The 288,358-nt window shown below is 42.8% G+C and overlaps 2 protein-coding genes and 1 pseudogene across 6 annotated transcripts; all 3 read right to left on the bottom strand.

Annotated features, from left to right (window-relative positions):
- Positions 1-49,600: 49,600 nt before the first annotated feature.
- EBF2 (EBF transcription factor 2) lies at positions 49,601-230,541 on the bottom strand. 5 transcript variants are annotated; one of them, XM_063085496.1, is made up of 16 exons: positions 230,411-230,541; positions 227,871-228,027; positions 226,756-226,819; positions 226,429-226,484; positions 225,914-225,987; positions 219,839-219,907; positions 103,873-103,954; positions 89,335-89,488; positions 87,755-87,885; positions 86,698-86,824; positions 65,772-65,860; positions 64,358-64,423; positions 64,100-64,277; positions 62,180-62,365; positions 54,506-54,673; positions 49,601-49,632 (listed from the first exon to the last, which is right to left on the bottom strand). In XM_063085496.1, exons 1-16 carry the CDS (start codon positions 230,539-230,541, stop codon positions 49,601-49,603), a joined length of 1,764 nt encoding a protein of 587 aa, XP_062941566.1. The 5 variants fall into 5 exon arrangements, with proteins under 5 accessions (XP_062941566.1, XP_062941569.1, XP_062941567.1 ...); XM_063085499.1 differs by having other exon boundaries at positions 54,506-54,590; positions 62,160-62,365; positions 89,371-89,488; XM_063085497.1 differs by having other exon boundaries at positions 89,371-89,488.
- An 11,911-nt stretch (positions 230,542-242,452) lies between these two features.
- On the bottom strand, positions 242,453-242,945 carry LOC134369883 (small ribosomal subunit protein uS15-like). Its single transcript, XM_063086674.1, has one exon. The coding sequence runs from the start codon at positions 242,925-242,927 to the stop codon at positions 242,472-242,474; it is 456 nt and encodes a 151-aa protein (XP_062942744.1). The 5' UTR covers positions 242,928-242,945; the 3' UTR covers positions 242,453-242,471.
- Positions 242,946-244,856: 1,911 nt separating this feature from the next.
- Positions 244,857-287,391, bottom strand: LOC134370688 (protein CIP2A-like; annotated as a pseudogene).
- Between the last annotated feature and the right edge of the window lie 967 nt (positions 287,392-288,358).

Below are 288,358 nucleotides of genomic sequence, written 5' to 3'. Positions count from 1 at the left end.
GAAGATCTGGGCATGAAGGAGAGCAGGGAAGCACAGAAGACAAATCTGGATACCTGGTGGCTCTGGGAAAGGCTCATCCAAATAGTCCAGTTTGAGTTTTTATCATTCCCCACTGTCAGAATGATGGCAGAATGTTAGGGTTGGAAAGGGTCCTCGAGATCATATGGTCCAGCTTTTGTCAAACTGGGGTCAGCTGACTCCTTCAATTCACAAACAATCTTGGGAGTCTACAAGTCCTTTATGAGCTTTTTACTTTTGTATTCTCATTCTGATGATGATACAAATTACATTATCAGAATATTTTTACATTATCAGGGGCATCTAAGTGAGGACTTGGAGCCATTTGATCCTGGAACTGCATTTATATTGGTTGGAGGGACCACCCAAAGGGAAGTTGTGCTTGGGCTTGTCTGACTGTGCAGAGGCTGACAGGTCCTAATGTCATGATGACAGTTTCCATCCTGGGTCCCCTTTGTACTCACACTAAATTCTTTTTTTTAAATTTGTCATGAATATTCATGGGGTACAAAGCTGACTGTCACCACTCATGCCCAAGATGTGATGGCCAGATCAATACTGGCAGCATGCCCATTACCACAAATTGCGATTTTACCCCATGTCCCCTTACCATTTAATTCCCAACCTCCCTCCCCCTCTCCCTTTCCCCCACCCCACTTTGTATCCCTGGGTGTACTCTCTCCCTCTGCAAGTCCAATGCACCACTGTAGTCTGTCTTTCCTTCCTTCTTTCTCTCTTAGCTCCCACTTATGAGTGAGTACATATGGTATTTATCCCTCTGTGCTTTGCTTATTTCACTTAGCATAAGTTTCTCCAAAATCATCCATGTTGTTGCAAATGGGAAAATTTCATTCTTTTTAATGGCAGAATAGTATTCCGTGGTGTAGATATACCACAGTTTCCTTATCCAGTCATCTGTTGATGGACATTTTCACACTAAATTCTTTACCAGTAATAAATACAAGAGTTGTTTTCCAATGATAATTTACAACCAAAAGACACTTCCATGGTCTATGATACTTGTATCTGAAGTTTTGTAATAAATGAAGACTGATTTCACATCATGAAAATGACATAAAATAATAGATGGCTTAAAGAACAGAGTCAGGTTTAGTAAATAAATTATGCATTTTGTAAAGTTAAGATTAAATACTATCAGGTATGCTGTACAAATAAAATTTTCTAGTACTTTTAAAAGATAAAAGTGATGGGAGAATTTAATCACATCATACATAGATGTATAGATGTACCAAACTCCAAGGTAGCTATATTGTCACATCTGGTTCCCTGTTCACATCGGGGATAGCAATGTGGCTCCCACCAAACAACATTATTATTTTATATTAATTATTTTTATATATTTTGATATTTTGATATTTTATTTATTATTTTATATGAATGAATTTTATTGCCTTTTGAGTTTTGTTCCTATTCACTTAGTGAATATTACTTTACAGTTGTTTGAAGTTATCCCCACTTTTATATTTGTACGAAACATGATAAGAATGTGATAAGTCAACATGATGGGTCTGCCAGATTTTTTTCCCATTAGAAGGAATCTGTTAATAACTTACCCTTGAGCAACACTAATCTAGTCCACTGCCCTCATTTGAAAAAATGATCCTCTAGTGTTTTATGGGAATATCTCAGCGTTGGAACCTCCATAGTCCTTCCAAAAAAACTCAACCACCTTGTCCACCTACATATAGGTTATCTGTATTCTGCTTCGTGTAATTACTCTTTCTCTGTTCCCACATTTGCATCTCTTCCTCCTCCCCTCCCTGAACGTTCCTACATCCAACGTGGCAAATTTCTGCTCATGTTTTAAGATCAGCTTGTCAAAAAAGGCCACCTCTTCTGTTTTCCTGGCATGGTAAGTGGCTCCTTCTTTGTCTCCTGCAACTTGCAGTTTCCGTGCCCCATGGAACACTTTCCATGGGATGTTGAAGGTCAAAGTTTCTCAAAGCCATGGACCTAACCTTACTCATCTGCTATTCTAGTCCATGCCTCATTGTTGATACTTAATAAAACTTTATTAAATAAGTTAGATCTCTCTATAACAGAATGATGCATTCTAATAAAACCAGACAACAGACCATGCTTTCTCGGATGCAGCCTCTAATGCTATCCTTGCAAGATATCCAAGAGACATTTATTAAGCTGCTAGAATTATTGTTTACCAAATTAGAGCATGAGAAGGATAAAATGGGAAACAGAGGAAAAACTTGCCAGCCAGATGCTATAAAGACTTTGGAATTTATATGTAGAAGTAGGCAGGAGGCTATTTGTAAGGGCAGCTTTTGACCTTTCCATTTATTTTTGAGACTAAGGGTTGGAAGTTAATTCTTGTTTGAATGTGGCCTTGCAATTGGCTGCAAATAGAAAGATTCCTCTCTACAGAAATGATGCCATCACACTGAAAAGTTGTGTTTTGGACTGGCAAATGGAAAATGTTCTTAATGAAAACAGAGAATAATCAGTCTGAGCATGGGGGAGAAGCACTGGGAGGAAAAACAAGAAAGAATCCATATTAAATAGATGTGCCTACCAGCATACTGATGAGGAAAGGGATTTAGAGGTTATTATAGGGAAAAAGAACTCTTCAAGTTATTATCCTAATGTTTTCTGCAGCAATGTGTCACAAGTGGAAGGAAAATGTCAATCAATGGTCTCTAAACTAGGAGTAAGGTTGTCACTTTCTACAGCCATGATAGAACCGAGTATTCTGGGCTAGCACACTGCTCAGCCCCTAAATTTGATTTTCCTTGCCAGATTATCTGTTCAAATTTTTGTTTAGAAAATATGGTCACCAAGTGATCAGTCATATGTAGTGGTGATTGTAGTGGCTCCCATTTACTGAGCCCTGTCAGGGTGTTCTAACTGCATTATAGGTATCAACTCATTTAATCATCCTTGTAATATTTTTAGGTAGGTACTAATATTTTCCCCATTTTACTCAGAAAGTGGAGTCACCAAGCAGTTAAGAAATATGCCCAAAGTCACATAGCTGGTGGGTGGTGGAGTCTGTATTCAATCCCATAGAGGCTAACTCTAGAGCCCTGGCTGTCCAGCATTATACTAGTGTGGAAATTTTATTCCTTCAAATTGGAAAGACTTTGGAATCAGACCAGTCTACACGCACATCCTGATCACTGGCCCTCGACATAGAAGACGTTATTTAATGTTTATGAGCCTCTGTTTTATCATCTGCAAAATGGGAATAATAATATTTAACTCACAGGGATTTTTGTGAGAATTAAATGAGCAAAATGTACATGAAGTTTGGGGGACAGTGCTCAAAGTAGGTAAATAATTTCCTCACACCTACATCAACCTTGCTTTAGGAGTCCACAGGAGCCAGAGGCTTCAGGTTTTTGGAATGAGACCTGATGTATGAGACATGAGTCTGGTTTCGGGGCTGGTGTCACAGAGAATGTGTGTCCCACTGGGTGGAGGTCCCTGTGATGTCATGGAGGTTGTGTGGGGATGCTCAGAATCAGGGAGGGACTCATGAGATTGTTCCTCCACCCTCAAATGCTCTCATCGAAGGATTTATGGCTTAGGAAATTGGGGAAAATGAGCCTTAAAATTAAATCGCTTCCATGATTCTTTGTGCTTTCTGCAACAGAGCAAAATACCTCCGTAGCATGCACAGATTTAGCTACAATGGCATTGGTGATTTGCTCATGCCCTCTGCCCAGCTGTAGACTCAAATGGAGGCCGAAGTTCTCATCTTCCTGGGGGAGGGCATAGGTGGGTGTTAAGGAAGAAGGCAGGAGGAGGCTGCTCTAGAAATGGCAAGTGACCCCACATCAGGGTGCAGGGTGGGTGCCCAGGGCCCAGCATTCTCCCAGCCCAAACTACCCATATTGGGCAAAGAAACTGGCACCAGCTAACAGGGAGATTCTCAGAATCATTTTTACTGTCCTAGAAATTTCAGGATATGCAGACCCAGAATTGTCTGTCAACCACAGCCCCCACCAGAAGGGGTTTGGATTGCATGGACAAACCCTGCCTGGAATGCCACCAGGTGACATGTGCAGAATCCTCCGGTCTTTTCATGAGCCTTAGACTAATGGCAAACTATGTATTACACAACTGAATTTTTGGGGTATGATTTAACATGTTATTATGGGTTTTTGTCGTGTGTGGAACATCTACTTTTTGGGGAATATGCTAAGTGCTAGGAATTCAGAAACAAACCCACAGTAAAATACAGTCCCCACCTTCAGCACAAAGATAGTCCATAAACAGCAATTTCAACATGGGGTGGCAAGAGCTGCCACAGTGGGAAGCAAGCAATGCAAGGGGGACACAGGAGGGGACATCTGAACCACTTCCCCGAGGAGGAACGGAAGGACAGGAGGGCACTTCTGGTGCAGGCAGCAGGTTGTGCACTGGCCTGGAGGCTCACGGTTTGCTCCGGGAGGTGAAGAGGGAGAGTGAAAATGAGAGATGAGAAAAGACAAGGAAAGGCTGAGTCATAAAAGGCCCCAAATACCACCACCAGGAGTGCGAGCCTCATGCTGTATATGAATAATTCTTAACCTTTTCTGGGAAACAGAATATAATGGAACTTATGGTCCTTTTCTCTGAAGATAAAAATGTATGAGCCACAGATGCACACATATATTTTCACATTTTACGTTGGACTTTAAGGTGGGGATGTGTGTAGACCCTCTGGTACCTGTTATGTATGGACCCCGAGTTAAAACCCCCACCCACCCAGCAGGAGGAGAGATCAGTGAAGGACTTTAGGTTGAGCGGAGCTGTGTCCTCAGATAACTGCAGATACAACCCCTGAAATGGTAGCAGAGGTGACAGACAGGCAGTGGCTCAGCCTGGAGGCAAGGGGAGTGGGACCACAGTGAGGAGCCTGCTGCAGCACTTGAAACAGAATGTTGGTTTCGTCAGACTCCTCCATCTGCAAAACTTTGGATATGTGGCAGACAAGATGCAAAGCCCGCTTGGACTCTGAACATTTTCCGGCCCCTCCATCGTTTCTGGGGAAGGTGCCCTTGGCTGTAAACCTAACTGTAAAGGGAAGGCAAGAGGAGCGTAAGAAGAGACCTACAGGTGGTATCCCCAGCCCCTGGGGACAGAGTGTGGACATGACACCTGGAAGTGCATCTCTGAGGCTGTGTTCCCAGAGCACCTGGTGTGCTTCCAACACCCTCAGTGGCATCTCTCTTGGAAAAGAGGAAGAATGGAGGGAACTGGGCTTTCCAGGATCTTCTGTGTATGGGGAGGTGCAGGGACACGGAGAGGGAGGAATGCATTCATTTAGCAGTGGAATAGGGATTGGGGATCTGAACTTAATCCCAGCTCTTCCTGTGAGACTCTGGGAAAGGGTCTGCATACTGCTCCCTCCTCGTCTGTCACATGGGAGTGACAATGAAGACGCTGACCTGTGGGGAGGGTAGGGGGAGGGATGATGAGCACTCTGGGAGCACTGTCTGCAGGTCTGGTTGGTGCTATTCACTGAACGCAGCAGCACAGCCACAGCCGCCCTTGACCTTCTGGCAGACTTGATCTCTCCCATCAGAAAAGACCCTCCCCAAAGCTTTGAGAAGCAGGGGGCTCTGCACCTCTGTCTTTCTGCCTTCTGAAGCCATCATGCCCTGTGACATCGATTTTGTGGAAATCCGGGACGGGAAATGGGGCCAAAGTCGTGGGAAGGGATTAGAGGGCCCAGCCCGCCCCGGCAGCTCTCAGGAACGCTGCCTGTGCAAGCCAGGGCTGGCGATATTGTAGGGTTTTTTTTAAATGCTGCAGAATTTCACTAAAGCTGAGAGAGCCTATGGCACTGGCATTCCCGCTATGAAGTGGGCACGAGCTGCTCAGAACGCCTTATTAGTTTCCCCGAAGCCACACTGTAGCAAGGATATGCCCATCCAGCCAGTTCCACACCTGCCGCCTTTCCTTCGGGCTCCTTCTGACACCTGAATAGTGTGGGCATGTAGGGCCGTGTTGGAATGTCAGCCCATGCCCCCGTTCCCATTCCCCTCAGACTCTCAAATGCTCGCTCCACAGTTGTTGGGCTTGGGCTTTTTCAAGAGACAGGTTTGTCATCATCTCTGTTGGCTGCTCTGGAATATAGAGGAGGGTAGCTACAGGTAACAGGTTATTTTTAATTCTGCCTTGTTATTTGGAACCGATTTCCCATATGTTGTTGTTGTACGAATCCTTGCATGAATTTTCTCAAATATTTGTAACATATGTCACATCTATATGCAGATTTTAAATTATGGATGCCTTCATCCAATCATTTTCGAAGGGGGAAAAAATCCAAGTCTAATACTCTCAAGCAGGACCACGGTCTCCTGGGTATCAGTTATCGTTCAGGTAGACACATCTGGTGAAATGCATCACATCAAATTAGTATCAAGGGTATTGAGAGTCTGAGACTCTAGGCAGACAATCCCCTTCTAATGTACTGCTTTTTAGATTGTTGGGGAAACTTGAATCCCAATTCTCCTGTGAAATGAGTGATACTAACATGCCTGTTCAAATGCTCAAAGTGAAGATCAAAGCCACAGTGTCCAAATTGGCTTTGCAAACAAAGCAGCCCTTTCCTTCCCCTGGGGACACGGTGCTAATTTTATCAACTCTCTCTGGCTCCTCTGCTATTAAATAGCAATAAATAAGTGTTTTTTTTTTTTTTCTTCCTGCATTTGCCAGTGGCTTATTTGTCTGACAAACAAGCTCATTTCCTTTTAAGTGTGAGGTTTTAGTCCAACTAATAGAATTAATCTATTTTTAATGAAAATGTGGATGGCTTTTACTTAGAAATCTACCTACCCCTCTCCCTGTCTCTGCACCAGGCCCCACCCCCAGTGTCTTCTCTGAACACATACATCCAGCCATGAATATTTCAATGCATCTCGGGCTTTCAGATCAATACAGGCAACTCTCAAGCCCTATTGATTTTTAGAGGTTTGACTCACAAGGGTGATAAAATATTTCTCGACTTATGAAACCCGAGTTAAAGAGGCTTTGCTGGCCCTCCAACTTCTGCCAGACATCTTTGTCTCTTCTGCTTTCCTCTTGCCATACCCCTCCTGCTCCTTCTCTCTCCCTCCCTCGGCCTGTCCTCCCCTCACACACACACACACACAGCCCTGAGATGGAGATTTATGACTGAGCAGTAAGACCTGGAGAAGCAGGCACTATTTCCCCACTGGGTCCACTTCAGGTCAGAGGGAGAGGAGAGAAGAGAGCAGCCCTGAGCACGATCCGGCCCCCATCCATCTTGCCTGCAGGGACTCTGCCGGCTTCTCTCCTGTCTCTCTGATTCATTTATCAGCACAGCCAACTCCTCCTGCACACCTCTGAAGATGTAATCCCAGAAGGCGACCCTAGCAACATATGAGGAATTCCCACTGAGGCACAGAAGCCGAGCTGCTCCATATGGGTAGGAAATAAGCTAATTATACAGTCAGTCTCGTCCAATGCCAGGGTGTATGTTGTTATAAGTTTATCGAGCCTAGTTATGAAGCAGGGAGCCCAGGATTCTTGGAAAATTTCACTGAAGTTTAGGTGGTTGATCCACTGTTATACGCATCAGATTAGGTGTTTGGAGATGTAGGTTCAGATTTCTTCAGATTTCTCCAGATTTCTCCAGCCCTGGTATGTTGGTCCAGTTAAGTCACTTCCCTTCTTGGGCCTTTACTTCCTCTTTAGTAGAATATGTTTATCCATTCACTTATTGAACAAATGTTCATTGAATTCATTCTTTGTATCAGGGACAGGACAGATATGTGTCCCTGCTCTTGTGAAGCTTGTCATCTAGCTAGGACTAGCCAGGAACATGTGACTGTTTCTCCATCTGAACTGCTGTACTGCACAACTCTAGATATTGTGACACACACTGTCTATAAATATGACATGATAATGCTTATAGTCTGAGCCCTTGCTAGACTGTGCATTGCTTGCTGGTGTGGATGGTGCCTAGAACTTTGGAATGCTTGCTCACTGGATGTTAGTTGGACAAGTTGGCTGTTTATAGTTTGTGTCCTGCTCAGCATCCAACAGGATTGAGCAAGCAAGGTACATGTGCAGCTTTGGGAAACACACTAACAGTCATGGATCCTGCACTAACAGTTTTTCATACCAAGTCTTTGGTAAGGAAAAACATATAAAGAGACTTGCAGAAGGCAAGTTATAAAATGTCAATAAACTGTAGCTGCCCCCGCAATGGAAGGTTAGAGATGACCAGGGTGACCCTATCACCAAGACAGACATCGACAGAAACCTTGAAGCATCCTCACGTATGGTAGAGTATGTGTGTGATGAGATAGCTTGTTTCTTATGATGGCAGTGTGGTATATTTTTGCATTTGAACCTTTTAATTGAAGCCAAATTTGGTGCTATGTAGCAGAAATAGCCATGTGACCTTGAACTGATTTTTTTGCCTTATCTACAGATCAGTGGCTTGTATTAGAAAACATGCACAAGGCTCCTTCCAGCATGGGCATTGCTTGATTCTGTGTGGCATTGATTACAATTTGTGTGATCTCAGAAATAAGTCCCCTCCTCTTCTCCCCCATGTCCCCCTAAGTCACACGGTGTGGGTTTCTCTTTCTCCAGGAAGCCCCCTCAGGGAGCCCAAGACCCTGTGTGGCACCTCCCTCTGTGCTTTCTCCACACGTACCCCTGTCGCAACGATAAGTTTTCTTAAATGTCTCCTCCACTAAACTTGGACCTCTCTGACGCAGAAACTATGTGTTATTCATTGTCACACTTCTAGCATTTACCTAGCACATTATTGGCACAAAACAGGTCCTAATCAATGTCTAACTTGAATAAATGGAGGGCTGGCTGATTAGCTCAGTTGGTTAGAGCGCAGCCTTGTAACACCAGGGTCAAGGATTTGGATCCCCATACTGGCCAGCTGCCAAAAAGAGAGAACAGACGGGGGAAGTGTCTGTTACGTAGAATAAATAAATATTAATCCAGTAGGAATGAGTCTGGAGACATGGAAGTCAGGTGGCGGGCAGTGCTGGTCATTCACCCTTGCTCCTGAACACTCAGCAGGTGTAGGAAAGGCATCGGAGCCATCTACCTTCTGTTTCCATTTTGCTGGAAGCAGACGGTGACCGTGAAGGTTGCCTGTGCTGTTTGCTTTGGAGATGATGCCGCCTCCCCCTGTGGAAGAAGGCTCAATCTGCCACCAGAGAGAAGTAAACTTGCAACTGGGGAAGGGGGTATTCCCTCAGTAGGGTTTGCAGGGAGTGGTGTACAGAAGAGGAGATATGATGAGGAGTTGTGGAGAGCAGCAGGTTTGAGGAGCAGGACTCTAGAGCCTCTCCTTTGCTCTGAAAGGTCTCAAAGACCTTCGTGGGGAACAATCCGGTAACCTTCCACTATGGACAGGAATGTGAGCCACACTGCAGAGCCCAAAGCTGCTCTCCAGCTTTGAAAACAAACTCTCAGAGTGGGCGGTGGGGCATGTGGTGGACGTGGGGGTGGGAAGGTGGGAATGGTGTGGGTGACATGGGCATGGCTCCCAGCACTCTGGGGACCTAGCTGGTTGCTTCCACCTGTTTGAGTTACCTCCCAAAGTTCCTGAAGTAAATTTCACAAACTTTACATGGCCTGTATTTTAAATCAGACCACCCTACATCAGACCCACCTCATTTTGTACCCCCCCCAAATCCTTTTGTAGTTAAAAATACTATAATCCTCAGTATATGGGTCAAGAAGTTAATTCTGAAAAGTTCAGTCTCATCAGTTAAATTAGAAATCACAAAGGCCAGGGTTCCAAATTGTGTGTGTGATCAGGAGATACGGTAAGCCTATAAGCAGCAGAGCACTTACGTTGCCTCAACTTTATTCAAAGTGTTTTTTGGGGAAGATTCAGGGAGTTATTTTAATATTAAAAATAAAACTAATACAAATTTTACTTGAATATTTAAAGAATAAAAGCACATCCACAGAGAAAGCGGGCACTGTGGCAGGCTTTCGGGCCATGCTCCCAACATCCCAGTCGTATTGGATGGAAAAGTTTTGATGGAAAATTTTTGAAACTCAGGGCAGGCTGAGGTCTCAGAGTTTGCTGTGATAGATCTACAGCAATCTATCAAAGGAAGTTGTGAAGAATCTCTAAGCGTTTTCAGGCATTCATCCTGGACCATAGTTTCTTTATTTCCGAGAAGGGAAGACAGGGCAAATCACGTTATGAATTAAATTTGCAAGCAATGTTTGTGCTCTGGCTCACAGCTTTATGCTTCCCACACAGCGGCCTGCCCTCTGCTGTCTCTGCGCCTTATTCCAGACAAGACATCCTCTGGAAGTATAGCCTACCTGCAACAGAAAACCAGGTTGCTGTGTGTTAGTCTCTAAATACATCACGTAAAACATTTGGATGATTTTTTTGCTAAGCATTGAGGTTCTATGTAGGGTGGTCTGATTTAAAATACAGGCCATGTAAAGTTTATGAAATTTACTTTGGGGAACTTCAGGAGACACCTCCAAGGGAGGGACAGCTGTCCTCCAGAGCATCTGAAACTGAATTCATTGGAGAAGCCCCAGTTACTTCTGATCTACATGTATGACACCCATGGAAAGAGGAAAAAAAAAAAAAAACAGTTTCAAATAGGCGTCCCCAGTTAGAAGTTCCCAGGCAGGTGCTCTGAGTTGATTTGCTGTGGAGCCACAACCTGCATAGGCAACTCTATCTTGTGAGGCTAGAGCTTTATATATTTTTTATTTTTTATTTTTTTTGTGACCGGTAAGGGTATCGTAACCCTTGGCTTGGTGTCGCCTGCACCGCGCTCAGCCAGTGAGTGCACTGGCCATCCCTATATAGGATCCGAACCCGCAGCCTCGGCGCCACCAGCACCGCTGCGCTCCCAGCACTGCACTCTCCCGAGTGAGCCACGAGGCCGGCCCAGAGCTTTATTTATATGACAGCTAATGAGACTCTGTGATCCTCCCAACTGGTGCTGGGGTGGGGGGTGGGAGAGTGGACAGCTGGTGTCCATATATACTTCTCCAGCAGAGAGAATCCCTTTTACACCTGCCTCCTTTACACTGAGCTGTTCTCTACTAAACAAGTATTAGTTAACTATCAGTCCATACCCTGAGTAGTGCTGAATATCAACTCTAGATGGTAATCTGCCACAGATTAGAATTTTAGGGCTAAAGGCACTTTGAATATCACCTGGTTAAACCCTCTAACTTGAATAGTGAAGAAACTCGGGCCCAGAGTGGTAGAGTGACTTGCTTAAGGTCATGTAATCAGCTAATAGTAAAATTGAAATAGGAGGGTGGTCTCCTGACCCTCAGGTTTGTGGTCTACCCATTGTTCTAAATATCACACCATCTTTTCCAGGCAACAATGGTGGAATAATAATACTAATAAAAAAATAATAATAATAAAAGATGATGGTCTGTTTAGTCACTTTTCCCTGAGAACAGGAGCTCACCACTTACGATACAAACAGCAAAGCTGAAAATGATTTCTCCTTGGATCACTGTTGCTGAGCAGACATCGCTCCCTCTACCCCACTGTGGAAGGAGCCATTTCCCCACACGGTTGGTGGGAGGAGCCTCGTGACCCATTTGGCTGATGACATGTGAGCGAACTTAGAAACACCACATCTGGGCAGAGGTGGGCTGTCGTGGTTTGGGTGCCTGTGCGCTTTCCCTTCATCTCGAGAAGGCCATGCTCCAGCTTCCTACTGCTCCTTCATCCTGGGCCTACAATAAAAAGCCGTGAGCGAGTCCTGCACCCAGCCTGGAGCAGAGCTGCTCACATGCTGACCTGCAGACCCCAGGCAAGGACACAGGTTTGCTGTTGGAAACCACTGGGATTTGGGGGATTGTTTGCTACACAGAATCATCCCAGCGAAAAGCAAATAGGTTGAAGGAGATCTGTCCTTGGATATGCACGTCTTGCCCTTGCTTTTCCCATTGCAGAGCCTGAGTTCAGATTGCCACTCCATTTCTCAGATGGGAAAACTGCTTCCCAGTCAGATTAAATGCTTTTTATAAGGTCATAGTGGGAAAACCTAGAGGCACAGTCTAATGTAAAATCCATGTATCATTCCTGTCTTTCAGAATTCCGTTTCCTGTGGTATTTAAGCAGGAGACTCCCACTGCCTTTGAGGTTGGGAAAAAAAGGGAATTTGCTTTTGCCTCTGTATTTTCTATCTATCAATCATCTATCTATTTTCAGTCTATGTATCTGAAGTCTACTTTCTATCTATCTGTCCATCATCTGTCATCTATCTATCTAATCTATACATCCATCCATCTATCCATCCACCCATGTATTTGTTTGAACTGGAAAAAGGTAGTCTGAAAGTCTCATTGTGGTTCTTGTTGTGGGGTTGACATTTTAGTGACTAAAAACATCAGCTGAGTTGATAATGTTTAGGTTGGTCTGTCTGCATCTGATTATGCTTGTTTCCAGATCCAAGCAGTTGTTAATGAAACAGTTGCTGTTTTGTTGACAGAACATTAATTACTTGATCTTAGGACTCGGTAATTGCACAAGCCCCTCTGTATACATTACTAATTACATTAGCAATTATATGGCATTTTAAAGACAAAGAAATGACTGAAGCAATTGCTGTGTTGCAGGTAACCTGCTGTTAGATCTCAATCACGTTCCTAATGTTTCCGTGATGTGCTGAGACAAATTCTGGTGTGTCTTGTGACACCAGAACTTGAACAAACGGCCTAAGACTTCCTGCCCCTGAGCCCACTGCCCAGATCTAAGCCCATCACTAGGGAGAGGCACTGTAGGTAAAGTCTCTCTACCTCTTCAAGCCTCATTTTTCCTCTATTAAAAAAAAAGAGAGAGAGAGAGAGAGAGAGCAGAGAGAGAAAGGTTGGATGAGAAAAATTTATATATTCAGCAAATATTTATTGCATACCACTATCTCAGGTGCTAGGGGTACAGAATGTATTAGTCCATTGTCTCTCACTTCTAACAGAATAGCTGGAACTGGGTAGTGTGTAAAGAATGGAGTTTATTTCTTATAGTTTTGGAGGCTGGGAAGTCCAAGGCTGAGGAAGCATACGTGGTGAGGGCCTTCTTCCTGGTGGGGACTCTCTGCAGAGTCCTGAGGCAGCATAGGGCATTACATGGTGAGGGGGCGAGAGTGTGTTAACATGCTCACTTGCTGTCCTTATAAAGCCAGCAGTGTCACTCTTGTGATAACCTATTTACCCATTAATCTATTACTCCATTCACAGATTAATCCATTCATGAGCACATAGACTTCACAACCCAATCACCTCCTAAAGGCCCCACCTCTCAATACTGCCTCATTGGGGATTGATATGAATTGTGCTCCGCAACCAATACAATATTTTACATGTTAGTAGCTTGGTCCCCACTGTGACTGTTAAGAGGGTAGGAAATCCTATTATGGTAATTGCAAGGTGGGGCCTTGAAGAGGTGATTAGATTGTAGGAAAGTGCCTAGTGAGTGGATTAGAAGTGGTGGTCATGGGCATGGTTCCAAGGGCTTTAAAAGGAGAATGCATGAGTTCTCTCTCTCTGCTCCACCGTTTTCTGCCAGGTGAAACTCCTGGGTCACTGACATCACCACCAAGACCCTCACCAGATATGTTTCCCTGGACTTTGGACTTCCCAGTCTCCGAAACTGTAAGCAATAAATTTTGTTTTCTTAAAAATTACACAGTTCTGTGTATTTTGTTATAAGCAATGGAAATGGACAAATACAGGGATCAAGTTTCCACATGAGCTCTGGAGCAGACAGATATTCAGACCACAGTACAGATCTAGTCCATGACTTCACAAAGTTTACAGTCTTTTGGAGGAGACAGATGTTAAACAACAAACCCTCAAATATCTGCAATAGTCAGGATAATGCTTGTTAGCTGCTGTAACATACAACTCCATATCACTTAGAGACTTACTACAATAAAATTGTATTTCATGTTCACACCCTGGACCACTCTTTCCAAGTAGTGACTTGATCCAGGCTCTTCCATGGGGTGGACCCATCGTTCTGGAATCCTTAGTTCCCAGCTGTGTGGACAGAAGAGCCAGTCAAGGATTTGTGGAAGATTTTAGAAACAAGGGCTAGATGGGGCATACATAATTTTTCCGACATTTTATTAGCCAAAAGTGGTCACATGGCCCTTCCTTCCTACATGAGAGCCTGGAAAATGTAGAGGAAAAGGAAGAAAAGAGCACTTACTCAGAATCTGCCACATTACCTAAGTATACGTGGTAACTAGTGCTATGAAGGGAACACAGACAGTGCAATGACAACACGCAATGGAAATATTTACTAATGTTGCATCTAACATGCATTTTCCAATCTTCTGCTAAGAGTGCCCTTATTGCCTTAGGGAAATGACTCTCCTTCATTTCATGTGCTTTTGTGGGGCTATCATTTAAGGTTCCCTATTGCCTTAGCCCACCTCCATCAGATGAGAGCTAGACCAATCAGAATCTCTCCCTGGACCATAACCTTAACTGGAGTGGCACCAAGACAAAAAAAGAAAAAAAAAAGTTTGGATCTGGTTTGCTGCCATGAAAGTGCTACTAACAGACTACTGGTATCTGTCATTTGGACTCCTTGATCCCAGCCCCTGTCCTTCCTGAGCTGTTTTTCAGCTTTCCCTTTGAATCTCTGCATGACCTCATATTGTTCCAATAATACCCTTTCTTCCTAGGTTAACCAGTTTGTTTCTGTGCTTGCAGCCAAAGAACTCTGATTGATACTGGGGTATAACTTAGATTATGACATTTAGAAAGGACCTCTCTGAGGAAGTGGTATTTTTGCTGACACGTGAAGCATAAGTTGGGGCTAACCAGGCAAAGGGTGGAGAAAATTATTTTGAAGGCAGAGGAAATCATGTGTGCAAAGGCCCTGCGGCAGAAAAAAGCTTGTGGTGTTTGAGAATCGTAGTTTGTCTCGCTGGAGTTGCTGGAGTGAAGGAGAAAACAACCCCAGGTGAGGCTGGAGAGGTGGGAAGGTAATAGATTTCCAGCACTCTGTGAGCAATGCTAAGGATTTTGTTTTGTCTTAAATGCAATGGGAAGCCACTGAAGATTTTGAGAGAGAAAGAGATATGATCCAATTTACACTTTAAAAAAGCCACTGGAGCTAATCTGTGGAAGGTAGAGAAGCAGGGTGTGGCAGAAGCAGGAAGATGACTCAGGAGCCCATCGCAGGGCAAGGGTGGGGTGAAGCAGTTTGTCCTGGAGACTGGATGTGAATGTGGAGAGAGGAAGGCAGATACCGGGTATGTGCTGGGGTGACACTGACACGCCTCGGTGATGAGAAATTTTGTGGCAGCATCACAGATGACTTCCAGTTTCTGGAGGTTACAATTACTGAGATAAAAATTTAAGGAGGAATAGGTGAGGGTGAAGGAACTAAGTCTTCATTTTCACCATGTTGACTTTGAATCGTCTTGGAGACTTTAGGGGGTGACGTCAAATACCAATATATTGATCTGGTGTTCAGGAGCTGAGGCCACCACAGGAGGGAAAGGGGGGTGGGGAGGGGAGAGAGAGCAAAATTGGGAAAGAGCCACAAATATTGAATACACTGTGTAATGACAAACATAGCAATTATCCTGATGTGAGCATCATGTATTGCACACAGGTATTGATAGTCAATGCTGCACCCCACAGACATGTACAATCAATTATGTTTCAATAAAAAAATAAATAAATAAAAATAATGCACACACAAAATTAAAAAAAAAAACAAAAACAAAAAACCAGACCTGTTGTTCAGAGGAGAAGTCTTGATTAGAGATAGAAATTTAGATTTTATGGGCACAGACACAGTGTTCAACTCCATGGAAAGGAGGAGATATCTCTAAAGTCCTTCCAGCTCTGATAACTCCTACGTTGATTAGCCTGTTGAATAGATACCAAAATCCCACCATCTACCCACACGCCTCGGCAGGTTTAGACTATGTCATGCCCCTCCAAGCCCTGTGCCTTTAAGCATGCCAACCAGCCTGCCCTACTCATCTAAACACGACTAGAATGGCCCCCTCTTTCCCTGAACATGGTCAAAGCCTCACTCCCAAATAATTTCCCGGTGCCCTTCTGATCCCTTGCTCTGTTTTCTGTATCAAGCAGCCCTGCTCCCGCCTCCCAAACCCAGGGCACCTGCTCCCTCATCGCTGATGACATTGCTAGTTCTGGTCTATCTGATCCAGCCTGGCCTGAGAGATGCTCCCCTGGTCCAGTTCCAACCTTCGAGAAAGAACACAAGCCCCTGTAAACTTTCATGTGTCCTGACCATGGGTCTGTAGAGTGGAGGGGATGGGAAAAGTGAGGAGACAGAGCAGCAGACACTGGACCCTGGGAATCCAGCCTGGTGACCTGAAACTGGAGAAGTCCCCAGAAGTGTGCGGGTGTGAGAGGTCCTACTCACCCCTCACCTCCCGCAGCCCTGGGGCATATTCCTCTGTTTACTGAGAACCCGTATGTGAGAAAAACAGGCCTGTCTGGGCCAGGGAGTCTTGTGTGAGAGAATTTGAACTTTATCGGTCCTGACACTTCTGCCTTGGTATGTGCGATCGTTGCTTCACATATGGATTGGATCAAATGAGATAATTTATGCGAAAGCACTTTGAAATTCTTAGAGGGCTATCCAAGATAATGCTGTTGTTATTATCACCATGACACAGGAAAGACTCTCCTCTATAATATCGCCTGAGCATTTGATTAAAATTAGGTGGCAAATTGGCAGATCTATAAAGTGCTTTCTTGTGAAGCCTGTCACCTATACCTGTGGTGACCAGATGGTCTACATTTTCCAGGATGGCCTAGATTTCATGTAATTATATTCTTTACAACAAAAATGATTTTTTAAATTCTTCACTAAGTGTAATCTAATTGTGAAGCCTCTATATGACTTTTCTCAAAATTAAATTCACAAGTCAGAATGGAAACACTTGTCAGACTGTGTGTTTTGGGGGCAGGTACACACCCCAATATTTGTTGCTATCATTTTGTAGGATGGGAGGGACCCTGAGAACTCGTAGCACCCCTGTTGCTTTAGGTGTCCCACCTGGCAGGGGAGGGAAAGGAGAGGACACTGATTCTCCCCTTTTTACAAATGAGTAGACAAAAGCCAGTGTGGTCTGTGCAGAGTGGTGGCATCATGAGGATGGCCACCTGGGATTTGGTTGGATTTTGGCAGAGGGGAGGAGAAGAATGGGGACAGGCCACAGTACCCTCAACCCTTGCCACGTCACTCTCCTTTGTCATTCAACCGTTTCTAATGGGGGTGGGGGGCTTTATCCTGAAGAGCTGGCTGAAGGTGCCTGTTCTAAGGAGTCCTCTTAAGCTGCCAGCTCCATCCTGGTGGAGGTGAGGGAAGGGGGAAGGGAGGTGACGGGGAGGGGGAGTGGCCAGTTGGCCTCAGTGAGGGGAAGGGGCCGGGAGGGGTCCTGCAGCGGCAGCTGCAGCTCTCTTGACTTTCACTGTCCACACATTCTCCACATGCATTGGTTTTAGGAACATGTCATGAGCAGGAACTAAGAGAGTGGGAGGGACAGCGGGAGACGAAGGGGCCATACTATGGTTGGAATGTGTCCCCAAAAGTTCAGGTGCTGAAAACCTGATCCCTAATGCAACAGTGTTCAAAGGGGGGACCTGTAAGATTGATTAGGTCATGAAGGCTCTGTCCTCATGAATATATTAATACCATTATCATAGGAGTGTGTTAGTTGTCGTGGGCGTGAGTTCATGATAAAAAGATGAGTTCAGGCCCCTTCCTTTCTCTCTCTCTCTCTCTGTGTGTGTATGTGTCTCTGCCTCCCCCCATCCCCCCAGACCACCATGAGATGACGTAACAAGAAGACACTTGCAAGACGCTGGAACCTTGATATTGGACTTCCAGCCTCAAGAACTGTGAGAAATAAATTTCTTTTCTTTATTAATGACCCAGTCTGTGGTGTTCTGTTATAGCAACACAACATGGACTAAGACAGGCCACAGCCCTCCACTTCCAGTAGGCATGCTGGTTACAGGTCTCTTCTTTAGGGGAGAGGAGGTTGCCGTGACTGTCACCCTTCTGATTTTGACAGCATAATCAACGATTCTACTTCAAGCACATGTGCAGTTAATTCTTCAGTATTTAGGCTGGCATTGGGGATTTTTCTGTTGCAGACTTTACACAAATAAACTCTGATATCTACAAAGGGCCTCATCAAATCACATTTATAGTATGTGGATTGAAATACAGGAAGGGTTGTAGGGATACATAGGACAGTATTTTGAAGGGTAGGAAAGAGGGAATTAATATTTTTGATCCTTTAATGTATCCCCGAAATAAAAGGGGTGCAGCCACCTATGCTGCCTTATTTAATCACTACAGTCCCACCACGAGGCGGATGAGGCAGTTCCAGTTTTGCTAGTGAGGAAACTGAGGCCAGGGAGGATCCTGGAGTATGTGTGGTCTCTTGGCTAGTGAAGTAAATGGAGGAGTCAAGCATGGATCCAGCCTTCTGGGTATGTGACTTTGCCACTTGCTGGTGTGAAAATCTCAGGTTGGAGAGTAGGTATTACAGGAGAATTCAAAAGTTTATTTTGGACATGCTGAGTTGAGCTTTCTGGGAAATATACAAGTGGGCAGCTGTCTGAACCTCAAAAGGGGAAATATAAATTTGAGAGATGTCAGCATATAAATGGGTATTAAAAGCCGGCTCAGGGTGAGAGTATATTGGCACAATATATGTGGCACAACCTTTATAGATAGGGGCAAACATATAATTTATCATACAAGCCAGACACTTTTAAGAACAAAAGCTATTATTACTAATAAATACATTGAGACGATGTCCTTGGCAAACTAGTACCATTGGGCATTCTCTCTATGGCAGGTCATCTGGCAATATCTGAAAATTACAAATGCATATATTCATTCACCCAGTTTTGGGAATGTATCCTACAATTATTACACAGATATACTCATGTATATGCAAAACGACAAATGTATTAAATATTAATCATATTATTATTAATAATAGCAAAAAATGGAAAAAACATAAGTGCCAATAAGTAGAATGGTAAAATAAAATATTTACAGTAAAAAATGAAACCAAGTTCTCGGGTTCGGATTCCTGTACTGGCCAGCCACAAAAAAAAAAAAAAAAAAAATACCATGCAGCTATGAAAAACTGGACTAGTGTTTATGTACTAATATAGAAAATTTCCAAGATGGAGAGTTAGAAAAAAAAAAGCAAGGTACAAAACAGTGTGTAGCATGTGTTACTGCTTGTGAAAAAGAGGAAAGGAGGATTATACTCAAGGCTACTTCAAAAAGTTCATGGAAAGATTCATATTATCTTTTAATTCTATTTTTCCATGAACTTTTTGGCATACCCTGTTTATGTATATATATAGACTACCTCGTGGGAGATACACAAGAAATGAGTAACACTGTCTCCAGTGAAGGAAACTGCATGGTGATGGAACAGTTGTCGAAGTAAAATTTTTCATTTTACCCTTTTGACTATCTTGAATGTTGTATCATGTTAAAATATTACCTCTTCTAAAAAGAAAAAACACCACATTAACTTAAAATTAAAAATAAATCAATAAAATAAAGTCATGTTAAACCTTAACAACGGTTGAGGTTCAGAAAGTGATACCACAAAATGAAGGCCTCAGAAGCAGAGTTTTCCTCTGACCTCCTCTGCCCTCCTGTGTCAGCCTCATCTCCCCAAGGCAAGCCATAGGAGCTAGAATCCCTCTTCCCCAGGGTGGGTCATAGAAACCAGAATTCCCTTCCCCAAAGCCAGCCATGAAGACTGAAATTATACTCTAATCTTCTCCCCACCTTTGTCTTGGGGGTGGCTATAAAGATGTTCTCTGACCTCCCTGGTCTGCTAGTAGGTCATGAGACCCCCATTCTAGAAAGGGTCTTGCCTCACACCCTGGAAGAATAAATGCTACACAGAGAGGCCAAGAAGAATCTGAACAGACAGGCCTTGCTGGGTTTCCCCATTCTGTCTACTAGCATTAGATCGTAATTTTCTTGTCCAAGCACATTTCTATACAGTTGTGCCTGCTTCACAGAACCTAAGCATGAAAATGGGCAGTTTTCCCTGCATCTTTGAGTCTTCATTCTGAAGCCACCTGTATTGTGTAAAACTACGATCAAATAAAATTTCTTATACCCTTTCTTCATTTTAATCTGGGTTTATCAGTTAATTTTACAGAGAACCTTCAAGTGGTTAAAAGGCCTCTTGGCCCCTACACAACCTGTAGAAGAAATATACTACAGGACTTGCAGTGTTTTATACATTATTCCTTACAAGGCAAGAACTACAAGTAACATTAGATTATGCATGGAAAAAACTCAACTTCTCATGTATGGTGACCATGATATCTTCTCTCAGACCAACAGACTGACACTAAATGGAAGATGGCAAAATATAATGAACCAGCATTCCAGGTTAGTACCTGAAAAAGTGTCCAGATGGGTAGTGAATATTAACATAGAGGCTCTGTAGACACTTCTAACCATCAGAAACAAGGAGGAGCTTTCTCCCTGTAGGTACTTCTCAGCACACAGAGAAGAAATTCACACACGGCACAGCAGCCTTACTGATTGAGGAGACACAGACTGCTGTGGATTGATTGAATTGTGTCCCCCACAGTCTACACATTAAAGCTTAATCCCCACTGTCACTGTCAAGGGTGGGAAATCCTATTATGGTCATTGAAAGGTGGGGCCTTGAAGAGGTGATTGGATTGTAGGACCGTGCAGTAGTGAATGGATTAATAATGGTGGTCACCGTGCAGTAGTGAATGGATTAATAATGGTGGTCAGGGGCGTGGTTCTGAGGGCTTTAAAGGAGGGCATATGAGAGTCTCTCTCTACTCCACCATTTTCTGCCATGTGAGACCCCTGGGTCACTGTCACCACCACCAAAGAAGACCCTCACCAGATGCGTTCCCTGGACTTTGGACTTCCCAGCCTCTGAAACTGTAAGCAATACATTTCATATTCTTACAAATTACCCACTTCCAGGTATTCTGTTACAAGCAACAGAAATGGACTAAGACACAGATTGAAGTTCAGAGGATCTAAGGTGGCTTAAAATTGTGAGCAGACTTCTGGAGACAAAGAAGCTATATGAGGGTTGTCCAAATAATGCACGGAAAGATTCACACTGCCTTTTAATTCTATTTTTCCACAAACTTTTTGAAGTACCCTGATATATGTAGACATACACACATACATCCAGAAATCTGTATAGGGACCTGGTAGAGTCTGATGCTGAATATTAAGCGACACACGTATGAGGGGCAATTTCATGAGACCATAGTAAATCTGCTACTGGGGAGGTGTCAACCTGAACGATTGACAGAGCTCACAAAGATCTGAGAGATGTGCAAGTTTCAACCATCGAAAGTGGGGGACATTGTTGAACACCTAAGCATTCAACAGAGACTGTATAAAGATCATATGTTAGTGACAGGACTAAATTAACTCTAGGGTAAAGCTATTCTAGATTTTCCTTCACGAAGTTTATACAAATCCACAAAGGATCAAACTTATCAGCAAGTAATTTAACTGCCTTTCAAAACAATAATTAACACGCTTTAAAGAAAGACAACACAATCCCAATACTTGACAATGTTACATCCACAATATCCAGGATCCAATAAAAAATTACTAGACATACATAGAAGTAGGGATATATGATCCATAACCAGGATAAAAATAAGTCTGTAAAAGAGATCACAAATGATAGAGATAATTGGATCAGCAGAAAGGGACTTTAAAACAGCTATTATAAATATGTTCGAGGACATCTAAGAAATCATGACCATAATAGGGAAAGAAGATACAAAAAAGAATCAATTAGAAATTCTAAAACTTGAAAATACATTATCTGAAATGAAAAATTAAACTGAATAGGTTCAGTAGCATATTATATGCAGTTCAAGAAAATATCAATAAACGAGACAGAACAACAGAAACCATTCAAACTGAGCATAGAGAGAAAAAGGCTGAAACAAGTGAACTCGTGGGACAATGTTAAATGATCATGTAATTGGAGTCTCTGAAAACTGAAAAACATTGCTGAGAAAGTTTTTAAAATACCTAAGTAAATGAAGGACATACAATGTTTATTTATCTGAAGACTCAATATTGTTAAGATGTTCATTCTCCTAAAATTATTCTATAGATTCAACATAACCAAAATCTCAGAAGGCTTTTTGGTAGAATTGAGAAGCTAATTCTAAAATGTATATGGAAACACAAAGTTCTAAAATAGCCAAAACAATTTGGAAAAAGAGCAAAGTTGGAAGGCTGATTTCAAGATTACTATAAAGCTCAGTAATTAGAAGCAGTGTAATACTGGCATACATAGATCAATAAAACAAAATAAAAGAAATAGGCCTGCACCAAATATAGGCTCAATTGATTTTGACAAACGTGCCAAGGTAACTCAATTAGAGGAGAATAATCTTTTCAGTAAATAGTGCTGAGAAAAGAGAAAAGAACCTCCACCCTTATTTCAGGCCAAATATAAAAGAAAAACTTGAAATAAACTATAACGTAAACATAAAATCTAAAACTTCAAAATCCTATAAGAAAACAAAAAAAGATCTTTGCAACATGGTTGTAGACAAAAATTTCTTAAGATGCCTAAATTACTGTCCATAAAATTTTAAAACATTGATAAATTGGACTTTACCAAACTTAAAAAGGTCAGCTCTTCAAAAGACATTTCAATTGGATATCCATAGGCAAAAAAGTCACCCTAGACCTAAACCTCAATACTTTTTACACAAATTAGCTCAAAATGGATTAAGAACTTAAAAGTAAAACTTAAAACTATACAATTCTTAAAAGAAAAATTAGGAGAAAATCTTCAAGATTCAGGGTTAGGTGAAGAGTTCTTAGACTTGATACCAAAAGTACAATTCATAAAAGGAAAAATAGAAAAATGAACCTCATTAAAATTAAAAATTTTGTTCTACAAAAGACCATGTTAAAAGGATAAAAAGACAAGCTACAGAATGGGAGAAAATATTTGCAAACCACACATCCAACAAAGGACTACTATTTATAATATATAAAAAAAACTCCCAAAACTCAAAAGTAAAAAAAAAAAAAATTACAAAATCAGCAAAAAGCAAAAAGAGACATTTCACTGAAGATGGTATTTAGATACCAAGTAAGTGCATAAAAAGTTATTCAACATCATTAGCAATTAGGGAAATGCAAATTAGAAGCATAATGAAAATCACAACGTACCTATCACAATGGCTAAAATAAAAAAATAGTAACAAGAGCAAATGCTGGCAAGGATATAGAGAAACTGGGTCACTCACATATTGCTGGGTGGAATGTAAAATAGTACATATGACCCAACAATTGCACTCCTGGGCATTTATCCCAAGAAATGAAAACTTGTGTTCACAGAAAAACCTGTATGTGAATGTTTATAGCAGCTTTATTCACAATAGCCAAAAACTAAAAACAAACCACATGTCTTTCAATGAGTGAATGGTTAAACAAACTGGTATGTGGAATACCACTCAGCATTAATAATGAACAAACTATTGATACATGCAGCAATTTGAATGCATCTCAAGGGGTTACACTGAGTGGGAAAAACATCCCCAAGGAGTACATACTATGTGATTCCATTCTTACAACATTCTTGAAAGGACACACCTATAGAGATGGGGAACAGATTAGTGGTAGCTGGGGGTGGGGACAGGATGTGTGTATTGGGGGGGGACAGGGAGATGAGGAGGTGTGGGTTGTAAAAGGAAAACACAAGAGATTCTTTCTCTGCGTCTTGTCTATAGGTGTGGTTACACAAACCTACACATGTGGTAAAATTGCATAGAACTAAATATATACATATACAAAGGAGGATATGTAAAACTGAGGGAATCTGAATAAGTTGGATGGATTGTATCTACATCAGTTTCCCGGTTGTGACACTGTATTGTCCTATAGTTTGCAAGGTGATAGCACTGGGGGAACTAGGTAAAGGGCATATACGATCTCTCTATATTATTTTCCTACAACTGCATGTGAATCTACAATCATCTCAAAATAAACATTTAAAATAAAAGGCATTTCATGAAGAAAATAAAAAGGCAAGCCACAGACTGGGAGAAAATATTTCTGATGACATATCTGATGATGAACTTATATGTGGAATATATAAAAACTTTAAGAACTAAATAATAAAGAGGCAAACCACCCAATATAACTAACAATGGGCAAAGGACTTGAACAGACACTGCAAAAGAAGATAAAGAAATGATCGATAAAGCTTTTTGAAAAGATGCTCAACATCATGAGTCATCAGGAAAATGAAAATTAAAACCACAATGAGATCCACTATCCATCTATTAGAATGTCTAAAATCAGAAATTCTGACACTGACAATACCAAGTGTTAGTGAAGATGTGGAGCACCTGGAAATCTCATACATTGCTGGTGTGAGTTAAAATGGTGTAACAACTTTGGGAAACAATCTGACTTTTTTTTAATGAAGTTAAATGCGCACTTACTATAAGATCCAGCAATTCCATTCCTAGGTTTTTACTTAAGAGAAATGAAAATGTAAGTCCACAAAAGACATGGATATAAATGTTCATAGCAGCTTTATTCATGATAGCCAAAAATTTGAAAAAAGCTCAAATGTCCATTAACAGGTGAATGGGTAAGTAAACTGTAGCATATTTGTGCAATAGGATACTACCCCTTGATAAAAAGGAATGAACTACTAATAAGCACAATGACATGGATGAACCTCGAAAGCATTATGCCTAAAAAAAAAAGATAGACACAAAAGATTACATACTGTATATGAAATTCTAAAAGAGGCAAACTGATTTATAGAAGCAGGAAATAACAGTTGCTTGTAGCCCAGGGTGGGGCATTGACTACAAGAGGTGTGAGAGTGTGTTTGGGGATGTTGGGCACATTCTGCATCTTGATTGAGGTAGTGTAGGTTCACCAGAACTTACCAAACTGTATACCTTAAATGAATGTATTTTATTGCATAAGTCACAACTAACCACAATTTATTTTAAAAGTAAAAAAGATTTTAAAGACCATATAGATCCTGTACAGTATGAAGTCTCTAAACTAGAGAACAAGCTTGAGATGCTCTCACAAACTGCAAAGTGAAAGGACAATGAAATAAAAGTAATCAGAGAAGAAATGATAAGTATGAAGGACAGACAATAATGGAAATATGACATATGATGATTACTGTTAAGAAGAGAACAAGTAAAAATTAAGCAACAATTTAAAATGTAATAGGAAAGAGAGAGATAGATAGAATAACCTATATAGTATATAATTAATAACAGGATATGAATAACTTCTCAATCTGGGAGGACAAAAAGAAAACAAAGAGCCAAATATAGAAAAAAAGAAAACAGCAAAAAGACACAAAGTATAGAGAATGGTGTGTTAGACATGAGACTAAGTGTATCATTTCCAGCATTAAACATACATGGATTAATCTTCCTTATAAGAGAAGAATATCCTGAATTTCTAAAATAATAACAAGTTAAACACAGATGTTTGAATTTTGTTCCATTTTTAACCGGAATGACCAAAGGAATATAGACAAAAGGAAATAGAAGTAAACCTGCACCATGCCCAGATGTTACAGAAAGAAACAGCTCAGATTCCTTAAGCTTTGAAGAATCTGTGTTAGATAAGGACAGAATGGGACCAAATTAAAGGAAGATAACATGAGCATACTTGTAATTTACTGTCTAAAGAAGCTTTCCAAGTAGGAGGCAGAGGAGATTTTGAACCCCATGAATATTCCTTAATTCTTAAGAGTAATGACTGGATGTAAAGGCAGATTACAGGACAGATGGATAATACTCCCCTAATGGAGTCTCTTTAGTTACTATGCATCAATGCTATTCAGTGACGATTATTTCAGGAAATTTAGAGACAGCCAGGTACATCCAGTCCAAAGCCAGCGCTGAAAATAAAATGGGTTATTCTAATAAAACAGCTGGTCTCTTTCTTCTCTGATGGGCAAATGGTAGCATCAGAGAGGAAGCAGAATAAGATCCAGGGGAACAACCCTCTCAGTCCTTGACATAACTGGTAAGTGAAAAGCACAAAATACTGGAAGGTCTCAATAATGTAATAATATTGAATTAATAGATCTCTTTCTACCTTAATACATCACTTTTTCTAATATCGTGAATTTTTTAAAAATTATTATATGTTAGGCCACAAAGAAAATGACAAAAAATACCCTGCTATGGGCTGAATGTTTGTGTCTCCTCAAAATTTGTATGTTCAAATCCTAACCTCCAAGGTGATGGTATTAGGAGGTGGGGCCTTTGGGAGGTAATTAGGTCATGAGAGTGGAACCCCCATGAATGAGATTAGTGCCCCTATAAAAGAGGCCCAAGAGAGCTTGTTCACAGCAGAGAAAGCCCCTTTAATGAAACAGAAGGCATGCCCTCACCAGACACAAAATCTGCCTTGATCTTGGACTTCCCAGCCTCTCAAACTGTGAGAAATGAATTTGTTTATAAGCCATGCAGTCTATGGTATTTTTTTTATAGCAGCCTAAGCAGACTAAGACATACCCCAAATCAGAAATTGTATAGAACACCTTCTAAAATGATACGAGAAACACAGATATTCATGACAAAGTTATGAAGTAAAAAATCCCAATTGCTTAGAAATTAGAAAGCACTACTAAATAATACTGGGGTCAAAAAATGCAAAACTCAAATTAAGAATGTTATGTCATTTCCATGGTTAAGCAACAAAAATTGATCGTATTAAACAAAATTGAAAGTTGTACTGAAGGGATCCTGATGCAGCACAGAGAAATGAAAGGAGAGATTGCGATGGCCAGATTCCTTGTCCTTCTTTTGTCTAAATTTGTTTTTATCTTTGTTTTAATTTTGTCAGTTAATACTTGCCTATATATGAGCTTTATTTGGAGTGTGTTAAGGGTTAAACAGCTAAATGCATTTCTACACTCTGTAGCTCTGTGGTCACAAGCCTATTCTTGTGCTAGCAAGAAACCACAGACTCCCAGCTCTTTCCTGTGTAGATGACAGACATGGTTGCTCTCTAAAGCTGACCCGTCCTCAAGTAACCACACGTCCTGCCCTTGCACCCAGGTGTGATAAAGACCCTTACCCAAAAAGCTTCTTCACCTAGTTTTAACTCATAACCACAGTAACCTACTTAACCATCTGTTAGAAGACCCCTGATTAGGGGGACTCTGCCTGGAGACAAGCAAAAGAGCCAATAGAAATGTTTGCTGCTTACCTACCCAAGAAACATATAAAAGCCTAGTCCCCCCTGCAATCGGGACTCAGGGATTTGTAATCCTAATCCCCCTGGGTCAGCTGGCTTAATAAACCTGTGTTCTCCACCCTCTCTGAGTGACTGCGTTTTCTTGGTGACATCTTTCCATAACAAGATGAACAAAGAAATCTTGAGAAAGCCAAACCCAGGTTTTTTCAGGACTCTTGGCAGTGGGAGCTCATAGTGCCTCACTGAGGCATGCTGCTAAGATTGTGCAGAAGCAGATCAGTAGACAGAAACAATAGTTATTACAACTCTATAGATGAGAAAATTACAATTAAGACCAGTGAACTATGGTCAAATCTGCAATCAGAGAGAAATTAAATAATACTGTTATTTTATTTCTAATAAGTGAAAAGGTAAATAAACTTTATTTGTTACCCCAAAAAAACAGTGATAAAAGCAAACTTTGAAATATTAATAGAGAATTAGTAATAAATCCAAGAGTTGGTCCTTTGGGAAAAAATACCAAATTAGTAAAAACCTAACAAAAAGATTATACTAAATTAGACCATAAGAAGAAAAATAAATGGTATCATTCTGTGCTAATCAATTTGAAATTCTCAATGTAATGGTCATTTATGCAGAAAAGTTTCAAGTGATAATATTGACACAAGGTGAAATACAAATTCTTTTTATATATGTATTTATTTATTAATCAACATGTACTCATTGTTCATATTTATGGGGTACAGAGTTATTTCAATACATGTATACAATGTGTGATAATCAAATCAGGGTAATTAACATATCCATTAGCGTCACAAGAATTTATCATTTTTTTGTGATAAGGGCATTTGAGCTCCTCTCCTCCAGCCATTTGAAAACATACAGTAAATTATTGTTAATCATAGTTGCTTCTCAGTACTGTAGACCACTAGAACTTACTTTTCCTATCTAACCATAATTTTGTACCCGTTAACCAACCTCTCTCTATCCCCCTCTCTGCTCTTCCCTTCTCAGCTTCTAGTAAGCACAATTCTACTCTCTACTTCTATAAATGCAACTTGTTTTATTTTAGCTCCCACATATGAATGAGAATATACGGTACTTATCTTTCTGTGCCTGACATTTCACTTTACGTAATGTCTTCCAGGCTTCTCTATGTTGCTACAAATGATTTCATTCTTTTTAATGGATGAGTAGTATTCCATTATGAATATACACCACATTTTCTTTATTCATTCATCTTTCGATGGAAACCTAGGTTGATTCCAGATCTTGGCTATTGCAAATAGTGCTGCAATAAACATGGGCATGCAGGTGTCCCTTAGGTATGCAAATTTTCTTTCCTCTGGATAAATACCCAGCAGTGGGATTGCTGGATCATATGGTAGTTCTATTTTTTTTTTTATGGAATCTCCATACGGTTTTCCATAATGGCTGTACTAACTTACATTCCCACCAACAGTGTATAACAATTCCCCCTTCTCTGCATTCGGGCCAGCATTTGTTATCTTACATCTTTAATAATAGCCAGTCTAACTGGGATGAGATGATATCTCATTGTGGTTTTGATTTGAATTTCTCTGATGATTAGTGATGTTGAATATTTTTTCATGTACCTGTTGACCATTTGTGTGTCTTCTTTTGAGAAATATCTACTTAGGTCATGTGCCCACTTTTTAATTGAATCATTTGGGGAATTTTTTTGCTGTTAAGTTGTTTAAGTTTCTTGTATATTCTGAATATTAATCCCTTGTAAGATGAATAGTGTGCAAATATGTTTTCCCATTCTAACTGGGTGGCTCTCCACTCTGTTGGTTGTTTCCTTTACTGTGCAAAATCTTTTTAGTTTGAGGTCTATGTCTGCTTTTGTTTCCTGTGCTTTAGAATTCTTCTCCATAAAATTTTTGCCCAGACCAATGTCTTGGAGTGTTTCCCCTATGTTTTCTTCTAGTAGTTTTATAGTTTCGGGTCTTAATTAATCAATAATAATGGGTAAAACAGAAAAATGTGTCAGAGAATTATCTCCAAAAATGCTCCAAGCCCAGAAGATTTTATGAGCAAGTTTTAAATTTTTTTTCGAGAAAAATAATTCTCTCCTGTTATGTAAGCTAGAAAATAACAAAATTATTCCAATTTATTTTATGATTCTACATGTCTTTCAAGAACACAAGCTTAGTACTGCTAAAAATGAGAAATATAAACCATTCTTACTTTTGACTTGACTAGCAAATCAAATCCAGCAGCTCATTTAAACAAAGAATACAGCATAATCAGGAATGCAGGATGGCTTGATGGTAGAAAATCTATTGATATAATTCATCATATGTATGAATCAAAGGAGAATGAGCCACATGATTATCTCACTAGATGCCAAAGTATGTTTGAAAATTTTCAATATTGTTCCTGATTTTTAATAAAAAAATTTTTTTAAGTCTCTTAGCAACACAGAATAGACTTACTCAAGCAGTTAAAGAATATTTATGTCAAATTGGCCAATATCGTATTTAATGGGGAAACCTAGATATTAAAGTCAGCCCTAGCCAAGACAGCTTGCCATCATCACTACTTTTTAATGTTTTCCAGGCTCTCTCAGTCAACAGTACATCAACAAAAAGAAATATGAAGTATAAATACTGGAAGGAAGAGGAAAAGTGTTATTTGTCTCAGAGGTGATGAAGATAATATCCTTGATGGGCTTGGGTTTGGGGGAACCAAACTTTCCTGATTTTTTGCTTTTTTGCCTGGTCTCATTTCTCCCTTGAGGTAATGAGCACACCACCTTCTATCTTGAGAAGAAGGAGGGAGAGAAGGAAAAGGGAGAAAGAAAAGATCATGGGAATAGCTTAAGAATAGTATTTTATATATGACAGATATACGCACACACATACACAGAAAACAATCTGGAGAATATACATTAAAATGTTAACAAGGCTTATTTCTAAAAGTCAAAATTACAATCAATTGTATTTCTTTATACTTTGCTACAATTTCCAACTTTTGCATGCTGAACATTTATTACTTGTGTAATATACATTATTTTTCAAAATACACATTATTTTTCAAAAGCCAAAGGCAAAAATAAGGGGAGGTAATGCTTTGAAGATCTAGCAGAGATGGCTAGTGGGGAGCTGGAAAAAGAATCCAAAGAGGGTGTGTCATTGGGATGTACTGAAAGAACCTTGGCTTTGGAACCAGAAGACCTCAGTCCCATCTCTGGAAGCGTCACTTATCAATGTGACTCCTGCAAGCCACTTAACTCTCTGTGCCTTGATTTCCTTTGGGGAGGACTCCTGTTCCCGCATAGACTCATGTTCCCCCATGGAAGGGCTTCCCCAGAGAGAGGACTTTTACCTTGCCTGATGCTGCAGCTTACGGCTCAACCAACCATGCATCACATTTTGCACAGGACAGTTAAAGCTTTGTGTCTCATAGTATTTATTCATCTCTTTCTTTTCCACTCTCATCAGGATCCTAGTTTAAACAATCGATTAACATGGCCTCCCCACTCATGGCAGCTTTGTTCGTGGGAAAATGGCTATTTTTATACAGCATTAAACAAATGTGGACTTTAGCAAACTGGCTGACAGACTTGAGCAGGCAGGCGGTTGGGGTCTGAATTAAGCCCACGTTTATGGTGGCTGCTGCCAGCTCACCTGGGACTGCACAGGCTCAGCATGGCATTGTCATTCTGGGGGCATTGGTGGGCGAAACTGTGCTTTCAGGTTGGATGGTGGATCTTAGCAAGTCTGCAGGCCAAGAGCTTAAATAGCGGCATCAGGACATGATCTACAGAACACAAAGCTGTCATGGGCCAGGCACAGGTCAGCAGGGCTCGGAACGATGTCCCAGATGCCATGCCTCTGTGTGTTGCTTTGGATCGCATGTGGTGCAGAAGGAGAGAGCCATGGAGGGACGAAAAATTGGGTTGGGTTCACATGGCTCATTTACACATTCAAGAGTTTGCTCCAATTTGGCTCTAAATTTGTTAAATACATAAGCACTGACTAAGATTTTAGATTTCAGGATACAAATTATGGCTTAACTCCCAGATTTTTCTCCTTCCTCCAAATATCGCTGGGCCTCTGGCAACACTAAACACTGGATTCTGAAAAAACAATTTTGCTCAGATACCTGCTGTGGTGGCTGGGGATTTCTTGCGGTTCTTAATTTTGTGGAATATAAGGATGATACTATAATAATCTTATGTGTTCTATTAGCTCTTTGAACTCCTAAAAATGGGGCTCAAGAGAGGCCGTGAGAGAGCCACACCCATCCATGGAAGACAGCCCAGGCCGCAGCTGCTGCAGACACCAGACCGAGACCCTCCAGTTGAGACTGAGCAGAACTGGAAATTGGAAAATGAAATTTTGCACATTAATTTCTTCTCATGCCACATCTCTTAAGAAAAATAAAAATTTGAATTGGACTTTTATTTCTTTGGACTTTTAATTCTACATGTTAAAAAAAAATTAACTTTGGACTTTAATACTTTGGGACTTAAACGTCTTTGGACTTTCCTTAGAAGACAATTTAATTTTTGGACTTCAATATCTCACTTGGAATTTTTGAATGGGAGTGAGTTTATGTTCAAATTTGGTACCCTCTATGTTGCTGGAATTATATTATTTAGCATCTTTATATTGTTATTTAATTACACTGCAGAACCTTGTGTTATACTAGACAATGTAGCTGAACATTTCTGGTGGGAGAAAAACAGAATAGGGAGTGAATTTGCACTTTAGTTAGTTAAATTAATGTATTCTTTGGACCCAGGCAGGGTCTTCTGAGGACATATGCTAAACTGTCCACCTTCGATGCCGCAAGGGTCTCCAAAGTAGCTATGACTAGTAGTGTCAAGGGACTGGCCCCTGAAGGTGGGAGCAGCACTGTGAGGAGAGGAAGTTCTCTCAGTGGAAATAGCCGCATGTAAGGGTGACCATAGCTTAGTGGTTAAATCCAGTGGGTTAGAGAACAAAGAGCTGGACGTTTTAGGAGAAATCACATCTTCTCTCTGTATGACACTCCAGGCTCTCATCCCCACCAGGAGGAGGGTGTCACAGCTTTTGGTTGATACTTCGCAGTTGGTTGGACTCATCTATCAAAAGGCTGTAAGCGTAAGGATTTTGCTCCCTTTGCTCCTGTCCTGGATTCATGGTAAGTATATCTTGTTATGGTTCCAAACTTGTACTCAGATGGGCTGACTTGGGGTCTACACTAGTGTGTGCCAGAGGGGGCGGGGAATGTTAACTGCTCAGTGCATACCTGAGCCACTCTCCCCAGTAGCTTTGATGAGAAGGACATTTGCCCCTTTGCTTGACTGGATCCTGTGCTGTCCTCCAGCAGGTTCTGAACTGGGCAGGAACCCAGGCATTATTTGCTTACTCTATAGGGTCCCCCCTAAACTTCATCTTTAAGGCCCGAATAATAAGCCCCTTGCCCCACCCTAGGAAGTTCTGTTTAAAGGTTAAGTAAACAATGGATGTGAAAAACATCTTGTAAATTGCTAATCATGACATAGTTTGGTCAATTACATCGTTTCCTTTAGTCTGGCCCGTTAGCTCAGTTGGTTAGAGCACTGCCTTGTAACACCACAGTCAAGGGTTTGGATCTCCTTACCGGCTAATCCCCTTACCGGCCAACCCCCCCCCCCCCACACACACACACCACACACACCCACACAAACTGTTGCTTTTGTATTAGCTCTAAACTTTGCAAAAACTTTGCAAACCAGAATTTAAAAGGACTTGGCTCTCCCTAGTGCATTAGCAGTGTGAATAGCTACCATGTTACATTCTGTGCTGGGCGCTCAAAATAATCTCTCACTCTGAGCATTACTTACTTTCTTGACATCACAACTTTCTTCAGAATGTTGGAAAGAATATGAAGTTCCCGGGAGAACGTTGCAATGGACGCCATAGGAGGCCCTGGATGTCGTTGTTATAGAACCATTTTTCCTAAATCCAGAAAAGGAGTAACATTTGCTGTTGACACTGCCTCATGCAGGAAAAGCTGCGGGCAGGGGCTGCTCTCACTCTGTATTCTTCTTCAAGGTTGGAAGGGGCATAGGGTCACCCGCTTCCTCTCTTCTAAGTGTGTCAACTTCCCATTAGCTATTCTGTTGACACCCTGAGCAGCCCCAGCTGCCGTGAACCCTGTCCCCCAAGCAGAGATAATGAGACAGTGCTACTTATACAACCTGGGCTGATTAGAGTCTCAGATCTTTGCACCTCAGCAGCTGTGTGTTGTCACCAGTGGACATTTTTAACTCGTCTGCCAATTCCCTGGTTGCCCAAATAAGTGGCTGAAAGAGTGGCTGCTGTTTCATCGTTTATTACAGCGGAATTTAGGTTCTGATAAACCCTAATGCCGAAAATTAGCTCCAGGAAACGGCTGCTACTCCTGGTCTCTGGCTGATAGGGACAAGTGGAACGTATTCAGGTGGGTTTTTTTGTTGTTGTTGTTTTTATCCTGTAGCCAGTTCAAATTACTTCTGAGCTATTTTTAAAAACGTAATAGGACCAATCCTTAGGAGGCCAGACATAGTGTGAGAAGGATCAGAAAGCATCTATTATGGGCTCGACATTCGCTTTCCCACAAAGCCTCGAATGATATTGAAAAAGCTCTTCCTGCTCTTCCTGGTGGCTTAGCCATGACTCTGGAATCCTCTGGGTACTTGCAAGACTTACCATGGATGGAGAAGTCATTTTAGCCTGCAAAGTCAAGTTGGAATTGGGCTTTTGATGTTGGCAAAGTCACGGGCATCACTGGCTTTTCAGACCGTGAGCTACTTTGAGAGCTGCCCAGGACCGCGGGCCTGCTGTCCACTCTTTTGAAGCTTGGGCGCTCGAGCATTCTTTTTGAGGTCTCTGAAAAAAGAGGGTTTGTGTCCTTGGTGGTGTGTTCAAGTGGCTCACACTCAATTTAGACAACAGGAAGGAAAGAAGAAAGAAAGAGAGAGAGAGAGAAAGAAAAGAAATTTCAAATGCATTCTAGAACTTTCTTTCTCATTCTGACATCATGAGCATAAACTGTCTTTTCATCCCCACTCCCCTCTGATTCCATGATGCACAATTCTGGGAGGTTGTAATTCATTATACCCCCTTGACCTTTCCTTTTTCAGACTAAAATGATCAGCAGACTACAGAGAGAAGTTGTAAGATACAGTTCCTGGCCTCAGTGGAACTTACCATCCAGTGAACAGATTCTTCCATTTTCTTACCCCGTCAGGAAAAGTTTTCTGTTTTCTTTCCCAAGATGTTGTTCCTTTTGGCCACTTCCTTCCCAAGCTTTTCCAAGTTCTCTCCATTCTTTCTTTCATTTCCAAGACCCAACTTGACTCTTGTACAGGAAAACAATAATCTTATTTTTTTAAATGTTTAAATTAAAAATATATATATCTTGCATATATTCTTTTAAAATTAAAATGGGAAACCAGGGGAATTAGAGACAGGGTTAGATTCTAGCTCTGCCACCGCCTGGCTCTTAGACATCTGGCAACATTCCTAACCTGTCTGAGCCTCAGTCAAGTCACTTGTAAAACACGGACAGTGATAGCCGATTATGGGCTTGGTAGGAGTATGAGAGGCTAAGTATGGGAAGCTCTTCATGCTGATTTCTTTTTTAAAAGTAAAAAATTAAAGATATTTGAATCTTATTTTTTTAAATGAATTAAAATGAAACGGGCCCATGGTTCTCACAAATAACAGCAGTGCACACAGCGCCAGGTCTGTGACATCTTTCCTAGACAGGACGGGGCCCTGGTTCATGCCTCTCCCACCCCATGGGCCACCTTTTCTGTGGGCAGCAAAGCCCTGAGCACCACGTGGAGCGTCCACTTCTCCGGGCATCCCCAGCACGTTTGTCCTGGCCTCGCAGTTCATAGAGCACATTCCCACAAACTGTCACATTCTCTCGTTTCCTTCTACCTACAACCCCATGAGCTAGTCACTTGGGCTCATTTTACAGATGACAGAATGTGCTCAGAAAAATCAAGTCATTTTTCCATGGCCCAAATGTCCGTGAACAAACTCACATGAACTTCTCTGCTTCCGGCGCTCTCGTTCACACACACAAACTCAACACCCTCCTCTGTGGGCAGGGACTTAAATCGTCCCCACGTGGACCAGGGATGCATGAGGACAGAGAAGAGACCATGTGTGGACAGATGGAAAGGGCGGCCACCTGCAAGCTATGGAGCAAAGCCTCAGAGGAAACCAGCCCTGCCACACCTTGATCTCAGACTTCCAGGCTCCAGAACTGTGAGAAAATACTTTTCTGTTGTTTAAGGCTTTAAAAAAAAAAAAATCATCCCCACCTGACTGTGACCTGCCCAGAGAGCACCAGGCTGTCCCCAGGAGCTCACTCATACTTCCTCGTTGGCTTACTCTGGGCACCAGAGTCTCATTTGAAATAGTTCTGTAGTATCTACAAAAACACCTCAAACTCCTAAACATCATGTGGACAAGAAAAGCATAGCTAGGAACGGCTGCAGCCACACAGTCAAGTGGACGTCTAGTCAGTCACTGGCTATAAATACCTCTGGTGGCTTCTGATATTAAGTCCCACCTCCTGTTCACCATTACTCTTAGGAAGTACAGATAAGAGGATGGTCTCTGTGCTCATTGTGACCAAATTTCTTTTCCTAGATTGCTGCATTCGGCTGTTCCTCTCCTGTCTGCCTGTGTTGTCCTCCTTGTCTATCCCGGGATGTTCCTGGGTGCTTTTCCTAAGCCTTTGTCAACATACTTGCTCAAGGTTCTGAGCCTGAGCAGTTAGAGAAGTTTGGTCAACCCCATATGATGGCAAAATGCTTGCTGCTCACACATCTTGCGGTGAGAGGGAGACAGCCCTTTCTATTGACTACTGACCCTAGAGTTTTACGTCTCGGTTGATTCTGGAAGTTCATGTTCTCTGGTCAGCTGTGCTTGTGCTATAGAGAGTGGACAGATGCTCTGTATCTCACTCCTTTCCAAGAAAACATCGGCTCCAAGATAAAAATGAATTCCTTGGTGCACATAAGCAAGGACGCCATGACACTGTTTCTGTCAATGTATGGGCTCACTGTGTGTACCGGGAACAGATCCTTGCTGGCATCTTCACCTGAGTTAGAAGAGGAATGGGCACCTGTGGAGTCCTCCAGCACGGGCCTGGGTCTCTCTGGGCGCAGGGTCTTCCTTTCCATCCTCTAGTCTTTGCACAGCCTGAGGACACCAGGGTGGGGACAGAATGAAGGGGAACAGGCAACACAGCTCCCATCTGCACTCAGCCCTTGTATTTATCTTTCTGTGTCTTTTTGCCTCTTTAAGGAAAAAACAGAAAAACAAAAACACAATACCTGTTCAGGTGTAACTGGCACATAATAAACATGCACAGTCAAAGTGCACCCTTTGACAAGTTTTGGCATGGGTAGACACCCATGCACCATCACCATGATCAAGTGAACATATCCATCCCCCTCAGGAGGTCCCCAAGCCATTTGTAATCTTCCCCTCATTCCCTGGCAACCACTGATCTGCTTTCTGTCACTGTAGATTCGCTTGCAGTTTCTAGAATTTTATATAAATGAAATCGTACAGTATGTAGCTAAAAAAAAAAAAAAACAGTTTGTTGAGATATAATTTATATACAATAAAATTCACTTGTTTTAAGCATACATGTTTGTCAGGGCTCCCCAGAGAAACAAAACCAACAGAGTGTGTCTGTGTGTGTGTGTGCGTGTGTATTTAATTTATTAAATTAAAATTTATTGTAAAGAATGGCTCCCACAATGGTGGGGTCTGGCCAGTCTGAAACCTTTAGGTCAGGCCAGCAGGCTGGACACTCAGGCAGGAGTTGAAGCTACAGTCTTGAGACAGAATTTCTCCTGGAAACCACAGTGTTTGTTCTTAAGGCCTCCAACTGATTGAATGAGGCTCACCCAGATTATTGCGGGTCATCTCCTTTACTTAAAGTCAACTGATTGTAGATGAACCACAACAACAAAATACTTCACAGCAACAGCTGGATTAGTATGGGATTTAGTAACCCGGTGCTACGGCCTAGCCAAGTTGACACACAAAACTCACTCACAGCAGCACGGTTTAATAGTTTTAGTCTACTTTCTAAAGTGCCACCATCATCACAATCTAATTTGAGAATAGTTCCGTTGTCCCAGGATTTTAAACATTTTAAACATTTTTTCCCTTTTTATGTCTCTTTTTTGCCATGAAGGTCATCAGAAAGGAACTAGATACCTCTCCCAGTTGAATTCTTCAGCTCTTCTAACAAATTTTAGCAAGGCTTTTGCATCATTGCCTAGTGATTATCTATTATTTATCAATATTCTGGAACTGAAAAACAATCACTCTCTCACAGGGTCTGATTCCTTGATTCACATTCAAGAACGTTAACTCCTGCTGATACATATCAAGTCCTGCTCTCCTCTGTGTTCAGAGGGGTCATCTCATTTCATTCCTACCACATCCCTTTGAGGTAAGGAGGAGTTGGCCCATTTTGCAGAACAGGGAGTAGAGTCTCAGAGAAGCCAAGACAATAATCCTTTCAATTCTAAGTCCTTCCATGGCAGCCCCGCTGCTTGCTTCAGACATCACCTACACCATGGGCTTTAAAGAGCCTGACTCAGTACCACATGCACGTGACTAAGCCTTGCCAGGGTGAAGGAATGCCTCATGAAGGTCCCAAGTGCAGGGAGCTTGGCTGGGATGTGAGAATCGTAACATTTCCACCATGCTTGAGAAAGGACACCACAAAAAGGCAATAGCATTTATGTAGATTCCTTTGTTACCATTGTTGGAATCCTTAGTTTTTAGAAAACCAGGTTAGAATGTGCTGGCAAGCATATCCTTCCCAGATTTATTCCCTCTCGTGTTTCTCTTGCCAACACAGTGCTCGAAGACGCAGAAGCAGCCCAGCGCCTCTACGTGACACCTGGAGCATTTTGCCTGCGGCTTCGTGTCTCCTTTGTTCCTTCCCCACCTCCTCCAACTGCTGCCTCTGCCACCCCATGAATGTCAAGGTAAGGCTGCATGTGCTGCTGGCATTTCCCAGAAGCTGACGCCTTCCATCATTTCTCCTGAGCTCTCACAAAGGAACAACCCCCTGTCCTTTCCCTATGATTCAACGTAGAAGAAAAAGCCCGATGCGCGAGAATTTCTTTGGGATTCTGGACACCCTCCTCTACTACTGACCAATCCTGCAAAGCCTAAAGAAAGGGCCCATTTTGTAAAATTCTCATTATGCAGGAAGAGATTTCCTTTTGGTTTCCCTGCAAAGCCAGGGATAAGTTTCCCAGAATAGCTGGTTAATTTCTGTGCCCACCTGTTGCATACTCAATGAATTCAGGGAAGTTATAAATTCTTGGGCCTCTGCTCATATGTACAAATATAAGGACAGCAGAGACAAGAAACAGTTGCTTTAAGTTCCCAAAAATAAGATCGTAAAGTTACCACAGCATCACTTAGTAGGTGATTTTTGCAACTTGTGCCATGGAAATCTGTATGTCCTGGATTTTCCAGGACAATCCCAATTTCAGATATATTTATACTTGGCAAGTCATAAGTTCTGATTGTTGGCTTGCAAAATATGATCACCTTAGTTATAGGTAAGCTTGTGCTATGTGAGGTCATTGTAGCAACTGATTTTCCTTGGATGGCATCAAATGTGACTGAGTTCTACCAAACTGTATACTAAATGAGTCATATTGAGACGATACAGTGCAGTTACCAGGTGGTTCCGCTAATAATTAGAAACACACTTCTATATTTCTTGGGACCAAGGAAAGTAAAACATCACCGGGAAAATGTTACATGTGGGGACAATTATTCAATAGGCCCTTGGCTGGGGTTTGTGAATGTTAAAAAAATTCAGAGGCAAAAATGAAATACTGGAATAATACATGGAGATTTATTTTATTGATGCAGAATTACAGAACACAGGAATTAACATGCAGCCAAGTCTTGCTTATTCAAGGAATGATGACCCAATTTGTAGATTACCAAATCATTTCCTCCCCTTTTCCATTCCCATAGTCAGTGCTCCTCAAATTTGAGTAATATATTTAGAAATTAAGAATTTATAATTAAGAAAATATAACAAAAAATTCTTAAAGGGCCACAGTGTTTCTTAATTTGTTTATATCATACAAATGTTCCTTGACTTACAGTGTTTCAACACAGTCTTTTGACTTTAGGATGGTGCAAAAGTGACGCATATTCAGTAGACTCCCCACTTGTGATGGGGTCGTGTCCAGAAAACCCATTGTAAATGGAAAATATCATAAGTAGAAGACACACTTTTGACTAAAGATATTTTCAACTTAAGATGGGCTTATCAGGACATAACCCCATTGTAAGTCAAGGAGCATCTGTAATTGTGTTAAAATTTGCACGAAACTAAAATTTAAGATCAAATTCTCATGCTATTATATATGCTTGTTTTCATAAAAATAATTCACAAACTAAAAACAATCAAAACCACAAAATCAATAAATTCAATATTAACAATGTTAATTTACAGTGATGGATGATGTTGTTTTGCTGAAATAACACAGGAACGTGCAATATTCCCATGTGACCAGGAGCAGAGGAGAACCAAGTATTAGAAATCAGTGTTGGGGATTCACAACTACCAACTCCCCCGTCAGTCCTCACACTCCTTGTGCAGCGATCTGTGAACCTGGCTTGAGGAACACTGCTTTTGTCTACGTGGAGTTGATTTCTTCTTCCATTCCCGTATTGCAAGATCTGCCCAGGCAAGGAGACAATGTGAAACCAAAACGGGTCAGCTACGCTTCTCATTGGTAAAACTTTGTTGCTAGAGGGAATTTAGGGTTATTTGTAGATTTCAATGAGATAAACTTCTGACCTCCTTTCATTGGTTTCTCAGTGCCATGGCTATTAGAGGATTATCTTTTATAATGCCTGCCTCCTGCACAGGACTGATGGTAGCATGGCAGGCAGACACATGCCTTTTCCAAAGACTCCCACATTGATTTTCAAATGACAGAAACACATCTATTAGGACAGCCTTACATGGATGCACTTGGAGGAGCAGCCAGCTCATGTATTGTGATGTAAATGATGCTGTTCTATACTCAGCACTTACATCTTCTAACTGTTTCACAAACACGGACTAATTAATAATCCCCTTTTCAGTGCTGCCAGGGAGGAGTTGTAAGGAAGGAGTGATGGGTGACTTTCCAGATAAACACATTTATTTTTATCCCAGGCTAAAGGGAAAGAAACAAGAATGGGTAGAGCTGACCTCTTACTAGGTCTGCCACTTTTACATTTATTATTTTATTTAAGCCTCACAACAATCTTGGAAGAAAAACGTCTTGGCATAAAGGTTTCTTTGACTGCCATTTTTACAGATGGGGAAATTGCAGCTAGGAAAGAGAACTTTCTGATAATCGTACACTTATGGTAAGGGGCGGAGTTGGGACTTGAACTTAGGGCTGCCAGTTTCCAATGCTCACACTCATTCTGCTACTCCACAGTACAGACAATGGAAGTTTAGCATTTTTACTGTATTAGTCATTGCCATTATTATTATCAATGAGTGTTGTTAGTATTTAATGACCCTAATGTTTAAAATTTATGTAGTTCCCTTTGAGGCACTTAGTGTTCTATGCAATATTCTGCTCTTGCTCAGTTCAGAAGTGGTAAATATTTGAATTTGGTATTAAAAGTCATTTTGGTCTCATTCCTGTTATAAAAGCAATTTTCCATGGGTTCAAACAAACATATCTGCAAAAATCTGGAATTGAAAACAATGCTTACTTTGTCTTCAGAAGTCATAGCCACAATGCACCAGATGTTCTAGTCTATGACAAAATATTCTTGTTAACTTTTAATGGAAGAAAACATAGATGGGTGGTCAGGACACATGGTTTACTCTTTTTTATCCTCACTTACCAAGAACTGGGACTGTGGCTTCTCCTGAGTGAACCACTCCCTCCCCAGCACGCTGAGTACTTGAGAACTATTTTCTGGGCATGGCGCCTATTGTTCTACCCTAATTTTTACTGTTGGATCAAAGGGTTTCCATGGCCAAATAATGATCCCATTGCTACTCATCCTGTCAACCACAAACCAACTGGAGTGAACCCCATGGCTGACCACCTCCCTTCTTAGCACCTGTTGGATAAGCAGCTGGGCCATTGAGAGAAAGATGTTAACTGATCCTGGGCAGGACCAGGTGCTGATGTTCTGCTCTTTCAAAGATGATGAGCCAAGAATGCTGAGCTTTGGAGCTTGTTGCCTCCTTGTACCGGCAAGTGGAAAAGCTGGGCTTCAAACTGAGTCTGTAGGACCCTAAAAACCCATGCTGAAGCTTTGTTGTTGAATTTACTGAGCCTCTATCACTATAGGCTTTTTACGTATCCATTCAACTGTTAAAATGTTCTTTTTAAGTTTAATTTTTTTAATGGACACATTGTAATTGTACACATTTATGGAGTACAATTTAATGTTTCAGGTGTTAGTTTTTTATTGAGTGCCTGTTGGTACCAAATCCTATTTTAGGAGCTGGGAATACAGCAGTGAAGTAGCAGGACTGCCACCCCCATTCAACCTTCACTGAGCTTACATTCTCTAAGGTACACGTATTTTTTCATTTAATCCTAATAACTATATATATATGCGTGTGTGTGTATACACACATATACGTATATACACATGTATGTAGTTGTTATGGTCTTTGTTTTGCACTTGAGAAGACTAAGACTCAATGAGATAATTTATTCAAGATTACATAGCTAAGAAGGGTAGAACTTGAATTTGAATCCAGACCTTTAAATCCTAGATATTTCCATTTTATCACACTGTGCTCTGTTCATAAAATTTATGGAAAATAAGACTTTGCTCTTCAAAGCAGGATCGGTTTTAAGGGAATAACCAAAAGATACTCCTTTCAATACTACCAATGGTATGACAGTTCATGTGCCATTTCAACAGATTTCCAAGAGCCAGGAAGTGAATCCTTTTTGTGTATTATTCATTATAACAAATTCTAATTGGAAAATGACTTCTGTTGCTTTGGAAATTACCCATACCTTATTATTAGAGTTTGGCAAAATCCAATGGAGAAAGTGAAGAAGGGAGCCACTGAGCTGGGCCACAGAGCTGGTTATGAAGGGTAATCTGCAAGGTCAAAGGTAAGCTGGTATGTGTTGGTAGAATGAAGGTATTTATAGCACAAGGTAGTTCTCCTTTTTTCTTGCATTACCATGGTGCAATGCAGAGAGTACAAAGGCATCCAGACTAAAATGCCATTGTAAGACCTTTTCCACCAATTTCCTCTCAGAATCACTCAAAAGAAAATAGGGAAAGGAGAAAGAGGAGCATGAATTTTATCATTGATAAAACTAGGTCATCTCAAATTACAATTTATGAGAAAGGGATGGGAGTGGCAGTGGAAATCACACAGGAACATGTAAAGACTGCAAAAGAACACTTCACTGCTAATGTCAGACAAAGCTAGGGGGACACAAGGGGACTGTCTCAAGGGCCCAAACAAACAGCCTCTGTTTGAAACAATAGGAACGAGCGTGTGGTTTGATTGCAGACATATCTCTGGACCCCATTTGGCAGAGAGATAAGCACAGGAGGCAGAACTGAAGGAGAGCATTACCCAGACAAGCCAGGTGTGTAAGAAGCCGTCAGTCAGTGAGGAAGAACAGTCTGAATTGTGAGGAACTGCACAAACGATGGTTTATTTTGCCCAACAAGAAGTGAAATCTAAAAGCAGTCAATCTCTCTCTCCTTTTCTCTCTCTTTTTCTCTCCCTCTGTCCTTTCTCATACAGACACACACACACATCTCTAAAATAAAAACTCCTGCTAACCTGGTACATAACCCTAGACCCTTCCCTCTCAAATTTCTGGCAAATAGCTGATCCAGAGAAAACTCACTTCCATCAAAGATGAATATTATCAAAAAGGTATCAAAATATGATTTATATACATATACTAGGATGGGGAAAAGGGAAGGGAAAAGATAAGGGAAGAGCACTCACCAGAAAAAAAAAAGTTTTCATGGAGTTGATGGTAATTCTGATCAAGCTCATTTCCATAACAATACTAACAGTAAAAGAACACTTTCTCTAGAAAACAGTAGCTCACACAGAGATGCGATAGTTCAATGAAAATAAGCAATACCATAGAAAAGAGTGGGATATCAGCTGGCACAGCTTATGAAAATAGTGAGAGAAAAAAATAAAACCATTTGAGAAATTAAAGCCACATTAGAAGGAACATAAAGAATAAGAAGAGAGAAAAACGGCCATACACGTGTACCAAGAGTTAAGAGTGATTAGAGAAAACGTGATAGGTATGAATGACGGGGACTAGAGATCCAACATAGGTATAACTGGTGTCTCTGGCAAGAAGAACCAGGATGAAGGAACAGAGAATGTATTTTAATATTGTAATTAAAGAAAAGTTTCCAGAAATAAAAGAAGGCTTGAATCTATACATCAAAAGAGAACACTATCCCAGGGGAAATAAATGACACAGAACAATCAACACCAAGACATATCCTGGTAAAGATACTGAGCTCTGAATGTAAAAAAAGACTCCTTTGGGCAGACAGACAAAAAAGATCAAATCACTTCTAAATAGGGTAGCCATGGGATAGTTCCAGATTACATCTGTTTTCTAGGCAGGGATGATTATTTATTGTATTCTTCTTCCCTCTCAAAAAGTGTCATGATTTATACAATAAATTACAGGATTGTCTTGCTTATATAATTGGAATAACAGAGGGGCATAAGAAACAAAGGCTTGGCCTCAGACATGTCCACAGCAACATTCAACACTAGAAGATAGCTAAAAATCATCAAAAACAAAAAACCCTATGAAGTCCTCAAATAAAGTGTAACTGCAGAAATTTAATACTCAACCAAACAGCCATTCAAATAAAAATAGAGCAATCCTTTTTGAATATTCATGAACCAAGAAGCATAATTCTCCCAAGTCCTTCTTAAATAAACTGCTGGAAAACAATCTTCAGCTAAGCACAAAGGGAAAGGAGAAATGGTAGCAGATGTGCCCCAATTTAAAGTCGTTCTTGGGGTAAGGGAGGAATCGGTAAAGGGCCACAAAAACTGATTATATTATATAAAGTTGAATATACTAATTATCCTGATTTGAGCATCATATATTGCACGTATATTAATATTTAATGCTGTGCCCCTCAGATATGTACAACTATGTTCCAATAAAAATAAATAAATAAAAATGAAATAAAATCATTCTCTTTCCATTCCCCCAACATATGCCCCTCTGTATTTCCTACTTCATCTACAAAATCTGATTGTCTAACTAGCAAAGTGGGAGTTATCCTAGTTGCTCCCTCCTCATGACTTTGACATCTAACTAGTCAATAAGTCCTGCCAAACCATAAAGCTTTCTCTCAAATCTTTCTTCTCCTTCCCATCTTTATTGCCAAGCCCCAGTTCAGATATGAGTCATTCTCGTCTGGACTATTGCAATCATCTCCTAATTGCAGGAGCAATTTAAAAACATTTAATAACTGGTATGGTACAGGTGACCAGTCAGAATAGATACAAGTCACAAGCAGTGGCCCAGCACACCGGTGCTTATCAGCTGTCTTTTGGCCCTGGCCTAATTGGTCTCCTTGCCTCCAATACCTACTGTCTCTAATCCATAATCCACATTATAGTTATTTTGATTTTTCTAAAACACAGAGTTGATCGTGTCATTCCTTGACATAAGTTCCTTTAGTAGTGTTCTATTACCTGCAGGAGAGTCCTATGAATGAAGTCTGAACTTCTTGGCATGATGAACAAGGTCCTTTAGGACACAGTCCCTCCTAATTCTTCAAGTTTCAAATTTCATCGCCCTCATATTTGATACCCTGCAGCCATTCTGAACTTCTCACTGTTTAGCAAACACTGTTTGGAGCACCAAAGGCTCCTTGAGGCTCAAGTGTGTGGTTAACAAATTGTGTCATATCTAGAACAGGGATGGAATGTACAATCCTCTAAAAGGTCCAGATTCTGGTGCTAGAATTCCATCTGAGCAAGAGATTCCACATGGGATAAGTTCCAGGGCCAAGGCACAAAGCAACCTGCCCAACTGGCTACCAGCCAGAGGTCTCTTCACCTCCAATTCCCTCCCATTTTGAGTTTCATGTGTTTGTTAACCAACCAACTGCACTGTGTTATAGACACGTCATAATTTTTTGGTTAGTTGACTGGCGAGATGGTCCCTAAGGAGTGGATTCTCCAAGTGATGTCACTTCCTAACCCTGGTGACAGATCAGCTCCCTCTGCACATGACAGGGTAGAGCTGGGTCCCTGTCCTTATGAGCCTTCAGTCTACAGGGGGGCAGACCACCAACAAGGAAACAAACAAATGAACACAAATTATAACAAGGACACAAACATAGTTAAATTACAGAGAATAAGCAGAGAACCTGCATCATTGGAGATCAGCAAGGGTCTCCTGAGTAGACAGTATTTACGACCAGGCCCAAAGGACGAGAAGGCGCCAGCCATGCAGAGATGAAGGGAACAGTGTTCGAGGCAGAGAGCTGGTCATCACTGAGAAAAGCAAAAATACTGTTTGCTTTCACAGTTTAGCATTTAGAAACGGCATCTCATCCACTTACATAAGGAAGGCAATTTATGTGGTTTGAAGACCTCTCTACTCTCATAGAGAGAAATGAGAAAATCCAATTATAAGTAGACTTGTGAATGCTGTGGTTGAAAATCATGTTTACGACCAAATTCTCCTAAATGTGCTTCAAGAGTTTCCATTCACATGTCTTCGTTAATGTTTTTCTTCCCTTATGGAGTACTCACTACCAACCTCCAATACAAAATTCCCACGGTTTTTTGGAGGCCCTGTCCAGCCCTGCCTTCCCTGTGGAACCTTCTCTGACCAGTCCAACCCTCAGTGATGGCTGTCTTCTCTGAGCTTCTTACAGTCCTTCACATCTTCCTTTATGGGTATTATTTCCTTCCACGGGCATGTGTCTCACTCCTTTCCTATGACTTAATATGGGCATCAAGTGTTTGTGTTCCAGTCTCCAACTCTTCACCCAGTTTCTGAAGATCAGGTTAGAACAGGTGTTCAACAGGCAAATCCAAAGTAGACTGACCAAATGACCACCTACCTCAAGAATTCTGTTCAGCCGAAACCCAACACAGTAAATAGGATAGTTTGATTTTTAAGTTCTTTATGGAGGAATTTGGCCAGATGGATGTATTGATACATACAGAAAAATGAACAAAGGCCTTCATATTTTCTCCCCCACGTGAGTACCTTAATACACTTTCCAAGTTAGCAAAAGCGGTAGTATTTCCTCAGTGAGAGCTCAGGAACCAGAAGTTTATAGAAAATCCCCAAAAGTTAAGAGCAAACACCAAACTGAATTTCTCCTACTTCAGGGGGAGGGGGGTAGGCAAAGGACCAATCATTTTTACAGTACAAAAATTTTATTTTTTTTGTTAGGATAATTTAAAGTTTAAAACTGAAGTAGACATATTCATTTTACAAACAAGATATTCTTTCATAAGTAAGACCATTAAAAACGGTAAACAAAAAAAGCTGTCTTTACAAAAAGCTCTGTGCATAGCAACTTTATACTGTATATAACTGACAAAGCAAAACAATAAAATGAAACTATACAGTTTGAAAATGAGACCTTACTGTACAAAAGGTAGAGAAGATAATGGTTTTAAAACCATGCATATTGAAATGTGCAAAGAAAAACGGGAGAATTACAACACTATAACAAAAAATGAGATAAATAATGACATAAATTGTCCCTTTAAATGAAAAATCTTACACAGCTCCTCTTACAAAGATAGGATAGAATTTGTAGTTACCTATAGAAATACTCATATTCCAAGTGGCACAAAAATAACCTGGAACGAGAATGGTTCAATGACTAAAGAGGACAGAGTAGCTTTGTTTTTAATTTATTAGTCCACTAAAAAATAATCCTTACACACATTTGTACAATTAAATAGATCTGTTGCTGCCAAGGTTCTAGCTGATTGGTCAAGGATGTCTGGTATTTAGTTACACACATTTTTCGGTGTAAAGCTACCCACCAATTCTACAATCATCTTGAAGACAGTTCTGTACTCATCTTCACACAAGAGCAAAATTCACAGATTCTAAAAGCAATGCGACTTAAAAAAACGTTTCCTTCTGTTGGATTGGCTCCACTCCAGTTCTAAACACACTTCATTTAGTTCTGCCTTTGCTTTTGGACAGTGATGTTCATTGGTCCTTCACACACTCTGCCCCCTCCACCAGACCTTTCACTGGGGATCTTCTCCTCATGTATTTCTGTGTACTTTGGAGCTTTAAGCCCGGACTACAAGGGACTGTCAGCCATAGTTAGAGGCATGCCAGGTTTCTAAAACCTTGGATTCTCATATTTGTAGAAATAATATGGGTCATATTGGGTAATTCCAGAATGGATTAAATAGTTGGGGCTGGATAGGTGTGGGTACATAACAATGAGACCAAGTGAAGGGGTGCAGATGTAGTGAAGTCCTCTCAAATGGGCTCACATGAACTAAAGATGTTTTCCATGATGGCTGTATCCATTTCTAAGGTTAGAATCTCAACCATGAACCCAGAACTGTGATGCCAACAAGTCTACATGGGGAATCCTGACCTGGAAAAAAAATGACATCCTTACTGGCAATCTAAATAAGTCTGGATGTGCCTCTAGATCACACAAGCTTTCGAGAAACAAGCACCATTATCAACTACTGCAAAGTTTTCCCCCCTAACAGCTAGTCACAGAATGATGAAAAGCCCCCAGCAGGCTGGGTAACTGTGTTGCTTAGAACACAGATGCCTCTCATCTTGGAATCTCCCAAGAATCTGGATTTCTACTTTTTTGAACACCAGGAGAGGGGCATAGGGCTTTTAACATTTCCTCTTCCACACCTTATCCCATTCTTGCCCGGAAACAGTGTCAAGTGGTATACATATCTAACTATCTATTTTTTTTCTAAGAGAGTTTAGTGCCATGAAAGGGGAAATTTGCAGAGAGAAGAAAGAACCTGGACATTCTAAGACTGATTCTCAAGGGTCCAAGAAACAGCATGATCTGCTTCCAGCCATATCTCTGGGGTTCTGTGGGGTGTTATACCTCTGTGCTGAACCAGGGAACCAGAGAGGGGGAGTGTTGCTCTGGCAAGGAAGACTTGCAAGGGGACCCGTTGGTGAAGAAAGTCATGTGGCTTTGGCTCTTCTTGCAGGTGAGACACTTCTTTCCCTAGGATGCGCAAAGCCTGAGACACATTATAACACAGAAATTCTCGCGTTGCTCAGGGGAGAGTCTTGAAAGCTAATATGATTTTTTTTAAAAATATGCACAAAGAGTGACACCGAAAGGGACATGAAGACTATTTAGAAAGCAGACGGAGCTGGGAATGAATGACGGGTTTGAATATTCATGGATGTGCAAGTACATGAGTCTCTGTTTCTGCACTGGGTTGTTCTGTAGGAAGCTACATAAGTTCTTGCCCACGGGTCAATAAAATGATGGGAAAGAAGGGATGTGGGATGGGGGATAAGAGCCTAGTAAGTAACTGCAGTAATAAACACATACTTTTAAAACTTGTCATTACATGTTCGCATCATTTCCATTTTACATCAGGAAGAGAAATTCCTCTCTCTTCCAAAAAAAAGGTCTTAATTTCTACCTCTACTTACAATAAGTTACACGTTTATTTATTTAAATAATTGTAAAACATTTTAAATTTTTTCCTTTTTTTTTTTTAAAGAGATTAAACTATAAGCAAACACACATACAACATTTCCTCATTCAATTCAGGTTTCGTTTTAAGAAAGTCTTCCATGCTGGTACCCTGTTTTGTTCAATTTTTTTTTTCTGCATAAACTAAATTGGTATCTGAAAGGCTTCATAGAAAATAGAAACTTTCAACTTTTTTTTTCCTACAAAGAAAAACAAATAGTATCCAAAATATTACGCATGAATCGTTTGCCAATTTTTTTCTTAAATATTTTACAAACATAGGAAGGTGATTTTTGTAATGTTCATAACAAAGGATTGCATTTCTGCTCTTAGCACTGACCACGTCAATGACACCTTTTGTCCTCGTCCCCAAGAGGGTCAGTTTGTGTAGCCACTATCAGAGCTGCAGAGGGAATGAGAGACCGAGTAAGATGCAAGCTGTTGCATACCCAAATCTGTCCATCGTGTTCATTCTGGGGCATCATCCTCCCCAAAGAGCTCATAGTGCTTTCCTCATTATCGGTGCATCAGAATAAGTAGTTTTGTGCTCTAAGAAAGCAGTTCTTCCTCTTCTTTACATTGGGGGTACAACAAGTCCGGTCATGGCTAGAAGGAAAGGATAGCACAGGAATGAGACTCAGAGACTTTTTAATGTCAAAGCCTAGAACAACACAGAGGGGCAGGGATGTGAATGACAGAGTCTGACACAGTCCAGGGAGACAGTGCCCTCGGCTGACACATGGACCAACTTTGTCCAGGTGTGGTCTAGCAGACAGCCTAGCAGAGGCACGGAGGCCTAATGAAATCACTGAAAAACAAGCAAAGCTTGTTGAAGTTTTGCTTGGGAGGCCAAGAGTTGTGTTTTCTTTTGTTTTATATTAATGGGTTGCATAAATGAGATAATAGATGTAAACATGCAAACTAAATTGTAATGTATGGGTGATATGTTTTTCATTAGTAGGTTAAAATAATTTCCAGATTATGTTGTCCCACATCACTTAGCTGGAACAGGGAAAGGAAAACTCCAGGTACTGAGCCTGTTGACTTAATAGGCATCATTTGTAACAAATCAGGCTTTATATCCATGCTAGGTTTCTTTATATCCATTCTAGACTAGATTTGATTAGTGCTTTTTTCTTAAAAATCAGCTCATCTTCCTTTAGAGCTCACTGCTCATTCACTAACGAAGGCTGAACAAAAGACTTGATTTAGTTCCTAATTTGAAAGTCACCCCATTCCCCACTCTTCAACCCCTACCCAAGTGTGGCAACCAATGCCCCCTCCATCTAGTCATGAGGAGGCGGACAGTGCCTGCCTGGGTGGAATCACGTCCAAGTTTCCTTGATATGGGAAATTAAGCAGGTCCAGCACAATGTGGAAAAATCGCACAGCAAAATATGTTCCTCTGGTCTCAGATTTCAGATGATGAGCCTATAGAATTTTCACATCCTTGGAAAATGGCAGGATAGTTTCCTTGCATCAAAACTTCAAACCATATCTGGAATTTGATTCTTTCAGTTTTACTGACTATATTGCATCAAATATCATAGAAGAAGTGTTCTGCTCACTAAAAATAGTGCTTACTAAGCTTACAAGCAAATGGCCAAAATTCTCTCTGCTTCCTTCAACCCATCTCCCTCTTTCTCCTCCTTTTCTCCACACCAGCTAGACCTCTCGGGCAAAATTGTCAGGCATCTATTTCCCTGCCTATACAGCCTTTATTGAATGTTTGTGAGATCTGGATTAAGGTCTTACACAGCTAGCAAGGCCTTAATTATTTTTGCCTGTATTACTATATATTGAATCGATGTAACTTTTCAATAAAGGTGGTTCAATTCTGGACACTCCCTGATGATTTGGAGATATAGCAGCCCTAGTAATTATCCCAGCGTGTAGAAGGGTTTTTTTTTTTTTTTTTTTTTTTTTTTTTTTTCCTGGAGGGAGCTGGAAAATGAATCAGACACATAGTGTATAATATTATCTTGATAATCTATATTCATCAATGGTAAATGCCTGATAAACGAGATAGCCGGCGGGATGAGGACTGCCACACGTATCACTCTCTGGCACTAGAATTCTGATTCATGATCTCAACTTTAACTTGTCTATGACATTTAAAACTCCTCAACCCCTTTCAAAGGATCTTCTGGAAGGGCAGATCTGTTCAAAGAACAAGACCCCAACCTGCCAGAGAACGACAGATTTCAGCTATTTCCCTTCCTTCTAGATCTGCTTTCTGCACAGGGTGGGCTGCATGTCTGCTAGATGGTGACCCCGACATTCTGCTCATAGAAACCATGGCCAAGAGACGGAAAGAAAGCAGACATTAACTGGAGAAAAGGCAAGCATTTTCACTGCGGGATAGGGATGCTTAACTGCACTTTGACCATTTAATTCCATATTACCCTTGGCATTTCACGGGAAAGCAACCATCACCCCTTGGTCCTGGGGACAAGTAGGAATAGCTGAAGGGTGAAGAGTGGCGGAATTTCACTATCATTGTCCCTGGAGACTCTCAGAGCACAGTCTCTGATGCCCAGGCCTCTGGGTCCAAGTCATCAGTCAGATGTCATGTGGTCTTGGGCAATCCGCTTAACTGGAAACGGTGACAATGGCATGACTTGAAGCAGGTGATTCATGTAAAGCACTCAGCTCAGTGCCTTGCATGTAGTGCTCAATGACAGTTGGCAGGTCTTAGGGAGTGTTGGGTGCACGTGCCCTCTGAACACGATGAGGGCCACCTCACTTTCCAACAGTCTAGAGAAGAGCCTCTCTTTGGCCTGCAAGCAGCCAGATACCTAAACAAACTTCCACCCTTCCATGTCCTGTCTGTAAAGATATGGAGCTCCCTGCTCTCAGGCCCTGAAGCCAGGATTCCTTCATCCAGTGACTGTGAATAATGCATGAAGTGTCGGCTCGGTTTCCCTCTGTGTGTGTCTCTGGGGCACCTCCCAACGCTGGACAGTGACTTCACCTGGTCCCAAATGGGGACAAGCAGGAGGCCAGAGCTCAGAAGCTGTCAGCGCAGCCTTCTCCCTGCCAGGCTGGGTGAGATGTCCTGTACCTTGCTCAGTTCTTCACACAGTTCATTCACGACCTCTGGAGATGGCTACCAAGTTTCCCATCTAACAGACTAGGAAACTGAGGCTCTGACATGCCAATGGCTTGCACAGATTCACACAGCTGGAAAGTGCAGAGCTAGAACCCCAGCACAAGCCAGGTGAAGTCGAGTCTAACGCTCTTCTAAGGGCTCCCCTCAAAGTTCTATTTCTCTACACACCACTTCACAGTTTCATAGTTCTCTGCAATTTTTTCTTAGGCTACAACCTTACGCTGACACATATTTCTTTCCTTCTCTTTCTCACCTTTCTGCTTCCCCTCCAGAGAGGTTTAGATGGAATTACAGCATTAAAAAGAGATTTGGGACTTTACAGTGATTCTATAGAAATGAAGCTCGAGCCCAGAGCCTGTGCACACTTGTAACTACCCTAGCGTCCCTCCTGCAGATGCAACCAAGAACACGCAGCTCAGCCACCCTCAGCCCAAGCCGCCTGACCAGTGGGGACTGGAAGTTTGCAGGGCTGAAGACCCTGGTCAGGATTTTCTGGCTATTTCTGCTATGGCTGGCACCACAGGGAACTTCACTGAGACCACTCAAGGCTCCCCTCCAGCTGTCCAGGCTGAATCCAGCCTGATTTCAGTAACGCTGCGGGGTGTCTTGGGCACGCACCAAGACGCAGGGTGGGGACTGCAGGCCGGGGAAGCCGCTGCAAAATCTGCCCTGGTGTCCCTGTAGGCTGGGAGCCAGGCAGACCCTACAAGTGAGTCTCCCTGGCCAGAACAGACAGGGAAGATCTGAGACACCCAGATCTGCTTCCCCAAACTTAGTGCACTGCAAGGGAGGAGGTGAGAGGCGTGGCAGGTGGAGGAGGAGGACTGTTTTCCTTAAAGTGAAGCTGAACATATTTGCTGAGTTTCCAGAAAGGAAGAAAGGGCCAAGTCCTTCCTGTCTTCCTCCCATGCCACTGTGGAGGAGTATCGTCTGTAGTCCTGGTCTTTCCTGTCCCTCTCACTCTGCATTCTCCCCATGACACTTGTTTGGCCACCACTTGGTTTAAGGTCCACGAAAAAAACCAGAGAACTTCGAAAGAGGAGGTAACATCATTACTGCCTGTCTGGAGATGAAGCCACTAAGAAAAAAGTTCTGGGCAGGCCCCTAACAGTGGGTGGAAACCACTAGTCTTTGACAAGTGACGGGGCAGGTGGATTAAACATCTGGGTGGAAACAAAAAAAATAAGTTCTATCAAATATACAGATGTTTCCAATGACCCACATGTTGGGAGGCATGTAGATCCAGATGCTTTGTCTAGCTAGAAGTAAAAGAATTTTCAGCGACTCCTTTGAGTGCTGGGTTCTGGTTTTAACAGTGTCTCTGTCAAGTCACTTGACTTGGAGGAGATGCCATCATCTCTAGTGGCAGGAGGGAACAGGAACCTAACGCACCTCCCGGAGCTCTGCACAACCACCACTGGAGAGTGACCCCTCGCAGATGTCCCCAAAGGATTAGGAACCCATACATTATTATCAAGCTACCAGTCAGGTGCCGCCCCAGGACAGCACAGCCCATCCAGAGCTGCCCAGCAAGCTCTCTGACCTCAGAGGCTCTGGTCCATGAGGGGTTAACCAGACCTCTGCCCTTTTTGGTCTTATCCAACCCTGCTTGTCATGAAGGTTTTCATGTCCAGATGCGAGGAGCAGCCTAACATAACATGGGTCACTCGGGAGCCTTGTGCCCAGCAGTTCCCAACCTGTTCTTCTGCTGTCAGCCACTCCCACACATGGTGAGATGCTCAGATGCTCCTGTACTCACCACCTTCGTGTTACGTCATGTCACATTCTGTTGTAGGACACTGCTCAGAAATGGCTTTGACAGGTGATATTAATTTTTGCTCTTAGACACAGAAGGCCTTTTTCTCTTTCTTCCCCACCCCTCCCCTGAGCAGGCACCTGCTGTCAATTTGGCAAACGTGTAACCAGAATGCTCAGAACTCACTGGTGGCCCTGTGGATCTGTCCACGTGGCTGTGGACTGTGTGCGTGCTACACATGGCAAGCCAACCAGGTGAGCAGTTATCACATGTGGCATCCTGCAGGGTGAGCAGGCTCCTTCTGGGAAACAGTGGAATGGCTTGGTGGACACAAAGCAATGGGGAGTCCAAACACTCCAGGAGTATCGTATGGCTTTACCACGGTTAATTCTGTGCCCTGCACAGCTACCCCACAAAGTAATTCTCCCATCTTGCTTTTTGGTGGAGCACTAGCCCCGCGGGATAAGCCATCCATGTCCCATGATGAAAACACCAAAGCACCTCTTTGCAGGCAGACGGCCAGAGCTATAAAAGCATGCACCACCACTCTTACTCTGCTGGGCCTGTGGCACAGGGATCGCGCTCACTCCCAAGGTGGTACCTCCGCTTACCTCTGAATCCGTTTCCATTGCCACTGGAGCAGGCGGGTGAGGGCGAGCCTTGGGGCCTGATGACAGGGGCAAAGGCACTCTTCTGCTTGACAGCAGGAAATACCGAAGAGGAAAACGGGAGGATGGAGGACGTACTGGAAGATCCAACGGTGGGACTCGATGACATAACTGGAAAGCAAATACACAATCCTCTTTTAGCAAGGGGACTCACCGAGACATTCAGATCTGTCCTCAATATGCACTTGGGGACAATCATTTATGGAGCAATTATTAATTTCCAAGCAATATTCCAGATGCCAGAGATTAAGAATAAGTTACACAAGATAAAATTCCCACCCTGTTCAGAGGCAAGAATAGCACATCAAACAGCTAAGATGGTAACGACCCTATTAACGCAACACCCGCGATGCTGAGGAGACACCGAGTGCCCTCCTGTCTGGGAGCACTGGGAAGGCATCGGCGGGAGGTGAATTTGAGACAGGTCTTAGTTCATGAGTAGAAGCCTGGAGAGAGGAGAAGACCAAGACCAACGTGCCTGAAAAATCAAATCCACCCAGCAAAGGAAACTTCTTTTTCACCCTAAAAACAAGTCCTGTCTGGGAGCCCCGTTCCTGCTGCCTGCCTGGCAACTCCCAGGGCTCCAGAGGTTTGATCTGCAGGGTTAACATCTTCTCTGAGATGCCACGTCTTCATTAAGTGTAAAAGTTTATTCACATTTAGAAGATTGCTTCCCTCTCCCTGTATTTTCAGTGCTCCTAGGAAATAAAGCTGCAAGTCTGCCTCCCCCAACTTAATGTTTAGAAGAAAATACCAATAGTCATGATATTAACATTAAAATGAGTTATGGGAAGCCAAAAGCTAAGTGTTATAATTTCCAAGAAAAATAAAGGCAATTTACACAATGGAGTGCCCCACCTCTTAATGTGGGATACTCCACCGAGTTACATCATGTAAGAAAATAATTTCATCGTCTATGTTCAACTTGCTTGAGAAAGGGATAAACTAGAGTTCACAAGGGAAAAAACAATCTTCGATATAGCCCCTTATAGTCTAAGGTCAAGTTTTAGTGACTCATTTTAGCATAATTCCTAGAATTCTGAACTGTCCAAGTTGCTTGACGTGGTGAAAGAATTGTTGATGTCTGATGGCAAAGCCCAGGATAAAGGCTAGCCATGCAAACTCCTGCTTCATATCTGCAGGAAAACAGCTACCTCGTGAAGTAAAGTTTGAAAGCGAGGACATGAGCGGGACTCATAATTGAAAGACCATCTACAAGGTGAATTGAAGGTCAGATGTTCTGATGTCCTGTCCTATAAAAATATACTTTGGGTTGTGCTCACTCAATCGCATGCATACAGCAATCACACAGCACACCTCTAGTACGATGTCTTTTATGGCAGAACTACAAACCAAAGACTTCAAAACAAGAGTTTTCTCTGAAAAGTTATTTTTAGGTAGTTCTGACAAAGAGCTATGCAGAGGGAAGCATCTGAGTACATCTCTGTCTTTCCTCAAGTAATATGAATAAAAAGAAAACAAATTGGAAAGTAGGATAGAGTCCTGGAAGAATCTCATGTAATACTTGAAGATGTAAATGAATAAGAAATTGGGCTAATTCACTAAAATGAGAGAGGATACAGAGTTAAGGGTTACAAGTGGGTCTTTCATAGTTCCAAGCAAAAATCTCCCCTTCTAGCCTTTGGTTTTAGCAGCAATGAAACAGAAAAACAAAAAACAACTCTCCCATCTGAGACTCAGGAGATCCTAATTCTGACTGCAGTCCAATCTCTGCTAAAGTACGTGATCCATGCACCAAAAGTGCCTCTTGGTTTCTGCGTCTGTGATAGCTGTGTCTCCCCTCGTATACCACGATAGAGGAGGTTTTATAATGTGAATTAGGCATTCTCACACACATTCAATTCCATTTATATGCAGCATGACTCACTTTTACAAATACTGGTTTTCTTATAACAGATCTCAACCTAAGGTGGGACTCATTAGATCAAATATGATTGCCTCTCAATGGACAAGGAGTCACCCCACGCTTTACTAAGTGACATAAAAGACTTGTTGCAGAGTTGGATAAACGCACGCCCATTTAAAATATTTTTTTACATTTTTTTAAAATACCAAATTACATCCAAATTAATTTATAATTGAATACAACTACAATAAAAATCCTAAAAGGAATTGTAATTAGTGTATTTTATCAAACCCAATGTCTATGTTTATGTGTTTCAAAAAGCAACACTATAAGATCCAGAAAGTTTTGTTTAAAAAAAAATATTTTTAAGGGAGGCATTTATATGAAGTGATATCAAAATTATAATAAATCTACATCAATGAAGTCAGTGTTTAGCTAGCACAGAAATAGGCAGACAAATCTTTGGAGCAAAACAGAGTCCAGAAACAGACCGGGGTATATATGAGAATTAATACTTAATAAAGGTGACATTTTATATTAGTGGAGCAATAAATGCATGGAAAAATACACTAACCATTTGGAGACTAAATTTAGAGTACTTCCTCATGTTAAATATCAAAGTAAATCTAAGTAGATTAAAGAGTTATTCATAAAAACAAAGTTTTAAAAGCACTAGTAGAAAAATTAGGAGGGTTATATAATTCACATAATCCTTTCAACCCCAAAGCCTAAATAGAGGTTCACAAGATAGATTTGCTGCATAACAAAAAACTTCTGTTAATACACGCACAAAAAACAAATGAGATAATAAGAAAAATATTTGCAATAGTTATTTAGATATGTTCATATCCTCAATAGCTAATGCATTTTAACAAATTAATTAGAAAAAGGAGAACACCCCAATAGAAGAATGGGTAAAGGACACAAAAAGTAAAGTCACAAAAGGAAAAAGGAAAATAACCGAGACCCATATAGAAACACTCAAGTTCATTAGTAATAAAATGTTCATTAAAACCACCACAATATGTTATTTTCCACTTAGTAAATTGATAAAGATTAAGAAAATATAACAAGATAATAAAACATTTACTCTTCCTTTTCTGAGGGGAGAATTAACTTCTCTGGAGGGACTACAGCAATACACATCAAAATATTTTAAAATGTGCATATCCTTTGACCCACTAATTTAATCTCCAGAAATTAATCCCGAGGAGATAATCATGAATGTGCCAAAAATAATAGATCCAAGGGCATTTTTATAGTAATGAAAAATTGGGAAATAACTTAAGTGACACACAACAGGGTAAACTCTATTAAGTCCCTACAATAGAATACTATGCAAACATTAAAATGAATGTTGGAGAAGGATACTTAATCACCTGTGAAGACATACATCCTCGGATGAAAAAAGCACATTAAATAACAGGTACATTGAACCCACTTTTATTTTTTAAAAATACAAAAGTCTAAAGGGATATGATGTACATGTAAATTTTAACAATGGTATCTCCTGTTGATGGGATTTTGAATATCCTTAGATTTCTTTTACTTGTCCATGTTTTAAAATTTTTCTACACTGAACCTGTATTACTTTTGATGTAGAAGAGACCAGTCAAAGCTATTAAAATTTAAAGTTGGAAAATCTCTATTTCTTTGGTAAGAAAGAATACAATCCTTAACAATGGGCATAATAGCTTTCCTGAAAGATGTTAATTTTTCTTTTTTTCTTTTTGATTTAACTCTCCACTGCCTGTAAACAAAGTTGCCTGTTAATCCCTCTGATACAAAAAAAAAAAAAAAAAAAAGCAAAGAGACTAAGAAATTCTCAAATTCCTAGGAAAAACTCGATGATCGTAGTTAACTTTTAAAAGCAAACCTCACTCCTAATATCTGTTCTCCATTCTTAGGACTCAGGTCTGTATCACTGAAGGATTTTATGGAGCTTTTACCACATTGATCTTGAGGCAGAATCTCATTAGTGGCGCATCAGGGCAGACACTGCTATTTTCAAAATGTGTCTATCTATGACTGGAAGGCTATACTTTAAAAGTTAACAATGATTATCTCTGCATGGAAATAGAGTGGGTCATTTTTCTTATTTTTACCTATATATGCTTTGCAATTGTCTATAATGAGAATGTTACTATTGTAATAGGATTTTTTTTCGTGAAGAAATACAATAGAAATAGATCAAGATGTTAAAGAGGTTGTTCCTTATGCTGAGAGTCTGCTTTCTTTTAAAAATTATTTTCATATGTCCTACGTTCTCTATAATAGTTATTTAATAGTTTACAATAGAAAGTGTCTTAATACTTATTTTTGAAAATATAAAAATATTGAAGCCTGGGGCATGGTCTAAGACTCTGCAAGTGAAGCAGGAATCCCTGAAGACAGATTGGATTCCTGCCGGTGAGGATCTTGTCCCAATCTTTGGTTTGGCTTGGTGGCTGTTCTGCTTTGGAAGAAGTGGTCCCCATGGGTGTAGTATGCTCGTTGAGTAGACCCTCTTTGGGAGCCCAGTGTGTATAATTTTGGGAGAGTTGATCATACATACTTCCAATTCAGAATTTTTCTGGCCATCTACCTCTCTATGGATGGAGTCCAAAGTAAAGGCGAGCAAGTCTCGCCCAGAAATCTATGTGAACTGAGGAGTTAAGGAAAAACCACTTTTCTTCTTACAAGGATTGATTGGCTTGCACAGTCCCAGCTAGACCTCACCGGGCACACATTCTCCTCCGCATCCAGCCATTGCATTTGTTGGGGCTAAGGGGTCTGTCAGCATTTCATTATAAACCCGTATTGTCAGGGGTTTAGAATTCAGCCATAAAAATTTGCACTGAGCTGGAAGGAACTTGGCACACATTGCTACCGCCAGGAAGTGAAGTTTGTATGTAAAATTGAAAAAACATCTGTTTGGCCATTTCTGAAGTGGTGCAAGAGCAAAAGCAGTAAAGATGCAGGTTTTTGATACTCCACACTGGCTGTAACGTAAGTCAGACTTGACCAAGAGGCTAGGCTCTATTTCTTTTTTTAATGTCTCTGGCAAGTGATTGCTCCATGGCATGGTCCAGCCACATCAGACTTGCTTAAAAAATTAAAATGTAAAAAAGCATACAATTGTGTTTTCAGACACAAGCAACTGAATTGACAAAATGTTTTCCCCTGGGCTTTTTAAAAATATTTCCCAGAGAAGTTAGAAATACAGGTCAGGTGCCATTGTAATGAACTCCATTGGGTATTCAGTATTTTTGCAGTAGGGGAATCTGACTGTAATGCATACACTGTTTAGAATCCCATTGCCAGTCTGCAACGCCTTCAGACCCTCTCTCCAAAACTAAAGGTGCAGACGATCACACCACATACAGCAGGAGCTAAGAGGAGGTCCTCTGCAGAGTTTTCCTCTCCCAGTTGGGCAAGGAACCTTTTTCTTTCCCTCTTTTTCCTATTATGTGCATGCTGCCTTGTTTTAACAGCTGATTTGAAAACATGGGTTGTTATTATTTCTCATGTGGCTGTGGGTTGGGGTGACCATGAAAGGACAGTGGAAGGAAGTCATTACTTGCTGGAGTGGGAAGGGTTTCTCCCTACCAAGAAAACACTAAGCAACTGACACCCATGTGAGCATTTTCATTCATCTATTCTCTCTCTTTCCTCTCTGTCCTTTTATCTCTCCTTTTTCTCTTTCTCTCTCTCCTCCTCCCCCCCACCACACTACACACTGTATTATTAGACTGACCATTTTTTACCTACAGAGACAACTATTGCATGTGGTTCAACCTAATCCACACATAAGTGTATGATTAAATCATATGAATTTCTGTAGATCAAAAATGGTAACATAGAGGGACTTTCATATGGTTCAGCCTAATAACACTATATAAATATATAAATATTTCTTGTATTATTGAATAATTTAAAAACATGGTATTCTGATTCTGATGACATGAGTTCTAGTCCCATTTTTACTATTTATTGCTTATAAATCCTTGAGTAAGTCACTTAATACATCTTCACCTCTTACAAGGGAAATCAGGATCATAATTACTATATCCATGTCATAAGGTTGTTATGAGGATCTGACTGGACTCTAGATGTGAACATGCTTTGTAAGCTGTAAAGCAGAATGCACTACTACTCTTACTATTGTCACCATTATGATGTGACACCATTTATACAACAGATGTCTTGCCATCCCGTCATTTGTAGGGGTCGTTAAAGATGTGGTCCCTTTGCCATACCTTCTCCATGAAGAGGCATAGGAAATGCTCTCCAAAGTCTCAGCAACAGAAGCATCAACATTTCTCCTGAGCTACTTTAAAAAATAATGTGTGGACATAAAATTGTACAGCAAATACCATTTCTCTCTTTGCTTTAGCATCCTGTAAACTCAGAACCAAATTAATGGCTCCCTTCAATAAAACAAATGGCATCCATGCTTGCTCTTGGATTTATCTGATTTTTCTAACCATAAACTATTTTTATCTCAGTTTCTTAGTTTCCATTTCATACTTTCACAATACCCATTTGACTATTATGATTCCCCAAAATATTTTGGGAACAAGATCAGGCAGAAACAACGAACAAAACAAGTAAATTAAGCAATAATTTTTATCCTAGACCACTGTCTCTAATTAACCTGGGCCACCTGACAACACAGAATTCATGTCTTTGCAGTAACAAGATTTTAGTTGTATTAGAAGAATCGACCTCTACCACACTCTGCTACTGTGTCCTTATCACACTGTGTAGTGTTGAGTGCATGAATCAGACAGATAACCCAAAAATAAGTCATGGGGGTTTGTCCCCAGGCACCCTCTGCAGCATTCCCTTCCTGAGCTGCAGTGGACATGGCTGTGTGCTGCCCTTGACATGTCCTTGCTCCTGGCACAAGGGAGCCAGTCTGGGTGAAAAGAGGGCAAACCGCAGAGCCTTGCAGCAAGACTCAGCATTTCAAGAACACTCCACTCAATCACTGCACACTCCCCCTGTCAACTTGTCCCCTGGCCTGAAGTATTCCCTAAACAGGCTTGAAAAACACAAACTCTCTCAGGCCCCTGGGACTGTTGTGTAAGTTCCCAGCTTAGCTCCCAAAGCAACCCCGGTGAGTTTTCACAACTTTCCAGAGCATCAACTTCGCAGCTAGACCACCGATGAGATGAAGGGGTTCTGTCTCAATATGTCACACGATTACATGCAGTCAACTTCCACCTCTCTGGACCCGCTTACGGGAAGGGATGGCCATGATGCAAAGTAAAAAAGAAGCATGGCGCAATACACAAAATAACCTGAAGTCATCCACTCTGTGCCCAAATGATCGCCCTGCTACATTCTATCTGTGTGATCTTAGGTAAGTCAGTTAACAGCTGGGCACCCAAACTTACTTGCTTATAACATGGAGTTAATCATGCTAACCTCAGAAAATCCATATGAAGATTAAATAAAATACGGCATCTGAACATGCCTTGTGAAGAGTGCACATATTGTCAACTGCACAAGCCACACAGACTCTTTCTCTAAAAAAAGAATCATTTCATTCCTTTCCTTTTCCCAGTTGGCCTTAAGTAAGAAAATGAGCCAAAGCCCAGCTAAAGGAAAAGAACAAAGGGCAGGAAGGAATTTCATCAGGAAATTGGGCTACTCCCCCACGAGACAGTAACACTTAGGGATGTCACTTTCCCCAAAAGTCTGAACAGTAAAACCCAGAAAAGGAGAGCTCTGCACAAGAGCCACACAGCTGGAAGGACACTTACTTCCATATGGGGAGCCGGTAGGTGAGCCATTTAGAAAGCCGGGTGATCCTGGGACACCCAGGTTGGCCATGGGGACATTGCTGTAGCCGTTCATACTGTTGCTGGAGGTGCTGTAATTAGACTGCTGAGGCGTAGAGCTGGAAGAGTATCCCCGTGGAGAGATGCTGCTCGTGTTGCGGATGTATCCTTGACAACAAAGGAAAAGCCCAGGTAAGTCAGCCAGTGCACATGGTCAGGCCAAATGTGGCTAGCGCAGGCCCACACGGCCACAGTCTAGAGAACACCACCAAGTGGCCTGGGCATTGGTGGGAAGCGTATGCTTCGTCTTCAGCCTCTTACACATTCTTGCCCCTTCCCCAGGCTACACAAGGCCATGTCCCCAATATCCCTTCTCCTCTGCGATCAAACCTGCACGCAGAATCTCCAATTCATGGCAGGAGCAAATAGCTAATGGCAGTGTGGAGTGCCATCTCCTGAGTTACATTTCACAGGACACTGGAGTCTTATGACATATTAATTGTTATCACTGGGGAAAGCATTATGCAGTCAACTAAAGCTGGGTGTATATAGCCATTTAGTGAAAATTCACATATGAGAGGCCTAGAGAACAAATAAACTGGTTTAACTTTGTAGCCTAGTGTTATACTATAGCATCTTTGAAGGGGGTGCAGGGGGGACACCCTAACAAATATCTCCAAGGCCTCTTGTATTCTGCAGAATGCAGTTTTGAAAATGTTAGTTCAAAGTTGTTACCATGCCCTATGTGGAGGTGGGCATCATTTTCATTCAAAAAGTGTTGGTGAGTTCACCTGAACGTGCTGTTCTCTGACCTAGGACTTCGAAGCTCCAGCAGGTGAGTGCGGGAGGACCCAGTCTGTGAGTGAGACGGGGAAGGAAGCATGAATCTTCTCAAGCTTCTGCAACCCCCACACAGAGACATCACCTAATCTAACCTGAAATAAACTAGTGGAATAACTGTCTCTAAAGCTATTTAGGAAACAACCCAAATTTGCCACCAAATGGAAAAGAATTTGATATGCGGTCAATGAGTCTCATATCTATATAAAATAAAGTTAATAATAACATGTCCCACCTATGCTTTTACAGGGAGAATTTATCATGGGCAAAAGAAGGAGGAATTCTCTTCCAAGTGATGAAGGAAATTAGAAATAAAGCTACACCCCTAGATTAGGGACATCATTAGGAATATTTACTCCTTTTAGAAAATGATTTAGGATAGATTTAAACTAACACTTTAATAATAAAAGTACCCTCAATGAAAAAAATCTTTCCATGATATAAAAGCACAGTTGACTGTATATGTCTGCTGCTATATACTTGCATATGAGACAATACCTAATAGAAGTTACTAAATAAAACCAAGCCATTCCCTCTTGGCTATAAGGAAAAGAGAATTGGGTATAATAACAGCCTCTTTCCATTATTTAATATGATTATCACAATTGCAGAAGTGTACATTTCATTCAGTCAATAACTGTAAATCTGGTTTCCATACACCTAAACCCTTCTAAATTCACAATAGTCAATCTTCTTAAATATTTTCAGTCAGGGCCGACCCCGTGGCGCACTCGGGAGAGTGCGGCGCTGGGAACGCAGCGACGCTCCCACCGCGGGTTCGGATCCTATATAGGAATGGCCGGTGCACTCACTGGCTGAGTGCCGGTCACGAAAAGGACAAAAATATATATATATATTTTCAGTCAAATATTTTCATGGCTTCTACCTGGTACCTAAAAAGTTCAAAATCTAATAATATGCCACCTATCTGTTTGCGTTGCTTATCTGGGGACACACTGTTGGGTGGTATAGGACTCAAGCTCCAACTCCTTTCACTTCAGCACAATCAGCCTATGAAATGCACAAGACGTATGTGAATTTTGACTCTCTGAAAGGTGGTACCTTGATTATTCCCTTGTGTTGACTCTGAAATGCTGACGCCAAGCTGGCTGCCATAGGAATTGATTCCCATCATGCCGCTGTGAGCCGGGGAGCTAGAGAGAGCTGGGATCTGGCTGGGATTCCTGGGGACACTGTACAGGGCTTCGGCAATGTCTGCAGCACGCTTCAGGATGATGTCCTACAAAACAGCAGGTTAAAGTAAGCATTTTATCCAGCGTGAAGTCAAACTCAACAGAACATAAGATAGGAGCTTCTAACCTGGTTATTGTGTGGGGTGCCATAGAGGGCTTCCACTAGATCTGCTGCTCTTTTCAACAGCATTTCCTGGAAAAGAAAAGAGAGGGTGGGGTATAATCAAGGGTAAAACCCCAAATGGCAAACAAAATAAAATTGTGGGTAAAAATGAATAGTCCACACATCCCCCCAAAATGTAAATAATTAGCCAAGACGTCCTATATTTGGATTGGCAGGTAGAATACACTCATATATATAAATCCTTCTATACATGTGTATCTACATGAAATTCACCTCTATAAAATGGCTATATAAATGATTGTGCTCCCAAAACAACAATGAAAAAACAATCAACCAAATTGAGGGTGGAGTTGGTTAAAATTAATAATGTCATGGAAGTTCTATTAAAAACTATTTTCAGACCATTCTATTAAAAAATCTGGTACTCTAATTAACTAAATACTCTTAAAATGATTGATGGACCTGAGTTCAGCTACTTGCCAAGGAGTTATCCAGAGTACTGAAATTATCTTGGCAATGGCTTCTGCAAAGTTTTATTCTAATAAAGATGAATTCTTTCAATAATGTTTCCCCCTGTTCACTTTACCAGAGAGAATTAGTAATCACTAATCCCTTTCTTCTCATTTTGTCTTTTCCACCTCCTGTTCTTTACAGCCTTTTAAGTTGCTATTAACCTACTTTCCAGATATCATCTAATTTAATAGTGGGGCTGGGGATTTTTCCAGGAGGAAAATAAAGGTGGAATCTAGAAGCAAGTGTGGTACCTGAACTGTACTCACAGCAAAGAAAAGAGAATATGGAATTTTATAATTTGTGTGTTTAAAGTGCAAATATAAATGTAAAACTTTAATAGTTTATCATTAGTTGAATAACAACAAATTGATGTTTTTTTAAATAACAAAGGTAAATAACATCATGGGGCAGATTCATAATGTAATTTTCATAAGCAAGTTCATTTAAAAGTGACACACTTCATAGAAAGTTTATGTGGAGGTATTTTGCTCTTCATTAAACATCTATGCATGTAGTAGGCCCTCAATGAATAATTAATTGATGGTGGGTTAATGGGCCCCTGCAATTATGGGTAAATAAAATCAGGTTTAAACAGAAAGGAATGGGAACTTATACTTTTAAGCAATTATGCAAATACTCATTTTCAGAAAGTTGGCAATGCCTTATAAGCTGAATATTCTTGGAGTATATCTGTTTCATAGGCCCGAATTTTCAGATTTCACATTCCCGCAGAGATTAATCATAATATATTTCATAGTCAGTAGATATTTTATGTGCATCTTGTATGTACAGCTGAGCCAAATTTCAAAGACTGATTTTAATGAGACTTACATGGTTAGATTTGTCTAAGTTTGCTGAAATTCTACAGAAAGGCTTTCACATGTCAATTTCCAAAGTATTTTACCTTAGCCAATCTCTCAGGATCACCAGGATGCCGCGGGATGACTTTCTGCAGTCTCTGGAAGCCATAGTCTATGGTGGGTTCATTTAATGCTGAAAGATAAAAATCTTCTCTTTGAGTATGTACTCTGGCCATAAAGCAGACTTTCTAATTAAGTCTTCCCCAGGTCATAGGAAGGTTCTGATATTATCTATCTAGGAACAAATACATGATGGATGCTATCAGCTAAGGGTTTTTGCTATTGACACTGGTTAATTCACACATAAATTTGGAGTTTATAGTAATTTTATGTTTTTCTATCAGAATAACATTTCAGAAATTCACGATTATTAATTTATCTTATTTCTGCCTAAGTGCACACACTCATAATTCTCTGCTCATTCTCAAATAATCAAAAAATATTACACAATCAACCATATCCTAAGTTCTTATAAAGATAATAAACTAGCTTTATCTCATTTTCCCTTCTCTCCTTCCTCCCTCTTCTTCCCCAAGTATGCCTTTATTATCCATTAATTCTTCTAAATATCACTTTTTCTTAATTTTTTAAAAAATATTTACATCCATACGTATGAACCTTCTATGAGCTTATTCTCATAAAACTCTGTTCTTATGCATAATACAATTTCACAATTTGCAATTATATTTAGTTGCAGGTACTTTTTTTTTAATGTCGGGCTCACTGTACTTGCCAGGTGCATAGAAGCAGAACTGATCTTGTTTCACTGCTGTGTTCTCACTGTTTACAACAGGGCCTGGCACATAGTAGGCACTTAGTGTCAGTAATTATAAAATGAGCAAATGAGCTTTCAGAGTTGGTTTCTTTATTCTTTCTCCTTCTTCCTCCCTTTCTATATTTTTAAAAATCTTGTTTAGATTCTGTGGTTTTAAAATTAATTCATGATCAAAGTAAAGAAAAATATACAAAGAATAAAATAATAATCACTTGCACTCCTGTTATACAGCAATAAACACAGGAGTGTATATTTCCTTTTTAATTTCCGTTTTTGCATACACAATATATTTTATGAATATCTGTTGCTATTATTTTGTCAAAATGATGCCTTTTCTTTAAAAACTTACTTAAAAATTTAAATATAGAAGTTAAAATAAAATCGCCCATAAACCCATCACTTAAGAAATGACCTGGATTAACATTTTTGCTCTTATCTTTCTAGATTTAAACACTCACACAGGTAGACAGAATTATTCAGAGGCATACTATTCACACTGTTATATAACCTACTTTTTATCCACTTAACAATATATCATAAACTTTCCCCCAGGTTATTAAATATTCTTTTACAACATTATTTAAAATTCCTGCATATTTTTTCCATGACATGTTCTATAATTTATTTAAATGGCTTCCTAATGTTGTGCATTTAATGTGATTCTAATTTCTCACTATTATAAAAATCAGAGCAATAATTATCCTTTGCTCATAACTTTAATTATATCAATCAGAAAATTCAAGAATTAGAATTACTGGACCAAAAATTACGATTTATATTTAAGGCCTTACAGACATACTGTGAAATCACTCCTCAGAAGAATGTATAAATTTATACTCCCTCCAGCAATGTATATGATGATTTTAACTTACATTTCTCTACTCACCAGTGAGGCTGAATTTTTTTTCTTATATGAGAAGAAATTATACATGTTTGTTGACCATTTTAATGTCTCCTTTTATGAATGGCTCATTAACACTTTCTGTATCCTTTTCTACTTGGGATTAGTCTTTTCTTTTTTTACTGTAAAAATACTTTATATATTGACATTTTTAACCCTCGTCACCATGTTACAATATTTAATCCCAATTTGTTCTTTACTGTTACATAATGGACCCTCAAAAAGTTTGTGGAATAATAGAATTAAAAGATAATACAAATCTTTCCATGAACTTTTTGAAGTACCTTTCGTGTATAGAAAGTCTATCCCAACTCCAAGATCTGGCAAGTACACACACACACACACACACACACACACACACACACACACACACACACACACATACACACAGACATACATGTAAACACACACACAAACATATGTAGGCATTATTATACCGATATAAATTCTTAAATATTTAACTGGTCTGGATTTTATTTTATTGTACAACATTAAGTACTTCCGTTTGCCACAGCTTTATATCACAATTTATTTAATGATTTCTAGATACTCTATTCCATTGTATTCATCTATGTTTCTGTTCTGAGTAAGAATCACACTGTTAGAGTTGTAACACATGTTTAATATTTGTAGTATAATTGCCCTTCCACAAATACACAATCTTTTTAAACTACATTTTCTCAACTATTCTTGTCCATTTATTCTTCCAGACGAACGCTAGGAAAATTTTTAAAATAGTTCAGTTGCATTAAACCCATAACTAGAGAGAAAATGGATGGCTTTATACAATATTAATACCCCCACCTTCTTTTTTAAAAAATTTTTTATTGAATCAAAATTGATTATACATATTTTGGGGGTTCAACATTGAGATATGTTGATCAAATCAATATTACTAGCATATATATTGTTACAAATCATAATTATTCTTTATACCACTTGTCCAATCCGTCCCCACCCCCTTCCCTTCCCCCTTCCCCCTCTAATTACCCTAGCCCCACCTTCTTTTTTTAGGTCCCCCAAGTAAAGTATGCATCGCTCATAATATAGGTGCTAAGTTTTTTCTCGGGTTTTTTTTTTTTCTTTTTGCTACGTATTTCACTTGTTGTTGTTTTTATTGTGAATATGATTCCTCCCTCGTCATCTTTTCTAAGAGTTTTACCAGGGTCTAGCAACACTTTTGGTTTTTATATATCTGCATCGGTGAGCATGATGTGTGGCAGTATATGGTACAGTCATTATGATAATAAGCTTTAGAGTCAAGTAGATCTTGGGTTTTATTTCCAATCCCACCATTAATTTCTGTAAGCTTCTGTTTAAGATCCATCTGATGGGTTGGCTGTCAAAATTAAATGAAACAATAAATATAACAACCCCAGCACAGTGCTTGGTATATAAAAGATCTTAAACAAAGGTAGCTATCTGTTATTTTGTAACTAAAACCCTAACAGATGTCACCATTTTTTTTCTATTCATTCTCTTATGCTTGTACATTTATATCATTTACATTTAATGATCATTTTATGTCTTTTTGATAGGTATATTAATTCCATTTAGTTCTCTTAATCCCATCCTACTGTTGGCTAAAACTTCCTGAACAATGCCCTAAAATGAGGATGCTATTAGATATTCTGTTTTTTTCCTCTAAATGGGAATGAAACTAAATGACACTAAATGTGGTGTTGGCTATTTTAGATGGATATTATTTATCATGATTCTAGAAGGGTTTTTATTAGGACTTGCTGGAATTTTAGAAAATTAGAATCCAATGAATTTTCTCCTTTGACCAATTTATACTGTATTTTATAGCAGACTTTACAATATTTCACAATTAAACATTAAGTTATGGATGTGGTATAGAATTTCCTTAGTATATTTCTGAATTCAATTTGCTAATATTTTTTTAAGACTACCAGTGTGAGGATTAAATCAATTCAGTTACTGAGAACAGTGCCTGGCACACAGCAAGCACTCAAGTGTCAATTACCGTTATTGACGCCATTAGAGATTTGTGTGTCCATATTAGTAACTGGGATATGTGCATGATTCTGTCCAACTTATGATTGGTTTTATTTTATGCCAGATCTTAAAAAAAAAATTAAGAAGTCTTCTATATTTTGTCCTATGCTCTATAAAACTTATATAGCATGGACAGTATCACTTGCCTAAAAGTTTGAAAGAACCCTAGTAAAAATTGCTCTTGCCAAGGTCACCAATAACATTTCCATTCTTAACTCCAGATTAGTGTTTGACACTGCTCACATTGTCTCCTTGTGGAAATACTCGCACCCACTGGCCCCCCTGAACTCACACTGCCTGGCTTCATTCCCACCTCTCTGGCCATGCCTTCCCAGCCTACTGTGATGACTGTTCTCTCTCTGCCCTTCTTGTAAATGTGGGTGCTCTGCAAGATTGTGGCCAAGGCAGTCTTCTGCTTTGCTACACATTCTCCTGGGCCACTTCATCAACATCCCTATGATTTCCATGTCAAGTCACGTGCTGATCTTCACAAATCTTTATCTCTAGTTCAGAGAGTTTGCTGGAGAGTCAGTCTTATATGAGTATATCCAAATGCTGGCTGGAAATTTCCACTTGGATGTTGCATAGATTCCTCCCACCCAAAATACCCATGCTCATGATATTCTCGGTGAATAGGACCATTATCCGTTTACAAATCAGAAGTCTCAGATTCATTATTTCTCAATAGCATTTGTATTTTTCTGGAAAAAAATCATCCATTTCATCAATATTTTAAGTGTTTTGGCATAGATTCTCTATACAGTATTTTTTAAAAATTTCTAATCTCCTATTTATGGTTCTACCCTGCCCCCTCTTTTTGCTGTAATTTTCTGAATAGTCATATTTCTAATTTTGGCTTCATTTTGTCCAAGAAGAATATCCTAAAGTTTCCAGAGGGTTGAGTAGTAAATTATTTATTCTAGTTAACTGCACTAGATTTATTAAAAAGGTAGTATGTAAAATATCTGATTGATTTTGGGAATTGACTGAGTTTTTGTGAATTAATACATATTAGTCTTCTCTGTGTTCCATGGGTAATGCTTTAATGTTTTATTTAATGTGTCTTTTTGATCACATTATTTAATACATTTTATCATTTTTCACTACTATAAATTTGTATTTCCACACTCTCCTTGTATTTCTAATAGGTTTAAAATATGTATCTTTCTCTAGTGACTTGGAAGATACACATACTATTTTAATTTAAAGAAGTGCCCTTAGATTTCTCTAAACATACTTTATTTTTTCGAATTATTTGAATCCATCGAGCCCTTCCATGTGTAAGGAATCCTGACTACCTTTAATTCTGCCCCCACCCCATTTTCCTCACTTTTACATTTTTGTTGACAGTTTATCACTCTTGAGCTGATGTTACTATTATTAGATTTTTCTACGATACGTGTCCTTTAGAAACTCATTTTCATATTTACATTAAGCTTTAGCACATACATATGAACGATTTAGACACTCGTTCAGTGTTTCTCTACAGACCACTGATCCTGGGACCCCATCACCTTTCTCTTTTTGCATTTTTCACTGATTTAGTTCTCCAGCGGTCAGATGACATCAGTGACAATAACAGTTATATTCTGTCTGGGCCCTTGAAATAAGAGAATATCTTCCTGTCTTTCTGAAACATAAATGACAACTTCTCTGGACACAGAATTGTAGAGCACACTCTTTTCTACCCCAGATCAAGTTCCTGCTTACATCACTTGTTCTCACTCCTCCAGGTGGGGACAGGGGAGGCCTTGGGTTTTCTCCAGGGTCCCCCATCACTTTCCAGCCCTGCTGCTCTTCCCAGGAACAGAATGAGAGTCCAGATTCCACATGTCCCCCACTCCACCACTGTGTACACACGCCTGCACAACAGCATGACATTTCTGGCATACTGATGACACCAACCTAGCTTCAAGCACTAATGCCAGATTTCCCTTCTTTTTATATTTGCCTGAAAATGTCCTCCGCTATATTCTAGGGGTAGGGCAGATTAAACACTTGCACTCACATGACCATCCTACACAGAAACATGTGTAAGAATAGCTGTATGTATAATTGAAATCGTCCTGTAAACTATTTTTCCACTTAAAATTATAATGTCAGCAATTTTGGAAACGTTTTTCTTTAGTAACGGGATTTTTAGTGGCTGTAATGTGCAATAATGAAAATCGTTATTACCACTGTTAGAATTTACTGAAGGCTTACAATGTTATGTGCACTCTGCTAAGCCTTTTACATACATTAGTTCATTTAATTCTGATAACAGCCTTGTGGCGTGAGTTTTATTCCCATTTAAACTGCAGTTCCAGGTGGTAATGGCAGGATTTGTGCCCTGGCTTCTCTAACTCTAAAGCCTGTGTTCTCAACCTCTCCTGCTGCAGAACTGGAGACAGGTTCCTTCATCTCTCTCTTGCTTCCTTCCCAGCTTCAAGCACAGGGCTGGGACATGCAGTGTGATGCTCTGCCTGGGTCCCCTGACCTCCCAGACACTGAGAGCAGGAAGAGGCCCCATTTGGTACCAACCAGCAAACCCACACAGCCGCCCCGTGCTGCAGGGCAAACAGGCATGGTGACAAGATACTCAAAACCATTCATTTTCTTCTCTTTTTTGAATTATACACCATTTCATCACCCAAAGTGTAGATTTCTTAGGTGGAAAACACTGAAAAATTATAGATCTGGGCATGACCACACATGCTGAATACAAATAAAAGGAACGCCGCCAAAGACAGACAACCTAAGCCCGCCCAGTTCCCGTGCCCATCCTGGTCCTCCCTTCCCATCTGTGTGGCTGTGAGCACCACAGGGTCCACCCCTGGCTCCCTGCCACTAACCTCCTCATTCCTCAGTCTTTCCTGCTGCTCTCAGAGGGATTCTCTGAGGCTGGGATCTAATCAGTACACAGGGGTGGGATGTAGACGGTGTAGTTTTTCTTTAATAGACTCTGTCACACATTTGTACCCACCATTCTCTCCCATCAGACTGAAAACCACCAGGACACAAGGGTCACGTCCGGTTCATCTCACCTGGCCTTCCCTCCCAGCCCCCAGCCCTGACCACACTGGGTTAGCAATTCATGTTTTAAACTGAGTAAGTAGATTAGGCAAAAATGTCCATTTTTATGGTGGTTGTTTTTGGCAGGTCTCTGCTAGACTTTATAGGCGTAAAGTGTGGGATGGGGCACGCATGTATTCAAATGGGAAAGAGTCCAGTGAAACATACTGTCATCTACGTGGACGGGGAATAACCTTACACATGCACACACATGCACACGCACAATTTCATCTAATCCAGGGCACATCTGAAATAGAAGTCACGAAGTCAAAAGTACTTAAGCTCTGTTGCATCAGCACCAAAAGGTAAGAGGAAAAGTCAGTCCACCTCAGCCTTCAGAACATCAAGGCTGGGTCTGACAACTCTTGCATTGGTTGCAAACTGACTTCCCAGCTGACCCGTTTTTACGTCCTATAGATGCAGCTTCACCTTGAATCACAGCTCCCCCCGCACACACACCCCAAGCCTCCCTAGGCGATCTCTGGCTTTTCAGCCCTGGTGTGAGCCAAGCAAACCTCAATTAGCTAATGAGGTGCCCAAGACCAGCACCAAGGCTGTCTCTAAGGGCCAACTAGGTCATTAACCGCCATCATCAGTGTAAATTTACAACCTTGCCTACCACATGGAGTGCGGGATACTGTGAAGTTCTGCCAACACTTTGGCTGACAGGGATACAGAAACGCTGGCGAGACAAAAACAGAGTAAATTAAAAATATGCTTCAATCTGGGGGCTCTATTTATCTATGTCTTTCTTTAGTAATATAACATTAAGGTAAAAGGTCATATCCCCATTGAAATATAATTTATGTTTACCTTTTATTAAATAATTATGGCATGGCATGAAGTTAAATATTACAGAAGCTAATCAAGGGGGAATTTAATAGAGAAAACTCAGACATGAGAATTTCGTCTTTGCTATACATAGAATGTCTTAATCCTCCGCTGGGAGTCATTCGGGTTTGCTTAAGGAGTTTAATAATACACATTTCAACTGCCACAGAATCTAAATCCCATTTGGATCAGCCTTGAAAAACTTTCATCAATACCTTGAGATTTCATAATATTTCTCCCGAGAGCCTGGATCTTATGTGTCATTTCTCATTTTGATTGTGAGTATAATATATGAGGTTACTTATATATCTTGGACCTAACAAATAGATATAAACTATAAGCAATGTGTGAAGGGTTTCTTTTTTAAGTAAATAGAATTTAACTAAAAATATCTACTGGGAACTATTCATTTTATACCCCCCAAAAAAGCTGGCTGGTGCTCAATATTAGTCTTCCCATAGGATTGGTGAGATATATACATTCTATATGATTTTTATTTTCCTTCCTTAAGAGGAGGCACAGAGACCAGACAATGTATACTCCTGCTAATTACTTTACTTCTGTTTCCCAAAAATATAGGGGATACCTACCAACACGGAAAGGGGACACTCTGTTTGAGTTCTGGCCCACCCTCAATACAGCACTGACACTGTGAACATGACCTTGACCAACGGAGGTACTGATCACAATGATGGCAACATCATGGCCTGATCAATTTCCTCTGCAGAAATTTGAGAGAAGACGACGACAGTGGGTGAAGGAAGATCTGAGTGCTCAATGGCTTGCTGCTCTGGGGTGTTGGCGAGTCACACTGCAGGCCTGGGTTTCGGCTTTGCTCACCAGTGAGTCTTCACCAGGGTCCTAGCATTACCATGGAGTCTGCAAACGGTCATTGAGAGGCTGATAAAAGTAAAATTCTGAGCCTAGCTGTGTGTTTGCGCATATGTGCGTTTATCTGCAGTGAGGATCTTCACGTTTATCAGATGTTCACAGAGCCCATTGTCCAGTAAGGGTGACAGCCCCCAGAACTAGAGGGTCCCTATGGTCCTAAATCTAAATCCCAACTCTCTTCAAGAATAAAGAAAACAGTGGAAAGGAATCTGCGGTCTACATCCTAAAAAACAAAGCTAAAGAATCCTAAAACCTATGCAATGTAACTGCCAGGTAAACACCAGACTGGAAGGTGGACTTTCACACGTAACAGAGGAGAAAACATGCATGAGGAAGCCCTGCCACGTGGCTCTGGTCAACAAGAGTTACTCTCTGTTGACAGGGCACAAAGGCGTAAAACAACCTGGCTTCGGGAGGAATTTAGATATTCGCAGACAAACGCCTGTCCTCACACCACCTGTAGGACTTCCCATTCTCCTCTTCCCTTACAGAGCCCATGTCTTCACAGCTCTTTGATCCTATGTGTTGATTCCCATGAAGTTCGCCTTCCACATGCTAGGATTTTGGTTTCTCTCTCTCCCTCCCCCTCCTCCCAATTTCCTTGTCCAATAGCCTATCTTCTTTGCAACAGTCAAAGGATACGTTAAATTAGCATTTTAATGCTCCTCCTGAGTTAAGTTTTCGCATAGCATTTGATGGTGTGGTGGAGATAAAGTTGGCCCTGACTTGGGATCTTCCTTAGAGCCCCACACTGGCCAAGGATGTCACCTCCATCCAGTCACTTGGCTAGGCCAAGCTTTGGTTTACTTGACTGCAAAGACAAAAGGCTTGGGCTAAATGGCCTCTGAGACCCCTTGCAAGCTCTTGCATTTTATGACTCCAAGGCTATTATTTATTTGGAACAGTGGGATTCTTCTCTGAGGAGTAGAAATGGGTGGGGTTGAAGTTACAGGCTGCTAAATTAAGCTGTCTTTGACTACACTGAAGTCTCTCCCCACATCCATTTGTTTCAATGTAGCAAAAGTTCCATGTCACCAATTAAGAAAAAAAAAAGGGGAACAAAGATAATATAGAAACACATTATGAAGAGGTGGTACTTTCCTTTGTGGACACAGGAAGGAGAACACAAGGAGAGAGCCAACAGTGCATAAGCAAGAGATTAGACTGAAGCCTTTGATATTTAATTTTAAATGAAATATTAATTTAATATTTAATTATGCTTTGGTTTCAAGAAAGACTGCAGCAGCAAGACAGATTGTTTGAAGAAGGGAGTAATATACATGGTTAAGGAGACAACTGTAAAAATTAAAGATAAATTTCAAGGGTAAATCTAAATGCCACAATGGAGCACTTATGAAGACGCTCTTGCTCTCTGTAATGTGTGTATAGAATATTATAGCCGAGAGCATCAGTCCATTAAGAGGCTGGGATGTCTCCAGTGAAAAAGCAGCCCCCCCACTCTGGGGCTAACAATGGAGACATCATTCCTCAGACTCAGCTGAACGATGTATCCAAATTTCACAAGTGGTTGGGGTGGAGGGAACTTCCATAAAAGTGCAGGATGCCAGGAGGGCCACAGATTCAACCTGTCTCCAGTTTGAACAGGCAACAATTGTACTCAGGCCAGTTTTTGATGTCTGAATTGGGTATTTTTAACTAAAAATCAGATTCATTTCTTCAATGGGACTTTTTATGAGAGGGGAAAAAAAAGAAATGCAAAGTGGATGAGCTATTAACATATGAAACGCAGGCTGCACATCTGTGCACTGCAGCTTAGGAGGGGAGAACCCCATATTCGTGCAGGGTGTTTGGGGAGGATGCTGTTTGGGTATGATTTGGGGGTTGGTGGAAACATCGAGGCTTCCCAAATGCTCCTCCCAACTGCTGCTTGCTCTTGGCCATTTTCCTGTGCATGAATACTTGTCTCCCAAATAATGAACAGGAGTATTTAATCAACACATTTGTTTTTTGCTAAAGTAAAAGATGAGAAGTATTCTGGGGGAGAAGGTTAGTTGACATGAATTCTTTGGTTTCTCCATGTGTCCCAGTTAGCCAGGCTGACTTTGTGACTTCTAAATTCAACTGCACACTGGGGCCAGCAGGGTCCCAGTAAATCTCTTCCACTTCTTTGGTCGCCCTTTTAATACCCGCGTCTCCTGGACCCCTATCTGCAAGGTCCATGTTTTCAGGCTGTCCTGGCCTTCTCTATTTCCTGCAAAACCCTAATTTCTAATCTAGACCGAGATATTAAGGGCACAATATGGCAGGTCTTTCAAGAATCCACATTTCACAGAAGAGGAGACATAACAAGTAATCTGCCATTGATCCAACAGCAGTGAGGGGAAAGTCACCTAGAAATCATTACAGCGACTATATATCCTCCTGCCAGATGCTCACAACAGTAAATTTTGCTTATATTTCTAGATTTATACACATAAATACCTTTGCATATGCCTATAATTTTATCTTCCCAGTAAGGTAAGTATATCTTCCATTTTTTAGGTAAGAAAAAATGGCACAAAGAATAGTTAAGCAGTTTTCCCTAAAGTTGGGGCTCAAATCCCAGACTCTTAACCCTGTCACTATCTCTCTACTATATAACAGGAACCTCCCAGGCTGACTTAGCCCCAGTGTCAAGTTCTCTCAAGTTTAATAACAGTGTGGAGTTTGTATGCCTTTGCTTTCTCCAACCTCAGCTGTTTATGGAGAGGATAATTTCTATCACTTCTAAGGAATTCAAAGGCCCTCACAGGCTCCAAGTGTAGCACACCATGCTGCAACAGTGAGAAAAATCCCCATTTTGCCATCTAGAAAGCCAGGCACAGGGAAGGCGTCTTTGAGACCCCTTCATGTGCATAGGTCACAGCCTGTTTTCTGTCACGTCCTCAGTGTAACAGCCAGAGAGACCAGGCAATTGGCATTTAGCAAACAGCTACCTGATGAGGCTGAACAGAGAGCCTTGCTATGATTTCTTCCAATAAGCTGTGCAGTACTGGGAAGCTGCGCAGGTAGGTGGTTAAGGATGGAACTTTGGAATAGACAGTTAGCTTGGTGACCTCAGGCAGGTGACCTAATTTCTCTAAGCAGCAGACTTCTCATCTATAAAGTTGAGATACTAATAGAATCACCATCATGGGAAAATGTGGTGATTACTAGAGTTCAAAAGACAGGGCCTGGCCCTACGTGCTCAACAGATGTTAGATGTGATCACTGAATTACTATCATTTTTTCCTCACTAATTCTGTCTTATGATAATACTTAAAGGAGACCGCTTATCCAGCAATGAGATGGGTAGCTCAGATTGTGCAGAAAACCATAGGAACAGTAGTGAAAAAGCACGCTCATCAACCCCTGTGCCTTCAATGGCCTGCCATCAGCGCAGGCATCACATTTTGCACTGGATTCTGCGGGTGGTGCAGATTTGGCAATTATAAGCAATGGCAATTCCACCACCAAATGCCATGCTCTGGACACCCTCTCTGTGCATACTTGCTGCCACCTGAACTCAGGACAGCTGAAGTACCCACACAACCAGTCATCATGGTCCAGTTGGATGCCCGTACCAGGATTATTATTTTGCACTGCCAGCTCTCCATGGAAAAGTCTGCAAAGACAGCAGAACAGGAGCTCCTCCCTTTAAGCCTCCAGGTCTCAAACCAGACAGAGGCAGCGGGACTTTTCTGATGATCTAGGGTCTCCTGTGACTCTCTCAACCCCGCAGCAGCAAACTGCATGTTACAAATCAAAGTTGGAGGGAAACAGACCTGCAAAGTCACGTGTGTGAAGAAAACATGTTGTTATTAGAGCCCTGAATTTGTTTGTGCTGTACTTGGCAGCAGCCACCACGGGGAGCTGATTATTGCATTTTGGCTAGTTACACCAGGTACATCTAATGGCTTGGGTCCATGATAGTGATGCCTCCTTTAATTTAGGAATCATCTATGACTGGACTATAGACCACAGGGTGTGTGTGGTAGGGCGTGGACTGCAGGACAAGCCTCCCTTCCTGCCTCTGCTTTTGAGTCTTCTAGAAAGTTCCACATATGAGTAAACACTTCTATTGTGTTCATGGCCAAATGACCCAGTCTTGTAAGAATCCTCCCACGCATGGAGTGCTTTATAAGCCAGAAAGTCCCTGCAACAGCCTCATGAGCAGAACTTAGGTTTCCCGGGCTGGCCCATGGCTCACTCGGGAGAGTGTGGTGCTGATAACACCAAGACCACGGGTTCGGATCCCGTTTAAAACAAAAACAAAAACAAACCAAAAAAAAAAGAACTTAGGTTTCCCAAACTTGTTCCTTTGTTCAAAATACAGATTCCCAGACCCTCCCGGAACAGTATGATTTGGTATGTTTGGAATGGCACCAAGCATGCCTCTTATGATCAGCCAAATTAGGGAAACACCTATGGGGGATAGTATAATTAGCACCAGAGCTTTACAGGTGAAGAAAACAGGGCTCAGAGAGATCAGGTGACTTGAAGAAAGAACAGACAAGCCATCAACGACACAGCTAGCCTCCAAAAGCAACTCTTCTGGCTGTCTCAGCACGTCTCCTGAGACCCAGTGCTGCCGGAGTGCCCCGCTTTCCCCCACTGAAGCTCTCTAGGTTTCAAGTTCTTCTTCTCCTCTGCAATCGAGATGATTTTTTCCACCTTACAATTGGAGCTGAGCATTTTGTCTTGGCTATTGCAGCCCCAGAGCACTATCCTGCAGTGAAGCCCTGGAAGTGGGACCGCAGGAGCCGTCTCCCAGGTGCTCAGAGTGTGGGGTCCTGTGTTTCATTCCTGCCCTCAGGAGGCCCAGCCTGCTGGAAATACTTGTGCAAGAGGGTTTTGTGCATCTCCTCTTAGGGAAAAGTCCACAACACTCTGGCAACCTGCACTTAGAACCCAGTCACCTGTGGAAGCCACTGCCTATGCAATTATAGGACTAAGACTGAAGTAGCTTTCATGTGGGTCACTGCTCATTCAGCAGAAAACACAAGAGGCCACCAGACCATTTCCTGTGGGTCTGGTACCCTCCATGGATGGCGTGAGCTCTTGTTTCCATCAGCCTGAGTTGCATTTGGCCCAGTAATCTCCAGGTGGAAGTTTCTCTCAAGAGCGACCAGGCTACTGAGCTATCCTAGACAGCATTCCCCTCTGACTGCGAAAGAACAGACGACTGGGTCCCTACTCTTCTCACCCCTAACTGCCTCCCAAGGTCCTTCCTTCTCAAAGCCAGTTTTTGGAAGAAAGATTCACTGATTGCCTGGCTGGAAATACTTTCTTTATGCCTGAAAAATCAAATTTACTAATGTGTGCTGTTTCAGTATTTAAATATGTGTGACATTAATTTTTTGTATCATATTTTACTCTTTTAATTTTTAATTTAATTTTATTAGAAAATAATAGATGTAAGTAAGCAACATTTAAAAAGTTTAAATAATACCAACACCCCAAAACCACCATAGCTAACACCTTGGTGTGCAGGCTTCCATACCTTACTTGGGTGTTTTTGTATAACTAATCATTTTTCATATACATATAAATTGGATTATACTATGCATACTGTTTTAAGCTTTTGTTAATCTTATATCACATGCCTTTCATGTAAATAAATACTCATCCATGGCATTATTTTTAATGTCTAAAAGTGTAAAGATGTTCCATTATTTATTTAATGAATCACCTAATGGAAATTAAGGATGTTTTCAGTTTTTTTTACTATTATAAACTGTGCTCCAACAAATAGCCTTCAGGAAAATTCAGTTATTTCCTAAGTATACATTCCTAAACGTAGAATTGCTGGGTCAAAGGGTACCTATATTTTTTATTTTAATTTTTATTTGTATTACATATTGACAAGTTATAATTGTGTATGTTAATAGGGTACAAAGTGGTATTATGATGTTTTAATACATGAAAAGATAAAATTAAGCTGATTAAAATATCCATCGCCTCAAATATTTAACATTTTTTGTGATGCGAACCTTACAAATTTTACTCTCTTAACAATATTAAAATGTACAGAGCTCAGTTATTAGCTATATTCACATACATTTGTAAAACTAGGTACTCTCCTGGAACCATTTACATTCCTACAGTAGTATGTTAGAAAGTCCCCAGTTTCTTCTAATTTCTCCAACCTGGGTATTTTCATCTTTTTAAAAAAGTTTGCCCACTTCATAGGGAAAAAATGTGATCTCCTTGTTGCCTTAATTTGCATGCATCTGATTATTAATGTGATTGAGTTTTTAAAAATATGTTTATTGCTTAATTGTATCCTTTCCTGAGTTAACTCCTGATGTTGCTTGCTGTCTCTTTGTGTATTTGCCATTTTCTCCTCAATTTGAGATAATTTATCTTTCATTTAAGGATTTCTAATGCTCCCCTCATTATCTACAATGTATGATGTAATGGTTGACAAATAGTAGGCATAAAATAAATTTTTGCTGAACACATGAATAAGTCTTTTTATACATAAGATAACAAACATATATGCTATAGAGCAAATATGTTCCCGGTTTGTATTTTTCCTTCTGATTTAATGCCTGGCACTTCAACACGTAAAAATTTTCTTTTTATGTCATCACATCTTTTGCTTAATGGTCTCTGTCTTTAATGCAAATGTTATCAAGATTATAATTATTTTTTAGATCTATAAACTTTTGAAATGTCTACATTTTTAATGAAAAATACTTAACTTGAATATATTTCAATTTATGACATGAAATTAGAAATCTTTTTCTTTTAAAAATGCTTAACTAGTTGGTTTAACACACGTGTTAAACATTTCATGTTTTCCACATTGGCCTGAGATGGCTCCTCACCTATATTAATACATAAGTATTTACACACTTAATGTGTGCAGAAACAGTTTATTTTATTAAATTTTTCTTCCGATATACAACATTTCTATATGTTCTCCATAGCCCCATATTCTTTTAATTATTGAAACAAAATAGGTTTTAACGTCTGGTAGGGCAAGGCCTTCTCATTTTTCAAAATCAGGGGTCCTATTTTAGCACCTTTCCCTTGCAGGTGAACTTTTCTAAAGTTTCCCCAAACATTTTGTTGGTGTTTTGATTGGCATTGTGTTAAATTTATTCATTAATCGACATCTTTACAGTATTAAATCTTCCCACCTCTCCACCAGCTGGAAGTATTCTGTCCTTCCTCTGAACTCCCTTAGCATGTGATACCTTTTAAAAAATCACTTTCTAACTATACCCACCCAATTTTTCAACTCTGAAACCTGAGAGTTGTCCCCTTCCCTCCCCTCCCCAACCTTCACCCCATCCAATCAATCATCAAGTCCTGTCAGTGCTACCTCCTAAATTTCATCCGCTGCTGCCTGTCCCCACCACTGGTACTCTACTCCAAGCCACCATCACTTCTGGCCTGGGCCACCACACTGGCCTCCAACTGACCTTGCTGCCTCCACCCTGGCTTACAAGCCATTCTCTGCACTGCATCCAGAATGACCTTTTAAGACGCAAATCTGGTCATCACAATATTCCCATAGCTCCCCATGGCATATGGGTAAGGGCTGAACAAGCAGGCCTTGATATGACCTGGCCCCTGACCTCCCTTCCAGCTTGAACCCAACCTCTCTTTAACTCATTCTTTCTGCCCTATTCATCGTGTCCGTAAAATGTATCCCATACTCTTTCCCACCCCAGGGATTTTGCACAAACTGTTTCTTGTCTGTCCCATCTTTCCGCCACCTCAGTTTACAAAGGTTTGATTCCCTTGGCGTACATTCCCAGCATCTTACACAACCCCTTTTTTGTACTCAGCACATGGGCAATTCCTTGTTCAAATCGGTCTCCGTGCTGATAACACTAATGGTAATAAGAATAATATCACTAACAAACACTCTTTGAGTAATAAGATATGAGCCACTCTCTATCACAAGTGCTTTATATGCAGAGGTGTGCTAGATCTGGCTTTACCAGCTTGTGACAGCAGGTGGCTAAATTTTCAGGAACCTTATGAGTCGACTGATGTCACATCAGTAGCTTGAAATCAGCCATAGTGAAAGTATTTGCATAATGGAAATCAGTAAATACTACAAACCAATGCTTTTCTAATCCCCTTTTTTCTGGAGAGCTAGCTGTTAAACCTTTACCAGCCCACCCTGGTCTCCGTATCATTTAGTCCTCACCTCAGCCCTGTGAGTAGGTCACCCATTTTAAAGATGGGGAAACCAAGGTGTTCATTCACTTGCCCAAGAGTTAAGAACTATTTAGGAGGCAAGCCAGGCTGTGAGTCCAGCCAGTCTGACTCCAGAGCATGAGCAGTTCACCTGCACATCACTACGTCATCATGTCTAGCGAGGTTGGATCCTATCGGTCTGACACTCGTCCCCATTGTCCCCAGCACATAGCACCATGCTGAACACAGTGCTCATGCTTCATGAAAAAGTCAGTAATGTCTCAGCACATCAGGAAAAGAGAGTTCTTTGCTGATACTACATTGCTAACTAAAGACACCAGACAGGATTGACCAGAGACCGGAATCATCCTGACCCCATCTTCAACTCAGTTGGCAATTCTAAGCAAGTCACTTTTCCCTGGATCTCAATTTTCTCTTCTGCAAAAGAGGGACTTTGACCAGATGATCTTCAAAGGCCCTCCATCTCTGAAATTCTTTGGATTTACGTGCAACATAACATCTGTTATTTTCCCAGTTGTATGAGCTCCTCTTTTGCTAGGCCCTGTGTTTCCAAGAACCGTAGTCCATAACCTCCTCCATTTTGTCTGCCAAGTTTCCACTTTGCTTTCAGAATGTCACTCTACTGTTACTCTGGGAAGCTGTCCCTGGTTCCCCAAAGTCGGTTACTCCCTGCCCAGTGCCCCTGCAATGCTTATTGCTTTTATATCTCTTATGGGACTGAAACTAATTATTGTAATCTGGAAGTAGCTATCTCCCCTTCTAGAACTGTAAGCTGCTAGAGGCATTACTGGCTTTGTGGCTTGAGCATAATTTTGAGCACTGATATCTGGGTCCTACCTTCAGAGTTTCATATCTAATTGGTCTGGGGTCTGGCCTAGGCATTGGTGATTTAAAGTGCAGCCAAGGGTGAGAACCTGCTTCCAGAGGAAGTTTGAATGAATGAATGTACATGTGTACACAACGTGCACACAACACCCGGCTCCAATGTCTATAGCCCCACCTTGTATCAAGGTCATTCTTTACTCCTGTAGAGAACAGAGAATTGGCTGCAACGTGCTTGTTATCATACCCACCTACCTCATCACAGGCCGGACTCATTATCCGTGTCCAGGGGTTGTCTTTGAAACACCAGAGATGCTGGAAGCTTTGAATATGGCAAGTGCCCTAGAGCGAGACCCATTCTCCACCTGGCTTCAGGGACAGCCCATGCTCCTGGTTTCCCCCTACCCTGTCTGCTCCTTCTTGGTCTCCTTCCCAGGCTCCTCTGTATCCTGAACCCCACATGTGGGTGTTGCCAAGGCGCCACCTATAGGTTTCTTGCATCATGTAACTTCACCCTGTTCTGTGGCCATCTGACCCAGCCCTGTGGCTTTAAGTCCTGTGGCGATGCTGACTGTGCTCTTGTTCCACATCTGCGGTGTCTCCCACCCAAACCCTTCCCCACCTGCCTGTCCTGCCTCACCTCCCCACTCCGTCCTACCCAGCGACTCCCCCACAGCCACACTGGCACTCTTGCTCTTCCCCGATGACATCAGCCTCCTTCCTGCTCCTCAGTCTGTCATCTCACTGTGTTCGCTGCCTGGGACACTCCCCCACAGATTCATGGGCTTTCAGGCACTGTTCAAGCAAACACCAGTGGACCAAGCAGAAAACACAGCCCTGAGGAGTTCCCAGGATGGAGGGAAGGCGATGTGAACGGAGGGGAGGGAAGGTCAGAGAGGCAAGGCAGGAAGGGGGGGGCAGATCTCCAGGGGATAGGAGGGGACAGCCCCTCCTGTGATTTGGGTCTCTGCTCCATGTCCCTTCCCCAGAGAGGCCTCCCTGGCCACCCTGCCTCATACCCCTTCCCTGATTTCTCCCTACGGGAGACCATATCATTTATTTTCTTCGTTGTCTGTCTCCCCTCTGGAATGTAAGCTTTATTAAGATGGAGGACATCACCTTGCTCACTTCTATATCCCAGAGCCAGAGTGTTGCCAGCCCACGGTAGGCAGGAGATAATACTAGTTTGAATGAATGAATAGATGAACTGTGACCCTTTGGGAGCTAGAACAGTAACATTGTTTATTGTGACTGCAATAAAATCTTCCATAAACCCACAAGAAATAATACCTGAGATATTCCTATCTCAGGAGAGTAAATTCAAAGGCACATTTTAAATAAATATACCTGAAAATTACCCCCTTCCATCTACTCCTATTTGATATCGAACCTGACATGAGCAGAAAGCTGAGTCCAAGTGAAAGAAGAATACACTATATATAAAACAATATTAAACATTTGTAATATGCTTCATATATTTTCTTGGTTTATATACTTCTTTCTTTCTACCCCTTATTTTCTCTTTCAGAATACAAAACCCTAGTTTTGCCTTCAGGTTTTCCTCCACGTAACTCAGTCTTTATGACAACAGCATATGCTTTTCCAACGATAACACCTTTGAGTTACTCTCCCATGCACGGGAACCCTCAGTGTGTTCTTATTTCTTACCAAATCAAGTCCAAATTCCCATACAACACTTTTCTCCCCATTTTTAAAAAATTGTGGTAAGATACACATTAACATGCAATTGACCTTTCTCACCGTTTGTGAGATACAGTGCAATAGTGTTCGTTATATTTACATTGTTGTGCAGCCCATCTCCAGAGCTCTTTTCGTTTTGCAAAACTGAAACTCTGTATCCATTGAACAACCACTTCCCATTCCCCTCCCCCAGCCCCTGGTAACCACCACTAGACCTTCTGTCTCTGTTTTTGGGTTTCCTTCCCTCTCAAGTCTGGCTCATCAAGGCTAAGCTCTAGTCTAAATTCTACAAAGTGCACCGCCACAGCTGTCGGACCCTGGGCATATGCCCACCTCACCCTGCGGCCTTTGCACTGAGATTCCCATAGCCATAACATTCCTCCTTCTTCCCTTTGGTCATCTACATCCTCCCTATCCTAATACGTCTTCAATTTCTATCTCCTCCTTGACACCCCATCCCACTACTCTAGTCCACACTAAACTCTCTTCCTGAAATTTGTATTCCATTCATTGGCAATACCAAACATTTCAAATTTACAAATTTTCTGGATGTTTTGTCCAATATACCACTGCCTCTTCAGAAGTTTCTAAACTTCCAAATAAAGAAGGGACCATCTTGTCGGGTCAGCCACTGGCCATCCCGAACAGCCCTAGCCTCATTATCAGTCTCTCCCTAGGTGTCCCTTCTGGTGGGCGAGCAGATGGCCTGGATTCCTCTTTCCCTCTGGTCCCCGTTGGGAGGAGATGGGGGAAGAGAGCCCCGAAGAGAGAGGAGCACAGCCACCGGCCCCAACCAGCCCGTTAAACGACACTCAGACGTGGTGGGGGTTCTGTCCAGCAGTTCCGTTTATTATCACACAAGCACTTGCTTTTAAAGGCAAATGGGGAAGGGAGGTTTTTACATCCTCCAATCAGCTTAAAGATTACGAGAGCATGCATCCTGTCTCAATGCCTAGCTATTGCAATCACGCAGTGTCCACGAGCGCGGAAGCGTATATTTGGCCAATAAGGGCTAAGGCAAGGTTCCCGCAGATACTCTCACCCTACTTCCTCCCGGAGCCATCTTAGGCTGCCACGTTAATATGCCTTTGTGGGCCCATAATGGTGCCGTTTGTAATGTCACTTAAGGTGGCATTAGTTTTTTTTTTTTTGGTTGTTGTTGTTTGTTTTTTGTCGTTTTTTCGTGACTGGCACTCAGCCAGTGAGTGCACCAGTCATTCCTATGAAGGATCCAAACCTGCAGCGGGAGCGTCGCCGCGCTCCCAGCACCACACCCCACCGAGTGCGCCACGGGCTCGGCCCAAGGTGGCATTAGTTTTTAAGGCCCAACACCATCTCTTATGTGTCATCTGCACCTTCCATGTAGACATCCAATAAATATCGTGCTAATAGATGATTTTTACTTCCATAAAGTTTAAAAATACTTTGAATCACTCTGCAATAAAATCAGGCAAATTTCTTGAATCTTTTCAAGAAAATTTAGTTACAGCCAACAACTTTATCTAATTTATCTTATCTGACTGCTTGGATAAATGACTCTTCTAGTGTGGTTCCAGCAGAGTAAAATGTGTAATGGTGTGTTCCTGAAATGAGCTGCTGTGATCATCTCCCAGACCACGGAGAAGTTGCTGAAGTAAAATACAAATTTAGAGTTGAGTGTACACTTCCCCACTCGATGTCTATCACTGAATCCACTCTTCCCAGACTAGTAGAAAGACCTAGAAAAAACGATGGATGATTACAAAGCACAGGGGCTGGGAACCAGAGCAAAGGTGAGCCAGGAGCCAGCCTCCCTTGGAATCATTTTCTCACCCACCTGTGTAAATGAACCTTCCTGGGGCTCCTTTGCAGAACTGCTTGGATTTATAAGATAATGTCACTTCCACTACTCCAGGGATATGCCGAGGAGGAGTCTGCACTCTGATGGCATGTGGGGTTATTAGCTGAGGAATGAATAGATGGGGAAATAAAATACCATAATAAAATATTAGATAAGCCATCACCGAAGATGTGGGACACAGAGCACCCCCCACTCCTATTCCCCAGGGCTTCTCTCTGCTCTAACTGATGCGCTCCACACACTCTCTGAACGTCCTTGTTCCTGTGTCTCACACCTCTCTCTCTCTCTCATCCTGGAATTTCCTCTCAACCCAACCTACCTGGGTCCTTTCCCTCCAACCAGCCCAGCTCCAGTCCCTCCCCCTTCCTGCTGCCCACCCCCGCCCCTGGATTCATTCCCTCCACTGAATTCCTACACTGCCTGTGACTTCACACACTGATGCAGCAACTCCAAGCCCAGGGTAGCACTGTCCCCCTTCTTGTTGTAATGCATTTCATATGATTGTAACAGTAAAACAGCCAACTTGGAAAATGTGGAGATTACAGAAAAATATTAACATCACAGGGACAACTGATATTAATGTTTAGTGTGTTCCCAATACTTTTCTATGGATGCATGTTACATAACCAAATTTTACATCCATAGATACTGTTGTCCTGACGTTTTTTCCCACTTAGCATTAGAGCACAAGCATATCCTTTCTTCTGTGTCATTAGAATTTTTTTTAAATATAATTTTGAATGGTGCAGTGATAGTCCATCATTTATTTTACCATTCTCTTATTATCCAATATCTAGGCCATTTACAATTTTTCACAATTTTATATAATATTGCAATGCATATTTATCTTTGTAAGGAGTCCATCTCTGCAAATACCATGACTTCCACGTCTTTTTAGTCTTGTGCCTGGCTCATCCTAGGTGCCCAATAATGTGTGTTCATGTTCCTGATACTCTAGGAATTACTAGTTTTCCCCAGACCAAAACAATCTTTGGGCCAAAAGAAATCAGGGAAGCAGGTTGCCTTTGCCTACCTCACTCCATACAAGCATGGTCCCAAACACCACTTGGAGGCCATCAAAGAAGTTGTCCCCGATGATGATGACCATAGCTCCTCCTGTGGTCCAGCCTTCGCTTGGGCTAATGGCTTTGATGCAGGGGGTAGCTAAGAAGACAGGAAAGAGTCAGGCCTGTCCTTTGGTGGTCAAAGTTTGGAGTTTGGGGGATGGGCCTCTCTTGAACATTCCAAGAAGTTCAAGCTGAGCTGTGTTTGACTTGCCATCATTCCCTAATTGGTTGTTGGTTTTCACCAGGTCATTAAAGCCTAACGAGTTGACCATTATGTATGAAAAGTAAAAACACTTAGTTAATTGTGCAAAGGGTGTTTTTTAAACTCTGTTGTTTTTGCCCATATTTTTATAAGCTGATCACACTGGAAATGTGTAAATCCCTTTTCTCTCCCTACCTCCTCTGCCCCAAGATGTTAAAATTCACAAGACTTGTTAACATGCTAGAGAGAGTGGGGGAAAGCCAAATCTATTGCAGTTGAAGGGATTTTTTTCAGCACTATTAAAAGACAATTTCTAATCAGAATCCTAACTTTGTAGGAAGGATTTTCCCCCTTCTTCCATACGCTCGAGGCCTCTGGACTTTACATTCCAACAGGAACCCAATATGGTTTTCAGGCCATAACTGAAGTCAATCCATCACTCCATTTCCAAAGTTGACAGGGTCAAAGGTGGAGGAGAACTTTGGCAGGACTCCAAAAACATGAGCCCCCTTTGAACAGCCAGTCAATCACATTCAATCAGTCAAAGGAAACTGGATGGGTTCCTAGATCTCCCCTTTCAGTGCCCACTGTGGGAGAATTAACACCACTCCAAATTCTTTACTGATTCAATCATTTTCTTTCAGTTCATTAATTCCTATTCAAAATGATACAAGATACATTTTTAGGGCCAAGTCGGGGTGGGGGCTGGTGGACCGTATAAAAGCAAAACACTGCAAAACATTACACTAAAATAGTAGCCTAATTTGGCCATGCATTTTATATTACAAGGTCTTCCTACCACAGTCAGTGGGGGAGTGCGGAAGTAAGGGGAATAGCTAAGTTGGAATTCAGTTAGGTTTGTCAGTTATCTTCACCGATATACTTTAATTTTTTGGACAACTTGAAGCTTAACAGTGACCAGTATTTCTAATTACTTTAATGCACTTGGAAAACTACCCAGAGCAGACCATGATTTCTTCTTGTCTAAGCAAACAAAAATCAATTAGTGTCAGTTTCATTCTGCACATTGTTTTGTTTTGCCCACAATCTGTTTAAGGGCACATCTGACACTTATTCATACATGTCTGGCACTGCAATGTTCCTGTTTAACTAAGATGTCACAGGCTTACATTTGCCTGAAATGCCCGTCTAGCAAAAAGAATAACACAGAACTGAACGGAAGGCAGGAGGACTTGAACACCGGCGGGGAGATGATCGGGGCTCACACCAGAGAAGGCTGGAGCCAGTGTTTACAACTTCACTTAAAAACCCACACGGTTCTGTGTCCTTTCTCTGACTCTGAGACATAAATTTGAAATTCACACCAGAAAATGTGTGGAGAACTTTGCTGGTTGGCCATTCTCAGCCAGACAGCCCTACCTTCTGATGGGTCAAGTCTTCTTGCTCTCCGTCCGTGCTTGGAGTTGTTATGAACAAACATGTTGTCAGAAACAGCCAGCACATGTCCATCCACATTCACCGTTGTTGACAACACAACCTGTGTATTTATAGTCAAAAGGGGAGAGGGGGTGGTGGGGTCAGTTTCACACCAACTAGTAAATGGACCTGAATTCTGCTCTGCCACACTTCCATATGCAAAATGGGAGACAGGACAGAACTCAGGGATGAGTCATGTTCTCAATAACTCAACAGGTTTTCCTCCTCCTAGAAGGATGGCAGAACTTTACAGAAAAAGAAGCTGCCCTTGGCCCATGTGTGGTCATGTCCTATTTGTGGCCACACTATGCCCAGGTAACAAAGTGAGGACAGTGGCCATCTGCCGGCTGGTTCCAGAAACATAGTTCCCTATGAAAGAACTGAGACCATCATTCCCAGCTGAACCTTGAGCCGGAGTCACTACATGGAGCCGGCTGTGTGTGATCGGGAAGCTGAGATCTACACGCCAGCTGGAAGGTCACTTCTCCGAGCTCAGTAGTGGGTTCTTGCACTTCAGACATGTGCTAACGTCGTGCTGGGAATCGAGGTGCTGGATAAAGAGTTGTCTGTGGTGTCCCTGCTCACTAGAGAGCAGTGGCTGAAGTGCTCAGACTTCCAGTGAGAAGGTTGCTGGAATTCAGTGTTGAAAGTGCAGGATGTTAGTGTTTAACAGAGGGAAGGGAAGAGATTTGTGTGGAGTAGGGAGGAACGTAGACTTGTAGTCAGAGACTGAATTCAGATCCCAGGCCCACCGTTCCCTGACTTGTAACCAGGGACAAATTTCTTAACCTTTGCACATCTTAGCTTTCCTTATCTGTGAAACATCCACAACACTGCCCACCTCACTGGGCTGAGTGAGACAAAATGAGGATGAAATGAGACAACACACAGAAAGCCTTCCACACAGAGCTTGGTGTGTGCTAAATTAGGTTGAGTTGGCAGCCTGTTTGTCTTGATCCTGCCTTGCATGACCAGTAGGTAAGACAGAGGAGAGTACTCATAGAGTTTCCTGGGGTCTAAGCTCTGGAGGAGGTTCTAGAGAGGAGGACATAGGGGTTAAGTACAGACAGTTACAAGGCATGGCCCCACACTCAAGGAGCTCTCTTTCAGGTTGGAGAAACATGGTTAGCACACAGAATAGTACAGCACTGAGTTCTGCCCTGCATACTGCAGATCAGGGGTGTGGGAGACATTCAAAGAGGAGACTGGCAGAAGAGAGTGCACCTGGGTGCACCGACCACCCACTTACTTGACCCAGGAAGACGTGCCGTTCTAGATGAGTCTAACATCTCAGCTCACGGCAGTTACTCATGCAATTATTTTTGTGAGACAGGAACCTGATACATGCATATTCATGTGTGTGCACAGAGCTCTGGGGAAGGGCACTGAATAGGAACATAAAGAGGAGCCATGTTGAAAGTGACTCTTCCTGCTGACCCCCAAATTAAATTTGTTGATATTCTGCTTGTAATTGTCCTGCCACCCCTCCTTTATTTATTAAATGGAGGTGGAACCTTGACCCTGCCTTACCTCTTAATATGAGGAAATTAGATGGCATTTAAAAAACTTATTATGAATAACTTAAAGCAAACCAAAAAAAAGAAGAGCACAATGAATCCTCAGTATGCGTCATCCGGCATCAAGAACTTTCAAAACACTGCCATTCTCCTTCCATCTATTCCACCACCCATCACCTCCCGACTCGATGATGATAAACATCACAGGTTTGACTTTTTTGTATTTAGGTAAAATTTATATGCGTTAAAATGCCCAAATCTTATCTGTACAATTGACGTCACTGTCACAACGTAAAATATTTCCATCTCCTCAAAAAGTTATTTGTATTTCCTCCCAGTCCATCCTAACAACCAACCGTCCAATCAACACTCTTCTGACTTTTTTCCCCAAAGATAGTTTTAGATGGCATCTTTAAAAAATTTGATCTATTTTTAATGTAATAGGTTTAGGAGAATCCCCAAAACCCTTAAGTCCACAAATCATTTCATAGAGCCTTACGTCCTCGGTGTTCTGGTAGCATACGCAAAATTTTACACGCACATAATTGAGTTTCCATCATTCAACTCAACAGATATTCACTGAGCTTCTACTATGTCTCAGGTATGATGACAGGTCATGGAGATTCAAAGAATAAACTTAAAGGAAACCCAGTTGTCATTCGGAAAATGATCAATATAATTGCTCACAATTCAGGGATGTAGCCTGTCTAGCTCTGGGTCTGTTTTCAATTGTGTCCATGTTAGCATGTTAGAGTCTGGGGGAAGTTCTCCCAGAAAGTTCCTATCATGGAACGGCAACCATAAGACGGAGACATCCATCAATTTCCCCAAGCACACCAAAGCACAAGTTCTTAGAGCAATCTCAGCAGGGCACAAGATCACATCACGGTCACAGGGATGGACAGAGCCTCCTGGTCACAGAGTTAAGATGAATGGTAAGGTTGAAAACGATCAACTCTGTACCTGCTCACTCTCTGAAAACTTTAGGAGAAAAGGGAGAAAAAAGAGGAATTGAACCATTGTTATAAATTGTTGGGGTTTTTTTTTTTTTTTTTTTTTTTTGGCAGCTGGCTGGCACAGGGATCTGAACCTGTGACCTTGTTGTTATAAAGCTGTGGTCTAATCAACTGAGCTGACTGGCCAGCACCACTCTTACAAATTGTGTGTGTGAATGGATTTTCAAAGACATGGCTATCATCTCTGCAAAACAAAACAAAAAACAAGAGGGTGCTTTGGACTTTAATTGCTAATGAGCTGTACTAGGCACACGGAGGGGTACCCAGCCCTGTCTAAGGAGAATGTGGATGTAAACAGCATTGTCTCTGCGGCCACTTTAATTCATTCCACAAGCTTCCTGTCATCCTGTCCAGTAACGCTTCTCATGCATTCCTGCCACAAAATATGGGCTTTCAAGAGCCAGCTGATTTCATCATTGTCCACTTGGGTGGAGTGAGACTCAGTTCCAAAGTGAACATTTCCCGAATGACATACATGGATGGTTCAGATGCACTTCATTATTTGCTATTAACAATGGAAATAAATTTTAATCTCTTGCTGGCTAGCGCTGGCCTCTCCTGACAGCAAGGGAATTAACCTGAATTATTTCAGTGTCTGCAAAATTTATTACAAGATTCTAAATTATGTCCAAATGTATGTGCGTGTACACGTATATATATATAGGCATGAGGCAAGTTCCAGTGTTTAATAGTCCAAATATCTTAGACTGTGAGGTCCTTAGAAGAGCCTGCCTGCCACTTAAACTGAATTTGCGGAATGTAACAGATTTAATTCACACAACATGAAGTCAGACACATGTGATTGCTGTCCCTATACGTGGAGATGCACACTTAAATTCTGCCTTTTGCACACATTCTCTCTACTTCTGGAAGAATGCATGAACTACCTAATGAAGATAAAGATATATTTGGTAGAGTCAAAGCTTCTAATTTAACTTCCTTCACTGTTTTCTCATGAACGATGACAATGCTGATAGTATTCAATTCAGACAAGTTAGAATTTCTGAATGTTTCAAGACTAAAGGAAGTAGAACGTGCATTCCAATATCATCTCACTCCCAGGCCTTCCCCTTCCCCAAGCCAACTTCTTTCCCCTAGTGAGTATTTCCTGGGTCGTGAAGGCTGACCCTTTCCATCTGGAATCAATCAGTCAACCCCTGACAACTTCCTGAAACACCTCACTCTATTTCCTGTTCTCTCCCCCTCCTCGCCTTTCCCTGGTTTGCTTCACTCTTCAAAACTGCAGGCCACAGCAGCTTAATGTTAGAGGGTCAGGCACAGTTAGACTCCAAAACACTACACAAGAACACCTTTGACCTTCAAAAATCTTTACATCTTAGCTAAACAAATCAAGGTCAACATTTCTTACCATTACCTTGTTAACTATTTGTATGCATCTTTGCCAACGGTCTTCTGATCATACAACCATCGATTCCACTTGCGCTAAGATCAGAAACTGATCTGCTTCGAAAGTAGCAAATGTATTGTGGATAAAAGGTGCCATTTGGAGGTGCCCAAAAGTGAAAATCGCCAGCATTATAACACACATATGGAGAGTATTTATTTCATACAGAAGAACTTCCATGCCTCATCGATGTCTCTGTCACCTAGACCTGATACCTCATCTTTTCTAAGGCTGTCAGACACCCCTGGCAGTGCCATTCTGCTGGCACAGCCCTAAAGAATGCCAATTAGGAATACAGATGTCCATAATTTGTGTGGGAAGGACCCCCAGTTTCTGCTGGTGACAGTTTTCATTTATTTCTCATAGTTGATATATCTGTATTTCAGCTCGAAGCTTTGGTAGCAAAGCCTGCAGATTTGAAAACTAAGCCAAAATAGATGAGAACTCTCCTCAATGGACACATTTTATTTAATTCAACAGAAAAGCAACAACTAACTTTTTTATGACAAGGTACATTTAAGGCAAGTCTTCAAGAAGGAGAAGTCGGGATCAATTGAAATTGCTTGCATTTTTAAAAAAGTGGAAGTGGTTTTTGCTTTTTGCCATTCCTTATTGTGCTTTGATGTGAGCTCTAATTTCTGGTGAGGCCAACTCAGTAAACACAGACCAACCAGAGAGTGACCGTGGTAGGTTTCATTTTTGAATCATTTCATTACATGGCGGTGTTATCTGGTTATACAGAAACAGAAAAATATAAAAAGTTTGTATCCCTCCTTGAAAAACAGAAGAAAGTGTTAAGAACGAAATTTACAAGTATGTTAGCTGTCTGCTAAAAGTACTCGGGAAAACTGATTGGTCTTCTCAAATTCTATTTTTCTTCTCATTACCCAAACATTCTCCCATGTCCCTGACTCTAATAATTTACACGAAGCAGGAGCTGGGTTGTAAAGAGCTCTTTCCTGCTCAAAACAGGCCATTGTGGGCATCACCCTTTAGGTGGACATGTTTGTTAACCTTCCTGTATAGCTAATTTTCCAGTAGAGGGGCTGTTTCTCTGATATCAGATTGATTACCAAACTGACTTATTCCCACCCATGGGTTACTTTTACACCTCACTCGGAAATGTGCTTGATTTGCATGTGTGTGTGTGTGTGTGTGTGTGCGCGCGTGTGTGTGTGCGTGTGTGTGTGCGTATGTGTGTATTTATTCTTCTCACAGCTCTAACTGTGTAATTTAGTGGAGTTATATAAGTCAGAGGAAGGGCTAGCTTGGGTCCTACTTGCACCTAGCCTTTCTATGCTCATACCCAGGTGTTCCTACAAAGACCCTAAGTCTCACACAAGGAGGGTTAAAAAAAATAGAGCAGTCAAAATGAAAAATGTGTGGAATGACTGAATGATCTGCTCTTTGAAACAGACGACAATTCCAGTGTCTGTAGTCACTAGAGAATAATTACACTGGTTAGAAACCCCCACGTATGAATCAGAGTTCTTGCTTTGAAAACACACCACATTCTGCCATTAGTCAGACACAGTTACCCACCATTTCAACGAGGGTCATGCACCTCCTCGCTGAATGGGGGGCCTTTGGTGGTTTAATCTCGGTGAAGCTACGACACGTAGCATTTACAGCACACTCAACGTTGAAGTCTCTCTGATACATACTTATGAACATGCATACACCCAGCTAAATAAAATGGTCTCGAAAATTCCTGTTATTTTGCCAAGTATGGAAAAAAATTCTTTATGACATTTTACATCTGGAAATGGAATTAAATTCATGATGTGCTTTCCCCTTATAACTGTTCAGTTGCTATATGTGTTATTTCAGCTTTCCCAAAGCATTACTATTATATGGGATTTTATTTTCCACCTGTGGACGGAGGAAAGGGACATAGAGGCCATTAAAGTGACAGAGAAAACCAAGACAGACTTCTGGCCATGGTGGGCAACCAAGCTGGGAGTCCATATGGTAAGAAGAGATACACGGTAGTGTTTTTATACCCCAGCTAATTCTCCTCACCAACAAGGTGGATCTAACGAAACAATTTTGTCTAAGCCTCCATTAATTAGACCAGGCTAACAGCAAACAAACGGCTACTGCGATTTGTTTCTACCACTTTATTCTTGGCACACATCATATTTTCAAACCAGATTTAACACCCAGATTCCTTTCTGTTAGAGGACTCCAGAGTCACCAAAATTACCTTTAAACACCTACCCCACAAGCATGGATATTGTCGTATTATTTAAAGGAATTCCCAGAATTCGTAGCACGAGCTATTGTTTTATATTCCCTAAGGCTAAATGTTCTGTTCAGTTCAGCATCAAGTCCCAAACAGGAGAGCACAAAGTTGATCACCATAGCGACAGATGTGCGACCAAGGGGGGAGGGACATTAATGACATACTCCTGAGAAGATCAGTCCTCAGGTATTCACTGAGCCTCCCAGGCACTGTGCCACATGCAATGGAGGCTTAGAGAAAGCACTTTCACAGCCTCAAGGAGCTTACCTGCAGCTAATGGACCACTACAAACACTAGACATAATCAGAAACTATCACTAGACAGTCCTGGATCATTGAGGACTAAACTGTGTGGCCCACTGTATACTCAGGGGCCCAAAGGTGGAAAAAATCAGCCCAAACTAAAAGCAGTAACAGACATTTTCCTCAAGGAAGTGAGATTTGAGATAACCCTGGAACAACTGAAAAAAACTGAGTTATACAACCCAATTTCAGGTTACTGAGATGATTATTCTGGCACTTTTTTAAAAACTTCCAACTGGCATGTGTGGAGTAGTATGCCCAAGAGCCCTCTGCTGGAGTATTTTGGCAAATTTGGCTTTAGGGTGGACACTTTTAGAGCTTGCCTTTTAAATCCAGTTGAAAATGTTCAAAATTCAAGTGGCAATGTTTTTCAACCAGCTTTTCATGTCATTGGGGAGCCTGAGGCTCATGGTTCTGCTTTACGACACTGAATGTTCCTCCATCTCAGAGGCCACTGATGCTTGCTACTCACACGCTACCTCCCTGTACTCTGTTAACCCCACTGCTTTTCCATCTCAAATGTATGCCAAGTGGGATGGCTATGGTCAGGGGCAGTATTTTACTAGCAAAAGCTCTCAGGGCCGCAGGGGAGCCATAACATAAAAGAACATTTATGCATTTCTTTGCTTAGCTCGGCCATTCTTGTCCACTAAACTCTGTCCCCGGGGACCTCCCAAATCACCTGTGGTCCATCAAAAACCTGGAGCACATAGGCCCCAGAAGCAGCTGAGGAATCTACACATTCTTATTGCAGAGCAAAAAAGCTTTGCTGTCCACAAAGTTCTGCATCCGACTGCTCTGGAATAGGGGGTTCACGGGTAGGTTTTTGTGCCCAAATTTGACTGCACTAAAGTATTTGAACATTGAGGCTTCATTTCCATTTAACTGAAGTCTGACATATCCTTCCTCAAAAGTTATTGAGGCAACTACTTGTTTTCACATCTTTCCCTTTTCTCCAACAAAGAGCTCAAAACACATTTACCATGTGAGGGGGTCAAAATTTTTATCACCCAGATTCTTGTTCCTATTCGAGACACCAAAAGCCAGGGGTGGGGGCAGCAGCAGTTTACAGACCAGAGAAAAGCTCAAAGTAACCCCAGAAAGCCTTCCCCAAGCTTAAGGCATTAGACTGAGCAAATGATCCTCAGACTCTCAGAGGCTTTTTTTCTGACTCCAAATAGATAATTATTTTTTCTTGGACGACCTGGTTTGTTTTGCCATCAGATAATGGACTCACCTGTTGGTCAGAGAGGCCCTAAGTCAAGTGATTTTTTTCATTATGGGCTCTAAAGCTCCTGCTCGGTAGCACCGCAGATTTCAAATGGTGGATGAGATCACAGAGCAGCTGGGGCCACTCTCGAACCAAAAGATCTGAACTGAAGAAACCTGCAGGCAGCTGGCGCTGTATTAAATTTTTACCATTTGGAGTTAATTTAAACTCTTGTTTCCCTCTTCGGCGGGTGTGAGAGAAACATTCAACATTTTTTATTTAAGGAAAATAGATGGTGGTGCCATTAAAAAGTTTTATAGAAGAGCTGAGGGTTTAAAAAAAATCATAAGGGGTTGTGGGATGGGTCTTGGCCCCGTTCCAAGACATGAGTAGCCAGTGCCCTTTGCTCTGGGATCATTTAGTAAAACAGGCTAATGGCTAATGCCCAGCTGTGTGGACGAGGTGTCTTTGTCACAGACATTAATTTCCCCATCGTTCCCGCGTGTTCGTCCTATAAGCACGTGGCAGTCACAGGCACTGGGCCGTTTGCATTATCAAACCGCCCCCGTGGACATTGGTCAATCTGCACACGGTCTCGCTCCCCTCCTTCCTTCTGAGCGAGCGGATCTTTGCGTCCTCCGTTCCCTTCTCCCACCACTATGCTTTCTTCTGGTCAGACAGACCTGCTAGAGCTGTCCTCACAAAGCACCTACCCTTTCACTCATGCCCTTGAAATCGCCCTCCAGATGCCCTCCCAGCAGGTCCATTCCAGCTGTGTGCAACCTGGAACCAAGACAGCACCAATGTCCCAACCCCCAGCCTGGCCCTGGAATGCCTTTTCTTTCTTTCATCAGAAATGCCAAGTGTCCTTCCATTGCTACTGGTGTCTTATCTCTAGAGGCCAAGGACAGCAGCACCTGCACATGTGTCTCGGGTCTCTCCCTAGCATAACTGTATAAATTAAAAAGGATGATTTGGGTGGACCTTATCTACACAGAAGGTCACTTAGGGGATGAATTTGAGACACCCAAGAGTCTCTCAGAGAAGTTCAGCAAATGGCAGTAAGGATTTTTATCTTAATTACAAACAAGTTATAAGATGAAATGAGGGAGTTCATTAGAAATGATTTGGATGCTGGAGATGTGCCAAGGCCGCCAGCTCCAGAACGCTCTTCACACTGATGGAAACCACCCTAGCCCTCTACAGTGATCACATCTTTTAAAAATAGAGTCCTTTTGAGGCAGAGAGTAAAAACTTGGCACCCAGGCCTCTAAGCTTCCCAATCTCAAGTAAAAGATCTGCTGGCATTAGTGTCCTATCATAGATGATGCTGTGGAAAGCTCTGAATGCTGTTCAGAAGAGCATCCACACTTGTTATCATTAGAATTCTGGGTTTCATTTAGCTCCACATCATCCACTCTTGGCCACACCAAGGAGTTCCAACAGGCATCACAAAAAACAACTGGCACTTTTTGAGGTCACACCTCTTTCAAGCAAGTCACCTGAAGACCACAGAGGAGCAGACCTCAGCTAGGTAAATCATTCATTTATTTTATTTTCTATATCTCCCACTAGGATGTAAGCCCCTTGAGGGTGAGATTTTATCTGCTTTGCTCCCTGCTGTATCTCTAGCACCTAAGGGAGTGCTGGGCACAAAGAATTTCCCCGGTAACACAGGTTGGGTGAGTGAGTAATTGAATGACTGCACCATGACTTGGAGCGGACCCAGCCAGTTATTGCTTATTTGTGACAGTGAGTTAGCAATAAGCCCTAAATTGTCATCAACTTCTACAGATTTTCAGAATTTGAATGTGGGAAATGACAATATGCCTGACTTCCTTTTTCCTAGCTGGGTTTTCTTCTGGATTTTACAACTGCCTTCTTTCCAACCACAGTGCAGTGAAATAAAGGATAGGGTCCATTATGTCAACAGGCCTGCCAGCTTAAACTGGACACAAATTTCTTTTCCTTTCCTTCAGTGAGCTGTTAATCTGAGTGTTTCACCTAATTGTTCTGCATGCATGATCCATGGATTTAGATATGAAGGTGTTTCAAAAAATTCATAGAAAAGTAGAATTAAAAGATAATATAAATCTTTCCATGAACTTTTTAAAGTACCCTCATACTTTGGGGGCAAAGGGCTCTCAGGCAGAGGGGCGAACACACGGAAAGATTCTACAATAAACAGAAACCAGTAATATGTGCGTCATGAGTACTGGGCACATGGGAGCTTTGGGAGATGGGCTTGGCAGGAGAGTTGCCTGGGATGAGGATACTGAGTGGGTCCTCTCAGCTGGGCCTTTTAAACCTGAGCATTGTGTCCATGGACAGCAGATATTCATGACATGCTTTAAAAGATCACTCTGGCATTTGTGCTAAGGATGGATTACACAAGGAAAAGAGAGAGGTAGGGGCCTGTCATGGTTTTTCAGGGGACAGACATGGATCTAACAGATCCTTAGGAGGAGGAGGCGATGCTTTAACAATGAAAGAGGAGGGAATAGATCAGGGAGTGAGTATTGAGTTCTCTTTTGAACATGTGCTCATTAGTCATCCAAGGGAAGATGCCCAGGAAGGAGTTAGAGCTATAGGTCTACACCTCCAGAGAAGAGTGAAGTCTAAGGATCTGGATCCAGGAATCATCTGGGAGCAGATGGCATTTAAAGCCCAGAGAGTGGAGAAGAGATCATGAAGAAAAGTCCTAAGTGTGCCAATCCCCGTTGTTAAGAGTTAACCCACATTCAGGATGTCTACTTGGTGTTAGATGGATTTCATTTCTTCAGATCAGGGGTTCGTGGAACCCTAAGAGATGTTTCAAGAGGTCTGGGGACCCCTGAAATTTTAATTAAAAATTTGTTTAAATGTTTTGTTGGGCCAAAGACTATAACTTTTACCAGATTCTCAAAGGAGTCTAGATCAAAAAAGGGTTTAAAACCCACTGTGTTTTGATAAATATTTTTTATGTCCTATGATACTTAGGACTTGAACTGAATTAAAGAGAGGATTGGTTCAACCTCAAAAAATAAATTTTATATAACAATTGTGGACTTACTTGATCATTTTTGGAAAAAGAATCCAGATTCCACTAGTATTTTGAAGGTAGGCGAAGGAGGAGGGGTGAGAAAGGAGGGAAAGTTTGGTTCATATTTCTATTCTGTTCAGATCAAATCCCCACAAAAGAGTCCTTCAAATTAAATCTATGTTTGACCACATAACAAAAGTAGAGCATTGAATTAATTATCTATCTGATTTAAGGTAATTACCTTTGTGATTCTGAATGAGATATATGTTCCTGAGAGTTAACCTCCCTTCGTATCTCTCTCCCCACTACCATGATTACCTACTGTCTCTGGTTTTGTTTCATGTTCACAACTTGATGCAAGTTTCTAACTTGATCACTACAGCACATAGTCAAGCTTTTCTTCATGATAGTCTTCTCTATGTGAGAGAGATTTCATCAAAGGTTATATTCTTAATATAATCTGATTATAGTGTAAAAATTGCCAATTCTTTTGAGCATCAAAGGACACTATCAAAAAAGTGAAAATATAACCCATAGAATGGGGGGAAATATTTGCAAATCATATCTCTGATAAAGGCCCAGTATCCTGAATAGATAAAGACCTCTTACAACTCAACAACAACAAAAAAAGACAAATAACTTAATTAAAACATGAGCAAAGAGTTCCAATGGACATTTCTCCAAAGAAGATATACGAATGAATAATAAGATGAAAAGATGTCCAACCTCATTAGTCATTAGGGATAGATATACCAAAACCACAATAAGGTACCACTTCACACCCATGGGATGGCGAGAATTTTTCTTTTTAATGGAAAAATAACAAGTATTGGTGAGGAATTAGAGAAATTGAAGCCTTCATACCTTACTGGTGAGAATACAAAGTGGTGCAGACACTGTGGAAAACAGTTTGGTAGTCCTCAAAAAGTGAAAGATAGAGTTACCGTATGACCCAGAATATGTTCACCAAAAAAAATCTGTACCTGAATATTCACAGCAGCATTATTTATTTATTTATTTTTATGACAAGTACAGTTTTATTTTGTTATTTATTAATTAATTCTTATAACGGAAATGATGTATGCCAGCATTGTCAGTTCTTAATACTACCGATAGCATACTTCAAAATAAATCCTGATCTCAATCTCTGTATGTTTTGTTCTTAAATATACAGTTTGTAGCGCTTCTGAGTTAATTTTTTAACCTAAGAACAAAGATAAGTATAAAGGTACATACTCCACCCAAGCATTTTTATGGGCCCTGAAATGTATTATGTAAAAAGGACAAGCTCCATTGTGTACTGACTTTGGAAGTTAATTATAATAATTATTATTATTATTATTAGCAGTAGTACAGCAGCATTATTTATAACAGCCAAGAAAGTAGAAACAACCCAAGTATCCATTAACTGAATAATGGGTAAACAAAATGTGATATATCCATACAATGGAATATTATTCAGCCATAAAAAGGAATTAAGTATTCATATATGCTACAACGTGGGTGAACCTTGAAAACATTCTGCTAAGTGAAAGAACCTAGACACAAAAGGCCACATACGGTATGATTCTGTTTACATGAAATTTCCAAAATACACAAACCCATAGAGACAGAAGGTAGATTAGTGGTTGTTGGTGGCTGGCGAGAAACAGGAATTGGGAGACCTGGAGTTTTTTGGGAGGAAGCTGATTGAAATGTCGTGGAATTAGATAGTGGTAACCATTGCACTACAGTGTGAGTATACTAAAATCCACTGAATTGTACACTTTAAAATGGTTTAAATGGTAAATTGTGTGTTATATACATTTTATCTTAATAAAAAATGTCAATTGATTTTAACTCTATCCAGGAAATAAGAAGATCATAGAATCTACAAATCTTTTAAAAAATATTTTCCCTTTATAAAAGTTGAGTATTTTCACATAGGATGATAATTCTTCATCTCTTAAACTCAGGCACAATGAAAACCTTCCTTAATAAATAACCAAAGAAGTGGAAGAAATACCAGCATGCATTTGCTTTGTGAATGTATTTCTAAAATTTGGGAGAAATAAAATGATGGGGCATTCTATTAGAAGCCTCTTCTCATTGATGAGAATCCTCAGATTTAAAACTCTTTGAAAGCGGTTGTAGAGAACAGGATCTCAAATGGCCAACTTCTTTTCTTGGCCTCTGTTTATTCCAGAAGTAAAGTTTTGTTCACTGGGTACTTTGGAATTCTTGTGAATTCCACTCTTCTTGGGACAGAAATTATTTATGTTTCTATTTGGAATACTGAGGACAGTGAACTTCCACTATGCATGACATTCCTGTTTGGTCCCCAAGAAGGCTGATTTTATTTCTATCTGTGTTCATATCATAAGCAGGGGAAAAATCTGTATGACAGAGAAGAGGCTTCCACTTGTTTAAGAGAGGATGGTAATAGTGTGAAATACTGTAACAAAAAAATGTCCCTAGACATTTAGATTATTTGATAACCGTGATGCAGTTAAACAAAAAATAACAACAACAACAAAAATAGGATTTTGCTTTTTTTTTTTTTTTTCAAAATAACTCTCACTGGCCTCATGCATGTCCATCTCCCCTATTAACTGTCGAATGGCTCTAAACATCCATCTGACTGCGGCCAAACCACAGAAACTCTCTAAATGACAGGCAGGACCAGCTCCATGATTTGTGGAGTCCGGTGCAAAATGGAAAGGTGCCTCTCCCTGTTCAAATATTATTAGGAATTTCAAGAGGACAATAGCAAAGCATCAACCTAGTGGCTGCAGCATGTCGCACCCTCATGGTCTGGTGGAAAGAGTTTGATCCAACCGATTCTCCAGGCTGCTGGCTCCTCTTACTGTGACTAGGGGCAAGTTACTTAACCTTCCAGAACCTCACTTTCCTCACCTGAAACACGAAGCTAGTAATCCCCACCTCTCACGTTGCTGCGAGGATTTGTTTTTTAAGTCTCAAGCTTGAATATGAGTGTTTAACATGTTTTTAATTTTTCGATGGAGAAGAGGGTGCCGCGTATTTAGCTGGAGCATAAACGGCAGGAAAGCCATTTGGCAAATTAAATATGGGTCCTTCAAAGCGTAAGGAAGGGGCTCGCTTTCATCTCCAGCCTGATACACTTTGCCTCACTCTGTGTTTTTATTAGCTCGTCTCTTCGGTACATCAGTGGCAAGGGGGGTGAAACCGGTGGCAGATTTAACTGCCAGGCAGCTGGGTCACCGTCCCGTGGGTCTTGTTGTCAGGCTGCAATCTGAAAGTGACCGCGGCTGCTTGGGCTGCTGCCTTCCAAAGGCTCCGGGAGAGACCACTGAATAGTTAATCGGTGGAAAAGGGAAGACAGAGACTGTTGCTTGCAGAAAACACAGAGAAACTGCTTTGAAAAATCCCAGGGTAGCTGAATATCAAGAACACGGTGGTTCCTGCGGTGGGCAGCTGTGTATGCACGCCATGGGCAGCCTGGGGGCTCAAAATCAAATCTCCGGCATGGGTTGGTGCCTCTCCCCGTGGGGCTTTGGCAGTGGAGGCAGAAAAGCCAAAACACTACAAAATGAAGAAACCCTCAGTGCTAGCAGATAAGGGTTTTCATTTACAGTTACTGTTCATACCGTTAGTAGCATCAGTGAGTAATCGTTTTTAAGAAAAAAGGAAAAGAAAAGAGAAAGAGTGAGAAGGAGAGAGAAAACAGGACGACTTATTTAACAGGAAAGATCTGCAGGGCCCCTTACCTGAAACCGTCTCATATCCCTTGGGTTTCCTGCTGTTTTCAAACAATTCTGATTGCACTTGAGGAAAAATTTTAAAAAGAATCTGTGAAGAGAAAGCAGTGTGTTACATTTTTCAGTAAACATTTTTTAAGGGAGTATATTTCTGCATTCTATTAGATTTGATTTGAAAGCAATTGTATTGCAGGTCTGGGGAATTTCAACCAGCCTGGCCCGTGAGGAGCACGGCTATCCCTCTGCAATTTGCAAATTTGGATGTTTTCAATCCCAAACCCAGCACCCCCTTCCCCATCACTGTGGGGGATGGTTAAGTAGTTCACAAGCTGGGCTCTGGTTTGCACACCAGCCTGGAGTTTCTAGAGCACCCGCTCTGCAAAAAAAAAAAAGGCTTTCAACACAGCAGTGACCCCTGCTGTACAGAAAGTCTTGCTCCGGGGTTAGAAATGGTAGGACTTGGCCCAAAATTTCAGGGTATGTGGCTCTGCACTGGCCACACACACCTTCACGCTCACACAAGAAGATGGCCTGACAGATTCAACCAATGTATATAAAATCAGAATATCGTATGTTACCAGACAAAGTCCGTCTATGCAGGTATACGCTGGGGTTTCTATGATTCATAAGTAGTGTGAAAGTCCTTTCAGACCGTCTATAGATTTTCCAGAAACATGCAAAGACACAGAATCATGGTCTGAAGTTATCATTTGTAAGACATATTTCGGAACCCAATATTCTCCTAAATGACCTGTCTGTGCAATTTTTAAATTGGGTATCTTTAATCAGACAACTACATCAACCAAGAAAAACATCAGAAGTGGCCTTTCCAGCAACACACCTCGTTAATGTTTAAAATTTTGTTTCAAAATACAATAAGTTTTTCATTTATTTCACTTGCAGAGTCCCTTTCCTTGGGAGAAAAAAAAAAAAGAATTCCAGCTTTTGCAGTGTTAAAGTCCCAGGTGAGCTAGGCCTATTTCCCTTTCTGTTACTATGACAACGAAATTTTACCGCAGTCCCAAAGTCCCTTCAGAACTCTCACATCCATGCCTTGAATTAGAACTTTAAAGGAAAAGATATACATTTTCCCCAGGATTTACCAACAAGAATAAGTAAAAATCAACAATGCTTCCAAAAATTCTATTTTTAAAGGAACGGTTGGTAAAATACTCTCATCATGACCTTCTGCTTAGTTTAATTTTTTTCTAACAATCACACAAAAGAATTAGAGAGCGCTCCAATTAATTGTATGTATCATTAAGAAAAATCTCAATGAGAAGATAAACAGTAGACAATAAAGGAGGGGAGACAGAGAATTGACTCTTTGGAGTATTTTCTGTATTGGAAGCTCTTTTACTCTCTGTTTGCTAAAAATATTTGGCAACATGCTCCTGACCCGATCTAGGAATAAGGTTGAGTGTGAATTTAGAATTTTTTCATTATTTTATAACATCTGCTTTTCACTTCTCTCTTTCAATTTTTCAGGGGGTGGGTGGGAGGTCCCAAGCCTTGGAGGTGTCAGGATCTTTATCTGAGCTACCTCCAGAAGGACAGCAGAGAAAAGGTTCTGCCTTGCTGTATGCGGTGTCCAAATTCACAACCTGCTGACGCTTTTCATGGTACAGACTGCCCACAGTAACAGGAATGGGTTAGAAAGGAGAGCTGCTTTTATCTCAGTAAAGATTAACCAGAATTTAAACATGTTATTTCTTGCTGGGGAAACCTTCCTCTTTTGCACATTCAGATCAGAATCAGCTACGGCCTCATAACAACGCCCAGAGAGGCTCTGATGATACACTAAAAACTTGCCCTTTCTCGCTTGAGTCTCTTTCCAAACAATAGCCCCCACCCCACACCACATTTGCCCTCCAACAGCCCCAGCAGTCATTTACATCTCCCCCTTACTAAAACCAAACCGAGTACTTTTTCTCATCGACTCCTTGATTTTTGCAAAGTTTTGCCACAACTGGAATCCTTATAATGTGTTCTCTGTGTGTTATAGCTCCCCTCGCCTTCCCCCACCCCTTCTCCAAAATGTATCTGGTGAAAACATTAATGTTCGTGAAGGCATTATTATATGAATGGTGTGGAAGGTGGAAAAGTGCAAAAGAGATAAATGTTTACATAAAATCAAATTGATTTAGGAAAACACAGTCCTGCTGAAAGGCTTTATTCATTTTAAATTAGGACCCTTAACAGTTACTCGGATGGAAAACACCCAGTTTTGACTCTTTCGCTTGTCTGGGGTTGTGTGACCTACACGGCCCCCTGCACACTAAGGATTTAGCATTTGATTCACAGAGGGGAAGGTGTGGGGGGAGCCGGGGGAAGAGAGAGAGGGAGAGAAAGAGAAAGTTCTCTTATATTATATATAAAGCCTTCTAAAAGAAAGCACTGCTACTTCTAAATGGCTAGCATCAGAAATTATGGCCCGCAATTGTTTAATATATACATGTGTATCTAAAATCAATTAAAAGAGATTCCGGGGCTTGCTGACATCTCCGATTTTCTCTCCTCCTGTTACTGATATCTTCTGCTCTCCTCCTTCTACCCTCTCCATCCACCATATTCAGGGTCTTGGTACAAAACCCTTTACTCACCATACCATCCATTAGCCCGGGGTAACTCGCAGGGAACACATTCTCTCAGAATCCCCTGGGTCTAGATCCCTCCGAAGCCAGAGCTGCCTGGAAAATGTCAGCTCTCTCTCCACTCAGAAACGGGAAACCAAAATGAATTACAAGATTCAGACCAAATGTGCAGATTCTCATCAGGATGGAAGTTATTTCCACTTTCTCCAAACAATGGTGACTACATAAATATTACAACCACTTAGTATGCCATACTTTGCAAGGCTTCTGATCTCATTCCTTAGGAGTGAACACTAACAACTATAGGTTTATCCTTATTTTATGGATATAGAGAACTAGAGAGGTGGGTCAAAATTCAAGCTCAAACCCTCAGATTTCAATGTGGTACCTGGGTCACCGAGGCAGTAAACGCACCAACAAGCACTCCCTCACTCCACAGATAGGTCTTAAATGCTGCCAGAGTGCTAGTCTTGACCTGCTATTAATTAATGATGTAACCAAGTCACCTCACTTCTCTGGGCCTCAGTTTCTTCAACTGTTAAAAGAAAGGTTTAACTGGATCATCTCTAGGGTTCCTTCCAGCATTAATATTCTATGGATGTGAAGAAAAATGTTAAGAGTTGAGAACCTTCCAGAAAGGACCACAGTGGGGAAAGAAACCACCAAAGATACTGGAGTCCAAGTGGGTCTGTGGGGGAGGTTCTGAAAGGTAAGTTGAACCCACTGAGATGAGACTGTGAAAGGAAAATAAGGAGATGGCTGATGGGTGGAAGACAGGGCATCTGGGGTGAGACCTTGGCCAGAGCCGGAAGTACCCAAGGCTGACAGGCAGGTGTTGAGCAAGAGCCACCACTGCACTAGGATCCTTTGTCTATGCTTCTGAGGCAGGGGCTTCAGGGACACCACACATAAGAGCCAGCTCTGTCCTTGCTCACCATCCTGTGTGGCTCGGCAGCTAAGGGTGTGGGGGTCTCAAGGGGAGGGACAGATGGCTTGCTGGACACCCACGCTGCGTACAATGCCTCATTTCATACTCACAATGACCCACGAGTGACGGGTCACCCTACAGCCAGGAAAAACGAAGGCCTCAGGAATTTAAGAAGTTTGCCAAAGATCACCCAGCATGTAAGTGATAGACACAAGGATTGGAACCTGGATCTTTCTGGCAACAAGCTCCATCCGGTGTTCCGTATTTCCTGCACCGATAACACAACTCTGCGAATGTGGGAAAAACCACTGAATTGTACACTTTGAATGGGTAAACTTTATGATATGGAAACTATGCCTCCATAAAGCCAGTCTCAAAAAACTTCAGAAAAGATGGTCTAATAAAGCCAAATTTTAAAAAAGTGAAGGATTCTGGCTTTTTGGAAATCAAGAGGACTGTAGTATCTATCCTAAGAGGAAAACATTGCCAAAGATAGCTACACAGAAGACAGTCGCATGCTTCATACTGAAAACTTCTGCTGAATTCACTTATTCACTCGTTGGATCAATACATAGTGTGTTTCTATATGCCAAGAAGGTTCAGGCACAGTGACAAAGCCCTTGACCTCACAGAGCAGCCAAACGATTAGAACATGCTTTTCCAGATTCTGAGATTACTCTGGAGACCCCTGAATATGACTCTGAGTAAGATTCCAGGAGATTACCTATTACCCAAGAAACCCCTATCTCCAATATTTAGAATACTGGATATTCTGCACAGTTCAAGAATACAGTGAAGGCTGCTGGGTGGCCTCAACATGTCCTGCACTCATCCCAAATAGAAAATGAGTTTCAGACTAGATATACAAATTGGGTACAGAGTTAAGGCCCACTGGTGGGGGCAGGGGAGTCTCTAAGTCACCGAGAGGGCAGCTACTTAATATTCTTGCCAGACTCTGGAATTACAACCAATGGTCTGGTCTGACTCTTACAAAACCCAGCCCAGTATTTCTCCAGATGTATGGAAGAGGCCATTCCACTTGCCTCCAATTTGAAATCCAAGATCTAGTCCCTTCTTAAAAATTTTAATTCAAAAAAATCTTTAGGCAAGTTCTGTAGAAAGTGCCAAAGTTGCCTTAAGGAAAAGGTCTGACAGGGATACACCAGTAACAGCTACCATCATAGAGCCTCACTCTATGGAAAATAATATATAAAATACCTTTCACTGTGAAACTGAGTTCCTTATTCCTTAAAAAAAAAAAAAAAAATCTAGTACTTCCTATCCTGGCAACAACTTGTGCTATGACACGGCCACATTTTATACACCTCAGAGATGAAAACACCTCACACTCCCAAAAGCCAGAGTGGGCTGCTGTATCTGGTTCTTTCTATGTCATGATGGTCACATAAGACATCTGGATCACTAACTAGCTGAGCCAGATACACAGCTGAGATAGCCTCCCAAACCATGTAGGTACATAAAGGTCTGTGATCATTGATTTTTGAGGGAGACACTTTTTATCTGGATTAGCTGTTTAACTTCCTCTTTTAGAGTCCAATAAATTAAAATACAATTGACTTTCACTGTTTGTGCATGCTTCTGAAAAGAAGACAGCCCCTTTCCCTTAAAACACTCTCACAGCATTTCTGAGAACCACCAAAGGTAGGGATAGGCTGGATCATAAACTCACATTTGAAAGCAATGGAAAGTTGCCTATTTTCTCCAGGATCTTCTCCACAAGTTTACATCCTTTGGGGGATGAGGCAATCCAAGCTTGTGCACCAGAGTAAGGAGTCTTGCTGGATGGATACACCCCAAGGTCCGTTTTCTCACTCTGAGAACGTCCTTCATGGCAGCTAACTCTGCTTTATATGGTAGGAAAGAGGAAAGACCCTACCCCACATGATTGGTTTCCACTTGAGACCAGGAAAAACACACAACAGTGTTCTAGCTTGTCTAGGTCTTAACTGGAATATCCTCTTGAACCTTCCAACAACAGAGAGAACACATTTTCCTCCTCTAAAGGCCTCCAACGGAAGCTGAACCCAGCCAGCATCGAGTATGGTGAAGGACAGCTCTGGGCCCTGCCTTGGCCTAAAGATCAAGTGCCCTTCAGGGGTCTATTGATTGTTGAGGCATCAGCCCAGGGTAGAAAGAGCCCTGAAGCTTTAAGGGCCTTGTGAAGACTCTAACTAGAGTCCACAAGGATGAAGAGACTCTGGGAGGTCAAGCTCCCAGTGGGCTCTCACTATACCCAAAGGAACTTGGCAATGAAAGGTCTGAGAGTGGTCTTGGTATTTGAGATCTGCTTGGCAAGATGGCGGTGGCCAGCACACAGACCCAAGAAGACCCATGGAAAAAGGAGAGGATTTAAAAGTTTTGACTGATTGGCTTCTTTAGACTTAAATCGAATACTCATTTTTGTAAGCAGATGTTCTACCTAATCTATTTATCTAAACGATCCCCTAAACTGTAATGACAACTATGTGAATAGAATAGGTATAGAATCTTTAATCTCCACAGACATTCCTAAGGAAGGGACATTTTACCATGAAAGCTTATTCATCTGGATTATTTCAATAAAAGGACATTTCAGAGCTGAAATTTTGAAATTTTTCAAGCAATATATTTTCTTCCAACTTCACCTCAACCTCCCTAACTCTTCTAGGCAAAAAGACTAATTATAATTATTACTATAGTCCTAATTAGTGATAGCCTATATTCCTCAACTTCATATTTTGCCATGAGTGATTTCATTTAATTCTCCCAACTCTGGGAGTAAAAAGCTTTAACATCCCCATTTTACAGAGGAGATAAGCAAAACTCAGAAAGGTTAGATTACTTGTCCAAGGTAAAACAGCTAGTAAATAGAAGAACTACAGGTGGAACTCAGGTTTGCCTGACTGTTAGCAAAACATTGCCCTGGCAGGAGCGTGGCCAGGCTTCTTTTGCAGGAAAAGGGGGACGTGATGCCAAGCAGCTCTTTGCTTCTGGGGACAAGTGCCTCATTGGTCTATGTGGGGCATCATGTCATTTCCTTCCTCTTACTCTGGAGATGAGAGTGGAGTTGTTCTTCATGTTGGGGGGAGGGAGAACAAGCAAATAAACATAAATTTCTATTATTCTTATCAGGGACTGCATGCTCTGGAAATTTTGCAGCTCTTTTGGAGTATGCCAAGGAAGATAAGAAAAACTATCAGTTACTCAGAAACAACACTTCTCCATGTTGTCCAAAGACAGCACAGCCCAAACAGCAGCCCTCTACCAAAAAAACACAAAAGATTGCTCATGTAGATGGGGGAGATTCGGGGCCATTTGTCCATCACGACTATGGGGAAACAAAAAACGGAAATCAAACATGTAACATAAGAAATTCAATTAAATCTTGGAAAACATTTTTTGAGAATCAAGTCACCAAAGCTAAATTTTGAAAGCATTATCCAAGGGACAGAGGAAGATCTCTTACAATGGAGATTTTTAAATAAACCAGCAAGCTAATTTCTTTGACAGCAGATAATTTCAGTTCTACATGTGGCAGCTAATCGAGGTATCCCTATCAAGCCATTTCCTCATGATTTCAAGGCTTCTGCAATTATTATTAGTAGTAGCAGTAGTAGTACTCGATATTTATCATAAAAATTAGGAATCTTTAGTAAAAAACAAGGGCCTTCCAAGGCCAGTAGAAAGGACTCATTATTGGTGCAGAGTGTTTGGGTAAATGTCTGGGACATAGAAAGTTAGCTTCTTCACCTTAATTTTTAGGGAGAGATAGTAAAAAGAAAAAACCTCACTTGTAATGAATGCATTCCAACAGACAGCAGGGAGGGAAAACAGAAAGATAGGGGGTCATCCCTGTTTTCAGTGAATGCTGGTCAGCAAAAGCCTTCAGAGCTACATGCACCATATGCTGGATCCTAACTGGCAACGATCCCCATCAAGTCATTTTCTATCCGATGTGCACTCCAGTGACAAGCTCCTGGAAGTGACATTTCAGTTTGGCAATAGATCCTTCGTTACTAAACACTCCGCCTTCCGAGGAGGATCCACTGTATTCATTTAGACACCAGGAGCAAGTGACTTCCCCACTGTGCAAACCTGACTCCCTATTGACAGACTTCATTTCAAAGCCATTTCATGATATCTTCTGAAGTGAGTGTCTTCCACAGCTCAAGTGGCAAGCGACTGACTGTCAACAGCCACACAGGTGCAAAACCAAGGGAACCACTTTGATTCTGCACTTATTTCTGACTGGAAACCCGCTACAGTTTCTGAGGACCTGGAGTTATATGTTGGGATTTTTTTTTCCCCTTTTATATCCAGACACATCTTCACTCTCCTGAATTCCATTACTTGGCACCATGAGGCTCACAGGGAAAACAATCTCTATGGAAAAGTCCTTGTTTTTTCCCTCGGATGAAAATCTGACGCCATTAATGAAAATAAGTGAACTCTTTGGGCTTGAATTGGAACGAAACTCAGCACTAAGAGCACGTTTGTAATAACTGTTCTCATAAAATGTCTTTGGAGGGCTCTTTGCAATGTGCACAGTTCCATCTTTTTTTTTTTTTTTTTTTTTTTTTGCTCCATCCCTTCCTATCTGAGAAGGAAAAAGGACTGTGCAGAACTGAATCACGTCACAGACTTCTTTCAGAATGAGAACACAAATCCATTTCCCTTCCTAATACCATGACTTTTGGATGAAGGAGAGAAATGAAGTTATTAGTCAGCCACCAGCTTAATGGATCCTCACCACCCTCTTTCCTCAGCACCCCTTCCCCATGCTCCCTCCCCTCCCCCAGAAGCTCATCTATGCTAGGCTGAGCAGTGAACACCAATTACACCAAGAGCCCTTTGCTGCTGCCTGGTCCGCTGGTTTTACTGTTTTGCCAGATGGTGGAGGCCAATGTGTAAAACTCTCTACCCTACCATTAATTCATAACTCGGTAATAACTTTCCCACGACTCCAGGAAATTGACAAGAAGTGCAAATGTGAATATTTGGAAAGGGAATCAAGGTTGGACAACTATTTTACACCTGCCAGAATAGACACCAGTGAGACAGAAAGACACCCCTATTTACGCAAGCTGGAATGTCATTTCCCCTAAACCAAGGCCGAATGACAGAATATATAATATCAGAGAAAGTGGGGGGGGTGGAAGTTCAGAGTTTGGACTCCTCCTAGCATCACTTTCTCTCTGCAGTTTTCAGCTTTATACCTTTTGTACTGACGGGTTCGCTCACCAATGACCTTGAGTTTGAGCATCGATGTAACGTTATATTCTTATGACAGATTCACAGATTAGCAGATATGAGTGCATTCTCTTGCTAAGACAGGACACCATCCAATGTTTGTTAGCATCATTAAACTAAAACTGACTTTTCACCTGCTCCCATACCATATGCAGCTGCAAATTTTTAAATTAAACTATGAAGCCATGCATAAATTTACATATATTACAGACTAGCCTCTCCATTTAACATGCAAATGTACTCCAATGTTTCAGAACACCTTCTGTCGCTAATTAATTTGCTGAATTATAATTAGACTAATCCTGCATAATTAATAAGCACAGATTTTTTTTTAATTTGTAAGCAGCTTGAGGAGATCATTCACTTCCTTCTATAAACTGCTAAGTAAGTGTTAAAAAAAAATCTGGAAAGAACATGTGTGAAAAGGTATGTTTGATGTCGCATACAAACTCAAACTAGCGTGGAAGATGCAGAAGTCAGTATTGATAAAGGTACATTTTTGAAGCCAACATTCAAACAATCAAAAAAATCGCATCCAGAGGATGGGGCCTAATTCTCCCTTTGTCTCCTTGTATATAGTGTTTTATTCTTTGCCTTCTATCCGTCGGATCTTCCAAGATCACAGAGGCGGGAAAGGATTAAAGTAACCGTATGTTGTATTAGGAGAGATAATGATATTAACACTCCACTGTATATCAAAACACTCTGTGCATGCTGGGTGCTTATAAGCCCCTTTGATGGTATTTGGAATCATTTTCATTTTGGCTGCCAAAAACACCCGAGATCCATCTAGTGGAAACAATTAAGTTCCATTAGGATTGTATCCATTCCGTAATGATTACAATGAAGGGTCCCTCTTTAATGCTGGAGAGTTGAGTCTCAAAGAAAAGTGTGCATCTGTGCGCTTGAAAATGGGAAACTGTAGAGTTTTACAACCAAACATGGAGCTTAATTTTGACCTGAAAAATAAAATAGGATTAGGAGAGCTCAAGGTGTGGGTGGATGACTTGTTAGAAAATTCAGAGCAGGGTGGGAATCTGGAAGGCCAAGGTAAGCTTAATAAACAGTCATGCAAGTGGAGGAAGACTCTGGAAAGACAAATGGGGAAATGCATGTTCTGGCAAGAAGACCCTTCAAAGAGAGGAGAAAGATAACTTCCAAGAAAGCAGAGGGCTTCTTGACCCTTCCACTCAGCTAAATGGTCAATATCAGCAGCCAAAAAGACTGTTGGGCCAAAAGGTTGGAACCACTTGAAATATGCCCAGCTTTCTATCACTGCAGCTTAGTTTTTTATCTGAGTCTATAAACAGAAACTTCTTCTGAAGAAGCGGAAACAATTTTTCCAGGTTCGTTACCATACCAAATATGCCACCTTATTACCACGCATCCAACTAAATATATATAATTTTTTTTTTTTTTTTTTTTTTTTTTTTTTTTTTTTTTTTTTACAAAGCTAGGAGATAAACTAGCTCGGGAGTTGAGAAGAAAGTTAAACAGTGCACTACATACACTAGCACCACGGAAGCCCTTGGCCAAAGCCAGGAACAGATACCAGGAGGCCGATCTGAGGAGCTGATTCTGCTTTTTCCCTGAGAGACCCTTTAGACGCCTTCTCTCCTCCCTATCTGGAAGGAGAACCCAGGACAGCTACCTTCTGGGGGCTATTGCAATAACTAACGCAAGTGCAAAAAATATTTTGAAAGCACCTGGAAAAGGTTGTAACAGTTTTTCTGGGCTAAATAATGTTATTACTTGGAAATATAAGACATCTGGACACTTTTTCTAAAACTTATTACCATCAGTCCCCATTTGAAGAGATTAAGTGGTTCAGGAAGATTTTTTTTAAATCCTAAAAGAAAAGGAGCTTCTCTGTTCCTTTAGTGGTTCCCCAGATGGAACATAACAATAGCTGTGATAATAATACAATAAAAGGTTAAAATTATTTTCTTTCAAAAAAGTAAACAAACGGCCATGGAAATCTCATACTGCCTTTGCCTTTCGAGAGGAATCATTTGAATATATTTCTTTCAGACTCCTCCTATCCCATTTTGAATGGTTATAATAGGAAACCTGGCCTCTCACAGTTAGGGATGTGTGTGTCGTGTCTGTTTTTCTAAAGCAAAAAAGTGCTTAGTGGAGGGTCTCCCCACGTCCTCCCATAAAGTGTGTGCCGTACTTTATGGTGCAGAGCTTAGAGGTGGAAAGGGCCAGAGAGGTCACCCAGTCAAGTCTCACCTACTGACAGGCAAGTAGTTTTGTTTTGTTTGGGGTTTGGGGTTTTTTGGGATATTCTCTTCAGCTTTGCATAGCCAATTTCGAAATATGTTCTAGTGGGAAAGAGTCAAGAGGAAGTGATCATGACCCAGGTGGTGTTAGCTTTGAGTAATTCCTGACCAGTTATTAGGGAGAAAGAGAAACGTGGTGGCCTTTAAACACTAAGGTGTGAAGCAGTTAGGTAACGAAGCCACATCTTTAGCTAATGGGGTTTCCCCCTAATACACACATTCCGGGAAATTTCTCTAACTCTATTTCTTGGCAGGAAGATTTCCCCTCATGAACACCACTTCTAGTTTATTCTTGTGATTCATTCTCTCTCCCTTCCCCTTTCTCTGCTTTCTTCTCTCTCTCCCCAGTTCCCACATTCACGAGGATGGGTTGTGCTTTTTAAGTGCTCCCTAAAAGTTGGCAGGGGGAGGTGATCTGGGAAGAAGGGGTGTCTGAGGAAGAGAAACCAAGATGATAATTACAGCACATCTCAGTTTCATCTAAAAAATATGACAGCTTGCCTCCACTTTAGCCACAAAGACCCATATTCACAGTTAATGGAACCTTCATGCCAAAAGAGGAAGAGAGAACGTGTAACCTGACAGGTAGCAGGTGGTACATATGGAATTATCATTGGCCATTAACACCAGGTCGAGTGTCATATTAGCCATTTTCAGACCCCATTTGCCAAACCCACATAAAAATATAAAACCAGGCATTTCAATATTCTGTCACTCCCTTAGCAAAACAGATTTTCTTATATTACTCAGAGTCAGCCAGCTTTCATTAGAATTTTTTTAAACTTTTTTTCTTAAAGAACTAAACCTAGATGGTAGAAAAGAGAAACTGGGACAAAAATCAGGTCAAGAATTTGATACAAAAGGCATTCGGATAAATCTAATAATATTCCAGTGTTCTCTCTTAGCAGACGACACTGGAATTAGTCTAATCTCAATTCAACCTCTGTATCTACATGAGGTTCCAGGTTTCAATTTTTTTTTTCTCCTCATTCAAACTTTATTCATTCTAAAGCCTCCACTAACTTTATGGGGATTATCAACTTTTGGGAGATTTCCAAATCCTAGTGCCAAAAAAGGAAACTTTCTTTTAAATGCCATAAGAAAACTCTGTTCCACGTTTTTTCATTCATTATCTGTAATCTCACTGCATTTTATACTAACTGATCATCTCACAGAGGCCACTAACTAGACCATTTCACTTTGCCCATGAGCTAATGTCCAGCATCTCTTCTCTTACTTTCTCTTTAAAAAACCGTGGCTTGGACAAAAAGTCTCATGAGACAACCTGAGCCTTATCCAGACCTGAACACTCTGCACTGAAAACAGAAGCAGTCCCTGGGCACTTCTTCTGGGCCACCTTAATTTCTAATCTTTCGTTCCATACCATATCATATTGCTGCTCAGAAATATGCTGGATTACTAGAACAAGGTGAAACAGAGCCATTTTCTTTTTCAAAAATGGAGGGAGGCATAAAATCTCCCACCCCATTTGAGTTACTGAGGCTTCTCACTTCAGGTTCAGAGAAAAGCTAAATGTGCATGGAGGAGACTTGTGTGACTCCCATAAATCAGACCCAGTTTGCTTAAAACAAGAAACTGAGTTCATGTGATGGTTTCAAAAGTCCTTGACTGAGCCCAGCCCAAACTCCAGCCTTCCAAATAACTTCCAAACTGATGAGTTTCTTCTTTCTTATTTTAACCCGGTTTTATGTTATACAATGTTTTATAACTCCTGACCATTTCTAATGATTAGAGTTCATTTTAGGTACTTATCCCTAGTCTTCATTAAATGAGATCTATTCTTAAAGCCTGGTGGGGTAGAATATGTCTCCAAACAGTACGTTCATGTGACACCATATCATCAGGATGACTCAAATAAAGAAAATTTTTCATGAGAAAAAGAATGTGGAGGTATTAGATATCTACAAAAATCCTAAAATTTACAATAGTTCAGCCACCTTTCTCCTCTGCCAGAACAGATATCATTATTGAGTCAACATGCACATGAGTCCATATATATCATAAAAGTAAGGGCAACACAAAATATATAAAGCTTCGTCTAGTCCCCCAAATTCAGTTGAGATGTTTAGTGCTCCTGGCTTTCTCATCTGTTGAACTGCCTTGGAAAGAAGTGGAGAGAAGCCAAATGAACCAACTCAAGTTCTTTTTGGAAAGAGGCAGAGAATTAAATAAATGACTAAAATTGTAACATCAGCAGGAGGGAAAAAACCCTAATTGACATGCTCATGATCCAATAATGTGCAAAAACCAGAGACCTGGTTTCACTGACATGAGCCTTCCCAGCCCTGGAGTTTTGAGTGGGGTCCGTGGTTTCTCCCCATACAGTGGATAATTGAACACAACCATTAAAGAAAGAAAATGACTTCCCTTGGGAAGCCAGCAGCTGACCTGGAAGTAAAACATCTTGGCCCTTCACTCAGAGGCCACCAAGCCTGTTCTGCTTTCTCAGAGAGCAGCAGGATGGGGTCCAGAAGCCTGGGAAAGAGTGGCCACAGCTCCCTTGGGAAGACGTACAGAGAGGCCCAGCCATGCTGAGAGAAAGGCGGTCACCACGACGTGACATCAGCCTCTCCCTGGCGAGCCAGTCGACAGGATCATCACTCCCAGAAATGGCCCAGAAATGCCTCTGGCCCGGCACCATGACAAGGAAGTTATCTTGTCTCATGCTTGAGTTGGAATTCATTGGCTACTCGTTCAACCTGAATGCAAGCTGCCATTCCACCATATCTCCTGCTAGAACTCTGCCTTGAAATATGACAGAACCTGAAAAATCAGGCCCACTTTTTTTCTTCTCCTTTAACCATCCCTCAGCTTGCCAAGGTGGCCACAACAAAACCCTGCTAAACCAAGAGCCAGGTAGCTTTATCATATCTAGAATTCTTTATTTAAATAAAGGAGATTTTACCACTTCCAGTAACATCCTGCTTCGAGTTTTTTGGATCACACCAGTTCTAAACCTATCAAAAGCTATCCCCTTCTCCTGGCTTTGTTAGGTGCATTGTGGGGGGAAGGATGGTTCAAATTTGATATAATTTCATTGAAAGACCCAGTGAAATCTAGTGCACCGTCTTTCACAATTTGTCCTCATCTTTAAATTTATTATTCTGTTAAGAATATATTCTAACTTGAGGCTGGCCAAGGCTACACTAACAAAGCCTTTTTTGGCTAATAAAGGTAGGCAGGTTGACTTTTATATTACAATGTGGGGAAAAAAAGGGATAAAGCAGTTAGTGGATTAATTTTGTTCTTAACTATTTTAACCTGGGCTGAATGTTTATGTTTCTCCCAATGAGGTGACTCCCTGAAAAGTGAAGATAAGTGTCATGTACTTTTCATGTGATCTATTAAATTAATCTCCCGTGCTTACATTAATACGGATAATGTAATGTAGGAGGCAGTGTGACCTGTGGGATAAACTTAAGAGTAAAGAGATCATGTTCAATTGCTGCTCGTATCACTGACAATATTTTCACCTCTCCAGATCTCACTTCCCTACTGTCGCCCCTCATACAGGTTTCCTCACATATCATCCTTGTAAAATTGGGTAGTGCCTCTGAGAGATGCTGGACGAATTACTTAGGTGCTTTGGGAAATGACTTAAAACACCTTTTAGAACTTTCCTGTGAAATAGCAGATATTGTTAATGTTGTTACCATGGAACCAGCCTTCTGATAAACAAACACGACACATTTAGCAAATCATCTTTCTACTCAGTAAAAGCGATCCCCTCTCAAGCTCAGGCAGGTGACCCTCCACCCAAAGAGTTCCATCCACTTCCAGACAATAAATTGCACAGGAGGAGGACTCGATGAATAGTAATTAAGTCGCCAAGTTAAGGAGGGATCAATGCTTCCACTTTAGGGGTTAAAGGAAAAGCTGATTACATCAGGAAGGAATTCATGTTCCGTACTCAGCTGTTAAATAAACTGGGAGTTTTGTTTTTGGTGTCTGAAACATCTTTGGAAGCACTAAATCAACTTAGTATCAATAATTGCCAGATATATGCTAGATTAAATTAACCAACACAGATAGCTTTGTTCGCAGAGAAAACAGAGCCAAATGGCTTTCATTAGCACAACTAATCCTGAAGTTCTGCAGTTCGATAATCAGATGTCTAAGCCTGAATTTTGACTCTTGCAATACAAGATTTAGCATGAGACATAATAAGTCCAGCTAGTCTGTGCCTTTAACATACATGCTGAATATCCGAGCGGCAAGTGACACTTCAGGTGGCTGTATTAGCCACCCACTGGTGCTTGGGAAGACACCAGACACACAGAAAACAAAGGACTTGCCCTTCCATACAGGCCTGAGGCTTTTCCCAGGCCTGTTTTTAAGGAGCTGTGGAAACATCTGTTTTGGTCTTGGGGAAGACAATCTTACCAGTGGTTTCAAACACCAGTCCTGTTAGCTCTCCAGCAGCCCTGTCACCCTGGTCACTTTCCTATTGCTGCCATCACAGGATCCAACAGCTCAGAGGGCTGGTAGTCTTTTCACCTCCGCCCCTGAAAATATTTCCCCTTTTTGGAAATTCTGACATATCTTCTTCCCTTGTAACTTTGGCAATTTTGAAAAGTTGTATTTGTGACAAATGTCATCCCAAAACAGCCCTGTGAATTTCGGAATTTCTCTCAGGTTCTCCTCACTAAGCAAGAATGGGCTTTTTGGAAAACCAGGGGTGCACAGAATGAGCCGATGGAGGTCATCAGAGTAACCTGTGAGGGTGGAAACTGGGGAAGTATCAGGTCCTGGGTTCCACCTGGAACACGGGGCACTTTAAAGCTTATCATGCAACATGCAGCCAAGGCCTAGCAGGGCACTTGGAACCTTACAGTGGGGCCCTGGGGATGTTGTCATGTGTCAGCCTGCATTCTCTAACTCCCAAGTCTACCCTCTCACCCCCAACCCACCGTTATGTTCCTTCAGCCAGGCCTTGGGAATATGCTTTGTCAGCTGCTGCAGAAGTGGGAGTGGCACATTGTGTGTTTGTGTGTGTCAAGTGCCAGAAACACACAACAGCTCTTCAGGGCCTGCCCACTGGGCAGCCAGGCCTCTGGAAAGTCTCCACTGGGGGTTTGTGCAAGGCTCAGGGCAGAGCAGCTGCCTCTGAGTCACGGTGGGCCATGGGGCTCCAAATCCCTTCACAGCCAATCTGGGGCACAGGAGAAAGGACTCAGTGTTTTCATTTCCATGATAGAAAGGAAGATTTTTGGCAAAGCCCTCATAGCCCATCTGGGGAATGTACTCTAAAAGTCAAATCCCTATACTTGAGTTTGGAAATTCACAGACCCTGATCATAAACATTCCTGAAGCACAACTGACCTGTGCAGGTATCAGCCAATGCCCAGGAAGGTCCCCCTCGTCCATTTCCCTGCAGGCCCTGCTTGCCTTTGTTCTGTGGGGTGATGCTGGTTAAAACAGCTCCCCTACTTTCCCCCTTTACTAAAGAGCAAATTATCCCCCCAACACAACAGGTGTCCTAAGGAGTCCTGCCTAAGCAAGCAGTCAGCTCAGAGGGCTTAAGAAAGCTGCCAGCCCTTCCGCTGTGCGGCAGGACAACCAGGTGAGGGCTCCATGTCCCCAGGTACCAACGGGCCACGATGCGATGTGTGAGAGGCAGACCTCTCGTCCCCTCCATGTGGTGGCCTGGTTGAGAGTCCAAGTTCTCTGTGTATTCTCTGGGCCTGAATCAAAGTCAGGCTGGCTCACCATTGCAGGTGCCACTGCAAAAGAAAAGCATTTAGGACACATTGTGTCCGGCCCCTGACATCTCTCTTCCCACCCTCACCATTCTTTCCAAGCCTGCTAAGAAATAATAAACTATTGCTTGAATGGGATGGTGATGAAGTGTCTTAGGAAACAGCCCAGAAAGATGGGGAAGAGGCGTGTCTCTGTGAGGTGGACATCAGTCTTTCTACCTTGACTCTGACCACGTGGACATATCTTTCTCTACACATCACCTTCTCTGACTCCGAGTGTGCCTCACCGAGGCTTTTCATTTAGTCAGAAAGTCTGCACTGGTCCCATCTCCACGGCACTCACTGATTCCCCCCATGTGTTCCCCTGTGTCAAAGTCCAGAGTGACATCTGACTCAGAGAGCAGAAGTCCTCTCATCGCCAGGCTATTTCCCAAGAGATTTCACCGCCATTCAACCCAAACAGTAGTTAGTTCTTTCTCAGCAAGGCTTGATAGAAAATTCTACTCATCCCCTTTGAAGCAATCTAAATTCACCAAACTCCCCCAAAGGTATGGGCAAAGGATCTCCAGCAGCTCAGGGTGTCTCCCCGGGTGAAGGAGAAAGTTCACAGGATCTTCTGGGGCCAGCAGGAGGATGTAGAAGTCCTGGGGTTCCAGAAATGCAGGAAAGTTTCATCACTGATGGTCAGTTTTATGTGTCAGCTTGGCTAGGTTCCCATACCCAGCTGTTGAAGCCAGCACTGACCTAGGTGTTGCCTTGAAGGCATTTCGTAGATGTGGTTAACCTCTACAATCAGCTTTCTTTAAGTGCAGAGATCATCCTCAATGACGTGGGTGGGCCTCATTCAATCAGTTCAAGGCCTTAAGAGTAAAAACTGGGGTTTCCTGGAGGAGAGGAAATTCTGCCTCGAGAAATTCTGCATCAGCTCCCACCTGAGTTTCCAGCCTGCTGGCCTGTCTTATGAATTTCATACTTGCCAGCCCCCATCCCACCCCACAATGAGCCAATTCCTTATCACACATATAGGATGTATATAAAATTTCCTATTGGTTCTGTGTCTCTGGAGAACCCTGACTGATAGAAGGACCAGCCAGAAACTTCTTCTCTAGAGAGAACTTCCATCACTATAGAAACCTGAAGACACAAAAGAACTTAACAGTACCAAGTACTGGGCACCTTTCTTCCAGGGTGGACAACTCCTACATGAGTTCCTGGTGCACATTAAACCTCATGGGGACCTTAGTTCTGAGTGTTAGGAAGGGAGACGGAGATAATGGGGGAGTATTTCTTTGATTTGTGCCACTGTTCCCTTCAGACACTTATTTTGACACAGAAGACTGAAATGTACTCAATTGGAACTTCGAAAATCCTGACCAGAGTAAGTTCATATGATATTGTTGTTATTACAGCCCAGCTATAATTAAAGTATGTTAAGTTTTGCATATTTTTCTCCTTAGAGAAATCTCCTAATTTTCTAGAAGGGTTACGTAATTCTAATAAGAAAACCTTATCAAGAATAAAATCTGGCCTATGCTGCCTCGGGAAAAGTCTGAGTATTTACTCCACCTGACAAAAGTAGTAAATACCATGCCCATCATGTACGGAACAAGGCTTATCTCCTCTTTTTTCTTCCACACAATAGCCAAACTTTCAAAAACTGTCAAAAATGGGTTTCCCTGAATTAACAGGGGAAATAATAGGCTAGAATCTGGCAGGGGTAAATGCTTTTCTTCAGGTTGAAATCAGTCAGAAGAAATAGAAAGCACAGCTCATGTGGATTCCTGAAACATTTACCCTGCTGCCTTCTGCACGTGGGCAGCTCGGATGTACACGCTGGATTTCTACATGTTGCAGGAAGAGAATAACCTCTCAGAAACCTGGTCATGGACTTGAGTCCTACCTGGGTTAGCTGTGAAAGGGAAAAGGAGAACCCACAGATCTCTCATTTGCTCCCATCCAACACATCCCACCAGGGAGATGGAGGGTGGAAAGGAACCAGAGGACATCCTTTTCCACCAGGAAGTGGATTGGTTGGGCTTGGCCAAACTCCAAACAGACCAGGAAATATTCCCTGCTTTCTAGGATGCTACATGGGAGGTCCCCACCATGCAGAATGCTTGGGATTAAATGAAGTCTCATGTATTAAATGCCAGCTCGGTGAGGTGCCTCTATATCAACACTCAGTAAATGGTGGTTATTGGTATTATTACCAGTTCAAAAGGAACTGGACAAAGAGAGCCCAATGGAAATGAATACAACTAACTAATGCTTACTAGGTGTTGACCAGTCATCTGCTCATATTAATTCATTTAAGTGCTCACAACAATTTTGTGAGATATGTAGCATCAATACCCCTGTTTCACACAGATGGGGAAACTGAGGTAAAAAGAGGTTTAGGAACTTGCAGAAGGTCACACAGCTGTTGGATGGTGGATATGGAATATCCACCATCCAACAGGGCATTCTGCTCTGGAGTCCGCTCATTTAACCAGAGCACTAATTGAGCTCCTGTTGGAAGGAGAAGTAACCAGTGCATTTTTTTCTTCCCAAAGCATATTGGAACAAGACTTTTCATTGTGGGCTGCTTCTGTTTTCAAGGCGGGAAGCTTCTCTATTTTAATATTTATCCACTTTGTGCCCTGATTCCTTTCTATTGGGTACTTTTTCTTGTCTGCTTTGAAAATCTTATACGTTCTACCCATCTTTCAGAGCACACAGTGATGCCATCTCTGTTGTAAGTCTTGAGCTTTTGGTCTACAATGATTCCCTCCTTGGGATTTCTACACACACTCATAAAAAGACCACGTTGAGCCCGGGTCAGTCTTCTCAGCTTCCTTTCCACACCTCATCCACCCCTGCCACTAAGACCCAGGCTTTATGCAGACCCAGATAACCTGTGGGAAGATGGTGGAATTGTGGTGGAAAAGACTAAGGTTTACTCATGAAAGAGGGTGGGGAGGAGAAGGAAAAACTAACAGGAGGAGAATTTGGAGAGAACAATGGAAAATGAGTGGAGATCAGACTTGGTGGTGGCTGAGATGGGAGAGGAATGGAGAACAAAATAACAAGGCAAAATCTTATGAATTCTCTTTAATTACTTTAACGTTCTTCGAAAGATGTGTAGAAAAACTGGAATGACTTTCAATTACTTTTGGCTACTAAAATGTGTGGGTGTGACATCATGCTGAGGCAGGGACACGTGGACTTTTGGTTTTGTTCAGATCACATCTCCAAGGCTCACCCAGCATCACGTATACTTCTTGACACTGTAAGATGTATACTGAATCTTACAGTGACTTGAACTGTCTCACGTCATGTAGAAAAAACAGTTCTGGAATACCTAAACTAGAGCCATCACTTCATAGCTGTGTGGCTTTAGGGAAATCACCGGACTGCTCTGAGCCTCGCTAATAATATCTGCCTGGAAGAAGCAAATAAGACAAGACAAGGCAAAATTTGCTGGGAACCATAAAGTGCTACATATATGTTACCATCCTGCAGTGCCTTGTAGGGACTCATTAAAATCTTGTTGATTGACTGATTAATTAACTCTGGCCAACTTTCTTAAAAGTTTCCTCATTTAGCTGAGAAGGGGACAGTAATGTAAGTCAAGTGACATCTAAGAAAATCCACTCAGCTTTATAGCAGCCTCCTCCAAGGGACTTTTAAATGTATACATTTACTTTTGCAAACCTCTTTCTGTTGCTCAATGAACTTGGCTTTGGTTGGGATGATGAGATGTGTCAGAAGAAATGAGACTGTCATTTTGACTAACTGCACCTAGGAGGCATTTCCAAAAACATTGGGGGACTGGATTGAGCCTTAAATCCAGCAGTTCCCCTCTGTGGCTGAGTACACTGGACTGCCTAGTAAGGTTTTCATGAAACATCTCAGAGCTTACATGACCTCGTGAAAACAGAAAGGATTTGAAGTTGAATAGAGTTGAAGCAAATGAAATTTATTGAAATTCTCGCCATTGTCAGCCGACATTTTCAATTTTCATTTGCCTGCCTCAGCCCATTTTGCCATAGAAACTTGGATGTTTTCATTGAACAGCAGCCAGTGAACATTGGACTGGAGGGGCACACTATAAATTTGGAAAAATAAATAAATGCTTCAGAACTTCCACTTGAAAACCACAGCTAAAAATGAAATCAAATCTGTCCCACCCCTTTTCTTTTAAATTGTGGGAACAGATTCAGTCTGCCTCAATTCTTCAGCTCATATTAAATTTTATATAAGCACCTTGGAGATCCATGCATGGCCTGGTCTAAAGCAATTAATTGTGGAACCTTTGACTCACACTGCAAGGTTTGGACAACTTGAGCCAGAAGGTATCATCCTTCCCACCCCACATTTCTTAATAAATGTGTGCTTAAAAAATAAAAAGGAGGAAAAAATTGGTTTATGGGCATAGAGAAAATAATGCACTCCAAATTGCTCCTTTGATGAATGTGGATAAAAGAATAAAATTTGTCACCTAGCTAATATTACCATCAATATTTCGTCTAGCTACATTCCTCCCAATTTGAAAACAGTTCAATATCCCTTTTACCTTCAAGTAGCAGCACTTAATAAACAGTGATGGATGGTTTTTATTTTTGCTCGCATTTCCGTCCTCTCTGCTTCTGTTACAAGGGGACTATTTTGCTTGGGGGAAATGTAGATCTTCCGTCTTGTGTGCACTGACGTGCATCCCTCCAGGAGCGACGGCCATATTTAATTCATAACGCCCATCGGCTACACAAACATACAACTTCCCATCAATTAGGCAACACAGAGATGTTGTTAAAAATCAATGAGCTTATTATTAAATATATTTTTTTTCATGTAGCAATAATAGTTATTGCTGCACTATTGTTATTACTGCAGTGTCAGCTGTTGAGGCAGCTTTCAGAGAGTTTGATTGGCTTTGACCTTGCTTGCAAGGAGTTCTATGAAATGAGGGATCCGGGTGAGGCTTTCTTGTTCTGTCTTCTGCCATATTTAGAAGCCACCGAGAGAAAGGGGAAAATATATGCTGTAGTGGAACAAACCTTGGACTGGAGGCAGAAGACCTGGGTCCTGGTCCCAGCTCGGCACATAGCTAGCTGTGTGACCTTAGGTAAGTCCCTTCTGCACTCTGAGCATTAGTTTCCTCATTGATAGAAGTGAGAAGGCTTTCATACGTGATCACTGAGGACCCCTCCCTCATGAATTTTAGGAGTCTTTAATAACTTTTATTTTACTAGCAAAGCGAACCAACCGGTAGAAATTGACGCAATTCAGCAACTCTCAATTGTTCCTTTTCAAAAGACTCAATTTTTTTTTTAAAAAAAGAAGGGGGTAGAGCAGGAGAAAGTAACTGAATCTGGAGCAGACGATAAATTGATCCAAAACCCAGATACGCCCATATTTGTGTTTTCATCCTCGTTGTGTGTTTATTAAAAATAATTTTTATATTTTGACACATGCCACTACTGTGGGAGCCTCCTGCCTACAAACAGAGATGTTAAAACTGTGCCAGCACATGCAAAGGTTAAAAACAACATTGCACAGATTTTGGCAACTACATCATATGCTGTCTGGCCGCAGCTGATCTGAACTGAGTCCCCCGTAATTACAGGAGAAGGTGGAACAGGTTTGCTGCTAATTGGAAAATTCTGCAAATGGCAGCACTGAAGTAAATTGACAGTCGTTAGAATATTAGCAAAATGAGAGCGGTGATTAGTAAAAAGCTCAGATGCAGACTTTTTTTTTTTTACTGCTGGAATCTACTGGCAAATTGATAATAAAAGCTGAACTTAATAATAACAGCTGTTATTTGACCTGGTAATATTTTTTTTTAATCTGTTGCTGTTCCCAGACCAATAACACATAAAGAAGGTCTGTATCCACTGTTGCAAAATTATTTTGAATCCCAGAAGGTATATCAGACTCAGTGAAGGCAAACAGTGCTTGAAAGAGAAGCCGTGGACAGTCGTGTTCTGAGGAAAGCGCATTCGTTTGCAAAGCTGAGAGTTTTGCTTTTTCTACCTTCCAACGGGTCTTGGTAGGCTGGTGGTGTTAGTGCATCCTTTTTAGAACTGGGCCTGAATTCTATTTCTAGGTTGCATTAAATCTGTGACTGCTAAAAACGTCAAGTTATTTTTCACTCTAAAGTGGACAGAAGGAAAGTGGGATGTTGCCATTTGCTGCTTGTTCTTACTATGAGGGGACTTTCCAAAGGTCGTGGAAAAATAGAATTAAAAGATAACATGAATCTTTCCATGAACTTTTTGAAGTGCCCTTGTATATTTCAATCACCACAGGCAGAGAAACGCAGATGGGAAGGGTTTGGGAATGGATATACTAATTAGAAATTCGGCCATGAATCTGTGGGAAAGGGACTGTAACTTCACCACACCTGCTTCCACATTATGTGGACACGTGAATGCGCCCAGAGACTTCTACTTCAGGATACTCTGACCCACTGCTGATGGGAGAAAAAACTGATGCAGTATTTCTGGTTGTATGTCAATATGGATTGAAAGTCTTAAAAATGCATATGGCCTTTGGCCCAGCAATTATATTTTAAAGGTCTGTCTCAAAGAAAAAGCCCTGGATATGTCCAAAGCTTTATCTACAGTAGATGTTCCTTGCAGCACTGTTTATAATAAATAAAATAGTGAAAACCACATTTGTCCTGAAATGAATGATTGACAATGATATACAAGAAAATACTACATAATGATTTAAATTTGTCCTGAAATGAGTGATTGACTATGATATAAAAAGGAATACTACACAATGATTTAAATTATGTTGCAGAATAATAGTAATAATACTGGAAGATAGTCTAAGTTTTAAAAAAACAACGCCAGAACACAAACCAGTAAACATAGGATAATCTTTTTTTTTTTTTTTTTTTAATACAGAGAAAGAGAAAAGACGGGTAGAGAACTAACCAAGGGGATTCATGGTTATTTCTGAGCAGTGAGCTAAGGAGTCATTTTATTTTTTTGTTTTGTCCACATTTTCTAAATTTTCTAAAATAATCATGCATTGTTTCAGTCAGAAGAAAATATATAAATTATTTTTAGAAATAAAAAAATCTCTAGAGGGTTTCCATTGTTTCAAGTAAAAATTCAATCTGGGGCAAAGGGTAGGATAACGACCGTTATTCCTGGATGGCGAGGTGGCTTCTTGGACTTGAAGCCCTGTACAGCGTAGTTCACCTTCCGTCAAGGGAAGGAAACAGTCAGCTGAAAGCAAATATCCAGACTCTAGGTGGAGAACCCGCCTGCTGGTTATGGTTAACTTACACCCACACACACCCCAACCTTCTCTTTGATATCTGTTCTCTGAAAACATAGGTCAGCAACACTTCAGGCGCTTGGAGAGACAGATTTCCTTTTATGATTTCGGACTTCATACTCTGGTAATTTTACTATTTTCTTCTGCCCTTATTATAACACAGAACTTCATTTATTCTGAATCAGTGTCACTGCGGTTTTCAAATTTTGTCTATCCACCCATCAACTGGAGGGGTTGGAACCACACAAATCCAAACCCAGCCCCCAGCCTCACAGTATAGACTGTGTCCATGTATCATAGCAGGTCAAGTCCACTCCTAACTACAGGCAGGCACGCTGCATAGGGCTCTGTTTACGGATCTCTGCATATTTAACTGAAGCAACAAAACGTTAGTGGCCAGAGCTCACATGACACCCCTTGCACTTGAACATCAGCCAAGGAGTTGAGCAAAGCTGTAACGTTTCAGAGCTGGCCATAGAGTGCGCATACGTTTGCCGGGGCAACGACGATGCACGGTGGGGCCCATCAGGTCTGCTTTGAAAAAAAAAAAAAAATCTTTAGTAATATCCTATGGTGCCGTTGCCAAAAACATAAAATTCCAAAGGTAAATCCCCTAAGTTCTAGCGCTGCCAGAACTGTACGACCAGGCTTTGCTCAGGGACTGTAAACCGCCACGGTTGCTTCTAGCAAGCAGCACAAAGCCCACCCCATTAGCTCCAGCCACAGGACCAAGCCACTTTCAAGCTGCTTCTTGCCAGGAGTGTGGGTGGGCAGCGGGCAGGATCCCAGCGCGACAACTAGACTCAATTGACTGTAACCCAGGATTTTTTTTCAAGTGGCTTTTTTGGATGGTGGTACCCAGGCCCCCCATCCTTCATGCTTCCTAACAGTTAAGCAATAGGAAAACAAAGCGCCGAGGATGGGGAGCGGGTACCGCTGCAGCCAGCTTGTACCAAACACAGCTAAGGGTGCCGAGGGAGGTGGGATCGGAAAGGGGGGGAATCAAGTCACTTTCAATCAAGTGTCACACCTTTAAATAGTGGTTAAATCTTTGCATTATGCAGCTCATCCCTTTACAACATGGGGTTCCCTTAGAGAATTCCCTGTTTACACTGGGAATTCCTCCAGGGCCGCATCAATAAAGCTGAACAGATGTCAGGGTGGAATGCCAGCGGCAGTGGCTGTTGTCAGGGGTACTGAGGAGGGAGGCACAGAACAATGAGAGACGGCATCTGCTACACAAAGCCCTTGCGCGTGGGTCAGGTTCTGCCAGTGTGTAGAGATTCCACCCTACCCTTTGTCTGGGCACATTGCCTTTCTTGTTTCTCGATGACAAGGGTTGACACATGTCACCCGGCCCTATCAGGAGTGTTATTTGTTTGCCACTTGCATATGCACCCGTGTTTCTGACCTCCCCTGCATCTCCACTGAATGCACCGAGCAGAGCTGAAACTCTCCAGCCCTGCCCAATCTACAATTTCATTATGCACTTTGAGTCGAAAGTGGGATGTAGATGTCCTTCTTTTTAATTAAAAACATGATTGATGAGACTTAACTGACAGTAGGAAGTGCAATTTAAATATTCCTTAAAGAGGCACTAACCCTGTTGGCGTGGGGAGGCTTGCGTTCCTTTTCTAAGTTGCAACCGGCGGCAGGAGAAAGGAAATTAAAATAAGAGTCTGTTCAAGTCTGTTCAGCTGTAGTAACGTTATGCAGCAACTGCAGCCGTGTAACCAGAAACTTCTGCGCATTAGGAGCTAATGGGAGGTGTTACTCCGTAATGGTAAAGTTCCGTGGGATGAAAGGCAGCAGATGAGCAGAAAAGAATATGATATGAAATCATGTGGAAGCAAAAACAGCTAATTCACCGCATTTGTTAAGCGACAATCTGCTTCTGAAACATCTTATACCACAGCTCTCCATTTCCCCCTCTACAAAAGTGGTTTTCCCTCTTACTGCTGTGTAGCTGAATTTCTCTGTCCTCGGCCCCTCTACCTAGCTTTCCTTAAACTGCCCTTTTAAAATACACGTTATAAGAAAAGTCCTCAGTGCCCTGGACGGTTCATCTGCAGCTGGGATGTGTGACAGGCTACAGTTCTCAGGCAAACAGGAAAGAGGTCACCACTTTTTTGAAAGGCCTTCTCGGATTTGTTCCTGCAGTGACTGCTAGGTTATTAGGGAAAATTATGTCAACCGCAGGAAACAGTTATGGACAAATCATGGGAACCCCAAAAGACAATAGTCAGGGGCAAAAACAAGTTTTCCTAATAATGACTGGGACTTCATACTGATATTTTCAATCTAGAAATAATGGATGAAGTTGAATCTTGGTCTGTACCAAGATAGTATAAGTTAAATATCAATAACAATACAGTTTAAAATTTATTTTAAACTAGATCTTTCTTCTCTTTCTTAGTATCATTTACATAAGAGTTTTTTTTGTTGTTTTGGGATGCTTTGTTTTGTTTTCCAAAGAAATAGCTATTTTCTTAGAAATGGCAACTTTGAATTTAAAAAAGAATAATACTTTCCTAAATGTATTGTATATACAAGAATAACCTCATCTACACTCTGGAAACTAAGAGTATAATCTTCACATGTATTTTGTGCCTAAAGATTTTATTCTAGGATTTCAAAAATCCCTTAAAGAGCAGTAGATACCAAATAGTATAATTCTTTTCTACTTAATTCCTAATTAAAGACTGATAAAAAGAAAAGCTCTTATTGAAATTCTTGGATCAGTAGAAAGGGGGTTACAATTGGTGCTGATTTTTGGTAAGTATTTAGCTATCAAAGGTTAATCAGATTTGTAGCAATGAGATGTAAAATAACAGATCCTGATCAATTGATTAATGAGATGTCAGAAGGTATAAGAATTCACCATTGGGAGAAATATTAAAAATGAAATATATTGCAAAGTCGTAACGTCTACCCTCAGTTTATGAAACAGGAGCAGCAGCGGTAGCTGTTTTTCCATTGATTACAATGTACAGAAAATTACAGCCCCCAAATCTACCAAAAACAGCACCAAAATGTTACCCAAGTTTCTGCCATCTGAAAATTTCCCCTAACACCCACAAAAGGGAACAACGTCTCTAGAAGAGGTCAAAACCTTCAGCAATTCTGCATTTAGTTTCTGTCTCCTCCCCCACCCCCTCTGTATTATATATTTGGACTAAAGAATAACTCACTTTAAAATTCTGGATTTGAAATGATTAAAATAGGGCATTTTTAAATGCCTATTGTGAATGTATCGATTTGTCGGTCCCGTGTCAATTTCACAACCGACTTGAGTGAGGGGTGGGGGACAGGGTGTCACAAATGTTTTTCCTTCCGTGTTTGACTCCGCTAGTGAGCAAACAGATCTTCCTATTTGTGGCATAGATGTTCTTTGTCACAATAAACTACAGTATATTATGTTTATACATGTCCTTCAGGCATGTCACAACAGTGTGGCATTCTGAGCGGCTCTACCACTGTGTACATTAAATAGTCATGTAGTTACATTAAACAGTGGGGAGTTCACACTTCACAACCACTCAGTGTTTTAAAACAGATGTGGGCTGTCTGTTGTCAGACTCCGGTGGAAAAGCTTGGAAGGATCTTGGTGGGAACACAATCTCCAAGTGACAGAGGGCTCCCCAAATTTTCCACTGAAGTTCCTTTATACCCCCATCTTAGAGGGTGCGAGTGAGAGAGACTTGGGGGAAAGGAGCAGAAAAGGGGGAGAAAAAAACCAACAACTTTTATGTCTGATAGTACAGAGAGCTGAAAAAAAAAAAAGAACTCAGAATTCACACTAGTTTGTGGCATGGAATATTTGAGCGGGTGGGCTCGCTGGGGTATCCTGGGATTTACTGACAGGAGAATTTTTGACAGTTGATGGACAGATGAATTCCGTCATGGTAGCGTTAGTCGAAAGCGGCAAGGCCAGATGGAAACTCACAGCTTGTCTTTAATATTAATTTTCTATTTTTTCAAGAGATCAGAATTCCCTAATTCCCTAAAATGTTTCAATGCATCTTGAGGTATTATTTTTCAGATGCCTTTCTCCACCTACTCTTAGTAAGAGTGTTCCTTTGTGTTAATGTTATTTTTCCTCCCTTGCTTTGAAAAAAAAAAAAGCCTAGTTTTTTCTCTATTTCTTCCTTTTTTTTTTCTTGCTCTAGTTGTACAGCTGTTAAAATTCTCCCTTCATCGACAGCAAGTATAGGAGACAAATATCTTAACCTTGTGAGATAATAAAACTAAATAGGAGAAATACATCCAAAATGACTGTGACTTTGAGCTACAAGAGTTTCTTTGTGGCTGAATGAAAGGTGTAATTCTTCATGCTTTCAGAGAGATGGAGGGACAATTATTTTTAGGGTGTCCCTCTTCCAGACAGTAAGAATGAACTCGTCTGCTCTGCTCAGGGATGCAGTAGGGAGGGTCTGGACTAGGACTCAAAGGCCAGAGTTCCAGTCCTGGCTATGCCTAGTTAGAATGGTGGTGCATGAGTCACTGCAGTTTTCTGGGCCTCGATTACCCTACTTGTAAAATATGATTGGTACTGGGAGGAGGACCATGAGTCCTAAATGATCTCCACCTCTCCCTTTGGGATGCTATGAACACTTCTAAGTGAAAAGCTGACTGTTCACATCAAGAAGGCAAAGACGGCTGATCTTCTCCTCTGCCTGAGCTTCTCAGAGACCTGAAAACCCCTCCATGGAATTTTAGGAAGTGGGACAGGGTCCCCACTGTTGTCTCTCCTTTTCCACACTGTTCTATACACACGGAGCTACTGTGAATTTTTCTGTTGGGGTGAACTTACTCTTAAGACAAAATTCCGAAGATAGAAAATCAGTGACCAACAATGTTATTCCAAATTCCAACAAAACAGAGCTCAAATTGTCCTCACTTTTCTGTTCCATGATCTTTTTTCCTAGTTCCCTTCTTTTGCATCACTGGGTTTGTTCAGGTTGAGAGCATTACTTTAAAACTCAGGAATATTTCTGCTACGTCTGTGAATTATCCATTTTCCTGATATTTTTCAAGTTTAATATAGAAATATTAACATATGACAGTTTTCCCCAGAACTTCCTGACACATCACTTTGGTTATGTGTTGGGTCCCTGTGTGTACACGTGTGTGCAAGAGTGTGTGCACACTCACGTGTTAATGTGATAGTCTGGGTCAGCCATAAAAACCTCTTACAATTAATGTAATGAAAACATTTAGCTAAACAAAGAAATCTAAAACAAAACAATAGGTTGTGGTTTGTTGGTAAAATAAGACAAGGTCTTCCCTACACAAGTTGCAAGACCATTTCCATGTGGCTCAAGAGAGTGAAGCCTTAAAACCCCAGGGCAGCAAGTTCTCCTCTCACTTCAATGTGTCCCACTATATGACCAGGGACCAGTCATTTAACTTTTGTTTTTTCTCCTTATCTCTGAAGCAGAGAGAGGATTATTAACCTAGACAGAAGGGGAGTTTGAAGGAGAATAAATACAAATAGCTTTAGATTGTTTAGGGTTCCAGAGGACAGAAATGAGGACCCATGGATAGTATTCACCAGGAAGCAGACTGGTCTCAATATGAGAAAGACCTGTGAAAGTATAATACTGCTCAAAATCAAAATAGGCTGCCTTGTGAGGCATGGTTCCCATCATGATAACTAACCCATTGTCAAGGATGCCATAAAGAGGATTTTTTCTACAGGGTGTAGCAGGTGGGACTTGACAACCTCTAAGCCCCTTCTAATTAAATATATGTATTTATTTATATATATGAGATACCTAGCTAGCCAATAGGGTGTTTCACAAAAATTCTTGGCAATATCATCATGAAAGAATAGACTGTTAGAACGAGAGGAAACCTCAGGAAGAAAAAATTCTGGGCAGCCCCCACACACTACTGAAGATAGTGGCAGAGGCAGGGTTAGTCGTGACTTAGGTTTGAAGGCTATTTGACAAAATAGTTTCTCATATGCCTCCTTTGAGCCTCAGAGCAGCCTTCTGAGGTGAGAATTACTAGCCACACATTTTACTGACCCAGACGCCGAGGATAGGAGGGTTATGGGACTTGCCTATGTCCCCGCAGTTGGCAAGCAGAAGTGGGGTATGGAAGCCGGGGCAGCTCCCCGCTAAGATACTCTTGTTCCTGTGGCACTTTTCTTTCGAGGATCCCCAAACATTTCTCCATTAATCTCATTATTCTCCGCAGCATCCCAGAGATATGGGCAGTAGTGAGTGGCTTTAACTGGAGAAGCTCATTAATTACCAGAGATGGGAAAGAACCTCTGTGGTCCTGTCTCTCCGTCCTTTCCTTTGACAAACAAGGAAACCGAGTCTTGGAGGAGTCGCCATTCTAGCTGGCCATCCGAACTGCAAGCCTTGATTTCTGCTTGAATCCTCAAAGACCTTAAAAGAGGCAACCCGCCCCCTTGACCAGGCAAGTGATGATCTAAACCAGGTGAGTGCAAGAATGATTCCATTCGTGGCATTTTCCACGTGCCTCTTGAGGGAAGGCGTGTGGAATATGAATACACAGAGAGAGAGACGCCTGATACCAGCACCTCCCCCTCCCCCCACCGCGGTGAGCTAGTCAATGTTTGCTAGCTGTTTACAAGGCTGGTGGCGGAGATTATTTTTCCCATGTGCCAAACAACTTCATCCGAAAGGAAATATTTCACTCTGGCAAGATTTAATAGCAATTATAAGGATACTTTATATTGATAGGGCATTCTACGTCTAAGGTAGTTTTTCATGCCTTATTTCATGGGCTAGTCAATGGGGTGTGACACCAGGCCCAGTGGGTGTGAAGGACAGGAGCAGAGGCTGCTCCTCTGCAGTCCCTGGGGCCTCTCCACCTCTTCCGGTGTCCCTAAAGTGACTTCTCCCCTTCCTTTCTGCCCACCGTTCCCATCTGACATTTTTTGAGGAATGGGACAACAGCACCACAGAAAAAGCAAAGGATTGTTCTGGAAAAAGAAGGGGCGGTGGGAACCATGACACCTCCCTCAGCTGACCCCCTAGCATGCCCTCAGCCTCCGAGGGGCATTAAAGATGCCCAGATCGACCAGAAGGATCCCCTGGCTGCTGGTGGTGCCAAACCCATGTCTATACCCCCGCCTGGAACTCCTCTTCCTCCTGCCTCCTTTATAAAAACTCCCACCAAACCATTATTTATAACACCCCAATGCATTTGTTAAAATGTAGTGTGGCTGTCCAGAATAAACCATTTCTGTTTGTAATATGGCCCGGGGTTCTCGTCCACTTCAGTCCACACTGCAGCTAAATCACAGATCACTTGTTCATTCAACACATGTTTACTGGAATATTGATCACTTGCCAAGCACCGTGCTAGAGGCTGGAAGTAGAAAGCCATGCTCCTGTCCTCAAGGAACTCCCTGTCCGGGGGAGGAGGTGACACTGGAGAGGAAGTTGTAGGGTGACGTATGGAGTCCTGAGATAAGAGCTGAGCTACAGCTGCACGGGGGAACACAGAATGGTTCTCAGTGCACGCTTTCCAGTTTGAAAACCAGACATTTAAAATCTACCTCCAGCAACCCGTATTCTGCTATAACCGTTCCCAGTTGGATTTGGTGTGTCTCTCAGAGGAAGGAGGCCTGGGTAGATAGTAAGCTAAATCAGGCGCCTTTTGTGATGAATGTGCAGTTCACCTGTCGTCACTACAATGCCTGGCCCACTGCTGGCCCTCAGTCAGTGGAGTGAATGAAGCCCATGAGAAACGAAAGTGTTTCCAGAGACGCTCAGAAGAATGGGCGTCAACATCAACCCTCCTATGCTGTTAAGCATTCAGTTTGTTGAATCTTTTTAAGATGTTGTGTATCGATGTTTGGTTAGTTTGTAGGATACCTTTTGGAGACATTCACAATTTGCATTTTCAGTTTGGAAAAGCGATCACTAAAAAGCGTTATGCACGGGCCCCTGGGGTGACCACCAGCTACTGGACCAGTACAGGTGTGTGGGCTCACTTTGCTGTCACTGTGGTCACTCACTCAGGTGTACAGACAGAAACTGGGTGATTTGACACCGCAAACAGCTTGCGTTTCCTGTTAATGCGCATACACTTCAGTCTTGGGACATGTCGCAGGCTTCTTCTGAAGCATTTACTGTGCCCTAGTGCCTGACATGAGTGTGTGTATATATACATACACACACATATATAATATATACAAGGTATATTTCATGTGTAATGTACAATATAGAATATACAGAATACAAATACATAGGTACTTCAAAAAGTTCATGGAAAGATTTGTATTATCTTTTAATTCCATTTTCCACAAACTTTTTTTTTTTTTTTTTTTTTGCATATGCATTGTTCTATGGCAGAAAGAGAACAGTACTGGGGGGTTCAAACCCTGCCTTTCCATATTTTTTAAAAATTTTTTCTTTGTATTGTAACATAGTTGCTTGTACATATCTGTGGGATGCCACACAGAATATCAATACCTGTGTGCAGTATGTGATGCTCAAATCAGAATAACTATTATATTCAGCAATATACTATGTCATCCCTGTTTGTGGCCCTTTAGTTACACTCATATAGGGTGACACTCCATAAATGTTTGTTGGATTAATACATTTATCAATACATTCATTAACTGCAGCAGCTTGGACATGATGAGAGGATTTTAATACTCTCTCTTCCCTGTGCTTTCTTTCTTGTATTATCAAAGCTCCCCCAAACCCCTATCCAGAGTTCTTTCCCCCTTCCAGAGCTGAGCTCTCTCTGTTACCTGGAAGTTTCTGGGTCCTTACACAGTCTGAAAACCAGCCAATCTATGTTTGGTTCAGGACTGGAAGAAGCTACCCAGCCAAGAGCAAGTCTTCAGGCTGCAGAGTCCTGGAACAATATTGTTTTCCTTCTCCCTTTTCTCTGGGCAGCATTTCTCCAGGACTTGGGGGGTTTTGTAGACTTTTACAGTCATTAGGAAACTGAAACGATGTCCCTCTGGGGCTTAACCCCCTCTTAGAGAGACTCTATGAAGATTAACTGCTGTCTAGAGTCACCTGGAGCAGAGGTGAACCCTAGCCCTGTCCTAAGGCAGCTTCAGATATACATGTATGGCAAAATCGCTCTTGAAATGGGAACTGGAAGACTGCAAGTCTTTTCTAACTCGACCCAGGCATAAGTTGGAGATTCTACATATATCTCCTTTCCATGATGATTAAGTGAGGAGTTTGGGCAGCTGTGAAAATTGAAGCACCCCTCGGTCCCTGACCACCCTAGGATCTGCCACTTCCCAGCCTAGGATCTGCCTCCTCTAAGGTGCCACCCAACTCAGTGACTATGTTCTACACTCTTCTATTGGCCATGGGTCACTTTGCAAGTTTTTGCATGGGATAGAGTGAAGGACATTTCATTGATGGGTGTGTGGCGTGTCATGCATGGCCTGCTTCATGAAGTGGGAATATCCCTGAGCATGAGATTTTCCCCCCTGAAGCCTACGTGGACATAAGAGTTCATCTTCATGAAGAACTTCCCACGCTCTTCTCTCTTCTAGCTTGAGCACCTTGCCTCAACGCTGCAGCGTCTGAATTGAGTCAAGTATTTGTTTTTTCTACGGAATAAAATTATTAAACTAGAAAAGACTTCAGAGGCCATCTGGTTGAAACATCTCATTTAAAACTGAGGTTTCCTGACTGCCAGTTCTCAGTCTCTATACCATCCTGCTAGCACAGATCTTTGCACATGGTTAACCTTAAAAAAAAATGTATGATGGCTGCTTCCATTCTGGAGACCTTCCCCATGGGTTAAGTGACAACTCCCCATCCCTTAAAACAGGAGGGTGGGGTTTAGCTGGGGAGCTGGACAACCCCAGAAAAATGCAGTTCGTTCCAGTATAAATCCCAAATGAAACACCAAAACACTATAAAAGGGCTTATTCTCATCTGGAACATTCTTCGCCTCCTTCCCATTCCTTGTTAGAACTAAGTAGAACAGAAAAAGATACCAGCAAATCCCTTTGACTGCCCTGATATCTGGAAGCCTCACAAATGTCTGTATCAGCCTTCAGCCAGAGGGAAAAAACCTAGAGGAGAACAGGGTCCCAACGTGCTCCAACGTGCTCCAGACTCATGGCCCCTGGCCATACCCCGACACCAGCTCCTGTTCCCCTTTGCAGAAAGACTATCTGAACAGATCAGCTTAAAAAAGAGGAAATCTCCATAAAAAATTCATCTCCTTGTAATTTTCTATTTAAGTTATGCTAAGCACTTGTTATTTGTTTGGCTTATACTGGGTACTCCATGGAGATAAGAGAGAGGCACAAGGCAGGGGTCCAGCTCAATGAGCTAACGTAAGGAAAAGACAGAGATGACAGAGAGCTAGAAATAAATTTATAACCTGAAGTTGATACACAACTTTATAACCTAGCATTCAGCCGAACTCATCTTTCATCTCTAGACTCATAAGAGCATCTACTACCTACATCTCTCTTTAGACCTCCATGACATCACCTGGTGTAGCTAGTTCATTCCTCGTGGGCCCCAGTCTTCCCTCCCCAAATAAGACTAGAAATTTTTTTACAGGCAGAGGTCAAAGTACACTGTTTAAATTCCCCTTAGCATCTAGCATAGACCTTGTACATGGTTGACCTTCAAAAAAATAGAAGGCAACTCAAATCTGCAGTGCAGTGGGCCATCCAGCTGCAGACGCAGTGTTTCCTCACACATGGCTTCTGTTGAGTGAATTGGGATACAGTTGTTTAACCCTTGGGGCTTCAGGTTTCTCAAAATTAAGACAAAGCAATGGACTAGGTTTTAAGGCCACTGGGTTTGCTACCTGTCCTCATTCCGTGTGAGGATTCTTCAAGCATTTGAAGATGTGATGTTGCCTCCCCCACCCCCCACCGTCCTCCCACCCCTGAGTCCTCTGCTCCAAGCTCCTCCAGGCCCTATGACCTGGACTATCGTCCCTGATCCCTGGTTTCAAGGTCTGCATGATTCCAACTGCTCTCCTTTGAGGTAGGTCCAATTTGTCAGTGTTCTTCTGCTGTGGCCCCCAAACTGCACCCAGTGCCTGTGACCTATTTCACATGCGTTTCTGTTAAGCTATATCTCCCCTATCCTGTATTTGTGTGGTAGTTCAGACCAGGGGATTCCTGGCATGTCTTTCTTTCTGCAGCTCTGTGGGCTGCTGACTTTAACAGCAGCTGGGCCAATGAAACCCAGGCAAATAAGCCACCTTCTTCTGTATCTTTCCTGTATTTTCTTCTCTGGCTCTTGGACTGCACCTGGTGAGAGAAGCAGAGTCTGCCTAGGCTTACCCAAAATTGAGGGCCCCTTGACCCAAATATCGATACATCAGAGGAGTGGCAAAATTCATACAGAATCAACTCTTTCTTCCCTTTCTTTATGTCTCTTTCAAACACTTCTCTTTTCAGCTTTTGGTTTCAGGGGTACAGTGAGACCCACGGAGTTTGTTTCTGAGAATGCAATCCTTTGAGAGCCCCTAAATAAAGGGTCTGTAACTGGGATTATGACCAAAAAAAGAGCAGAGTTGAAGGGAAGGTGGTTTTGATTCCAGTTCCATTAAATTTTTAGCATTGCTGGAGAGTAGCTAAATTGATTGGAGGGAAGAATTTATATTCCTGGTGCTACATAAGGATCCAGGACTCCTAATGCTTCTAAAAGGGGCTGTCATTCCAAAGGTGAGAAAGCCTTTTACTGTTAATGAGAAATGCTGAAGTGTCATCTCAGAATGAGCCAGGGGTTGCAACTGGAAGGACTTTCCAGGGTGGCAGAGCAGGGTCACCTGTTGAAGCACCAAGAAGAACTCATAGACCAAACCCACCTCTCCCACTGTCTGGCATGATGGGGAAACACCACTATCAGAACTAATCATTTCTGATAAAGGGTTCTTTGACTTCCAGAATCTCCTGTTAAAGTGACTGGCCACTTAGAACAGCCAAATCCTCTAAACCTTTATCATCAGTCACTGTATTCGGAAGGAGGTAATAACTAGCTAAGAAGAAGGTCCCTTTGGGAGTGGGACCCAGGAGATGTGAGCCCAAAATAGGGTGGGCCAAGGAAAGTGGATACGAAAGAGACCAGGTTGTGAACACCTTGGGGACAGACCTGGACCTTACTCATGACTGCACTTTGAGTACCTAGCGTGGTATCGTATGCCATATATAAATATGTTTGCTGAGAGAAAAGTGACTGAAAAGAAAATGCTCAAGTACTTCCCAGTTTTCCCAACGGTCATTGGGGTGGTGGGTGAGGAGCAGTTGCCTCTCCCGGAAAAAACTGATTCTTCTGGACTCTACAGAACTGGCATCATTATCACCCTTCTCTGCCCTCCACCCACCTCATCTCTGTTGCTCAAACCAGCTCCTACTCTTCAACAATCCCCAAGGAGTGACACCACCCTCTCTCTATGTCCACCCCGTCAACCAAGGGAGAAACCTGGAAGACAGCCCAGACTTACACATCCAAATCCTGGAGATTCTACCTCCAAATATCTTTCAGACTCATCTACTCTCCATGCCCTCTGTTCCTGCCTCCGTGCAGGCCTCCTTCCCTTCACCTGCATGACTGCCAGTGATGGTTTACCCTGATGCTTTGCCCTGTTTCAAACTCCCTCCCCCCACCCCATTCATGCTCCATGCTCTGACCCTAGTCAAAGGCAGATTCAGTCAGGTGACTCCCCACTGAAAACCTTTTCATTCTTGCCTGCCCACCCCCAACACCACTGCATTCAGGCCAGAGTCCATACTCCTTTGCTTGGCCTAAGAGTCCTTTGACAGTGTGGCCCCCACCTCCATCTCCAGCCCCATGGTCCCATATACCCTGTGTGAGCCCTGTGGGAAGTTCTGCAATGCAGCAGACCCCTCCTTTCACACATGCTCTTGTCCCTTCCACTTGCCCAGGTAACCCTCTTCCTTCCTCACCAGCTCTTGGGAATTATCCATGATTCTACTTTTGTCCCAGACAGAGTTACATGCCCTTCCTATCAAGTTCATGAAGATCCCGATAAACACATGCACGATCTTTTGCCCTTTTTGGTTTCCTCAGCTGGAGAGCAGGAGACTATGTGACATGCAAGTCTATGCATAGAGAGTCTGTTGCATGGAAGAGGTGCAATAAATGTTTCTTAAGGACATAAGTGATGTCAGAAAGTTCTTCCAAAGGGCTTAGTTGGCCAAGTGTGCAAGCATGCATGCATTCATTCACAGTGTCATTCTTCAGGCCTCCTCTACAATGGACATAGGATCTGATCAGAGCCTAATCCTAAGGGAACAAGTTTTCTAAATGACTTGGTTTCTATTGACCTGTCTTGAAGAAATCAAAACGGCAAGGGGCAGTGTCTCTCCTACCGCACTCCCTGGCCCCAGCGCAAGGGTTCTGTGGGTGGATGAAAACTCTAACTCGCTATTTCTCTGGAGTGCAGGCCTTGTCATTCCAGGGAAGCAAGCCAGTTCTATGACTTTGAGCAAGCCAGCGCGCCGGGCAGCTTAGAAGGTGATACCCCTCTGATCCAGACCAAGCAAACCAGCTCCCTGCTTTACCTTCCCCAGTTACAATAACTTGTGAGGGTTGCCCCCAGAGTCCCACTCTAATTATACCCCTTTTGTATAGCAGATGGAATTCCCAATCGCGTTCCTAAATCTCTGAGTGACGCGACATTTGTAACTACATTAAAAGGGAAATGTGGTTCTCTGTGCGCCTTTGCTCAAGGTAATTGTACAAGTGATAACACTGTTGAGGGGCCTGAGGCCCTTCCCAAAATGACAGCACAGAACCATGACTCATAAAGTAAAGGAAACCCGCTTCCCTCCATGAGCCCCTGAACACAAGGGAAATAAACGGAGTCTTAACTGAAAGATGAATAAGTCTCATGGAACTCCTGAGTTTTGGAACTCTGGGAGCTCCAAAGTCTAATCCCCCTCTGGCCTGACTGCCTCAACCTTTCCTTATCTCTGAAAAAATGGACAGTGAGGGTGTGGCTTTCATTCCAAACTCCAAGGGTGGCTGTAGACCCCAGGGCAGGTGGGGGTTACTGCAAGTCATCCAGGAATCCAAATGAACACAGAAAATCATGGCTGAAAAGTTAATAGGTCTTGCACAAATATACTCCTCTGCTTTCCAAATGTCTGTGCAGACATCATCAGCATCATCATCAGATACCATTCATGGAATGCTTACCACATGCCAAGCGTTTCGCAAACATTACACATTAACTTATTTAATCCTCATAACCACCCAACGAAGTACATTACCATTATTGCACCTATTTTATAGATGAGAAAACTGAGAGAGGTCAAGTGACTTGCCCAAGGTCACACAGCTAGAAAGAAGTTCAAGCCAGGCAATCTGACTCCAGCATGCTCTACAGCTACTCCATTATGTCACCTCATCTGCTTGTCAACTAACCTTTACAGAAAGTACCCCCAGAATCATGCTGGGAGCCTGATCATTTTTCAAATATTTTTTATATTTAATAGGGGTTCTCTTTTGGTCTGGAAAAAGCCAAACCACTCAGAGATTAACCACTAACTAACCATGAATTGGGCTTAATAAAAAGGTTGCAAGAGGTGAAACGTGCCCTGACAGAGCATCCTTTTTACCAGTGACAGAACACTGGCCATCAAAGATTCCATCCGTGGGGATGGATGAAGATCCTTTTCAAATGCAAATAACCCTGAAAAGGGCAATATGAGAAGTCACTAGTACCTTAGTATGAGTGAGGTTTCCAGATCATTCCTTCATTATCAGAAAAAAAAAGAAACACCAAGAGCATTAGAAGGATATTGTCAGAAATGGAGGAGGGGGTTTCCTGGGAGTGAGGGGACAAAAGAGGAGGCAGGTGGCACTGAGAAGGACAGGAAGTGGCCACTCTGGGAGGCAGTCAAGGAAGTTGAAAATAAACTTGGCCTATTTCTCAGTTTTGCCTAGAGCTGGCCTGGGGGCATTCATCCGTACCACACAGAATGACATTTTTGGCGCAAAGTTTTAAATCCATTAAGAGCTAAGTCATTATTTCTAGAAATATTAACCTCATCACCTTTAGAAATAAAAGCTGAACCAAGAAGCAAGGGGCCAAATGGATCTGGGATTTCACATGAAGACAACACAGCATAGCTCGTCAGTCTAGAAACGCATTAATGAAGATCTGAAGACCAACTTTGATGAAGCGTATCCCCCCTAATCAGAGTTTCTGAAATGAGCCATCCCACTTCGCTGGCCGTTTCCCCCTTTCGTCACTGACTGATAAATAATGGAACACGTGCTAGTTCCCACCACTTCTGCAAAGACCCTCTTCCTTTAAGCTCTTGCGATGGACTCTTAGATTCCATATTTTGCTAAAACAAGATGATTCCCATCACCGATGCCCACCCCCTATAAGATTTCACACTTTTCTTAAAAATAGTAATAGAAATTTACCATAAAATTGGCCTCATTTTTCAATTCCAATAAAAAGCTGGAAAACACAAGTGGAGTCTTTGCATAAAGGATGTGTCTGCAGGACATGGGTCCTCAGAATCTAAGAGCTTCCACGCTCCAGGAAGTTCCTGGCTGTTGAGGCAGGTAGCCAAGCTACCACTGGCCACAGCCTTGAAACATCTCTAGCTGGATCATAGGAGGACTGAAGTTGGCATCAGTGGTAGCATACCCATCACTACATCTGAGTACTGATGCACAGGGGTAAGATTTACTGCAGCCAAACAAAAAACAGAAAGATTGGGTCTCCTTCAGGGAGGAATGGGTTAAAGTCTGCTAAACCACTGACCCAGGGTCAAGGCTATCACCATAATTGTTCCACCCCAGGCACAGAACCACAATCTTGGGATTTGGGCAAGCTTCAGGCAATCTTTTAATACCGTGGTACTCCAGATTGTACCAGAAATGCATAATTCACAGGTTAGTAAAGCTGTTAACAAATGAGGCCAATCCTCCACAATTTTAACACAAATTGATAAAAAGAAACCAGAGTAATTTAGTATAATTCAAAATAAAATGAAAATAAAAGGCATTTCCTTATTATTATCCTTTTTATTCTTGAGCTGACACCCCAGCCCAGGACAAAGTAATGTTTATAGATTTCAAAGGAAAAAAATTAAATCTCTGGATAGCTTTCTTCTCAAATGAAAAATCAAAAATAGATACTGCTTCCCTAATCCTTCTGATTTGGAAATTATTTGGCATTTTTAGAAATTAATTTTTTCAGGCAATTAAATTAGCCATTAATTTGATATCACCATCTTATTCCATTATATAGAACACAAGCTGAAATGACACACAACCTCATTTTCATTTATTATTTTTACAAATTTAGTACTCATAAAAAGGTGGTGGATTGACAGTGCCAGTGACTAGAATCCTCCCTGCTGGCTGGAAGAGAGCCTGAGAAGTGATTATGTGAGCTGCAGCCCAGGCCTGTCCATGCTGAGATTACCAGCTGCAAGAGCAAGATCAAATCCCATGATGTAAAGTCCTTTATTCTCTGCTCCAGAATCCTGGCTGGCCCACCCAACTGAACATGATAAATGGTGTCACCACTGGATGGAAACCACCTCCTCACTTCCCAGTGGCCACCTGGTATTTCTATGTTGCCTCTGTCCAAAGAATTTTTAAATACTTTCCAAGGCATCCAACTCAGCTCTCCAACCCTTTTAGACAAAGATGGATCTCTAAGAACCTGGAAATTCACTTGGGAGGAAAAAGTATATGCACTCTGAGCTAGAGCAAAGTTGAGTGAAGGGTTACTTCTCTGTAGTTTCCAAAGTGTATTAGTCCATCTCTGTTGCTTATAACAGAAATACCTGAAACTGCATAATTTGTGAAGAAACAGTATTCAGTGCTTACAGTTTTGGAGGCTGGGAAGTCCAAAGTTCAGGGAACACATCTGATGAGGGCCTTGTTGGTGGCTCTACACAGTGACACAGGGTCTCACATGGTGGGTGGCAGAGCTAGAGAGAGCCTAACCTCCTCACTTGCTCTCCTTTTAAAGCCCATGACAACCATTAAACCATTAGTGGATTAATCCATTCACTAGGCCATGGTCTTCACCATCTAATCACCTCTTCAAGGCCCCACCTTTCAATTACCAGAATAGAATTTCCCATCCTCTTAACACTGTCACAGTGGGAATCAAGTCTCAGTGAGCTTTGGGGGGACATCCAATCCCCAGCATGAGGGTACATTGTTATATTCTACCAAGAAAAGAATGAGCATGAAGATTTCTTTGGGCTTCATATGTTCCTAGAAAGAAATGAAAATACCCAAGTATTTCCCCATTTTATAGTTGAGCAAGCAAAGGCTCAGAGGGGAGAGGCAGTACCTTCAAGAGTGCCCTACAGGAAACAGGGAAGGTCGAGATTACCATTCCAGGTTCATCAGAAATGATAACCTTTTAAAAATCATTTTAAATATGAACACATTGAAGAGCATTCAAAGGGGAATCTATTAATTATACCAGGACAGTAGGCATATAAGCCAGGACCGTCCAGGGCAAACCGGCACATGTGCTCACCGAGTGTGTGGGGATTTGCAAAGCAGCCAGGCATTTGTTCATTTAGGAACTGTTAGAAATCATTTCAGCCTTCTGGCTTGTCCCCACCCTGCCAGGTCCACTCCTTTTTGCAGGCTTGCTAATGTCCCCCTACCCTCTATGCCTAGATATCCTGCCCCATCTGCCCTTCACCTATGCAAATCTTACACTTTATTTAAAACCCAGATGAATGTCCATCTGTCCCTCATAGCCCTTTCTGTCCACTTCAACTCATTCTACTCTTTCTGAATTTCCTTAGTATCTGTTGTATATATCACAAAGCTCTGAAGTACAGAATATTTTCGATTTTTTCCTACGCATTCTGTAACTATGAGATTCTTTTCCCATTTAGGCTTTAAGCTCCTAGAAGACTGACATCTGTTTTATACTTCTCTTGCCTCCTCTACAGGACAGTCTCCTACCCTATTCAGGATGGTAGAATAGGAAAACAAACAAACAAACTTAACAGAGACTACCTAGTCCAGTTACAGACCAAGAATCTGATCTGTAAAAGAAAAGAGCCTTCCCTAAGACCCACAACCCTAACACAGCCCAGGGTAGGGTCACCTGCTCTGTGCCTCTGTGGGACCGTGCACACCTCACTGCCCAGCACACACCTCCGTGGTATTTCTTTAACATGATGACTGGACTATAATGACTTGTTTACTTAGCTGTCCATTTACCATATTGGAAAGCCCTGGAAGATGAGAACTCTGTTGGACTGACAATCGTATTCTCAATGGCTGGCCCATGATAGATACTCAGTAAATGTTGGTTGAATGAATAAAAGCATGAATGAAAACATAACTTTTCTCGAGGTAATAATATAGGTATTTATTTGATTTAATCAAATTTCTAAGATATAGTCAGGAGAGAAGAGAGGAAATCTGCTCCTCCCTAGATACATTAGTCTGTTTTCTGTTGCATATAACAAAATACCTGAAACTGGGTAACTTATAAGAAAAAAATTTTTATTTCTTACAGTTTGGAGGCTGGGAAGTCCAAGGAACAGGAGATGCATCAGGTGAGGGCATTCCTCTGGGTGAAAACTCTCCACAGTCCCTTGATGACACAGGCAATCACATGGCAAGAATGGCAAGAACACTTTTATGTGCTCTCCTTTTAAAGCCACCAGTCCATGCCCACGATAACCACTAAACCACTCACCCATTATCCCAAGAATGAGTTGATTCTTCACAAGAGTACAGTCTTCACCATCCAATCACCTCTTAAATGCCCCACCTTTCAAAGATGATAGTCAGATTTCCCACCCTTTTAACACTTAATGGGAATCAAGTTTCCAGCACATGCACTTTTGGGGGACACATTCAACCCATAGCACTAGACAAATCATTGGGGTGGTTGATTACTGGCTTCTGCTGCCTCCCAGACTGGCTGGTGGAACCCATTTCCATTGACTTTCAGTCCCACACCATATAGGGGAAAAGACACTGAATTTAGAGTCAAGGCAACTGATGTGGGGTCTGACTCTTCACTGAGTCTCTATATTACCATCAGCAAGACTCTATGCTCGGGGCTTCAGGTTCCCCATCAGGAATAGGACAAGGCTGGCCCCAAGGGCTCCAATGCCCACTAGCCAAAACCCACTCACTGACCACCCCTCCAAATAAAGGATGATCCCTGGGTAGGGTGACACCCTGCAGGGCTGGAGGCTCAGAGGCTCCTGCTCTCCACAATCAGGAATGACAGCTTAGCAGACAGACCCTCTGCTTCTCTCTCCGGCTGCCTGGAAAGTGAGCCTCCCAGTAGCACATCAGGTTGCATATTAAACAGATGGGATGCAGATTTGAGACCTCTTCAAGGTTGGGGCTTTTCCTTTTTTTTCACAAGACTGCTGTCAAGGTGTGTTAGTATCTCTTTATTTAAACAAGCTCCTTAGTCTTGGTACATAGAGCTGGGACTCAAAAAAAAAAAAAAAAGTGAGTAGAATAAATAATCTATCATGCTAGCAACATAATTATAAGAACATATGTTAGCTCACACTAGCTATATTCTAGTCATATTAAGGTTGTGTGTGGGAGAGAATGGCAGGAGCTTCTCAAAATAGTTCAGTGGAGGAAGAGTGATACGGGGCTACTGGGAACCCACACTGCTCTCCTGGAGCCTCCATCCTGGCATGCACAGAGAGCTGCCAGGGGGTGGTTTCCTGCTGCTAAATGTGGCCACCTGGGTCTGGAGTGCCACCGGGCATCTTGCACTCAGCAGCCCCACCGCTCCTATGTGGCAGGGTCTGTCTCTGCCAGATGCAGAGACACACAGAGATAGCAGGGTCCAGGGAGAACGAGCCACACAGCTCAAGGGCAATGGCTCTTGGTCTCACAAATGCCATGTGCTACCAGGTGCTAAAGAAAGAGGAAAAATACCCCTCATATTTAGATGACCTTCAGTGAAGGGAATCAATTTGGGGGGGGTGCAGGTAGGGGGTGTCATATTGTTTCCCCTGCCATTTCTCACCCCACCACCCCCTGCTTATCTAGATTGTACTCACCATTCAAGGCTCTTCTCAGGGAAAGCATCCGCCTGCCTCCAGCCCCACCCTGGGGAACCTCTGGCTTCCTGTCTGTATCCCCCTTTCCCCCAGACCTCCTGGCCACCCACACCACTTTGGGTGCCCTGGTTATTTGCTGCCCTAGCCCCCCACAGTGCTGGAGCATACTAATACCGTTGCACTTTTAATTATGCGACGACTGTCTTCCCCCGATGGATTGCTGCCTCTGCAAAAGTAGAAGTGGGGCCTAATTTGCTCACCACGGTGACTACGGCTGGCTGGGGACCTGGGTCTCTGCTGTGAGGATGCAGTCGCAGCGCGCCAGCCTGCGAGGCAGCTGTAAACAAGGCGCCTGGGAGCCCCCCGCGCTGGAAGGATCAGGAGGGCTCACAGAAATGGGCACAGAGCATGTCCCTGGAAAGGTGTGGGCTGCAGGGCTCATAGGACACCAGGGCAGAATCCTGCCAGCTGGCACAGAGTGCCACCGTGCCACCTTCACCTGGCCCCGGGGACAAGGGCCAGGCCAGGGCTGGGCCTCCCTCTGCAGGACTTTAAGCAGAGGGTCAAGTTTGTGCTCTAGGAAGTTCTGGGAGCACAAGAAGGACCTGGAGGCAGGAAACCTGGGAGGCCATCATATCCAGCAGGGTGAGGGATACGGACTAAATGGTGCTGTGGGCCTCTTCTGCAGGACAGGGAGATGTGCCAGAGGTGTTCTGTGGGTAGGATTACACTGGGCTAAAAAATTAAGCACCTAATAGATATTTGATAAATATTTGCCGATATGTAAAACACATACACTTATGTGTCCAGGAACATATAAAAGTGGAACAGATTTTTATTAAAATGTTTGTTTAAAATTTTTGTTATTTTAACATATTTTATATATTTTTGTATGGCCTATTGATGTTTTTAGGAGGAGAAAAAACAGGATATGAAGGAAGGAAAAAGAAAGAGCTTGGGAGAATCAACTGCTCATGTCCTCCACAGATGGCTGCTCAAGCCACGTTCAAGGACATTTCCACCTAACCCTGTCTGCATCTAGGTGGGAGCCCTTTAAAAACTCTCGTTCTGGCTACATTAAGTGCTACCCTCTCTGCTTGGTGAGTATAAGTGAAGGGCTGAGGTACCTTATCTCCCCGCAAATAAGCACAGTGCCCAATGGGCAGACAAGCAGGTCTGCACACGGAGTGGGGAGGGGAGGCCCAGAATCACCAGAGAAAGGAGAAAGACAAGGACGGGGCCCTACGGGGCAGGTGGTGTTGCTGTGACAGGGACCTTTTAATGGACACCTGCCCTCCAATCCTCACCTAATTTTCATTGTTCAATGGTAACATTTAAACAGTGTTCTCTCCCAAGATGACACATTATCAGAATTGAATGGAATCCAGACTATTGTGTCAACAACACTGATACAGAAAACATGACATTTGTGCTTACCCCCAAGGACACGCTGTTCAAGTGGAGGAAACCAGATTGACAGATGGCCCACTGCTGTGCACTGACCAATACCCATATTGATCAATTGGAAATATTTGGCAAGAGCCACATTTATTGCTGCATTTTATACTGTGTTTAAAGCCCGGGACGGAGGCGTCACAAAGGCACATTGCAAAGCACTTTCCCTCTTTGAAAGAAAGCTGGCGGTGGGATTTTGGTGTGTCCAGACTGCCATCCTGCCCTATGACACCTCACCTCTCTGCTAAAATGGCCATTTCACTTCCTAGAGCAAAAACCTTTCTGCCCCACAGGTGATGAGGATCATGATACTTCACAGAAGATAATACGGGATTATTCTGCAAGACACTTGCCTACGTATTTGCTCCCAAGAGTCTCACCAAACAAGCAAAAGGTCTAAAATACCCTGGATGGATGTCATCGGTCCTGGTGGGAAAATGAGAAATTAACATTTGAGGACTGTGCACGACTTTGCCCAGTGCCCCGCCTCCTGGTCAGAGTTAGAGACCCCTCCACTCCCCCAAAGGCCACCTCTGCACCACTCATGTGCCCCATCCCCACCACCTGTGGAACACTCGTATTTGGCTGGGTCCCTTGCATTGTCTAACTATGCCCAAGTCTGGACAAGAAGTACAGGGAACCAATGTACAACCACAGACGCCAAGTTCAGCCCTCCTGTGAGTTAAGCCAAATAAGACCGCGTTTAAACTCAGAATGATTCTGTAAAGCATGGACTGCCTACAGCTAAAGAGGAGACCAACCCAGCACTGCCAGGTGGGGGTGAGAAAGGACACAGCCCCCCACAGGGCCAGCCTTCCCTCTGCAGCCAGTGGAGAGGGCGGGTTTACAGAGAGAGTGAGATCTCCTATCTACACATCTTCCTTTGAGCTCCCCAGACAGATAACTAACCCATGTAATGATTCAGGCTCTCCAGAGACGCCCCAGTTATTTCTAACTAAAGAGGACCTGGTGGGTGCAGTTCCTGAGCAGACCCCAAAATAAAACTCACACCTGGATTGAGCCTGCCCAGCACCCTCGGAGCCTCTCCGCAGAAACAACCCAGTCTGCCCAGAGCAGGAAAAGGTAAAAGTAAATAAACACCACCTTCGTCTCTCTCATAGATTGGAACAATCTGAACCAACCTGTAATTTCATCCAGACATGTGGGGGGGAATAATTTTTAAAGCTCTGCTAAACATAAATGCACCTCCACTCATTACTATTTCCCCAGCATTTTTTTTCCTTCCTGCCCCCTTCTCCATCTGCACTTTATTCAATGAACACATCTGCATTCTCTCTCTCTCTTTTTGGCCAGAAACTCTATACAACCTTATCACTGACACCTCTCTGCAGTTTCAAATTCCAACTTTGTGCCAAATCCCCATTTCCTGCTGCTTAATTTCCATTCATTTACTCTTGTTTTTGCTGCTTCTGCCATTCCCAGCATGGAACAGCTCCAGCCCAGCTTCTTCTGATTTTTTAAGGAAGGGTCCCCACTGAGTGCTATTGGAATCTGAGCCTCCGCTCCATGCCAGTGACTGGCCATTGTTTATACTACCTAACAACAGTTGCCAATACCACTGCTTCTTTCTCTTTCTTTGTTTCCCTCCCCAAGTGTGTATACTAAGGCCCAAGAGAACTTTTCCCCACATATGTTGACCCAGTAGGTCTAGTTTTATTATGACTTCAGTAGAATCTGAAGTAGCCTCTTTCCATTTCTTTCTCAAGAGGAAAAAATAAAATCGAGTCTGGAAGCTTTGTTTACCCTACTCTTAGTGGCATGATCCGCCTCAGCCTCTGCTAAACTTCTGTCAGGACTGGGTCTTTGGGAGCCTCATGAAGTTAGGCTCAGAAAAAGGACAAGAAAGGCCCTGGGATGAGAATGAGCTAAGGCTGATCTTGCAGAGGTGGAAGAAAGGACACTCAGTATTTCTTGGTCTCACGAATGTCTTCGATGTGTTAGATTGTGCTGCAAAGCCAGGAGCAACAACTCATGTTTAAAATATCCTTTTATAAGCAAATGAATTGTGGAATGAAAAGATAACCACCATTTCTCTCCCCACGGTGGGATTGGATCTGGTCTATTGGTTGGGGAGGTTTCAGTTTTTATTTTGTTTTTTCTAAATCCATAGCTCAGCTGCAGTTTCCTCCTTCACACCAAAGCCATTTGTCACCCTCACTGCAAATATCTCTGCCCCAGGTCCTGACTTGGCTGCCCCCAAGTTCTGTCTCTTGTCCTTTCCTTCTGGGTTTCATTACCTAGGATTACATCTCTGCAGTCCCATCTAACACGTGGCATCTAAAACGAAGGCTAAACATCAGGAATGGGGATACCTAAGAAGCAAATGTCATCAAAGGGCAAAAAAAGAAAATTGTCAACCATCAGGAATGCTCACAGGATGCTGACATTTCTGATGAGCTGTCCTCCCATTTGTCTCTGCTGCTGACCCTAAAATGTAGACCAGGCTTCCTGAAATCCCACCACACTGAGATTTCTTTGCCCATCAGCCCTTTGGTCTCCTCACCTTGGGGTTCTCCGGGGCTGAGCTCCTTCTCTGAAGCTGCATTCGAACATTTTGTCCAAGAAGAAACTTCCACCCCACAAAGGTTGAAATGTTCTCAAACACGTTCTCCCTTTCCCCAGCCTGCACACCAACAATGTTACATCTCAGGAGAGCAATAGAAAGGAGCCTCCTGCACGGTTTTATGGCACAGAGGTGCAGTGTGCCTCAAAAACATCACTGCTCATTTATTTACTTTATTCACATGTTAAGAGCAAGGTCATTCCTCCGATAGAGCAGACTTGGGTTATCCTCTTGACCCAAAGCAGCCTAGCAGTCTCTAAAGTAGTATAATTCACACTTGTATAATGCCAATGACCTGAAAGCATTTCTCAGAGTTTTAAAAACTGTGTGTGTGTGTGTGTGTGTGTGTGTGTGTGTGTGTGTTCAGTTCATCTCAAGAACAGACCGAAAAACAAGGTAGTACTGCTCCATTCTACAGCTGAGACACCAACAGTTTATGGACACACCCAAGGGCATGACTAAGGAAGAATAAACACAAACGATCCAAGTCCCAGCCCTCTCCTCTTTCCTGGCTTCTCGTAGGGCTATCCCTGAATCCATCTATTACCCTAAAGCAACGATCTTCAAGTATTGAAGGAGGGGAGAAGCGGAGAGAACTTCCCTGGCCACATAGAATATGAAGTCTCCAACTTCTGATAGACAGACGCAGCCCTTGCTCAAAGATTTGTAAAAGTACTCCACATCGTGGCCTCACGTGAGTTCGTGAGTAAAGGAAAGTCTATCACCGGTAAGCACAGTGCCCCTAAAGACAGCTTGTGACACAGGCAGCATGCCATTGCTTCTATTGAGGGAGGTAAAGCAAAACCAACACCTTTGTAAACAAGCTTCACACACAAATGAATAAATAGATGGCCAGAATAAATATTTACCAGATCTCTCCACTCTAATGAATGAGAGATCAAAATTGTGGGGATGTCATTTGTCACATCAACAGCCAATATGGGCCCCATTGGGAAAGTTCAATTTATTGTATATTTTCTGCTTTGCTGGGGGACACCTGTAGATGCTTCTCACACTAGATGAATTAATGAAAGAAGAAATTATTCACTGAAAACATTTTGCATCATCAAAAGGACTCCCGAGAGATGGAGTTGTTGGGTTGATCAGAATTCCTTTATACTTCATGGCTAGATCCTTCGGAAATCCAAAATATAACATACAGTTAATTAAGTCCACTTAAAGGTATCTTCCCCATCTCTTTTAATTCTCCTGTTTTAGACACTTAAAACTATGGCTGAAGATTATTCTAGTAGTAGACATGCATATACATAAATATAAATATATATACCCACATGTGTATAAAAGTACTAAGTATGTGTGTATTCATAAATACCTAGAGATTGATCAATATAAAAACACAACTCCAAGACTCTGATTTCATTATATGCATGGCACATGGTAGGGAAGATACACACACACACACACACACACACACACACACACACACACACACACACGCTATACTGCATTATATAAAAAAGAAAAAGAGCAGAAAGTTAGCAATTAAAATGCAAAAAGTAAGTTGGGGTATGCATAAAACAAGCTTGAGTGATATAGTACATGAGGATTCATTATATTATTCTCTCCATTTTTATGTGTGTTTGAAATGTTCCATAACAGAACGTTTAAAATTTCAATTTAAAATATAGGAATTCAATCTTCCCCGTATCATTAAAATGAATTTTATATTTTGTTATTTATAGGACATTTCAAATAATCAACAACATGGAGATGATGTCTTATGTTGCTGGTTTTCCTATACTGTTCCAAGTGGGTTTTTTTGTTTGTTTTGTTTTGTTTTGTTTTGTTTTAACAGAAAATAGTAATGAGTCTTTTTGGAAGGGGCTTATGCACCAAGGGAGCACACAGATGAGAACTGGTGGAAGATGAACCAAATAGTGGTGTCTATTCCTCCTCAGGTAGAAAATGCATTTGCCATTATTCCTATCAATTTAAAAGCTCATTTTTTCAAATTATCCTTCTGGAGATTACAGTCTCTCCAAACAGTCCTTAGAAGATGCATAAGCCAAACCATGTTTTCCATAACTCTTGACTGTGCTTCCACCCATTGCCCAACTGACCTGGGCAGAAGGAATACAAATTCATTGGAGTAGCCAAATTTAAACACAAATAATAATAGGGAAAAGTGTGCATTCTGAATACCAAACACAAACCCGACTTGTTTCCTTCTCCTTTCCAACACATATTTTGAGTTAATGTGTTCTTATGCATGAAGAGTAAAACAAACCAACAAGAGGGGTGTCCAAATCATAGTTTCCAAATCCTATTCAAAACCCATTTGCTTGAGGACCATAAGCAATATGAGCACAGGGTCTTGGTAGTGTTAGCTGTCTGGTGCCCCAGTTTCAAGAGGGCTATCTTGGATAACAAGTTAGTCCCGGGATAACAAGAAGCAAGAAGTATTGACCCCAATGTAAATATGTGGGGTCCCAAGAGACAGAAACTCCTTTGGATCAACTTCCAACTGTTATCCAGACATATCTGAATCTAGCCTCTGAACCTAAAACCATCTATCTGTTATGGGTAACACCACGCACTTTCATGGATCCACAGAGCCTGACCAAAATTAAAGAAAAAAAAAATCCTACAAGTGTGTGACATCAACATGTTTTTCTCAGCTAACAAGCTTCTCTATTCACCAGCAGCCAAAAATTTTAAGTGGCTTTTAAACAAAGACAGCCCAAGGAAGAGTAATGATGTCAAACTCAAACCATAGCTGTGGTGTGAACACAAAATCTACAGGACCCGAGTTAAAAATGATTTACAGACAGTTTGATCAGAATCAGATGTAACATGGTGTCTTACTGGAGACAAGCCAGTGGCTATCAATCCAAATCCCCTACAACAAGTTATGTCATTAGTCAGAATCAATACATTATGGAGACAATTTTCTCTTTTGTCTCTTGGCCCAGGAAATTTTTTGCGTTGAGTTTCATCGCTAGATTGCAAGGTACTTGCATTACAAAGTGGCTGACGGGAATCACAACCACAACGGGGGAAAAGTTTAAGAAATAAATCCAATTAGACATGGGAGTCTCAGAAAAACAAGTCCAAGGCTGTTGTTGGCAGGTTTATTTTGAACTTGAGTAGCCCATTCCTGTTGTTTATATCCCTTTTAAGGGCACAACTTTGGACTTGCAGGTGTAAAAGCAACATGATGGGGAGACACTGAGTCCCAGGTCAACCCCAGGAGTCACCTGTTCACCTTGGCTTATCCAAGATGCAGGGAAAATGACTCATTGACAAAGGCCAAGCCTTCTAGCCTTCGGCCTCTGTGTCCCGTTTTTCTCCTCCCTAACACCAGACAGCCCATTTACCTGTAAAACCTTCATGTGCCTGTGCTCTTCTTTAACCCCTAAAGAATGGCCATGGTGTCTTTAACATGAGGGCAGTTCTGTAAGATCCTTGGCAAGGGCTAAGGTGTGGACAGTAGTTTTTCCATCATTAATGCTATCAAGGATATTTTGCATTGTAGCCTCGGTGCTGCCTTTTAGGACCTTCCAAAACCCTTTTAAGGTGTAGGATAGAAAATAGGCATGAAAACACAGAAAATTCAAAGAAAATGAAGGTCTTGTTTTCTTACTGCCTTCAAGCTCCTCCTAAAGAAAAATCCTTTTTTCACTCCCATGTGCGACTCCAACACAGGATATTTTTCCAGCTCACTGGTATTTCATAAACACCATTTGTTGTCATGTGGTTAAATTAAAACTGAGGATATCAAACATCAAACAGTATGTTAATGTCAAGTATGCTTGAATAAATAGTAAGAGTTCAACTGAATGGAATATGTGGATTGCTAGCTAATTAAGCAAGAAGCAGGTGTGAAAAAAATCTAATTTAGGCAATTTTTTATAATTAATAATGTTTACTTGTAGTACCCTTCTAATGGGGCTCTAGTTTAGCCTCTTGTGAATTGCTAGGAGTTTACTCCAGTATTTTAAAATTATAATTGAATGGAGAATTTTATGAGATATCAGGTTTCCCTGCTGATGATGAAGTGCTGTCTACATAGAAGGTTCCTGGCAGTACTTTATATCAATAGGATCAATTAGCAAATTATCCCAGCAATTAAAACTTAAAACACACAAGGCATACCCCACACCTAAAATTTCTTGCAAACCCCATCGTGAGCAAAGGTAGGCACAATGAGCTTGGATGAACCAACTTGAATGAGAATACTGTACTCAGTCTTTGGACAAAATGATGCGGGCTTGGATGAGTGTCTGCTAACAGCAGTGACGGAGAACATTTTGTTATAATTAGAAACAAAAAAATTAAGAGCATATCTAAACTGTCCTGGCAAATTACACACAACCGATCAATTAATCCACGTATACACTTAAGATTGGTTTTCTTTCCAAGAAGCCACATGGAAACAGAGGAGGAGAAAATGGCCACAGATGTGAAAACAGACCTAGGATATCTCATGGATGTGACATATCTACTGCATTTAATTAAAAGAAGAATGCATGAGAACAATGTATCCTTCTCAATCCGGGTCGAGGGAACAAAACAGAACTGGATTAGATAGGACAACTGTAATCTCTAGAGACAGTCCCATGTTTAATGGGAGCGCTACATGTTTGATATGCAGGGAAGTAAGTGGGTGTCCTGGACACAGTCCACTATTCATCATAATACCACAGCCCTGTTCATTCCCAGAGAGAAGACTTAAAACCATGAAACCATATGTAGGATATTAAAAATCATTTAACTTTAAAATGTACATTATGAAGACATGCACTTTGGACCAGGCTGTAGTCCAAAGGATCTCTGAGAAATCTCCAGTGCAGTAGGTTATTGTTGCAAAGGTAAACTGAGTTGTCTACATGCACACATGCACACACATACACACACATACACACACATACACACACATACATGCGCATGCACACACACGAACTGTCACAGCAGCTTGGTCCTTGCCGCCTTTTATCTGTAGTGAGATCGGTATCAATAATTGATGGAGCTATGATATCTAGAGCATCAGCACATTAATTTATAATTAAAGACGAGAAACACCAGTTCTTCTCCCACCACCCACCATCTGGTATTAAATCACATATATACACTCGCATGTGTGTGTGTATGTATATATTAAACCATAACCATATATATATATATATATATATATATATATATATATATCATAGCAGATATAAAATTGTTTCTCAGAGTCAATAACCTTACTATATTTTCATGGTCTTTTCATTGCCACTGAATTAATCACAGCCCTGCCCCTAACCACAGGGAACTTTATTTCCCATAAGAGCAATGTTTACTTTGGTTTACTTTGCTGGAACTCGGAGTGCTTATTCAGTCTATAAAGATTTAGTGTAACATATTTTGCTAAGCAACATGAAAAGTGCTCACTGACAGATCTTGTCTCACACTGCTTTGCTTATATGCAGATTTTGCGAGCTTTTGATCTTACCCAGCTCACCAACAAGGGCGATGCTGACTCTAGCTCCAATGTGCGTGGAAATGCTAACGACTTTGGAGATTGAGGGCTCTCTTAATTTCCTCAATTGCCAAAAATAATATATGAAGCGGTAAGGTAACGCCTAAACCTAAGCATGCACCCAGAAATCCTATCTGTCAACTTTTAGAAAGAGATGAGACAACAGAGATGGTACCAATTCAAACTGGCTGTTGGTAGTTTGATTCCGACCATTCCAATTAAGGACACAGGACAGACTCTCCTATAAGGGTTATCAGAGGACATGAGAGCCCCCTGCTGAAGGGGACCCACCTCACTCACAAACTCACCATAGGACCCCAGAGTCGCCACTTCTGCCTGTTGGCTCAGTGCCGCCAGGGTTGAGGACAGGTGAGCGTCTCCCGGACCAGCAAACATCAGGCCAAGTGAAGCGGAGAGAAACCCAGCGCTCTGTACCTGACCACGAGCAGCAAGGCCGTGACTTCCTCTGACAGGGCATTTGCAAAGTCTTCCTGCCCTTGGCCACACCGCCTGCAGTTGGCCAGTGGAGCATTTCACTCAGGCATGACAATGTGGAGCATCACCTCCCTGACTGACTGTTTGGGGAGTGGCTTTCACCAGTACAAGGTGGAAGAAGCCAAAGGAAAATGAGGATGGGCGACACTCAGCGATCCAGCCACAGGTACGTGTTCTACCCCACTCCAGGCCAGGCTGCCTCCTTCTCAAAGGGAAAGAAGGCTTTTACTCAAGGCCTGAGGCCACAGGGATAGCTACATAGGCTTTTGCAAGTCAGGGAGGGGCTCCATAGACTTCAGGAGGTTTGGATTAGCAACCTGGTGACGACGTAAGACAGGTGTACTTGATGTAGGTCACTCAAACCTGCTCCTGGCCCCAGAAAGGTGGTGAAAGGAAGGGAAGGTGCAGCAGTGTGGTGTGTGGCATGGCTCCTCGTCCTTGCTCTGCCCCCCCCCATCCCAGAGCCCTCCCCAGGAATCCCTGGGACCCGAAGAAAATTACTTCCTGCACACTGTCCTCACCATGCCTTTGCAAGTAACACCACCACTATATCTGTCCAGGCAGAAAGCAAGGGAACAGCAGGTGCAGGAAGGGGGCTTTGTGTCATTGCATCATGTATGAGGCAGAGGTTTCTGAACTGTCTTTATGAACAAACCCGAGGGCTTTCTCAAATCCTGACGAGAAGTTGCCTCAGCCCATCTCCTCCCTAAGTTCCTGAGAAAAGACTGAGCCTGTTCTGTTCACTCCTGTTGCTTCAGCTTTCTTTCCATTTGGGTGATGAGAGAATCAAGGTGACCCACAGACGCTCCTCTCCAAATCCAGACAGTGAGCACACTGGAGTGGGCAGGAAGGCTAGGAGGAATTCTCCAGACCAAGACGGGGAAGACACGGCTGCACCAAGCCTTGGTGCCACATGGTTGGCCAGAGATCTTTTTCTGGACACTGTCACTAGATGGGCTGCTCAGACACCTTCCCTAAATACATAGAATTCCTAGAGCCGATATCAACCATGAGTCAGAGAAGTCATGTGGATCAGCTGCAGCGGATACAGCTACAATAGATGAGAAGGCGGCTAATAAATAAATTCCTCATTGGTGATGAAACAAGAAAGTGCACCATAGATGGGTCTGTGGATGTGGGAAATCAAATCACCACTGACGGTGCACACGGCATGCTGCTCAAGTGGAGCTGCCATGGGTGGAGGCTGGAGAGGCAAAGAAGACTCACATTTAGTAAACCATTGCCAAGGAGAGAGCCTAGAGGCAAGGACTTGGAAATGTGTACTTAAGCTTTAGAAGTAAAGAGTTACAGAGAAACAGAGCTTTTTCTTGGGTAGAAAATTGGGATGTGTGCATATATGTACGGGGGGCAGGGCAGAGGGTGCATTTAAGACTAGGTTCTATACCCAATCTCCAGGAGATGCAGCAAAGAGGAACCGTTCAGACTGTGGAGTTGGAACACCTGGGTTTGAGTCCATGTGCCTCCACTTACTAACTTGGGCAAATCTCTTAATCTAAGCCTCAATATGTTTATATGTAAAATAGGGGTAACAACAGAACCTGCCACATAAGAGTGTCATTATGAAGATTAAATGAGGCAATCAGTAGCCAGATAAAGTACTTAACAAGGTGCCTGGCACACAAAGCATGCATGCACACAGTATATACGTACTCACAGTATGCAGCTTAACTGAGGGAATCAGATAAGAACTTGAAAAACGTCCCCAAAATAAACACTGGTTATGTTAGTCTGTTTCTGTTGTTTATAACAAAATACCTGAAACTGGGTGACTTATAAAGAAAAACAAAATTTATTGCTTACAGTTTCTGAGGCTGGGAAGACCAAAGTCCATCTGGTGGTGGTGACAGTGACCCAGGGGTCTCACATCGCAAGATGGTGGAAGCAGAGAGAGCAGAGAGAGAGAAGATAGTCTCTCTTCTTCTTTTAATGCCCTCAGAATCATGCCCTTGACCACCATTTTTAATCCATTCACTATGGCATGGGTCCTAAAATCTAATCACCTCTTTAAAGCTCCACCTTTCAATTACCATAATAGGATTTCCCACCCTCTTAACAGTCACAGTGGGGGCTAAGTTCCTAATACATAAAACTAGGGGGACACAATTCAAGCTTCAGGGAGTTTTGGGGGACATAATTCAATCCACTACACTGGTTTTGGTACTTTTTCTCTCCACCGGTGGGCTATTTAATGAAGGACAGGACATGTAATGGCTATTTAAGAATCTCAGTGAATTCAGCTGTTCTACTTCTGGGTATCTCTCCAAAAGAATGGAAAAGGATCTTGAAGAGATACTTGTACAACCATGTTCATAGCAGCACTATTCACAATTGCCACGAGGTAAAAGCAGCCCAAGTGTCCATCGACAGATGAAAGGATAAAGAAAATGTGGTCTAACCGTACAGTGGAATATTACTCAGCCTCAAAAACGAAGGAAACTCTGACATCTGCTACAACACGGATGGACCCTGAGGACATTATGAAAGTGAAACAAGCCAGTCACGAAAGAACAAATATTGGATGATTCACCTTATGTGAAGTACTAGAGCAGTCAAATTCACAGAGACAGAAAGCAGAACAGTGGGCACCGTGGGCTGGAGTGAGGGGGAATGGGAATTATTGTTTAATGGGTACAGAGTTTTGCAAGACAAAAAAAGTTCTGGAAATGAACAGTGGTGCTGATTGTACAATAACGTAAATATGCTTAACACTACTGAACTATGCACTTAAAAATGGTTAAGACTGTAAGTTTTATGGCATGTGCATTCTACCACAATTGAAAAAAAAATTTTTTTTAAACTTAAAATAGTTAAATAAATAATTTGTTTTTTAAATTAAAAAAAGGAAAAGAATTTCAGTGCATCATACAATTTTAAAAGTCCCCCTTCAAGTGGAGATTAATGGTTGCTGGTCTCTGGATTCTCTCTGTATTGAAGGCTCCTTCCTTAAGATGTCCCAAAGTGAAACCTTTGAGAATAAGGAATTGTCTAAAAAGATTTAGGTTAGAATTTGATTAACAACAAACTCCAACCACTGAAAGTTGGCAAATTCCTCTCTCTCCCATATGAGAACTGCTTCCCCTGTGTCTAGAACTGGCTGCATTTCAGGGGCACAGCCTGGGAATCAGGAATAAAAATTCATCAACCTCCATGAACTAGAAACAGAGGCTCTGAAATCCAACACCTGTTTCAGAAAATGCAAGACAACGGAGACGCTTGTCTCTGGTGGTCTCCCCTCCCCCCACCCCCACGCTTCTGAGGACAGGGGGATGGACCTGCCAACCCTTCCCCCTGAGTTCCTCCAGGCCTGGACTCTTTCACCACTGGCAGGAAAGGCAGGATCAGCCTGTGTGTGGAGCTCCCAGCCTGGGAGGGCACTTTCTAAACAGAGACCGCAGAAGGCCAAAGAACATGTTAAATGAGAACGTGTTTGCTTAACCAGAGCGGATCTCAGGACATAGCCAGTTTATGTTACTGTGGTATCACTGGAAAGTTCTTTCTCACTCAAGAGCCCCCTGTGAGGCAGGGTGGTTAAAACTCAGGTTAGGGGGTCAGATGGATGCAGGTTGCTGAGTAACCACTGGCAAGGCATTTAATCTCTCCTGGCGCCAGTTTCCTTATCCATAAAACGTGGATGACAACATTACCTGTTTCTTAGGGTTGCGGTGAAAAGTCAGTGGATGTTGTGTAAAGCAGGCTTAGTACAGTGCCTAATACGTAGCAAATGTTAGCCATTATTATTTATGGTCCTCACGTGAGACCTTTGGAACAGGTTTTATGATCTTCCTAGGATGGAGAAGGAAGCAGCCACACAGAGAGGTGAGCAACTTGGTTAGGATAACACAGTCCCATCCACGTCATTCCCTGTCCTGTCTCCATTCTTTCTGGTCTGCAGTGTGGACAGCTGAGCCAGGCAGGGCTGGCCACAAGCTCTGGTGTCCAGGGAACCCGGGAAGCCACCTCCAGGTAGGTGGTTGAACTTCCCCTCTGGGGTGGTACCAAGACCCGAGTGAAAGTCTGTCCCCTGCCCTTCCATTTGCCTGGACAGGAGCCTTCATCTGCTCTGCCTTCTGGGAGCACACATCAGTCCTGGAGCCTGGCGCTGAAGCAGGTGCGGGCATATTTTAAGCTCCAGCAAATAACTTTAATTGAGCTCTCCTTAGACATATGAATCCACAGAGTGATTTTTTTTTTTTCTCTTCTAATATAAAAAGACCTACAACATACCAGATGGGTCTCAGTCCCTCCCTGACACCCCTACCCCATTCTTCAGGCTCTCCTAATAAATCTTTTACCTCTAAAGAAATTACCTTTTTTAAAGTGTGTATTTTATTTGGTTGCATGACTGTATCCAAGCTGCCTCTGTGGGCTGGAATGTGGGTCACAAGGATGCAGGCTATAGAAAGGAGGCCTGCTGGTTCTGGCTAGGTTAGGACTTGTATTATTCCTCTTCCAGAACTTTCGATCACTCATTGCTTCCCTATGCTGGTTCACTAGCCCCCACTGCTGCTCCCCCATCTCTCCTTGGATTTACAGGCTCCACCTTTTATCAGCCTCACCTCAATGAAAAATCCCCATTTGGTGTGGACCTTCCAACACTGCTGGCTAATATAGAAGGATCTAGATGGAATTCCCTTCACCAAAAGCCAGCTTAACTTTTTGGTGATGTGTCCAGAAAGAGTGATGAAAGAGAGCCAATACCTCCTGTCACCAGAATAAAGCAGCAGAAGCAGTGTGGGCACTGAGCTCTGTCTCATTTTGCAGACGTGTGTTCTCTGTTAATGTCCCACAGGAAAATGGCAGTAGGAGCCAGAGGGACACACAACCATGTGAATGGATTCCAGACCCCTCCCCCAGAAGAAAAGACCTCAAGAATCGCCCAGGGCAAGAGCAGAGCAACACGCTTTGCGTTCTGATTTATGGGCACTGAATTATTGGTAGGAGAGCCCAGAAGGAGCCGTTTACAACAGAAATTATTGCAGGCAAATGTTGGTTGGTATTTTAAATCACTAACTAATATTGATAGGTTAATGTCTGTCACACTTGCTTAAGGGTTACAGGGGAAAAAAGAACAAAACCAAAAAACCAAACAAAAAAACTTTATCTTCAGCTTGTTCCGGCTAAGTATAATGATAGATACACCTTTTTGAGTTGTTTTTTTTTTTTTCTCCCTTGAGCAAAGCTGCTGTACTGTTTATGGTTTTCTGAGTCACTGGCTACAGCCTGCATCTGGATTTTAAAAGATCAATCTGCAAAAAAAACCAAAAAGGAGGCACCCGTCTAGTTTGGCGGGTGGGGACCCACACAGGGCCCCTGCACCAGCCCTGGACTGAGCACAGCGGGGTGCCTGGGGCGGCTGGGGCCAGATGGCGAGGGCGCATCGTTCTCTTTTTGGTGATAGTCCTGTTGTGGCAAATACAGTTAAATCAAAACGTTAGTGCTCTGCAAGGGGGTGGTGGGACTGGCTCCAGAAGACAAGGGCCAAGGGAAGAGGGTAGAGATAATGCAGCTGCTCCCCAAGACTTGGCTGAAAAAATAAATACAGAAGAGCACAGGGACCCTGACGGGGGCTTTCCAGGCCTCGCGTCACACAGGATCTCCCTGAATGGCAGCAATCATGGATCTCACACTCCTCTCCTTCGTGGGGACTGAGGGCGCTGAAAAATACAGCCCTTGGTCCACCCAAGACCAGGGTTTAAGGGAGGCACAGTCCCTCTCCTTCATTCTGAGATTAGAAGACTACTTCTGATTTCCCCCAACAACCAGTACCTTCCTTTGGGGGTAGATTTGGTGGTATTTGGGGGAGTGGGGGGCACAGTTCGGGAGGGTCAAATGACTCACCCCTGTGATGGGTGGAACGAAAGTTTAGAATCCAGCAGGCAGCGCAGATCATTTCTGATAGACATATAACACCCTTTAAGCCTGACCCAGGATCCACAGATTATTCCACAGACTGTCAGAGCTGGAAAGGATTTAAGTTACTATCGAAACCCCCGCCTTATACTACAGATCTGCAGAAAGGAGTCCAGAGAGGAAAAGTGATTTGCTCAAGGTCACCCTGCAAAGAGGTGGGACCATCAGGGACCCAGGTCCAGTCTCCCATGTGCTGCATGGGCCTTTGCACCACCCACGCTGATAGGACGCGTGGCAGACGAGCGTGTCCCATGCACCGGCAGGTGCACAATCACAGGCGACCCAAGCTGTCTTAAACACCTATGGGGTAATGACAGTTTACACAAAAACAAACAGGTACAATAGGCAATGGAATGCAGTATTGGCGTTGTTTTTTAAATCACCTTTTTCATTGAACTTGCCTTACATTTTAAAATATGTACCTCTCCGCCCCTCGCCCCTGTCCCCCAACCCCTCACTACAAGGGTGCAAGCTTCCGGTTTCTTCTCCACTGCGCTCTGCCCTGGGCCCTTACTCGATTGCACGTTTTTGAGCTCTTTTTCATTGAGTTTCCAAAGCACAGCATTTGCCCGCGAGGCCCACAGTTTCCAGGATAGTGACACAATCAGGCGGTCTGCAGAGCGCTTGTTATTTCCTGGAGAGGCCCACACCGTCCTTCAGTGCCAACTGGTCTCTCAGGTAAATATGAACTTGGGCAGACTTTTAAAATACATAAATTAAAGGTAAACATTAAGAGATGTATTTAGGGAGTTTTAAATGCTGACTCCATCCTTTAAGTATGTCCTTGCCCCTTCTGGCTTCCCTCCCCTAAACAGAATATTGTCTATACCACTTCAGCGCCTTTGACCCTGGGCTAATCCAGACCACATTTACAGGGCAGGACTTTTGTTTTCTACCACACTGGACCGGCTGGAATGCACAGTTAAACACTATTTTGATTTCCCTTTGAAAATTTACTTAGGAAGAGGTGGTACTTCCAAAGGTATGTAAAACTGCTGGTGAAACAAATTTAACTTTTTAAAAATTCAAGCTACGTTTCCAGGAAAGCTGATTTTAAAAGAAAAAACAAGCAACTCTCAGATCACATTTCCATCCTCAAATCTGTCTGCCTCGTTAGATTGGTTTACCCCCTTGAACCTCGTCTGAGTTTTTCACTTCTGCTAGGAAACCTACAAGGCTCTCTGCTCATTTCCAAAAAACATGAGGTCTGCATGCCACATCTCTGTCTATGAGAGTTCCAAACTGAGACTACTCAAGAGATTGTAAATTCTGACCAAGGATAAGAATTTTATGTAGAATGGGAAGAGGCAGGTGAGATCAGGTTGACAAACTCAGATAGTGCAGGTGAGCTTGCTGAGCATGCCGGTGAAGTGGCACAGGTCATGGATGAGTGGACAACCCAAGACCAGTGTCCAGGTCCCCAGACTCCTCACCTGGTGCTCTTGCCAGCTGTTCCCACTCATGTCCTATAACCCCACTGAAGATTGAGCAATGGGTGACTTTACTCTGCAGGCCTGACCACCACGAGAAAATAAGAGTAAATAAGAGATGTAATCAAAGTCCAGTGCATCCCCTTGAACCTACTATAAGCTCAGTCTACCGCTGGAGGAACATCCTGGCTATCAAAGTGAAGCCCCTATCTCTCCATAGCTATTTGGGAAGATCTCTGAATTGGATATTATTGGTGGTTAGAGCCAGAAACTGTAAAATCTTAGTTTGAGCTCTTAATATTGTGTGCACTAAACAAACAACTGAATTAGGATTTTGCTGTTCAACTAAGTGATTTAAAGTATTTATTTTAATTAACAGTTTAAAAAATATTTCTGATAATATACAAATATGTTAACAGTAAAGAAACTAGGACTTAGACTGCAAAATAGTATGAGCCCCCCCTCTCCCTCCTGCCAACCTCCTCCCTCCAGCACCCCCATCCCCCACTCCTACCCTAACCAAAAATTAGTTTTCCAAGAACTGCATTTTTCTGACATCTTGTGCATTTTGAGGTCCAGGGAGACTTCCCATTTTCCACACTCAGCACTTTGAGGGCCACCAGGGTCAAGACACCAGTATTCCCAACAGATCCTTGATAGTTCATCCAGAACAATCCAGCTACCAGACGCTCCACCCCTCTCATTACTACGCTGACTTGGATTTCTCAAATAAGCATTACTTTTGTTATTGATGTTTTCTACCAGAAATACAAAGCAAAAAGACTAATCGGAGAGACCATGAAGTTAAAACAGTTCCAGACTCAGCTCTAAAATCCCACACCTTAAACACCATAACCCAAGTTAGAAAAAATAAAATGAAACTTTACATCCCGGTCTCAGAAGCTTCTGTTAACACAGGAACTACTGCGCTGAAAATCACATCCTCTGTTCAACCCTGTGAGCAGGGACTACAGGGGAAAATGAAAGAAACAATACATGTTTCAAATTTTACAGCAGTTTACATCATGCGAAACCGAAAGGGCCTTAGAGGTTTCATTCTCGATGAAGTTTAGCAGGTACAGAATCAGCGTTCTCAAGAAAACAGCCACAGACACATAATGCAATGAAGGCAAACAGTGCTAGTGAGGCATCATCAGCTGCCTTTCTTACCACTTCTTTACAATAAAACTCAAATGCAAATTGTTCCTGGTTAAATAATGCGACAGTTACATAGACAACCAAGCATTTATAAGTTGAGTAATATGTTTTGCAGGTTATTAATATGCTGATCATGTCACTGGCTTTATTAAATGAAATATTTGAAATGGGCAGAATCTGCTTTTATTTTCAGTTTTAAACGTTGTGCTACAGGAACTATTTTCATATAAACAAGATTCCAAGAGTCTTTCATCTTTTTCTTGCCTGACCCAAAACTGCAGGATTATGTTAAATGAGTTATTTATTTTTCCATGCAACATTTAAAGTAAAAAGTTTTCATTTCTACAGTAGTTAATGTATCCTGAGTTGTAAAAATTGGCATTGTGTACACATAATTACCGGGGAGGGTTAATAGGCAGAAAATCATCACAGAATCTGAAAATTCTGTGTAAGCAAATCTGGGAACTGGTGATTTCAGATCTGAATCTGCACAGCTGCCAAAGGAAAGTTAAAAATGACATCTAAAGGATGAACAGCTGGAGTCGAAACTATGCTGCAATGTTAATCTTTATGAGCTTCTTCAATAGGATTCGAACCAATGCCAAAAATTTCCAAAGAGATCCCTTCTATACAGTGAGTCAGAGTTACCATGTTCTTAGTTTTTGGTCTTCTTTAAAATGAAATAATAATAAATTCAATGACATTAAAACTGTCCTCAGATGAAAATGAAAAATTCTACTCTTGAGTCATGCTTTTTATGAAGATGAATTAAAATGTCTTCATGGCTTTTAAAGGATGTGGTTAAAATTATTAAATTATTCTTGAATCTAGGTCTCAAAAGCCACTTGCAGCTTTTCTCGTGTTCTTCCACATGCTCTAATGGAGAGCCTTTAAATTTTGCCAATTTGGCAACAGGTCCAATAGATGGTTATTAAGCACTGCTTGACTGTTAAGCTTCCTAACTTCTATAATATTTTGTAGTCCCCTATAGAACCCAAACCACCATTCACCATCTTTAGAATCACTCATAACATTCTGGGCAAAACCTTAGGAAAAAGATACAGAGCTGGGGTTAGTTGCCAAGATAAAATGTATTTCGACTGAAGACTAATAATATTTGGAAACAATTTCCTGTATTTCTTCTCTATTTGTTTGTTAGTCTGATATGGTTTCCAGGGTTCGGAGTGCTCATGTCTTTTGTATTCTAAAGAGATTAGGGGCTTCCTCAAAAAAAAAAAAAATCAACTTTTTCTATCCTGAGTCTCACTTACAACTGAAGGTCTTTTAAGCCTTCTAAGTAAACATAAATGTGCATACATTCAGGACACTTGGGGGAAAAAAAGAAAGGAGAAAAAAAAAAGATTAGTCTTTTTCCTGTAAATATGGACTCTTAAGCCTCTAAATGATTTGCCAAACCGAATCAGATAATAAAGGGCTTAAACTTTGCCACTTTGGGGTTAATGTGGACAGCTTGTCAACATTGGATTGTTTAGACATTAGGAGGACCGTACTGTGCACCTCCTTTTAAAGCCCATGTTCACTTGAGTTGCAGCTCCCAGTGAATTTACCCAGCTCTAAGTGATTCCAGATGCACGGCAGTGACAAGCTTCAGTCTCAGGGTACTTACTCATTTCACATTAAAATCTCATGTTCCCAGGTCTGAGCTGTTATCTGACGGAGATCTGATTAGGGAATACAGCAAAGAGGCATTCCCATACCCAGAGCCTGCCCTCATTCCCTGGCACAGATCTCCATCAGGCACCTCTGTGTGAGGGAGAGGTGGCTAGGGGTGTGAGCAGAGGGGAGGGCAGGGCTCAGAGCTGTCCTTTCAAGCCACATCACATGCTCCCATGTGTCAGGTACTACGCCAAGTACTTCTGCATAGGCCATCTCATTTAATACCGGGCAGAGCTATAGACATCTTAGCCTGGCTGAACCTAATTTCTCAATCTAACACAAGCCTTCCTGGTTAAAAGGGCAGGGCCGGTGATTTTGTACATTGCATACACTGCACCCCACATGCAGAGAGATGCTCAATAAATGCATGATGACTGATGACTGACTCACCCACATGCCCTACCCTTCCCTCTCTTGCACCAGCTGTGTTGGGACCACAACAGAAGAAGGCAAGCAGAAGGGCAAGGGAGGAGAAAGAAACAGAAAGGAGGTGGGGAGAATGGAGAAAAGTACCTAATTCAACCAAGCTAGCTGTGTCTTGATCCCATGCAAAAGCAGCGCGGTCCTTTCTGACCTCTGGCATTGGCAGGGTTCACTCGAGTCACTTTTGACTTCCTACCCCAAGGGCAGAAATATTAGGTGAGTTCGGGACTGTGGATGGAGGCTAAAGATAACAGAGTCCATGTGGGGAGAAATGTGGACAGAAGGGGAAAAATGAAAGATAATTATTATTTTATTATTTTCCCCTCTAGCCAGGCTTTTGGTTGATTTGGGCTTTACTGTAATTTTCCTTTTTTTTTTTTCCCCTACCCTGTTGTCACTTTGAAGAGGTAGATGGCACCCTGAACCCCCAGCTGATGGACTGGTCACAGGCTGCTGGGCAGCCCCAGAGCCCGTCACAAGCTCCTGTCACCGAACTCTCGTCACAGTGGAAGCCCCAGAAAACATGCACTGAATACTGCAGCCCCTCCCCACGTGCTCAATCTCCCCCAAGAGGAACAAAAAAGAATCATTCAAACCCCAGATTCAAAGTGTGGAGGATTAAAAAGTCAGGGAAGCCCCCAATCCACGTTGGGGGGGCTCGCATGGGAGGAAACACAGCCAGGCATGGCAGGAGAGCAGGGGCATTGGGTTTGGTGGTGGCAGATTTTCTTTTATGACTGCTACACGCCTGCCTCTCTCCCCAAGCAATTACAGTGCTGTTTCCCATCAAGATGGCTGTTAGCAGCGGATCTCCAAGCTGCTGCAAGTAAATCAAGAATGCTATTGGCAGCTGTCTGGGAGAGCGGCCTGGCTGATCATTCTGGTCATTCCATGATGGCATCACAGCAGTGGTCTGAGCTGAGCTGTATCTTGCAGCTAAAGGAAACAGGGCCACAGCCCACCTGAGGCCTGAATGAGTGACAGGGGAAAGGTACACTTTGCCCAATTGCTGCAGGTCAGAAGCGGGGGCACCTAGGACATGCAACTTTCCCCCTATGGCACATGCTCTGCCCGAGGAAAAATAGCCAAGGCACATTCCTCCAGCACACTGAGTGGCATCAAACACTGTCATTACAGTTAATTAGACACAACATAAAGGGGCGATTCGCTGCACAGTGGACAGAATTCATGTAGTCGTGAAAGCTTGTGAGAGACCACACCGAAGATGTATGTTAGACGCCACTGAGTGCAAATAACGCGTCTGACATGAGGGGGTTTCACTCGACACTTGCAGGGTCTTCGGACTGGAAGTCAGGCTGCTCACACGGTGCAGCATCTTCGATCGTCTTGGGACTTAGGGAGGTCTCTATGATTGTGTGTATGCATGCGCACCCACGTGAAGCGTGCAGGTAGAAAACAGGGGTGCAATTCCTGTATGGCTGCAGAAGTCTCTCTGCTTACCCTGTCACAGTCACACCCAGATATCACAAAACCATACCAGCAAGATGCAGGAAGCATTTCCTCCCTGACAGTGTCTGGGGGTGAAATGAGAGTAAAGGATTTGGGAAAGCTGCCAGGGGTATTTGGAGGCCAGGTGGGCTGTGTCCTCAGAGGGCTAAGCAGCAGTCCCCACGCCGGACAGGCTCCGGGTGCCAGCTGCGGACCCCAGCCCTGCCCCAAGCCCTCAAGCCACATTGTGCTAGGCCACACAGCATTTGGACCAGGAGGCGGCTGCAGCGTGCTGCGTCATATTTTTAAAAGCCCATTTCCCTGTTCAAGGGGGAAGCAGGTGGAAAGCAGGACCCCTGAAGGGCAGATACTCTGAAAGGCCCCACAGGCAATTCTCCAATAAAAGCGAGCTAAGCTGGCATCCATCCCAAACTTTCCAATTGACCTTCTCTCTTGATCTGGGACTTAATGCCTCCAAACCAAACTAATTCCAAAAGTCACCTTCTCAACTTCTCTGCACAATTTTTTTTAAACAAATGAAAGCTCAGGTACAGCATCCCCTTGCAGCCCTTCTGACGTCCTTAGGTGCTCAAATTAAATCTGAATGGTTCGTCTCTTTTTATTATACGATGGGCCATATGTCACCAAAATAAAAACCCAGCTGAAATCCCAGTACAGATAAAGGGCATGAAAGGCTGTTCCAGCCACAAAATAGAGACCCTGTTTAAATCTTATTAAACAATAACACCCACCCAACCATCCCCTCCCCACTTTGGAAAAAAAATTCAGGAAGGAAATTGTGGTTAAATCATCTCATAGTTTGGCAAAAACTTCTACCTCTGAAAAATGAAAAGAAAAAAAACTTTGTTCTGTGCTGGACTCACACAGGCTAATAAAAAGCAGGACTGTATTGCTTTGCACTGTAGCTGTCAAATTCTCAGCAATGAAATACAGATCCTGACTCTCTGGGTCCCTTGAGTCCTCCCCCCTTAGACCACCAAAAAAGGAACAGCGGGGGTGGGGCACCATTTAATCTCTCCCATTCCAGAGTGAATCTTGTTGTTGCTTTGTTTTATTTTCAATTTTTGGGTTTTGGCCTGAACATCTCTTTTCTTGAATAAAGTTTCCACTGTTGTTATAAACACAGTTAGATGGGTTTGGGGGTGTTGGGGCTGCCGCTTGAAAGAGCCATGATTCTGCTTTCTTGTAAAGATACCACTCACTTATGTTCAGAGAAGTCCAGACACTCCAACAATGGTAAGAGTAATGAAAGAAAAAAAGAAAGGAAGAAAAAAAGAAAGAAAGATCAAAAAGAAAAAAACATTTCCATTTCACAAGGTCCCCCTGTGGCCTCAAATGCTTCTCCTCCACCATCAAAAATTCATAAAGGGGATCAGCATTCTTTCCCGAATGGATCCCAGTGGCACCATAGACCTTGTTGGGGAGAGAGGCAATAAATATCGAATTATACACCTCATGGGAAGGAAGGGCTGGAGACTCGGTTTCAAGCCCTCCACATGGTCCCTGGAGGTGCTGATTCCAGACTCAAGGTCCAGCTCAGAAAGGAAATGGGTCAAGTGTGTCAATTTCTAGACCAATGACCTTTGACTTTCTTAATGACATGGGGAGGCCATCACAAAAAAAGGATGTCCAAATGCCTTGGAGGAAAGGATTGGGGGAGGGGTGTAGTTGGGGGCCACAGAAAACTGCAACCCCAGCACTGGGGGGGAGGGGGGTGACCCTGTCACCCCCGCAGTAAATGAGATTTGTCCTTGGGAAGATTTGACCAGCTCAGGGGTGAAAGGCATGAGCAGAGAACATCTACTACCACGTGTTTTTTGGTTCTCAACTCCACGAAGGTTCATCTTCTACCTGAAACTCAAAGAACATTTCTTCTTGTTCCACTTCTGAGCCCTCCCTCTCCCTGCTCTGCCCCACAGCCTTCTTCGTCACCCTCCCTGGTTACCTCGCTTCCGGCTGCCACCACCTTGGGCTCAGCCACACAATGTGGCCTCGAGGCTTTGCCATCTGGAACCAGTCCCTAAGCAAGTGCATCTTTTCATCTCTCTGCTTCTCACTTCTAACCAGAGAGAGTGGTCTACACCGCATCCACACCCCGCCCTGCCCAGCACTGAGCTAGGGTGCTGGCTGGATGCTCTGAAAGCCACGTTGATTGCTGCAAAGAAAAACGAAGAGCCTGGGTTCCAGAATGAAGCGGACAGGGCAGTGTAAGTGAGGGAGAAGCAGAAAAATGCAGCCAGACAACACACAGCCGCATTCCCCAGTTTAAAAGTGTGTGCCGTCAGTTATTCACTCGACAAATGGTAGACAGAATAGGTATCCCATTCCCCTTTCCTTAAGTGGAGGACTCTAGGCTGATAGTCAACTCTTCACCCCATAAATATGTATAAATAAAAATAAAAATAAATAAATATGAAAAACGACCTCACAGCTAAATGCAAATTAAATGTCTCACCGTTAGTTAATAAAACTAAAGTTTTCTATGGACCAGAACACTTTCAGGTGGAGTCTAACACAGCTCACGGACTAAGCTAAAAAAAAAAAGCACTTGGCTGCCTTTGTCCCAGAGGGAGGTCTCCATAGTTCTAGCGCTTCATATTATATATAAAATCGACCCAATTAGAGTGTGGATTTGGATGGGCATTTTTAGCTCCCTGCTCTCAGATACCTGGGCTCCCACACACCCATTTATGCTTCAAAAACTATAGAAGTTCTTCTTTCCCATGAATCAACTTTCTGGACTCCACTGCCAATTCTGTGAGCTATTCCTTCAGACATTTGCTAAAGAGTGAGTGGCGAGAAAACTGCCCAGAACACCCACACTGAGCAGTTCATTCTCCCAGGTCCCAGAACGCCGGTGGGTGGGCCTGCACCCGTCAGCTGCAGCCCACCAGGCAGGCTCCTGTCCAGTTATTGGTGGCCTCCTCCTGGCTCCATGCTCCCTCCTCAAGTGCACTTGACCCTCCACCAAAAAGCAGGCACAGGACATGAAAGGTGCAACTCAGATCAGTCCCACAGGGAGGGCTTTTGTGTAAGGCTCCGGCAGTGAGGACACTGAAAGAGACCACTACCTAAAAGGAGGCTGGGGGATTGTGAGTGGATTTCTCTGAGCCGTGTTTACACCACCCTCCAAGATCATGAAGGCTTCTCAGGGCCCCTAACCTTTTGAGAGTGGTGACACACTAGTGCTGTCTGATTCGACCAGCCCCTTCTCTCCCCTCAACCTCCAGAGGGGAAAAAAGTATTCTATTCTTTTTAAAAGTTATGATCGATTTAAGTTATTTTAGTTTTCAGAACGTGGAATCTGTCATTAAATGAAACAAAAGCACACAAAGGTGACATATACACCAAACTTTTTGTGTATATTATATCATGTTATAATATATATAGTATATAACTTATAGATATTTTATATATATAAATATATATCAATATATTGTCTGTGTACATTATTAACTTTATATTTGTATATTCTGATTTATAAGGCTTATTTTGGTAGGTAAGATAGGTATAATAATCTGGATTCTATGGTGAATAAATGAGACTCAAAGCAGTTCAATAGCTTTCTGCAAATCCCCTGGCTACCAGGTAGCAGAACCAGGAATCTCACCCTCATCTTCTCCATATGCATGAGGGTGAGGGTACTTCAGAAGTCATGGAAAAATAGAATTAAAAGACAATGCAAATCTTTCCATGAACTTTTTGAAGTACCCTCATATGTTTATCACAGCATTTTTAGAAGTAAAAAATGAGAACTTCCCTATACTAAAAATAATGGTCGGTGGGGGGCTGAGGGTCTCAGCCATGCATCCCCAATGTCTGCATCCAGCACAGTGACAACCACCAGGCTGCCCCAGAGGTGCCCCACAGAGCCCCACCAGAAGCCCCCTGGGCTCCCCTGCTGGAGTGAGGGGCGTGCCACGGGCCTTGTCCACACCCCCTTCCTCTTCCCACCCTATCGCCCTCCCGTTTCCACACTCCCCCTCCCTCCCAACTGCTCAACAATATCTTAGAATATAAAAACATAATAATAAATAAATATATTTTTAAAGAGTTGAAAATGAAATGTTGATATGGTTAAGTAAATTATGTCAGATTTATCCACTCAGTGAAATAGTATTTGCCCATTAAAAATGAGGAAGATAGGCCGAGCCCGTGGCGCACTCGGGAGAGTGTGGCGCTGGGAGCGCAGCGACGCTCCCACCGCGGGTTCGGATCCTATCTAGGAATGGCCGGTGCGCTCACTGGCTGAGTACCGGTCAGGAAAAAGACAAAAAAAAAAAGAGGAAGATTATACAAGAGCATGGAAAATGTATGTCATTCAATGTGAAAGTTAAAATAACAGAATACAAAATCATGTGTACTCTAACCTAAGAAAGATATGCCTATAAAAAAGACTGACGGGGACACACGCAAGTGAAAGTAATTATGCTAAAGTGCTGAAAATTACAATGCTATTTTTCCTTCTACTTTCCAGACCTTTTGCTATTACATTTTATAATTTAAAAGAAAACTTTAAACACAGGTCTCCTGACTCCAAGCTCAGTGCTATCTCCAAGGAGCAGATGTCTTTCACTCCTGTCAACTTCTCTGACCATCCACTGGAACCCGATTTGGGGACTGGGCTTCAGGTTTCCAACACTAGCCGAGAAGCTAGAATGCAGAGCAAGGCCAGGACTCCCAAGATCCACTCTCCAGCATTCACCCCAGCAGCCTCAGCTTCCGGAGTACGGGTTCAGCATCAGCTTGAGTGGCCCCTGCCCACGGGGACCGCTGGGTTCATGAATTATGAAAACCCGCTGGGTGTGCCCACCGGTGCATATGGGTCCACAGAGACCCGAGTGCTGGAGACAAAACAAAGGACTTCCCCTCTCGGTATCAATGTCGACTTAAAAATCAAAAACACTGCTTTGTGAACTTAATCCTTCCATGTCACTGGAGTGCTGTTTAAAAGATACCCTAAGATAACAGTTCCATGATTGGTTCCAAAAAACTTAAATCTAAGCCTTTCTTTAATGGTGGATAGATGCATTCCCTCCAGGGCCCAGAAGAGTAAAGTGTAAACCAAAAGAAGGTGTGTACCTTCGCATGTTGATGTCGGTGTGTAGGTGTGAACTGGAATCCAAATAAATTATCTCTGGAATGTGAAATCAGGGAGGAGCTGAATCTCCCAAATTTATGAAGACTGGAAGAACATGGGCATTGCACAGAGCAGTGCCAATGACTGTTTCACTGGAACAATACTGGCTGACCTCATGTTGGTGGCAAATAAACACACACTTGCATTGACCGTGTAATTAAAAGTTTGTGTAAATAGACCCCAAAATCCAAGTTTGCCAACATTTACAAGCAACAGGGCATAGAGCCTGGGAATAAAAATCAATGAGATCCATTAGGCTGAGTATATCTCAGAACTCCCCAGTTTCCAGGCGATGAAATTTGCTCCATGTTCCATGATGTCTACATTTTGGGAACAGCCCAGGGTTCTTTCTTCCAGTGGAGGCCTTTCAATGTTTACATAATGAGATTTGCACAGCTCAGATCTACAGCTACTCTTCCTGGGTGTTCTCGAAGATTTTTATCCACCCACCTGCTAAAACTGAGGAAACTTTTCAAAAACCTCAGCCTCTGCCAAAAAAAAAAAAAAAATCATGGCTCTACGAAAAACAAAGAAAAAGGTATGTTTCTTCTGCCTCCAGAAGCTCTTAGGGATGGTAAACTCTGCTCTAAGGGAGGTGGGGGAAACTGCTTTATATTTGAAAAGTGATAAAACAGAACTAAGCAAAACACAGGCTACAACCAGGAGAAATGCTACCAAGCTGGGAACTGACTAGTATAACTCAAGCCTCCAACGAGTCCTCAAAGTCCTCCAGGGCTCCCTGGAGCTGGTCCTTCCTCACTTGTCTGCCAATACTGTGTAAGAAGTACCTTTTGAATTGGCCGGGAATTCAGCTGCCTCCTTCTCTGAAATACCCAGTGGCTACGTATAAAATATACAGTGCCACAGCAGATTTCTTCACACGTGATATCCATATAAAATTTCAGCATGTTCCATCAGTAAACCCAGGTGGGAGGCCTCCAGAGAGCAAGGCAGGATAAATGGTCTGGGGGACTGCAGAGGTTTCCAGAGTCAACTTGGCCTTAATGAGAAAGCCAGACACACACTTGAGAAGCTAGTCTTCTGAAGAGAAGAAAATGCCACAGTGCTGCCACTGACTAGCTGTGTGACCCTGGGTAAGTCACCTAACCTCTCTGGGTTTTAGTTTTCTCCTCTGTAAAACAAGAGGTTGGACCAGATGTATAGTAAAGGTCATTCTCAAATCCCTGACATTCACTGGAAGGATATTCTTGGTCCATCCAGGAGAGGAGAAGTTGAGGGGGACCAGAAGCAGTGGGAATCTCACTATTAGAAAAGCAGGCAAGCTTAACAGTTGCATGTTACATAGCCCTCAGATGTGCATTCATTTCTACAACACGTGTTTGTTGAGGAACTATTATGTGCTGGGCACATGCATGGTTCTAGCCTTCCCAACACTTCTGCTTCAGCATGACAGCTGTCTCTGAACCTACTGAGCATCTTCTCAGAAACTTGCACATAACAAACCTGAGTCCTCCTCTCTGCCTCTGTTCATGCCATAGCCCCCAGCTGGAATGCCCTCTACCTACTGAAATCCCACCCGTATTTCAATGCCTGGCTCTTTCAGAAAGCCTTCCTCTGCTATTAACGCAGTCTACTCTGGGTTGCAGTATTTACAGAAGCATTGTTGAATGAAATCACATCACTTTTGAATTGCTGTTAAGTGCCCCAAAATTGTCACCCTAACTCGGTTATAAACTCCTGAGGACAGAGACAGGGCTTCCATTTCTGTCCTGTCCACCATAGCACCAAACTTACCAGTTTCACAGTACTCACCCCTTGCTTGATGCTTGACTGTGTGAAAATCTCCATGAAACTTAAGGGCTGTTTTCTGGTCATCTGAGAGTTAATTTTTATGTCAACCTTTATTTTTTAAAAATATTTTCCAACAGGATTAGTCCGCTTTCTTCATGTGGTACACCAATAAAAACAAATTTTTTAAAAACTAACTTTTTGGTTTTTGGATGCATGTTACCTTGTGGTTTGTCAATATCACCAGCAATACTCTGTAAATTGTAACAGACATGGATGGAGAAGGCTCCTGAGATTGGAGCTGAACCTGTGTTGACTCTAAGCCAGCGGGTTTCAAACTTTTTTAAGCAACTGAACTCTTTTGTTAAATAAATTCATACAGAGAAGCCCAGTGTGGAGAAAGGCTCCGTCAAAGCCAAAAAGGGGAGCCCAGACCCCCACCTGGCCACCGGCCCTCACCCCATCAGCTCTGTGGCACTTTTCTGGGACCCACAAGGCTCTGCTGAGCACAATCCAAAAACTACCACTCTAGACATTAACCTGGAATTTAAAAAACATCCATGATCATTTGTATCTTTCTCATAAAAGTAGGAGACTAAAGAGATAGACATGGGGGCAAGGATAGAGAAATGATGTGGGAATCTGATTTACTAAAGATTCATTTCCATCAGATAATAATCTAAGTTCTATATGATAGACATAATATGATATGTATATGGACGTTATATATATACAAATGTTTTAATTCTAAATAAAATAACACATGTGTTGAGACCTTAACTGTGTGCTCAAACACTGCTATTACTATTTCCCACATTTTACAGATGAGGAAACTGAGGCAGGGGGTCAGTAGCTTGCCGAAGCTCACACAGTCAGCAAGTAGTGAAGCTGGGCGTTGGTCCCAGGCAGTCTCAAGGGTCCTTCTCTAAATCACACACACAGCTGGCTCTCCAGGTCATTCGAGACTTCAAAAAACAACCATCCTCCTCATTAGTATAGCAGTGAGTAATAATTTAAAAAACAAAACAAAACACCACCACCATCATATCACCTTTTATTTGCTCAACAATTTATAGATTTCTAAGAACCTTTATGTGTGGCATCCCATCTGAGCCTTTCAACTACTGTGTATGAGGGTTACTGCCTTAGCTCTTCAGCGGAGGAAACTGAGGCACACAAAGGTTACATTTTGTCCAGAATAATGCAGTCAAACCACAACCCAGTCTCCCAACTTCTAAGTTCAGTGCTTTCTTTATACTTCTCCCCTCTAACCCAAGCTTCACAAGAATCCCACCCTCATTCCACTGCCCCTCCAGAAAGCCTTTACTGGGGTTCCCTAGTAGCCCCCGCTCTCAGGGGTTTCAAGCATTAACTTGGGCTCCAGGCAGCAGCTGTGTGTCTGCACACACATAATCAACCACACGGTGATACACAGAAATCATCATCATCACCATCTCTTGAGTATCCACCGGTTTGCCAGCTTTTTCTTTCCATTTTGTAGGGAACATTGTTATTCACTGAATTCTTTCATAATACAAGCGCATCCCAAAGATGACTTATGGTGTCCCAGGATTTTGCAAGAGACCTCTGCCCTCAGGACTGCCTGTTCCTCCCCGCCTGGCACTTCTTGTCCATTGGCCATTCACTGGATAGCAGGTTGGACAGTGTGGATGGGGGAGAGTAGGGAGGGTGGGCCACACAGTTCTGAACTCTTACTGCAATTCTGAGAGCTCTGGGCCCATCGCAAAGCTACCCACAGAGCCACAACGACCAGAGACCAGCAGACAAGCTTTGATCTTCCCCAGGCTCCATCAGGCCCTGGGCACCAGCCATTAGTGAGCCCCTGCTAATAGTAAACTACCCTCACACATGCTGGAATATTCTGCAGGATCACACACATGCACTTAAATGAGTTTTAGAAGCCCATATGCACAAATATGAATGTTGACATATGCATTAATATTTTTTAATCTGCCAAAACTTATCTCTTGGGTATCACTATGTGAATGGAGCCATTACCCACTGGGGAACAGAAACAAGGAACTTGGAAGTATGATCTCAGCTTTCAATCAATCAATAAATCATCAGCTCATGTTTATTAAGTAACTTCTATATAGTTGGCATGATGCTAAGTTATAGAAATAGAACAGTAATGTGACATAGTCCAGCAAGGAATGTACAATCTAGTTGGAGAGAGAGTTGTAACAGTAACCTCTTACATTTTGCATAATATTTTCTCTTTTACAAAATGCTTTCTCAAATGCCAGTCTTCAGCATTCACAAGATACCTACAACTATCCCCATTTTGCAAATGAGGAAACCGAGTCTCAAACTGGATTTCCCCAAAATTGCATAACCAAATAGTGTAAGAGAAAGAACTTCAGCTGAGTTCTTCAGACTCCAAATCCACAGTTCTTTCCAAGAAACCACGTTGGTTCTCCAAAAAAAAAGACTAATACATGAAAACTAAGCCAGCAGCATTACGTCATCTAATTATGCTAAATTAATTGCGTGATGCCCAATTATGAGGGACAGCTGTGATGGAGAGGAAGGAACACCAGACTTCGACAAGCCAGGCTTTGCCACTTGCTGATAAAATACACGACTTCATGCAAATGCCTTAGCCTCTTTGAGCCTCAGTTGTCAGGAAAATGGGGACAAATGGCAGCTCCTCCAGAAGGTTATTATAAGGCATAAAGAAAATGATGAATGTGAAGATGTTTTATGGACAGAAAAGGAGTAACTGAAGGGGACTTATCAGGTATAGAGTTGGGAGGGCAGTGGGAAGGGGGTCCCTCCGCTGGGCTGTTGACAGGTGACAGACTCATAATATGGACCAATACTATATCAGAGCAGATTTCGCTATCTCCCTCGTGACATCCAGGGCAAGGTTTTGGCTCACAACACTCTCAAACCTGGGTTATAAAGATCTATATCATAGCAATCTTGTACAAGATTCAGATCCATGACAGTGTAAACGACTTACAGAGAACTCTCTCCACAATGACAGGTAGTTTAACTTTCTGACCCAGTCTCCCTCCAGTAGAAAGAGAGACTCCTGCACTGGAAAGACTTTGTGTATTCCATGTAAATAACAGGAAGAAGGACACAGAGGCTCCCTTTCCACATGATAAGATTGTTTGGCTTTCTGGATAAAAGGGCCAGTGGGTGGCCTTGTGCCTACATTTACCAGTAAGGACTGTCATCAGCAGCAGCAGCAGAGCAAACTTGCCAGGAAGCCTTGCCCTGTGAAGGTTCGTGGCTTTCCTCTGCACCAGTTCACTTGGCCCAGGGTCAGTTCCTAGAGCCCAGTGCTGCATTAGGATTAGCATGGGAATGCAGTCCCCAGTGGCTCTCTCTCCTGTCATCTCCTCTTCCCAGCCCTCCCCGAAGTTGTAAATAGAAAAGGAAACCCGAGGTCAGGAAGCAAGGTCTACATTCACCTGCACATAGTAGGTGCACGATAACATCTTACTGAAACCGCCATTTTACACGACCACTCATACTGCATAAATAAGTGTCCTATACACATATGTGCATATAATACAGTGCCCTGGGTGTACACACACACTCATACACACACACACATAATCAGTAGCCTCAACAGCACATCTCTCCTGAGTTTAAGATACCCTATTTATATATGCATTGTTATATTAAATAATAGAAAAGGTTTGTTAGTAGGAAACATGTAAGAGCACATATAATATTATTTTAAGCAGAAAGTTTCAAATACGCAATGTTGAGTCAAATCCAAGAACCCTCTTCAATGTCAATCTTGAATGAAAAATAAAAGGCCAGGTTCAGTCATCTTGGGGCTAAGCAAAAACACTGTGCCATAGGAAAACAGCCTGTTCCTCTTGTCCCAACAAAATATACCACCACCAGAATGGAACCCAAATCCCCTGCATTTTCAGGCCAAGAAAGGGGGAAAGGGGCTGCCCTCACCTCCACAACAGACTGGCCTGGAAATACGACATTGACTCAGCCCATGTTTTATTAGACACAGCTTAACAACTCTGAGTTTACAAAACTCAGCCAAACAGCATCAGGCTTCAGCATAAACTTTTGCTAACTAGCCCACATAGTTCCCATATGCTATGAGATGTTGTTTGAGCCAACTCAGTACCTTATAATTATAAACACACGTCTTTCAGCTCTTCTGTGTATTCTTCCCAGGCAGAACGGAAATATGTCACTTAAATTAGCACTTGGAGCACAGAGTGGGTGCCAAATTTGGGTTAGCACAAACAGGGTAAATAAAGCAGTACCAAATTAAAATGGTAAAATAAACTTCTTTCTGCTCCAGTGGAAACTGCTAAGTCCTAGCTGAATGGCAGCTAATGGGTCTGGGAAAAGGATATCCCTCAAACTGTAGCTCTTGGCTTTTGAATACAGTTTTCTCATCCAAGGATCTCAAAGTAATTTCTTGCAAAACTCAAGTAGTGTAACAAAAAGAAAAAAAAAAGGAGATTCTATTTCTTTTGCAAACTCTTTTGCCATCATTTTTCTTCATCTTTCCCTTCCAATAATACTGGGATGGTTTATATATTTTATCCTTATCTAACTCATGAGGAAAGGGAGAAATTTTAGACGAGTAAATGAAGGCACATAGAGGTGACATAATTTGGCAAAAGCCACAAAGATAGAAAATAATGCAGAAATCCAATCATAAAAGAGCCCTGCAGATAAAACGCTTTGTTGTGGGACTGTAAATTAGTGCAGCTGTTGTGGGAAACAGTATAGAGGTTTCTCAAACTGCAGATCAATCATATGATCCAGCAATCCTGATGCTGGGTATATACCCAAAGGAATGGAAATAATCATGTCAAAGAGATACATGCATGCCCATACTCATCGCAGCTCTATTTACAACAGCCAAGATATGGAATCGACCTAAATGTCCATTGATGGACAACTGGGTAAGGAAAATGTGGTATACATACACAATGGAGTACTACTCTGCCATAAAAAAGAATAAAATTCTGCCGTTCACAGCAACATGGATGAGCTTGGAGAAAATTATGTTAAGTGAAATAAGCCAGACACAGGAAGAGACATACAGCATGTCCTCACTCATAAGTGGGAAGAAAGAAAGAAAGTGAGAAGGCGGGGGAGGAGGAGGGGGAGGGGGAGGGAGGAGGGAAGGAAGGAAGGAAGGAAGGAAGGAAAAGACCACAATAAAATGTTGAACTTTCAGGACAAAAAGAGATCTATAGTTACTAAAGGTGGGAAAGGGGGAGAAGGAGAGGGAATAGGGAGTAATTGGGTAAGAGGAACACAAAAAGTAATCACCATTTGTAATGATGAACATGTTATAATTATTGATTTGACCATCACATACTGTACACAAACACTGATAGTCAACTCTGCACCCCATAAATATGTATAGTCAAAAATAAATTAATTGTTTAGGGAAAAAAAGGCTTTGTGCTGGTATAATCAAAATCACCATTACTGAGTGCCTGCTATGTGCCAAGGACTGATCTGGGAGGCTTTCTATACACTATCCCACTTTGTTCTCATCACTACTCTGAGAGATAAGAATTTTCATCTTCATTTTATTCATTTGTCCTGAGTATGCTCCAGGAGTAAAAAGGGGAAGGGGTGGAAATGGGAAAAAAATAGAGGAAATCACAGGGAGAGTTACCAGCAGCTTCACTCATCAGGGAAAGCACTGACCGTCAGTAGGAGATGCACTAAACAAGCGGTGGCACCGTCAGCTGGTGGAATACTACGTGGCAATGAAAAGGGAACACCTACTGATACCAGCATTGATTTGGATGAATCTTAACAATATTTTGCTGAGTGAAAAAGAAACTTCTGGAAAAGAGTACAATTCTATTTGATTCCATTTTAATAAACTTCTAGGACAGGAAAAACTAGGTCGTAGTGATAAAATATCAGAACAGTGGTTATCCCTGGAAGGGTGAGTGGGCACAGGGGTTGGTTGAGAAGGGGCATGAAGGAACCTTCTGAGGTTACTAGAACATTCTCTATCTTGATAGGGGTTTGGGTCACCCAGGGGTATTCATTTGTCAAAACTTCTCTGATTGTACCCTTAAGATTTGCATACTTCATTGTATATAAATTTTACCTTAAAAGGAAAACAGGGGCTGTAAACTGATATTAAATTCTAGTTAATGATATGTATGCTGAAGTAGTTAGGGGAGCGTACTGATGACTGATATCTAAAACTTACTTTGAGAAGATCAAAAAAAAAAAAAACCTAACAATTGACAGATGGATAGAGAGATAAACAGATATGTGATAAAGCAACTTTGTAAAATTGAGATAATAAGAACATATCAATATTAGTACATAATTTTAATGGATGTACCACACTAATGTAAATGTAGATAATAGGATAAACTGTGTAAGTATGTAAGGTGGGGGGTGTAGGAACTATCTGCTCAATTTCTCTTAAACTTAAAACTGCTATAATAATAAAGTCAATTTTTTACAAAAGCAAAACGAAACGAATCATGGAACCTGTGTGGTGAGTATGCAGGTATCACGGTAAAATTCTTTCAACACTGTATTTTTCAATATTTCCATAATAAAATGTTGAGAAATCACAGAAGTATGGGGAGAGAAGACAGTACCAAGAATAGGAAAACAGAAGGTCAGGGAAAGAAGGTCGTGAACAGAAGTGTAAGAAAGGAAAAGTGGAAGGAAGTTGAGTCAGAGGAAGCCAGATAATATGAACAGAAGTCATGGGAGAAAAATACAAAGAAAGAATAAGTAAGAGGGAAAGACAAGAAAGAAGCAAGGCAGAGAACAGGCTGATGGCAGACGAAGCCCAGGAGTGCAGAGCCTTTTCCCAGCCCTGCAGCTCAGTGAAGCTGAACTTGACTTATACGACCCGTATCCTGGCTGTCAGGCCACTTCCATGTGGTGGTGCACTTGGTCAGAATCAAGATTAAGAGAGTGGACAGGATTCAAGTGTCTTTTGTATTAAAGCCACTAACCCTTCAAGCCCAAAGGCTAGAGGCAACATGGTATCCTGAAATGGCTTTCATACTTTAACAACAGAATTTTTTAAACAAAAATTTCATATTTATAAATTACAAGTATATAGTTGTCAAAAGGGGAGATGTGCGGGTACACATGGAAGACATGGGAGCCATGCTCTTTATGCTGAGTTGACCCGCCACCTCTCTCTGCCCCCCACCAAACCCCAATGACAATTCCAGAGCCTTGACAGATACCTAAGATTCTGAGTACACTGGCTAAGTGGAAAGTTCACTGCTCTCAAAAACAGAAGATGAGGTCATGATTCTGCTACTAATTCACTGGTGACTTCAAGCAAGTCATTGAACCACCCAGCAACTTAGTTTTTTTTAATCTCTACCTGCACTGTCACCCCTGTCTCCCAGGGTAAGAGAACCAAATGAGGCATTACTGTATAAATTTTTAAGCACTTTGAAAATGCCCAGCTATTAGGACTCCTCTTGCCTATAAACTTGCCACATCTGTTAGCAGACATCTAGCTCCAAGTTGACCTCTAGCTAGCAGCCCCCTGTGCCATCTCTCCTACCTTCTTACTACAAGACCCAGAGAGACCATTAAAAAGACAAAGCTCACAGCAACACTGAAAATTATTTCTAAAATGTATCTCGAGTTCATCCATTTCTTTCCATCCATATTGCCACTGCCTTGTCTGAGCCATACTAATTTATTTTCTATATCTCTGTACGAGCCGCCTTAACTGCTCTCTGGGTTGCATTTCTGCTGCATCTGCTCACAAGATACCTTCCTGTCCATTCTCCATGTAGCAACTAGGGAGAAAATGGAAATGACTACATGGAGCACAAGCTTGAGATGCTCTCCTAGCACACAGAGGGAAAGGACAAAAAAATGCCAAAGAAGAAACATAAAACATGTAATTGAGGACTATTTTTCCAAGTTGAAGAAATGTATGCAGATTTTAAAAGCTCATTATGTTTCAGGAATAAGCAATGAAAATCAGGGTATTACCTAGATTATTGCTAGTGATTTCTAGAATACACTGGGCAATGTCTAAATAGTAGAAAAGGGTATAACCCAAGAGTTTTATAATCAATATTTTATAAGTGAAGACCTCAGAAGAAGATTCTTAGATATTCAGTGTCAAAAAATATAGCACCTATGTACCCTTCTTGACAAGATTATTGAAGATTTTATTCAAGTCCAGAAAAATAAAGTAAAATTAAAATGTCAAAAATGCAAATATCATAATATTAAGGGACTAATGAGGGACACTGAAACTAACTAAAATAGAGGTAAGTCTAATAATCAATATAAATATGGCTATAAAATTAAAACAGTGGTTAAAAATAATTATTCAAAGGGAAGCTATATGATGAAAAAATGTATATAATTATATTAATCAGGATATAAAAGCCGAATTTATTATTTAAAAAGACTCAGAAAAGGCATAAGAAGTAAGAATAGAAAAGAGATGGTGTAAAGGCAAAATTGTACAAAATTATTCATGTCAAATAGAGAAAAAGATGTTGTTTCACTCATGATTGGCAATAATAGAAACACAGGCTAGGAAATATTATTGAAAAAATTAACCAATAGTAAAATTGATAGAAGATATATACATTTTAAATATTTGAGAATATTAAAAGAAAAGAAAACAAGGTCTGTATACAAAAAGAAGACAAAGGAAATGGCAAAGAAATAAAAACCAATAAGATGAAACAAGATGACAGATGAATGACCAAAAATATTAGCTATAACAATAAATGTAAAAGAGTTAAACTCTCCTATTAAAAAGGAATTGAATGAAATATTCACATGAGATTAAAAACAAAACCAACTGTATGCTACTTATAAGAAGAAAATTCGGATGCTCCATAACTCCATGAATTTATTAAAGATCACTGAACCATATACTGAAAATGGATGAATGCTTTGTTATGTAAAGTATTGTTTTTTTTTTTAAAGAACACTCAAGTTAAAGATTAGAAGTAAAAAGATGTGCAAAGGATTACAAGGAAAATGTAAAATAAAATTAAGCAGAGGTTGCAAAACCAACAGTAGACAAAGTAAAGTTAAAGGCAAAAAGCACTGAGCTGGGTACTAAAGATAATTCTATAATGAAGAAGAGCTAACATTTACATTGATAATACACAGTAATCATAAATGTAATACACATCAAAATATATAAATTTTAAAAGCATTAGAATTCCAATGATAAATTGGCAGAAAGTAATTATAGCCAGAGATCTTAACATACCTCTCTCGCTCTTTGGCAGATAAAATAGACTCAAAAATAAACAGGGTTGGAGAAGATGTGAATAACATTAACAAAGATATTTTTTAAAAGTCCCAAAAAGCATTAATTGTCCAAACCACATATTCTAATGAAAATGCAATAATTTAAGGTAATATCTTTAATTTTAACAAATTCAATTAAATGAACAAATCGATCACTTAGAAATCAAAACTGAAATTTGAATACTGATAAATAAATAATCATTAGAAAGAAAGACATATTAAAACTAACGGACACTCATGGTCAAAACTGTACAAAGAGGGAAAGGCATAGTCCAAAATGCTTTCTTTGCAAGTGAACAGATATAATGTAGTGGGATTGGGAGTGGGGGGGGGGAAGAAACAGGTAAAGGGACACGAAAATCAACTACAATTTATATTGAGAAGTTAAAATTTTTTTTAAAATGCATTCTTTGTTTAAAAAAAACAAAAGGCTAAAAATAAACTAAAAATTCAATCAGGGCAACTTGAAAGTGAAATTAACCCACAGAAAGCAGAACAATGGAATTAAAGGATGAAAGCAAAGAAATTTAAATCAGTGGTTTAAACTAGAAAAACTTCTGCCAAGGACAATAACAGGAAGAAAGGAGAGAGAGAAAGAGAGAACACAAATGTACCAACCTCACTGGGACTGAGGAACATGAACAATTTAATCACAGCTAAAGTGGAGATTTAAAAATTATGAGAGAATACTATGCATGACTATGTGCTAACAAGTTTTAAAATGTTGACTAAATCCACTATTTTAGGAAAATACTAAATTTTAGAATAAAATTTCTTCAAGAAGGAGTAGAAAATGTAAAAAGACCAATAATTGCTATAAACCTGAAAATGTTTTTACTAGGCATCCTGTGAGCCAAGATTTTGTGTTGTGAGCAGATCAGAAAAAACACAGGTGGCCAAGGACATGGGTCAGCACGAAAACCTGGTGACTGCAAAGCTGGAGTGGGACTTACAGCTAGTGTGGGGCTGCCCACGCCCTCCTGCCTGTCCCGTGCTAAAATACACTTTCTTTCATGCTGTGGTTTCATTCTGCTGAGGTCGGTAGGTCCCAGAGCTACATTCTCTCAGATTATCACCACTGTTTATGCAATCTTAAAAAACATTTTTTTTTCTAAACAGACAGACCTATTCTAACCAACTCCATCTGACATGAGGTATAGCAGAAAGAACATTCCAGTTGGGGGCCGGAAGCATGAGTTCCAGTCCTATTCTACCACCAACTGGAGTTTCAGTACTATCTTGGAGAAAGCAGTTTCTGTCTCTGGCCCTCAGCAGATACATAAGGTTCAGTTTGAATATGCTGTGATCCCACAGAGCTAGTTTTCACACGAACCTGCAAGAAAGAACAGCAATGTTGTCTCCAAAAGCAGTTTCCTTTGCATCTGTATTCATGCCTTCTTCCTCATCCCCCATCACCATTGTCACCGTCATCAATCATGGCACACCTGCTCCTTACCAGAAGAGCTAGACCCAGTTCTAACTGCAAGAGGCTCCCAATGTCATGAGGGAGATGCAACTTACAATGTCGGGCAAGGGAAGAAAAGAGAGGGAAGGAAGTGACCAATGGATAGTTCAGGCGATGGGTGTGAAGGAAAGCAGACAAGGATGTCTGTGCCAGAAGGAGTCACTTTGAGCTTCCTTATAATTATATTTCAAGCCATACATAAAGGAACGTCCAGTCTTGAAGGAGACATGGGCAGAAAGATTAAGAAGGCACATTTCAGGTGGTTGCGTGAAAGCAAAATTGCCATAATTTGAATAATCTCTGCATCACGATTCAGGTGGATCATTCCTGTAAGCTCCTGCTGGTGACGTTCTTTCTTCCCGTTTATATGTAGTACTTTCTGGGTTGTGTTTCAGAGTGTCATTTAATGTCATTTTATGACTCCCTGGTTGTAAGTGTCTGAGTATTACCAGGGCTTAGAGATTTACAGCCTATTTTAAACTCAGATAATGATGTTTAATTTGTTATTGGCTGTGTAAAGGTTAACAAAGAAATAACTCAGATGATCATCTCAGGGATAACACATTACCAGAGGGCAATTAAGCACAGTACCTGGCATTATGCAAAAGATTGATATCTCGTTACAACAGTGCAGATGAGCTCAGATTTCACAGTAGAGGAAAGACACTCGTCACCACAGTCTCTCTTTGAATAAACAAATAGCAGGTCTCACTTATCAGTGCCATTGAGTAACCAGTAGGGGCAGAAAAAAAAACTTTTCAAGAAAAAGAAAGATTGACAGGCAGCCAATTTCTTGTAGAAGAACCAGAGAAAAGAGAGAAAATCTCAGTATCCTAGAGAAAATAAGATTGGTGTAACTCAATTAAAGATTAGGATCCCTTCTAGTTGTAAACAAACTATGCTAACAGGCAAACCAAACAGACACGTATCCAACAGACCCCGGAAAAGAGAAAGTAAAATAAATAAAAGCATCAAAGCCAAACTGTCATTAAATTGTCTCTGAAATGGAAAATGAAAAAACAATCTATTGCAACAGTCATTTCGTCTATTTTCTTCTGCTCAAGACACCTTTCCATCATAATTTGGTTTGCATTCCATGGATTTGGGTACAAGTAAAAATATAAATAAATAATATTTTTAAAAACTCATCAGATAAAGATGTATTTATACAGTCCTCTCTTTCTGGAGTCATCTAACGAATGTAGCATGTCTCACGAACATTCTCATTAATGCCCTCTTCATCTCCCACAAAGAGAACTTCCAACTTTCTTTTCTCTGGGCTCACTTTTCATCCCTTTCCTTGATTTCTCTACATCTGGGTTTTTAATTTCCTCTTTCATTTCCCCACGTATCTTCGGCTCTCTTTCATCATGTTCTCACTCTGGGTTTCGTCTTTCTCTTTCTTTGCCTCCCATCCTCCCAGGCCCTCCCCACCCTGTCCTCACTTTCTCCTCCATGAGAGCTCCCCGTCGAATGGAGAATGCAGTCTGCCCACCCAGTTACTCCTGCTCTAGTTTTTCTGCCCTCCTGGGTTTCAGCAATTCTCTATTTCTCATCTCTTTCTTTGCTGCCCACCTCCCACCAAGTGTCTTCAGTTCCAGCTGTGGGTCTTAAGACCCTTCTCCATTTGGACCCGGACATCTAAAAGTCCCTGAAATGGAAGTCCTTCCACTATGCTTGACCTCAGAGCTAACCATGGCGGTGCCAGCAACTCAAAAACAATGTGCTGACCACCATGGCAGGAAACCCCTGAGCGGCCAGAAACTCAAAGAAGCGGCCCATGAAAATTGTAGCAATCATAGACTTATTGTCCCAGCATATTTTTGGAGTCCGGGATCCTCCCCAATTACAATCAAATGAGAGTCTGGCATTTTGAGTCCTTACTCCTCAATCCCACTACCACTGAGACTTGGGAAAGACCCAGCTGTCTGTGTGGCTTTATTGTCAAGGGGGAGATACAAGAGGTGGTGGGTGTGGTTTGCTGCCAGGCATCACATTTTTGGTTTGCCCAATTGACAGAACACCACAAATGCTAGCTACCCCATCATGAGCAACATCATTAAGCAGCATTTAAGAAGCACAGACATATTTGGGGCATGGCGGTAAGTCTTGGGGAAGATGGAGAGACGTGATCCCTATTGTCTTTGCACTTACAGCCTGGAAATCCCCAGCAGGCAACAGTGCTTACCAGTGTTAAGGCATATTGTATGAGAAAAATAAGACAAATTCAATAACTAGCCTCTGTTGACACATAAATAAACACACTATTCATTTGTTCCTTTAATCAACCAGCTGTACCTTTGTTCTGTAACCCCTAATAAATGGAATTGTTAGTATTTCATAAGGATACGTACGTCGTAGTAGTCTTGAATGTCACACTGGGGAACCAGGCCCAGATGACATGGTCATATGGAAACACCTGGGATCAAGGGATAATGCATTAGTTAAGCAAACTAACCTCAAGCCTTTGGAACTGAAATATTAACAAAAGGATAAAATAAATTTGCAAATTGTTCATCCCTGTGGACATTAGCCAGGTGTTTGTTCTTTAGCCAACAACAATCAACAGGCACAACACAACCATAAAAATCCCAGCCGAGCAGCTAATCCAATAAATAGAGAGGGATCCTTGTATTATGGAGAGACTGTGAATGATTGTGCTAGAGAAAGTGAGCAAGGGGTTTTAATCAGAAGGGGGATGTTGGGGTGAACGTCAGACCCACCTCAAGAAGGGGCTCTCACCACTAACAAACTTCAGATATAATGTTGTCTTTAGCATGTGATGTCTAGGATGAGAAGCAACCATATGGCATTCAGGGTACCCAAAGAAATGTACTGAAACATAACTCAGAGTGCTAAGTGCATGCTAAGTGCCAGGTGCTGTGCTGGTTGCTTTTCCCTCCCCCATGCCCACTCCCCAAGCAGCCTCCAGATCCTAATGATGCTGTTGTTCATGGGGGGAACCAGAAATAGGAAGGATGATGGGTGAAAGGGAACTGAAATACACCAAACCCACCGAGATGATTATAAAAAATAAGAGAGACTAATAGTCAGAAGGACCTCTTTACCACCACAGTTCAGCACAGATGAAGTGAAGGAGGTATTCAAGAAAAGGAGAAGTGGGGTCCAGGACCTCTTGCCTGAAAGCTGAGCCTGGGGTTGCCCCCAGTGCCAGGAGCCCACTTCTGGAGCTGAGCCGGTGCCTCCCAGCCTGAGGCTCTAGGAAGAAGCCTGCTGAAGTGGGGCTGGATGGGAGATGGGTTTTATTTTGTTGCTCCGTTCTTGGCTAAGGGTGTGGGGAAGAAAATCATTGATGAACTACTTTGTCATCGTTGAGAGTATTGCTGACACGTTCACAGCAGGCCCATTGCGAGGCAGACAGTGCCTTCCATAGCCGGGACATGTGCTGCACATTAGGCAAGGTGTGTCAACTGCACCAGGCGGGCCTCAGCACTCCTGCACCTCCTTCTCCCCTTGTGTTCTGTTTCCCCAAGGCACTCGCCTCAAACCAAGGGGAGCTCCCCAGAGACAGCATTAACAGGCAGAGGCTCAGGCTTGGAGTAAATATTGCAGGATGGAAATGCGGAGGGAATTAGACTTCTTTTCCTTGCAGGCTTTGGAGTGCTGGGTGAGAAATAAATAATGAGGGTAATAATGGGCCCTATTCTTCCCAGCTGCATCTCTTCCCCTGGGTGGGGAGCATCTTTTAAGTCAGAGTGTGGCTGCTTATGGTTACGGATTCAATCTTCAAGCCAATGGGCTAGCCAGAGCTGGTCAGGCAAGCAGGTGGCCTCGGACAGTTCCCAGACAGCTCCCATCTGGGGAGGGTCTCATCCCCGTTCTCAGCCTCATTTTGCAGACAAGGGGCCCAGAGAACAAAGAAAGTCCCTGATTGACAGGGAAAAGGACTGTGGTCCTCATCTGCACCCCAAGGCACTATTCTGAATTGCTCCTAGCCCCCAATATGGAAGGCTCCTGGACCTGTGGGTAAAATCGGAGCTGGGAGGGTCTGGGTGACATGTGCAATGGTATATAAGTGGTACAGCTCATCCTCGGACACTGAGCCTGTGGGCAACCCCACTAAAAAGTGGCCAGATCCTTCTAGGCCCTTTTAGAAAGGATCTGAATATCTCCATCAGCTTCCTCCCCTTCTACATCCCTGTTCAATCACTGCTGCTAAAATATTTTCTGCAAGACAGAATTTTCAGAATTTCTCTGATAGCTCTCTGTCTTTCCCCGCTCCCCAGCGGTTTTCTCAACCCTCTCCCCAGAAGAGGGGGAAGGGGTCATTTACAATTACTTCTATGCAGTAGGTAAATAAACCTCCTGCACTAGAACTTCTGGAATGAGATTGGCTTCAGGAGCATGGATCCTGTGGCCATGGTTTCTATGGGGAGTGCTGCAGCAGTGGGGGACCCTCTCCCTGGCCATAGGCAAGCTCCAGTGGAAATCTGAAGCACAGTCAGAGGCAATCCCAGAGGTGTTCAAGGCAGCTCTGACTGAGCAGCAGGTCTGAGAACATTGGGACATTGCTGCAGGCGGGCACAACTCCCCCATGTCCACCCCAGACCTGACCCCCAGCAGCAGGTGAGACTCAGGTTTGCTGCAAGCCCCAGCCTGAGAGGGCAAATGTTGCTGACCCTACCACCGAATTCACACATTCTCTGATCTGGACCATTACATCCTCTCCTGCAAAATCATCATCTCTCTGGCGAAGCACCAGGAGAATAATTAAGGATTACCCAGAGTGCGCTCTCTTGCCAACAAGAGTTAGATTCTCAGGAGACCAGGGGCAGTTTGTACCGAAGCTCTTTGTCTGGAAGTCCTTCATTTTTGTTTTCCATCTCATTAGGAGAGGCATTTTCCTCCCATTGTGAGGAGGACTTTCACTTCTAGTTGTCATTTAATTGTTGAATTCGTATTTTCCCCATGTCCAAAGTCCTCAAGACAAGTGATGTGTTAAAAAAAAAAAAAAAAAAAAAAAGATTAAAACTACTCCAAATAAAATCTACACATTGAGTTTGTTGTTATTTTTGGTTCCAATACTTATAAATCCTTTACACGCTGGCTTTTCCTGGAACACAACTTTAACCCCAGTAAATGACCTGCCTCTAAACCAGCTACACTTGTTAAAATTATTACAAGAAAAATGAACACAGTGGAATTCTATCATGATTATTTGTGTTGATACCCAACTTCCAAATTGTACTCAAAATGCAAATTCTACTATATTTCAACTACTGAGATAGAGCTAATATCAGAGTAGGCCTTATAGAATGCCATCTATAAAAACTATTCCACCCAAATTAATCACATCATTTTTTTTTACACACAACATTTCCCTAAAAGGAACCTAAGCCCCTCAACATTCCAAATGGCAACTTCCTAACAAGGGCTGCCATAGCTCAAACTGAGTCCCACCTCACTCCATAATATAGAGACTATTCATAAAGAATAAAACAGAATCGTCATTAATTTCTTCATGTGTGTAGAACAATGGGATCTGTACTCAACATTCCCATGAGGGTGTCAGTATTCCTTTGAGGGACACAGGAGACAAGAAGAAGATAATTGAGGCACAGAGAGGAAGAACCACCTGCCCAGCAACAAAAGTTCAATGGCAAAAAATAGAATTAAGGTGAAAGATTTTTTTTTTCTTTGTCCATCATGCTTTCTACCAGGTCATGGAAAAGCCTATGGAATGCTACTAAGTGACCTGGATGTTAGAGAAGACCCGGGCTTTTTTTCTTTTTTTATAAGAGGTAATTTCTATATTGAAGTCCACAGCAACATCTCAATTATGAAACAGAGTGTGGTGTGTATTTCTAATGGGAAGAGCTTAAAATGGTACAGGAGAGACTCACGCTTCAAAGAAAGGACTTCAAAGCATGAGTCTTTCCCAAAGTTGCCACAATTTAATTTGCCATTTTAAAATGGTCAGGGCCCCAGGGAATAATTGCAATTTGAGGTGGTGGGTATACTCACAGCATAAATCTGATCACCACACCTTGGGCCCAGGTGCTGATGGTCAGCTCTGTGCCCCATGAATATGTATAATCAATAAAAAAAAATTTTAAAGATTTAAAATAATAATAATAATAAAGTGCTGAGGGCCTCCATGGAGCACATCTCCACTGGCATTCTGATTTCCCCCCAGCATGAGGAAAAAATTGCCTTTCTGCAGAATAATCATTTTCACAAAGGACTAAGTGTCCTTGGGCATAGATGAATCCAGAGTGGGACTAAAAAGTTAAAACATACTCTAGGGCAGGTCATCCACAAGCTGGCCCAGGTGATTCTTCTTTGAAACAGAGCTTATAATTACATTAGGGATGGAAGATAAAAGTGGAAAAGAGAAACAGATGCAGAGCCACAATCACACCACCCTAACCACCGACTGTCATATTTTCTCTGCTTCCTCCATGCACATATGCAGGCACATTTTGCAGAGTAGCAATCTACACTATACATCCACAATATATATTCTATTTTTTCACAGAACATTTCCCCACATTGTAAGACAGTCTCCATAATTCTTTTCGATGGCTGTATAATAGTACACCAAACTGCCATGACATCATTAGCTTTGTCACTCTCCTCTTGTGAAATAGTTAGGTTGCTCAGGTCTTCGCTATTCAAGGTGATAAACAATGGAATGAACGTCTTTGTGGATATAGGGTTTTTTTTCTGTTGAATTATTCCCTATGAATCTACATTTAAATAGCCTCCTATATACTTCCTGACGAGAGCACTACGCTGTCCAGTTCATCACATTTCCATGATGCCATCTCCTTGCCAGTGCCCAGCAGGGGTTCTTTCAAAGCAAAAAGCAGAAGCCCATTCGCAAAGCTGACATTGGCTTTAGTGAGACAGGCCATACTGCCAAGTCCTCATCCTTCTGTTTCTAAGACAGCAAATAGGATTTTAACCTCTGTGTTGTGTCTCTTCAAAACAGAGTAATATCTTTTCTCTTTAGAGGTCATGGGACTCGGCAATATGAACGCAGCAGGACCCACCTGGCACATACTTTTTGGTCCACGATCTGATGTCACTACCATCAGAAGGCACTCCCTCTGACCATGTTTATGTTTTCACCTTAATGTGAGATGACAGCATAGTCCTCCTCACCACATGGGAGAAATAAGTTGTTCTCTCTGTTACTGAAGGAGCAGGTCCCTCCGGACAGCTGTAGTAGCAAAGAATTAGTCAAGTTAATACACAGAAGCCTCAAGCAACACTCTCAAGGAGAAAGGAAGTGTAACTTTAAGAGAACTGTTGCTTCTTGCTCTTGTGAGCCATGTTTCTTCAATGAAGGTTTCTTCTTTGATCTGATCATTTCAGGTGAGTGAGTCAACATCAGATAGCCTGGCTTTCTGGGGAGCTGGCTTTGTGTCCTGCCTTCACACTGATGACTCACTCCATGATCTTGAGCCCTGAACACCCCCTGACATTCTCCATTCACGAAACTTGAATCGCTTCACTCTCTGTGCCCATCGGGAAACCACACATGCAATGTGTTTCCCACATTTCCCACTGCTATTGCCCCTGTTTTTCTCCTCTACTGCGTTTGAGTTGTGTTTTAGAAATCATCTAATGCAGGGTCCATTTGCAGAAAAAAAACAACAACAAAACCCAAGTACAGAAATAAACGGATGAAACTACAACAACCCCATTTAGAAAACAAAAGCTCAAGTCCAGGCTTCTACAAAAGGGTTACACTTAAGAACACAGAGAAGCCTAAAAGACAATAACACTTACAGATCCTCACGTGGAGGTCCCAAGCTCACAATGAGCCTTCAAACTGTGGAGTGGGAGCTAGGCTTTGAATCACCCTAAATCCTGGATCTGACTCGGATTTTGACCCCTAAAGAACATTCACTTTCCCATATGCTTGCAACTTCCTGTACACACCATGTGCTCACACACAACCACACACACACAGGCACCCCATAGAGAAAGCAGCTCCTAAGCCCAGCCTGGCATAACTCAAAAAGTGAAACACTACAGGTTTCCCTAAAAAATAATTTCACCAGATATCTCAGTGTTTTCTCCAAAAAGAAAAAAAAAAAAAAAGACATTACTGCATAGTTTCCAAGTGAAATAGTTTTAAATGTCCTACATTTCAGCTGTTCACAGAGGCTAATATTTGAATCCACTTGGGAGACTCTGTCCCCAATTCCAATGCAATCATCATGACCAGCAGGGCCTGGGAGATGTTCGAGGTCATTATTAGCTTTCACCAATTTCGTACAAGATGGACTTACATGACACACGGGTGTGTGTCTGTTTTTACCAAGCAGTTTTTACAGCCTGTCTTAAGCTATCAGCCCAAGCAAGGCCAGTCCTTGGGAAGTCTATGGAAAACCACAGCATGCTTGATGTCTGCATTCATGCATCTTCTCCTTCTTTTATCCTTTTCACTCTTTCTCTTCTGCATTTGACCAATAAATACTGCAAAACATGTTCTGCCTTTACCACCATGAGAAGCCTCAGCTGAGAAGGAACGACCTGGTAAGGTCATGTTCCATGCCCTTTAAATTAATGTTTCAGCCACTGTTCAAAAGCAAAGAGTCAGCCTGCTGGTGCACAGAGAGAGACTGGGTGGTACCCGAGGACTGCAACAAGCATTAGCCCATCAACCTCCTTGGTCAACTGAATAGACACTGAGATAGGAGTAATTACTAGGGAAAAAATCTCCTATTGAAAAGTGGTAAGCACAGCTAGGATAAGAATTAAGGCTTTACACTTTATTTTTTTCCTTTTGCCTGAAATTTTAATATTAAATCAGCAGCATTTTATCATCTTGGCTTTTCATATCCCAGGCATTTGTTTCCTTAGAAACTAAAAGGAAAGGGAAAAAAAGTTACTCTATATAGAAATACATAGTTAGCTTCCCATCCCAAGAATAACCCAACTACTTTTGGCCCTATTTATCAACCTCTCAAAAAAATAAACAAATAAGTAAAACTAAAACAGAGATAAAAGCAATAACAATACATTCTGTGCATGTATAAAATTTTTGTAGACAGAGGTAGTTAAGCTAAAAAGTTTGTGATATTTTACACAGCATACTCACAAACTGAAAACAAATTTTTGATTGCTTATATATTCTGAAGTGTTTCCTGCCTACATATCCTCAGAAGTCCCAGGAGCTTTCCTGGACTCATGGAAAATTTCAAGTTGAGCCATTTTTAAGTTATCCATGAGTGAAAGGGGAAAATAACACACACACACGGAGTTGGAGTTTGAATTTGTTATAAAAGAGGAAAAAAGTTATTTTGCTCTTTTTTTCCCTTTTCTTGAGTTACTCCACAATGGCTCAACATACTTTGCCCAACGTTTTTTTTTATTTTTCAGAAAGAAGAGAATCACCTTTGTGCTAAGCCAAGTATGAACATATTCAGCATGTTCTATACACGCAAGCACCAGGGAATTCTTATGGCAGATCTACACATAACCGTAAAACTAGCATTACCAGACAGAAATCAGATCACACATCATAATGATAAACAACTGCAGGAATAATAAAGCAAGCATGTACTTAGTATCCATCAGCCAAAAAGAATTAGATTTTTTAAATTATTTTAAAATATTTAACAAAGAAACAATCATCTAAAAGGTAGACATCATTTACTGAAATGCAAACACAGCAAAACACTGGCAACTTGGGTACTGACTAGATTTTGCCTTTTCCAGCTGTGATTCTCCAAGAAATACTGCCCCCAAATTGAAAGTATCCGAGATTCTTGGCAAACAGCATCCATGTGGTATCTAGCACAGTCTCGCAATCGTATGCCAATAACAGCCGGGCAGAGAGGTAGAGAAATTCTGGAATGTTTAAAGTAGAAGAGTCGAACAAGTTAAATAGAGGGTAAGGATAAAACTGTTTTGCAAGGAAACACCCCACTCAGAAATTTAGTGACTGGCTTCATTTCATGAATCTCACATAAATATCTGAGGAGATTGCCGACATCCTAATCCAAGAGGGAAAACATGCATTTAAAGAACAAGGAGAGAAGCCAGAACATGAAATAATCGTTTCACTGGACGCTCTCCACTTCAGATACCGTTGGCTGAGATCCCTATTAAGAAGGCACGGAGAAAATGGATGAGAGATACTGCCTAGCCAGGAAGGGAAGAAACTTTGCTTTTATAAATAAACTTGTCATGGAGATAGGCCACACATCAGAAAGGAAAGTGGGGGGGGGGGGGGTACCCGAAAGGAAAAGGAGCCTGAGGTCATGGAGGCCCCCTGTCTCCTATCTCGGTTGGCACAGAAGGGAAAGGGAAACCGAATATTAGCATTGTCTGGCAATGCCATTTTTTCTCACTTCTCATAATATAACTTCGTGAATATGTTTGAGAGAGTGTCTGCTGTTATTGGTCTAATGAGCTAACTCTGAAATCTGAGCTAAAGACAGCTCCCTAGTGGCTGCTCACGGCTCCACAGACCGAAAGGAAACTCCTTTCAGGGGCCCATCAGGGCGAACCACCGCTGACAGCTTGGAACGGCACAGCACACAGATTTATTTCACAGACAGCCACAGACAGGAATTTAGCACCCTGTGCTGGCCTCCTGCTTAGTGGAGAAGGTGTTAAAAGGCAACCATGCAGAGCTCTCCCTTGAACAAAACCCGGTAGCGACTAATCAAGCGGTCACCCGTCCCGGCAGAGAATACCCAGCGCCGCGCCACTGAGCGCCACCAGGGTGCACGGTCTGACAGCTGCTGCAGGGCCCCGAGCTGCCTCGGGAAGCTCTGAAGAGTGTGCGTGACCTTTCAACTTCCGAATTAATTGATTTATAAACAACAGCAAATGTTATTTATTTATTTATGACATCTTGGAATGCCTTCCCGTGATTTGAAGAGATGCATTCCCAGATGCCTGCGGATACATCAGACCCAGTTATCACCGGGGGTTCCATGGATGGATGTCTACAAGGTGTGGATGCGAGTGGGCATTGATGTGGAGATATTAACCTGCCCTCGCCAAAAACGTCCACAAACATATTATTGCCTCCATAAAATAAGCATACAAACCTTGTTTTATGTGTGTGTGTACATATATATATGCACACATATATACATATACATACACATATATATGACAGCCTTACCTTTATATTTGTAGCAAAAATCAGTAACTGCTGCTTCAGACTCTAAGCAAGTGCTCAACGGTTATCAACTTAGCTCTTTACGGATAAAGGCAAACTACATTTATCAAAGCAATTGAAATCACATCCCAGTAACTTGGGGTTGTTCCCAAAGAAACTGCATACAGTTGGTAATATTGTTTATATTGATTAAATTGCTAATCTCACTCTCACTCACGCATGCTATGGTTTCTCAGTTTTAAACTGTGCTCGTGAAACTCCCTTCCTGGGGAGGAAGAGGACACGAACCATTTTTCTTTCATATTTTCTAGGCTGGGAGCAATGCTCTAGTTCCCTTGTCTTAAATTCCATTTTAAATGGCTTTAAGTGCTGTCCTCACCTATTCTATTCCCCATGAAAGTATCTCTTCCGATCACTTCTGTTTCTCCCCACCTCAACTCTTAAAGTTTGCCAATAATAAATACTAATGACCAGACCCTCCCTCGGTCCAATGCTGCAACCGCAGCGATGCGGCAATGCCACAATGCCACAGGCAGAGATGATTCAGCTAAAGCAGCAGTCAGCTCCCCAGCAGGTCTTTAATAAACTGACACATAAGGAAACGTGGGATGGACCACTGACTACAAGGACCCTGACCTAGAACTGGAAATGTATCTTTACAGAATGAAGTCCAAGTCCACATTTACTGTTGCTGCTCTGTGGTACCCTCCCTGGTGTGATTCTCCAGCCCATCAGCAGTCTTAAGGCAACCATGAATTTGGACTTTTTCTTTTAAAGCAACATGTTATCATATTTCAAGGACACCTGCTCAGCCAGAAGCATCGTCACATGGTCGCCCAGGCAAACGCCCACTCTCGTAGCTCCTCGTCCAGAGTGGGGTCATCTTTCCCCACATGGCCATGGTGGTTTTACAAAGGGAGCCCTGAAAGAACAGAAGTTTCAGAAAACTGAGGTGGGGAAAGAAACTTCATCACCTTAGGAAGCCAAATCCATCTGCTCCTGTTCCAAGATGGAAAAGAAAAGATCACGGCCTGTTTATTTTTCTACTTCTCCCACTTCTTTGCAAGCATATCATTTCCCTAAAGTTCTTTGTCACAGATTTTGGTTAAAGGGATGAGATTTTATTTCTGTCCTTGAAGTCAAGGGGGTGGGGGGTGGGGAGAAGAAGCCACAGGTAAGACATACTAGAGAGATTTTCTATGGAAAATTGTCCTTGCTTACGTAAATATGTCTACTAAATATATGTGTGTGTGTATATATATATATATATATATACACACACACACACACTAAAGTTCATGTCATACTATTACAGAGCACAGTAGGATGAGCGTATTTTAAGGGTTGGCCAGTTAGCTCAGTTGGTTAGAGTGCAGCCTTATAACAATAAGGTCTTGGGTTCAGAACACCATACAGGCCAGGGGCAAAAAAAATAAATAAAGGATGAGTTAATTTATATGAAAACAGGGCCTTGTAAGAATACAAAGAAAAATGCAATTGAAAAATAATAAACTTGAAATAGCTGGAAAAATTTGCCTTAGCCCCAAATGAAAAAAGACTCACGTGACTCCTGATACATTCTAAGCTTGCTTCTCTCTTCCTAGGGCGGGTATCTCATGTATAAATCAGGCCCTTTCATTTGTACTAAGTGTGTTTGCATTCTAAGATGAAATCAATTAAGACAAAGATGAAGTGTGAATGAGACGGGCAGATAAGGTTCTTAACTTTTCCACTAACAGACACAGTGGCTGTTTTTATTATGCCCTTACATATGTATGCAGTGCCTTTGAGACATTTCCCATATTTGTGGTGTTTGCTGGATTTCAAACAGGTGGTATAGTGAGGTGCACAGATGAAAGAAAATGTTGTTCCTGTCTCCTCATGCACAGCATGTGTTGTGTACACTCAGAGCATCCCCGTGCCTCTGACCTTTGCTGTGAAGCATTAAACACAGTCTTCCACAGTGCAGGCCTTCCGCTATTCACTCATTAAACAAATATTCATTGATGCCTTCTATGAGTTAGGCATTGTTTTAGATGTCAAGGATACACCAATAAACACAAAAACAAAAAATCTCTGCCCTCCTGTAATTTAGTAATGGGAGTCAAGAAAGGAGATACAGACACCCAACAAATAAATGAGCAAAAATATATAGCTTCCTAGTTGGTGGAAATCATCATGAGGACAATTAAATCAGGAAGGGGTTAGGAAGTGCTGGATTGGGGAGGGATACATCACTGAGGTGACATTTAAGCAAAGCCCCAAAGGACATTTGACCCAAAATTTCACACTGAAACACGCAGTCCAGTGAGCAGACGTGAATTCCCTGATCAGAATGACTTCCCCCTCAGTTCTTATCATTCCAGTCACAGCCAGTGGTGAAACAGCTGTATTTCTCCCCATTTTTCTTCAGAACAGATCGTGCTTTGTCTCATTCTTTCCTCCTCCTTCTCCCACTGGCCTTGCACCCAGGAGTCCCTGCTGTCTTAGAGGTAGTTCCATGATTCCTTTAAGTAACATTTGCTGAGTGTCTGCTCATGCCCAGCACAGTGAGGAAGGAGCTAAGGTGTCACAGGAGCAGCATCTGTTATGTCAAATAGCTCTAAAGCTCTGCCCACCTCCTACCTGCTACTTACTCCTTTCCCTATGAAGGCAGAAACATTCAGAGCATCCCAACTCAGTGCTTGGGACTTTTCACTTCAGACACTTACACCCCTCGCCCCCAAATAGTAAAATGTTGTGCTCCACTTAGGACAATTCTGATTCCCTGGTTTCCTGATCCTCACTACCTAAAATCACATTTCAACTCACTATTAAAAAAATCAAGGCAAGCCACAACAAGAGGACTCCATCCAATCTTGTATTGCAGGTAAGAGAAAAACCTTGTCGATATGAAATCAGACAGTGTAAAATTCTCTCCCAGAGGAATCTGGCATTATTACATCCCCCATCAATCATGGCATTGTTTCTCCAATATCTGTATCTGCTGCAGCATCGGATGTTACCATGTCATCTCAGGCGGTCTCTTTCCTCTGCACCATGGCAGTCAGATACCGTTACAGACAATACCAGGCCCACCAAAGTCTAAACTCTTCCAAAAGATGTAAAAGCCCTTGTTTGTTTCCAACAACTATCAACTCGAAACTCCAGGACTTTAGTATTGGGTGAAATGAAATTTGGCCTATACATTTATGTAGGACCTATACATACATATGAGAAAACTATGAATTTGACATAAGCATATATGGGGAAATGCTATATACATGTTATACTATATGATAGGATCATATATTATGAAATGGCATATACTTTAAATCTTAACTTATCAAAGAACGTCTCCTATTCTGGACATTTTATCTAATGACAGGCAACAATTCTCTCCAGCCCACATTACAGATCTAGGCATTGTTCCAAACATCCAGGATATGATAAATAGATACAGCAATGGACACAGCAAAACCTCTACCTTCTGACTTTCTTTTGGGGGGGAGGGGTAGAAGATTTTTGGGTTTTGTTTCTTCAGATATTCCCCCAACGTGGGTAAAAATTACAAAATCAAACAAGCTTAAATATAAACATTGGCTGAATTTTGAAACTGCCTTACCCCCTTGTACTTTTAGGGAGAAAACATTTCTCTCTCTCTCCTCTCTCTGCATGCGCACGTGCGCACGTGCGCGCGCGCGCGCACACACACACACACACACACACACACACACACACACACACACACACACACACACACAGAAAAGTTGAAGCTTTCCATCTCCCTCAGCTTCTTCCTTTGTCCTTGCCACTGATAACCCAAAGCAAGTGATGTGAAGTCCTCGCCCCGGCCCCTGCACAGACAGCGTCTGCAGTACATTCACCTTATGTACCTTGTTTATAATCCTCTGTAAATGTGCCCAAAAGTCATGAACTACATAATACTAATTCTTATAGGTTGACATATTTCCCTGATCTTTCATGAGCCACATGGGGAAACAGTTTTCTCCTGATCTGAATGAAGAAGAAAAACAGTGATCCTAATCAACCATGTGCCCTTAGTGGCTTCCCTAAACAAATCTGGGAAAGCGCTTAAAGGCTTGGGAATAACCATGACCCCGCTTGATGCACTATAATAACCCTACCTAATTATACTGATATAAAAACTAATTGGAAAGATAGCAAATGTCAGGGTAAGATGCAAATCGTAGGGTGTTAATTGCTGAACAGGTGCTGGAATAGAATTAAATGAGCATTCTGATTAAAAGAGTGAAGGAAACAAATGTGGACCCCAACACAAACTTGGCCATGTGACTTCTCCAGCAGTCCATTCCACCAGGAAAAGGTCACGGTGCTGTGACCTCTGTTTTGTGATGGGTAGGCCAAGAAAACAATAGTGACCACGGAAGAAAAAACAATGTAGCCATAATATCAACAGGGCTTCCAGGGCAGACAGCTGAGTTTGAGCCTGAGACATGCAATGTGTCTTTCCTAAGACACATTTTCTTAGACACATGGACAGGCCTGGATAGACCGAGAATGCATAAATGCTACCTCTCCCCAGCCTCAGGCCATGTCCTTCCACCTTTAGCCAGAAGTTCTCAGACCTGCCCCCACCAGTGCTACCACAGTGCTAAGTGCTACTAGGTGCTCACGACACATTTGTGGGTTGACCGAGTGCTTGATTAATTAACTGACTCAGTAATATGTTTTGCCATCAATAACTTGGGACAGTATGAGAGCAAGGGCATTGGAGTGGGGTGACAGGGAGAATAAACCTGAGGCTCCAACTGCCAGAAGTCAGTCATTTGTACTGCAAACAGTATTTGTTGATGCTCTAGCAATCCAAACTTTAAACTACATACGTAGAGATTTCCTCCTGAGTCTGGAACACCAGTGAAGATACTTCTTCACCAACTCCTGGTCACTTGGTTAAGCCCTTGACCGACCATCATTAAATTTCCTGACACGCAGCAAAGCCTGGACCAATGGAGACAACATTCTTGGGAGAAGACACCCTGAGGGCAGCAGCTGTAGGTGCTGTGCGGTGACAGTAGAGAGCTGCTTCTTAACTCCAACTTGATATAAGCCTTTCCCCACACACAGCATCCTCCCTGCCTCTGCCCTTTTCCGGCCCTGCTCGACCCCCACACCAGAATAAATGCTCTATGTCGAGACCCTAATATTTTCCCCAACACACAACCCCAAATAACCTACAAGGTAATTACTCCATTTCCAGGTAAGATGCCGCAGCTTAAACGTTCCAACACTTCTCCCAACAGTTTGCAGGTCTCTGAGATTTATGACACCTAAACCTAAACTGGTTCTTCAGTGCAGGGAGAGGGAGGCAGCACCGTCGTGCTCTATCTTACTGATGCTCCTCACCCACCCCACCCCAGGGTAGAACAGCAATCTATTTCCTGTGCTGGTTCCACCTGGAACCAGAGTCTACCCCCTTACCCAGAGTCTACCAACTGCACACGATTCTGCCCACTTATACTGGTTTTAGTGATATAGACTAGAGGTAGCAGGGGACAGAGAGCAGCAAAGTTAATTCTTCTAACTCAGACCTATATGTGCTAAAGTTAGAGCACAGACAGTGCTGAACAATCCAGTTTGCATTCATTCATTCATTTTTGTGTTTAACCAGTTTGTCCTCTACTTATACTAGGCAAAAGAAAATAACATGATGTTTGCATTAGACAACGCTCCAACTCAGCAACCCAATTTCAAAGTGCAAACTGAGGGCCTGAATGCTTTAAGAGGGAAAAGTGGCTACAGGAAGCACGGGTGAGATTCCACCTTGTTTATTATGCTTTTATAAGGACGCTGAGAATAATAATAAAACAGGATGGGAAAGAGAAAAGCTTTGCTCCAGCATAGAGATGGGTGGGTAGAACCTCTTCGTTCTTTCCCTTTCTTTGATCCTAAGAAAATCTCACTTTCTGTTGCTCACTTTCTCTTTAAGAAATAAAAATAAACTGTCTCCTGAGTAATGAAGTCAAGACACTTGCCAGTAAAAATTAGTTAAGGTCATCATTTCCCAAGGTCACACGGATTTTAGACAAGATGTCATGTGGGATCACCATTCAGCACATTTAGTTAAATGGTTAAAAATAATAAAAAATAATGACAGTAATGGAGTTATTTTAAAAAAAAAAAAAAGGTACAGAAGTCAGAGAGAAAATGAGAGAACCAGATGTCTGGAAGGAATGCTGGGAAATGCTTAAGAGAAAGATCTCTCCCACCCCCAAACAAAAGCTTCCCCAAAGGTCTTCTGAGACTCACTGTCAGCATCTGAGGCCGAAGCAACATCGTATATTTTTTGTGTGTTTTGCTGTGGGGTTTTCTTACTTTTTTTTTTTTTAAAAAGACACAATAGGCAAAACTATTTTAAAAGGATGGCTGTTCCAGTTGACCCCAAAGCACATATTTCCCCAGGTCCTTTGTGTGTCCGCCTTGTCTAAAGATCCTAAAGACACCAGGAGTTGTGTTGCTCCAGTACTAGATTAGAATAGAAAGAGGCCAGCCCTCCACTCGGTTTTTCTGAAAATCATGCCATCGATTTAAGTGTGGAGATGAGGCCATAAGCCGCCCAGGTTCCAAAGGAAAATCACCGCTTTTTATAAAAGCGAGCATGAACAGGTCGGAGCAAAGAGGCTGCTACTAGATACGAATGATATCTTAGTGGAGACCTGTGTGGCTCTAAAAAAAAAAAAAACCCAGGGATCCACACCCACAGCCTGGCATGGGCTCCAGGTCAGGGAATGTCCCTTCAAAGAGCCAGGTTGGCAGCCAGGCCTGGTCCTTTTTATGGACTGTATGCTACTACAGGCCACAGCTCACCCATGGAACCGAAAAATCCCCTGTGCTAAGGGATGCTTTAAAACTCCAGTGAGGCCAAGCACGACTCAAGTTCCAAGTACTGCTCATTGCCAGTAACAATTAGAACAATCTGAAAATGTTCCTCCCAGAAAAATATGCTCCTTTTTTGTTGTAACAGGGGTGGAAACGCCAGCCAATCTCTTTTGGCACCCAGTGCTATAAGAAGTGGTTTCACTGTGCCCACCTCTCGACAAAAACGCCCTCAATGGGCGTCCTCCAAGGACCGGCTTTGAAAAGGGGTTTCGCGTATCAGGTTAATGCATGCACTTGGCACGGCCCGACTTTCGCACCAAGGCTCTGGGGTGTGGGGTGATAAGAGCCAGGTTCTGTTTGTTAACGATAAGGCAATTATTTCTGTTGGTACTTCATGGAGAAAGAAAGAAAAAAGTCTTACAGCAAAGATTCAAACAAGGATCCCTTGGGAGACAACGGAACTCGTAGGTTGGAAAAGTTTTTTTTTTTTTTTTTTCCTTTGCAGGAGCAAACAAATGGGCCATTGAGAGCAACAGAATGGCTAAGGCTAAGTTACCGACGGACACGCTGTCAGCTGGCTCCTGCGAACGCCCTCGACAACTTAGGGAGGGTGGAGAGACAGAAAAAAGACAGACCTAAAATGTGAGCAAAGGAAAAAGAGAAAAGGATGAAAATGCGAGAAAGAGGAAAGAAAGGGAAGACGCTGGAGAGAGAACCCCAGGGGGTGATGTGTCCTTGGTAACGCTACCCACGTGTTTGGAGATTGAAGAGGTCCATGAACTTGGATGGGTAAACATGACATCTTTATTTTCACTGACCCCACAAAGTTTAGCATTTCCTTCCATTTTAAATGTAGACCATCAATGGGATTCATGGCAAAAAAAAAAAAATGGGCTAAGAACCCCAGCCACTGGAAAGGTTATCAGGCATCCTCTCACTTTGCAGGCAACACACTATTTCACAAGAGAGGTGTGCATGATTTTCAGCCTGGAAAGAGATCCTTCTGCTTATTCCCCAACCCGGGCTCTCTGCCTTTCGGCCAAGGCTTCCTCACTTTCCCTGGAACTTGTTCATGTGCAACTCGTTTAGGCGTCAAACACCAGGGAGATTTCAGGAGGTATTTCTCAAGGTCACCACATTTGATTAACAGCTGAGAGTTAGTGCCACAGCTCTGCAGGTCAGGTCCAACACGACCACTTTGCTCAGCTGGTTCCCACTAAGCCTGTAAAGCTCAAAAAACTAAAAAGAAAAAAAGGTAGGCTGTGATGCCCCAAAGAAGCATGGTCTTTGAGGCCTCATTTTTAGTTTCCTACTGGGGAGGGGTATGCCAAAGAGACCAAGATATTCTACAGACAGAATAGGTCTCAGTCAAAACAACTGGCCTCTACTTGTCCCTCTATGTCTGCAGAATTACGTCACAGGATCCAATTCCATGGAACTATAGTCCTGCCGTTAGGGTGGACTAGCAGCACCCTGCATTCAATAGACAATCGGCCGCATGACCTATGGGGTAGTCCGCTATTACAGCCCTTTACAGAGGCGGTAGGGAGACGCTGAGCCTCTAACCTTGGAATTCTGGCCTCGTGTTGTGGCATCTCAGGCCTGCCTGACCCAGCTGACAGAGCCATGCAGAGCCACAGATGGCTCTTTCTTCTGCGCACTTAGGTCTGTCACAGCATCTGGTCTTTTTCAGACGCTTCTACCCCAAAGCCATGGCAGGGAGACCTTACTCCTTAACTTGGGGCTCCTTTATCCTGGACAAAGTTGGAAATCTTGAGAATGGGTATCCCACTCCAAAAACACCAGCTTTGCCAGGGGCTAAGAAATGAGGAGGCAGCTGCCTTCAGAGTGGCTCCAGTTTTGAACAAAGTCAAGCACACCTCTCATGAAAGAGAGAGAATGTTGCAAAGAACAGGGGATGGCTTCTCGAAGAGGTCCTTGTGTGACCACAGCTCTGCCTTCCTGGAGCAAAGGAACTCTGTTTCTACCTGACAGAGTCCAGAGGGCTCAGAGGATGAGGTGTGGGCCAGCAGGGCCAGCACAGGTCAGACAAGAGGATGGGGAGGATGTCAAGCAAGATGCACCCCGAACAAAACCACACACTGGCTTTTCTCACCGTCTAGTCCATTTGCTTCCAGTTTCCATGATGGGAATTAGACAGTTGCTTTAAAAACTCAGAAGCCACCATAAAAATAGAACATTATTGCTTCCTGTCATGACCAAATATTAAACACAGTGCACACCTAATGACTCTATCCCTACCCAGGGAAGAAGCTTTATGAACAATAAAATCCCAGCAGACTTCCACTGTTTGGGTTGGGAGGTCTCATTACGGACTCAGTGATCCAGTACAATTTACAAGCTCAACGGACGCCACTTGAAGTGCAAACCACCAACCTGGGTCATAAATGGGACACCTACAGTGAAATCAGCATTTCAGGAGATGAAAAAGAAGAAAGATGCATGTTGCTAAAGGAAATGCTTCTGCCTGCCTTAGTGGGATTCAAGGCTGGACACCCCACTGGAAATGCTAGGCAATGCAGAGGGAGGAAGGTAGACCCCCACACAGAAAGCAGGCAGTAAGCGGAAAGGTGAGCAGGGGAAAGATGGGTGAAAGGGAAGCCAGGGATGCAGAAGGGGGATTCTTAAGCCTGCCATCCCTTTTTCCATGTAGGTTGGATCTACATGACATCAAACTTTCCAAGTCAGGTTTGTTTTTTAAAAGTTCATTAAATTATCCAGATACAGGTCTAAAGGGGGGGTTATTTTCATGTGGGGACCCAACAGCTGCATGACAAAACTCATCAGCCACTGTCGGTTGACGCGGGCAGGCATCAAGCAGACCTAGCGGTTACACGGAAGTCAACCCTGGCTCTGGTTCAAACGTCAGCCCCAACCGAGAGGGGAGATTGGAGCTCCTCCTTTACCTTTAACTCTGTGCAATTTATCACTCGAGCTTAAACAGTCCCACATGTTGGAAGCGCTGGAGAGGGGACTCAGGGCACGCTGAACAAAGGCTTTTAGGGAAGTCAGAACGAAAGTGAACAGGAGATGCGCCGTGGACACTAAGCAAAAGCAATCCAGGGGAGGTGACAAGTCCATAAAGCAGGGTCTAGACAGAGCATGAGAGGTGACAGAAAGGGAGGGAGGAGACAGGATGGCGGGGGCGTCTGGAAGGAGAAACTGACACAGAAGAGGGGAGATGCTGGTGGCTCTCAGTCATGCTTTCTGCTCACCTGCCTGCCTTTTAAATGAATCTCCTGAGTGTGAATCAGCTTCTGCAGGGGCCAGAAGGCAAAGATGGTGAGCCCCACGTAAAGGCAGGAAACCCTCTGAAAGAGAGGAGCTGCAGCCGGAGCTGACTGGCTCTGGGGACACACATCCCCTCTCCTCCCCTCCAAGCGTTGTGAGGCAGCCAGTACTTTATTCTTCAGATAAGAAACAGATTCAGGTAGGGTTGCCAGATGAAATACACAATGCCCAGTAAATTTTAAATTTCAAATAAACAATGAATCATTTTTCAGTATAAGTATATACCAAATATTGCATGGGACAGACTTATACTGAAAAATGATTCGTCCTTTATCTGAAATTCAAATTTAACTGGGACACGCTTATAAAAATCATTCACGTGCATCTGATACTTCAATGTAACTGGGCATCCTGTATTTGTATCTGCTAAATCTGGCAACTCTAGATTGAAGGAGAGGGAGGGAATGGATGGATGGATGGATGGATGGATGGATGGATGGATGGATGGATGGATAAACAGAGGGCAGAGGAGTCAAACTAGCTCTGATGCCAGATTTTACTACAGTCACCATCATAGTACAAAAATAATAGCCAGTTTGAGTCCTCGGCCTGCATGTTGTCAATCTGTGCCCTGTGTGTACCTTACTTCTTCTGAAGTCAGAACATGCCTTTTGCACAGAAGAAACTGGCTACATACAAAATTAGCAATGACAGTGAAATAAAATGCCATCAGTCTCACCCATGGCTCACGTTGGGAGGTGAAAACTCCCAGAAACCTTCCGTCCGGTTAGAAGCTTTGCAATTCAGTAACAACCTTTTCTACATGAATCCTGTTGTTTCTTCTGTTCCTCTTCTTGTATAGACCACCTTAGTTTTATCCCGAAAGCTAGAGACCCTGTCTCTGATCCCAGTTGAGACTTTGGTTTGCTACCCAGTTCCTGAAATATTCAATCTTCAGTTGGGTTTTCACCTCTGAAATGTGGAATGGCAGCCTGGGTATGTGGCTAAAATGTGTCGTGGGCATGGCCTTAAATTAGTCAGGAATATGTGCTACGCAAGTGTGCATAACACAAAATCTCACCACTTGTCTCTATAGAGACCCACCTTGGGGCTTCATGGAAGGGCTACATGTGAGCAGCACTGTTCAAGGTGCAGTGGCCCCCAGCCCTAATCTTACCACCACCTTGCGAGTTCTCTTCTTTTAATGTCCTGGCCTCTCATGGGCCTTAGAAAATGGAGGTATTAGCACCAAACTGGTGGCCTGAATGCAATGGTTCCATCCCTACAAATTCCTCCATCATCTCAGTGAGATTAAGAATTTCTCCCTTATTCCCTTCTCAAAAGTTCCTGTTCTATGGGAGCAGCTGCAGCTCTGGCTCCGTGGTGGACTTGAAGGAGCTGGGAAAGTTTGCTGTCACTGGAAATTTTGAGTTTTAGAATAAAACCTTCCTGGAGGACAATCACTTCACGAATCACCCAGTCCAGATGGATGAAATGCTGATCCCTTGTGGATTTGGATCTGGGCTGGCTGGCAGGCTTGAGCCTCTCATCACTCAATCACTTTCCTTTCTGATCAAATGTCCCCTCCAATTGAAGCTCTAGGTCAATGTGTAGAGCCAAGCGACAAGGAACAATTCTTGCAAAATTTCAATTAACAAACGAGTCAGCTAGTCAAGTCCTAGTGGGTAGAACTCTAGATCTGCAATTCATTGCCGGGCACTTCCTTCTGATCTCCTAGGGCTGTGTGTCACATTTCCCAACCCTGTGGCCTGTTAGTTTCTTGGCTGAGTCAAAAATAAACCCAGAAGAACTTACCCAGCCCTCTTTACTCAAATGGGAAAAAAATGAAAATAGCTGGAAGTTCTAGAAGGTTCTCCTTGGGTAAATATGTAGTCTTGAAAAAAAAGAAGACTCAACATCACAATTCCTTGAACTTGTTAAGACAAGTGAACAGATATGATGTTGATTGGGGGGGTGGGGGAGGGAGGAATTGGTAAAGAAACATGAAAATTAGCTACATTGTATATTGATAAATTAAAATTTTTTTTAATGTAGTCTTAAAATCTTTCCCAAGCTCTAGGACCTTTGTTCCTCCCAAAGCCAGCTAGCTAAGCTTGGAAAGAGATACGTTTTCTGAAAACAAATACCTGTTTCTTATCAACAGCACAGCACAATTTCAGAGTGCTGTTCTACTTCTCTTGACTCCTCCACTTCCTGGCAAATCTGCTGTTTAATCACATCACACAACTGTATAAGGAAGAAGCTGGAGGTCGGAGCATACCAGTATCTGTTCTGAATAACCCCATACATTCAGTTGGTTCTCTGAGTCTCACGGGGAATTGATCCAGAGGACTTAGGTGAGCACCTTGAATGAGAGAGTGAAAACAGTGGTGAACCAGTTTTGGTCTTTCCTCCTCTTTTATTAAAAAATACTTACAAATGGCTTGTGCTGGCCTCAGAGTTTTCTGCTTTCTCACAAACATCCAGGCTACTAAAAAATTCACAGATTGCCAGATGGTATAACGACAGCTCTTTGGAAAGGATCTGAGCTTCTGAGTGAACAAAGGGGACGTGTACTCACGGGGACAAGTGGTGACATCAGCAAAAACTTTGGAGTGGTGGGTGTGTTGGGGGAAGGGAAGCAAGGTGTGGGGAAGGGAGAAAATGGACCTCTCACCTCCAGTGACTGAAACTGGAGTATTTAGCAGGAAAACTGACTTCCTAATAGGTCCCCACTTTCATTCTCCATTTTCCCATCCGTCCTCAACGTTCTCTCTCTCCAAAACATCAAACCGAGCATGAAACTGCACTACTCAAAATCTTTTGATGTTTTCCATCGTCAACATAATAGTCAAAATACTTTCGCATGGACAGATAAAGCCCTCTGAAATATGGACCCACACAGTCTTTCCAACTTCTCTCACTGTCCGCCTTCACACATATCCATGTACCTCTAAACTGTGAGCAGAGTTAAGAAATTATCTTCTTTCCACATGCCTCTTCCGACACACTTGCCTCCAAGAATGCCCTTGGGACCCCCTGCCCATGTCTGAGTTAGAGCCGTCACCCTGCCTACCTCTGCCAAGATGAAGTCATCTCCGCCCTTCGGATCTTCCGTAGACTTAATTTTTTTATGTCTTTTATGGCATTTTTTGCATGCTACATTGCATCACAGCTATATTTTCACGTTCTTTGCTGCTCCACCTTCACTCTAAGCTCCTGAGGGGAACACTTTGTGTCTACTCAATCTTATAATCCCTGACATCACCTTGCAAAGTCCATGACATAATGGCCCCTCAATAAATATTTACTGAATAAATAAGGACTCATTCTGCTTCACAACCCTAGATATCTATTCCTGGCACTTTTTTGTACCTACCTGCCACTGGGAGTAAGATTACTAAGCAGTTGTCACATACAAGCATTACAGGAAAGGTCCTATATGAACCAGCAAAGCACTCAGTACCCCAAACTCTTCAACACTTAGCAGTCAAAGGTTAGTCTGTCAACTAATATTTACTGAGCATCCATAGTGCCCAAGCCACTGCATAGACACAATGGGAGATATAGGATAATAATTGTTAAGACTTTTCTTAAAGCATCTATTCTGTCATGCACTGTGTGGGCACTTTACATACATCAGCATCTCTAGTACAACAACTCAAGGGGAAAGGTAGCATTATTACCACCACCACACAGCTGATAAATATTGGAGTCAAGACTTAAATGACATGCGGTGTCTGACATCTGAGAATAACAATACAGTTGGTACTGGAAGGCAAGCACAAATAGGTAAAAAGATAACAATATCCACACATCCAAATGAGACCAAGCAAGGGGAGAGATGGAGGGGGGCGGAGGAACGAGTAAAGGGTCATGAAAATCAACTACAATGTATATTGAGAAGTTAAAATAAAATATATAAAATATGTTAAAAAATTAAAAAAAAAAAAAAAACAAGACCAAGCGCATGTGATAAGTGTCAAATGCAAAGACCTGGGCTACAAGAATTGATACCTCTGAGGAGGTAGAATCTAAGCTAGGTCTTGAAAAAGAAATAGGATTTATATTGAAAGCAAGCTTGGGATGGGTTTTCCAGGTAGAAATGGTGTGTACAAGTGAGAAAAGAGGAAATATTAAGGATCTGTGCGATGGACCAGGAGACATTCATGGAGAAAGAAACGGCAGGACTAGAAAGTTGGAACCTGTCTACCACCCCTCACTTGGTCTGCAGAGTACTTGCCCTAGTTTGAAAACATTTATTTGTGATTAAGCTGCATGCTCCATGAGAACAGGAGCCTGCTCTGTTCCTTGCTCATTTCTCACCACCAGGAATTCACAAATATCTGCTTAATAACTGAACAACACAAGGAATTACTAAGCGAATGAATGACAGAATAGATCAGTTTATAGAAGACTAAGCTAGTTTGTGTCCAATCCTAAAGCTCTGCAAGTCTGGGGAGAATGGTCAGCCTAGTACAGTAAGTATGACTCTTAAAACCTAACCCAGTGACTGAAGTGAACACCCTCACTTTGCGGCACCTCCTCTTTAACCATGAGGGGGAGAGCCACTTCCTCGAAGGAAATTTTGCCTTTTATTTATTTGTTTTACTACTTGGCTCAAGCTGGCATCCAGTGAAGAGCTTCCACCCACAGGGACGTTTCTTCTAGACTAGAAAGTAGCAGAGTCCCTTCTCCTACCTGAGCCTCCTTGAAGTGACCGAGAAAGTGGCAAAGGTTTTGTTAGGAAACAAAGGAGGGAGGAGACGAGAGGAGGATGCACTCGCATTGGATAGGTAATTTGTATTTTTTGGTGAGAAAATCTAAACTCTCCCTGAGGGAATAAAATTTTCTCTTAAAAAAAATAGCCTGAGGCCAGGCTTTTGTATCCTCTTCACAACACTGGGCTCCACCACACTGGAGATAAGGGGTCTGGGCAGAGGAAGCATCTATATTAATATAGCTCCTGTAAATTATGGATGGTGCGTCAGCATGCCTGGCACCCAAACCTGCGCCCTCAGCTAGAATCTGAGAACTCAGAGCTGGGAGGTAACATAAAGGTCACCCATTAACCCACTGTACTTCATTTTACAGATAGGGAAACTGAGCCTCCGAGAGAAGCTTGTGACCTATGTGACTCAGACCTCTAGTTGGTGAATGATCTGGAGCCAGAAGCAAGTCTCAAACAGTTCTAAATTCTGGGAAACTTTTCCATCTACTATACTCAAAATCTTCCTCTCTATAACTTCTACCCATTGAGTAACTTCCATTTCACCACTGAAACTGGCCATGTGACCTTGGCTGAGTTACCTAACTCCTTAGGACTGATTATTTTCTTCCATAAAATGGAGATTTTTATTAACCATTAAAGATTAAGAAGATTTAATTAGCACGAATTGCTTAACACAATGCCCAACATACAAGTGCCAATTAAATGTTACATAAATGTTTATTACTGGTCTTATCTATCCTTCTCAGAGCCAGAATTCTTCATTCAGGGCGTGTCGCTATGCATAGATCTGGTTTGCCCATTTCTAGAGAAAGGCAGGGAGGGGCCTAGGACAGCAGGAATATGCTGGACGCACACCTCACCTAGAGCTCAACCCCCGCTACTACCCAAATACTGTCTAGTCTAAAAGGGACAGTAGGATTAAAAGCAGAATCTACACCACAAATCAAGAATAGATCGATATGTAATTAATTTGATAAATTAACAAAAAGAAAAACTCCAAGTGTTCAGGATGGATGCAATATTCTCTAGCACGCATGACAGTTTGGTAAAGTGCTTAACTACCCCACAGTTGTTCTCTAAAATTCCCATCCACAAATAGCACTTCACTGGAGTTAAGTGATGAGAGAGAGAGACAGACAGACAGACAGACAAGAAGTATGCCCAGAGGAAAGAGGATCCAAACACATGCTTCGATGGAACCAGGTGGTCCATGAGGCAGAGAGAGGCAGGAAGAGGTTGTGCGCATGGCAGGGGCAGGTAAGGAGGTGAGAGCCACCGGTGAAGGTGCTGACCAAGAGGGCAGCAGGAGAAAAGTTCACTTAAAACAAAAGTCACAGCTGTTAGGATGGCTACTGTTAAAAACAAGCAACAGCAAAACAAAACAGAAAATAAGCACTGGTGAGGGTGCGGGGAAATTGGAACCCCTTTCTGCGCTGTTGGTGGCAGTGGGGTGCAGGTGGGGAATGGTGCAGTCGCTGCGGAAAACAGTTTGACAGTTCCTCAAAAAATTGAAAATAGAATTACCATAGGATCTAGCCATTCCACTTCTGGGTATACACCAAAAGAACTGAAAGCAGGGGCTGAAACAGATACATGTACACTCGTGTTTGTAACAGCTTCATTACCAACAGGCAGAAGGTCCAAGCAGCCCAGGTGTCCACTGCCAGATGAATGGATAAACAGGTGTGGTATATCCAAGGGCTTGTCAAAAGGTTCGTGGAAAGGCTTGTATTATCTTTTAATTCTATTTTTCCATGAACTTTTTGAAGTACTCTCGTATATACAATGGAATATTATTCAGCAATTAAAAGGGAGAAAATTCTGACACATGCAACAACGTGGAGAAACCTTGAGGACATTATGCTGAATGTAATAAGCCAGTCACAAAAAGACAAATACTATCTGATTCCACTTACATGAGGTCCCTAGAGGAGTCAAATTCATAGTGACAGAAAGTTCAATGGGAGTTGCCAGGTGCCGGGAGGAGGAGGTAGTGAAGAGTTGTTTAAGAGGTGAAGAGTTTCAGTTTTACAAGATAAAAAGAATTCTGTGGATGGACAGTGGTGATGGCTGCACAACAATGTGCATATATTTAATGCCACTGATCAGCACACTTGAAAGTAACTAAGATGGCAAACTCTATCTTATATATATTTTATCACAATTAAAAAAAACTTTTTTTTGAAGAAGATAATGTCAGGAAAACCCCTCATGGGCAACTAAACCCCAGATATTTTTGAGTAAACATTTTGAATAAGGGCCATACTGTTGTTTGTTTAGCTTCTTGGCAAAAAAAATAAATACAAACATCAACATTTAAAATGGTTCCCTTGGGAACAGAGTTCAGAAATATATGAGACCAATGTCTCAAGACCAAAGACTGGGATATTTGGCATGTGAGAAATGGGCTGGACCTGCATTTCTAATAGAAATTACCTTAACTATGTGTGCACAGACAGGGGCTGCCTACAAAGACTCAAGGAATCTTGCCCTCTCTGCACATGTGACTTTTGTATGTGGCTCTCAAGGACTGGAACAGTAATAGATCTCCTTCCTTCTCTCACATCAGTGAGACAGTCCCTAAAATTGTGTTCCCTTGGACCACCAGGCAATCCTGAGCCCCAGAGACACAGTGGATATTCAGAAGCTTCCAGACAGAGACGAGAGTGTGGAGACAGCACAGCCCATGACAAACCAGGCTGAATTAGAGCTTCCCTCTGAAACCACAAATGTAAATCAGTTTGAGCGTTCTTATTTTTATTTACCACACAGGTCTTTAGAGACAAGATCTAGGCTGAAGACTTCAGTAAGGATCACGTTCCATTGTTTTTGTTTTGTTCTATTCTGTTTGGGATTTTTTCTGAATAGGGACTTTGAATTTTTACACTAAAAATCAGCAAACGCTGCTCCCGCCCCATGCACGCACACCTCTGTACACAGAAGGCAGCTCTCCTCAAAGCCCTTGATTCCCCCTCAAGTCCTGCTGGGCTGTGGGTTGGCCTGGCTTTCGGAGAGCGGTGTGATCACCCAAGGATTCACAAAAGCATACTGAAAAGACCAGTGAAAATACGCAATAACTTTATGTTTCTAGAGAGATCAAGGCAGGGAGTAATTTAGCAGGAAAAAAATCCAAGTCTGGGACTAAGTCTTGGGACATGGAAAACTAAGTCCCTGAGGGTGGATCCCCTATTGTGAATCCCAATGGTTTGCAATGAAGGGGTCAGAAGGTAGTAAAAGCCGTTTTTCATATTTCAAGCAGTCTACTGGAAACTAAGCATCTGCCTGGGATGTGGTCACACGGGCTCACTGAAAAGTCAAGTTGTTTTGTGTTTGAGCTGGAGGCCTCTCCAGCCAATGTGGTAACACTGGTTGTCTCAAACCCATCAGACACTCAGGTCAGCCACTGATGACATCAAGGGCATATCTGAGATGAGATTTTTTCCCTTCCCATTTGCTATATGTCTTTGATTTATAAAAATGGAATTACAGCTAGATTAATACTTCTTCATTGCAGTTTGGAAGGCAAAACCTTGCACAACCCTGGGTTCACCAAGGAATAAATGAAAGGGATCCTTGGTGGTGAAAAGTTTAAGAACCACTCTTGAAACTCCCCACCCCCCACCCTGAACACGCACCATTCCAAGGGAATAAACAGGTTTCCCTTGAAACAGAGTGGAGCATGCCTGTTGTGGGAGAAAACAGAAAGAGAGACTGTGTAAATTAACCGCATCTGGTAAGGCTGGGAGAGAAGGGGAGGAGATAATTAGCTGGCATTATAGGAACAAGGGCAAAGAAAAGAGTTCTATATTTACTCAGAGGAAATCCAAAATAGACTGCTTTGCACCCATTTGGTGCTTGTGAGAGAACTCAATACCTCCAAGTTGGCAGACGTTCAATCCGGGGACCAGATGCACAGCTCAGCCAAAGACCTGGATGACACAAAATACCCTTCCCACCTCCAGCAAATGGAAACCTGACTTAATGCCGTTTTACTTCTGCAAATGAAGCCAAGAGGGCTAAGGTGAGGCCAAAAGGCATTCGGGAGCAATAAGACCAGGTTTCAGTGAGGGAATGATCTCTTCAAACAAAAGCCCTACAAATGCATCTGTTTATAATAAAATGAGTTCTCTTAAAACCTGATACTGGTCAATTTACGGTACCCTTTGGTATGTATGTTTCCACGTGTAGACGTGCAACATTTCGGAAGTAACGCATATTTCATGTGATGCACAGACATTACTGGGCTGTTTTATTGTGCACAAGATAGTAAAAATAAATGCCACAGTCACATAAAACTCCATACTATGCAGCCAAGATACAATTTCCACCTTTTCAGAAGAATTTAAGGCATTCTAGCACAAACTACGAAGATAGCTAACATAAAAATCTTTTCTCTCTGTAGATGCAGACACTAGTTCTTTTGTACATGTAACATATGTATTACATAGGAAGAAAACATAAGCATAATTGTGCTTTATCCACGGATGCAGTTATATATAGTTGTTTAAAGTAAGAACTGCTGCTAAGGGCAGAGTTATTAGGACATGTGCCTGGGAGAGGCAAGGTACAGGTTAGCATTTATGGGTTTGCAAACAGTTCTAAAGCTGGTTTATGGGGTGTTTATTACAAGAAAAGATGTAACAGTCATGAGGTGAGAGTGCCTTCTTGAAAGGGGGGTTAAAGTTGATGCAAAGGACTAGATGAAGGTTGTTGAGCTCAGTCCACATGCAGGAAACACAGGACTTGGGTCTGGACTGCTCTCCTGGGCTTCCAGGTCCCTGGAGGAGCCCTTGGGCATTATGGGAGGTGGGGAAACACCACATGCAATCAGCAGATCCAACCCATCAATTAAGACAGAGAATGTGCTGGGAGAACCAGGCTCTGGTGGGGAGAGGAGCACAATCTAGAAGGGTCCCTGTGTTCCAGTGCCAGCTCTGCCCCAACCAGCTGTGTAGCTGTGAGCAAGTCAGGTCACCACTCTGGGTTCAGTTTTTTCATCTATAAAATGAATGATCCCACAGAGCCCTTGCAATTCTGTATACTTAAGCGTCTTTGCACTTTCAGAAAAACCAGAGAAACCCCAAAGAGCTCCCTAAAATGCAGCTCACCTAACCTCCTAAAATCGCAAAGGCACCATACACACCCAACAAACATTTTCTATTTGCCTATCATCCTCCTCCAGTCATCTCAGACAGCACTGCAAAGCTGCCACTGATATTTCAGTAGCCTCCTGAAACAAACAGCAGCAGGCAGCACCCTTCAACCCATCATCATTGCATCGAAGAACAGAGATGCTGAGAGCTTTGTCCAAGGTCAGAAGCTAGGACAGGATCAGAATTCCCGCCTCCTCGATTCCTAAGGCTATGCTGTACTTTGCACGAAGAAACCAAGCTGGCTTTCTGGGAAGAATGCCAGAGGTTCCATTCTCCCAACTGAGAATTCGTTGGAATATTGGAATAACAACTTTGGAGACTGTGGTCTCTCCAATCCATTTCAGGACCTGGCTAGAAACACGAAAACCCAAAGAAAGAAGCAATAGGGAATTCTTCCGTTTTTTAACGAAAGAGAAAAAATTAGGGGTGGGAATATGGGGTTTCTTAAAAATTACGTGATTGCTGGAAGTTAATTTGGTATTTCTTCATTGGTTTGTAAGTCCTGTTCCCAATCACAAAAACAGACAGCTGAGGAGGATACCTAAATCACATTTCAGTGAATTAGCATCTTGTCCCAAAGAACCTTTCCCGTTCTGAATATAACACAGAACCCAGAATGCAATCTTCTGTGGGAGAAAGGAATCTCCCTCAATGCAATAGAGAGCTTGTCATAATCCCCTAAACCATAATCTAAATTGATAGTCTTCAATCCCAGTAGAAATTGCCAAGAATGTAGAGGCTGCTACTTAACTTGGGGTGCACTGCTTCTTCTAGAAAACTGATTGAGACCATACCCTGTCAGCTAGGAGAGGTGGCATCCTTCACCATTCACACTCCTTATTAGGCTAAAGTTAGTGCACTTGGAAAAGAACTCACCACAGATTTAGAGACACATGTTCCAAAAGGAAGGCTCTGACTTCTTCCAAGAAAGGCCATCCAGGCACAAGAAAACCCTTGTTGGACTAGATTAATTCCTTGAAGATAACATAAAACCAACCTTACAGCAAAGCCCCAAGTGATCACTACTCAGAGCTGAAATTCATGATGGACAGAAACCAAAAATGATCTAAAAATCACTTTTTCCCCCTACCTGTCGATGATGACAGGGTCTGAAGGAGTCTCATTTCTGTTTCCACAGCTTTTCTTTTCACAACACCGACTGCAGATCAGGAAAGAACCAAAAGAATGAAAGATTTGTTAGATCAAGAAAATATAAAGAGCACACCACATAAGAATGTTCACAAAAAATGAATATGTACAAGGTGGCCTCCAACTACAAGCTGCTTGAGGGCAGAATTTGTGACCATGTTTTATTAAAGAGCAAACAAATAAAACACTGAACCTGAAGCCAAAATACACTCATTCGAATTCTCACTCTGTGACTTACAAGCTGACTGATTCTCAGCAAATCACAACTTTCCCTAGAATGATATTTGTCATCTGAACCATGGATGGTTGGATTTTGAGACCTACAAGGTCACTTCCAGCCTGTTGTTCAATGGCTTTATGATTGCATGTTTTAGGTCTTTGTGTCTCAATAAATATTTGAAGAAAGAGGGGGAAGGAAATGTGTAAAATAGACCACAAGTAGCTGTCTTGATTATTATAAACCTTATTTACATAACATCTTTCTCCAGAGGACTCAGTGTACTGTATAAACATGTATTCATTCACTCATTTCTATCGTTTTCCCAAGATGAAGAAGGAAGACCAGAAATATGGTGTACATTTTAAAATAAGATGTAAATGAGGCAGGGAGCTAGCTATAGGGTAATATCTCCAATAATTTTCACCAAATCCAGAATAGAAATGGGACTTGATCATGTGTAGGTCTGAGTACTGAAAACTCTACTTCCCAAGGCTTCCCCCTCACCCAGTGCTGGGTTCCTAGATCAATGCTAGGGGGATTAACTGAGAGGAAGGGATAAAGAGCAATTACTGGAGCAATTACCAAAAAAACGGAAGTACTCAGAAGGACCTGAGCAGAGACCAAAACACCCCAATCCAAAGGTATGTGCTCAAGACACCTAAACAAATGACACAAGGGCACTGGAAGCTTGGTGGCACGAAAGCACTGGGAAATCACTGCCACACCCTGCCCCCAACCCCACTGTTGCCCCCTCTGCCATGTGTCAGGGCCACAGACTTCTGAATACATTCAGCTCATTTCAAGCACATAATCCACTATCAACTGGGGTTGATTAAGAATGTAGCCTTGACTTGGCTTATAAGAAAATCATTATCCCCCATACTGGTTGGAAAATATGCCTAATAAATGTTAACAATAACCAAACTATATATGAGCACTGCTGTTCCTATGATAGATTCTCTGTAGCTTCAGATTGATGGGGTTCCATAGAAAGATTGCTGAACTGGGAATCAAGGCTCTGGCGTCTACCCCATTGCTATCTAGCTGCACAAATTTAGTCAAATCTCTTTAACCCCTCTGGGCTTTGCCTCCCATCTATTAAAATGAAAGTGTTAAATTATCTCTAGAGTCCCTTCTAGGTTTAAATCCATGAAGCTGTGAGATTTCATGAACATCTTTTGAAAGTGAGGATAGTGTAAGGAAAAGAGAAAAGGCATGTGGCAGCAGGGACCGAAGACTGAGACCCTAGCACCAGCCCAGTTGCAGGCTTACTTTGTGACTCTTTTCAGTCCACTTGCCCTCTCTGATCCACCACTAAATTAAACATAAACAAATAGTTTAAAACTTTTAACGCCCATCTCTTTCATGCAGGAATGTGTGGATTAGTCAGTAAATGATTCTGCCATGGTCAGAAAGTAAAATATCCTTGAGAGATGCTCAAACATTTTCACAAATGGGCACAACGAGGTTTTAAGAAATTTAATCAAATTAGTGGGAAGTAAAAGAAAAATCATCTCAACTTTCTTAAATACCAGAGTTTGCCACTGGGACTTTCTGAAATAATATTTGGCCTTTGAAATTATATTAGGTCTTAGCTTTTAATATTTCAATCCATCCCAAGATTAACACCAATAAAAATGCTAACCAACTGCTCTCCCATCAACCCCCCCCCCACCCATTTTGGTCTCCCATCTCTCCTATTTCTGGAGTATTGCTATGTCAACATAATGCCTTTGCAACTCAAGCAATCCACCTTTCCTAGCAATACAATTTCAAAAGACTCATACATGCTAGTTACCTAAAGACCTTCACACTAGACTCTCCTTTGACATCACCAGCATGTCAACCTAACCCCAAATATGTGAGCAATGCTGGGTACAATTTAATTACAAGAGCACACTCTGTCAGAATGTCCCAGTCTGTTTCGTTTGGGTAGAAATGATTCTGAGGAGGCCGAATAAGTTTGCAAAATTGCTCAGCTGAATTCAGCTGCTTTCCATGGGGATTTCCTCCAGAGGAAAAGAAAAACAGATAAAAATGTAAGCCTGGTGCCAGCATAATACAATGTGGGGAATCAACTTGGGGAAGAAAACGATACTCAAAGAAAACTGCAGACAAAGTTAGAGCTTAATCCTCCTTTTCCCCAAGAGTAACATATTTAAATATAATCGCCAATGTTGATTTTCAGCACAGAAAAGATATAGAAGATGCTCATTTGGTTGGTGAACTATAATAGTAAAAGAATAAAAATAATAGGAGTTGGTTGTATTTGCCCCATTTGAGTCCTTCTTAAAATTTCTCTGGGTCTCTAAGGTAGTCAAAGCAAATTCTTTTTCCTTTCATTTTTTCTTTCGTTGCTTTTTTTTTTTTTTTTTAAGAAAAGTTCTCATTAATACGTCCTAGATGTTCTTTATTTTGTTGTTTTAAACGATGTTCAGTGCTCATGCCAGCAATATCAATACAAGCAAGGGGGAGTGGAAACCACACTCCCCAAACAACGTGGATAGTCGATGCTAAGGAACCAGGTCCCTGAATCATTCAGATGACAAACTCAATTCTCCCTTCACTCTGCTGTTTAGACAAAGCCTGAGTGACCAATTTCAAGTTCAGAAACAAGCAAGTCTCTAAGTCCGAAGTCCCCGATGAGTGTTTTTTAAAACTGAAAATGCTAGTAAAATAGAAAAAGAAGAAAAAATAAATAAAACAAAGAGAAAAGGAAACTGAACTTGGCGATAGGTTAAGATTGTGTTCCTAACTACCCCAGAGAGGCTCAGAGATACTTTTTTCCCTAATGAGTGAAAATGAAAGCTGTTCCTCTGTTTCCCTGTCTGGCTTGCATTGGTTTATTTTATTCTACTACTTATTTGGAGAACCTTTTACTTGAAACACTCTCAATTTGCTTACAGTCCCCTTTCCTCTTCCCCACCTCCACATGGAGACTTTGAAAAGGGAAAGAGAAAGAATAAAACAAGTTGGGGGTGGGAGAATATGAGAAATTTAATCATCCTCCTAAATCTTACCTGCAATTTTCAGGATGGGGGAAAAAAAAGAGGGATAAAAGATATCTGGGGAAGGGGATAAAAAGAAAAGCCCCAACCTTTGACAGAGGGTGTCCAGTCAGCCAATCTCTGGCTCCAGCCAAACTAATGTGTCCCTTTCCCCTTCAAAATCGTTTTTAAAATTCAACCCTCAACTTTCAAAAATCTGTCTCTAATTTCAAACTCAAATAAGCACACAGCATGGTGGCTTTTGTTTTGTTTTCTTCTCCCCAACTCCTCCCTGCGATTGCATAACAAAAGTGTCTAAATTCACACCATCTGGCTGATAAAGACACTGGCCCCACTGCCCGGCTGGCCCATCTGATCAGGGCCCTGTCTAGCCTGCGCCTTGTGGCGAAAAGTCACAGCTGTGGGGTTTGCTCGCGCTCAATACAACTCTGTTATTAGCCAGCTGTAGGCCTGGAGACGACTTCTGTTCAAATTATAATATCTTTTAACCCTCTGAGCATTGAGGGCACAGGGGTGGCTGGCAGCAACATAACAACTAGATTTCTCCCTGCTAATAACTGGCAAAATGAACTAAAGCAGCCAGGAGAGCGGCAGAGACCACTGTGAAAGGGAGAAAAAGTTATTCCTAAAGAGATTTATTTTGTCCTTTTGCTTTGTTTCACCCCTCAGTGCTAAACACCAATTTATGAGCTTTTTATTAAAGATTACAGAACATAAAACCATTCAGGGAAGTGCCCAGGTATGCCAAATAACACCATACAAATGAAATTCAGGACGTGCAATAACCATTGATCCATCCCTCCATCTTTGAGTGCTATCACTGGCCCTGAAAATGTGGAAGAAGGAACTTTACCCCCTTTCTGGGGAATCAACCATCTCTAACAAACAGATTGAACTTCCTTTTCAAATGCACCCAGTTTTTGCCATTCCCCACCCCCCCCACCCACCCACCCCCCCACCCCACCCCCCACACACTGCAGACAGTACCCATCCCATGGATCATTTATTTACTTGTAATTAATATTTGTTTTAGTTTCTAGTTTAGGAAGAAAATAGAGCATCTTCCCAGGTCTCCAATGTAGAGAAGTTACAGTACATTAAATTTTTATATTGTGTTATTAATGCAGACTAAACTAGAGGCTTTAAAAATTGATGCTGCTACTTAAACAGCATAAAATGAGGCGGATTTGATTGGGCTTAAAAATAAAAATGTCAGCCTTAACTACAGCTGGATGGGGCGTGCAAGTATTATTTAAAGTGATAGGTATAATTCATTAGACGATGGGCCCGCTTTTGGTTTTGCTTTTTTTTTCAGAGTATAATCTCTCCAAACAAATTTAAAAGTATAGAGAGGAATTAAAAACCTCCCTTCGACTGGACAAGTCATAGCATTCTATTTAATCTAGATATTACATGCAAGTACACTGTAGAGTTGTACCTTCTTCTGAACAAACCTATCAAGGGGCCCTGGGATAACGGGGTAGCAATCTTTTCCTCTACTGCCCAATGCCTCCCCAGCTACTCAAGCAAGGAAATCACACCACAGAGGCCACTGGCAGAGTTGAACTTTGCATTTGGCAAGTTTGTTTTTCTAATACTTGGTCAAAACCAAAACAAACAGGTCTAATTGTTATGGTTTCTTCCTGACTGGTTGGGGAGGGAGACAGGGCTGCAGGGTGCCACCCATAAAACAGTCCGTGCTAAATCAGATGGCCTGCAATTACCCAAAACTAGCAAGTCTGGAGTTGGAAGACATTCACTGAAGCAGTAGCAGAGTAAGAAAGAACTGAAGCTTTCCCTCCAATCAGAGATTTTGGAGGAAGAAAAATATGTATGAAATGACATTTAAATTTTTATACTAAAATAATCATCCTCTTCCCAGAGTTTCCTTTTTAAATCCTTTCTGATTTGCAATGGGATCTCCAACACCCAGTTCAATAGCCAGCACATACTAGGCACACATAAACATTTGTTGAAAGAATGAGTGTGTGGATGAATTTCTTCTGATTTTTTTTTTCTTCTAGTCGAGCAGAATGAGATAATGCAAAGGCCTCAAGATGGAATGGATTGGCCTCTGAAGGGACATGGGCAAGGTGTAGGGACAAGAGTAGATTGCACCACTCACAACGTGGCCATCAGAATACAGCTGTTGCTCTGGACCCCGGATCTCTCAGATGGAGTCCTCTCTCCGCCCCATCCACCCACGGGTAGGGATCAAGACTGATCTTTCTAGCCTGTAGTTCCTCCTGAACTAATAAACTCTCCCTGTGCTTGATAAGTCATAGGAAAGGTGACTTCTCCAGAGGAAGGAATCGCCCTCCGCCTCGCAGACAGGTGCCTGGGCGCGGGAAAGCACCCTGAAAATGGTCACCCTGGCCCACACTGAGAGTCGTTCCAGGGCTTTGACTCAGTAACTCCACAAGCGGTCCCGCCTGGAAATCTACAAAGAACGGGCAAGTGGGCACCAAGCAGTCACGGGCCATAGACAAGACGGCCTCAGGGAACTTCTCCATCCCAAACCCCTCCTCGCGCTGCCACCAAGTGACCATCGGAGGAGGGAGACTTTCCACTTGGCTAAGGAAACTCCTTGGATGCTAGAGGGGTGCGTCCTTCTGAGTTTTCTCTCTGAGTCCTAACTGATATGCTCTAAGGAACTTTCCTTAAAGGGAGGAGGTCTCGGGTGGATCCGCGTCCCTCCCCACGCCTCTCATTCCTGGAAGTCAGCACCGGAGCAGGCGCGCTCACCTGCGTGCTTTCCAACCAAGCCCCAGGAAAAGGAGGCTCTTACCTGCACATCACTTCGTGGGTCAGGAGAACTCGGCACATTTCCGGATTCTTATTCTGTCCCTCGTAAGCTATGGGCTGCCGGGGAGGAGATATGGAAGGAGAGAAGGGACAAAGAGGGGACTTTAGAGCAAGTGCAAGATTGTTTCCCTCTCACTACCTGCTGCCCCATTAGTTTTCCTTCGGAGCACAAACCCAAGTAGTTGCCCGGTTAACTCAGCTGAAGTAATAACAGGGAAGTTTGCCTCGATGAAGACACAGTTCTTATCAAAAGGGAATGTTTGGGGGAACTGAATCTCCCATAATTGTTTCTTTCCTCTTAGCCCCTTTGCTTTCCTCTCCCTGGCCCCCACGTCTCCCCAAGCCAGATAGAAAGAGGACAATTTGTGAGAGAGAAATTTTTTTCGCAGAGCAGACAAGGTGGGAGTTCATGGGAGGTGGTGAAGTCTGACCCATGAAATCGTGGAAGAGGGGGGAGGTCAGAGACCGGCAGAGGAGCCAAGCGGCGGCGGGGCTCACCTGCTTGGTGACCGAGTCGATAAGCCTGACGTAGAGGTCCTGCTCCGTGCGAACGCCTGCAGGGGTAGGAGAATGGCCCAAGTCAAGGTCCACTGAGACACACCCGGCTACCCCAAAGCCGTCTCCACCATGGGGCGGAGGCTCAGGAAGCTGCTCCGGGCCGCAGGCGCCCAGGCTGAGCCATCCTGGAGGCAGAGGCCTCCTACCCACCCCCAGCCCCAACCAAGCCCTGCTCTCCCCGGGGCCACCCTGCAAGCGACATCGGAATGGTCAACTGTCTTCCCTGGAAGGGAAGAGAGCGTGCACTGCGCCGCAGCCGGCCCTCACCGTTGCTGTAGAGGAGCTGTAACTTGTAGTGGGTGCCGTTGTTGGTCTTTTCGTTGCCTTGTTCCTGAAAAGACAGGTGGTGCTTGATTCCCTTGCTTTCCAGCTTCCCAAAATGAGGGAAAGTGGAGAGAGCGCGTCCCCACTTTGCGTCCTGCGCCGCCTTTCTCCCCCTCCAACGGCAGCTTTGAACAACCCCCGCACTGCCCCGGGTCAAAGACCTGCAGCGTCTGCCCGCCACTAGCTATCCTCCAAAACTTGCCAAGGCTCATGGCTACTTGACCCCTTCAGCCCTCTGTCCATCGCCCTTCAAAATATTCCAAGAAGTGTGACCTCCGAGCTGCGACACCAAGCCAAAGCTGCCTTTAAACAGGTCCCACCCAACCCATCTGGCTCTGTCTGTCCTTAGGAAGCCACAAGACTTCTCTTGGCAGAAAGGTGAAGGGACCCGTCATTTGGAAGGCCAGTATTCGGCCCTATGCCGCCAGGACCAGAGCTGGCCACTGCTCAGAAACCCAGTTCAAGAGGGACCTCGGGAAGCCATGCTCCAAAGCTCACTCTGTACAGCGGAGGAGACCGAGACCCACAGAGGGCAAGAGATCTTCCTCTGGTCACACATCGGTTGAGGTAGATTGTCCTTCACTTGAGATCAAATCCAAACCCCCAATCCGGCCTGAGTTTGGAGGAGGCACTGCCTTGGGGAGCAAGAGTGGAAGAGAAGGCTCGGTCCAAAGGCCGGGCAGGCCGAGCCGTGAGCTTCCACCTAGTACCGACTCAACCCACCCTGCTGGCAAGCGCAGGTGCAAAATAACTAAAATAACCCAGAAAAGGGCGGCGGCAGTGTTGGGTACACTTTTAAACTATGGTTTGCTCCATGGTCAGTCCACGACCAGGCACTGCCAATGACCCCAGGCTCGGTGTGCAGAGCCGGGAGCGGTGCGGGAGTAGGGGTGGGAGGAGGTGCGGGAAAATCGAAGGATTTACAAGCTGGGGGAGAGAAGCTTCGATTTATCATCCTTGATGATACAAGCGGGAAAAGTGTCGCGAGTGACAGATGGACTCTTTAGTGCTTTGCAAGGGGCGAGTTATTAGGGCTGGGGGGGGGGTGTTCCGCTTACTTTGTCGTTCTCCACAAAGTCCACGAAGGCTGTGCGCTCGATCTCCACCGGCTGCCCCTGCCTGTCGTAGAGCGCCAGGACGAAATGAAAGAAGTTGGACTTTCTCAAGTTGGAAGGAGGCTGCTTCTCAAAGTGGGCCCGGGACAGGGCTACCCCGCTGCGCAGGAAAAAACACGGGGACACCGGACACGTAGAAGGAGAGAAAGACACGATGTTACTAGCGGGCCCACACAACACTGCAGAGGGGCAAGGATCCGCGTCCTAGGTCCCGAGTCCTGGACCCTACAGGCCTTTTTCCAATTCGGGTCGAGAAGCCATGGCCACGGCCCCATTGGTCCAGCCTCCGAGCCTTTCGCCGCCCGCTCACCAGCAGGCATTTAGGGGAAACCTAAGGACCCAGTCTGACGACCAAGGCCCAGAGGGGTCCCCCTAAGTCGTATTGGATCAGGGAGCCCCTCTTTCCCTCTGGTGGCGCTGCCCGCTAGATCAGGATGCAGAGCTGGGACCCGGAGTGAGAAGTGACCCTTTTAGTTCACCTTCATTTAGTTACCTGTCCCGGGGCCACTGCCCACAATCCCGCCCCCCCCCCCCCCCCGTGCTAAGTCAGAAGGGCAGTAGGTAGAATCCGGAGGGGCGGGCGGGAAGCCCAGCGCCCAGGTCTCCGTCCTGCAGTCCTCGCTCCCCTCCTTCCCTCGGTCTTCCGAAAAATTTGTCCCGGGACAGTGGCGGGGTGGAATTCCCCCGACCAGCACGGGGAATCTCTGGCCACCACAAACAAGGGACGTGATATCGGAGACCCTCATCCCCAGAGCTGCTGGGCGTGGAGAAGCCAAAATGTTAAGAGGCAGAGGGCGTCCTCGCCTGGGGCCGAAGCGATGCCCACTCAAGCTGTTTCCCCGGCGGCGCCCGCCAAACCCGCTGACCGTGAAACCCAAATTGGGGGGCCCGGGAGTCGCCCTCGAGCGTTTTGAGTGTGTGCACACACCTCCCTGCAGACCTGTCGCGGCCCGGGGCCAAACTGGTCACCAGATCGCATTTAACCAAAGACTTGGGGCGCAGGCTAGCGCACAGATGACAAGCGCTGCCCCGCGGCGCTGGGGTCCTGGGCCTAGTTCCCCGACAGGCGATCACTTTCGCTCCTTTGAAGGGTGCAACATTTTGGCTGGAATCCCCCACTGCCTGTTCCAGCTGTAACGAACTACCTGATCCCGGGAAGGGAGGGAGGTGTGGAGCGTCTTTAAGGAGCCCCGCTAGGGAAATGCGCGGTGGAGCAGGCTCTGCTGTGCTGCCTATTTTCCTCCGTCTGGAGCCCAGCTAGTCTCCGACTGCTGCGGAAAGCCGCTGCCGCAGCCGCCGTGTGCCATCTGCCTGAGGGACACCAGCGCGTCCCGGCTCCGGCGGGCGGGAAGGGACCGCCACCGGCCCATGTCCCCCCCACCCCCACCCCCACCCCCCAGCGATATGACTTCTACTTCCTTTTCTCCAAGAGGAGCGGCCAGTTCGCTCTACCCGGGACGTTTGGCCTGTCCTGGAGAAGGGTAATTTCCTCCTGTGACGTTGTGACTTAAAAGAGGATGGCCAGGAGAGCGAATGAGGGGGCGACAACCGTGGAAGAAGTTCGTGGGCTCTTTGGGTAAGGGGGCTGCCTGTCGCAGACGAGGGCGTGGAGGCCACGGATCCCAGCTCAGTCGTGGTGATGAGGGAGGGGGACCGGAATGTCTTCGTAGGGTGGCACCCTGGGCAAGGTGTTTACTACCATAGCACGCGGACGCTTAGAAACAACGTCAACTTCAGGGACCCACAAAACTAGAGGCTGGTGGTCCCCGCGCGTGTCCGGAGGCCGGTCTCTTTCCTCGCCTCTTTCTTCTTCCGCGCCTCCTTCGTCTTTTCTCTTCTCTTGCATGTCTTTTCTTCCCCTCTGCCCGCCTCCGTGCGTCTGGCCCACTGCTTTATCTCTGAGCCGGGACCCTCCAGCCTGTCCCCCTCCCAGAACTGCCGGCCGCCTCGCCTTCCCAGGCAACCGCTCCGGGCTCTCCTGCTTCTCTCGCCGCCGCCACCCTCTGGCCGCGAGGCTCGAGGCCTCCAGGAATCGCCCTGCAAGATGCGGGCGGAGAAGCGCGGCATGGAGAGCCCCGGGAGCCGCCGGGAAGCCGGCTGTCCTCCGGCGGCCGCTCGGGTCCTCACGCTCCGCTCCGGACCAGGCCGGCTTGCAGGACCAGGGGGCTGAGCCGGGAGGCGTCGGATGCCACTTTGCTATTTTTCCTCCCAAAGAGTGGATGTGGGAAAGGAATGGGGGAGAGACGCAAAAGCCCCAGGCAGTTCAGAAACTCGAGTGCCGGCTGCGGGGGTGACCGTCCTCCTGATGGCAGCGACCTGCCTGCCCGAGGGCGAGCCCCGGCGCGCGGGGCCAGGGCGACAGATGGGGGTGGGGGAAGAGAGAAGGAAATAGGGATGGGGGGCAGGGGAGGGGAGCACACGGACAAGAGACAGTGAAAGCGAGAGACTTTGAGAGAACAGTAATTGTGCAGCCGTCTCGTTACCTCTGCGCCGCGACATTGGCGTCCACCACGCCGACATTCCGGACCCAGGACCGGACTGAATCCATCTCGGCGCCCAGCGATTTCTCTTTTAGAGCTGGTCCTCTTCCTAAAGTATCTTGAATCCCAAACATTTAAAAAGTCTGATCCTCTACTGTCGCTTTAAAATTAGAGTTACAACAGCACAGTCCTGACTGTTCCCAACGCCGCCAGCAACCCTTCTCCAGAGCAATCCGAGAAAAGGGACCAAGTGCCGAAGTTTGAGTGTCTCTTGGAAAAGAAAGAAAAGAAAGAAAGAAAAAAGATAACCCGTCCTTTGCTTCCCTCGGGAGGTGCGGACTGATGTGGTCAAAGTTTGGGTTTCTATCCTCTGCAAATTCAGATCTGCCGCCCCAGGCCCTCCGCCCTAGGTCGCTCGCATCCTTCCAGCTGCAGCGCTGCCTCCTGAAAGTGATCACAATTTAGAAGCATCACCTGTTCTGGGAGAAACAGGAGGAGATTGATGGCTGCCTAATCTCTTCCCTTCCTCCTGGTACCCCCCTCCCCGCTCCTCCCCACCGCTCCAATTTAGAAAAAAAAAAAAAAAAATCCCAACAGGATCAGTTGTAAAAGGAAGGGGAAGACCCGGAGCCGAAAGAAGGCGGTGGCCGAGAGCGCAGCGGAGCCGGGCAGCAGCCGCGCGCGGGCCCCATGAATGGGTTACTACGGCCCTGGCCGCGGGAGGCGGAGCCGCGGCCCGATAAGGAGCTTCATTTGCATGGACGCTCGGGATTGGCCGGCGCCGGGCGAGCCGGGCCGACGTCGTCCGGCGGCGCGCGCCACGCTCTGCGTTGCCGGGAGTCTGGGAGGTGAAAGGGGACAGAAAGCTGCAGGCGTGGTGTCCTCGTCCCAACCCCATGTGCGTGAGCGGGAGACCGGGGCCCCCAAACCTGCGCCGATGCTGGGGTAGCCGGGCCCTGCGGGCTGGGGATGCACTGGCTGGATCTGGCCGCGGGAGCCGCAAGCCTCCGTGGTGCAGGATCCCTCCTCTCGCTGCAGGTTTTTGTCCCCTGCCGGGTGGCATTTTTATTTCCGGGGCTTGGATCTGCGCGCATGTTGGTGAAGAAGCGGAGGGTGTGACCACATGTCCTCATGTGTTGTGCACACGTTCCCCAGAGCACCCCGCTCTCTGAACGGCTCTCCCAGGTCTCCTGGAGTCCCACGGTGACACTCAGATTTTGCGTGCGGTTTGCACGTTGTGGAGAGAGGAGGACGCATGAATGAAGGCAGGAGAGGGTGCGGACGAGCGAGGCTCAAGTGCTGTTCAAATAAACAGCGCGTCGGGGAAACCGGTCAAGCAGCTCGGGAAACTACCCCCCGGGCGGGCGAGAGCGGGAGTCGCCCCTGTGCGCAGGAGAGGCTGGTGACAGATCGTGGCAGGCTGAGTGCAACAGCGGCCGGGGCACGGTCCCGGGAGTCCCCCTAGCCCCCGTTTCCGAAACCCCGGGGAGCCGGCAGGGGGGGGCAGCGGGGGCATCTCGGAAACTTTGCCCAAAGCGTGCGGTCGCCGCGGCACTGGCCGCGGGCTGGTGGCCGGGAGGCGGCGGCAGCTCCGCCAAACAGCTGAAATCCTAGACGGCTTTTTAACTACGCCGGGCAGCTCGCAGTGCCTATTAAAAATCCTCCTGGCTGGGTGTTATTTTCTTGCTTCTCCTTTTGTATTCTGATCTGTGCGTAGATCTGCTGCTGAAATCTAGAACACCAGTGCGAAAACAGATTTGGAGACAATGAATGCAAATCTGTGCTCAAAGACCATCTGCCGTGAAGGAGACAATCAGCTGTTCTGCAGTTCGAACGACTGCGCCCGAGTCGCCCGGCCTCATTACGGAGAGGGCTTTTGCAAAAGCCTGGATTGCATTCAGGACACTTTCCCTCTACTTAGGACTCTGATTTGAGCCTCAATTGACTCCCGACCAGATCCCTTAGGTGTAGGTGAGCGCTCACAAATGAACTGCGACAGTTAGCCACTAGAGGACACGGCGCCCTGCAATTCGTTCGCCTGGGCGGACAGGAAGCTTGCGCTTTGAGAAAACGCGGCTCTCTTGAGATAGGGACCAGGGCGCGCCTCCACCTCACCCCAGGGACAAACCGCGACCCCAAAATGGGCGGGCAAGATCGCGCTCAGGAATCGCCTGTCTCTGCTGCAAAGATTCGCTTACAGCCCGTTGGGGGGTAGGGGGTGCGGGTGCGCGGACCCTCTCTGCACAGACCCGGGGCAAGCGACTGGGATGGTTGATTTGGGGGAGGAGAGAGAAGATGAAACTCTCGCCTCTGGGTTGTGTTGACTGTGGCACCCCGACCCCAGAGCTCTGACTTGGTCGTCCCAGTTGGACAAGAAGGGGTAGGGAAGCCACGCAGGGCTATTGAGCATCAGAAAATGGAATGGATGGGCCATCCAAGCCACGTAAGACGGGAGTTGTCAAAAGAAAGAAGAGGGAGGGTGGGAGAGGAATTTGAAAGGGTGAAACTTTCGGCCCTGTTTCAACTCGGCAATTCTGCTATACGCACGTTTTCTGGATACTATCTGTCCTGCAAACACCAACCACGCGGAGTCTTCCACACCCGCCCGCTCGCTCTATAAATCTCTCCCAGCCTCATGTAACTCCCCCAACTCCCTTCCTCGTTTAGGGTCTGCGCCCGGCGGGGCCAAGGCCTCGGGTTCCTTGGGGAAGAGCCCCTCAAGAAGTGCCGATGAGCCCGGTGATTATTTATTTTATTTTTTCTTTTTCTTTTTCCGAGGAGCCCTTGATTGCTGCACCTCGGTACTGCCCGGGAAAGGTGCCGAGCGCACCACGAGGGGCCGCAGATCAGCAGCGGCCCGATCCGGGCCCCGACAGTCTGCCCCTCAGGCTCTGGTTGGCTGGGGTTAAAGGGCAGAGCCGGGGTCGGGGACGCCGGCTTTTCTAGCCGGTAACAGCTGCCACCCAAATGATGCCCCTCAGGAAGCCAATGAATTGCTTCTTTCTCCAGCTCCCTGCTGCCCGCCCCAAACCAGACAGCCGCGCAAGGCGAGCGCCCCCACCCCCTCCAACCCCCAGAGACGAGTTCAGGGGTTGCGGGGCCCGCCGGGAAGCAGTTTGGGGGGGCCTTGGCCCCCGAACTTGGACAAGGTGGGGTCCGCACCGCTCCTTGATGGCTGCGCTGAGGGCGCCCTCCCTGTGGCCGCGCAGGGCACAGGGGCGAGCTGCTGGCGCGCTGCTGCGGGCCCCCTGGGTGGCTGGCCCCGGGCGCCGAAGTTCCTGAGCCTTCGCCGCGGAGGAGGCCTCGGGCCCCCCAGCGGGGCGGCACTTCAGCCTTGGACAAGCCGGGGGCGTTTCTCCCAACCGAGTTGGGTTTAATTAAGTTTGTGTAGGTTTGGGGAGGGGTGGGTGCAGAATCGGCCTCCCGCGCCGAACCGTTGGGACGGGCTCGAGTGTGCTGCGACGGTGGCTGCGCCTGGAAGGTGGCTCCCATCTCTATCGCCTCCAGCTCCCCCCCACCACCCGAACAAACGTCCTTTTTCAACGTGCGACATAAAACCCACCCCGAGCCGCGCGGGGGCTCGGCAGGCGCAGCTGCGGCCCCGCGAAAGCCCGGCCCAGCGAGCTTCGAGACCACGTTCAGCCGGGTCGAGAAAGATCTAAAATGAACACGATTAAAACTCTTAAAGACAATCTGTTTACACACAGCTGGAGTGGTGGTTGGTGGTATTCCGTCTTTCACCCTGTCCCCTTCTTTGTTCCTCCTTCCCAAATAACCCCACCCCCGGTTTTTTTCCTGTTCACGTTTAGTGTCTGCGCCTCAGTGCAATAGGTTCAATTTCCTTCTCATTGGTTTTAGGGCCCGTTTGCCCAATTTCCTCCAGTTTAGTCATCCCGGGCGCCAAGTCTCTCCTCCGGGTTAGAGGTTCGGAGATCTTCCTTAGAAATTGCGCTCCCGGCCGAGTTCTTGTCTGGCGGGGCGCTGGGGTGAGTTCAGGGGTATCAGAACCCCCCCTTACTACCTTCGCCCCCATCTCGAGGCACACACAGCCGGGGCGCCGGGGTCTACGCAGCCCGAAGCACAGAGCCTGGCCAGTACCCAGGGAATTCGATCCACAGAGACAGCCAGTCTGCGTTTTGTAAATGAAGTAACTGGCCGTTCCCGCGGCCTCTTTTCGGACGTGGATTTTTGGTTTTTTCTTTTTACTTATTTTTTAGCTGGAACCGTTGCCTTTTATTTGTCCGCGTAGAAATAAATAGCTTTGCTTGCTGTCTCAGTGTCCTGACAAATATTTAACTCACAATTCTTGGTGAAATTATTTTTCAAATATCCAACTTCGTTAGCTTACACTACGAATTGCAACTTTGGCATTTTTCTTACGGAAACTAGACTCGCATGTCCCATAAATGCGAATTCCCGGGGAGGGGGGGGACTACTTTATTCACAAATGCACGACAAATACCTCACAGGGCTTCCGCCATCGATATCAAACTGTTGTTCCCTTTTAGGACAGTTTGGTAAGAAGTGATTCGCTTCTCGTTTGGTTTTTACATAGTGAAGGACATTCCAGCGGGAACTGCTGCAGAAATATGGAAGCGTGGAAAAACGTTTTATAGACACTTGATGTTGTACCCAGGCCAGCCGGGTCATTGCAAGTTTACCCAAAATGGACTGAAGGAGCCAGATCCGGCTCTATCTTAACACTTGGCAACTCCAGAAAGTCTCTTCCTCCTTGTCTGTCTCACTTTCTTCCTTTTCTCTGCCTGCTCCGCCTCCCCCTCCGTATTCCCCTTCAGAAATATCCTTTCTTCTTAATCCTTTATTCCGGGTGCAGAGCGAGCAAAAAGCAGAAGGGTCAAGAGAACAAATCCTCGCAGCAGCAGCGCTTTGAGAGCGCTGGGCCCGCGGGCAGCGCGGCATTGGCGGTCCGGGAGGTGTGTGTGTTGGGGGACAGGTGGTCTGCAGAGAGAAGTGCCCGGTGCGACTTCCACGCCAACCTGGGGACCCGATTTTTCGGGTAGGAGGGTTGACGTGCGCGTCAAACTCCCGCTCGGGGCCGTGCTGGAGTAACCCTGTCGGTGGCAGCCCCTTCCAGGAACCTGTGCACGAAGGTAGTGGCATCTCCGTCACCACAGTATCTAAGGCACAGCAATCTGAGGGCAAATTGACCCGCAGTAAGAGGCCAGATTGAGCAGGTCTCCATACAAGGTGATAGGAACAGAGGTAGGACGTCTACCGAGCACTTCTTGGGTCCAAGGTACTGCCCACACTTCCTCACCCTTCAACTTGACAGCAACTCTTCAAGTGTGATTTATTTACCCCCATCTTACAGATGAGCAAAATGAGTATGGGAGGTGACAAGTGGCATCTCAGCCGATAAATAGGGAGCAAAGACCCTCTCAGGTCTCCCACATCCTACGCCACGATGGCCTGTAGTAGAAGGCCTTCAAAAAAGAAAAAGTTACATGTGACTTTCCCTTCTCTGTTGTTTTTTGTTTGTTTGTTTGTTTTGTTTTGTTTGCCGGTTTCTCAGCTCAGTTGGAGGGGAGGATAACCGAAGAGCTACTCTGAAATGCCCCCCTTTTCCTGGTGGTCCCCGCCCGCCGCCAGCCGGCAGGGAAAGCCCGCGGGACCTCGCAGCTCCCGCCCGGCCCGCGCGGAGGTGTGAGCGACGTGCTGATTATTCATATTCTGCAGCGCTCACTCCGCCGCAGCCAGCGCCGCCTTTCACACGCGCGCTCGGGTGCGCACATGTACGCTTGCTCGGCCCGGCCGGCGCGCCCGGGGACCGCCCCCGCCCCCCAGGGGACTACCCTCCTCAGATGGGGAAGGGTGACAAAAGGCTCCCCCCACCCACCCCCACCGGTCGCCTCTTCTTCAAGCCCCCAGAAACCCACCCTCGGCTTCCAGATCCAACTTTCTTCTCCATCCTACACTTGTCTTCCCTACTCCCCGCTCCTGGGTTGGGGAGGGGGAGGGGACAGCTACAAATATGGTACCATTTGGCACAAGACGATCTCCCCTTCCCACACACACACACACCACTATCGCCTCCGCCCACACCACACACCTCAGGTGGCAAGAGAGAAAATCGACAACAGGCACTTGAGTAAAAGCACGGCCTAGAAATTCCATTTCTGGCTCATGCAACCTCACCCCCACCTCGGCACCTCCCGGGAGCCCGACCAGCATTTCGGGGCGGGTGGGTCCAGGGCACACGGAGCGTGGGAAACCTCAGAATCAGCTGGGAAAACAGATTGCTCGCCAGGATGGGCAGCTCCGTCCGACCCTCGCCTGGGGAGACACAACTTCGACTTACAGGGTCCCGGGGTTTGAGGGTCGCAGCCTAGGGACAGTCCCAGGAGCTGGAAGCGCGTAGAGCTATGTTTAGGGCAATGCTGGCCGCGCCGCATAGGGGGCGCTGGACTAAACGCAACCAAGCCCTCCCCCTCGGGCACTTCCTGCGGGTCTGGGACCCCGCAAGCTCGGTCGCTACAGTTGCCCCCACACAGAGGTGCAACGTGAGGAAGGAGAAACTCTTCCAGCTTTGGTGTCTGCACACCCACGTCAGATCTAGCCTGGAATTTACTGTCGAGGGCTCGGGCATTTGATCTTTTGTTCCTCTGAGCCTCAGTCTCCTGACCTGTAAAATGGGGACGTTGTTCCTCTGAACATCAGCTTCCCTACTGATAAAATGGGGATGTTATTCCTCTGAACCTCAGTTTCCTTACTGGTAAAATGGGGATATTTATTCCCCAGAGCTTCACTTGCCTTACGGATAAGAAGATAGCTTAGGTGAAATTCTCTGGCGCGTAGTGGGTGCTCAATAAATGTTTCCTTTCAGCGTCTGCGTGTGTAAAATGAGCACGATCGTTTTTTGCTTATTGCACTCACTGGGTCCTCACGAATACCTCTGACTCTCCTGTGAGAATGGTTTTCTTCCCCCCTAGCCCGCGAGCTCTAGAGGCAGGAATTCTGACTTGGCTTGTCCTTAGAGCTCCTTGGCTTGCCAGGGGAGCTGTTTCGCGCACTGGGCGCTCAGCACTTTTTTTTTTTTAAACACGGAATGATATCTAGGAAAGTGCTTTGGTACCTGTTCCATGCCCGCAAGTGTCGGAAGGCATCAGACTGGGGGCCTTTCCCCGGGAGGGAATGCGACTGACTTCTAGGCGTCTGCGTTGGGAGCTCCGCGCTGCCTGTTCCACGCGGGGTGAGCTGCTGGCGCCCAGAACGCGAGGGCGCTCCGCGGCGCGATCGCTGGGACCGTGCTGGGATCGCGGAACTCACTCGAGAATTGAAGAAAATCGCGGAGTTCTGGGAAGGCTCTTCGGTTTGTGTGACAAACCCGGGTCTATCAGAGGTTCACAGAGAAAGCGGGGAGCCCCTCCCCGCCCTGCGCGCTCCGCAGGAGGAGACCCGGCTCTCCAGGAGCTACGGGTGTCGGTCTCTGGAGAACAGAGCTCCCCGAGCTGCGCTTTCCAGAGTCCGCATAAAACGAAGCGGGGAGGGAAAGAAGGTGACAGGCGAAAGAACCGAGACAGAGCGAGCCTGGGGGGGGGGGGGGGGGGGAAGAGATTCCAAAATTTCCCCTTACACAGGACTAAAGACTTCTGGAAGCTCCTCTTTATTTGTACCTTTTATGCAAAGGCAATGCTTGTTTATTGCAGAAAAAATATGTATAAACAAACAAAAACTACCAAAAAAGAAATGTATAACCATCTCTAATTGCATCAACATGTATAACTATTGTTAATGTTTGGGTGGATTTTCTACCAACCTATCTTTTATGCATATTTCCATATATTGTAAATGGGAGCTTAGGCTATATAGTGATTTGTAACCCTTTAACTCACTTAATGTAGCATTTTTCCATACCATTAAATACTTTTCTACAGTAGCATTTAATATTGGCATTGTATTTCATTATCCATACTGTAAGTTGTTTAACCAATCTATTGGTTAAACATTTATTATTTCTAATTCTTAGACGTTTAAGGTGTTTCTAATTCTTCACCATTGTAAACAACACTGTGATGAACATCTTTGTAGCTGTAGCTTTTCACATAACTCTGATTCTGTCCTTCAGATAAAGTTCTAGGAGTAAAATTGTAAAAATAAAAGGCTATGCACGTTTTCAAGCCTTAATAGATTGGCAAATTGGCCCCTCGAAAGACTAAATTTACATTTCCACCAGCAATATCTCAGATTACTCTTTGACCCTCACCCCCAACTTTCCTCAATCCTTAAAATTGTTTTTTCTTATTTTAAAAATTTGCCTGTTTGATGGATTGGAAATGTCCTTTGGTATTTTTATTCATATTTTACTTATATTTCATGAATCTCCAGGAGGGGGAAATTGTTCTTCATTCATATTTTTTTTTTTTTTTTTTTTTTTTTTGGCCAGTGTACATCTTTGGGGAGTTGCAAGTTCTTGTTTTATTAAGGATATTAGATTTTAATTTACCAAACATTTTGCAGATATCTTTCCTAATTTTCATTTCCCTTTAATTTCATTTATGGTAATTTTTTTTTTTTTGGTGGCAAATATTTAGATGTGTTTTATTGAGAATGTTTTCATCTTCAAGTACCAAAATAAGTGACTCACAGTGGCTTAAGTGATAAAGACGTTTGTCTCATGTAATAAGTCTGGAGGTGGATGGCCCCTGGGTAGGTGTAGCACTGATTCCACAAACAGCCCTGGTTCTTTTGCTCTTTGTCCCATCATCTCTGCACGCTGAGTCTCAGTCTCACATTTACGTCTCATGGTGGTGAAATGGCTGATGTAACAATGATCAGAGAACAGATTCAAGGCAGGAAGCAACAAGAACAAAGGCACCAGTAGCTTCAGTCCCTTTGAATAGCAAAGTAAAAGTTTTTCCAGAAACAGCCTTTCTGCCTCCTTTGCCATAACTGAATCACGTGGCCATCTCTAGTCAGATGAGTAGATGGAAAAGCAAATACCCACTTTTCCATCCTCTAGTGTGAGAGGCCTCAGAGATGAGGGTTGATGGCAGTTGGATTATACAACCAATCAAGCCCACTACAAAAAAAAATCTTTAAATTGTATGTAATTAAATGCATCCTCCTTTTCCTTTATAATATCCTCCTTTTGTGTCTTTCTCAGGAAATCCTGTCTCATTCCAAGAAAATTTAAATATTTACCTTTTTAAAAATTATTTCTCTCTTTCCACTAAAATTTTGCCCTAAATAAGTAGATTTTTTCATATGGTCTTGGTCCCACTTTCAACGGCCAGCACCAAATTTTAGAAGGCTAATTTATATGGAAGCAAGTTATAGATTAAATGAAATATTGAATTAATTTGTTCTTTTATTCAAAATATATTTGCTATTTATATATCGACTATATCTCATCTGAAATTTATTTTGGGTTACCTTAAGATGTAGAAATCAAACTTCTGTCACCAAATTGTTATTTGTACAAATAGCATTTATTAAATAAGCCATAATTTCCCCCAAAGTGTGAAATGCCACTACAAATATATTTCTTAACTCTGTGCGTGTGTGTGTGTGTGTGTCTTAAATATTGAGACTTTAAAATTAGAATTGGAGATTTATGATTCATTTAAAAACTGGGAAAACCACATGCTCCTTAGTTCTTGGATTTCCTTTTATGTCCTTTTTATGATTTTCTTCATTCAGGTCCAGCAAAAATTTCATTAAAGTTATTCCTAGGTAGTTTATGAATATTTTTCTATTACAGTTCCTTACTGATATTACTGAAATACAGGAAAATTTATTTATTATGCACTCATCTTACTTAGGCCTTTTTTTTTTAGAAAATGTAATTTTATCAATTTTTTTTATGTTCTAGGATGTTGTTGTGCAGCAGTTGGGAGGGAGGGGGAGAAGGGAAAGGTGAAGGAAATGGGATGGAAGGAGGAGGAGGGAGAAGGTGCAGGATTGAGGCCTATGGATTTAGCCCTTATTAATTGCTGTAATTCTGCATTGATTCAGTTAGGCTTTCCACATAAACAATTATATCACCTAGTTAATGATTATTTGGTCTTTTTCTTTCCAACCAATACACCTGACTTATTTTACTTGTTCTATTACATTGGCTAGGATCTCTAATATGATGGCAAATAGAAGTGTTGGAAATAACCTTTGTCTTATACCTGAATATTAAGGATATTTTTGTAATGTGCCATTATTAAGTTGACTATTGGTGTCAGATAATATTAAATAAGGATTTCTCTTAGGTTCTAAGAATTTTGATAACAAGCACGTGTTAAATTGTATCAAATACATTTTTAGCACTTATTACAATGATTATAGAGCTTTTCTCCTCTTTGTATTATTATAATTAATTATATTAATACATAAACTAATGTTGACTTATCCTTGCATTTCTACAATAAACCCAACGTGGTTAATAATTTCATCACTTATACATTCATTACAAACATACTGAACATGCGCCTTGCTTGGAACACCATAGTAAACACCAAGTCCATGCCCTTGTGGAATTTTTATATTCCAGTGGAGAAGATGGTAGTTGATCTAAAATTTTCTCTTGTTAATTCTATCTTTGCAGGTGTGCGGTATATTTGATTGCTTGACACGCATCATTTATTTCAATCCCCTCTTACGTGCCTTCTTGTCCTGGAGGTTAACTTCTTTGGTGTTCTGTGAGTCATTCCTGAAGGCCCTATATAGAGTTTGCCTCCCCAACTCCTCAACGTTGCCTCTGAAACAATTTTGTGAACTCCAGTTTTTTAAATGATGTTTGGAATAGTTTATATTTCTTGCACCATACCCTAACTAACACATCAGGTTTTCGTATCAGGGTTATACAGGCTCTGTAAAAATAATTTCTAGTATTTCTTATGTTCAGGTTTAGTTTAAATAATATAGAATCTATATTTTCTTTAAATTAACAGAACTTGCTCTTAAGGCATGGAGACTTTGATACGTTCTCTAATTTATTTGACAGTTATTGGTTTATTCATGTTTTCTATCTCTTGTTGAGTATATTTATTTTTATTCTCATAGAAAGTTAACTCTATCACTGATAGTTTAACATGTATTATCATAGGGCTGCATCTTGTCTTCTGCTAAATTTAACTTTCTATATCTAAAATATTTTTTTTCCTCATTTCCACCATTGAATATTTGCATTTTTTGTAGTTTTGGTTTTACTTCTCAAGACTTTTCCAGCTTACACTCCCATCAACAGTGCACTAGAAACATGGCATCATCTTGACTTTCTAATTTTAGCCAATCTGATGAGTATAACGTTATATCTTGTTATTATTTTAGTCTGCATTGCTTTGATTGCTAGTGAAGTTGAGCATCATTTCAGACACTTTTTAGCCATGTGGGCTCCCCTCCAGTTAACCACTTGTTCATAGTGTTACTCATTTTTTCATTGGGTTTTCAGCCCCGGAGGCTGTTGCTATTGATGAAATTCAGGAGTATCTTGTATGTTTAGATGTTAATCCACTGTCAATTTTAGATGTTACAAGTATTGTCTCTTAATCTGTCATTTGTCCATAATTTTGTGGTGTTGTCCTTTGTTGATTAGAAGTGCTCCATTTTTTTACATAGGCTATTTCATCCCTTTTCTGTGTATTGGGGTCTTATTTAAGAAGTCTTTCTGCACCTCAAGATCACAATGAAATTCTCCTACACTTTTATTATAGTTTTACCTTCCATGTTCATGTGCTTAATCTCTCCTGAGCCTGACTCATGGCTGGTCTAAGATAGTGGTCCAGATTATTTTTCCCCATCTATTGAGCCAGTTTAACCATCACACCATCAAATTTTCTGTAACATAGCAAGAAAGAAATTTTTCCCAAATATGGTTTGGGACAGAACTTTATGTGATTTTACTTAGAGTTCCTTCAGGGAAATAATTAGCATTCTTGAGTGATTATTTTTGATAGACTTTACTGAGATTAGAAACACCTGAGAAGTTGTTGGTCTTGAGAGGAGTCTGATAAGATTAACTGGCATGCCCTTCATTGCATTTTTCTATAAACTTCTTTTTTTTTTTTTTTTTTTTTTAGCTAAACGATTTTATTGCTTGAGTACATAAACAAATTTATGCAACCAATGCAGAAGCTATGGATGACTCATATTTCCAATTTGGGGGGAGGACTCGCTTGGTCTTATAATATCTAGCCAATCGGTGAATTCGACTCTCAATTAGAATTAGATGGAATTTAGCATCCTTATCCTTTCTGTTCCTCTCAAGATGCTTTCGAACAGCAACTGCTTTTTTAATTAAGTGGTAGAGATCCTCAGGAAGATCAGGAGCAAGTCCTTTGGACTTAAGGATTCTCAAGATTTTATTCCCTGTCACAAAGCGTACTTGTGCAACACCATGTGAGTCCCTCAGGATCACACCGATTTGTGAGGGAGTCAGGCCCTTTTTGGCCAGTTTATAAATCTGCTCCTTTACGCCGTCAGACGTCAACTTCAGCCAGGTGGGGACGCTGCGGCGATAGGGCAGAGCCGACTGGGACAGGCCCTTCCCTGGAGCATGCATGCGACCCATGATGGCGGCAGTCAAGCAGCAAAAAGGCATTTTTCAATAAACTTCTAGGAGAAAAGTCTATGAAATGGCTAGCTCAGGACCTTCCTCCCTCATGGCAAGTTTGAAATAAGACTTTGACATGGGCTTATAATCATTTTTTCAGAGAAGTTGCTTTAACAGCCTATATTCATACAGTCTTCAATTTTCCATCTAAATACATTTCTCAGTTCACCAAAGTACCTCTTTATGTAATTTGGGGGAAATGATATGTGAATACTATCATTTTTTACAACAATATCACTGCCTCCATTGCAGTTCTGTTTGCTAATAGTCGAAATCCTTTTACATAATGTTCAAGTGTTAGTGCCCAGTGTTTCCTCTACTCTCGTTGAGATGACAATTGTCTAAAAGTATTATTTTTTAAGTAATTCTTCACTGGCTCATCCAATTGATCTCTTTCTTTTAAACTCCTATTTCTCTTTATATGTCTACAGACCGCATATCCAGTGTCTGCTCTTCCCGCAGAGTGGAGCCAATCTGAGTATCCAGGGAAGGCAACCCAACATCTCTGGGCTTCAGTTTCTTCATGTATAAAACAATGTGTTTTAGCAATTTTTATCAAGTTTTTAAGTATTGGGAGTTGAGACGGAGTCTTGTAGGGATTTTTGTTCAGATCCTCCAGGTCTCAATGAAGAAATAAGGAAAACATTTGGAATTATTCTATATTTTGCTTTTTTAGATGGTCTATGGAGAATGAGAAGGTGGCTACAGCTGTAGGTAGCTATATACTAAAGAGCTTCCTCTTTATGTCTGTGAGTTTTGTTTTCATGTTTATTTTGACAACCCAGTGTAGATTGGGCCAGTGATCTTTACCTTAGGGCTCCGCTGCCCTCATTAGGGCCAGCCTTTTCAGTGCCCACTCTGTGATTAGGGTGCATTCCCACCCATTTTGGATAAACATTACACATTTTGGAGCAGTCCCCCACCCTGGACACTCTATGTGCTCAGTGCACAGCTCAGAGGCACAGGTAGGGCTGAGAACTCCCCACTTCATCTTCAGTCCTGCCTGCTCTGAGTTAGGGCATGCTAGTGGGGTGACTTCCACTGGTCCCTAGGTGGCTTTTCCATCTGTAGAAAATGCATGTGATGAATGCAAAGGAAACACCTGTCTAGGCAGACCCTCCCCCTTCAATCCACTCACACCTGTAATACGTCTTAGAGAAATTCCTTGAAGTTTATTGTATGAGAATGGCACCTTTCTCTAGTTTCCAGCAATAATTTTTTTATTATTATTATTATATTCTTTTGGCAATTTCGATAGGAATTTTAAGCATGGGCTCAGAGGATTGGAATCTCTTTTTCAATTCTGTATTTCCAGCACCTAGTAAAATGCATTAAGTGTAACGAATGTGTATGTGATAAAGAAGAGATGAATTAGTAGGGTGATCACATAATTTATAGTCTCAATCAGGACCCTTTTGAGAATGAAAGAGAACACTGGCAAGATCAGTCACCAGATTAACAGGAATAAAATAGGACTGCCCCCAGAAAACCAGGATATATGATCACCCTATGCATAAGGGAAATGGAAAAGAAAAAGGAGAAAGAAAAGAAAGTGGAAGGATGAAAAGATGATAGAGAAAATAATATGCCTGGATTCCCTGGGGAACCAGCTCTGAGGCAGGGGTTGCATGCAGAAGTTTGTTGAGGAAGGCTCTTGTCAACAGTTAATAAGAGGGAGTGAGAGAAGTAAGACTGTGGAGAGGAGGAAGGTCACTCTGATGGGCCACAGGACACTCTGAAACTGGGTGGTCTTTCAGCAATATCCCAAATCAAGGCAAGGAGCCCAGGCCTTTGTACTTCTGCACCACTGGTCACGGGGTGTGTGCTAACCATGAGAAGCAGCCTGCCCTGGGATGAGGGAGCTTGTTTCCATGGAGGTCAGTTCCCTTAGAGAGCCGTGGGACCTTCAATGACCCACACGCCCAGCTGCCGGCGAGTGAGTTCCTGCGTCCTGCAGGAGGATCAGGAGAGCTCATTACAGTGTCCACTACACTCTCTCCCTGTGACGCTCAATCCCCCCTTTTGCTAGAGTAAGTTTACCCCCATGTAGGAAAGCTCCTACAAGATTCTGAATGGCCTCATTTCCTAGTGAAACTTACAAAAAGATTGTGAATGGAGCAAACTAGCCTGCTGCTACTGCTGGTCTCACGGCCACAGCTGACACTCATCTCCCCTCCTCTACAATCCATTCTAAACACCCCTCCCACAACATTTCTGCAGATCAGGGTGACTTACCTGGTGGGTGACTCAGAACCTCATCCGTGAGAAGTTTGAGTCTCTGGTGACCACACTCTCAGGCTATGGCTGCTGAAGTTCTCCATTTGCCAGCAGAATGGGGCAGAGTGACCAAGAGGTCACCCCCTGGATCACTTAGGAGCCAAACATATTCCTCCTGCCCCCATTATGCAACAGCACCCCCTCCTGCTCCCAATGATCAGGATCAACCCCAACTCCTTTCTTTGGCTGTTGGTCTCTTAGCACAAGGAGCCCAAAATGATGTAGCAGTAGCCGTAGCTTGAAGTTTAAAAGGACTCTTGCCATGTCCCTGGAAGTGTGCCCCCTCTGGAAACCAGGTTGTCTAGGGCCACCTAGAGCTGCAGGGAATAGAAGCCTAAGTTACTCACGTGGGTCACTGGGAACGAAGAAAATGGATCAGTCCTACTTGCACACCATGTTTCCCAGCCTTACACATTCTGTCTATAGAGAACGCAGCACCGTGTAATGCTCATTGGTTAGAGGGTATACCGAGTCCTGGAGGACGGCACCCCATCCTCACAAGATGTCATCTCGAGGCCAGCACCTCAATCACTCTATCAGGCTAGCAACTTTTGGGTGGTGGGATATATGTCAGGGCCAGTCGGTCCCATGCCCAGGTGCCCACTGCCACACTTCCTTTGTTGGAAAGTAGGTCCCCTGATTGAATGTAATGTTTTGTAGGATCCCATGTTGGAGGATCAATGCTTTGTAGTCAGAGAGTTGTGCTGGCTTTGGCACTGCAGGCAGGAAAAGCAAATCCATACCCCAGTTATTGTCCATTACAGTCAAGATGAATCACTGGCCACTCTCTACCCAGTAGCAGGTGGTCTATGCAAGGGCTGCTGCCGTGCTGGAGGCTTAGCATTGGTCTCCATTGCTGACAGGTTGGACTTCCAGCAGCAGCAGGAGTTAGGTCAGCCTTTGTGATAGATGCTCATGCTGTCAGGCCCATGTATCTCTGCCACTATGGCCACACTCTCCATGTACCCATGGTACCAGCACTGGGGCAGCTGAATACAGAGGCTGGCTGAGGACAACCAGTGAGTCATGGTGTCTGCTTGGTTGTCCAATGCTCTTTCCTGGTGGACACTCTCTGGTGTGCATTAACATGACACAGAGAACTCCACACCTCATACCCACTCCAGGGGGTCCAGCCACATGTCCCTCTTCATTCCAAATCTTTCTCATTCCACTTGTCCATATACAAGGGGTCTTCAAAAAGTTCAAGAAAGGGTTTGTATTATCTTTTAGCTGTATTTTTCTGTGAACTTTTTGAAGTACTCTGATATATGCTTATATTCAGACATATTCTTACCTTAAGGACCTCTTTTTTTCACCACACATGAAATGGATGTCCAGGTACACTGCCCAAAGCCTTTTCCATTGAATTTCCCCTGCCACAGTCATTCAAGGTCACCCCTGGGCAGAGCTGTAAGGAAGCTGTGGTCCGTGTCTGGCTTGCACCACGTCCCATCTGTGAATCACTCCTGGCCTTTTTCCTCTTCCGTCAGCTGGTTGTAAGGAACTACCCAACCCTGCAGCCAGGGCTGGGAGCTCAGAGAGAGGCACCGGCACAGACACAGTGTGGGTTCAGTGGAGGTTTGGGCCATTGACACAGGCAGCTTTCCAATGACCTCCGGCCTTGCTTGTGTCCAGCCCTGGACCTACCACTTCCATCTCACCATGTGCTCCTGCTGGGACCTCCAGATCTATGACTTGGAGGGTCTGGTAGAACCCAGCTCATAACAAGCAGTTCTGACTGCATGGTCACTTGATGGTTTATGCTCAGTTGCTCTGTCCTACTAGAGCCCAGAGTATTCTAGAAATTGTTTTTCAAGCATACGTGATGGCGCTGGCCTTGCTCCACAACTTGAAGAGTCAAATATATTGATTCTCCTATTGGATCCATAAATTCCACGTGGCATCTTCTGACCCCACAGATACCTTTAATTCCATAACGTCTGTTGGATCCTAAGACTCAAGTATCAGCACGGCTTGAGCCTCTCCCAGACCTGCTGTTAAGCTCTTTCTTGCTCTGGGCAGCACCTGCGTTGGCAGCCAGTGGGAGACTGTTTGCAGGTTTGCAGACAGTATTCCTCGTTGTGGATTATGTTGCTTCCTGAACCAGAGCCCCTCCAAGCATGTCGCTTCCTTCTTAGTGGTGAGAGGTGCAAGATGCAATAATTTGTCCTTGACGTTGGAGATATCCCATCATGCTCCAGACCTCTCACCAAGCTCTTAAAAACTTTACTGTGTGGCAGGTCCCTGAATCTTCACTGGGTTTATCTCCCACCCTCTGGAGCACATGTGCCTCACTAAGGCCTTCGACTTACTTGCCACCTCTTGCTCATCTGGTCTGATTAACATGAGGTCATTGATATAGTGGGCCAATGTGATGTTTGGAGCGATGTCCAGATTGTGCAGGTCCCTTCAACCTACATTATGACTGTTGGTGAGAAATTACACATAGCCCTGGGCACTACTGTAAATGTATATACTGCCTGCCCGGTATGAATGTGAATTGTTTCTGATCCTTCTTTCTAATGGGCAATGAGGAAAAGAGTGTTTGTCAGATTCATGACTGCATACATGGCTGAGACTATCTTAAATTGCTCTAGCAAAGAGACTACACCCAGTGCAGCAGCTATAACCAGGGCTTGTTTTAGTTTGTGACTGTCCACTGTCATCCTGAAAGATCTGTGCAGCTGTTGCAGGAGCCAGGCTGCTGTGGTTAAATGGGAATATCACCAGGACCATCTCTTTATCCTTTAGGTCCTTAAGGGTGGCATCAGTCAGGGCAGATTGTGAGACTGATTTTGATTTGCTGTCTTGGCCGGGGAAGGAGGGGTTTCAGAGGCTGCTGCTTGGCCTTCCCCACTGTCACACACACCTCTCACCCACTGGCCAAGGAACCAATGTCAGGGCTCCTCCAAGTGCTAAATGTGTCCTTCCTGATAATACATTCAGAGCCAAGGGAAGTGACACTAGGTGGATGGTGGGCACAGGCGGCCCCCATGAGCCAGACCTAGAACAGAACTGTGTATGCCACCAGGCTCCCACATGCTCTCTAACAGTGGCCATGGTGACACTTTTGGTACCCAGGTATCAATGTCAACTTGAAACCCGTGTCCAACAGTCCTCTAGGTGTCTGAATTGTCACCTTTCCCCAAGAGACAATTATTCAAATAAATAGCCATACATTCCTGTAGAGAAGGACATTGGCAATGATTATACACCTGCCACAATGTTGCAGGGTCTGTTCTGAGGACCTTTCCTCTGCTTCAATTGGCAGGAAAACTGGCTCAGGTCTGGAAACTGAAGGAGGGATCATGACTTTTATCTAGATAGCTGCTGTCAGCCTCTGGTCACCCACCTTGGCTTCTGTTTATTCTGTAGGTTGAGCGATGCCCTTGTTGCCTGCTCATCTATTTTGTCCCTGGGCATGTCTGTAGTAAGGTCAGGGATTTAGGGGCTGATGTGGAAAAAGACATGACCACTAGGTGACAGTAGCACGCAACGAACATGATTTGGGCAGCACTTTGCAAGGGAAGTCCCTCAAAGAATAAAACCTTCCAGAAACAAGAGGCCGCCATCCAGGAGAGGAAGGAGGCAAGAGAACCCCTGAGAGAGAGGAATCAGAGAGGGGCTGCAGTGTCTGTGTGACGCCACTCAGCAGAGGGGTAGGGGGTCTCTGGGTCAAAGCTTCCAAATGGCAGCACTGCTCTTGGAAGTGCTGTCTGGGGGCCTTTTACAGCCCCAGGGCTTATCCATGGCTAGCAAATGTTGGGTTACAGATGCTTTGCAAGGTATGCAAAGTAGAAGGTGGTAAGTAGCAAAAAAAAAAAATTACTTATTTGATCTATATTTGAAGCAATTAGATGTTTTACATTTTAAGAATTTGAGTTCAGCTGCAGTGGGCTTTTGAATTAACATTCCCAACTGCTGCAAAGAAGTGAACAGAGGACCAATATACTGGAGCCACCTTTGGCTCACATGTGTAACAGCATCATGTTCTATTAACTATCTCTGTAACTCTCCCTCCTTCAGACTGGCTGGCTGCCACTCTGATTTTGCTGCTAATCATGATAATTGCCTCCACTTAGCCTGTTATTCAGGGCTCCTAGCATCGCTATGGCTATGGAAGCCTAGCCACCTAGCAGCACCTCCTGCCACCTGCCCTGGCCTGCAGAGGACAGCCACCCTTGCAGTTCTCAGTGATGCTGGGGCCTTCTCACCAGCTCGTTTCTTATTGCTTTGGCAAACAGCATGTTCTCTGGGTTCTCCTGAGGGACATAGTGGGCTGATGAGTTTTCCAGCCTCAGGCAGCATGCCCACTTCTTTTGAGTCCTTCTTCTGCTGTCTTTCAAGGTAATTCTGGTATTTCCAGTTGAGTTGATGCGGTATCAGCCATCACTTATACAATCTTCCCCCAAACCATCCAAAGGGCATGAGCACCATCTCCCAGGGTCCGTGCCAAGGTATTAAATATGGTAGTGTGCCTGCATGTCCACAAGCTCTCCTGCAGCCAACTTTACGTTCTGACCCCCCTGATCCAATACCCTCAGGATCCAGCCCCTATAAACTCTCCCAGCTCCCACTAGTGCACATTGGCTAGGTCCTACGGCTCCTTCCAGGCACAATCGTTTTCCTCTCTCAGCAAGCACAGCACTTCCCTTACCAGGTTCTGTGGGACCTGACCTTAGTTACTGGTCTGATAGCCAGGACTGGAGATGGGGTTAGATCCTGAGAGGGGCATGTGTTATCTTGAGGGATCTAGAGGCCTATGCATTGTCTTCAAGCAAGTGGGAAGTTCTAGGCTTTACCAGAGAGGAGGGAGCCACTTCTTTAAGCTCAGAATGTTCAAGGGACTCTGGATATTCACGTTGTTCAGGTGTAGACATCCCCACCCTATCTCTGGACTCCATTCCTTCCCAAGGCACTAGGCACAGGGAGCTGTGCTCCTCTTATAATTCAGTCTTATGATCCTCACCTTTTCTGTCTTTGATCTGCAAGATGTGAGTGTCTCCTCCCACACTGCCAGGGAGGTCCTCTGGATTCTATGCATAGCCTTTAGCTGGTGACTAATTCCCTCAGCCTTTCATGGTCGTCTCTAAAGGCATCCATTGCCCTCAGCAACAGTGATCCAATCCCGTAGAGGTTATGATTACTGTTACCATGGTTGTTATGGACTGAACCCACGTTCCTATGTCAAAGCCCTCACCTCCAATGTGATGGTATTTGGAGATGGGGCTTTGGGGAGGTGATTAGGTTTAAATGAGGTCATGAGGGTGAGATTCTCATAATGGGTTTAGTGTCCTTATAAGAAGAAACCAGAGCACTCTCTCCCCCGCCCTTCAGCCCCGTCATGTGAGGACATAGCAAGAAGGTGACTGTGTGCAAGCCAGGAAGAGAGCCCTCACCAGAACCTGACCTCACTGGCACCTTGATCTGGGACTTCCCACCTCAAGGACTGTGAGAAATAAATGTCTGCTGTGTAAGCCGCCCAGTCTGAGGTATCTTGTTATAGTGGCCCAAACAGACTGAGACACCGGTTCATCTCACAGGCCTGCATTAGGTCACAACCAATAGCATTTTCTCAGCATTCTCACTGCCCATGAAAGTATTAACAACAACACAACTGCAGCATGGCAGGGGCTGTCCACGCCCCACCTGCCACCAATGCTGTGGTCCTCACCACCAGCCTTCCTGCGTGTGACCTACCTCCAAAACCCTATTTTTTAGGGCTGTTTCCTAGGCCCACACCCAATACCAACCATCATGGGTTGGGTTCTCAGAGAAACAGACTCTGAGACTCTATCATTTGTGAGCAAGAGTTGTATTGGGGAGTTCTCTCAAAACCTAACCTTGTGAAGCAGTGAGGGAAGTAGAATTGGGCAGAGGGAGAAATTGACCTGCTTCAAGGGGTGCTGGAGCTGGGACGACCCTTCAGAGATGGTCCAAATCAAAACAAGGGGCTGAGCCTTTGTCATTTTACATCAACCAGTCTGAGATGCGGGCTGGAGAGGGAACGTGACCCTGAGCAGGGCAGCTTCCTTTGACCAAGCATAATTCACTGAGGACGACATAGCGGTGACCTGGCAGCAGCCAACCCACCGGGCATGTCAGGGACTGAACATCTCGGTGATGAAGGTGCACACCACAGTATCCACTACAGCCCTGGTCACAAGCTTTTCTGCAAAAAACTGCAAATTCTGCCTCCTCTTTTATTCTACTAGGAATTGCCCAGAGAGTTCATTACCTTATCCCTTAACAAAAAAAAGACACCTGAGCCCTGCTCTTGGGCAGTCTGCCTGTTTATCCTTTCTCCACATTTTTTATTCTTTCCCCAAATTTCCTTTTAGATATACCACTTCTCTCCCTTGTATTCTTTGGCCTTATTCTTTACCTCCCCTTCTCCCCCCACTTTAAAAATCTTTTCATGCCCTCCTTCCCCGTACACATAATTTGCTTGAAGTCAAGAGTTATGGGTTGAATTGTGTCCCTGCCATATGTTAAATGCCTAACCCCTAGTATCTCAGAATGTGGTCTTATTTGGAAATAGAGTTTGCAAATGTAATTAATTAAGATGAGGTCATTAGGGTGGATCTCATTTCAATATGACTGATGTCCTTATAAAAAGAGGAAAGAAATTTGGACACAGAGACTCACACACACACAGAGAGAGAGAACACCATGTGAGGATGGAGGTGGAGACTGGGTAATGTTTCTACAAGCCAAGAAACACCGAGATTGCCAGCGCCCACCAGAAGCCAGGGGAGAGGCCTGGAGCAGATTTTCTCTCAGAGGCCTCAGAAGCAACCAACCCTGCCGGCCCCTTGATCTTAAACTTCCAGCCTCCAGAAATGTGAGACAATACGTTTCTCTTGTTCAAGCCACCAGGTCTTTGGTGCTTTGTTAGGGCAGCCACAGAAAACTAATATAGGAAGGTTGCAGCAAGAAAAAAAAGTTTAGTTTAGAGAGTAAGGAGTTTAGCAGATTGGAATGTCCCCCCAGCAAGTGGTGCTGTCAAAATTGGAGACCAGGGGGAAAGAACATGGCCTTCCTCAATTTTCTTTCTCTGGTTCCAGTCACAGAGCAAAGGTCACCTATGGTGCCCAGAGTGTGTTTGATAAAGTGCTGGCCCTGGAGAGCCCATGAGGGGTCTCTCATGGATATATCAGTGCTCCTTCTGAGTACTATGTGAGCAACAGGACACCTTGGGAATGCAAAGATTTATGCAAAATAGAGAAAAGGAAGAAAAGAGAAGGGAAGGAAGGGAAAGGAAAGAAAAGAAAAAGAAAAAGAAAGAAAAGACTAGACCTTCACACTCATGTCTCCAGTTCCCTTGTGCCAGATCATCTGTTACCCGCAGTGTTGCTACCCTGGAGAACCAGGTCCCGGCAGGGTGGGGTTTGCACATGGGCCCTGTTCCTCTAGTCTTTCCACAGAAGGTCAATGAGGGGGCGGCATGGGGGTCACGGTGCTCTGCAGCTGAGAGCCAACATGACCACAAGCTCTTCATGTGGGAGAGTGAGAACGCACCTGCACCACCTTAGCTGCTGTCCTGTCCACCCTCTTCCAGTTTCCCAGATAAAATGCACAGCCACACTCATGCAGCAGAAGGAACCACCTCTTAGATTCCTATTTGTTAAGCCAACCAAGAAGAGCAGGTGATATTGCAAAGCACAGAAGATGGGGAACCAACTTAAGTTGTATCTGGGTTGCACGTTCGAATGCTGTCAGAGAACTTTCACACAGATTACCCCAAATAGACCTCACAACGTCCATGTAAGCTGTAGAAAGAAGGATTGGTCCCATTTAGCAAATGCAAAACTGGGTCATAAAGAAGTGAAAGGGGTAGGTCAAAACTAAGCAACTAGCAGAACTACGTTTAAAAAGTTGGACTTTGTTTTTTTAATCAGTAATTCCATAGCCCAACAATGAATCACAGTCATTGCATTTTGAAGTAATGGCTTCTGGGATTTATGATAAAATGTTTGTGCTTTTCATCAAGCTAACAGACATCAGTGAAGAAAGTAAAAGGAGAATTGGTGATTTTTCTAAATCTATTATTCTCTTAAGGCATATTTAGTGTTTAAAAGATACACCCAAGTCTGTTATTTCTAAACATTAATAAGCTTTTAAAGCCTCTGTGTCCATTTTCTTTCTATAACAAATATCCCTAACAACATGATTTTAAAAGGACGGTAAAAAAAAAAAAAAAAAAAAAAAAAACTTTTAGGGATGAAGTTAACTGCACTGTATCAGCTCTGTTGTTACAACTGATCTCTGTAAAGAAAATGTGATATTGGGAGTTCATGGACTGTGTGAAACTATTTTGAGCCTTTTCCAAAGGTGATGAAGAAAGTGAGCATTTCCCGAAACTGGCCAGGCTGATTTCATTGACAAATAACCAACAGCCAAAAGAAACATTATTTTGTTCCAAATGGATCAGGGAGGACATTCCCCTGAAGGGGACCATGCAAATAAGCCCTTGCCCACAATCTTATGTCCCAGATGAAAGAGGGGCCTGGTGTGGATATATTTTAACCACAACTGAAAACACTGCACAGCTCTAGTCCCACATTCCTTCCCCACAGCATCCTTGTAGCAATGGTAATGACTCTAGCAGACTCCTAAATGCACTGGCTCACCACATTGCACTCAGAACCCACAGCAAAGTAGTTCTTATGCATGGTGCGGGTAACAGAAGACCGATTGTGGGGATGGGGATGGGGATGACATGATAATCACTGCAGACTGCCATGACTCGGTGTTTATTTAACCTGTATGAAAGAAGCAGAGAACACACCGGAGTTACTGAAATAAAAAGTCTGCTGATCACATGTAGTAATGATAAAGGTCAAGAGGGCGGTCAGGATGGTGAGAACGTCATGCTCATGGATGTAATCCTTGCTGTGCCTGGTGGCTTCCTTTTCCTCCAGTATGGCCCAAGGGTCCGGGCAAGAGGCTGCAAACCCACTGCGGTGCATCTCCTACTAGCAATGGCATCTTCCCATACCTCAGGAAGCAGAGATTGGCACTTTTAATATGTTATACCTATTATGGGGAAAGACTATACAAAGAACTTAAATCTTTCCTACCTGGTCCTCAAGAGGGGCAGAAAGCAGAAGAGTGAGAGCCAGCATTGCTCACTGCAGGGAGCAGTTCAGCCGAGCTTCCCACACGGCAGCCACCAACCGCATGCGGCTTGGAGCGCTTGAAGTGTGGCTCGCTGAGTGGTTTTCAATCTTACTTCGTTTTAATCAATTTAAACTTAAATGGCCACAGGTGGTGGGACATCGCTGCATGAGAAGGAAAGAAATAACAGACCAGCAAAATAGTTCCTATTCCTCGAGAATCCTTGAGGAGCAGTGTCTCATCTGAGTCTCCTAACACCCCACATTGGGCAGGGTGGGCAGGTGATATTGTCTGCGTTTCAAGCAGACATAAAAGAGATAAGCGGGCTCATTTAGAGTCGTTAGGTAGTTTGTAAGAGAAGCATGCCTCCAACTTATGACTTCTGACAGCCAGCTCAGAGCTTTATCCGTGATGTCTGTGTGATAACGATGACAACACATGAACAACACAATATCACGGACTGCTTGCTATGTGCGAGAAATCTCTTCACATCTGTTACTCGATGCTTCCCAACAATTTCATGTTGTGGCACTGAAAGGAGATGCCCCCACAGAGACAGCACACAGGAGTAAACTGAGGCAAAGCATACCCATCCAGAGTGCCACGTGAAACAACCCATGACACTCGATGGTCATTGCACAATTAAGATAAAAACAAAATGCAGAGTAAAGGGGTGGAAATGAAATGTTGATTTTGTATATAACTTCCAAATGCTTCATGAGAAACTGCAGCTTGCTTCCTTGAGCGGATCTTTGTAATGTTAAGTTTCTGTTTGAAATGGTTACACACAAACGGCCTGGCCAAAACGTTCTCAAAAGCGATCGCTTGAATTCTCAGTGATCACTTGAATTCTCAGCGATCACCACAGAAGAGAAATTTAGTTAACCTGAATAGGTCACAAAATGTTTTAAGCCATGTTTACAACCATTCAAAAATGTACAAGAGTTAAAATGATCACTTAAAGAAATTATATTTAAGGAATCTCTAAGCTCTTTCCTTGACAAATATAATGCTGAGATTTTTGTAATAATGTGGGTATTTTGAATCCAATCAAATGTTTTTCATGGCAAATGCTTCAAAATCCTGATGAAATTCTAACCTGCAGAATGTACCTGCACCTAGCTTAGACGACCCTGGAAAGGGGCCACATGCAGCCACAGACAGAGAAAAGCATCTGGTTTTGGTAAAGGCAGAGATTTTGACCGTTATCTGAAGCTGGGCAAACCAGGAACACCTGTGTCCCCCTCTAAGCTACCTCCCTGCCTCCACCTTGGGCACTCGGAGCATGCACCCCACTTCCAGGGCCCCACGTGCCCCTAGCCTGGGAGGGGGAGAAGGACATTCAGTGGCTAACTGCTGCTATCAGTTTGGGGGGTTCAGATGGTGACAGTGCTCAGCACATTGCATCACAGCCAGTGCTGATGTCACTTGACATGCCCAATACCTGCAGGCATGTAAGCAATACAGTCTCACAGGGCCACGTGCCCAGGAGGGCCCTGCACGGGGCCTAACACTCTGCTGTTACCACTTGAAATTCTTAGTAATTTTTTTAACAAATGTTCGGAATTTTCTTTTCACACTGGGCCCCACATAGTATGTAGCCCACCTTCCTGACACCACTCAGGACCTAAGGCTGGTAGCTGGGGTCTTTTGGGAGACCCCTATACCCATAGAGGGGCTCATTAGCATATAGCAAATGGCACATGGCACCTGATGGAGTTTGGATGTGTGTCCCCTCCAAAACTCATGTGGAATTTTGATCCCCAATGTGGCAGTGTTGGAAAGTGATTGAGTCATGGGGGCGGATCCTTCATGAATGGATTAATGCTCTCCCTGTGGGAGGGGGAATTAATGAGTGAGTTCTCGCTCTATTAGTTCCCGTGAGAGCTCGTTGCTTAAAAAGACCCTGGCATCTTCTCTCTCTCTCTCTTGCTTCCTCTCGCCATGTGATCTGCTTGTACCCGCTGGCTGCCTGCCACTTTCCGCCATGAGTAGAAGCAGCCTGTGGCCCGTGCCAGATGCAGCTGTCCCAGAATCGTAAGCCAAATAAACCTGTTTTCCTTATAAATTACCCAGTCTCGGGTATTTCTGTTATAGCAACACAAAATGGACTAAAACAGCACCCATGTGGGAAAGCCCTGCAATGTCTCATTTGATCCTTATGACAATCCTATGAGGCCCTTACTATGAGCAGCCCTATTTGAGGGATGAGAAAGTTAAGACTTAGTATGCCCGAGTAACCTCCCCAGGGCCAGACAGCTCCAGGAAGCTGTTAAATTAAAACACAACTCTGTGGCTCAGAGAGTGAACCTGCCAACTCTTAGTCCTTAGCTTTACACATGAATCTCAATTATGAGCTCTAGAAAAAGTAGCAAGGAAAACAATGTGCTCCTTAGCTGAAAATGTTAGAAAAGATTCCAAGGACTACTCTGGAAAATATATTTTAAAAAAACACATTGATAAGATAACAGTCAGAAGATTTTCATAATTTTCACAAATACAAATACAAACCAAAACGTGTTCTGGCACATTTGTGGCATCTCTGAGATTTTAAGCATGAAAAGTTGACCAGCCTGGACAATTTTGAGCTTTTGAGAATGGAGTGGCTCATCCAGGAGCCTTCCAGGGAAGCAGCCACAGGCTCTGACCCTCATCTGGAGCCCCCCTCACACCCTCCCAGCGCACACTCCTCTGAGCCCACCGCAGCCTCTCGCAGTCAGCAATGTTGCCGGGCACAAGTCATGGTGGCTTTTCTGTTGTTGTTGTCAGAGAAGACCCTTCTGGAGTCCTGCTGAATTTCCTCCACTAACACCCTGACAGCACAGCATGAACAGAATTGTTCTGGTTTTGAGTCTATTTTTTCATTCTTCAGATGATGTAAATTTTTGATGAAATTATAGAGTAGGTCATCACAAACAGGACAGGGGGCTCAGCCATGGCTAGAGCCTATACCTGCAAGCTGGAGTCATCCAGATAAAGAACGTGCTGGTTCCTAAAGCAGAGCTGAGCTGTTCAGGGGGCCCAAGGTGCTCATGGCAAGGAAAAACCAATGGGATAGGACAGCTGGCAACATTGGCGATGTCACTGCCCCTTACCACATGTGCCTTCTGATTTAAAACTTTACTCCATGTTTATAAAATTCACAGTTCAAGGGGCATCATTCCAACTGGCAAAGGGACTTTAGTCTACAAAATAAATAAGTGTAGAATGCCTGCCTCTAATGCATTTGAAAGTTGATATCTGTACTAAATGCGTTTACTGCTGCTGTACTATACGCCAGGCCTTGACCTATAGCAGTGACACTCTGATTTAAACTTAGATTTAAACATAGAAATAAAAAAGAAAGATGATTTCTGGTTGTATTAGTCTGCTAGGGCTGCCACACCAACATACCACAGACTGAGCAGCTTGAACAACTGAAATTCATTCTCTCAGAGCTCTGGGGGCTGGAAGTCCAAGGTCAAGATTTAGGCTGGGTTGGTGTCTCCTGAGGCCTCTCCCATCGGCTTGCTGATGCGGCCTTCTCGCTGTGTCCTCACATGGTCGTCCCTCTGTGCGCGCATCCCTGGTGTTTCTTCCTCTTCTCATAAGGACACCAATTTTATCAGATTAGGTCCATACCTTTACAATATCATTTAACCTTAATTATCTCCTTAAAGAGCCTATCTTCAAATGCAGTCACATTCATATGTTGAAAGGGGAGAGGGAGGGCATAATTCAATCCATAACACTGGTAGTGATAAATACCGTGATGGAAATAAATATGAGGTGGAGGGTGAGTGTTTAGATAGGATGGTCAGGGAAGGCCTGTCTATGGAGAGCTGAAACCTGACTGAGAAGCCCTGTGTTGGCAGGTGTATAAGACAGGATGGGATTAGACGTTCGTGAAGATTAGATGGTGAAAGGATCTTACAGTTTGGCTAGTCCAAATCTCTCATTTGCAGACTATTGAAGTCTAGTAAAGATAAATAGTAGTTCTTATGCTTACAACAAGCTTGTAATGAAGTATTTAACTTTTTATTATGGAATATTTGAAATATACACCAAAGTAGTCTCAATAACATAATGAACCTTCACTCACCTTCAAAACTTTGCTAATCTTTCTTTATCTATCTCCCTTGTGTTCCTGGAATATTTTTAAATAGATTCCACTTTTTTTTTCCACCAGTCAATATTTCACTCTATATCACTAGCTAATAAAGGAAGGTTCTTTGCAAGCACTGTTTTTTTCTTAGCTAGTAAGGTAAGCAGTATTATTATTAAACTCAATGAAGAAATTGAGACCACCTCCCACTTCATCCCCAAGACCTGGCTAATATCACATCACAGGAAGAAGCAAGTCCCCAAACCACCACTTTCAACTCTAAATCCAGAGCTCTTTCTACTACACAGCTAAAGTGGTAGGAATCACTGCCAATAATTAAAAAATCATTTCCCTAAATGTGTAAAGTAATTAATGAGTTTATACACATCTTTTTAGGAACACAGTTAAATGTTATATAAATGAGGGAACATAGGTATTTCTTTTTTGCTGCTAAAAAAAAAAAAAAAGCTAAGTATGGGGTGGAAGAGAGAAGAGAATTAGTCTAGTAGAAACTGAAATATCTAGGTGAAAAATCAATAGGCCTGGTGTTAATTTGCCTCCAGGATATTGGCATTAATACCAAAATCTGTCTTTCTGCCAAGATTGGGGATAATTTGCCTGGATTGGGGCGCCATCTAGTGGACATTTACTCATCCTCTGGTAATCGTGCAGCACAGCCAAACCAGCCCTGAACAGGAGATGGCCTGCTCGGTCTCTCAAAGTTTCCCTAGAAGGTGCCCCTGGGGGTGAAAACGGACTTTAGTAGGAAAAATCTATCCTGGTATTTATTTGTGTAATTTTGAAGATGCAGCTGCATATCATAGACCATTTGGATTTGCTTAAAACTTTAGTAATGAGCTCTAATTCCTGGGTTTTGTTTTCGTTTATGTGTTTATTATGTGTCCATCCTTCTGAATAAGCAGTTGCCAAGCAGGTCCAAGTGAGTGTATGCATAGATTGTAGCATGACCAGGGGGCTACCATACCCAGAGCAGCTAGTACAACCCAGACCACCCTAAGACAGCCCACCTAGGGCGGCAGCAATCACACCCTGGCTGTGGCTGGGCTGCTGTGATGTCTTGCATTTTCTCAAGCCAGGCCTGACATGCATCTGGTTTGACCTTATCCTGAGGCTCATGCATCCCCTGCAGTGGGTGGGTCACAGCCACAGACTGTTTTCACCGATGTGTGTGACCTCACAAGGAAGTTTCCTGGACATTTCTAGCCTATAATGGCAGTTAATACAGCATCCTGTTTAAAACAATATAAACACTCAGAACACTGATGCATAGGCAGTGTTTTCAGCTAGTTAATCAATTTGGTAAATGTTATCGGCACCCATCCTCTATCTAGGGTCCTTTTGTACCAGTAACCTCTGAAGGCCTTGGGAACAGCGAGAGAACTTTTTCAAACTTCTCAAAAGAACCAAATGATTCTTTCTCTGTTTGAATAATATACCTCTTGCCTTCCTGTAATCTAAGTCTTGAGGAGTAATTAAGTGAGTAAAATAAGTTTTGTTTTATTTGCAAAATCCTATTCATAGGAATATATTTGAATAGGGCAATGTTTCTTAATCAGTAGGAGACCTGGTTATAAAATCTTCTGAGAGTCTGATAGAAAAAAATAAATATGGACCTTCTCTCTAGAAAAATATGCTCAAATATACAACGTTTTGGTTCATTACCTCCCCAAAGGGCTTAAAAACTATCATTAGAGAAAGGGGGGTATGTAATGCTGTGGTTCATAATCTTTCCACTATCTGGAATTTATTTTCAATTCAATTTCATACCAGAAGTGACTGGAGTGTGTGCCAGGTGGTGGGCACTGGGCTAAGTTCTTATATACAAAAATAGGTATAGTCCATGACTTCAAGAAACCTCATACGATTTTCTCATCTTATTGCTTTTCCTCCATATTACTCAGGTTTTGAAAGAAGTTATTCATAAAACTTCAACTATTGGTTATTCTCTATTTTTCCATAAGCTCACCCACATTACTGCCATGAAGAATCCAGGGCTTTGCACAGAACCTGATACATAGCAAGTGCTCAATAAATGTTTGCCTAATTAGATTTAATTGACTTGATAAAATTCTAATCTAAAGTAAAAAATGGTTACTAATTTGGGTTTTATCATGGATAAACTCTTCTAGCTAGTGGATTAAATATTTTCTGATAGGTCTTTTGAAATATTGAAACTAATTTCTGAACACTATTTAACTTGAGGATATGAGTTGTCAAGCACCAGAGACTATAAACTCAAAACCTCCTCTCTTAAAAAAAAAGCTTTTTACCTTTTGAGAATTTTAATTTTTCAATTATTCAATAAAAGTCACTGAAACATTTGATTAACAAAAGAAAAAAAACTCATGTAAACCTTTCTCTCATAAATCAAAATCAATACCAGAAGGATTAAAGAGTTAAATGTCTTAAAGTAAAAGAAAGAAAGACCCTAAAAAATATATAAATGTAGCATACTAGGAATAGAGGAAAACTTGTTCAACTTGATAAAGACAACGTGTGAAAAATCTACAGCTAACATCATGCTTATTGGTGAAAACTAGAAGCTTTACCACTCAAATTAGAAAAAAAGCAAGGATGTCTCCTCTCACCACTGCTTTTCAACATCATGGTGAAAGTCCCAGATAATGCAGTAAGACAAGAAAAGGAAATACAAGGTATACAGATTGGGAAGGGATAAATAAAACTGTCTTTGTTCACAGATGACATGATTGTCTATGCAGAAAATCTGAAAGAATTGACCAAAAAAACACACCCAAACTCCTGAAACTAATAAGTGATGTAGCAAGGTTGCAGGATACAGGATTAATATACAAAAGTTAGTCACTGTCCTATCTACCAATGATGAACAAGTGAAATTTGAAATTAAAAACACTACTTCATTTACATTAGCACCCCAAAACATGAACACTTAGGAATAAATCTAACAAAATATCTATTAAGGAAAACTACAAACTCCAATGAAAGAAATCAAAGAAGAACTAAACGAAGATATCCCATGTACATGAATAGGAAATCACAATATTGTCAGTATGTCAATTCTTCACAACTTGATCTATAGATTCAATGTAATCCCAGTCCAAAACCCAGCAAATTATTTTGTGGATATCTACAAAATGATTCTAAAGTTTGTGTAGAGAGGCAAAAGACCAAGAGCAGCAAACACAATATTGAAGGAGAAAAACAAATTTTGATGGCTGATACTACCCAACTTCAAAACTTACTATAAAGCTATGGTAATCAGACAGTGTGATACTGGTGAAAGAATAGACAAATTGATCAACAGAACAGAATGGAGAGCTCAGAAACAGATCTACACAAACATATTCAACTGACTTTTGACAAAGAAGCAAAAGCAAAGATAGCATTTTCAACAAATGCTGCTGGGACAGCTACTCTGGAACACAGTTTTGTTCCAAAACTGAACATACTCTTACCATATATTCTAGCAATTGTGCTTCTTGGTATTTACCCAAATGGGTTAAAAATGCATGTCTGCACAAAACCCTGTGCATGTATGTTTATAGCAGATTTATCCATAACTATAAAACTTGGAAGCAACCACGATGTCTTTCAGTAGATAGATGAATAAATAGATGGTGGTATATCCAGACAAAGAATATTAGTCAGCAATAAAAAGAAATGAGTTATCATGCCAATGAAAAGACATGGAGAAACCTTCAATGTATATTACTAAATGCAAGAATCTGGTCTGAAAAGGCTATAGACTGTATGATTCCAAACATATGATATTCTGGAAAAGACAAAACTGTGGAGACAGTAAAAAGATCAGTGCTTGCCAGGGGTTGGGGGAGGGAGGGATGAATAAGTGGAGCACAGAGGATTTTTAGGGCAGTGACACTACTCTTTGTGCTACTGCAATGATTGGATACATGTCATTATATATTTGTCCAAACACATGGGATGTACAACACCGAGAGTGAACCCTAATGTAAATTATGGACTTTGGATGACAGTGACGTGTGAGATGATTGTTCATTGATTGTAACAAATGTGCCACTCTGGTGGGGGATTTGATAGTGGGGGAGGCTGTGCAGATGTGGAGACAGGGGTATAAGGGAAATCTCTGTACCTTCCACTTCATTTTGTTACAAACCTAAAAACTGCTCGAAAAACAAAAGTGTGTGTGTGTGTGTATAAATGAGTATCTTATTTCTCAATGGGAAGAGATTTCTAAGCATAAAAACAGGTAAAAAGAAAATCGCAACCAAAAAACTCACCATTTGACTTTTCAAAAACTCAAAGCCAGTAGCAAACTGGGAAATATACTTAGAACAGTTATGGCAAAGGTCGAATGACCTTAACGAAAGCACATCATGAATAGAATAGATCATCAGGCAAAGAAATGCACAGGGCTGGCAGACACTGAGGTTTAACTCACCCAGCATGGACTCCCACTCCCCATGGTGCCTCCTGTTCCACAGGGACCAGAATGATGAAAACCACATTTCCTTGGCTCCCTTGCTGAACGGTATTCACCTCAGCAATACATATAAATGTAGAATAATGCAAGCAGCTTACATGTTCACCACTAAAAGAAGAGTTAAGCAAACTCTAGCAGATCTGTAGAAATTATTATACAGTCACCTCAAGTGATACTTAAGAAAGGTTTTTACCAATCTGGGATGAAGGAGGCACTCCGGAAAATAACTTCCATGGAGATTGTGACCTTCCCCCAACCCTGATTCCCAAACAGAAGCTTCTTTCCTTCTCATGAGAATCAAACAAAATTGACACAAATAAGACTCTAATACTGTCTTTTGTTCTCCGTATCTCTACTTACTTTTTCTTATTTTTTTATTTAAAGGAGAAGTATATATTTTCAAGAAACCAACTCCCATTGTAAACAATGATAGGGGAAATGTATTTATTGTCATTTACGTGAGGTGGGAAAGAATAAGAAAGTCAGATTCATGCTCTTTGGGGTTTTAGGGCTGAGACCTTGACACTCAAACTCTTGGGAGAGAAAGAAGGGGCATGAGCCAGCCACTCAGTAATCTAAATTATTACCCCTTGTTCTTAAAGCAGACAAGCCAAGATCTAGAGCCCTTTTCAGGAGATAAGCTTTATAGATAGACAGATGGGTGGATGTAAAAATAGACAGACAGGCAGTTGATGGGTAAGTAGATGGATAGGTAGATAGAGATATATAATCAAATATTACAGGACAGATACATATAGTTCTTTATGTTATAAAAGATTAGAGAAAAAGTTTTTCCATCCGCATTTCAAATCAAAGACCATAATTAGGTTAATATATAGATCCTTAATTTTTGTCATAAATGAAATTTAAAAACTTATTTACGATATTTCCTCATCTCAGAACAGTCACACTGTCATACCTGCAGAGGTCGAGATTTGGGGAAGGACTTCCTAGCCCAGTTACAAAATCAATGTTCCCTACCAGTTCTGGGGTTTAGACACTATTTAAATGAGGGTAGACTGTCACTTACAGACTGATATAGTTTGAATGTTTGTCAACCCAAAGCTCATGTTGAAATCTGATCCCCAGTGTGGCAGTGTTGGGAGGTGGAGCCTAACAGGAGGTTTTGGGGCCATGGGGGCAGGTTAATGCCCTCCCTGGGGAGTGCATTAAATCTCTCAGGAATTCCTACAGAGAGGGGGTTGTTAAAATGAATATGGCACCTTCTCTCTCTCTCTCTCTCTCTCTCTCTCTCACACACACACACACACACACACACACAAACACACACCATGTGATCTCCTTGCACCTGCCAGCAGCCCTGCCACTTTCCACCATGAGTAGAAGCAGCCTAAGGACTGTACCAGATGCAGCTGTCCCAGAACTATGAGCCAAATAAGCCTCTTCTCTTTATAAATTACCTAGTCTCAGCTATTCTGTTACAGCAACAAGACAAAGGACCAGAAGACATGTGGCTTATATCTGGCATGATATGCAATAAAAATAAAGGGCAGGTTTCCTGGTGTCTAATAGCTTCTATCTTATTGCCACCAAAAGAGTTTTTTAAATGATCTTGTCCAGAAAAGAAGAGCCTCTCATTAGAGCACAGTGTTATGACACTGAGGTCAAGGGTCCAGATCTCCATATGGGCCAGTGACCAAAAGAAGAAGATCCTCTCTAATTTAGATACCAAAACACCTAGTAAAAGTCTTATTCTGTATTGTTTAGTTTAAAAAATTAGGTTACCAAATTGTTTATGTATTATGATATCAACTTTCTAAACTGAAAAAATGGAAGGACACATCCCTAACGAGCCAATGAATGTAGGTGTTAAGCACAACAGTTTATAATATTGCAAAAAAGAGAGATAACCAGACACTGTGTGACTTCTGATGGAATAACCCATCACCATTATGAAATCCAGACCAAGAAAAAAAAAATCAGTTTTTCTTCTTGGCAAATAATATAGTTTCTTCAACAAATAAATTACGAGGGGAAGAATAACAAGATGGAAGGAGAGCCTCTACATTAATAGATACTTAAAGGACATACCAGTGAAGGACTTCCACTTTAGACAAAAACGGAATAACTGGAATTGCCTTCCTAAAACAAACAACTATAAAACTGGACAAAATGTATAAGGCAACTATTCTCAAGTACTGAACAATGGGCAGAGGAGGAACTACCATCCTTGAGAGAAAGGAAATATGTATGGTAAACCCCAAAGTTGCCCTGGCTTTCCACTTAGGGAAACACTCCTGACCTTGGTGCAGAGACGGAGCCTGAGCAGGACATGGCAGTCTCACTGAGCTGATGGGGCAGAGATTTGACGTTCGGGCCATTGTACCAGTCCTTTTTGTGTTGCTATAACAGAATACATGGAACTGAGTGATTTATAAAGAAAATGAAGTTGATTTCTTACAGTTTCTGAGGCTGGGTAATCCAAAGTCCATCTGGTGGTGGTGACAGCAACCTAGGGGTCTCACATTGCAAGATGGTAGAAGCCGAGAGAGCAAGACAGACAGACTCTCCTCTTCTTTTAAAGCCCTCAGAACCACGCCCTTTACCAACATTTTTAATCCATTCACTACTGCACAGTCCTACAATCCAATCACCTATTTAAGGCTCCACCTTTCAATTACCGTAATAGGATTTCCCACCCTCTTAATGGTCACAGTGGGCACTAAGCTTCAGTGAGTTTTGAGGGGACATAATTCAGTCCACTACAGCTGTGGAAGTTGCTAGACCTCTTGGAACAGAGTTCATGAGATAAAGGAGCTCACACCAGTGTGTAGGATACCTGAAGTTGGCATAAGGGCTCCCTGTGGATACTGGGCTGTGCTGTACATGTGTAAAATGAGGTTCCATGAGGCTTAGAAAAGAAAAGTTGCTGTGGGACTACGCGCTGGACACCAGAGTTTGTGCACTTAGGAGATGTTAAAGTTGCAGCCTATTACAGACTAAAGAGACCTCATCAAGTAAATTGGCCATTTAATTGAGACCCCAGAAAGGCCGCAACTTAGGAGACAGTACTATACTCTAGAGGTGTAGTTAGCCAAACTTTTCTGCAGAGGACCCAATAGTATATATTTTAGGCTTTGTGGTCCACATACAGTCTCTGTCACATGTTATTATTCTTTCCCTTTTTCAGCTTTTCAAAAGTTTAAACTATTATTATTTTGCAGGCTGCACAAAAACAGGCTATGGGCCAGATTTTGGTGCATAGGTAATAGCTTGCTGACCCGTTCCCTAGAGTAAGGGCAATGTTCTAGAACTAAAGACAACACCAAAATAATTCCACCCTCAAAAAGAATAAAAGCAACCTGACAGGATATAAAGAATTTATCTGCTGAAACAAAACTTATTGATTTAATAAGAATCAAGACTCTATGCTGTATCACCCACAATGTCCAGCATACATCAAAAAATTACTGGACATACAAAGGAATGAGCAAATGTGATGCGTAATAATAAAAACAGTCAATAGAATCAGATTTCAAGATGATACAGATGTTGGAATTAGCAGAAAATGATTTTAAATTGTCATAGCCTTATTATAAAGATGTTCAAAGATCTAAAGGAAAAGACATAACAAATGAACAGATGGGGAATCTATACTGAGAAATAAAATTATGAAAAGGAACTAAATGGAAATTGTAGAATGTTTAGAAATTCTGATATTCTGTAATATCTGAGATAAAAATTCTTTGGATGGGCATAATAGAAAAAAGGGTAAGTGGACTTAAAGAGAGATTAATAGAAATTATTCAAACTGAAAAGCAGAAAGACATTGGAATAAATGTACAGAACCATGATGATCTGTTGGAAAGTATAAAGTTATCTGACATATGAGTTATTAGATTCTCAGAAATAGAGGAAAGAGAAAGCAGATAAAAACTTGAAGAAATAATGGTAAAAATTTGTTCAATATAGTAAAAAATAGCAAAATATAGGTCTTAGAAACTCTGTAAACCCCAAGAATAATAAATACAAAAACACAGCAACAAAAAACCCCCTCCACCTTGGCATATAATAAACAAATTACTGAAATTGACAAGGAGAAAAATCTACAAAGAAAAAAAGACACATTACATTTAGAGAAACATTGATTCAAGATATGGCTGACTTTTATCACAAAGGACGGAGGCTATAAGTCAATGGTACGACATCTTAAAAGGGGTGAAAGAAAATAATCTGTCAGTCCAGAATTGTACATCCAGTTAAAATATTCCTCAAAACTGAGGGTGAAATAAGGATTTTCAGATAAACGAAAACTAAAATAATTTTTTTGAAAGTAGACACTCTACAATAAATGCCAAATAAAGTTCGTCAGGTTGCAGAGAACTGATTCTAGGTCTATAGGGAATGATTTGCTCTTCCAATGAAGAATATTAGAAATGGTAAATAAGAGAATAAATATAAAATATTGTCTTCTTTTCCTTGTCTTGTTTTTTTTAAAAAAGACAACTGACTATTTAAAGCAAAAATAATAATATAGTATTGTGGGATTTATGGTATATGTAGAAGTAAAATACTTGACAACAATACCAAAAAGGACAGGTATAGCTGATTGTATATTTTTAATGTTCACAACAATATTAGCCCCATATGCTTTTCCAGGTGCTTGATACTTTTTTCAAAAAGTTACCCTCTCTTTGAATATGATCTGGCCTCTGTGACTTCCTTAATGACTAGAATGTGGCAAAAGATATGCTGCAAAACTTCCAAAGGTAATTCATAACGGACAATATAAATTCCACCTGGTTCTCTCTCGCTCTTTCAGGATGCTCGTTTTCAAAACCATGCTGTACAGAAGCTCAGGCCCCTTGGAGAGCCCACATGTAACATTCCAGCTAACGGCCTCAGTTAAGATGCCAACATCAAAGCCAGCACCAACTGCACCTCATGTGAATAAATGACCCTCCAGATGCTTCTAGGTCCCAGCATTCAAGTCTTTTAGCTGGGTACCTAAATCAAGAAGCAAAGACAAGCTATCTCTCCTGCGCCTGTCCAAGTTCCTGACTCAAAGAATTTATGAGCGTAATAAATGGTTTCTTATCCCACCAAATTTTGGGCTACTTTGTTATGCAACCACATTTTGTTTTGTTTTGTAACAAAAACAAGAACAAAAAACTAAACATGAGAGAGTGACTTTGGGACCAGAAAGTGGGCAGGAGCTAGAAGGACCTTTTACAGAGTGCTAGTAATAAAAGTGTAAAAAGCCTTGAAAATACTGTCAGCAGAAGTCAGATGACTAGAGGGATTACCAGCAAGGGCTTAAAGAAAAGGGAAGGAAATATCATTGGAAATTGAAGAAAAAGGACTTTGTTACATATTGGTAGAAAGTTCTACAACAATGTTGCTTGTGATAATGTGTAAAATATAAAGTATAGCTAATAATCTGATGATCTACCTAAGGAGAATTACAGATACAGTGTTGAAGGTGCTGCCTGGATTCTACTAGCTCCAGACAATAAGTCAAACACACACTTACCCTATAATAGAACTATTCCACCACTAAATATTTATCTAAAAGAAATGAAAATACATGTCCATAAAAAGACTTGTATAAGAATACTTATAGCAGCTTTAACCATAATGGCCCCAAAAGGGAAACTACCCATATGTCTTTCAATAGAGAAAAGGATAGAAAAATGTGGTATATTAATAAAATGGACTACTACTCAGAAAATATATATATACCACTGACACACTCAATGATATGGGTTAATCTCAAATACATCATCCTGAGCGAAAGAAAGCCAGATATATATCCAAGAGTATATCCTACATGAAAGAAGAGGTAGGAGATGAGAAAGGGGAGATGCTAGTAGCCATCAGCCTGAAGGTGAAAGACCTGTATTTTTTAAATTAAAGCAATCATTGTGATACTCAGAGTTCACCAGTTCTTTGATGTAAGCAGACAGAATACCCCTCTGAAGATGACTTTTGTGTTGTTTGGTCTCTATTCTAGAAACGAAGGTGATAAGAATGTCTCTGGTGGGAGGGAGCATGGTGCTTGGCCTTTCGTGATGAAGAGTCCACAAAAAGAAGCAGGACTGGTGGGCAGGGCTGGTCTTTGGGTCCCTCCTCCTGAGACAATCATGCTCTGCAATCTGAGATAAAGTAAGGCCTTCTCTGTGTTTGGGAGGACCTCAATAGTTAGGAGGCAGTATCCTGGGGCCAAACCAGGGGAGGGGGTCGAGAAAGGAAGCTCTGGGTCCTTGAGCCCCCTTCTGAACTCCAACCCCAGTATCGTCCTGCTGCCCAAAAGGTGCCACAGCCTTTGAACAGTGTCAAGAGTGGTTGGAAAGAAGCAATACTGGAGACTGAAGCTGAGGCTCTCCATGTACATTTGCAGGTTGTACACCACTCAAGTCTACATGTGCAGCGGTCTGAATGGTTGTCCCCTCAAAACTTGTTTGGAACTTAATCCCCAATATGGTATTTGAAAGGTGGGGCCTTTAAGAGGTGAATGAATTATGAGGACTCTGCCCTCATGAATGGGTTAGTGTCTTAATGAGTTATCAGGGAGTAGACTGTGGGCTTGATAAGAACAGGAAGAAAGACGCAGAAAAACGCTCTTGTTCAGTCCTTGCGATGTGATACCATCCTCGCCTTGGGACTCTGTAGAGTCCCCACCAGGAAGTGCATATCCCAACCTTAGACTTCCCAGCCTCCAAAACCATAAGAAATAAATTCCATTTCTTTATAAGTTACCCAGTATCAGGTATTCTGTTATAAGCAACAGAAAACAAACTAACACAGGATGAGATTTCTACTGACGTCTACAGGGAAACCACTCCATGGCAATGTGCAGGGCGGGAACTGCACAGTCATTTGCAACTGTCTCGCCAAAGTGAACGGCAGATTAGAGGGTCCACTTTCTGGAAGACAACTTGCCAAGTGAATGGCCATTCTGCAGCTGCACTTCAGCCTCTTTCTGAGATCTGGAGATTCTACTGGCCAATCAACTACTCATTGCAATATGATACAACCCAGCATCAGTTCCTTTTACTTATAAACCATGGGGACCACTATAAACACAAGCAACACAGGAAGGGAAAACTGGACAACTGGATGGCTGGAGCATTTTACATGGACCAAACTAAAATAAATAATTATTATTTAATTAATTAAAATAGAAACAGCAGCAAAAAAAAGTGATTAAATAATGTGTCAGGAATGTCCAAAAAAACATGGCAAGTTCAGATGTGGTTAACAAAAATGCATTAATATCAGGAGGGTAGGACACAGTGCCAGGAGTCCTGGAGCTGCAGGCAGAGAGAGAGTGGTCATTCTGCGAGATCGTTCGGGAAGCACCAGATGACCAGCTAGTGATTAGGGCTCCAGGAAGAGAAGCTGGTCCATCCTAAGCCTTCCTACCTCAAAGAAGGAATTAACAAGAACTAGGGAGGGAACCAGGACAATTGCCAAGTAACTTTGCTTCACAGAAAAACTTAGATTGTCAATGGACGCAAGGAATGATGACATTTTGTGATAATGGACGTGCTAATTATCCTGATTGGGTCACCACACATTGTACAAAGCCTTACATCACACATTGTACATAAGTAATTGATACACAAATCTGTACCCCACAGATATGTATAATCAACTATTTTTCAATGAAATAAATAAATAAGAAAAATGTAGGTTCTTCAGGGAACTTGAAGCAGTCAATAGAGAAATTGGAAAAACCATGGAAAGTGAACCACGACGGAGTCCCAATAGTGTGGACTGGGCCAGCACCGGGAGAAGGGAGTCCTGTGACATGGAACTGTGCAAGCACCCTGGGCTTGTCCCACATAGAGTGGACTGGATGTTGGGGATAAGGCTGCGGATGTAATTACTGAGTGAGGCCCAGACCGATGCATGGGAACCGCCCGTCAATCCCCTAGCCAGCCACGGGGAAGATTCAGGCAGGGAAATGGGTTGAAGGATGACAGCGCTCATCATTTGGGTAAATATGCAAATGAGGGGCCCAAGAATAGGCCTCAAGAGAAGGAAATGAGATTCTGGAACGAGACAGAAGTACAAGGGAAATGTGCACGAGAAGAAAGTGTCCCCTGAGGGTTTCCACTGTCCTGGAGCAGTGACTGATTAGGGGAACCACCAGGAAGCAAAAGAGGGATCCAACTGGAGAGCGAGCTCAGCCCTTTTAACTGGAGGATAAAAGGAATAAGGAGAGAAGAGAGAAAGATAGAGAAGAAACATCAAAAGAAACCAAGGAGCTCTCTCAGATGCTAAAAGTCTCCCACTCCTGAAGCTATAGTTAGTTTGGGCAAAATTCAATACAATGTTTTGAAATATTGGGAAGCCTTGATTTGTTGATGTTCTTCTCTTTTCAAATCCCTTTCTAAATCATGCATTAATACTACTTGCAAAGGATTCATCCAGCCATTGAGTGGCTAGCACCTCCTAGGTTTCTGGCTAGGAATTCCAGTCAAGCCCAGTGTGACAGTAGATACTGTGACCCACTGGGTTCCTGGAACATAATGTCTGCTTGGCCCATTTGCCCAGACTTTAGCCTTAATTCCCATTTCCCATGACTTCCACCCCATTTGACCTCAAGGCCTGTGTCCTGCCCTGAACCTAGCCTGCTTGGCTGTATTCCCAAAACTGTTCCCTTGGGTGTCACTGCCTATTTCCTGCCTTCCCCAGCCTTTGGTGGGATAATGCCATGAATGTACATATTCCCCAGAATCATGGTGCAGCTCTGGCTCATGCCACATTGCTGCCTGCTGTCTGGAATCACTAGCTGCTGTAGACCACCCCCTGGAGTGGACATCCACATTTGGATTCTTAGCAGAATCAAGCCTGAGCTCTCCAGGCATCTCAGATGCAGTGCCTCACATGACGTATCTATATTGGGTGGAATGGTCTCTACCACTGGGCTGGTGCTCCTGCCCAGCTGATGATAACTTATATCTGAGGAAACGGAGCACCGTGCACAGGAGCTCACCCCGACCTCTGCTGTCTTCCACAATGTTCCAGCTTTGTTCTAGAGCTCTCACAAATTATGACTGCTCAAAAGGTACATCAAAATAAATGGTTTTCTTTAAAACAATCTGAAAAGTCCAGATTATTTCCAATTTAGCGGTCACTTCTGAGAATGAAAAAATATCCTTGGTATAATAAAAAAATGCAACTGATAGAGCTGTGAGAATTTTTCCTGGTGGATGGCAATCTGAATTTCGATTCTGCCCAGGGCACTGGCAAGAGAGCACTGTCTGGCAGGAACAATGCTGCCCATCACAGTGGTGCAGAAAAATAAAATGGGAGAGGACGGAATTATTCTCATGAAAGCAGGAAAAGGTGAAGATACAAAATCATTTGGGTAAGAATATTTTCATACCATTTTGGAATAAATATATGAATGCATTTTCAGATAAAAAATGATGTACTTTGCTAGGATATTATGTAATTGAACTTTATACCCCCTATTTTTAGGCAAATGTGCAAATTACAAGTTAAAGACTTATAATAATTCTTTAGTGAAGGAATTATTTCCAATATTTGTCAATCAAAACAATTTAGGCTTAGACAAAAAAAATAACAAATGTTGGCCAGGATGTTGAGAAAGGGGAACTCCGTAACCTCACCAGCATTTGTTATTGGTGAAAATGTACACTAGTACAGACATTATGGAAAACAGCATGGAGCTTTTCATAAAACTAAAAATAGAACTACCATATGACCCAGCAATCCCACTATTGGATATATATCCAAAGGGAAGGAAATCAGTATGTCAAGGAGATATTTGCACTCCCATGTTTACTGCAGCACTACTTACAATAGCCAAGATATGGAATCAACCTAAGTGTCTATTAACGGATGAATGGATAAAGAAAATATAGTATATATACACAACGGAATACTACTCAGCCATAAAAAGGATTGAAATCCTATCATTTGTGGCAACATGGATGAGCTTGGAAAACATTATGTTAAGTGAAATAAGTCAAAAACAGAAAGAGAAATACCACACGTTCTTGCTCATATATGGAAGCTAAGAAAGTTGATTGTATAGAAGTAGAGAGCAGAACTGTGCTTAGCAGAGGCTGGGAAGAGTACGGAATGGGGGATAGTGAGAGGTTGGTTAACGGATACAAAAGCGCAGCTAGATAGGAAGAATAAGGCAGGTGTGGTGACACACACCTGTAGCTGCAGCTAGTCCAGAGACTGAGGCTGGAGGATGCTTGAGCCCAGGAGTTGTGGGCTGTAGTGCGTTATGCTGGTCCGGCGTCCACACTAAGTTGGGCACCAATATGGTGACCTCCCAGGAACGGGAAACCACCACGTTGCCTAAGGAGGGGTGAACCAGCCCAGGTCGAAAAAGGAGCAGGTCAGAACTCCCACGCTGATGAGTAGTAGGACCATGCCTGTGAACAGTCACTGTAGCCCAGCCTGGGCAACATAGCAAATCCCACCCAAAAAAGGGGAGAAATAAGACCTAGTGTTCTATAGCACTGTAGGATGACTAATTAACAATTTATTGTGTACTTTTAATTAGCTAGAAGAGAGGATTTTGAATGTTCCTACACAAAGAAATGTTTAAGGTGATGAACGTGGTTAACCTGATTGGATCATTACACATTGTATATATGTACTGAAATATTACAGAGCTCCACATGAATATGTACAATTATTATATATCAATTAAAAATTTTTTAAGTGAATTTTAAAAAGCAATTTAGGCTTGATCAATTTAGGATTGACAGCTTCAACTCAGTGACTCTGGGTGTTCATAGTGATGAAGCACAGCGCTTCCCAAGCAGTGCATATGACGGCCACATTTTTAAACATGGGGGTGTGTTTTAAAATATAAATTTCTAGTCTCTGATCCCAGAGACTCAGTTTCACTGGTCTGGATAGGGGCCTCCAAATCTCCATTTTTAACAAGCACACAGTGTGGTTCTAATGCATGTGGTCTCTTCACAGGCCTGGAGAGATGATCTAAGGCACTGTAAGATGACAAAGTTTCTTCTGAATCATTAAAAAACAATTAAATTATTTGTATTCAAGTGTATTTCAGTGTTTGGAAGACTAGTAACTCCTATGTGAGTGCATGGAATAGCTCTCAGCAGTCAGAAAACTTTGTAATACAAAACCATTTAATGTAACAGGTAATCCAGAGTTATAAGAAATGGGGATCTAGAGTCAACATTCTCACTGGGAACAGGCATAGAGAGACTTGCTACTTGCTTGATATCTACCTGCCAACGAACCAGAGCAAATTTCAGGACATGTGTGTTCCAGTTTCTCCTTCCACAGCTGGAGCCGCTGACCTCATGCACTGGTTTAGTGCTGTGCCCTCCCAACTGGACTCCAGCTACTCAGGGGAGTCCCCTAAGCACAGGCAGTCAGAGGAGGGAGCCCCTGACTCCTGCAACTACCCCTTTAAAGGTTTTGATGAGCAAACTCGATTCTCTACAAAGCAAACTGACCAACTCAGATAGTAGCAGCTCTTGTCTTTCAGCCAATTTCATTACAGCCTCTCCAAATACACATCTATAAATACACTTCATGTTCAACTATATCCTCCAGTCCTTCCTCCTCAGCTCTTCAGAGCAGTGATTTGCAACCTCAGCTGCCAGCAGAGTCATTACAGAAGCTTTTTAAAATGCCTGTGCTTAACCTGCAGCATATACAAAAATTAACTCAAAAAATATCAAAGACCTAAGTGTCAGAGTGAAAATTATAAAAACCTTAGAAGAAAATATAGGAGTAAATTGTCATGATTGTTGGTTTAGCAATGGATTCTAAGAGATGACACCAAAAACACAGTTAACAGAAAAATAAATAGATAAATCAGACTCCATCAAAATTACAAACTTTTGAATATCAAAGGATACTGTCAAGAAAGTGAAAAGACAATCTACAGAATAGAAGATATTTGCACATAATATGTCTGTTAAAGGTCTAGTATCCAGAGCATATAAAGAACTCTTACAACTCAGCAAAAAAATAAAATAAAACAAAGCTGGAGGCATAACACTACCTGACTTTAAGCTATACTACAAAGCTATAATAACCAAAACAGTATGGTACTGGCATAAAAACAGACACACTGACCAATGGAATAGAATAGAGAATCCAGAAATCAACCCACACACTTACTGCCATCTGATCTTTGACAAAGGCACCAAGCCTATTCACTGGGGAAGGGACTGCCTCTTCAGCAAATGGTGCTGGGATAACTGGATATCCATATGCAGGAGAATGAAACTAGATCCATACCTCTCACTGTATACTAAAATCAACTCAAAATGGATTAAGGATTTAAATATACACCCTGAAACAATAAAACTTCTTAAAGAAAACATAGGAGAAACACTTCAGGAAATAGGACTGGGCACAGACTTCATGAATACGACACCAAAAGCACGGGCAACCAAAGGAAAAATAAACAAATGGGATTATATCAAACTAGAAAGCTTCTGCACAGCAAAAGAAACAATTAACAGAGTTAAAAGACAACCAACAGAGTGGGAGAAAATATTTGCAAAATATACATCTGACAAAGGATTAATATCCAGAATATATAAGGAACTCAAACAACTTTACAAGAAGAAAACAAGCAACCCAATTAAAAATGAGCAAAAGAGCTAAGTAGGCATTTCTCTAAGGAAGATATACAAATGGCCAACAGACATATGAAAAAATGCTCAACATCACTCAGCATCCGGGAAATGCAAATCAAAACCACATTGAGATACCATCTAACCCCAGTTAGGATGGCTAAAATCCAAAAGACTCTGAACGATAAATGCTGGCGAGGTTGCGGAGAAAAAGGAACTCTCCTACATTGTTGGTGGGACTGCAAAATGGTGCAGCCTCTATGGAAAATGGTATGGAGGTTCCTCAAACAATTGCAGATAGATCTACCATACGACCCAGCTATCCCACTGTTGGGAATATACCCAGAGGAATGGAAATCATCAAGTCGAAGGTATACCTGTTCCCCAATGTTCATCGCAGCACTCTTTACAATAGCCAAGAGTTGGAACCAGCCCAAATGTCCATCATCAGATGAGTGGATATGGAAAATGTGGTACATCTACACAATGGAATACTACTCAGCTATAAAAACGAATGAAATACTGCCATTTGCAACAACATGGATGGACCTTGAGAGAATTATATTAAGTGAAACAAGTCAGGCACAGAAAGAGAAATACCACATGTTCTCACTTATTGGTGGGAGCTAAAAATTAATATATAAATTCACACACACACACACACAAAAGAAAAAAAAAACGGGGGGTGGAGAAGATATAACAACCACAATTACTTGAAGTTGATACGACAAGCAAACAGAAAGGACATTGTTGGGGGGGAGGGGGGGAGGGAGGAGAGAGGGAGGTTTTGGTGATGGGGAGCAATAATCAGCCACAATGTATTCGACAAAATAAAATTTTTTTAAAAAATAGGTAAAAGACCAACAATCCAATTAAAAAATGGGCAAAGAACTTAAACAGACATTTCACCAAATATACAAATGACCAACAAGCAAATGAAAAGATGCTCAGCAACATTAATCATTAAGGACATGTAAATCAAAATCTCAATGAGATACCAACTTACACTGACTAGGATGCCATAATTAAAAAAAGGAAAATAATAACTGTTGGCAAGGATGTAGAGAAATTGGAACATTACCGGTGGGATTGTAAAATGGTGCAGCCTCTGTAGAGATCAGCTTGGTAGAGCTTCAGAAACTTAAAGACAGAGTTACCATGTGACCCAGCAATTCCACTCCTAGGTGTATAACCAAAAGAATTGAAACTAGGTATTCAAACAAAAATTTGTACACAAATATTCATCACAGCTTTCTTCACAATAGCCAAAAAAAGAAAACAACCCAAATGTTCATCAGCTTATGAGAGGATAAACAGAATGTGTGTCCGTACAATAGAGTTTATTATTCAGCCATAGAAATAAATGAAGCATTGACATATGCTGCAACATGGATTAAACCTTGAAAACATTATGCAACATGAAAAACAGCAGACAGTAAACATCATGTTGCATATAGCTCCATTCATATAAAATATCCAGAATAGGTAAATCCAGAGAGTCAGAAAGCAGAATTGTTGCTGCCAGGGGCTGGGGAAGAGAGGACAGAGTGTGGCTGCTTAATGGGTATGGGATGTCCATTCCATAACTGGGAAGCTGGGTACAGGTGATGGTTGCACAACATTGTGAAATGCCACCGAATTGTTCATTTTAAATGATTCATTTTACATGATGGGAATTTTACTTCAATTAAAAAAAAATCCCAATGCTGCACCCCAGACCCATTAAATCTGGGTTTCTGGACAGGGATGCAGGCACCAGTATATTTTAAAGCTGTTCAGGTAATTTCAACATGCAGGCTAGGTTAACAGCCCCTGACTTTGAGAGTTGCTGGCTAGCATAAGTCTTGCCCTTCCCAGAGCCCCAGTGGGATTTCGAATTGGTAGAATTTGTCTGATGCATAGAAGTGTCTGGGAAGCTTCCCCTTTTGGGGTGTACTATGGGTCTTTTGCCTTAGCTCCCTTGGTTTCTCCAGGGTTTGCCAATCCCCCTTCAAGGCACTGATGTCCAAGGAGGAACTCACCTGCTATCCCATCCACCACAGCCTGCTTGGTCCAATCCGATGGCCTCTCCCACCAGATCCAGAGTGAGCACACAGTGGGTAAGCGTGCTCCTGATGTGTCCTCCTGCACTCTGCGATGGAGGAATCCTGGCAATGACCAGACTTTGCTGTCACTTCCCACCCTGTCTCTGCCATTTGCCATTTATGTGGCTGTGCAGAGTCTAATCCCTTACCTTTTGGGAACTTTGACCTTATGAACCCTGCGGAGAGGCAAAGGTCTGGCTGAAAGTGCCAGTACTCCCTTGCATCTAGGCCATGGGCATGTCATGTGACTCAGCCAATCATCAGAGCCCACTGCAGACTTGGAACCGAGCTAGATGCAGAGAAGCAAGGCAGGCAGGGATGCCTCCCTGAGGCAGTGGCTGGTAGCTGTCCAGGGGCAGTGGGGTCAGTGGTCCAGGCTCTGGGATTTTGAGCAGGAAGACCAGCATCGGTGTCCAACCATTCAGTGCACAGTCTGAGGCTGGTGTCTGGCTACATGCCCTCTGATATTTTAATATGCTCATTTAATGCTGAAACTAGACAGTGTTTCATCATTTTCCTTTGCATTCAGACATTCCTCTGTTCATTTCCCTAACATCCCTCCCCCTCCCCACCTACCTTTGGCCTAGACTAGACTTGGCCTTGGTGCTGTGGGGCACAGAGAAATGCCCTCATATCTCTCTTCCATTCTGGCTCCTACCAGATCCGTGTTTCCGCACATGTGAACTTCCCTTGCTCTCAGCATGCCACATAGTCACGACAGCTGAAGGGTCTGTTCCTTGCTGGGGGACAGTTGGGGGACAGGAATGCTGGTCTGAACGCCAGAGCTTTGGAGTTTCTCTGTGGAAACAATGCTGCTGGTCACACATCCCGATCAAGCCACCCCTCCGCCCAGTTCTGTGCTGTTCATTCATCCCACAGATGCTTGTGGATGCCTGTGATGTGTGCCGCTCCTGGCCCTTGGATGGAACGGTGAAGAAGACGAGGTGCCTGCTCCTGTGCCGCTTAGATTTCAGGGAGGAAAAACGAATAACCAAATTCAGCTCAAATAGTAGTGAGAGCTATGAAGACCATCAAAGGTGCAAACGGTAGACGTGAGAGCACAAGGGCAGGGGGCAGTGTGGCACGCCCCTTATAGACGAGGGCCGGGGATGACATCTGAGCAGAGGCTGAATCATGAAAAAGCCGGGCATGTAGAGATCTGGGAGGAGAACACCTCAGACTCTGGAAAACTAAAGAGTTTGCCTCTCTTTTCATAGAGAGGGGGGTGTATGGCCCCTCCCCTGAATCTAGCTGGCACCTGACCACCTTGACCAATACAATGTGGCAAGACTGATGCTAGGCCAGTTTTCAGGCTGGGAGAGACTAGAAGCTTCCACTTCCTGTGTCTTGGGACCCTCTACCTAGGAGCCCTGAGCTGCTGGGTGAGAAGTCTGACTCCCCTGCTAGAGTGGAGCACAGGAGGAAACCCTGAGAATGCCTGGAGAGGGCAAGGGGGCCCACAGAGTCCAACTTTCCAGAACCTCCCAGAGCCTTCCGGACATCCCTGCCAAGGTCCAGATGTGTGAGTGAAGCTGTCTTAGACCCTCCAGACAGGAGCAGCCACCGGCTGAATACGAGCATGTGACCCACATCAGTGCCATATGGAAGAGAACTGCCTCGTTGAGCCCTGCCCACATTCCTGACCCACAAAATCATTGCGATAATTAATAAAATGGTGGTTGTTTTAAGCCACTAAATTGTGGGGTAATCTGTTATGAAGCCACAAAATGACTGGCACACAGTTCAAGGGAAGGACTGATAACGAAAGTCCTGCAGCAGAAATGAGCCTTAGAGTGTCCAAGGGACCAGAACAGGTGGGTGTGGCTGCAGCTAAGAGAGGACAGAGAAGGAGAGGCTAGGCAGGGCAGGCAACGTGGAGCCTGGTGGGCCATGCAGTGGCAGCCACCGAAAGGGTGTTTGTAGACGGGTGCTGCTGTGTTCTGAGCTTTGAACGTCCCAGCTGCTGTGCGGCACATGAGCGACAGCGGGGCAAGAGTGGATAGAGAGCCACCAAGCAGCAGGCTGCTGCAGTTGGTGACCTCCTGGTTGAGAATTTGACCCCATATGTAGAAACTTACCTTGCAACCCTGTCACCAGCTTCCTGCCCTTTCCTCCATGTCAAGTGGCTGACCCTGAGCCCGTGCCTGCAGCTTCTGTCACTCCGCCTCCGAGTCCCACCCATGGCGCTCTGCCTCGCTCAGCTCCCCAGCGTCTTCTGTGGGGCCAGCCTGCCCATCGACAGCACGAGCCCTGCTCTCCCTTCTGTCATGTGCTGGTATATACCTGTCCCCAATGGAAAAGACCCAGGATGGCCAAGTGCTGCTGTGGCAGGGACTGGGGTGCCAGTACATGCACCTTATTGTAGGGTTTGGTATTGGGAAGCTCCCTCATCTACAGACATCAGCCACATTCTTCAGAATCAGCATTATCAATAAGAAAGGTGATATTTTGGCCTCCATTGCCTGATTCCTCTCTCTCAATCAAAACTCAGAAAGAGAAAAGCAGCACTAGTTACTGGGACACTGAATCCTAGCACCTGAGATCCTGCATCAATAGTCTGCCCGGTGGTCAGGGTCCTTGCTTGGCTCACTGGTGTCCCAGAATTACCTGCCCTTACACCTCTCTGATGGTGATCACCTGGTCACCCATCTGAATTTTCATGTATTTCTTGTTCCTAGATGTTTCCATTGTCCTATGATACACACCTGTCTCAATACATGCTTCAGAGCCATCACAGGTCACCTAACTCTGCAGCTGGTTGACAGACATCCTTCCTTTAGGCCAGTCCCCACGTGGGCTGCAGCAGGTGTGTCTCATTCACACATCTGAGTCCCTCCCATTGGCCAAACCTGCAGCCTATCGAGCTATGAGCTCCCAGCCCCGCAGCACAGGGAAGCAAGGATAACACAGTGCTGTGTGTTCTGGATTTTACCATGTTCCAACCATGTATCCTTGGGCTAGTGTAAGGAGAATTTAAATATAAATGAAGAGGATCCCTCAGATGTTTGGAATCTTGCCGAGCATGACCTAGCCTGTTTAATGTAAATATGCACACATGCACCCAGGTGTCCCTTGGTTATTGTCTGATGTAATTGCGCATGTGCGTCCAGGTGTTCTTTGGTTATCTGACTGGCAAAGTATAAAGGACACACGGCTCTAATCCATAGTGCCCTTAGGACACCCCGGGAGGCCAGTAGGGTGTCTGCTGCTAGCTACCTGAGCCTGCATCTGAATAAAGCTTATTAATTTTTACCCACAGCTCCCAAGATCTTTGCCTATTACCTAGCTTGCAACCTGCATGTGAGGAGATTGTGACCCAGTCTGCACAACAGATTTGAAGGGCCTGTGGGCCCCAGACCGACAGCTAGTTTCTCAGCCTCTCTGTGCCTCAGTTGCCTCATCTGTAGAGTGGGGATCGTGATCATAGCACCTACCTGCTATTTCTGTGAAAATGAAATAAGACGTATAAAATCATCAGCACCGTGCCTGGATGAGAACCGAATAGTAAGAACTCTGTAGGTATCGGCTGACACTGGGCAAAGCCTCTCCTGCGCTTTCAGAGTTGGTTTGAGAGCTTTTCAGAGCAGGTGTAGGAAGCAGGGCGGCCGAGATCCACTGGAGAAGAGCAGGATTTCCACGTGAGGACTGGAGACTGTGTTGTGGAAAGCAGGGGCCATGCCCTTCAGTTTTTGTATCTGACACATAGCTTGGTGCCTAGCACACAGCAGGTGCTCAATAAATGGTTGTTGAATTATTCCAACAAGCACACTGACAACTGCGCATGACTGGGGACAGTCATCTCACAAAAACTGCAGGGAGGGGCAGCGACCCTAGACAAGGGCCTTTAGCTCCTCCGTTCCCTCTTCCTTTCCGAGGCCAGCCAGGGCAGACCAAGATGTTTCCAGAAGCGGCTGGAGCCCCGCCAGTCTCCCCGGGATGTCAGCCCCATGCCAGGCACCCTCTAAGGCAGGTAGTGCTGTTTTCCTGGAGGGCTGGGGCGGTCTTTGTCATGAGAAGTAGAAACCAGAGAAAAACGGAAGGCCTGCCAGGCTGTCTCCTCTGGGAGCCAGTGCCGTTCCCAGTGAGCGGTGTGGCTGTGAAAGATAAGGGCAGGAATTTGAATTGCTGTTATGTGTCACTCTGCCAGCCACCAGAGGGGCTTTCTGCAGAGTCCTTTGTAATGCCAGGTGGCAACGATGAGCATGAACTCGGGATGGGTGTAGAATTAAGTCTTGCTTTCTTATGGGTTCCTGTTTTGCTCGAGCCTTCCTTCCATCCAGCAGTGCCCACCACTTAATATCAACAGAAGCAACATGTGCAAGCACAGAACACCCAGGACAGAGCCCAAGGCTCTGGGTTTTCAGCTCCACTGCCAGTCGCTGCTCTCAGCTCTGAACAAGCCATTCCCCCTGACTCTGCCTCAGTTTCCTTCTCCTGGAACCCAGAATTCATAATACACCCAGCACACACTCCCTTGTCCAGGCAATGTTGTGAGCAGTCTCCGAGGTGGACAGAGACAGGGAGGGACCACCCTGCCTGTCCCCACATCTGGATCATCACCTCCTGAGTGCTGTAACACTCTGCCTTTATCGCCTCACATCTCAAGTTCCTGGTGGAATGCCCTGCACACAGCGCACAGATTACACATTTGTAGTTCATGAGATGATAAGATCTCTCTCAACTGATAACCTTGAACCCCCAATGTGGGACCAGCTTTGCAGTCCCCAAGCCATTCACTAATGCCTCCTTCCCCCAGCTCTTTATCTGAGCATGTTTCTCAGTCACTCTCCTCAACCACCCCCATGCTGCATATTCTCACCCCCAGAAGTTACACCCGTCCTTGTCACCAGGCAGTGAGAGAGGCAGGAAGCCTCCAGATTTATGAGTCAAATAAACTTCTTTTCTTTATAAATTACCCAGTCTCAGGTATTCTGTCATAGCAACACAAAGTGGACTAAGACAGCCTTGTTCTTAGAAACTATTTCCAAGTTCAGGCTCTAGGCTGATTATTGGTACTAGTTTATGTTGATTGGTATGTTTTGGTCTCGTTCTGTGTCTACAAACATACAAGTCTTGTTATCTGAACTTGCACTATTCAGAAAATATGCTACTTTTTGCAGGAATATTCACCCAAATTTCATAGCCCAGATCTGAAATCTACTGTTAGGAGTGTGCATACCTGAACAAGTGAGTGTATCAAGTAGCCCTGTGCCCAGGTTACAGGATATAAAGGGCTAGCATCTTCTTGCCTCTCCCAAAGATAAAGCCCTTCATAGTTCCCATATTAGAGTCCCCTGGGTCCAGGGTAGAAAGAATATTTAATGCTTTTATCATATTATTTCATTACTGACTTACACTGCTATACGTGTTCACTGTACAGTGTTGAGAAAAATATAATTTGTAATTGATGTTGCTCAGTAACGTTGTGTTCTTCCTACAAAGAGATCCACTAATGAGTTCATTAGTTATTATGTCATTGATGCTTTAAATTGCTTTATTTTATTCAGAAATTCTTAGTGGGTATTTACATAGATGTTTAAGAGTATTTTAGTGTGTTTCTTTTAACTTTCAGAATAAAAGTAGTTGAGGTTTTAGGTGGCCAGGGAAGCACTCTTATTTTTCCCACTTAAAAAGATAAGACTAGGCTGGCCAGGTGCCTCAGTTGGTTAGAGCACCGTGTCATAACACCGAGGTCAAGGGCTCAGAACCCCATACCGGCCAGCCACCAAAACAAAAACAACAACAAAAAGATAAGGCTCCCACACTCTAGAAGATGGTTATTTGGCACACTTTCAGGAAAAAATTAGATTTAGCAATCAAGGAGTGGCTGTATTTCAGTGAGAAACTGGGAACAGTGTCAAGTCTTCCTAGGCAGATGGTGTTTTCCCATCCCTTCCTAGCCATTTCAGGTTCGTGCTCCCCAATTTTTAACTGTAATTTCTTGGGTCTCGGGGGCTATATTCCTGCCCACTTTGCTGTCTAAGGACTGACCACTGCAGCCTGTTTTACTTCTGGTGGAGGCATCTGCAGGCTGAGCATGAGTAACAAATGATGGTCTGCAGACTGCACAATGAAAAGCTGAAACAAAGCAAAGCCTGGATTAGTGTGTGTAGGAGAGAAAAGAGCCCTTATGCTCCCCCACAGCCGCCGCCTCCTTTCTCTCTCCCTCTCTAAAGCACACACACGGGCACACGTGCTTTTCATGCTGCAAACAGCAGCATCGGGAGTTAAAGAACATTAAAGAAACCAATCAATCCTCCAGTGTTCAGGTCCTCCAAGGCCTGGCTGCTGGTAAAGGTTGCTATCACAGACATCGTGTGTCAGTGATAACGAAAATGATCTCATTACTTCCTCATCAGAACAGAGTTTTCTAACATCACCCTTGGCAGAGAAAGCCTTAAACAAAAGACAAAAAGGAAATTACACTAATCCAACAACTTCTGATGTGTTTTTTAATCAAATATTCCGTTTTAGACCAAAACTGATAACAGATTTTTGCATCCCCTTTCCTCCTCAAATCCTATCTTCCATCTTACTTTTGAAAAATTAGGGGTGTAGTAAAGTGCATGATTTGATATATATAAAATGTTGGAATGTTATATATTAGCCCAGGGAGGGGCAAACTACAGCCTGTGGGCAAAGTCCAGTCCACTGACTGTTTTTGCACAGCCTACAAGTTAAAAATAGTTTTTACATTTTAATTTTTTTAAAACTTGAAAAAAATTTCTATTCAAAAGACCAAATAAAAACATGCAACAGGGGCCGGCCCGTGGCTCACTCGGGAGAGTGCGGTGCTGAAAAACATGCAACAGATCAGGTTCTTTACTAAATTAGGTTAAGATTTCCTATTGTTTTGGATTCACAAATTACCTCCCCTACCCATCTCCCTCCTATAGATAAATACGTCAACAATATCATTAGATTACAATTTCCAAATTGTCATAATGTCTGTCTACTGAGACTCCCAGTTTCTGGACTTCTTTTTCCCAGTTCTTACACGGCGGGTCATTGCCACCAAGTGAGGGTGTTTGTCCAACTCCTCTTGCTGAACTTTCACTGAGGACTCTCCTCTTCCAAAGAACCTTCTTTATTTATTTATTTATTTAAAACGATGACCGGTAAGGGGATCTTAACCCTTGACTTGGTGTTGTCAGCCCCATGCTCAGCCAATGAGCTAACCGGCCATCTCTATACAGGGATCTGAACCCGTGGCCTTGGTGTTATCAGCACCACACTCTCCCAAGTGAGCCACGGGTCAGCCCTCCAAAGAACCTTCTAATTGGGCCTTTGACCCTGTAGGGAGGAAGCCTTCATGCTCAGTTCTAATCTGCTCTGTTCTGCTTAATTCTTTTCTAAGGACATCGATGGTTTCCTCCCTGTCTTCTCTTTCCTTTTGTAACACTGAAATCTTTTCTTCTTGTACTTTTTTTAATGAAAATTTGCTAGTTTCTATTCTCTGTCTACTAGCTGGTTCTGTACATCTTTCCTCTGTTCTTCCTCTATTAATTGGGCGACAGTTTTTTCATTTGGTCGCTAGAGTGACTCATCAACTTTTTCTCTTGTCTCCATTTGTTTATTCAGAGAATCACATGTGATCTGTGAATCTTCGTTCTCCTTTTCAGTGGTTTCATTTCTCTGAAGAGGTTGCATGGAGGATCTTGTCAGTATTCCATGTTCTTCAGCCACAAATTCTAACTTCCTCGCTTGTTGAAAGAGGTGCTCCGTATCACTCGGGGCTCTTTCTGATTCATCCTGCTGTGACTTCAGCAACACACCAGCTCTTCGTTTTTTCTCTCAGCTTCTCTCAACACACCAGCAGGTGTCTGTGCCTCTGTCTCAGCTTGGGTTCTTTGACAGCGATACTGAGCAATCAGTCTTTCAGCCTGTGAAAGAGCTAAAGTTTTGCTTCCAAGAGATCTTGTAGCCTGCTTTCCTTGGTGGCTAATGTGGACAGTTTTATCTCCTATACATCCATTATGTCAGATATTCTAAAATCATTAATCCAATCATTTACCACCACTCCAGACTGAAGTTTTCTATTAATTCCTCAACGTTCAATCCAGGAATGCTATCTTTCAAAAGGGGAGGAGTTAAACACTTCACTGGTTTATTTAAAGACATTCTTCGGGGTGTATGTTCTGTGTTCTGTGATCTATAGGCATTGCTTCCTGCTATACTTTCTCCAAATATTAATGCTGGAAAATCTGGCAGTGGAGCAAATTTCAATAATATTCCCAATCCAGACTCTGTTGTTCTCTATTTTCTAATGTTAAGGCAAAAGCCAAAGGCATAATCAAATGTGGATCCTGAAGGATTTTGTAAATGCTTTCTTCCATATCAGGAACCACCTGTATAAGTCTGTTTATCAAGTCAACAGTTTTCAAAATTACATTGGCAGCAAGTTTGCATAGTTCAGAATCTACTATTTTTGTTCCAAACCCCAGGTCAATCTTGCTGTACGTAAATTGCTGTTCTGTCAGCGTGGTACACTTGACAGCAGACAGAATTTTTGCAATATGCATTGTCAGAGTATCATCTCCACACAGAGCTAACAAAACTTTAGGGGCCTTGACCATGCTTCCACATTTTTCTCTTGTTAAGGCCTCATCAAGATTTTGTTCTGTGAACTGAAGCTGATCAAGGATTGTAAGCAGCAGAAGAGTCACAAAACAGTCAGCTGAGGACAGTTAGAGCATCTATGACATCCTCGAATATTTCCTTGAACAACTCCGATGCTGAAACAGAACAGTTTTCTGATCCATCCAAAGGTTGGCTTAACCAAAGAACTAGAGCCACAGGAGGTTCTAAACACTTAGAACGGATTCCCAGAATGCTGTCACCAGATGGGGACTGTTCAGACATCATCTGAGCAAGCAGGTGGCGCAGCTGACGCACTGCACAGAAGGCGAGAAGAAATTCTAAAACCTCTGAAGAAGAATCAGGATTCTTCCCATTAACAAGACCGAGTACTTCACTAAGACATGGCCAGGCGAGCAGCAATTCTAGGATTCTTAAGGAGATCCATCAGTAGGTTAACTGAATACTTTCTGCTTAGGGTCTCATCACCATTTACTCAAATATTAAATATTAGTCAAAAAAGTCTGATGAGTGTTTTGGGCACGGAATAGCTTTTCCTCCTCCTCTTCAGTTAATGTCAGATAAACTAGAATAATATTGAAAATGCAAACACAATCATAGTTAAACTATTATGGGCCAAGACGGTTATAAGAGTTCAATGAAAAAGATTTTGCATTACTCAAAGTCTTCATGTATGTTTGAACGGAAGGAGTGTGCTGACAAAGATTTGTCAATAATCTTAGACAAGTTATCGTTAACTTATCTTCACAAGACTGAATATAATCTATCAGGAATGTAATTGATTCATCTATATTGGCACTCGAATGAAAAATGTTGACGTTATATGTTAACCTCTGCAGAAGTTTAATGCACGGCAGAAACACTGAATCATCATGGCAAGTGCTGCTGTGACAAGCCACTCCTGCCAGCACACTGCTCACACGGTATGTGTTCTGAAGACAGTCTCTGATCTCATTGTCTACATCAAGTTGAGACAGCAAACTGGTGATACTTAAGATCAGTGAAGCGCTTATGTTTGGTTCTTCAAGTAGCTCTGCAAGGCAACTCAAGCATCTTCTTGGTAACATCAGACTCGACATAAACAGTTGTGTGAGCTTCCACCCAGAAATACCTCCAAATACCATGAAATCTGGGTGGCGTTGGCCTCTAACTTGTTGGCTTTGTATTGACTGATGGTCAGGAGCAAGGATTTGGGGCAGACAATGAAGTCCATCAGGACCAGCCGCAGGCCTCCCCAGGGGACCACCACCACCCTCCCTGCTCCAGGGTTTACATGCTTAAAATGGCAGAGGGTTAGGGGGAGACTGTCAAGATAAGATTTTGTGACATGTGCAAATTCTATAAAATTCAAATTTCAGTGTCCATACATAAAGTTTTATTGAACACACCCATGCTCTTATGTTTGCATACTGTCAATAGCTGCTTTAGCACTACAATAGCAAAATGGAATAGTTGCAAGAGACATGTGGCCCACAAAACCTAAAATATTTCCTAACTTTTTAAGGAAGTTTGCTACATTAGCCCATTAAGATAAACAACAAAAATCGAACTGTTGCTTATGTGATATTAATAGGACGCATGTGAGTGCAGCAGTAACGGCATGCCACAGAGCATGAACGATCTTAAATCAAGAATCCAAGGAATAAGTGCCCTTTCTCTTGATTTTATTTACCTACAAGGAAGCTCAGAGACATGTGGTGAAGTCGGTGAGTCAAAGCCTTGGAAAAGTCAGAAGAAATCACATGTGCAGTGTAGTGATGTGACCATTGTGCCCTGTGCGCTACGAGGTGCCAGAAAAGGTTACTTCTTTGTTTTCTAAACTGTTTCTCCACTTTTCCCTAAAGAGAAAAAGGAGGAGGTCGGAGAAGAGGGTAAAAACTTGGTAGCTACATAGATCTCAGTCTTTTCAGTTTAACACAGCCTTAATGGGGTTACTTTGGTCTCTTTCTGGTAAAATCATCTTTCGAGATTTCTGACCCTCTCCCACCTTCACCTGCCCTTCCATTACTGTAGGGAGAAGCTCACCTGAGCTTAGTCACAGGACAGGAGGTCTCAGATCCAAGGGCAGGTCCCTATGCGAGAGTCAGTTTCTGATCCCACCTGGTCACCGGCGCCCCACTCAGGCCCCTCCTCCCAACTCCGCCATCTCGGCTCCATGGGACTCTGACTGGTGTTGCGAG

This window comes from Cynocephalus volans, chromosome 2 (assembly GCF_027409185.1).
Source record: "Cynocephalus volans isolate mCynVol1 chromosome 2, mCynVol1.pri, whole genome shotgun sequence".
NCBI classification, from domain to species: Eukaryota; Metazoa; Chordata; class Mammalia; order Dermoptera; family Cynocephalidae; genus Cynocephalus; species Cynocephalus volans.
This window is presented reverse-complemented; position numbering and strand designations above follow the sequence as displayed.

Excerpts from the sequence above, each read along its gene's own strand:
- EBF2 (XM_063085496.1), bottom strand. The coding sequence starts at position 230,541 with ATGTTTGGGATTCAAGATACTTTAGGAAGAGGACCAGCTCTAAAAGAG. Across the intron at positions 89,489-103,872 it reads GGGATATGAGACGGTTTCAG|GTTGTGTTGTCAACAACGGT; the intron begins GTAAGGGGCCCT and ends ATAAATACACAG. Across the intron at positions 49,633-54,505 it reads CAATGGAAACGGATTCAGAG|CCATGACCGGACTTGTTGTA; the intron begins GTAAGCGGAGGT and ends CTTTCCTTCTAG.
- LOC134369883 (XM_063086674.1), bottom strand. The coding sequence starts at position 242,927 with ATGGGTCGCATGCATGCTCCAGGGAAGGGCCTGTCCCAGTCGGCTCTG.